The sequence below is a fragment of the Pteropus vampyrus genome, unplaced genomic scaffold (genome assembly GCF_000151845.1).
Source record: "Pteropus vampyrus isolate Shadow unplaced genomic scaffold, Pvam_2.0 Scaffold87, whole genome shotgun sequence".
Taxonomy (NCBI): Eukaryota; Metazoa; Chordata; class Mammalia; order Chiroptera; family Pteropodidae; genus Pteropus; species Pteropus vampyrus.
The window spans coordinates 6,127,945-6,412,843 of record NW_011888868.1 but is presented as its reverse complement, the minus strand read 5'-3'; the positions used below and the strand labels follow the sequence as shown (position 1 = coordinate 6,412,843).

Sequence of the window (284,899 nt, the reverse complement as noted above, 5' to 3'; positions counted from 1 at the left end):
TTAACTGCATAATGGCTTCCATAATGTAGATCTCACAGACCACAGTCTAGAATCTTCTCCTTGGAGCCCAAGCCTCCACATGCTTGACTCTGCAGCACTAAGCTCAGCAGAGGGAGATATGAGTAGTTAAGTAACCAGCTGGGACCTTCACCCTGCATGCCTTTCCTTATCCCTCTGAGCTGGGCCCCCTACAGGCCACCCAGAGCTTCCTACCTCTTTCTTACCTGGGCTGTTTTGGTCAGCATGAGCTGAACCTCATCCCCTTCCTCCTCATATTCCAGGCCCTCCCCTCCATGCACCTTTTTCACACACCTTTCCTTCCCACCTTCTTACCTTTCCAGCTCACCTTCCTTTACTTTGCAAGCCAGTTTTCTGCCCTCCTCTCTCCCCGCCCCCATCTACCACAACTCCTGTCCCACTTTACTGCTCCCCAATTGTCTGAGTTTTCCATCTGCCAACTCATTGCTTGCTTTTTCACTATAGAAACAGTTCCCAAGACAGACACACAATGTTTACCATGACAGGAACCCCCTGTAGTCTGTCCTGCAATGCAGGCCCCCCACTTGGGCTCTAGAACTCCTAGTGTTGGGGAGCACACCAGAGAAGGGGTGGGGCTCAGAGTCCTGTGGAGGATAGGAGCCCTGAGGGGGCCCAGCCTCCCTGAAAGTCCAGCCACACTGACCTTGCCCTCATCATCTTCAACCAAGATCTTGCCAGGCTTCATTTCTTTGATGATGCCCCCAATGGCAACACTGGTTTTGTTGGCAGAGTAGGGGTTCAGCCACACATGGTCACCCTACAGGGCAAAGAGAAGACAGTGGTCAGACCCCTGTTCCACCTTTTCCTTTCTGCTCCAGACTTACTTCTCCTGGGGGCTGTTCCTTTGAACTAAGAGCTCTCAAGGAAGCTGGGAGCTTTCTCCCTGCACCCTCCACCTCTTCCTCCTCCCACTACTCTTCCTCTCCTTCCCTTTCCCTTCCTCCTCCTTCTCTTTCTTTTCCCCCTTCCTCTCCCCTCCCCCTCCTCTCCTCCCTCTTCTTCCTTCTTCCCTTCCTCTTCTTCCTCCTCCCCCTCCTCCTCCACTACCTTTCATTCTTCTTCTTTTTCCCTTCCTCCCCACCCCTCTTGGTCACTCTTGCCAGGATAGTACTGGGAAATGGCATAGGGAGTATCCTTGGCCTAGTTTGGTTCTAAGAAACAGACAAGCCATATTTGCAGGAAGCAATCTCTCTGTGAGGTGGGAAAAGAGTCTATGCCGTATGAATAACCCTATCATACCCAAAACCATTGGCTGAGTAAAAGTGAAGATAAAAATCTCACTAGGTTTCTGCTATCCTGCAACACGGCGTTGACCCACATAACATGCCTTCTGATCCATAAAAGCTCATTCCATTCAAAGAGGAGCAATCCAAAAGGGACCATCACAGATCTACACACAAAGATACTGAAATTCAAAAGGAGAAATGGAGCAGGCAAATAATCCCAGGAAAAACAAACAAACAGAACTGCCACAGAGCAGTGGTAACTTGTGACCAAGTATTTCATCAAGATTTCTAAAAACTTACTGAAGTGCAGATCAGAGTCAAAAAAGGCTCAGAAATTAGATGGTAAGACAACTGAAAGAATAAGCCACAAAATGGCAGAACTCAAGAAAGAAATGGAGGAAAAGAAATAAACATGGGTCAGAAATAAAAGCAAAATTGGAAACAACAGGGGAATAGAATAATGCTGCTAAACTCATGGTAAACATCAAAGAAGACAATGTAAAACAATAGTAATATAAACAGAGCCACTTTAAAATGAAGCCGGAGCTGCCATCTCAGAGGGACTGCCTTGGACATCTTTCTCCTAAACCTTTGGAATGTTAAAAACAGAACAAAATAATCTTTGAACTGGACCTAAAGCAACTTTGTGTCTCAAAAAACTGTTTGCAAAGACAACAAGAAAATTATTATGACTACCAAGCTGAAAATTAAAAACATTTTTTAGAATTATCATCACTATTTAGCTTATCTGAAACAACAGAAATGTCTTCCTGTTAATGTATTTGTTCCCCTTCCCCTTCTCATAAATACTTCTTGCCTTGGTCTCCTAATGGGAACACTACTTGGGCTTCTGCCTGAAATCAGTACTTCTCAAAAAATGCTTGTTGCCTCTCGCTTTGGCCTTTTATTTTTAGGTTAACAATAGGAAGGGAAAAGGTGAGCAAAATGACATTGAAATTAAAAGAAATTAGGATTAGGGAGAAAAGGATAGATCTGGAAGACAAATAATTGGAGAAGAAAATTAGAAAAAAAATAGAAAGATTATTTAAAGATATAATTTATGGCAACTTTTCAGAAATGAAGGAAGCCTTGAATCTACAGATTAAAAACACAACAGATATCAGGAACTAATTACAAAGAAAAATCAACTCTAGGACATATACTAATAAAGGTTATTGGACTTCAAAAAAAAAGAAATAATTTTTTGGGGGGTAGGCAAACAAAGATATCAGTTCATTTATAAGGAGAACATTCAGGACAAATTCAAATCTTGTATGAGGGCCAAACAACTGCTACGAAGATCTCAAGAAAAGAGCAATCCACCCATTAGAATGACCACTGTCAAAAGAACATAAAACAACAAGTGCTGGTGAGGACATGGAGAAACTGGAAACTTCTGAGCTGTTGGTGGAAATGTAAAATGGTGCAGCCACGAAAACACACTATGGACGTTCCTTAAGTAATTAAAAATAGAATTACCATATGATACGGCAGTCCCCCTTCTGGGTATATATCCAAAGGAATTCAAAGCAGGATCTCAAATACTAATATTCATTGCAGAATTATTTGCAACAGCCAAGAAGTGAGAGTAACCCAAATATCTATTGACAGATGAACAGATAAACTAAATGTAGTATACTGTATACATGTAATGGAATATCATTCGACCTTAAAAAAGAAAGAAATCCTGTCACATGCTACAATGTGGATGTATCTCAAGGACATTATGCTAAGCAAGTCACAAAAGGACAAATACTGTTTGATTCCACTCATATGAAGCATCTAAAGTAGTTAAAATTATAGAAACAGAAAGTAGATAGGACTGAAGGAGGAGGGGGGACAATAGTGTTCAATGGTTATAAGTTCAGTTTCACAAGATGAAGTTCTCAGATCTGTTGTACAATAATGTGAATATACATAACACTACTGAACTATATGCCTAAAAATGGTTAAGATGGCAAATTTGATATTATGTGTTTTTTACCACAATGAAAAAAGAGAAAAGAAATCCAATAATTTTTTTACCCAAATTGTCATTCCGGTATAAAGGTAACAAACATTTGTGAAGATTCAGTATTATTCCCAAAGGCTTGTGGAAAAAACAAGTAGGGGACAAACTTCAATCAACAGTATAAAGTGTAAAAAATAGATCCTTGGGACAAAGAGAAGAGCATAAAAGCTTTCAAAAAGAAAAAATAAGTTTTATACGAAGCTCAAGGATTAGAATGGTGTCAGATTTCTCAACAGCAGTGCTGGAGGCCAGAAGACAAAGTGGAATAAATGTCTTCAAAATTCTCAGGGAAAATTATATCTAGAATGGAATCTTATGCCCAATTAACCTCAAATGCAAATGGATGTGTTTTCAGACATGCAAATTGTTACAAACATTTGCTTCCTATGAACCCTTTCCTCAGGAAGCAATTACAGGATGTGCTAGATAAAAGCAAAAGAGAGAAATACCTGGGGTCCAGAAAAGGGATTCAGTGTGAAGGAGAGGCAAAAAGAATAGAATGTTCAAGATGGCTGTGAAGGAAATTCCAAGATGACAAGTGTGCCTCAGAAATATAAGATACAAGTCTAGTTATCACAGGTCAGCCACTCTGGGAGGGATTTCTTCCTGAGGATGAAATTGACTAAACTCTCAATGAATCAGAACATTTTGAAAGGAGATAGACATATCTGGGAGAAAGTTGGGGTGAAAATCATGATAAATACATAGAAAACTAAGCAGATGGGGGAAAGAATAATTACAAAGTCTAGCGAAGGAAAACACAGCACTTAGAGTATAGAGCATGGTTCAACAAGAGTAGCATTTACTTAGATAAAATAAGTAAATTCTATACAGATCAGATCAAAGCTAGGATTTAGCAATTTCAGAAGGATGGCGAGACAGATAGTACATGTATGTGTGCAGGGGTTAGGGGTTATGGAGGAGGAGCTAAGGCCTTTCTTACACAGTGGGAAGTCAATAATAGATCATGCCTGAAACCAAAAACTCAAGTTGCAGTGTAGCATGTTCTTTAGAGACATAGAGGAAAAGATCAAAGAATCAACGGGAAGGATTAACTGTGACTTTTGGGGAAGAGGAAGTGGGAGACTGATTCTTTAAACTGGGTTCCTATACAATTTTATGAAGATAAAAGCAAAATTCAAAAGAGCAATACAAAGGAATTCAAAGGAACAATTGCTAGGATACAGAAGACCAGCATGAGCAACATACTCTGCTCAGTGAACTAAATTACATCAGAACCTCTGAGACTAGGAAGAATTTCTTACAACAGGATGAAATTCCGGTGTGAATAATTGCAGTATGCAGCTGAAACAGTTGGCAAATCACCAAAGCAAGAAGATAAAAAGTCAAAGACACGATGGGCATCTCACAGCAAAATTGATATTAACTAGAGATGAAGAAGAGAAAGAGACCAATTCCAATATAGACTGATGATGTATCAGCCCGACATGAGCTGGAAGAATAAATAAAAGAGTCAGAACATGAATTTTGTTCACTCCATTTGACCAAAGCTCTAATGAGAAATAATGAGAAGCCAGCCAGCAAAAAAATAGAGCATCTTCATGAACACTATTGGTAGAAAAAGATGACTGGGCAGAAGCAGCTGAATGAAGAAAAGAATGAAGGAGAAAAGTAAAAGCAGAGGCTATCAGCTACAAAGGAAGTAAAGTCTATATTGAGATTCAAGAAATAGAGACTGATTTACAGAAACCATAGAGATCTACTGAGCCTTCACTGCTCTTCGTGATAAGAAATAGCTGACAACCAGCTGCTACCCATGCTACAGAAAGAGCTCTTGCAGAAGGGAAGGTGGTAGTCCAACAGCTTGAGACAGAAATTACTACAAGGAAACCCAAAGATCCGAAGTGAACAGTCCACTTCTGGGAGACCTGATCCTCTGATGCCTTCACGCCACCATCTCCCAAGATGAACAGGCTTTTTTGGCCCACTTGCTAAAAGTGGTACTGTGCCCCAATACCATGTGCCCACCCTCCATGTCTTTTCCTTCATACAGAAGAGATGGGCCTAGCGATAGTTCTGTGCTGGCAGACAGATTGTGGAGGAACATCCTCTGGGCTAAGCCCTAGCACAGGTCCATCAGCAGATCCACAGAAGCCTGGCCCTGCCACAGGGACAGATAGCATGTTTACCTCTGGTGCCGAGGGCCCCTATTTTCCCAGGAACACTTTCCCCCAGTGCCTGGTCATTGGATCACCTTCCCATCTGTTAAGTCATGGGTTAATTGAGAATAAGGAATGAGTGATTTACCATCAAGCTTAACAAATGCTCATGGCTTCATGAACCGGGGACTGTGCCAATTTAATGGAGAGGCACTTTGAATTTCAAAATATTTCCATGCAGTCTTGCCCATTGAAGGGTCCCCAGTCCCTCCGTACATGGGTATGAAAAAATTCAGAGTCCTCATTTGGAAAGAAAAAGAGACTGAAAACCAGACAGCCCCACGTTTATTTGACAGATGGTAAAACTGAAGTCCAGAGAATGGAGAGGTCTGGATAAGGTTACACAGCAAGTGGATGCAGAGCTTTCCCATATTTCTGAAGTGTGAAAATAAAATTTCTCCAATACAAATCCTAGTTTAATTATATTAGAAAAGTTTACCAGCCTGGTGGAATTGGGAGGAGGTCCACTGCTAATTGCTTTTTTAAAAAATAAAGACTCTTTTCATGAGGTAGTTATTCATCATGTATGAATTTTCTTAATAAGAGATTAGAGCAAAATTTAAAACCTGTTATATACTGAATTGTCATCCCAAAATTGATATGCTGAAATCTTAACCCCTAATGTAATTGTATTTGGACATAGGGCCTTTAAGGAGGTAATTAAAATTAAATGAGGTCAAAAGGGTGGGGCCCTAATTCAGTAGGACTGGTGGCTTTAGAAGAGGAATTGCACAGAAGGAAGGCCATGTGAGGACATAATGAGAAGGCAGCTGTCTGTAAGCCAGGACAGAGGTCTCACCACACACCAGGCCCCCTGATCTTGGAGCTCCAGTTTCTAGAACTGTAAGAAATGATTTTCTGTTGTTAAGCTATCCAATCTGTGGTATTTTGTCACAGCGGTCTGAGCAGATAAATAGAAAGCTTCTATAGACCTGGGTTTTAACCCTACTCCGCATTCCATGAACTACATGGCCTTGGGCAAGTCACTTTAACCTCTCTGAGCTTCAGTTTCCTCATCTATTGAAAGGGGCAACTTCACAGGGCTGTCGTAAAGATGGCATGTAACATGGGTAAGGGGCCCAAATAGTGCCCAGTGCAGAGTAGACACAGATAGAGGATATACTAGTTATAAGCTCAGCATGGTTCTGCCCTCTATTTGGCAATCATTTGGGCCTTCTGCAGGAGTCACTAATGAATAAGACCATTACCCTCCTCTCAAGGAACTTATAATCTTAGAAGACAGAGCAGGACACAATTACAGTTGAGAGTGAGTGATATGCTCCAGCTCTGCCTGAAGTTAGTCATATTCCCAGTGGGAACCTTGGAGCCAATGCATTTCTGTGTGAAATAAGCCTAGCTTTGCCTTGAAACCTCCTCCTGCCCCAAAGTGATGCCAAATTCTAATGTTTGTGATTGAGTTACCAAAAGCCCTTGCAACCCAAATCTGTAGACCGTGTGTGTTCTCTCTCTAACCTGAAACAACCTCATCTGTATTCTATAATTGAGAAAAACCAACCCTGGCTGTCCATTCTGTGAGTTAGACACTTTGAGGGTTCAGTCACAGGAGCCCTGAGGCGTATGCTAGGGGATGCTGCCCCCTCACAGCAATGTGGATCCAGCAGCCAGGAGACGATGACCATTTTGTGGCTTTCCATTGGGGAGAAGAATTTTTGGAGAACTTTTTCAGCAAAGAGGACATTGCAGCAATATCTGGCTTCCCTGGATTTTGGCTAAAATTCTGGAGGGCAGGGATGGACACCTGGACTGTTTGGGGGGCTCTCCTCTGGACCCCCTCAGCCCCTGAGCTTCTAGGTCATGCACTCACCACCCAGGTTGCCTAGAGGCCTATCCCCACCTCCCCTACTCCAGGGCAGGGCAGTGTCTCGGTGTTTATCAACTCAATAGTAAATGCAAAGCTCCTATGCTCCCTTCCCACATGGAGCTGTCTCCTGACCACTGAGACATAGCAGGCACACAAAAGATGTTGGCTGAGCTGAGGGAAGACGATGCAGAACCCAAAGTGGTGATTTGCCCATCGTTTATTCCCACTCTTTCTGGGTGAGCTCCCTGTAATTGACGCAATGAGACAAAAAATGAGAAATGCCTTTGTCAAGACATTTTAAGTCTGAATATAAGTGAGGAATTACTGAGCATATGTGGCCCCTGCTGAGGCCCAGAAGCTAGCCAAACTCATTTTCTTTAGATAATGTAATCTGTCTTGTTCCTCAAACTCCAATCATCTCTGGTTTTTCCTTGTAGGGTCTCATTGCCTGTCTTCTTTCCTTGGGAGTGATTTGACTCAGCCTTTGGTAACTGCCACAAACCACTCCTAGATATAATAGATGCAGTTCTTACCAGCTTGAAGACCGACATCCTGAGACAGCAGCTCCTCGCAGCCTGTGAGCAGAGAGAAAGCAGAATGTCAGTCATCATGCCCTGACTCAGAGGCCCTAGATAGTGAGGTGTGTTCATCAGCATGTCCTAGAGTCCCTGACCAGGATCCTGGCTCAAGAAATGACTCTTGAATAAATTAATAACCCTGTCTCATCCAAGTATACAAAGATGCTTTTAATGTAGGGAGGAGGCAAAAGAACATTTTAAATGTTAAATTAAGCTACATTCAGAGACTGCAAGATGCTGATCAGCCCCCTACAGCCAGACCAGGAGGAAACCTGTAGAACAAAGGAAGATTTCTGCTGAAATCATTAACAAATCATTTACACATACCATGAAGGCAAAACAGAAAAACAGTCTTTAAATCCCACCCTACACAAAATATAATCATTCATTTCCTATGGCTAAAACCATATGAACCTATGGATCAAAGGCTGGGAATTGCCAGCAGGCCTTTTCAGTTACCTATTCTTACCTTTCCACACTACATATTCTATCCTTTCTCACTGTTCTGCACATACCATCAAAGGAAAATGGGTAAACAAATGTGTAATTCATAGAAACTAAGAATGATATACAAACTGAATTTTCCGAACACTTGGGGCTTTTTTCCTGTCTTGGCTTTTTTCTTGTCTTTGCTTCTTCTGTCTATGGAAAGTTGGCCTTTCTCTCATAAATTTTATTTTTGACTCTGACCCCTGCATGCATTCGAATTCTTTCTTGCGCTCAGCCAAGAACACTCTTTTTCAGTGCAAGGCTTGAGCTCTGCCCCCACTCAGGGAAATTTGCCCTGTTCTGCATCACTTTCTCAGTTTCCTTCATTCTATCTCATCTTTATTGAATGTTTATTTTGCAGTTGGCACTGGGCTCAACATAGGGAATGGGGGTGTAGGCGGAAACTGAATGTGACAGTCTTTTTGCTACTCTGTTCTGCTGGATGAAGAATTTTCTTATTCCAATTTTTATTTAGTGCACAAGTATTTATCTGTTTAATGACAATCTAAAACTCATAGCATTTGTCGAGCACCTTCAAGGCAATAATCAGACTGTAGATTCCTTTTTAAGGTCTGATATTACATTTTTCTCCCTAACCCCAAAGGAGCATGGTATCTCTTTTCTGGGTCCTGTCCACTGTCTCTTGGGGCATATGGAAAGAAGGAACCTATGGCAGAGCCTGAGAATCTAGGAAAGCTGTTCTGGGGGTGCTGCAGCCTTTCCTCCCACTCTCAGCGATGACCCCGTGAGGGTATGTCCATAGAGGCCAGAGGTGGGCATGATGGGAGAGTGCAGCTCTGCCACCCACCAGCTGTGGGAGCTGAAGCAGATCCTGCCAGTGACTTAGCACACTCCTTCCTGAAATGAGAATGCTGGGGTTTTGCAGGGCTGCTGTGAGGTTAGACACCAGAGAGCTCTTGAAATGTTTGTTTGTGCCCTCAGGCCTTTCCCAAGAAGCACTCCTTCGTCCCTAAGGGATTATCATGAGGAAGCTGCTGCCCGGGTTCCCCAGATTCCCTCTCCTCTATCCTAGAGAAAGGGCCCAGGTGACTGTCCACTACCACCTGAACACCCACAGCCATCGTGGACCCAACCAGGTAAGACTTTGGAATCTGCTTGTCTTCATTTTCCAGGTGGGTGGGAACTGTACAAACCACCAATTAACAGCTGTCTTGGGGAAAGACCTCCCAGGTAACAACACTGCTCTGAGAAGGAATGCTGCTGTCCCAATTTACAGGGGAGACAATGGAGAGTGAGAAATGTTGAGACTCTGCAAAAGCTATTCGACTGGTAATGAAAAAAGAGGATTCTTCTGCCGACATCTGAAATCCATGTTCTTTGTCCTACTTCCTCTGCTTTGGGAAAGTTTAAGAGTCTAGATGAAAGTGCATAGAAGCCCTTATGTGAATCCTGACTCCCAAGCACCTCTTTTAAAGGGGAAGCTGGCTCAGTCTTCCCACTGCACATAACCCAGGGAGGTGGAGGCTAGGAAAGACGCAGAGGAGCATTGCTCTGCCTCTGGATCCCCATTGTTGCTCTTGTGTCTCACTTTTCCACACCAGGTAGAAACTTGTGACTTACCCACAGTTTCCGACTCTGTCATCCTCTGTCACCCATGGCATCTGAACTTTATGTAAAACATTTTATCTCTTTCCAAACACCAGGATCTGCCTCACAGGTGCCTCCTGCCAGTCTTGTTCTCTTCTGGGGGTGACCTCCCATGAGTCCTGAACTCCCACTCCTGCGATCCCAGATTTTGGTGACCTCCACTCCCCCATGACTGGTCCTCATCTTCCCATGTCCCAGAACTTCTTCACATCAGAAGCCATCTCCTCCAGCTGCCACTCTCCAGCCAGCACCATGGAGGCCCCGTGAGCAATTGTTTCTCATTTCATCATGACCCTTTGGTCGCTCCGTTTCTCCCCAATCTATCAACTTGCATCTTAGCTTCATTTCTATTCCAATCAATCTAGAAACTGCCTTAAATCTTTTTTTAGAACAAAATGGATTTATAAATACTCTTAAATAGAATTCAAAAGTAAAGTACAATAAGCTGCACACCACATGGAGCCCTCTGGTCCACCACTCTCTTGTAAACACTGTTGACTCCTGCTTTCACCTTGCAACATTCCAGCCCTGAGCGTAACATGATCAAGGATGGGCCACACTCCCACCAAGGCAGAGGCAATGGTGGTTTCATGGCCTGCATGTCCCTTGAGACTTTCAGAATAACCTTTAAGGGACCCTTCTGTGAGTCCTGATAAGGTCTTCCTGAAAACAAAACAAAACAAAACAAAACAAAAAAATGAAAAACAAAAAACTCTGTTTCAATTCAGAGTTCCCTCCCCCACCTCCCCACTCACTCTACAGAACACCTAGATAAAAGAAAACCACACTCAGCTTCCAGCTTTATCCACTCCTGGCCTTCCCCTTCCTGTGAACACTTAAGGGAATGCCCAGGAGAAGGGACCCCTCTGACAGCCTACACGCATCCTTCCAGCCCTGCCTTCTCTAGCCTTCTCCATCAGGGCCTTGATATATTAATTAATACAGTGGTTAAAATAAATCCACAGATCTTTTGACACTCCTCCCTTCAAAAGATGGAGACTTGTTTTCCCGTGTTGAGTGTGGATTTAGTGATTTGCTTCTAATAAATATAATAAGTTGGAAGTGATGAAGTATAGCTTCTAAGACTAGTGTATAAAAGGCTTCATGGCTTCCTCCCTGCTCTCTCTAAGATCACTTGGCTTGGGAAACCTTGGTGCCTTGTCATGATGACACTTAAGCAGCCTTAGCAGGGGCCCATGTGGTAAGGAACCGAGGTCTCCAGTCAACAGCTAGTGACCTTGGAAGCAGATCTTCCAGCCCTGGTCAAGGCTTCAGATGACCACAGCTCCAGCCAACATCCTGACTACAATCTTATGGGCTGAATTTTATCCCCCCAAATTCATACGTTAAAGTCCTAACCTTCCACTACCTCAGAATGGGACTGTGTTTGGAGATAAGGCCTTTAAAGAGGCAATGAAGCTAAAATGAGGTTGTTAGGGTGGGCCCTAATCCAACCTGCCTGGTGTCCTTGTAAGAAAAGGAAGAGATACCAGAGGTGTACGTGCATAGAGGAATGACCATATGAGGACAAAGCAGCAAGAGGGTTGCTGTCTGAAAGGCAAGAAAAGAGGCCTCAGAGAAAAACAACCCTGCCAACACCTTGGTCTAGGACTTCCAGCTCCAGCACTGTGAGAACATAAATTTCTGTTTAAGCTGCCTAGTCTGTGGCATTTTGTTATGGCAGGCCTAGCAAACTAATACCAACCTCATGAGAGTCCCTGGCCCAGAAGTGCCTAACTAAGCTACTCTTGGATTTATAACCCTCAGAAACTGTGAGAAATGTTTGTCATTTAAACTGCAAAATTTTGGAGTAATTTGTTTTGCAGCAATAGACAACTAATACAATTACTCATCCCTCTCTCATCTTCACCCATTCTTACTCTTCTGGCTTTTCCTCTCTTCATAGAGATAAACTCAGGTCTTGTCTGTCTTGAAGTGAATTTTCTTGGCCTCATGACACCTTCCAGCTACTCCTCTCCTCTTGCTTTGCTTCACAGCTGAGCCGTTTGATGAAGTTGCCCCATCACACTGCTTCCAGTTTCACCTTTCATACCCACAAACACTGAACTGACTCCTCCAGGGCCAATGTTGTCCAAGACCTACAGCTTCAATCTTTCTTTCTCTCTCAATTCTGAGATTCTCAGCCATGCTCCTTTTCCTACCTGCACTCCCTTGGCTTCTGCAGAACTTCACCTCCCTGTCTTCTCTTTGCCTCTTGGGGTAACTTCAATTTCCTCCTAGGGCCCTTTCCCTCACCTTGACCTCTTGGTGTCTGAGGGAGATGTTAACTGATTTTTCTCTGTCTGGTGTGCCTTCCTCTGTTTCCCTTTGGGGAAATTTTCCTTCCCTTCTCTACATCATGTTTCTGATGGGAACCGTGAATCATGGTACCCCAGAGGGCATAAGACCCAAGCAAGGGCCAATTACAGGCTATTCCTGGGATGTTCTGAATTGGAACTGGGGGTTGGTTTTCTTCTCTAGTCTTAAAATTATAAAATGTGATTCCAAAATGACCAGGGGTTTTGGTCCTAGTTTTCTGAAAATAGCTGGTTTGAGAAGATAAAATGGGCAAGAAGGGAGGGAGGGAGACAAAGATAAAAATCTTATCTCCATCTTTTTCATTTTGATTACTCGAGCTAAGCCATTTGGATTTTGTCATTTAAACCAAGGAATTCTCACTGATATGGTGGCCCTTATTCTATTCTCTTTTAGCCTACACATTCCCGTTGTACATTCCCACCTGCTCCCAAAGTCAGAGTCAAAGCACTGCTGAGTTCCAAATCAACCCTCGTCTTTATTCTGAGCTCCTGACCCACCAAGGCCCTATTCCTCTGGATATCTCCAACAGATGTGTTATAGGTACATCAAACTCAACATGACCACAGCAACTCATCCCCAAACCTGCTTTCCCCTGCATTCTTTATGAATGAAACTAGCATTGTTGAAGAAATTGTGTCATCCTATTATCCTCATATTGAAATGATCACTTGGCTCTGATGATTTTCTCTCTTATAAACTTGAAGCTCTCAACCATATGTTGTCTATAAGAAACCCACTTTAATATAAAGACACAGCTAGATTAAAAGTAGAGAGGTAGAAAAAGATATATCATCTAATACTAATCAAATGAAAGCTGGAGTAGCTCTATAAATGTTAGACAGGGTGAGGAAAATTATGAGGATTAAAGAGGGGAATTACATAACAGCCAATTCTCAAAGAAGACATAACAACATCTAACATGTATATGCCTAACAACAAAGCATCAAAATATAGGAGGCAAAAACTGATAAAACTACAAGAAGAGAAAGATTAATCTACTATTGACAGATCCAGCAGGCAAAAAAACCAATGATTGAACTCAACAGCACTACCAGTCAATTGAATTTAATGGCCATTTATAAAATACTTCATTCAATAACAGCAAAATATACATTCTTCTCAAGTTCACCCTGAACATTCACTAAGCTAGATCACATTCTGGGTCATAAACACACCTGAACACATTTAAAGAAATAGAAAACATACAACATCCACTCTCAGACTACAATGGTATTAAACTAACAAAAAAAAAAATAGCTGGAAAATTTAAAAATATTTGGAGATTAAGAAATCTCCTATATTTAGGAATTTAGAAATATATATATTCCTAAATAACACATGAGTCAAATAAATGTTTGGAAAAATTTTTAAATATTTTCAACTAAATGAAAATGAAAATAGAACCTATCAAAATTTGTGGAATGCAGTGAAAGCAGTGCTCAGAAGGAAATTCATAACACTGAATATATTTATATGAACAGAAGGAAGATCTAAAATCAATAATCTAAGCTTCTACCTTAGGAAACGAGAAAGAAGGCAATATAATTTTAAACCACGAATAATAAAATAAATAATAAAAATTAGAGCAGAAGTCAAATGAAATTAACAACAGAAATCAATAGAAAAAATCAATGAAACCAAAATCTAGTTCTTTGAAACATCAACAAAATGGATAAAACTCTAGCCAGGCTAACCAAGAAAAAAATACAGAAGACTACAAAATTCTAATATTAGAAATGAAAGTGGGACAACCCATGGATAACTGATTTGATTTCATGGCCATTGAAATAATAATACAAGAATATTATGGATAACTCTTTATCTACAAATTTGGTAACTTAAGGTGAAATGAACAATTTCCTGCAAGACACAATCTACTAAAACTCATGCAAGGAGAAATAGACAATATGAATAAGCCTATAGCTATTAGAGAAATTGGATCAATAATTAAAAGCCTTTCAAAAAAGAAAGTACCAGGTTTTTAAAAGAAAGTACTAGATGTTTTCACCAATGAATTCTATCAAATATTTAAAGAAGAAATGATATCAATTCCTCGCAATATCTTCTAGGAAACAGAAACACAGAGAACATTTCCTAATTCATTCTATGAGGCCAGCATTACCCTAATACCAACACCAGATAAAATGCATTAAAAGAAAAGAAAAACTAACAGGGGGAAGATGACAGACTAGATAAAAGCAGGGTTCATCTCCTCCCAGGACCACATTGAAATTACAACCAAATTATAAAATAATCAACATGGTGAATCACCTGAAGTCCAGCTGATCGTAACATCTACATCTGATAATATAAAGGAGCCACATCGAAGCCAGTAGGAGGGGCAAAGTCCCAAATCGGCTGGACTCTCACCCATGGGTGGTGGAGAATCACCAGGAGGGAGAGTGAGGCTGCAGAGTTTCTCCTGAAGGAGAGGGGGTCCTGGTCTCATCTGGGGGCTCCCCAGCCCAGGGAAGAGGAGATTCCAATAACTCTGACTGTAGAAACTAGAGGGATTCTGGCCATCTGCGTGAGATAGAAGGCGACTGAGCCCCTAGATGTCACTTTGAAAGACCTGTGCAAAGGTTTTCTGACCTGCAGACACTCGCCCGGGACATCGGCGTTGGGTCTGAGGCTTGCACAGGATTCATTCTGAAAAAGTCTCCATTACTTGGAGTCAGAAAGAGGGCTGGAAAGGCAGCTACCATTGTGTTTTAGTCCGGCCCCCCTACAGACACATCAGCTTTATTGTGCACACCCCTCCCACAGAGCCATTAGGAGATGCTAGTCTGAGGGGATCAGCCCTCCCCACCTAACCTGCAGACTGCGGGGTGGGGGAGGGGGGGTGGACGACAGTTGTTTATGGTTGGTTGCCAAGCCCTGAGCTGAGTGATTCAGAGTGAAGTATTCACAGTGAGTCAGCCATTGTTGTGAGCAGCATTTCTAATCCCAGCAACAGTGACTAGCGCTGTGAGCCCCATTTCAGAGATAAGGTCAGGCAGATTATTGCTGCCATGAACTCAGGCAGATATCGAGGGCCTGTGCGCCAGTCTCAGACAGCAGCTGGTCTTGCTGTGACCTGGGCCTTATGTGGGAACTCAACAACAGTTACCAAAGACCAAGGCTGTATTGATCTGACTGTCACTGTCTCTCTGAGACCCCGCCCCACCCAACCTGCAGGCTGCCCAGGGCACTGTTATTGGTTTGCTGCTAAGCTCACCTCTGAGTTATTCAGGACCAAGTGTTCACAGCTGGGTGGCCATCATTGTGAGTGGCCTTTCCAATCACAGCAAAAGCGGCCAGTCCTGTAAGCTACATTTCAATTCTCAGCGGGCAATCAGTGCTATGAGCCACATTTCAACGGAAAACATTTCGGAGTGAGAGACGTCCTCAGATCTCCTCCCTTGAAACAACAATAAGCTAAAACTCAACAAAAAACTCCCAAACTGCACACCAGCACATCTGAGCATGGGATCTGCTCATAAGAGCTACCACAGGTACTTTAAGGGATCCAAGAGGCTTAGATGCCACCTACTGGAAACCAAAAGAAAAGCGCCTTCTTTGCAACAGACTACAGTCAGATCTTTATATAATAAACCTTTTTTCTAGAAAACAGCATAATCCACTTCCATTAATGCCCAAGTGGAGAAATAGTCCATTAAACACCATGAACAACCAAGGTGACAAGGCAGCTCAGAAAGAAAGAGAAAAATCTCCAAAAAATAAGCTTACAGACATAGAAATATGTAACTTAAATCACAGAGAATTTAGAATGGTACTTCTGAAAAAACTCAATGAGATCGAAAACAAAGCATATCAAAAATTTCAGGAATTGAAAAGACAACTAGATGAGCAGAGAAAGGAGATTGAAACCCTCAAAAAGAACCAAATAGAACTTCTGGAGATGAAGAACACACTGCAAGAGTTGAAAAATGAAATAGCAAACTTGGGAAATAGAGTTGACCAAATGGAGGAAATGATAAGTGATATTGAAGACAGAAATCTAGAAATGCATCAGAAGGAAGAAGAAAGAAACTGAAGAATGAAAAATAATGAAAGAGAAATACAAGAACTAACTGATACCATAAAGAGAGAATAATAGGCATTATCGAAGGCGAGGGAAAGGAGCAGGGACTAGAAAGCATTTTCAGACAAATAGTGGACGAGAATTTCCCAAATCTAAGGAATGAGCTGGAGCTTAGAATTCAAGAAGTCAACAGAACACCCAATTATCTCAACCCAAAAAAGCTTTCACCAAGATAAATTGTATTAAAGTTATCAAAAATCAATGACAAAGATAGAATTCTCAAGACAACCAGGGAGAAGAAAATGGTAACATATAAAGATAAACCCATTAGATTATCATTGGACTTCTCAGCACAAACCTTACAAGCCAGAAAGGAATGGAATCAAATATTTAAACTATTAAGTGAAAGGAACTACCAGCCTAGAATCAGGTATCCAGCTAAGCTCTCCTTAGATATGAAGGAGAAATTAAGACCTTTCCAAACATACAAAAATTGAGGGAATTCTTCACTACAAGACCTGCACTACAGGAAATACTGAAAGAGGTCAGCTCACCTAAAACAAAATAACAACAACAAAAATATATAATTAGGAGTAAAGTGACTATCAGGCAAATAGAAGCAGAAGAGTGCAACCTTTATTAAGAGCAGGGCGTTATAGCTTAAATAATAAGAAGTAATTGTTATAACAAGATAGCAATGAATGTTCAGCATACATAGGGACAAATTGAGACAACAATGACTAAAAAGGAGAGGATTCAAAGATCCAAATTCACAAAGGGAAATGGAGATAAGGCACGCGCAGAAGAAAATGCACGAATATATATATAACTATCCTTTCCATATTCATAATGCTAACCACATACCAAAGATTCAGAGCTGAAATATATAACATAAAACAAGAAGAACCAGAGGCAAAACCCTAGAAAACCAATCCAAATAAAGAAAACAGAAACACAAGGACAAGGAAGCAAAGGAAACATCGAGCTACCAGAAAGCAAAAAGATAAAATGGCTATAAGAAGATCTCATATTTCAATAATCACCCTAAATGTAAATGGACTGAACTCATCAATAAAAAGGCACAGAGGTGCAGAATGGATCAAAAAACAAAATCCAACCATATGCTGCCTCCAGGAGACACATCTCAGCTCCAAAGAAAAATATAGACTCAAAGTGAAAGGATGGAAAATGATATTTCAAGCAAACGGCATTCAGAGAAAAGCGAGAGTAGCGGTACTAATATTGGACGAACTAGACTTCAAAATAAAAAAGGTAAAGAAAAATAGTGAGAAACACTTCATAATAATAAAGAGAATCATGCACCAAGAAGACATAACAATTATTAACATCTATACCTGAAATATATAAAGCAATTACTAACAGAACTAAAGGGAGAAACAGACCAAAACACTATCGTAGTAGGGGACCTAAATACCCCACTGTCGGATATGTCGGATATGGACAGATCATCCAACAGAAAATCAATAAGGAAATAACATCCTTAAATAACACATTAGAACGGGACGTAATTGACATTTACAGAGCCTTCCATCCCCAAACAGCTGCTTATACATTCATCTCTAGTGCACATGGAACATTCTCAAGAATTGACCACATACTGGGACACAGAGATAGCCTCAACAAATATAAGAGGGTTGAGATCATACCAACCATATTCTCTGATCATAATGCTTTGAAATTAGAAATCAACTGCAAAAAGAAAGCAGGAAGAACCACAAATACATGGGGGTTAAACAACATGCTACTGAAGAATAATTGAATCAGAGAAGAAATAAAAAGAGAGATCAAGAGATATATAGAAATGAATGATAACGATAGTACAACATACCAAAACTTTTGGGACACGGCAAAAGCTGTCATAAGAGGAAAGTTCATATCATTATAGGCCTACCTCCAAAAACAAGAACGAGCCCAAATAAACAACCTATCGCTTCATTTTTAAAAACTAGAAAAGGAAGAACAAATGAAGCCTAAAGTCATTAGGAAAGAAATTATCAAAATTAGAGCAGAAATATATAAAATTGAAAAAAAAAATAGAGAAAATAAATGCAACAAAGAGCTGGTTCTTTGAGAAGATTAATAAAATTGACAAACCCCTGCCTAGACTCACTAAAGAAAAAAGAGAAAGGACACAAATAAACCAAATCAGGGATGGAAGAGAGGAAATTATGACAGACATCGCAGAAATACAAAGGATCATGCAATAATACTATGAAAAAGTATATAACACCAAATATAATAACCTAGAAGAAATGGACCAGTACTTGGGAAAATACAATCTTCCAAGACTGAATTAAGAAGAACTGGAAAATCTAAATAGACCAATCAGCAGTATGGAAATTAAAATGATCATCAAAAACCTACCAAAAAGTAAAACTCCAGGACCAGATGTCTTCACCAGTGAATGCTACCAAACATTCAAAGAAGATTTAATACCTATTTTCCTCAAACTCTTCCAAAAATTCAAAGAGGAGGCAATACTTCCCAACTCATTTTATGAGGCCAATATTCTCCTGATACCGAAACCTGGGAAAGATAACACACAAAAAAAGAAAACTACAGACCAGTATCTCTCATGAACACAGATGCAAAAATCCTAAATAAGATACTAGCAAACCGAATATAGCAACATTTTAAAAAGATTATACACCACGATCAAGTGGGCTTCATCCTAGGGGAACAGGGATGGTTCAACATACATGAATCAATTAATGGGATACATCACATAAACAAATTAAAAAATATGAATCATATGATCATATCGATAGATGCAGAAAAACCCTTTGACGAGATACAGCATCCATTTATTATCAAAACACTTCACAAAATCAGTATAGAAGGAAAGTACCTTAACATAATAAAGGCCATCAATGACAAATCTTCAGCCAACATTATACTTAATGGTGAAAACCTTAAAATCTTCCCTCTAAGATTAGGAACAGGACAAGGCTGTCCACTATCGCCACTGTTATTCAATATAACATTGGAAGTCCTAGCGAGTGCAATCAGACAAGAGAAAGATATAAAAGGCATCCAAATAGGAAACAAAGAAGTTGAACTGTCACTGTTTGCAGATGACATGATTCTCTATATAGAAAATCCTAAAGACTCCACAAGAACACTACTAGAAACAATAAGCAAATACAGTAAAGTTTCTGGTTACAAAATCAACGTTCAAAACTTCATAGCGTTCCTATACTCTAACAACGAAGTGTCAGAAAAAGAAGTGGAAAAAATAATTCCTTTCGCAATTGCAACAAAAAGAATCAAATACCTAGGAATAAACTTAACAAAACATGTGAAGGACCTATATAATGAAAACTACAAGACTCTATTAAAAGAAATCGAAGCAGATACAAAGAAATGGAAAGATATTCCGTGTTCTTGGATTGGAAGAATCGACATAGTTAAAATAACCATATTACCTAAAGCATTGCACAGATTTAATGCATTCCCCATCAATATTCCATCGGCATTTTTTAAAGAAATAGAACAAAAAATCATCAGATGCGCATGGAAGCACATAAGACCCTGAATTTCCCAAGCCATCCTGAGAAAAAAAGAAAGAGGCTGGAGGCATCACTCTGCCCAACTTCAAATTATATTACAAAGTGACAGTAATTAAAACAGGATGGTATTGGCAGAAAAAGAGACACACGGATCAGCGGAACAGAATTGAGAGTCCAGAAGTAAACCCATGTTTATACGGGCAAATGATTTTTGAGAAAAAAGTCAAAAACATACAGTGGAGAAAGGAAAGCCTCATCAATAAATGGTGCTGGGAAAACTGGAAAGCCACCTGCAAAAGAATGAAACTAGACTGTTGTCTATCACCACATACCACAATTAACTCAAAGTGGATTAAAGACCTGAATAAAAGACCCAATAAAAAGAAACAATAAAATGCATAGAAGAAAACATAGGAACAAAACTCAAGGACCTTGGACTTAAAGAGGATTTTATGAATTTGACCTCAAAGGCAAGGGAAGTAAAAGCAAAAATAAACGAATGGGGCTACATCAAACTAAAAAGCTTCTGTTCAGCAAAAGAAACCATCAACAAGGTAAAGAGACACCCATCCAAATGGGAATATATATTTGCAAGCAATGCCTCCGATAAGGGCCTAATATCCAAAATATACAAAGAACTCATACAAATCAATAACAACAACAACAAAAAACAAACGATTCAATTAAAAAATGGGCAGAGGACCTGAACAGATACTTCTCCCCAGAGGACATACAAAGGGCCAATAAACATATGAACAGATGCTCAACATCGCTAGCTATAAGGGAAATGCAAATCAAAACCACAGTGAGATACCATCTCACACCTGTTAGAATGGCTATAATCAACAGGACAAGTTATAACAAATGCTGGAGAAGATGCAGAGAAAAAGGAACCCTCATACACTGCTGGTGGGACTGCAAATTGGTACAGCCACTATAGAAAACAGTATGGAGGTTCCTCAAAAAACTAAGAATTGATCTACCATATGATCCAGCAATCCCTCTACTGGATATTTACTGCAAAGACTTGAAAACCCATATCCAAAAAGATATATGCACACCGATGTTCATAGCAGTGGTCAGGACATGGAAGTAACCAAAGGGTCCTACAATAGATGACTGGATAAAGAAGCTGTGGTATATATATAAAATGGATGTAGTACATATATAAAATGTGGTACATATATAAAATAAAAATATTACTCAGCCATAAGAAGAGATGAAATACAGCCATTTGCGACAACCTGGATGGACCTCGAGATAATCATGCTGAGTGAAATAAGCCAGAGAGAAAAAGTTGAAAATCACATGATATCACTTATATGTGGAATATAAACCTAAAAGCAACAAAGGAACAGGACAAACAAATAGAGACTCATGGACATGGACCATTGACTACTGGTTATCAGAGGGTAGGGGGTGGGAGAGGAAGGGGAAGGTAGATGGAGTAATATAGGGGGGTAAGGGGGAAGGTGAAGTGGGTAAAAGGGATCAAATATATGGTAGCTGAAGGAAACTGGTCTTTGGGTGGTAAATACACAAGAGAATATACAGATGTTAAATTATAATGTACACCTGAAAATTACATAATTGTATTAATCAATTTTACCCCAATAAATTTAATTAAAAAAAAGAAAAGAAAAACTAGAGGCTCTCTCCCTTCCTTACCACCCCTTAGTCCCCTCTCATCCTTCACTTGGGAGAATGGAAGCCTCCCAGGCAGACTTGCTTCTGCTGGGCTCTCCAAAAATCATCTTCCATTCCAACAACCAAGTTATCTTTAAAAGATGCAAAAAAATTGGCCATGTCATGCATCTCCACAGCTAAGAGTGTGCCATATCTTTATGGTATTTAAGATCTTTCAGGGTCATAACCTTGTCAGCCTACCTTGTATCTCACTTCTTCCCTCCAAGTTGCACTGAATTTCATGTAATTCCTGAAATACCCCACATTCTCTCTCACCTTGATCTCTGTGTCTCTGTATTTGATTAATATGAATGTGGAAGGAACACGTACACATGCCCACATGTGCATACACAGGTGCAGACATCCTCACACACAGGAGATGAAATTTTCTATCTCACACTTACCCCCATTTTGATGTATCATTGAATGTCTCTCCTATACTTGTGAGAAACTTAAGAGCAGAACTATACCTTGTTCATCCCAGTAGGGGCTCAGGACATGTTTGCTGAATGAATAGATGGATGGGTGGATAGATGGATGGATAAATGGATGAGTGGATGGGTGGGTAGGTGGATAGATGGATAGATAGATGGGTGAGTGAGTGAATAGATGGATAGATGGGTGGGTGGGTGGATAGATGAATGGATGGAAGGATAAGTGGGTGGGTGAATGGGTGGGTGGATGGATGGGCAGGCAGATGGGTAGATAGATGGATGGGTGGGTGAGCAGATGGATGGATGGCCAACGGGGAAATGGCTTTTCCTTTCATCCCAGGAAGGCAGGTGAAGCATTGTCCCTGAGGCAAAGTCCTGGGGAATTTGCAAGTTCCTCTTCCTTGGGAGTGAGATGTCTTCTTTTTAGCTCAGGCCCCCTTGTCTAACCCTAAGGCAGGTCAGTATGGCTGAGCCCATGGGAGTCAGTGTGCTGCACTGTTTCCCAAAGCCCTTTTGGTTCCCAGAGTTGCTGGGAGTCTAAAGCTACACCATTAACAAGTGTTTCTGGAGCATCGTTGAACTGAAGTATGGGAGAGTGGGTAAGAAAATGCTGAAAGGCGAGTGGGGAGGTGGAGCTGGGGAGAATATCAAAGTGTTGCTCAGACTAGGAGGGACCAGAGTGGGCAGGGGTCTGTGTGCCATGTGGTGTGCAGGGCACTTTTTCCAGATCCTCTCATTTAAGCCACACACAAACCCATGGAGACATCCCACCTCATAGATAAGGAGCCCGGAGACTAAGGAGCAAAACCAACATTGAGACTCTAGTCTATGGGATGCCAGCCCAGAGGTAGCCCCTACCCTTGAGGGGTGACAAAGCATTGCCTGTGTCCCTTGTTGGGCCAGTTTTCCTTTGTACAGCCTCACCTCACCCCACTGCAATAAAGGAACATGACACCTGCTGCTTAATTACTAAGGAGGTAGACAGAGAGTCTAAAATGGCACTGGATTAGAAAGTTGACCTTATTCCCAACTTTACTTCTGCTACAGACTACTCCACTCCTTTACTGAACATAGATTTGCCAGATGTCTGTTCTTTGCCATGCCTTGGATGGGTGTAATAAAAACAAGGAGACAGAGAAATCTTGAGGAGATCCAGCCTGTGCTCCTAAGGTGCTCACAGTCCAGTGGTCTTGGGCAAAGCATTTTCCCTACTTCGTCTCACTGTCCCCCTTTGTGAAAAATGTACTGTTCTTTCTTCCCAAGAACTGTGATGTGGACTGAGTGAGAATGTAGAAGCAAGGGCCTTTGGAAGACATGAAGAGCATGAAGTTATATAAACGCAACTAGGTAACTGAGAAATGCTGTTCCCTACTGTCACTTCTCCCCAAAGCTGAGCACCCCAAGACCCACCAGTGCTAAGGATGCAGCAGAGCCTAAGACAGACACACACAGGGAGTAGGTCCCCCAAGAGGAAGGCCTTGGGTGCCCCAGCAGGCTCTCAGTGGTTCAGGCATTGGGGAAAGCCTCCTGCAGGAAGTAGTGGGACTTGAATTGTCCTTTAGGGGTGTGCTCCAGGCCCAGAGAGCCCTACACAAAGTTTGAATATTCTTCAAACTAAAATCCTGAACTGAGTTCAGGGGGTTTATGGGTTAGAGTTATAGGATGGGACCTGAGGAAGAGGACTAGTGGTAAAGAACAAACACACCCAATTTAGGATACTGGGGATGGGCTCTCACACCTACCAGGAGTCTGACGTTGGCCAATCCCGCCTAATGTCTGTCTCAAATTTCCCATGAATGCCCACCATGCTGACAGCTCAGGTAAGACAGCCTTGGGAGTCCATAGTAGTGGCCTCCCCTCAGTCATTCCTTATCCCAACAACCAATAGCCCATCAGAAGAGGCTTTGAGACCAGGCAGGCAGGGGCCTGCCTCATCCTGGGGCCCAGGCCTTCCAGAGGTAACCAACTCGATCATCCACAATTGTCCAGGGAGACACGCCCAGGCTTTAGAGTCAAGCACCAGTTCTGCTCCTTTCTGCGGGCACCTCAACTTCAACGGTCCTCAGTCTCCTTATTCATGAAATGGAAGCACTAACACCACTGTGCTGAGAGTATGCACTGAGATGGCTCATGTGGCACAGCCTGCGTCAGCCAGGTGCCCAGTCAGCAGCACCTGGGATATTTCCATGTCTCCTGATCCTATGGTGAGGTCTTTCTACTCTGAGGAGACTGCTGGGCTCAGGGCCTCCTGCTATTCCCTTCCGCCAGTGAGTCTGCCTTCCTGGAGCAGAGGGCCAGAACAGCTTCTTCTCCCTCTTCTGCGGTCCCTTAGGCTGGCCCTCAGATTGACTGACCAAGACCCTGGGCTGGGGTTTCTGTTTTCCAGACTCTTAAAGGGAATCTCCAGCTCTCTACTTCACAGGCCTGTCCTACCTGATCTCCAAGTGAGCTCTACAGCACTTCCCTATGTCTGCATCTCCCAATCTGCTACTTGTCCAGCAACCCTTCCCCCACCCCGAAGAGGTGACCCACTCCTCCCATCCTCCCAGCTGTCAGGAGGTAGGCCTGTAGACCAGGTATATCTGACAGACAGAGAAGGCCCCAGGCGCTCCTTTACCTTCTCAGGACTGGGGTCTGTCTGATTCCCTTCCTTTCCACCAAGGCACTCTGAAAGAGCAATGCCAGAACTCAGAGTGTATGGGAGAATAAGGGAGAGGCGGGAGAGGCAGAAGGGCTCCAGGAGGAAATGGCTAAGCATTCTGGGCCCACGTAATTTATTACAGGACTTTGTCCTTGGGCCCTAGGCATATCCACTCCCACAAGGCTCCTCTTGCAGCCCCAGCGAGCAGAGCCTCGCAGCACTCTGATCTTTAACCCTGGCCTCTTCAGCAGAGAGTCCCCACAGACCATTAAAGTTTACACTCACATGCCTGTTGCTGGCCATCAGTGAAATCCCTGGTGACAATCTGCTGATCATCCAGGAAGTTCAGCATCTTCCAAGGTATCATGGGGACTCTAAGGAAGCCAACAACAGGAGCTCTACTCGCAAGCACCCAAGTCCTAACTTGAGGCACACACACAGGAGACACCTGCTAGTCAGGAAGCTTTATAACAGAGTTAAAGGCTATTGGGCAACTAGATTCTCAGTAGAGTCCCTGGGAGCAGAGGGGGCTGGCTTGGGCTGGGACTTGAATGAACGGTGGATTTTCACTGTGAGGCAAATACAGGCCCTTCTTAAGGGAAGGGTATCAGGCAGCATGCCCTGGGAGAGGCCAGATGGGAGGGCATGGGCAGTGCCTGGAAGTGCGATGGTGAGTGCTTTGAAGACACTTGCTCACTGCAAGCCTTTCGTTGGGTGAAGAGAGGCATCGGTGGTCCTACAGGTGGATAATCAGGTTCCTTGTTTTTCCTGGGATGCAGAAGGGACTGAGAACTGCAGGCAGAGGTGTGAGAGCTAGTTTTCATTTTTAGATAGAGTTGAGGCCATGGCAGGGTGGCAACCCTGACCTTGGGACTCTTTTGGGAACAGGAACCAAGTGCTGGTGGGAGAGAGAGAAGAGCCGCTGAGGTGGAGGCCATGTGTCACCCTGGAGTGAGGCAGAGGCCACCATTGCCTGAGAATTTCCTATGCTTCTAGTGGGTAGGGTGAGGAGGGGCTCTGCAAAGTCCCCAGCTTCCTTCTGCTAAACACTCCTTTTGTTGAGACAGCTTGAAAGAGTTTCTGTTTCTTATAACCTACCATCTATGACGAAGGTAGGGAAGCAGTTGGGAGATGCCTTAATGAAGAGCCTATGGAAGAAGCTGTTCTCTGAGCTTTTCATCCAGCCTCTACCTGCTCCCAACCAGGAGCACTGTGCTCAGATTTTGCCCTATCTCCAACTAGCCTCCTATCCCCAAAAAACTCACCCAGTTTCTGGGCCAACACTTGCTTTTTGTGGGCTTCATATGGCACATGGCTTCTCTGGTTTAGAAAGATACAATTTCACTCCCACAGTATTGACACTGTTGCTCTTAGCAGCTTCAGAAATGGTGAGCTCCTTATCCTGGGACTCCAGGCACCAGACTGGGTTCTCTATGGCCCTCTGGCATTGCCCTTGTGAAAAAAAAAATTTGTGGGACACAATATCTGTGTAGAACAACAACAAAAAAAATTATAACAGTTCTCTATTCAGAGCCCGTCTTAAGCAAAATTTAATAGAAGTACATCTCAGATACCTATAAACTTGTATCCTGCTTCTTTTTACATTTGACATTATATCATAAGCATTTTCTTACACTGTACCAAACTTTAGTCACGAGTCTTTAAAGATAGCATGATAGTCCATCCTACAAGCGCTCCATCATTTTGTGACCATCCTCCCTGCATAGACATCAGGACGCATCCAATTCTTTGCTGTCATCTATAACAATGCAATGAAAAGTGTGTACTCACAGCATATTTGCATTATGTCATTACAGGAATATTCAAGAAGGGAACTGATTGAAACAAGGGGCATGAACATTTTGTTGCTAACCTTTCTCAAGTGGCACATCAAGTCCTCTCTCCGACAACAGGTATACACATACTTACAAGGAATTGGCCTGACTTTTGTGTGAGTTGGTGAGGCTCAGAGGGGCAGTTCTCTTAGAGCCTTAGGTTTTCCACTGCTGAGGTGCCACGAGCCCTGGAAATCAAGAAGAGGGGCTGGGAGCAGTCAGGACAGGCTTTTCCCTGTCACACCTGTAACCAAATTTCACTCTCTCACAGCTTAATGCTACTTCCACGGTTCTCTTCAAGGTGTGAATATTCTGCTAACCTGTAAAAATGTTTCTGAGCTGAGACAAAATGTCTCCATGAAACAACATAGGTTTTATTTCATCCTTGTCCAATGATGGAGCCTATTGTAGCATTGTTATAGCAACCAAAACAGAGAATAGCGAGGATTTCATTTCAGCTCTACCAACACATTATAGAGTGACCTGAATTTCCTTGATTCCTAGTGGTTCTTATCTTCCCATCTAGACTACAGCAGCCAAGCTATTCATTAATGCTATAAAATAGCACAACAATAAGCATAAATCTCTGTCACTGAGCTACTCTTTAGAGCAGTGGTCCTCAATCTTTTTGGCACCAGGGACCGGTGCTCCTATGAGAATCTAATGCCTGATGATCTGAGGTTGAGCTGAGGCAGTGATGCTAGCGCTGGGGGATGGCTGCGCTCATTTGCCTGCCTCTCACCTCCTACTGTGTGGCCTGGTTCCTAATAGGCCATGGACTGGTACAGGTCTACAGCCCGGAGGGTTTGGGACTCCTGCTTTAGAGAATTTTAGAGTTAGAACTAGCATTTAATGAGTGCCTTCAGTGTGCTGGGCTCTTTGTACATGCCATCTCATTCAACTCTCATCAAAACCCTACAAATTAGGAGTGTTATCCTCATTTCACAGTAAGGAGGTCAAAACCAAAGAGGTTAAGAAACTTGCTTAGGTCACACAGCTAAAAGTTAGGAAGTCAAAAGCAAAGAGATTAAGAAAGTTGCTTAGATCACACGGCTAAAAGTGGTGGGGCATATTTGAATGGAGATCAACCTAACTCCAAGGCCGGTGCTTATTGCACTACATTATACCACACCAACCCTCAAACTAAGCTGGCCCCCTCTTCCCCACACCCAGGGATAGATGAGACACCCTACTTTTAGAGATTTTCAGGGAAGGCGCTGCCCCAGCGTGCTCACTCCAGCTCAAGGTCTGAAGGGCCTTTCTCTTCCATTTCCATGGTCTCTGGTGCAAGGGCAGAGGGATACTTGGGAAGAAGCAGGGTTTGCTTGCTTCTCTGGAAACAGAGCGTGCACAGTACAAAAGTGCAGATCACAGGGCATGTTCTATCATGTAGCTCAGGGCTTGCTTCTCAATCTTGGCATTATTGATGTTTTGGACTAGATTATTCTTTTCTGGGGTTGGGAGGAGCTGTCCTGTGCATCATAGAATGTTTAACAGCATCCCTGGCCTCCATCTACTAAATGCACTTCCCCAGTAGTGCAATCAAAATGTCTCCTAATATTACCAAATGTCTCCCAAGGGAACATTGGTTCCCAACTTGAGAACCAATGTAGAGTTCATCAGTCCAGGTACAATCGAGGCTGGAAGAAAGAGGAGGCCGGCAAGAGCCAGAATGGATGTCCTCTTAGAATTGGTGACCCCATGACTCCTTCCTTGAATGGCAGAAAGATATGGCTCAAAAGACATGGAGGGTCCAGAGAAGGGGCTATTGGCCTAGTGCTCCCTAAAGGATCTTGGTTCTGACATGCCAAGAAAATGACCATGTCATCAGGCCAGCCCAAGTACTTCATCCTGCCTGGACCAGCAATTGTGAGATAGACATTGTTAGACTAGGTGGAGCTTGGATCCAAAGTCCTGATGGGTCAGGGAGGCCATCTCAGTCCAGGAAGAAATGACTCATTTCTTATTGTGCTTTATCTTCATAATCCCTCTGAGAAACCCACCCAGAGGTTTGTTCAAGGCAGCAGGAGGGGCAAACTAGGGGCACTAAATGTAAGACTCACTTTCTCTTCGCTGAAGAGCTATAAGCAATCCAATGAATAAATCCGAGCCTTGGGCCCTGACATTTACACCTAGGCCAACAGGGGCCTCTGTCCCATGACCAGGCTCCATGGCATCCTGGTGATTAATCTGATTGCTCTGGGGAGGTTGAGGTGATGGGAGGGGAAAGCAAAACTTGATTGTGACAAACTCAACAAACCAGGTACATGGTGCTGATGGTTCAGATTTTAATGGTAATAATGATACTTTGTTTAGCTCTTGGGAGAGGTTAAGGGTGAGAGATGCATTGCTAAGTGCTTCATGGGAAAAGAAGCATTAGGATGGATTTCCTACCCCCTACCCCTGGCTGGAATGTTCTATGTGCACCAAGAGCGGTCTCCTTTTCTCCCTGGTCCCACAGCTGGGGCATTCTTTCCAGCCTCACCTAAAGTTAGGAGTGGCTGTAGAATGAACATGTTGGAGTCCAGAATAAGTCACTCCAAGACATGCCCCTGTGGTATGCCCTTGAGCTAAGGGCAACTTTAGCCATAGGCTCAAGAGAAACTTCTGTGCCCCATCACCCTTAACTACCTAGAAGAATTTGAATTATAGGCCTTGCCCTTTAGACATTATCAGAGGTAACTTTTTTTGATTATCTGTAGAGCAGGGCAAACTTCTTTTTACTAAAGGTCTGCTCTTCTTGTCATCCTGCAATGATCTTTGAAGCCCCCAAGGGGCTTCATCATTACCTCATCTCTAGCTCAGGATGTCTTATATACCTCAATGCCCCTTTCTAGCTCTGAACTGCATGAGGTGTCTCTGACTCTCTAATATATGTAGGGTTCCCATAAACATATATGTATTAAATTTGGTTATTTTCTCTCACTAATCTGTCTCATGTCTATTTGACTATTAGATTGGCCAGGAGAACCTTGAAGAGAGAGAAAAGTTTATTCCTCCCCATCAAGGATAAGAAATAAGCACCACTTGTAGACTGGGCCCATTATAACCCCCTGTGCCATCCTCTACTGCTCTCCTCCCTTTCGCTGGTGGCATGCAGAGCATCTAGCAGTGGATTCTGAGGCCCTAGGGAACAGTGGAGACATAATATGGAAAGAGCCTGGATTTCTGAATGATTCCAGGGAATAGAGTATCACCTACACTCCCACCACTGACCCCACTGCCCATTTACAAGAGCAAGAAATGAACAAACCACTGAAATTTGTTGTGTTGTTGTAATAGTTAACCTACCAGATTAAAACATGACCCCTCTCCCATCCAAATTGCCTTTTATATTCCTAATACCAGTTCAATACACCTCTCCCAGGAAACTGGCTCTGACTGCTACAGTTCACTCTAGTCTCACCCTCCTTTTAATTCCTATGGCATTTGTTACTAAATCACATAATTTACTTCTTAGCATGTATTTTTTTCAGAGTAGGACTTCTTGATAAATTGTCAGCTTCTCAAGGCAAGAATCATATGTTAGACTTTTTTGTATCTTCACAGTGCCTGATAATAATAAGGATAATGATTATCGTATATATTGTCTCCCAGGAATCATTATTTATATACAAAACAACTCTATGAGATAAATACAACTATTATCCCCAATTTACAGATGAGGAAGTTGGAGCATGGAGAAGTTAAGTAACTTGGCCAAGGTCACACAGCTAGAAAGTGACAGAGCCAGGATCCAAACCAATAAATCTGAGTAACGAATGAGCTTCCAGTAATTATACCATCTTAACCATAATTGTTTCAGGAATAAGCGCTTGTGTGTCCAATGAAAATGTAGTTCCTTCTGGGCAAGAAGGAGCAATGCCCTTCCCATCTATTCTGGTATCTGAAGCTGGCCAGGTGCAGAGGAGCTATCACCCACACCTGCTGACTGAAGGAACTGCAGGCCAACTGTAAGCAAATTGTGCAAACAGGGCAGGGCAGGGCAGGGCAGGGCAGGATTTTTTTCTCAGTGCTGGTATGTATTTACTATCCAGAGCTCTGGAAAAAATGACAAACAGTCCATGAAAACTCACTGCTACTTTAAACTAGTTTTGAAATAAACTTATTTTTCCTAGCATAGTTCCTAAAACTAAAGATTACAACTCCTAGTCCTTTCTCTTAAATCTGCTTTGAATATAATCATATTTTCAGTTTTGCATCTCCTGTTAAACCTAGACCCAAGAATATAAACTGTCTTCAAATAGACTGTTGGAGCCAAAAGGAAGTCCAGGGTCTTGAGGTGGCCTGTGGTAGAACTCCATTGGCCCACTGGCCAGGCCACTAAGCCACTTGCTTGGCAGGTGTTTTCGAACCTCTGCTCTGTAGCAATTCATTCTGGGTTTCAGGGTGCAGGGAGAGTTCACACAGTCCCCATACCTCAGTGTGCGTGTGCACGCACACACATGACAAATGGAAAGAACATACCAGGGAATCCTCTGCTTGCTTGTTTGATTGTTTTTAATCAAAGAATTTCACAATCTCCTCTTATGGGCTGGACTTAGTGACTTGCTTCCAAAGAATAAAGTCTAGAAAAAGAAAAACAGTAATTTTATATTAGAAAAAACTAAAACCTAGGCAACACTACTCTAACCAAGAATTACAGGCTGAATTGTGTCCCTCAAAATTTGTATGCTGAAGCTCTATTCCCCAGTACCTAAGAATGTACTATATTTGGAGTTAGGGCCGTTAAAAGGAAATTAAGATTAAATGAAGTCATTAGGATGGGCCCTAATCCAACCTGACTGGTGTCTTTATAAGGTTAAGACAGATATGCACAGAGGAAGGACCATGTAAAGACAGAGAGAGAGGTGGCCATCTGCAAACCAGGAAGAAAATCCTCTGCAGAAACCAACCCTGCTGCTACATTGATCTTCGACTTCCAGCTTCCAGAACTGTGAAAAAATAAATCCCTGTCATTTAAGCTGCCCAGTCTGTGGTATTTGTTTATGGTAGCCCCAATAGACTAGCATATTAAGTGATCAAGTTAAATATCTCCTGTTATAGGTCATGTTCATTTGCTGTGTTGAGAAGGGTATTTCACCTCTGTTGTATTCTTCTCCCACACCCATAACCCTAGTCTAATCATGAGAAAAACATCAGGCAAACTGAAGAAAGGGACAAAGTATCTGACTAGGATGCCTCAACACTCTCAAGATCATGAAAACCAAGGAAAGTGTGAGAAACTGTCACAGGCCAGAGGAGAATACAGAGACATAATGAGTAAATGTAATGTAGTATCCTGGATGGGGTTCTGGGACAGAAAAAAAGACATTAGTAGAAAAACTGTTGAAATCCAAATAAAGTTTAGAGTTTTGTTAATAGTATGTTGGTTTCTTGGTTTTGACAAATGGTAATTCAAGACACTAATATTAGGGGAAACTGGATGAGAGATATATGGAAACTATACTATTTTTCAACTTTTCTATAAATTTAAAATTATTCCAAAATTAAGTGTATTAAAAGATAAAGAATCCATTTGTGCCCTCATTTTCAATTATTTGGAATCTATACCAAGGAGTAGAACTGTTGGGTCTTATGATAATCCTATGTCTAACCTTTTGAGGAAGAGCCAAAACTTTTCACAGTGGCTGTACAATTTTACTTTCCCACCAGCAACTGTATGAAGATTTTAATTTCTCCATATCTTCATCAACATTCATTTGTTCCTACTATTTTTACTATGGTCATTCTAGTTGGTATGAAGTGATATCTCACTGTGGCTTTGATTTGCATTTTTCTTGTAAGATGATGCTGAGCATCTTTTCATGCACTATTGGCCACTTGTGTATCTTCTTTACATTAATGTCTATTCAAGTCCTTTACCCATTTTTGAATTGGGTTGTTTGCTCTATTGTTATTGTGTCATAGGAGTTCTTATATTCTAAATATTAAGTCCTTATCAGATATATGATTTGCAAAAATATTCTCATTCTGTGGGCTGTCTTTTCACTCTTTTGATAGTGATCTTTTTTTTTTTAACAGTAAGGCATATATATATTTACACTGTGTGTTCACCTCCCGTAGTTAGATTTCTTTCTGTTACCACATATTTGATCCCCCTTACCCCGCCTACCTCCCTCTTCCCCACTCCTCCCTATCCTCTGGTAACCACTAGTCTATTGTCCATCTCCCTGAGTCTCTGTCTGTTTGTCCTGTACATTTGTGCTTTTAGGTTTATATCCCATATGTAAGTGATATCATGTGATTTTCAACTTTTTCTGTCTGGCTTATTTCGCTTAGCACGATTATTCAAGGTCCATCCATGTTGTTGCAAATGGCAGTATTTCATCTCTTCTTATGGCTGAGTAATAGTCCATTTTATATATGTACCACAACTTCTTTATCCAGTTATCTATTATAGGACACTTCGGTTGCTTCCATGTCCTGGCCACCGTGAATAATGCTGCTATGAACATCGGTGTGCAAATATCTTTTCAGATATGGGTTTTCAAGTCTTTGAGGTAAATACCCAGTAGAGGGATTCCTGGATCATATGGTAGATCAATTCTTAGCTTTTCGAGAAACCTCCATACTGTTTTCCATAGTGGCTGTACCAATTTGCAGTCCCACAAGCAGCGTGTGAGGGTTCCTTTTTCTCTATATCCTCTCCAGCATTTGTTATTACTTGTCCTGTTGATTACAGCTATTCTAATAGGTGTGAGATGGTATCTCATTGTGGTTTTGATTTGCATTTCCCTTATAGCTAGCGATGTTGAGAATCTTTTCATATATTTGTTGGCTATTTGCATGTCCTCTAGGGAGAAGTGTCTTTTCAGGTCTTCTGTCCATTTTTTTATTGAATCGTTTGGTTTTTTGTTGTTGCTATTGAGTCATATGAGTTCTTTGTATATTTTGGATATTCGGCCCTTTTTGGAGGCGTTGCTTGCAAATATATTTTCCCATTCGGATGATTGTCCCTTTACCTTGTTGATGGTTTCTTTTGCTGAGCAGAAGCTTTTTAGTTTGATGTAGTCCCATTCATTTATTTTAGTTTTTACTTCCCTTGCCTTTGAGGTCAAATTCATAAAATCCTCTTTAAGTCCAAAGTCTTTGAGTTTTGTTCCTATGTTTTCTTCTATGCATTTTATTGTTTCGGGTCTTATATTCAGGTCCTGAATCCATTTTAAGTTAATTTTGGTGTGTGGTGATAGACAACAGTCTAATTTCATTCCTTTGCAGGAGAAGTTTTTAGTTTTAATAAAGTCTACTTTATTTTTCTTTTGTTGCCTATGCTTTTGGTATTATATTTAAGAAACTGTCACTAAATGCAAGGTTATGTAGATTTGCTTCTATGTTCTCCTAAAGTTTTATAGTTTTAGCTCTTACATTTAGGTCATTGATCGATTTTGAGTTAATTTTTATAATATGGTGTAAGATAAAGGGTCCAGCTTTATTTTGTGTGTGTGGATATCCAGTCTTCTCGGCACCATTTGTTGAAAGAATTGTTCTTTACTCATTGAATGGTCTTGGTGCTTCTCTCAAAAATCAGTTGATCATAGATGTGAGGGTTTATTTTCTGGACTCTTGATCCTATTTGATTGGTCTATGTCTACCCTTACACCAATGCCATACTGTTTTGATTAATTTGCAGTAAAATTTGAAACCAGAGTGTGAGTCCTCCAACTTTGTTCTAATTCAACATTGTTTTGACTCTTTAGGAGTCCTTTGAAATTCCATATGAATTTCAAAATGGGTTTTTCTATTTCTGAAAATAGAAGTCATTGGAATTTTGATAGGGATTGCACTGAATCTATAGTTCATTTTGGGTAGAATTGTCATGTTAATAATATTAAGTGTTCCACTCCATAAACATGAGATATCTCTATATTTATTTATATCTGCTTTAATTGCTTTTAGCAATGTTTTGTAGTTTTCAGTGCACAAGTTTTACACTTTCTTGGTTAAACTTATTCCTAAGTATTTTATTCTTTTTTATGCTATTATAAGTGGAGTTGCTTTCTTTTCTTTTTAGATCATTCATTACTGGTATATAGAAATAAAACTAATTTTTGTGTTAATTTTGTATCTTGCAATTTTGCTATCATAACAGCATTATTCACAGTAGCCAAAAGGTGGAAACTATTCAAGCATCCATTACAGAAGAATAGATAAACAAATAGTGATATAACATACAATGAATTATTATTTATCCATAAAAAAAGAAAAAGGTATTGATGCATGGATGAACCTTGAAAAATATGCTGAGTGAAATAAACCAGTCACAAAAGGACAAATAGTTTATCATTCCACTTATATGGAATATCTAGATAGGTAAATTCATTGAGAAAGAAAGTAGATTATAAGTAACCAGGGGCTGTGGGGAAGGAAAAATGGGTAGTTATTGTTTAATGGGTACAGAGTTTCTGTGTGGGGTGATCAAAAATTTCGGAAATAAATAGTGGTAATAGTTGCATAACATTGAGAATGTAATGTCATTGAATTGTACACTTAAAAATTGCTAAAGTGGCAAGTTTTATGTTAGATATACTTTACCACAATAAAAAATAGTTTAAAAAATAAGGACTGTGAAGGTAACTTGGTCAAACTATGGTCCCAAAGCTGAATCCTTTATGACACACTAGCATTCTCTGCTTGCACACTTCCAGTGATGTGGAGCTCACCAAGTCAAACCAAAACAAAAGCAAACTAAAACAAAAATGCAGAACTCTTTTTTAAACAGTAATTATTCAGACACACACACAAAGTTATGCATTGAAGTAGGGCTTTGCTCAAGGCAGCACACACATCTATGGTTTTTAAACAAGACAAGATTGAAGTCCAAAAACATCTCTTCCCGATCGTCAGGTCTGGAGATTGGTCTTGATCATGGCAAATTGGCCCAGGTAGCTTTCACACCATTGGTAATCGAAGACTGGCACTTTCAGTTTTCAAATTATAGGCTGTAACCTATTAATGGGCTATGAATTTTATTTGATATGCCATGATAAAATTAAATAGAATCAAATAGAAGTTATCGTGTGGAGCAAGAGAATTATGTGTTACAAAAAAAGGTAAAGGCTTACTTTCACCCTCTTCCCCATCCTCCCTTTTCCCCAACAACCAACATTTTCTTTCTTATACAATTTTCAAATTTTTAAAATATATAATAAAATAAAAATATAAGCAACAAGAAATATTTTATTCTCTCCTTTTCACAAAAGATGGCATACTCTAACACTGTTCTGCATTTTTCATTTTTCACTGAATCTAGCTTAGAAATCTTTTTATATCAATACATAAGGAAGTTTCCTCATTTTTTTATGGCTATATAACAGATGTATCATAATTTTGCGATAATTCCTGTTTGGACATTTAGGTTATTTCCACAATTTTGGACATAGTGATGCGATGAATAATTTTATAGATACATCATCTGTACATGGTGAAGTATATTTGCAGAATACATTTTCTGACATGAAATTACTGGGCCAAAGGGCATATACATTTGTAATTTTTATAAATATTTCCAAATTGCTTTCTGTAGAGGGCTGTACCAATATACTCCCACCATCATCTTATGAGAGGGTCTCTTTCCTTGACCTTACCAATGTGATATTACCAGATTTTTGCAATCTGAGAAGTGAAAAATAGTATTTCAATATGATTTAATTTGTTTTCATCTTATTTTAGGTTGAATATCATTTCATGTATCTTAGAACCATTAACAGTTTCTCTTCTGTAAATTGTCATATCTTTTGCCCACTTTTCTATTGAGTTATTAGTCTTATTGGCTTCTAAGTTCTCTATGTTCATTAGAGAGATAAGCCTTTGGTCTATGATAGGAGTCGAAAAAAATTTTTAAATTTCTAATTCATTTATGTTTTGATTTTGCTAATAGTGTATTGTTTTTGCCATGCACACTTTTGAAAGTTTTTATTTTTATGTAGTCAAATTTGTCAATTTTCTATGGCTTTTCAAAAGTCCTTTTCTCTTCATACTTACTAAGGAATCCTTAGATTGGGTTTCTGTTCACTGTTTAGGGTGTTCACACAAATAAAGTTATACCATTTATAGTATTCTATGACTTTTTTCATTTAATATATTCTGGACATCCTTCCATTTGAGAGATAAATATCCACTTCAGTTGTTTTAGTGGCTGTGTGCTGTGCCATGGTACTGATGCTTAGTGATTCATCATACACTATTAATGGGCAAGTGAGTCCCAGTTTTCAGTATTACAAACAAATTTTGCATGAGTCCTAGTGAGTTGTCAGGCTAGGATATGTGAGAATGTGCACAGCCAGGAGAGCAGGCTTAAAATGTACTTGTTTAAATGGAAAAAAAAGTGGCGTAGATGATAGAGCCTCTATTCATCCCTCAGGTGACCAAAGCAAAGCTGTGATAGAAACAAGGAGCAAACAGCAAGGAAAAATAGCCTTGGATCTAGATGAACAAGCCATACAACTATAGAAAAATCTAAGAAATCACCCTGCAACTGTAGCAGCCTGACTCTGCCTGACCATGTCCTGCTCAAACGAGTTAGTTCCTGACTGCACCCCCGCTTCCCAGGACTCTCTGACATGGCAGTCCAAAAATCCGCTTAACCTATTAAGCTGGTTTCCTTATAGTTTGGCAGCCAATCAACGTTTTCCTTATGTTCTCTTTCCTATATTAATATCTATAGTATATCTTGTACTGTCTATAGTAAATATTGTATAAAACTGACCATTATGTTATGGTTGGGGCTCAACCGTTGGATAAGAATCCGCTGAGCTGGTGCCGACATCAATAAACGCTGCTTCCTGCTTATAGCCTTGGTGCCTCGTCCCTCTGTTCGAGAATCCTGCAACACAATGGAAGAAGGTAGGACGGGGCGAGGACGTGAGGCTGCCTGATCCTGAGCAGCTGAGTGGGACAGAGGCTGCAGACACCTCTTAAAGGGGCTGCGTCTGTGAGTGGACTTTTGCAGTGATGTACCTGCTTGCTCTGAGCGACAGTGCTGGTTTGGCTGTGCAGGGACTTAAGAGAGGACACTGAGTTGACCCAGTGAGGGCTGAGGCGAGACTCACTCTGTACAGAAGTGCCAGTGGTATCCCTTGTTCCTCTGTTGAGCCCTCCCCTATCCTAGTGCTCAGACGCAGCACCGCCATAGCTGAGACATCATCAAACTGGATAACAGAAGTCGCTCTGCCCAGAGGAGTCCCTGAAACTCCACCACCCGCCACTCACAGCCCCACCCAAGCCACACCCAGGTGTATCCTGGAGATTGGTCTCGGGAGTCAAATGCCCCTTGCTGAGCAGCACCTAGTCTTACACTGGTGGCCGCTGATTGCAGTTTCTGGTGAGGCCTCTTGAGGCAACTATAAACACAGTATGTGTGGATTGCTTGCTGAATCTTAATAGCTGGTCTCAGAGGGGCAGAGGCTTGGGCTAAATTTGGCCTGCAGCCGAACCCCTCTCAGGACTGTGCCACTGGACACCTACTACGCAAAGCCATGCTAATAAGACCAGGAGACTTAGAAGCATTGCTTAGTACATAGAAACAGACACAGAAAGGCAGCCAAAATGGGAAGACAAAGAAGCAGAAACCATATAAGAGAACAGAACAGAGATCAAGAAATAATGGAGTCAAGCAATCTAACAGATGCAGAGTTCAAAACACTGGTTATAAAGATGCTCAATGAACTTATGGGAAGTGTAGCTGAATTCAATGAGAACTTCAACAAAGAGTTAAAAAATATAGAAACGAAATGGAAATTATAAAAGGGAACCAGTCAGAAATGAAGAACACATTATATGAGATGAGAAGTATATTATATGGAATAAACAAAGTGAATAAAGAAGAGGATCAAACCACAGATATAGAGAATGGGAAAGCCAAGGACACTCAATCAGAATGTCAAGAAAAAAGAAGCCAAGACTATATTAATAATTTAAGAAGCCTATGGGACACTATTAAAGGTAAAAATATCCATGTCATAGGGATACCTGAAGAGGGAGAACAAGAAGTTGAATATGTATTTGAAGAAATAATGATGGAAAACTTCCCTAACCTGGTGAAGGAAATAGATGTAAAACCCCAGGAAGCTTAGAGAATCTCAAAAACCAGGAACCCAAAGAGGCCCACACCAAGACACATCATAATTAAAATGCCAAAGTTTATATACAAAGAGAGAATATTAAAAGCAGCAAAAGAAAAGCAGTTACCTACAAGGGAGTGCCCATAAGACTGGCAGCTGATTTCTTAAAAGAAACTATGCAGAACAGAAGGGCTTGGCACAAAATATTCGACGTGATGAAAACCTAGGATCTACAACCAAGAATACTTTATCCAGCAAAGCTATCACTTAGAGTCGAAGGACAGATAAAGAGCTTCCCAGACAAAAATAAGCAAAAGGAATTTATCATCACCAAGCCAGTATTACAGGAAATGTTGGAGGGACTTCTTTAAGAAAAAACATATACCAAAAACAAGAATAACAACTACATTCCTATCAACAAGTACCTCAAATGGAAAAGAGTTAAGGTTATTGCACTAAATGAAATGGGTCGGGTAGAGAAAGACAAATATCACATGATTTCATGTACATGTGGAATCTAAAGAGCAAAATAAACAACAACAAAAGTGAAAATAAATTCATAGATATAAAGAATATTTTGAGGGCTACTAGACGGGAGGGGCAAAAACAGACATGGAGATGCAGAGTGTAGCATGGGGAAGATGGTAAATAATGTAATAAATATGTAAGGGAAAGAGGGGTACTAGATTTAGTGGGGTGATCACTTTGCGAGTTATGTGGATCTCAGATCACTATTCTATACAACTGATACTGGTATATTATTGGATGCCAACTATAAGTGAAAAAAACATTGAATTGTACAATGTAAATACAAGCAACTAATTGTCTATTATATTTCAATAAAGACAAAAAAATATTTCAATGTAAAAAAAAAAAAGCAAAAAAAAAAAGTACTTGTTTCATTTATTTCTTCACTGGCAGAGCCCCCTAGTGGCTCAAGCATAAGAAAGACAGTCAGACTTAGAGACCTGGCTTTTCTTGCATAGAATGAAACTGAAGGGGCTTTGAAATCTAATTCAACTTCCTCACTTGACACATGGTGAAAATGAAACCTTAGAAGGCTGGTAGCTTGTTCTAGCTCACCAAGCACAATAAGCCTAGAGTTTGGCTCAGAACCCAGGGCTCTCAACCCCTGGTCTGCAGCTCTGCCAGTGCCAGGCTGTTTCTTTTATTGTGTAACCTCAAATTCTCCAACATGTTCAGCAAGTTACAGTGTCTCAAAAGAGTGGCCAAATAAATCTTGCTTTCACTTAAGAAAAATCAATGTCTCTGTGTTATCAGTGAAAGGAAAGAGAGTACTAGACTGCTGCAAGCTCACCTCTCCTTTCCCTCTTCTCTGGCTTCGGCATCCTTGTTGGGAAAAGCAGCCTTGCTTCTGTGTGCCTATCACCACCACCACCAGCACAGAAGAACTGCGATGGGACCGAAGAGAGCCATGGGGACTGGCGAGATGGCAGTCCTCAAAGTGCAAGGCAGCCAATACTCAGAAAGGCACATCTGTGCTGCTCCAGCATTTCTCTATTAGGGCCCTGAGGAACAGCCAACTGGTGAAAAAGGGACTCTGGGGAAAAGCTCTGGAGCTGTGTTTGCATTGACAAGCACATTGCTTTAACTAAATCTCCATGTTTATATCAAAAAGTGCGTCCTGTCTCACTAAATCGTTGGCTTCCTTTGTACAAAAACTTCTTTGCAGCCTTCTGGGGCTCAGCACATGGCTGTGTGTTGTTTTCTTTCTCTCCATTCTCTAAACGACCAGGACAGTTCGAATCTTTATGTTAAAATTCACTAATTATCCTCTTGTAATTGCAGCATGTATCCCAATCACTTGCATGGCCGTTGGTCTTGTATCTCTGGTGAGATTCCAAGATCTTTATTGGCAGGATTTGCCCTGGGTTCCCTTTCACTTAACCTCTTCCTGGACTTTTGCCCTACTCGCCTTGCCATATTTACACAGCACAATCTCACCCACTCTCTAAAGAAGAGAGCTTAGATCCTAGGGTCTCTTGTATCAAATGGAGGGAAGTAAATATTTAAATTTTGTACCTTTGGTTCCAGGTCCTGTTAATTCATTGCTCTTCTGATTCTCACAACAGCCTGAGAAGATGTCATTCCCACAGATGAAGGGGCAGACTTGGACTTCAAAGCAGTTTCCACTATAAGGAATGCCCATGAACTCTCTTACAAGAAAATGAGTATTCCCAGAAAAAAAACACCCCCTCTCTCTTCTTTCTCTTCCCATGGCTTTTTCTGGAATCTAGAACTGTATTCTAACAGCATATTCTGACTGGCTAACAAGCAGTTCAAGGATTATCAAAGATGGGATGTGTCTTGACTAAGGGCACTCACAATTTACAACATAGCTGGCATCGAAGAATCCACATCTCTTCTCAACTCCGAGGTGGGGCACCAAATGAGGCGTTACAGTAGGCTAGGCATGCCTGGAAATCCAGTTCAAGATGTATCCCTTGCCAACTAACAAAAGGCCCCATTTCGGCAAGTCTGCGCCTCCTGGAGAATCTTTACTTATACCTCCGCAAACCCTCCTCCAATCAAAAGGCAAAAACATTCTTCTCTTTGCTTAAGACAAAAATGAACAAGTAAGGAAATGGATTTTATTCAGGGTATTGCAATAGAGAGAGCACCCTAAATATGAAGATCAGAGTGTCTAGGCAGGGTGGTTTTGCCTTAGACTTTCATAGGGAGGAAGATGGGGTGTTTTATAGTTGGGACTAATTTGTAATCAGAAGTTTCAGTCAGGTGAACTGGAATATTTATCTCCATATCTAGCTAGTTTCAGGGGAACAGAGCTCTAATCTCAGCTAATAATTCACGATACAAAGAATAGGAAGTTGGGGGGAGTCTCAGTCTGCCCTTAGGAAAAAGGGAGCGGAGTCTTTGTCTGACCTTGCCGCGGGTAAACAAAGGGGTCATCTGCAGTCTTATGTGAGCCGTGAAAAATTGTGGAGAGTTTTATCTAAGTCATCGGGAGAAGGGGTGTTCTTCAGTGGGCATTCCCCAGAACACTGAGGTTTCTTAACCATTCCCCTTTCTCGGGAGCATAGGGCTCAAGTAATGTTCAACAATGTCACTCTTCTTTACCAGGGAAACTTTCTGGAAGCAAAAACCTGTACTTCCTATTATTGATCAAAGGGCTGCTTAAGATGTAAATTAAGTTGTTTAAAACAAGATAGAAAGACAAATGCCTTAAAAGGAGGTCTTTTTGGTCACGTCGGTAAAGCATCGTATAGCTTCCTAGACTTCCAACTGCAAGTACCGGAGAGCAACGCGCCACTTCCTCCCGCACGAAGGGCGGGAATCTAGAGCCTCGCTACATCTAGGGAACTATCGTTAATTGGCGGAATGATGGAAAGTGTAATTTTAGCGGGTCTTCATTTTTAGGAAAGTAATTTAGAAGTTCTTCAAACAAGGCACGGACACAGAAGCAATAAAGTAACATCATCACCACGGGGGAAAGAACACCTTACTCCAAGGAACGTACTGAACTGAGGTCAGAACTCCGGCTGCTTTCCCAGGGGTCTCCTTTCCGGCCAGGTCGTGCTTTCTTACTGATGCGTCTTCTCATTGGCCGGTTGACAGGTGACGGCGCCTGCGCGCTGCGTTCCTCTGAGGGCGGTGGGCAGGCGCCATTTTGGCCCCAGAGGTGCTTCTGGGAAGTCGAGCGCCGACGCGCACGCTTGCCTGCCTCTCGGTTACGGCGTCTTCTGTCTGGGCTTCTAGGTCGAAGTGTTCGCGTTTGCAACTGCTGTTCTACTCTCCTCACCCTCTAGACAGGCGGGAGCCTTTGAGCACCGGGCCGCGCCATCGGAGTCGCACCGCGGGGAAGGAGGTGACGGGGGCGGCGCGGCGCGCGGACACTCCCCGCCGAGAGCCCTCCTGGCATGGACTCAGAATATTACAGCGGCGACCAGTCAGGTGGGGCAAGGGCCTGGGCTCTGAGCAGGTTGGCGGGGCGGTTACTTGGCGGAGCTGGCCTCGCACCCCCTCTGGGGAGGGGAAGGGGGCCCCAGGGAAAGGCCCCTCCCGGACTGGGCCCGATCTAGACTGAATCGGAGCGCGAGAGCTCGCTGGCCGGCTGCGGGCTGCGAAGTTAGAACCTAGGGGAGGGGGATTCCAGAGGGGAAGCCGTCTTCTGAATCGGCGAAGGTTTTTGATAAAATTGGGAAGCCACTTTATTGTGTTAAGCGTTTAATACGTGCAAAGCCCTAGGGAAGGTCTCTCCTGTTACCGAATTTTTTTTCAGTTGAGAGTGTTTTTCGAGAATTCAAGGGAACTGTTCAGTGGTGGAGGTGGGAGCTAGGGTGCGGGATCTTACCTAGGCATTTTATTCCGAGTTAGGGCTAGTTTAGTCTCGTAACACTCGTTTCCTAGCCAAGAAAACGTAGGACCCTTGTTCGAATTGTATAATTATTTTAGTATAAGGTGTGTACCAGTGGCACTTATTGGTAATTTTTGTGCCTTTCCTTCCCCTTGAGATCTTTCCTCTTTCTCCTCACTGAAGTTTGGTCTCCTTTCTTACCTGTTTATTCAGTAAACACTTATTGGGCCCCATTCTGCTAACGCTGTGCTAGGCACCAGAAATACAAAGGTGAATTAAGACAGGACCTGGGGGCGGAGTGGGGGGGAGGGGGCGGCGGAGAAAACGTTAAATTTGCCTTCCCTTTGTGTCTTAGTCCAATTCAGTATCTATCAGAAGTGCTTTAAACGTTAATCTCTTTTCTGTTTTAAGTTCACTTCGATTCTTATATATATGACGGAATAGTTACGACTAAAAACACTTTTTTAAGTATGCACTGCTGTTTTGCTTAAAATACTTTCCTGGTGTTTTCACAGTAGTTTTTCAGTTCATTTGTGTTTTAAAATTATTTCTGAAATAAGCAGTTATGTATAATACATGTTTAAAGATTAAGTGCTAAAAGACATGAAAAAATAGCAGTTCTTAACTTTCTTTTAATATATATTTATCTCCCTCTTCCTAATTTATGCTCTCTTGTTGCATCATTTTTAGGCATTCCGTGATGATTCCTTTTATGCTTGGATAGGACGTTAGCCTCTTAAAGCCCTCTTCTCCCCCATGCTCTCACTGTTGCAATATAATTGTTAAATTTCAAAATTATTTTTTTTTATTATGGCTGTATATTCTTTACTCTTTAGCTGAGTAGACTAACTCTTTAGTATGATAGTGATGCCACTCTTATGCAGCTTTTTAGTTTTCCTGTAGTTGATAGCTTTATTTAAAAATTTTTTTTTATTTTTATTGAATTTCTAACCAAGTCTTCCCATATCCTCAAACAGCTCTAAATTCCTCTTAATACAATTTTACTTTATATTTTTAAAGTATTGGTTAAAGTGATGTAGAAATTCATTTTTACTGTTTCATAATATTATAGTTTATGTTTTACTTTAAGGAGATTACACTACTTCTGAACAGGAGTTCCTTGTGCTTTTCGTTCATAAACAAATACTGTACGTCAAGTACCAGGCAGTGTTCTGGGCTCCAGGGATTCAGCAGTGAACCAAAATTCTTGTTCTTTTGGCACTTTAATTCAATTGAGGAAAGAACTACATTAAACAAAATAACTTGATAAGTCACATACTACATTAGAAGGCGGTAAGTAAGTGCTGTGGAGAAAATAGACTAAGTTTTTAAGAAAGTTGAAATAGTTGCAGAGCACACTAGATGTTGTTGATTTGGTCCTTAGTGATGTTTCTTAAGCTTCACACTTTATGGTGTATTTTTGCTGCCATATATGTCACAATACATGTTATGATTGTTGGTATTTATGTATTATACTGGTTTCTTGTTTACAATATTAGCATCATTAGTCATGCTTCATCAGTGGTAACCTTTGCTCTTACATTATCCTTGATTCATTGTGTTCATTTCAGCTGTAGATGTCCTCCATCTTACACCTTAAGTGGGTTTTTGTTTTATTTTTAAGCAGATGATGGTGGCGCTACCCCAGTACAGGATGAACGGGATTCAGGGTCAGACGTTGAGGATGATGTAAATGAGCAGCACTCTGGATCAGACACTGGAAGTGTAGAACGTCATTCAGAGGTATTGGCTAAACAACATCTTTGGGGAGGCTTTTCCCTTGCATTCTATGAGACCTGTTTTATTTAGGAGTTGTAGAGACCCTGTCACAGACAGGGTATAGGCTTCAAACACTGTGAGTAAAGGATTTTCAATTTATAGAGAACTGCTTTAAAAATAAACAGATAGGGATGGTCTGGTTACTTATGAAATTAAGGGAAATAAGTTCTAGTTTGATCCCATTTTAGATATTATGCAGTTTCTGACTACTTAATTGATTCAGAAAATGGGCCAGGCCTTTGATATTTGATTGCTTCCCCATTCTCAAAAGGATATCTTACTGGGGCAGTGAGCATTTGCAAACTGAAGATATACCAATTAAAATCAAAAGTTATGAAGGTTATCAACTGTCAAAAATTATAGTTCAGAATATGGCTTTCTGAACTGTTCCAATGTACATAATTAACAAAGTACACGTAATTTAGAAAGTTGTTTTTGCTTAATAATACAGAGTAGTATTGGATCTTGTGTACAGCATTTCAACATACATAACATTTTTAAAACTGTTTAATTTGCTTCCTTGGTTATATAGTGTCGATTGTACAGTGTTAACAAAATAAGATTGGGACACTTCAATAAGTCAGTATGAGTTTTTGGTAAACACAAACTGAAACATAGGAATGATAAAGACGGCCAGATTTTCTTGTAAGAACTTGATATACCGTATATTTTGCTCAATTACACGTGCACAGGAAGTTGTCCAATTTTTAAGCAGTAGATACAGTTGTTAGAGATTATATTATTGACTCTATCCTTTGACGTTTCATAAGTATATTCATATATCAAAGCAAATATTTATTGATCTCCTGCTGTGTCAGGCTCTTTTGACTTATCAGTGACTAAATGAGGTCCTACCACCAATATCTTTACTTGGATTTATTTCACATTAGAGGGAGAAGGACATTAAAAATATACTTTTTTAAAAAAAATTGTATGGTTTCATAGAAAATGATAAATGCTGTGGATGGAGAAGGGAGAAAGTGGGAACGGAGTGAAGGATATCAGGATGAAGGGCAGATTTTGGTGTTAAGTAGGGAAATACAGTAGGCCTTATTAAGAAAGTGACATTTGTATCAAGGCATGAAGGAGGGTGAAGGAATAGCTACATGGCTGTGTAGAGGAAGAACATTCCAGGCAAAGACCCTAAGGTGGGAGTGTGCTTGCTGTCTTTAAGGAACGCCTAGGAGCTACTGTGGCTAGAGTGGAGTGAGTAAAGGACAGGTGTGATTAGAGAGCTAAATGGACTGGGAGAAAGTCTTATCTTTTAGTTATTTTGATGTCATGCGGATTTTTGTACACTCTTAAACATTCAGACTAAATTCTAATTAATCTAGTACTTGATAGGTAGAAATTACTTAATAGTGTAAACATTGCTATGGTATATTTAGTGGGTATATGGTATATCTTAAGTTTCTACTTTGGAAAACAGCATCAGGAACTTGGCTCATGGCCTCATGATTCAGTTATAAACGTAACACAAGCTTTTACCTTTTAGCACCTTCAACTCCTTGTCTGTAATGAAATGGATTTAAATAAATAAAAACACTTGTTGAAATTAGGAAATTATAAAAAAAGTATAAAGAAAAAATTAAAATCACTGTACTCTTATCACAGAAATAACTTAACTTTTTGATATTTTCCTACATTTTTAGTCTTGTATATAATGTATGTGTGCATTTTAAATTACTTGAAGTTTTTCTATGTATATTTTGTATCTATATAATTTCATCTCTTAGGATTATACCTTAAGTATTTCCCCATGTCATTAAAGATTCGCACTAAGCACGATTTTTAATGATTGCATAATATTTCATAATATGGATGCACTGTTACTTATTTAACAGTTTCCTAATTTTTGACATTTGGACTGTTTAGCTATTATAAATGGAACTGCCATGAACATTTTTATACATAAACATTTGTCCTCATTTTTTGCTTGCTTAGGAATCTTCCAAGAGAATTAACCAGAATAAAGAGGCTAAGATATTTTAAGGCTTTTCATAGATAGTCCTCTCCAGAAGGGTTATCCTAATTTGCTAAACTACTAGTAGTTTGAGAGTGCCAGTCATACCCTTTTTAAATGTTGAGTTTTGTTTTAATGCTCTTTTGCCTGTTTAAAATGGCTTCTGAGAAAAATTTTTGGATTTTTTTTTTTAGAAGCTAACGCGATGTTAAGAGTACAGGTATATTAAATGGAGCAGTGCAGATTACAAGCCGCAAACCTAAAAGATGTGTATTAGTTTCCTATTGCTTCCTTAAGAACTTGACACAGATTTACTGGCTGAAAACAACAAAGATTTGTCTTACAATTCTGAAGGTCAGAAGTCCAAATTGAATCTCACTGAGTTAAAATCAAAGTTTCTCCAGACTTGTGTTCCTTCTCTGGGGGAAAATCTGTTTGCTTGCCTTCTCCACCTCTGCAAGCCACTTGGATTTCGTGGCTGTGGTCCCTTTCTCCATCTTTGAAGCCAGCAGTATAGCATCTTTAAATCTCTTTTTCCAACCTCTGCTTCTGTCATCATATCTCGGTTTCTTCCTCTGGCCCTCCTGCCTCCCTCCTGTAAGGACCCTTGTAATTATATTGGGCCAACTCAGATAATTAAGGATAATCTCCCTACATCAAGATCCTTAATTATATCTGCACAGTCCTTTTTGCATGTTAAGTAACATTCACCCATTCCGAGGACACGGACATCTTTAGGGGACCCATAGTTTTGCCTACCATAAGTTGGTACTTATAACATGATTTTCCAAATAATGAGACTGAATAAAAAGTTTTTTCCATCTGCATTTTAGAGTTTAGGCTAGTTTTTCTTTTTAAAATTCATTTCACTCCACATGCATTTGTTTAGATCTCTAAGGAATACACACAGTGCAAACACACACGCACACAGTCATTAAGATAGTGATCAATATAAGAAATACTGATAAAATTTTGGAGACCTATAATTTTTAAACTACTTTTAACAAAGGCACTGTAGTTATTTAAAAATTACTTTTTCTTTAAATAATCGTACCTGTCTATAAATTCTGACATGACAGAGCAAGCCTTAAGAAAATGAGTGTTTATTGTAAATACAAACACGATATGGAGGCTCTAAATCATTCTGTCTAGGAAGTTCTATCTTTTCTGTCATTGATGGGCTGGCCTGATGGCTATTTCTAATAGCATCTCTATTCTTGCACAGTTGACCTCTATTTTTTTTTTTTAAGTTTTGCATAAAATCAGATATCGTGAAACTCAAAATTAATGCAAAAATATGAACAAAATATTAAAATCTTAGAGTTGAGATCAGTAAGAGTGCTGTGCTGGTCCATATTGCAGCCCGAGGCAAAAGGAAAAATCAGTAATACTTATCCTATTTTTTTAATTTTAATTTTGTTTTGGATATTTTTGCTTTGATCTTTGAAAATATTACCTGTCTCTTTTTTAATAGCTTTATTGAGATGAATTTACATACTCATACAGTTCATCCATTTAAAGTCTAATTCAGTGGTCTTTAGTATATTCACAGTAGTGCACCCATTACCATAGTCAATTGAGAATATTTATGTCAATTAAAAAGAAACCCTTTAGCTGTTAGTTCCTTATTTACCCCTCCTCTTCCTACCCATCCCTCCATATTTTGGATATTTTATATGAATGGAATTATTTAATATATGGTTTTTTGTGACTGGCTTCTTTCACTTAATATTTGCAAGGTTGGTCATGTAGCGTATATCAGTACTTCATTGTTTTTATGGTAAATAATATTACGTTATGTGAATATACCACATTTTCTTTATCCATTTGTCAGTTGATGGACATTTAAGTTGTTTCTACCTTTTGGCTATTATCAGTAATGTTCCTATAAACATTTATGTAGAAGTTTTTGTGTGGACATAGGTTTTTATTTCTTTTGGGTATGTTCCTAGGAGTGGAATCACTATGTCTATGATAACTGCTTAATTGTTTGAGGAACTGCCAGACTTTTTCCACTGTGGCCGCACCATTTTACATTCCCACTAGCAATGTATGATGGTTCTGATTTCACCATATCCTTGCTAACTCTTGTTAATACCTGACTTTGATCATAGACATTTTAGTGGGTGTGAAGTGGTATCTCATTGTGGTTTGGATTTGCATTTGCCTGTTGAGCAGTGATGTAGAGTATCTTTCTATGTACTTACTGGCCATTTGTCTATTGGAGCAATGTCCATTCAGATCGTTCATTTTTTAATTGGCTTGTCTTTTTTATTTTTGAGTTGTAAGAGTTTTTTTTAAAATAGTCTGGATATAGGTCCCTTGTTAGTTCACTGATTTGCAAATACTTTCTCCCATTATGTGAGTTGTCTTTTCACTTTGTTGGTGTTTATAGCACTAAAGTTTTTAATTTTAATGAAGTCCAATTTATCCATTTTTTTCTTTTGTCACTTGTGCTTTTAGTGGCATATCTAACAATCCTTTGCCAAATCTAAAGTCATGAAGATTTACCCCTCTTTTATTTTAGGATTTTTACAGATTTAGCTCTTACATTTAACTCTTCAGTTCATTTTTGAGTTAATTTTTATGTATGCATTGAGATAAGTGCCCAGCTTAATTCTTTTGCATGTGGCTATCCAGTTGCTTAATTGGAAGGTCTTGGCACCCTGGTCAAAATTCAGTTGACCATAGGTTGTATGGGTTTTATTTCTGGACTTTCAGTTCTGATCCATTCATATCTGTGTCTGTCCTTGTGCCAGTACCATAGTGCCTGAATACATTTTGATGTTAGGAAGTGTGAGTCCTTTTTTCCAAGATTGTGTTGTCTGTTCTGCGTCCCTTTCAGTTACATATATATTTCAGTTTGTCAGTTTCTGCAGAGAAGTTAGCTGGAATTCTGGTAGGGATTGCCCTGAATTTGTAGATTAGTTTGATGAGTGTTGTCATCTTTATAGCATAGGTCCATTGATCCATGAATATGGGTTGTCTTTTTATTTAGGTCTTTAATTTCTTTCAACAATGATTTTTAATTTTCAATGTACAAATGTTGCATTTCTTTGTTAAATTTAAAGTGTAATTTTTTTAATGCTTAGTAGAATTGCTTTATGAATTTTATATTAAGATTGTACCCATTTTTCCTATTCTAATTTACTTCATTATGGCCTCAGAACATAGTTTATATTATTTCTGTCATTTATTGAGGTTTGTTTTATGGCCTAGCACATGGTCCATCCTGGAGAATGTTCCATATGCACTTGAGAAGAATGTGTATTCCGTCTGTGAATCTAATGTGTGTCTCCTGTAGTCAGTCTATAGTTGGGTCATTTTTTTTAATCCAATTTCTGTTTCCTGATTGGCTTATTTAGCCCATTCACGTGTAATGTTATTGATAGAATTGAGTGTGTAATTTTACTTTGTGTTTTCATATACCTCATGTTTTTTTGTCGTTCAGCTGTTCTTTATTGCTTTCTTTGTCATTAAGTGAATATTTTCTAATGTAACATTTAATTTTTTTTTGAGGTCAAATTTCTTTTTATTATTACAGAGTAAGAATCTTTAGATAAATTAGGAAAATTCAACTTAGTTATTAAATCTTTGACTAGACAAATCAGGCCATAACCATTGTGCCTTTTGGGATACTCAGTCCTATTAGAGGTTCAGATCTTTTCCCAAAGGAAGGACATGGCACACATATGCAATGTTTTGTTTTGTTTTTTTTTTTTTCAGCTTTACTGAGGTGTAATTAACAAATAAGGTTGTAAGATACTTAGATATTTAAAGTGTACATTATGATAATTTGATATACATCATCATGAAAGGACTCCTCCTTTCTGGTTAATATATTTATCATTTCACATATTTATCTTTTTGTGTGCATGTGTGAGAACATTTAAGTTCTGTTTTCTTAGCAAATTTCATTTATATAATACAGCCACCATGTTATACATTAGATCCTGGAACCTTATTCATCTCATAGCTGAAAGTTTGTACCCTTTTACCAGCCTCTCCCTAGTTCCCTCACACTCCAGTCCCTGACAACCAATTTTATATTCTGTTTCTCTGAATTTGACTTCTTTTTTAGATTCCACATATAAATGATACCATGCAGTGTTTCTCTTATTCTGTCTGGCTTATTCCACTTAGCATAAAGCCCTCAAAGTCCATCCATGTTTTTGCAATAGATACAGTTTTCTTCTTTCTCGTGAATGAATAATATTCCATTGTATATGTATACCACATCTTACCCAGTGGTCACCAACCTCTTTGGCACCAGGGACCAGTGCTCCTATGAAAATGCCTGATGATCTGAGATGAAGCTGAGTTGGCAATGCTAGCACTGGGAAGTGGCTACAAATACAGATGAAGCTCTGCTCCCTCTCCTGCTGCTCACCTCCCGTACTGGTATGTGGCCTGGAGGTTGAAGACTCCTTTTATCTATTCATCTGTTGATGGACACTTATCTTGTTTTCCATATCTTGTCTATAGTGAATAGTGCTGCAGTAAACATGGGAGTACAGATATCTCTTTAATATCCTGTTTTCATTTCCTTTGGATATTTAACCACAAACGGGATTGCTGGATCATATGGTAGTTCTATTTTGAATTTTTTGAGGAACTTCTATGCTGTTTCTTGTAGTGGCTGTACCAATTTACATTCCCACTGATAGTGTGCAAGGGTTCTCATTTCTCCACATCTTCACTAACGCTTTTTATCTCTTGTCTTTTTGATGGCATTCATTCTTAACAGGTTTGAGGTGATATTTTATTGTGATTTTGGATTGCATTTCTCTGATGGTTACTGATGTTGAGGACCTTTTCATGTATCTGTTGGCCATTTGTATGTTTTTGGGAAAATATCTACTCAGTTCCTATGCCCATTTTAAAAGTAGATTTTTTTTTATTGAGTTATGAGTTTTTTATGTATTTCTGTTATGAACCCCTTATCAGATATATTATTTGCAAATATTTTCTCTCATTCATTAGATTACCTTTTCATTTTATTGATGATTTTCTTTGTTGTGCAGAAGATTTTTAGTTTGATATAGTCTCACTTGTTTATTGCTTTTATTGCCTTTGCTGTTGGTATTTAATCCCCCTCCCCCCCCCCCCCAAAAAATATTGCCAAGATCAATATCAAGGAGCTTATCCATTATGTTCTAGGAGTTTTATAGTGTCAGGTCATAAATTAAAATTTTCAGTCCATTTTGAATTGATCTTTTTATATGGTATAAGATGAGGGGAGGTCCAGTTTCATTCTTTTATATGTAGCTCTCCATTTTTCCCAGCACCATTTTTTGAAGAGCCTGTACTTTTCTCATTTTTTTATTCCTGTCTTCTTTGTCATAAATTAACCATATATGTGTGGACTTATTTCTGAGTTGTTTTGTTCCATTGATTTTTGTGTCTGTTTTTATGACAGTGTCATACTTTTTTGATTACTATAGCTTTGTAAAATCAGGAAGAGTGATGCCATTGGTTTTGTTTTTTCTCAAGATCACTTTGGCTATTCAGGGTCTTTTGTGGTTCCATGCAAATTTGGGGGTTGTTTGTTTTATTTCTGTGAAAATGCCATTGGAATTTTGATAGGGATTGCACTACATCTGTAGATTGCCAGGTAATATGGACATGTTAACAATATTCTTCCAGTTCATGATCTTGGAATATCTTTCCGTTTACTTGTGTCTTCAGTTTCTTTCCTCAACATCTTAACAGTTTTCAGTGTACAGATCTTTCACCTTCTTGGTTAAATTTATTCCTAAGAAATATTCTTTTGGGTGCAATTGTAAATGGGATTTTTTTTTTTTAATTTCTCTTTCTGATAGTTGTTAGTGTGTAGAAACACAACTAATTTTTGTGCATCGATTTTTGTATCCTGCAACTGTACTGAATTTGTTTATCCTAACAGTTGGTAGTCTAAAGTTTTCTATATGTAATATGGCATCTGAAAATGGTGACAGTTGTACTTTTTCCTTTCTGATTTGGAAGTCTTTTATTTCTTTTTCTTGCCTAATGGCTCTAACTAGGGCTTCCAGTATGTTGAATAAAAGTAACGAGAATAAGAATCCTTTTCTTGTTCTTGGAAGAAAAGCTTTTACCTTTTCACCATGTAGTATATTAGCTTTGGGCTGGTCAGATAGGGCCTTCATTTTGTTGAGTTTTTATAGTGAATGTATGTTGAATTTTCTCAAATGCTTTTTATGCATCTGTCAAGAGGACCATATGATTTTAATCTTTTATTTGATTAATGTGGTATATCACATTGATTTATGGAGGTTGAACCATCCTTGCATCCCTGAGATAAAACCCTTTAGACAATGATGTATGATCCTTTTAATGTCCTGTTGAATTAGGTCTGCTAATATTTTGCTGAAGACTTTTGCATCTATATTCATCAGGGATATTGGCTTGTAATTTTTTTTTTCTTGACATGTCCTTGTATGGTTTTGATATTAGGGTAATGCTGGCCTCATAAAATGAGTTTGGATGTATTCTTTCCTCTTCAGTTTTTTTGGAATAGTTTGACATGGATTGGTATTCTTCTTTAAATGTTTGGTAGAATTCGCCTAAGAAGCCATCTGTTTTCTTGTTGGGAAGTTTTTGATGACTGATTCAATCTCATTTCTAGTAATGAGTCTGTTCAGATTTTCTATTTCCTCATGATTCAGTCTTGGTAGGTTGTACGTTTCTAAGAATTTATTCATTTCTTTTTTTGTTGTCCTATTTGTTGGAATATGATTGTTCTTTTATGGTCCTTTGTTTCTGTGTGGTATCAGTTGTAATGGCTTCTCTTTCACTTATAATTTTATTTATTTGAGTCTTCTGTCTTTTTTTCTTGGTTTGTCTATTTAAGCTTTTCAGAAAACCGCACTTTTATTGATCTTTCCTATTGTCTTTTTAGTCTCTATTTCATTTATTACTTCTCTGATCTTCGTTATTTTCTTCCTTTTACTAACATTGGGCTTTGTTGTTTTTTTCTCTTGTTCATTGAGGTAGAAAGTTGGGTGTTTGAGATCTTTCTTTTTTCTTGATGTGGGCATTTATTGCTATAAACCTCCCTGTTAGATCTGCTTTTGCTGCATCTGTTTTCTGGCATGTCATATTTACATTTTCATGTATCAGGATATATTTCAATATTTTCATTTCTTCTTTGACTCATTGGTTGTTTAGCAGCATGTTGTTTAATCTCCACATATTTCTTTAATTTTTCCAGTTTTCTTCTTGCAGTTGATACCTAGTTTCATGCCAGTGTGGTCAGAAAAGATGCTTAGTATGATTTCAGTCTTCTTAATTAAGACTTGTTTTGTGACCTAACATATGATCTGTCCTAGAGAATGTTTCTTATATGCTTGAGAAGAATATATATTCTGCTGCTCTCGGCTGGAGTGTCCTGTAAATGTTAAGTTCATCTGGTCGAAAGTGTAGTTTTAAGTCCAATATCTCCTTTTGATTTGCTGTCTGGGTTGTCTATTAATTGTTGAAAGTGGAGTATCGAAGTCTCCTACTATTATTGTATTGCTGTCTTATTTCTTCCTTCAGGTCTTTTAATATTTGCTTTCTATATATAGGTGCCCCAGTGTTGGGTACATAAATATTTATAAATGTTAATTAGCACCTTGTTAGATTAATTCCTTTATCATTATATAATGATCTTCTTTGTCTCTCATTACAGTTTTTGTCTTAAAGTCTATTTTGTCTGATATAAATATAGCTTCTCTTTCTTTTGGTTTCCATTTGTATAGAATATCTTTTCCTATTCCTTCACTTTCAGTCTCTGTGTGTCCTTAATGCAGAAGTGAGTCTCTAGTAGACAGCATATAGATCTGATTTGTTTGTTTTTAGTATTCTGTTTTTTTATTAGTTTCAAGTATATGGGACATTAGTTAAAATATTTATATAGTTTATGAAACGATCCCCCCGATTACTCTATCTTCCCTCTGGCTTTACACATAGCCATTATATGACTGCTGACTGCCTTCCCTATGCCATGCTCCCTGTCCCTGTGACCATCAACTACTATCACTACTAATTTGTATTTTTTTTAACCCTTCACCCCTTTTTCCCAGCCCCTCAACTGCCCTCCCCTCTGGCCGTCACCATGTTCTCTGTATTTATGAGTCTTTTCAATTAGTTCTTTTTGTTCCTTGGTTTCTGAAATCATATGGTATTTATCTTTCTCTTACCTATTTCACTCAGCATAATAATCTACAAGTCCATCTATGTTATTGCAAATGGTAGGATTTCAAATTTTTTTATGGCTGCGTAATATTTCATGGTATATATGAACCATAACTTCTTTATCCAATCATCTGTTGATGGGCATTTAGGTTGCTTCATATCTTGGCTGTTGCGAATAGTGCTATAGTGACCATAGGGGTGCATAGATCTTTATGAATTATTGTTTTGGTTTTCTTTGGGTAAATACCCAGAAGTGCAAATACTGAGTCAAAAGGTAGATCCATTTTTAATTTTTGGGGGCACCTTCAGATGGTTTTCCATAGTGGCTGCACCAATTTGCAATCCCACCAACAATGTGTGAGGGTTCCCTTTTCTCCACATCCTTGCCAACACTGGTTTTTTTCACTTATTGATGATAGTCATTCTGACAGGTGTGAGGTGATAGCTCATTGTGGTTTTAATTTGCATTTCTCTGATGATTACCTTGAGCGTCTTTTCATGTCTGTTGGCCATCTGTATTTTTTCTTTGGAGAAATATCTATTCAGTTCTTCTACCCATTTTTTAATTGGAGTGTTTGTTTTTTTGTTGTTGAGTTGTATGAGTTCTTTATATGTTTTGGTTATTAACTCCTTGTCAAATGTATCATAAGCAAGAATATCTCCTCCCATTTAGTAGGCTGTCTTTTTTGTTGATAATTTACTTTGCTGTGCAAAAACTTTTTAGTTTGATGTAGTCCCATTTGTTTATTTTTTTGTTGTTTCCCTTGCCCGAGGAGATGTAGCAGAAAAGAAATTACCAGTCGCAATATCCATTTTGAGTCTGTTCTTGTATGTGGCGTAAGAAGATCGTCCATTTTTATTTTTTGCATGTATCCGTCTGATTGGATTTTTAAAATCCATTCAGCTACTCTGTGTCTTTTAGAGAATGTAATCCATTTACATTTATAATAATTATTTATAGGAATGCCTATAAATAACTTACTATTGCCATTTTGCTTATTTTCTGGCTATTTTGTAAGTCCTTTATTCCTTCTTGTTCTCTTCCTTTGTGATTTGGTTATTTTCTCTAGTGGTATGCTTAGATTCCTTTCTTTTTACTTTTTATGTGTCATCAGTTTTTGTTTTGTGGATTACTGTGAGGTTTATATGACATATCTTAAGCTGATAATGACTTCCAATGTATACTAAACCTCTACATTTCCAATGTATACTAAAGCCTCTATATTTTTATTTTACACCTCCCCACATTTTGTCCTTCATGTCACACTTTACGTCTTCCTATTGTGTATCTATTAATAATTGTAGTGGTAGTTATTTTTAATGCTTTTGTACATTTTAATTTCTTTAATATTTTTATTCTGCTTTTTGGGCTCTTTTTAGTGGTTGCTCAAAGGTTTATCACATACATCTTAACAGAATCAGCTTCAGATATATAATAGCTTAATTAGAAATGCTACTCCTCTGTAGCTTTACTCTCTTTTCCCCTTTTTATAATATTATTGTTATACATACTGCATCTATTAATGTTACAAATACAACAGTATTTTATTATTTTACTTTATTATCTGAAGTCATTTCCTTAGTTTAATACAGGTTTACTACCACACACCTCCTTTGTAGTGCTATCAGAAAATATGTTATACATACAGTACATTTCTATATATTACAAGCCCAGCTCTGCAGTATATATATATTACTTGGTGCAACTGCTATTTAAACCGGTTAAAATAAGAAAGTGGAAAATATGCATTTATACTATCTCTTATAATTACTTAATAACCTTTTCTGGTGCTCATTGTGTTTTGAATTACCAGAAGAGGTCACTTGTTTTCAGCTTGTGCAGAACTTCCTTTATTTCTTGTAGTAGACAGATTCTCTCATGTTTTGATTATTCGGGAAAGTTTTATTTCTTTTTTATTTAATATTTGTTTTTAAAAGATAGTCTCTTTGGTCTACGGCCATACCACCCTGAACACACCTGATCTCATCTGAAAGATAGTCTCTTTGGAAAATGAATTCTTGATTGACAGATTTTTTTCTTTGACTACTTTGAATATGTTATCCCACTGCTTTCAGGCCCCCATTGTTCTGTAGCAGAATTTTCTCAACAATCTTATCCAGTCATATTCTTGCTCCTTTGATGGAAAGTTTCTGATGTCTGTGTTTGATACTTGTTTGGACCCCAGATGGCTCCTCCCATCTGACTTATTCTCTGATTCTCTCCTGCAAACTAAACTAGCTGGCCTACAGTTTATCTTGAATCTCTTCACAAGGGCCTTCCACCACAACTTCCAGTATTCTTCAGAGTGCCTTAGCCTGAAATTCCCCAGGCTTGGTTGCAAATGAAGTCAGTTTCTTCTTTGGGCTTTGGAACTGGTGGTAGGCGATGGAAAGCTTCTCTCTGAGTAAAACCCCAGCTCTCAACGCTGAGTTCTTTGCGGGGTAGGGATTGGGTAGCAGCTGAAAGGTGCTTGCAGCTTACCTTTCCTAGCATGGAACCACTGTCTCACAAATTGACACAAGGGCTTATTCAAGTATTCTCAGTATTCTGCGTCCAAGGTAGAGCCTTCTTTCCTTTCCATGATTGAGGGCTGATTAAAAGATGGGATCCTTCACCTCTCGATTGCAATTGTCTGGAACTTAGCTTCAGCAATAGGTAGCTGGAAGCAGAATGAGAAATGCTGGTATCCTGTTCTTCCTGGGAAGAAAGCCTTCCACCTGGGAGCTGGAGGAAGGGGATACCCTGTGTTATTGGCTGTAGCAGTCTAGAATAGAGTCTCTGCCACTGAGCTGTGAGGCTAGAAGGTGGGAGTGGTCTTGATTCAAATACCAGAGATTCTTGTTTTTCTTACCAAATTTTTGTAGATCTTGGGTAGATGTTTCTTCATTTGCTCTTTGCTTGCATTTCCAGAGGCTTTTAAATACTTTTAAAAAATTTCAATGCAGAGCAGGTCATTGGAACTCTTCAGGCGGTCATACCAGAAGTCTTCATTTGGCTTCATTTTTATCTCTTCTACTAATTGATCAAACCTCTCCATATTCCCCAGTTAAAGTCCCAGAAGGCACCAGAATGCTTTACTTGTCTATTACCACAATTTCTCTTGGGCCCTTTGGGCTCTTTATCTCATTGAGTCTATTACCTCTGTGTGGGTCCTGTCTATGGCCATCCCTGCACATAGAGCGGTCTAGTGCTTTTTCTGAACAAGGAATTCAGAGTAAGTCAGCTGTGAGCATTTGGGGGCAGGTGTGAATATTGCAGAACATTTAGTGTCTCGGTTCCCAAGCATTAAATGAAATGCTAGTAACTTATTCTCTCCAGTCACTGAAAGCTAAAAATGGCTCCTCATTCACAGGTGCCCTCTTTGGTGAGGGGCCAGAGCCACCCTTAGGTCCAGGACAATGAAATGCACAAATGAGATGTGGTGAGCATAAAAAAGGAAACAATAAATATTCGGCTGTATGGGGATACGAAGGAAGGAATGACTAAACAGCTCAGCCTTCACAGATGGTGTATTTGAGTTGAGTCTTAAAGGGTGAATGTTTTGTAATCAAGATATTTCGTTACGAATGGTTAATAACATTTATTGAATGTTCACAGGCACTGTGCTGCTTTACATGCATTTGATCCTTCAAACAGCACTCTTAACATATAGATATTATTCCTAACTCCATCAGATTGAGGTCACTGAAGCTTTGAGAAATTATGGCCAAGCTGGGGTTTGGACCTCAGTTCTTTCTGACTCTAAAGTACATGTTCTAACTATCACATTATGTTGTACAAAGTCCATTCTACCTAGGTAGAAAGATGGAAGAGGCTTCAAGAAGAGGGTATGTCCAGTTATGAGATATGCAAAGGACAATGTGGGGGAAAGATATTCTAGGCCAAGAGAACAACATTTGTAAAGGTGTGGAGGTATCATAGTGAATTTAGTAGTTCCATGTGTCTGGAGCAGGATTTCTAAAGTGTAGTGAAGATCACTTTGATTATATGTCAAAATGCATATCCTTTGACCCCCTTCCCCAGATTTACTGGATTAATATCGGGAGGTGAGAAGCAGGAAAATATGTTTTTCGCCAAAGATTGCTTGAGGAAAATGATTCTTATGCACACTGAGGTTTAGGAACTGCTGGTGCAGCGCATGGGGTTGATGTTGGTGAGAAGTCAGAAATGAGACTGGAGAGGTAGTCAGTCGGCAATTTGCTTCACCATCGTAAACTCTTAAGCTTTGTGTACAATTTTTTTTTCCAATACTCTCATCAAGAATGCTTTTGTCTTTAACTGTCCAATTCTAAGATCAACTAGCTTTTGACAAAGTATGATATGTAGCTTCATTTTTTTAATATGTATGCTTGCTGTAAAATTGGAGTTTCTCAAAGTCAAAGCCTGTAGCACTCCAGGAGCTATACTAGATTAACAGTTTTGTTTTGTTTTGTTTTGTTGGCTGGATTTGTCAGATTCTTTCATTAAGCCAATGTATATTGGTAAACTCCAACATGAGGGTTTCAGCTATATCTTCTGTCACTAAGGTCCAGTGAAACATGTTTTTGAAAATGTTCCTATAGATATTTCCTCATGGAATCTACAGTGTGACTTACTGTTGGATTGTTTATCAATATATAATCGTAGATTAGTATGCAAGTTCAATAGTCCTCTACTGATGGATAAGGAATAAACAAGTGTTCTGAGTTGTTTAGTTCTTAAGGATTTCTACTTGACATTCATATGCTACTATGAAACTTACAAAGCTGTTTTCCTTTAGGGCAGTTCTGTTATTTACTTTGTAACTTAAAATATCAGTTAAATTGTAGCCCTGGTCCATAAGGAGTGTGATTACTACAGTACATGTTTGTGTGCTGAGATAAATGACCAGATCATTCAGTATGGATAACCAGTAGTTATTTATAGCTACAGTGTGAATGATTGTACAGTGTATAGACATTTCTAAAGCTTTTAAAGACCCTCAGAGTGCTCAATTTCTACAATAGTTACAATTAGGGGATTTTTTTTTACATTATTAAGAAAATCGCATTTAAATGCCATTTCTACTATTGAGTTGTTATATTCATATCTGACTTAAAAAACTATATTTTGGCTATTTTTAAGTTTGCAATTAAACTGATTCTTGAAACCAGTCCTAAAATTTTGAATATTGTTTTGATAACTTGTAAACTTGTGTAATTTTTAATATATTCTTTTCCCAAATCTCATGATGGCATTGCCTAAGTGCATTCTGTAACTTTAAATACTCGGAGATACTCAGGTTTTTACGAAACTCCTTAAAAATTGACAGGAATTCATAAGTTTTTAATCATTGTCATATGTAATGTCCTTATAATGGTTGTTTGTTTTGGAATGTATACACCATCTGTCAGGAAATCCAGGGTAGAGTATAGCAGGTAAGTTTTGGTATGCCTACCCCCAGTTCGTGACTTCTTTTTTGAGAGTGGCTCCCACTGCTGTGCTCCTACTCTGGCTGTATGAAACCCATTGATTCATTGAGTCATGGCATCTGATATTGCTGTAGACAACAGGTATTTGCAAATACTCATTAGGTTATCTCTCCTGAGAATTTAAATTTTAGATCCTAGACACTGAAATTTAGTATAGTTAGAGCTGACTCATGTTATCAATGGTGCGCTAGTGAAAAAATCTTTAATTTCCTTTTTCTAAGTTCTCTGAGTTGCCTTGGTATTCCTACCTCTCTGAGTCTTTAGTTATTCATCCCTCTTTGATTCTGGGAAGATGGTTCTTTTTTCTGGGGCTAGTCAGAGATGGTTTCTGTTGCAACTAAATGTATGCAACTAATATAAATTGTACACACAAACATCATGTTAGAGTTATGTCATGGGTATGTCATTGAAAGCATTCCAAAAGCCAGTTACAATTTTATTTTTGCCTCCCGCTTTAGTTGCCTCTACTGGTATCTTTATGTCTCCTCCTCTTAATAATCTAGTTAATGTCTTAACTTAGTCATCACAGACTATTTGCAAATACCTGTTGTCTACGTAACTTTTATGTTTCAGTCTCACATAGGCTTTCAAATTAATCATGCATACCTTTATAATAATGCATATTAACGCACTATATTGTTATGTTATATTTGGCTGGCTCCTCATTAGACAACTCCTGAAGGTCCAGCACTGAGATATGTTCAGCCTTGATTCCTAGCACCTTTCACGTAGTAGGCAGTAAACAAATGCTTGTTGAGTTCATTATTCCTCTCTCCATATTAATCCCACCTAACTCCTCTATTAGTCATTAAACAAATTCTTATTTGCATGTGTATGTAGCAGATACCATTCTGTGCTCTGAAGATACCTCAGTGAAGAAAACAGACCAAAATAATGCCTGCCTTCTTAGAGCTCATATTCTAGATAGTTATTTTTATCTACATTCTTTTAAAACATAAAAGAATTAAATTATGAAGTATTGCTAAATAAACTTTTAGTTTTGTACTGTATCACAAGATACTATGCTATTTTTTTTCTCCTAATATCATATTTACTAGATAAGTGCCAGGTTTAGTGGGATAGTAGTATGTATGACTGACAGGGTATCTAATGTTGTGCCAAGAGCCTAGTGATAATAAAAGAAAAATGCCTTTGGTAAATTTGAAAAGTTATGATTTTAGAAACTTTTCTTCTGAACATGTTATATTTGGATGAATACGTGTAGCAATTTTTACTGTTTCTTTGTAATGTTATGCTGTCAGGCTGGTAGTAAAATGTAGAAGAGAAAAAATCTTCAAACTTTTGCTTTTAAAGCTTATTTTATAACTTTTTATACTCTTCTTGAAGTTATAGACACAGCATACTTAGTCTTTAAATGAACCTGGGGTAAGTTAAAGTATCACTGTTGTGAAAACATTTCATGCCATTTATCTTGTCACCGGATTCTCTTATCACTTAATTATTTTATAGCACGGTTGGTAGGCATATGCATTATTAAAGACTTTATTTCCACCTTGGAAGTTGATCTGTTGTAAGTTCATATAATGTCAGTCATATATTCTAAAGAGAAATATTTGGCTTAATAAATTTTTAACACTTTCACTTTCCATTTATTTGTTTGTTTGTTTGTTTGATACAAGCTTATTTATCTTTCATATAAGTTAGAACTAGGCAGCCCAGAGCCGGTGTAGCCAGTACTTTGATTTTTTAAACCAGAATGTTATCACTATATTATTGAAAGTTCAAATGCTAGATAGGGAAAAAATTCCCCAGATCCTAAAACACTTTGTTATTAGTGTTTTTGTAGTTTTAATTTTATATGTTTTTTCTGCATTTTAAAAAACATAGCTATAAAATGCATGTAATAAGTTTGTATATGTTTTCAGTTTACTTCCAAGTAACATTCTTCATTGGTATAGTTAGATTAGTCATGTTTTCCCCAAAACTTAAAAGTAGTTCTACCTGGGTTACTAGATCTATAACCAAGACTGCTCCAAAGCTCGATTTTCTTACCATGAAAAATACTATTGTGAGGAGTAAATGAACCAATAGGAAAGAGCCTAACATGGTATCTGGCTCTCGTTAAATACTTAGTAAATGTTAGCTACACCTCTTCTTGTTTGTTTAGATTCTCTTGGGACAATGTTCCATATATGATATTTGACCTTTTGAATAAAGTTTTATAGTTCTTTTCCTTAAAATAATTTTAGCCTTGTAAAACTTTTTAAAAGACCTTGGATACCTGTTTGCTTGTATTTCTTTGAAAAATATATTTGGGAAGGTTAGGCTTTCATTCTTCTTTTTTATTTTTATTTTTTAACTCTTCAAAATATAAGTCTCCTATATATGGGATCCAAACTATATGGGATCCAAACTATGTTAGCCATTTCACAGATAGATGGCCTTCTTTAAAGTGGGATATTTCTATATAGGTAAAGGGCATATTTGCCCTTATAGAAATATCCGACTTTAAAGAAGGCCATCTATCTGTGAAATGCATGTTCCTATATTTTTTAAAAAATCGTTGAAAATTGTTAACATTTCACTACCAAAAATTTTCTTGCACTTTCCTAATTTTCTCTCCTCTTATTTTTCAGAATGAACCTAGTGATCGAGAAGATGGTCTCAACAAAAGACATCATGTGACGGACTCTGAGAATGATGACCCCTTAAATCTTAATGCTAGTGACTCTGAAAGTGAAGAGCTTCAGAGGCAAAAGGACAGTGACTCTGAATCTGAAGAACATGGAGAACCTCCTGCAAGTGATTCTGAAAATGAGGATATCAATCACCATGGGAGCGACTCTGAGAGTGAGGAGACGAGGAAATTACCTGTTAGTGACTCTGAAAATGAGGAACTTCTTAATGGGCATGCCAGTGACTCAGAAAATGAAGATGTTAGAAAGCATCCTGCCAGTGATTCAGAGGTGGAAGAGCTCCCAAAAAGTCCTGCCAGTGACTCTGAAACAGAGGATGCTCTAAAACCTCAGATCAGTGACTCTGAGAGTGAGGAACCTCCAAGGCACCAAGCCAGTGACTCTGAAAACGAGGAGCTTCCCAAACCTCGAATTAGTGATTCGGAAAGTGAGGAGCTTCCTAAACCTCAGATCAGTGACTCAGAAAGTGAGGAGCCTCAGAGGACTCAGGCTAGTGACTCTGAAAATGAGGAACTTCCCAAACCCCGTATCAGTGACTCAGAGAGTGAGGACCCACCAAGACACCAGGCCAGTGACTCTGAAAATGAAGAGCTTCCCAAACCTCGTATCAGTGACTCAGAAAGTGAGGGTCCCCCAAGGCACCAAGCCAGTGACTCTGAAAATGAGGAGCTTCCCAAACCCCGAATTAGTGATTCGGAATGTGAGGATCCCCCAAGGAACCAGGCCAGTGATTCTGAAAATGAGGAGCTTCCCAAACCTCGAGTCAGTGACTCTGAGAGTGAGGAGCCTCAGAAGGGACCTGCCAGTGATTCAGAAACCGAGGGATCCTCCAGACACAAACAGAAGCCAGAGTCAGATGATGACAGTGATGGGGAGAATAAGGGAGAAGATACAGAAATGCAGAATGACTCCTTCCATTCAGACAGCCATATGGACAAAAAAAGGTTTCACAGTTCTGACAGCGAGGAGGAAGAACCCAAAAGGCCAAAACTTGACAGTGATGAAGATGAAGAAAAAAAGGGGGAAGAGGAGAAAGTAGCAAAGCGAAAAGCTGCTGTGCTTTCTGATAGTGAAGAAGAGAAAGCGTGTAAGAAATTGTTTGGGGCTGTTTTTCCATAGTTTTACTTTCTGTGTCTTTTTCTGGAATGTTAAATCTATAGTCTCTTGTTGAACTTGATGTTCTAAAATATCACCAGGATACTGATTTCCCATATTTTCATTGGCTAATCTCAATATTAAATTTGTTTTGAGTTCTAACAACATTTCTTAAGTCCTGACTGCCTCAAAATGATAAACTAGACTACAGTTCAATGAGAAAATGAAAGATTTAGGTTTTTTTTCTTACTAGAAAGGGTATTATTTCAAAGAAATATGTTTATATGAAGACTGACTTGAATCCATAGTTAGCTGTACTCTTAAACAGCTAATGTACTAGATGCCATCCTGACTAAGTTTCCACACGTACGTCTTTGTTACTTGATTACTTTCTTATGAAACATTATTTATTTATTTTCGGGGGGGGGGGAGACATACTCCCTTATAACTTGACCATAGTTACAGGAGAAGGAAAAAAGAACACCACATATGTGCTACTTTACAAAGAGGGATGAGAAATTCCAAACTGACCAGTGACAGTCAAGAACATGGGGATTCCGCAAAAGAATATCCAGCCTTTTAACTCTACTAGTACTAAGCAGCATAGAAAAGATTCGAATTATGCACATCAGTCTAGTTCGATTTTCTCTGTTCCCCAAAAGGAAAGTTAGCTATTGATTCCTATTTTCATGTTGGTGATGTCAGTCTTCATCTTTCGGCCACTTTTTCCTAAACGATAACAAATAATTGTAAAGTGACTCTGAATGAACCTTTTAGTAATTTTTTTAAAATTCTAAACTGTGTTTTCAGAAGGCCTTTGATTTTGACACATACTTCCATTTTAAAACACCTGTCATACTTCTACAATGACCATGACAATAAGATTAATGAGGTTTTTTTTGACAGCAGCAAAGAAGAGTCGTGTTGTCTCTGATGCAGAGGACTCTGACAGTGATGTTACATCAGACAAATCAAGCAAAAGAGAGAAGACTGTAGCATCCGACAGTGAAGAAGAAGCAGCAAAAGAATTATCCAATAAGAAAAATGAAGAGAAGGATTTGTTTGGGAGTGACAGTGAATCAGGGAATGAGGAAGAGTAAGTGACAATGTAACATGAGTTTTCAGGAGTTCATTTAAGGTTGTAGAAAGGGACTTGTCTATTAAGTTTTTTAAATTTGCATTAAAATTTCATTGTGAGGTATAATATATTCTGCCTAATTGTATGACATTGGGGGATTCCGGATTTTAGTTCCTGAACTATTGCTACACACTACAGAATGGATGAAATCTCAAAATTATTACCTTACATGAAAGAGGTAAAAAAACATGTATCATTCCACTTAGGTGAAGTTCAAGAACAGGTAAAACCAATCTGTGATGATAGAGTAGTGTTTGGCTCTAGGATGCTGATGGGGGAAACTGACTAGAAAGGGCCACAAGGGAACTTTCTGAGGACATGGAATTGTTTTATATCTTGATTAGGGTAATGGTTTCTTGAATGTGTACTTTTGTCAAAACTCATAATGGACACAAGATTGGCACATTTTATCATATATAAATTATACCCTATTAGAAAAATATGGTTTCTATGCAAATGAGAAGAAAGCAAATGAAAGCTTTTTATATTTCCTTCTCTTCTAGAAATCTTATTGCAGACATATTTGGAGAATCTGGTGATGAAGAAGAAGAAGAATTTACAGTAAGTATAAGATAGAAATATTTCCTCTGTGAATATGCTTTTTTTGTTTTTATGGCAGTGGTTCTGTAATGGATTTGAATAAGTAGAAATAAGTAACTTGAGATATTCAATAAACTAAAAGGGATTCAGAAAGTGAAATAAAAGGGTCTACAAAGGAGTAAAAGGAAAATGAGTGGCAAAATTGAATTAAGGAGGAGGGAACACATTAAGAGATAACAAAAGGCACTTTATAATGCTAAAAAGAAAGATTCATGATAGTTCTGGAATTTCTGATTCTAGCAGTTACAGGCTAGGTAATTCCTTCTGTTAAGGACTACTAGAAAAGCTAGGCAAAATGTTTAAAAATCTGCTCATCATTAGAGGAACAAAGTAGCAAAGAATTACTAAGTCAAAATAGGAAAAGACAAACCTAAAGAGAGGTAGGCTCAGTATTTACAACTTTTTTTTTCTGGGATGTTTGCCTATTCAGGCTGAGAGAAAGATTGATCATATTTTGACAGGCTCAAGGCTCAAGAGGCAAAATTTGGAAGTCGGAGCCAGCTGAGTTTAGGAGACCCTAAAAATCCCATGCTCTGGATTGGGACTTCTAGGATTAAGGGTGCACTGTAAGTGAAATAGCCTTTGCTCAGATTTTAGGCCAGCTTCAAGTCTTCTAACAACCTAGAGAATCTCAGAAATTTTATTACAATGATTCTTAACACCATTGGTATGTGTTTGTAGGCACCTGACATAGGTAAACAAATCTTTTTTAGACAAAGGTAATATCATCGTAGGCCTCATTATTTATATAGTTTTTCAAATACACAGTATGGTATACCATAGACAGTGTGAAAAAGGAACAGTAGTAAAAGCAGACAATAAGACATAGGAATTCTATATATAAGAGTTTTAGGAATTGCTTAAAACGGTGTTCAGAGAGCTAAAAGATGACAGATTTTGTCAGAACAGTTTTTAAAAAGGCAGATTTAGAAAAGAACCAAGTAGAAGTCCTGGAACTGTAAAAATACAGTAACAAAAACTTAATGGATAAATTTAATGACAGATTAGACATATTTGAAAAGAAAATGAATGAACTGGAAGATAGGTTAGAAAGAACTATTTAGAATCAAGTATTGAGATATATGAGTAAAAAAAATATAAAAGAACAATTTATATGTGAGAAAGTTTAACATAGAATCCCAGGAGAGGGAAAAATATACATAGTATACATAGCAGGAGCAATATTTAAATAAATGGTACATAATGTCATAGATTCTAGAATTTCTACAGATTACAAGTAGGATAAATACAAGGAAATCTACAGCTAAATCATAGTAAAATTGCAAGAAACCAAAGAAAACAGCGACATCCTAAAAGAGGCCAGAGGGAAAAAAATTACATTCAAGAGGCAGCAGTTAGAGTAACTGCTGACTTCTCAACAGAAACTATCAAATCCAATAACTGCACACTTGTAATTCCGTTATTCTTCAGCAAAAATACTTTTCTGGAGTAAATATTCCCTCCTTATTTCATCTTAATATACCACTGAAGGAAATACTAAATGCAGAAAGAAAAATCTCAAGTGGAGGGTCATGGATACAGGAAGGGAGAAAAGCAACAAAAGTGTGTGGATAAGTCTAAATGAATGTTGACTATACAGAACAAAGACACATCTGCTGTGCTTTAAAATATATATAAAATTAAACAACATAACGATAACAAATTGGGAATATACATGGAATTGAAGGTCTTTGCAGATATATGTGACAGTACATTAGACTTTGATAAGTTAGGGTGCCTACTGTAATCTCTAAAGTGACCACTAAAAAGATTAATGGAATCTGTAACTTCCAGCCTAATAGAGGGTAGCTAATGAATCCAAAAGAAGGCAAGAAAAGAAAAGAAATATTGAACAGGAGGACAGTTAGAAAGCACATGATAAGGTAACAGATTTAAACTTTGATAATATCAGAAATTACATTAAGTTTAAATGTATTAAATGCTCCAGTTAAAGGACAAAGAGATGGTCCAACTGGATTTTAGAAACTAACTGTATATGAATTTCAAGATTCATCTGAAACAAGATAAACGTTGAAAATAAAAGGATGGCAAAAGATACTCCATCTGAACATTAACCAAAAGAAAACTGGTATAACTATATGAGTAGCAAAGAGTTGGACTTTAAGGTAAAAAACATTATCTGAGAATCACTTTATACTGATAAAAAGTTTTAAAATTATACCTAGCCATATTTCTAAAACCATGGCTTTAAGTATGTATATACAAAACAAAAATAGACAACTGCAAAGAGAAATGGACAAATCTACAAATGGAATGTAACTGAAAGAACAAGCAAACAAGAAACTACAGAAGATTCTTGTTTTAATAAAATCTGGGTACAAATTAGGTGATTAATAAAAGAAAAAACATTTATTCTGTGGTTTTTCACTTTTTAATATAGTCTTGTGATCAACAAAAGGTTTTAATTTTAATATAAATCAACTTCACTAGTCTTTTCCTTTATATTGAAAGATTTTTAATTCTCAGAAAATTTTTTTGTATCCCCAAGGTCATAAGATCTCCTGAGTTATACTCGAGAAGCTCAATTATTTATCTTTCACATTTAGTTGTATAACACACCTGGAATGGGTTTTTGTTTATGTATGAGATAGAGTCAAGATCTTCCCCCCATTTGGAATATCCAGTTGACCTAGACCATCCTTTTTTACTATTGCATAATGCCAACTTTGTCTTAAATCAAGTGTTTGTATATATTTTCCAATCCGTTTCTTCAGTATCTTTTCTTTCGGTCTGTTTATCCTTGCACCATTAATAACTTTTGATATTTAATAGTGTATGTCCTGTAAGCTTATTATTCTTCAAGATTGACTTGGCTTTTCTTAGTTCTTTGCATTTTCATATAAATTTTAAATCAAAAATTAATTAAAAATCAGTCAAGATGGAGAATTGCAAAAAATAAAAATAAAATAAAATGCGCTTTCCCAAGGGGGGGGAAGTAAATAAATTTTAAATCAAGGTTTTGCAAAAAAAAAAAATAGTACTCATATAGACAACATTTTCTGAATGCAGTGCAATGAAATTGAAAATTAGCAACAAAGGTAGCAAAACACTCTTGCCACTCAGAAATTTAAAACTTTCTCGTTAAACCGTTCTTCAGTTAAAAAAGAAATCACCTTTATTACTAATATAAGAGTGAAAGTAGATGAATTTATATAGTTTAAGAGAGTAGAAAAATGACAGGGTAAACCTAAGAAAATGGAAAGGAACAAGTCAGTTAGCAAATATTTGAGAGCCTCTGTGCCAGAGATTGGTTGGATATTGGCCTCATGGACCTCAAACTTAGTTAAGCAAAATTTTACAAGAATAGGATATGTTTCTCTGGAGAGTTAATGTTGATTTGATTATAGATTCATTTCAATGAGAAAAACAAAACTTCTCAACAACTATTATTAGGAAAGCCATTCTAAATATGAAGTAAAAGTTAAAAGCTATAAAGAAAAGACTGACCATTTCAGTTACATAAAAAACAATTATGCCTGGAAAACATTACTATAAATGAGCAAACTGTATAAATGTGAAGATGTGCAGTTTGTCATTTACAGAGGTCTAACTTCCCTAATTTTAAGAGGTTTTTCACACCAATAAGGCAAAGATTTAACAGAAAATTAGGCAGAGGATATTGAGAATTCACAGAGAAAGAATTACAAATGGCTTTTAGAACATGAAAAAAAATGCCCAACCTTATAATAAAAGAATGCAAAGAAAGCTACACAGATGCCTTTTGCTTTTTAGTCCAGGGATTGGCAAATATCAGTATTTGATAACCTGCTGTGAAGATGGGCAAACAGGTGCCTTCATGGTTTGCTAGAAGGAGAATTAGTTAATATGACCTCTGTGGAAGACAGTTGGGCACATATTTCTCAAAATTTCAAATACACGTACCTAAAGGTAAGAAAATGTATAAACAAATTACAGTTGCAATCATATGATAAAATAGTCTAAAGCCTTAAAAAGAACGAAGATAGCCTGATATGAATTGGTCTTCAGATTCTATTGTTAAACGTGGAAAGTGCATAACAATACTGTACCCAGTGTGTATAGTATGCTTCCATTTGTATAATAAAGGGGGAGGGTAGTAAAAATGTATATGTAGAAGTGCTTGTATAAATGGCTATATCTGGAAGGAGTCACAAGAAAACTAATAACACTTGGCTAAAGTGGGAACTTTTTCGCATATGCCCTTTGGTACCTATTTAATTTTTTTTCTTTGTTAATATATTGCATTTAAAGTATAAAAATTAATAGCAGTTAATACAGAAGGAAATATAATGTGGTTGTGGTAACTTTGGCTAACTTACCCTGCCTTTAGGGTTTTAACCAAGAAGATTTGGAAGAAGAAAAAAGTGAAACACAATTAAAAGAAGCAGAAGATTCAGATTCTGATGATAACATAAAGAGAGGAAAACAGTGAGTTGTTTTGTTTTGTTTTTTAAGGGAAAATTTTAAAAGAGAACTTAAAAAATTAAGGTAGAGACAATCAAACTTTGTTTTCTTATTTTGGCTCCTATTTAAGTAGAGGAAGGAATCTGTTCCATTTTTCTCTCTTATCCCCCCCTCCCCCCATGTATAATGCTGTCCAAAAATTATTTGCTCCTGTTATTTTTCTTTTATTTATTTGCTCTATGTTCAACTGTCTTAATTTGTGGAGTTATATGGTACCAGGTTCTTAATTTATATGTCACTAAGTAAGCTCTTCTGAAAAATTTGCTACATAGAAAAGCAACTTTTGGGGTCCTAGCAGGAATTAGACTAAAGTCTTAACTTTATAATATATTGATATATTATAATATATTGATAGTATTACACATAATTTTGTTGAGATGGTTAGAATCTGTGTTTGGAAAATTCTGGTATCTTGAAAGATGCCAAACATAGAATAAGTCATTAGTTATTGCTTATAATTGTAAAAATAGTGCTTTAAGAATTAGTTTCCTTTTTAATTCCTAGTGACATGCAAGGTTAAGCTATATGAGTTTGGCAATACCTTTGGAAATTATCACATAAATCGTACCTCATTTATATGATAGTGGCAGAGAGCAAGTTAACATTCTAAGTGTAATGGTTCAGGTGAAAGCTATAAAGGTCTGAGGCTCTTAGCATGTCTGTAGATTTTCAACTTTATCTCAGTCGCATTATGTTTTGAGAATTGTACTTCTTATTACTGAAAAGCAGCAGTTTATTTTTTTTCTACTTATGCTGTAGAAGACAGAAATCCTCAAATAACTGAGCACCATTATATTCCTCCTAAAAGGAAATGCAGCTAAAACTGAACCATGGAATTGCAGGCAGTGTCCCCTGAACCAGAACTTGAAATTTGAAGTGTTCCTTCTCAGGCTGATACATGCAAGTGTTAATATAGTATATGAAAAGTTTAAGGCCATTAGTGTTTAGTGTGTGCCAATTGGGATAGTACAGAAGTTGAAATAAAATCTAGGATTACATTCTCTTTTGAAAGCATGTTATACAAGTACTTATACTTTAAAAGAAGGTAGCATTTCGTTGAGTTAGAATTAAGAAAGTTGGTGATTCTTAACTGATAAAAAGAAGTGTATTTAAAAGGCAGTTTGTGTATCATTTGATTTTGTGTTACTTCTTAGTATGGACTTTCTGTCGGATTTTGAGATGATGTTGCAGCGGAAAAAGAGCATGAGCGGCAAGCGCAGACGTAACCGTGATGGTGGTACTTTTATTAGTGACGCTGACGATGTCGTGAGCGCCATGATTGTCAAGATGAATGAAGCTGCTGAGGTGAGATGGCTCACTTCTGGCTTCATCTTTTCTTTCTCCTACTTAATTGGTTGTATGGCTTTTTTTTTTTTTTTTTAGTTTAATCCTTGTTTAAACTACCTTTAAGATACTTTGTTTTTTGTAACAAAGCTTTTACTGTTCTAAATTTTAAGAGTGGAAATACTTTTAAGGAAAATGAGCCCTTTTAGCTGAATGGCTTTGCTAGTTTTATAGTAGAGAGATTTCACTCTTGAGTTTGGCTAGTTTACTACAAAGTTTAATGTTTCTTCACATGTAAAAAGTTATAAACATGTTTATTATGTTAATAACTCATGTCACTCTGATTAAGAGATTGCATTTAACTCATTGCATTTTAAAATACTGCCCAAATTTTATAAATTTGTAAAAAACAAGTTCTGATCTTTTAGAGGCACTTGCTGAAGTATTTATGGATCCAATTATATGTGTCTAGGATTTGTTTCAAAAGAATTCAAGAGGTAGAGGGAGTAGTTAGAGAAATAGCTAAAATAAGACTGGCCATGTGTGTTTAATTGTTGAAATGTACATATCAGGAGTATATTATTTTCTTCTATGTTTGTAGAATTTGAAGTTTTCCATAATTTAAAAATGCACAAGTGAATACTGAAACTCTTCTTTAATAACATTCCATTATCATACAAGCCTCATGGCTGGAAAATTATTTGATGATAAACCAAATTTTCCCAGGTACGATTTTGTACCTTAAGTAAACTCTGAAAACTTTATAATTTTGCTAATATTTTAAATTAAAATTGTTCCTCTCAATTTGTAATTGTTAAAGCAAATTGTTCTAATGGTTTTATGAGTTTGAAACACAGATACAGAATTTGGGGGCACTACAAAAAGTAGTGCTTGATTTATCTTATAGGAAAAATTGCAGTTTTTCAAAGAAATTGCTGCTTTTTTTTACAGTTTAGAATTAAAATGGTTGTAATTCATTACTAATAATGGCTTTTTTAAAAAATCTTTTTCTTCCTGGATAGGAAGACAGACAGTTGAACAATCAAAAAAAGCCAGCCCTTAAAAAATTAACATTATTACCTACTGTGGTTATGCACCTTAAGAAGTAAGTATTCTGTTTTATTGAACAAGTTTTTTCATTTTAATGAAATAATATTTAAACGATGTATATCAAAGAATGATTACCTTTTATCAATTCACAGAAAAATAATAATGAATAGAATTTCCTAAATGTTACTTCCTCACAAAATTTTCTTAAACTTTGATGCCTGATGCAAACAGAACAAATAGCAAACTGATATGAATGAAAGAAAAAGTTGGAAATCACTAATTTTGTTCTTTATAGACAGTTTTCAGTCTGGTAAGATTGCATGTATTCTCCCAGTGTGATTGAGAACAGAGCAAATCCTGGGAGAAACTTTGAAGCACATATTGTCCAAGGCTTATGTAGCCTGGTTACATCATGAATTATGTCATCAATCTTTCTGGAATAAGAACCCTTTTCCGATAGATCCTTTTTACCATTTTATTGCTCATATGCCTAAGAAACTTTGATTTCTCCTTGAACCTAGCCAATTTTTAATGGCTGGAGAAATGCATTAGTATACCAGATCACCAACAGCACAGTCTAGGACTTTCTACTAGAAAATTGCTAGCCCAACAAACAAAATTATCTGTGGCAGATTTCATATATATGATATTGTCATGTTTTCTGTTAACATAATTGATTTTAGTATATAAAATGGAATTAAAATGTCATTATTTCATTGGTATTTTTTTTCTGCTAGGTGAATGGAATTCTCCTTTGTGTCCTGCAAAGAATAGCATAATTCTGGGTTTTCTATCACCTGAAACAGTTTCAGAATCACTATTTGATAGATTAGACATCGGTTTTTGTAATTGTAATAAGTAGAGTTCATTATTCTTACTTTCTATACCATATATATTAGCATTAACCTATCTTGTATAATTTGGATTTGTTTTATTTTTAACAAATCATCTTTGTCAGGTCTGTTTTTGAAAATAGGAACTAAATCTCATATTGCTTTTGAAATCTGAATAGGTGCTCAGTAAATAATGCGTGAGTAACTCTGTAAAAGGAAATTTTGGAAACATCACTAAATATCTAAGAAAATCTAAAGGAATCTATAGTAGAACCAACATATATAGACTTGACTTTTTAAAAAATTATTTTTGCAGGCAGGACCTTAAAGAAACATTTATTGACAGTGGCGTGATGTCTGCCATCAAAGAATGGCTGTCACCTCTACCAGATAGGAGTTTGCCAGCACTAAAGATTCGAGAGGAGCTGTTGAAGATTCTCCAAGAGGTTAGAGGCAGATAATCTGTTCGCTCTTCATTATCTAATGTGTTTTGTATTATCACAAACTCTGTATTTTACCATGTTTTTATACATTCTCTCTTCCATAGCCTGCCTGAAGATGGGTTTTATTCAATATGTTTTCTAGGAACCATACCAAATAAAAGGAAGGCCTGATAAAACTTAATGTAACTATAGTATTGAAGGAAAAAGATCTTGGAGTAAATATAGTTTATACGAGAAAAGTACAGCATAGGACATTGTTCTGGGGAGGAACTTCAGAGTCGATAAACTTACATTTAAATCTTTAGCTGGGCCACTTTCACGTGGCTATGACATCTTGGGCAAGCTGCTTAACTTTGGAAGGAATTCCTGAGGAACCTCCTTATGTGCTAGCTGTTCTTATTCCTCGCAACAAACCTGCAAGGCAGGTATGTTGTCTCCATTTTACAGATGAGATTAAGATTCAGAGAAGTTAAATGGCTTGTCCAAGGTCACATAGCTAGCAGATGTCTGTGCTTGGGTTCAGATTTAGGTCTGTGATTCTGAGGCCTGTGCTGACTCTTGTATTAAACTGCTAACCTCTGAGTATGCTTAGTTGATCCTTTCTCACATTAAGTTTTACTTGGACTTACCCGAACTCTTTACTGAATTAATGTGCACACAAAGTACCTTTGTGTTCAATGTGTATAGATCCTGACGTGGAATTTTTTGTTATCTATTCTATTGTGAATGAACCAAGTCTCCGAGATTCCTCTAGAATAGATTGGTAGGACTGCCTGTTTCTGAGTGATTAATATGTGTGCATGTGTTTATGTTCTCAGCTACCTAGTGTGAGCCAGGAGACCCTAAAGCATAGTGGGATCGGACGAGCAGTGATGTATCTTTATAAACACCCCAAGGAGTCAAGGTCCAACAAAGACATGGCAGGGAAACTAATCAGTATGTACATTTTATTTTTTGTTGTGTTTATGTATTTATAAAATTTACCTATATTTACCAGTATTCATTTAAAATGAATCAATTAAGTGGAATAGAAAATTTTGTTGATACCTTCTTATAGATACCAGCCTTTTCCCTTTAGACTTAAAATGCTTCTCAGTATATTTAAGTATGCAATCCAGTATTAAGTACAGCAAGTAAAATGATGCATTTTCTAATCATGGATCAAGAGCATATAGAGAGAGAAGGATTAGAATGCAGGCCCTAGTGTTAGTCATATCTGGGTTCAAATCCTGTATTCACCACCTACCTTACTGCATATCCTTAGGCTCTAAGCCTTGGTTTTGCCTCCACTGTAACGAGGAAAGTTTTATTTACTTTGGTTATTGTAAAGATTAAACAAGAAGGTGTATGTAAAGCAATGCCTAACGCACATAGTCTTCAGGAAATGTTAGCCATTGTTGCTATTGTTGTTACTTTATAATGGTTTTCAAAACCTTTTTCATGTTCTTATTTAACGATACCAGAGGAGTCTTAACTGAAATTCACCTAATCAGTTGCCATATTGTTTATGAAATCTTTTACTTTTAAAAATTAAAAATGTGCATTTTCATTGCCCTCCTTAAATTTTCCTGAGCTCCAAGTTGGAAGAAAATTTTAATTCCAAGCAGGATCGAAAAAGTAACTGCTTTTGTATCTGAATACAGTAATAATTTTTCTATTGAATTTTTAAGATTATTAAAATCTTTTAGGGAAATTTAAATTTTTTAAAAAGACTCAGCAATTTTTTATTGAATTCACCGCACTCCAGGGTGCATTTTCAGAATAACTTAAAATTTTTAATAAACCAGGGAAGTATTATATCTTTGATCTTATTAATAATCTGTTCATTTACTGTCTGTTAAATAATAAACTTTTGATGTTATTATGCAGGGATTCTCAGCTCTCTTTTTGCCTTAGACTGAGAAAAGCAGAATATTCCCGCTGGTACTCATGACTTACTACCACAGTGATTCTGAATCCAGAGGCGGGGTTGGTGGGTCAGTTTTCAAAGATAGATACCTGCTCCCTGCCCCTATGCTTCTTGCTTCTTTATTAGTTTAACAACACCTATGTTCTGTTTATAAAGGTCTTTTGTTTTGCTAGTATATTAAATGTAGCAATAAGCTACATTATGTTTCAAAACAAAAACTTCAGTTGGTAACTCTGGACTTTTACTAACTAAACAATGCGCTTGTAGTACTTTTTTTCATGTCCATCTTAGCAGCTTTCTTAGATTTAATGAAGTATAGGCTCTATGCCTATATTATTAAAATGTAATTTTTAAAGATTTAGACCATTTTGACAATAGGTAGCTTTTTTTAGCATAAGAAATGTCAAGATTTCTATTCTGTAGAATAAATTTAGAAATTTGGCTGTCTTTATGAAATAACACAGGTAATTGATAACTATTTAAACTGAGTCAAATATTACTTTTTTAAACCTCTGTGGTGGTTACAGGTTTAAATGATCTTATTTTCTGAATTAGCTGGAGCTAGTTCTGATATTGGTATTCTGTGTTTATCTTATAAATGGTTCTGAAATAATGGTACCTTCAGAATATGACATCACACTAGGGTGTGAATGTTGCAGGGAATGGTAGGAGAAATACTGCTTTGTGGACTATAAATAGTTGATTTTTGTTACAGATGAGTGGTCTCGGCCTATATTTGGTCTTACCTCAAACTACAAAGGAATGACAAGAGAAGAAAGGGAACAGAGAGACCTAGAACAAATGCCTCAACGACGAAGAATGAGCAGGTATGAGGGAACAGGTATGAGTAATTGGAGTAAATATTATTGTGATAACTCAGTGTTTTTGTAAATAAGATTATTGGGAAACCTGTAATAGGACTCATCTTTCAGCTAGATGTGTCTGTGTAGTTCATGTGTATTAATGAAAGTCAGCAACCCCTCGCAGATTTGATGGACTGTGGCTTCTGCCCCAATTCTGGAGGTTTGATGTTTTGTTCAAGCCACTTGCAGAAAAAAACTTTCTTGGTTTCATTTCCAAATTCTTAGGAGAGAAAAATAACATTGATTTCATTTGTATCAGTAAACTGGATACAGTTGCATCCAGGATGGCAAGGTCATTAGTTACAAATAATGAAAACTGATGTGCAAGATTAGGAATCATATTTCCAGTGTAAAGGACATAATTGTGATCTAAGTTTGCTGTTTCACTCTGTTCTTATCTTAACAGGGTTATAATCAAAGGTTATAAGGTTTCAACATTCTTAATATTTCATTGATTACTTTTTTCCCAGCACTGGTGGTCAGACACCCCGAAGAGACCTGGAAAAGGTGCTGACAGGAGAGGAGAAGTAAGAGTTTTGTATTAATTTTTCTTTTTAGCCTATATAGAGAATATTCTGTTTGCTGCTTTGTTTTAAGAAAAATAGCAAGCGAAATGATGTTATGTTCACATTGGTGGGGTGTGATTTTCAGTTTAACATTATTGAATATCCACAAAGCATTATATTGGGTGCTCTGAAGGATATAAGGAAGATTGAGAAATAGTCCATCTAATAAAGATTTTGTTGCTTCTTGATATATATTAGATTTTTGGGTTAAGCTCTGGGAATACAAAATCACGTTACAAATAGTCTATACTCTCAGAAAGTCTTTGGAGAGATTATAGATAAAGAGAGCTCAAACAAAGATGTGGAATAGCGTTGCAAGGCCTATTTTAGGAATGGCAAGTAGGCTGAAGTGGTTGGGCCATAGTGTGGTCCCTGCAGTGGTGGAAGATTAGGTTAGAAACCTAGATGTGGACCAGATTTTTAAGGTTTTAAATCAAGATGAAGAATTTCTACTTCTCATTGTGATTTCATAGAAAGATTTTTGAGCGTGGGTGCGAAGTCATCAGATTTGATTTGGAGTGCTGGTGGCATGGTATAGAATGCGTTGGAGGGCAGAGTAACTGAAGGTGGTAATACAGTTAAACCAAGATAGTAATAGGGAAGCAGAAGGTTGAGAATATTTTGCAGAGATAAAATTGCCAGGAGTAGGTTATTTAGTGGGAGAGGAATTGGCTAGATTTGAAGACAACCACCAAAATTTTGACCTAAGTAGCTGAGATGATGGTATTATCATTCACTGAAATGGAAAAGAGGAAGTTGGCTTTGGGAGGGAGGTTGTGAGGAATTCATACGATAATGAGTGATGGTGAGGCTAGCTAAGGCAGACAGCAGAAGGGTAGATCAGGTAACCTTGGGAGGGCAGAGGGGATTTGAAAGAGGCGAGTATCTGAATGGGATGGGGCCCAGCTGTGGTTGGCTACATAAGCAGCATGCTCTTCTCACTCTCAGGGCTCTTAGACCTGGAGATCCTGGATTCTGTGCCCGTGCGAGGGTCCCAATGCCCTCAAACAAAGACTACGTTGTCAGGCCCAAGTGGAACGTAGAGATGGAGTCATCCAGGGTAAGCATGCAGGGAATAGCATGGCGGATCTCAAGTGCAAAGTACCGTTTTGTCTTTTACTTCATGTTTAGTGACCCTTAATTGCTCTTCAGGTTTATCTGATTTAAAGAGAGCTATTTTCTGGTCTTTTATCGAGCCAGATCGATTCATTGTTAATGAGCTTTACTTCAGACTTAAAGCAACATTATCAAGTCAAGAAGTTTTTTCCTTTATCCCTTTATTTCAACTGAATCTTGAAGCCAAATGTTCTGATAGTCATTTTTTTAGAACTATGAGAATCAGAACTCACTTGCTTATGTAGTCACCCCTCCCTTTCTCAATCGTTTTAAATAATTCTGTTATGAAATGTTTAGGGTAGACACTTCCTCTGTCATCACTGTAAATACTACTCAGTGATCTTCATTGCTTCTTAGTAATCTTTTTTTATTCTCCATTCCAACTGCTCTTTCTAGCCTGGTATTCTTAAAAAGGGCCTAAACCGATTGGAAAAGCATAAGAGGCGATTTGCCGAACAGAAACGACTCAGCAGAGTGCACCGTGCTGTCAAGTTCAGCATTGAAGGCAACAGGATGCCCCTGTAGGCCTGGCCCTACCAGTGTATCCGGGAGGTATCCCCAAGGAGGCATGCTCTGTGCATGGGCTTGAATTGTCAGTAGCTGAAGTGAAAACAAGTGTGTGTGTGCTTGTTTAACGAGACAAGGCCAGGCTCACTTCTAGTTTCTAAAATAATGACCCTAATGGGCATTTTGTGACATTCGGGGTCTCTTGAATATTTAGAAATTGACATGGAAGTCCTTTCCTTTATCAGTACCCTAGAGCTCAATAGATAATTATTTCCCTTACAAGCATTTTGGTCTTCCTGACTGGGACTCATTTTTATTAAAAAGGCTTTTGTTAGGGCCCAGAACCATAGTCTGCATTGCAGGCATATTAACTGGTCAGTAGCTTCTTAGTGGGAAGGAGGTAGCTAATTTTCCTATTGTCAGTGGCTCAGCAACTTGGATTTGAGGACTCACTGCTGAAAGCCTGACACTAAATACTTAGGAAATAAATTTGATTAAGTCATATTTAGTATGTGATTGGAAATGAAAAAGACTTTGAAACATTCATAAAGCCAGACTCCCTGACCTGCTCTGTTGAGATTAATGGTGGTACCTTTGTTGTAGTGTACTCTTGAGAGTCTGAGTGTGCTGTGTGCCTTTCGTGACCTCTCTGTGACCCCCACTTTGGCAGCTACTTCATGGATTACACTCAACCTTCCTGCCAGTTCACTCTGCTATGAAGCTACTATCAAAACAAAGCACACTCTTATTTGTTGAGAATAAAGGGTAGCAGAGCACTACTAGTTTGGTGCCACAAACTTCATCTGTACTTCTTTTTGTCTTTCTTTTATCTACGTCCCTTGATATCCCTTCTCTCCCATCTGCCCCAAAACACCTGTTTCTTTTTACCTTTTCACTGTCTGTTCCCTCTTTTTATCCTTCTCTTTCATAATATTTTCTCTTCCCCAACACACATATTTGTGAGAGTTGAGAACTATAGTGTGGCAAAGGAAATGTCATAAACATTATGTGTGACTAGTCAACTTTGGGAGCACGCCTCGTGTCCTGAGGGTGTGCATCTATCTGCTGCTATTTCTGGCTCTGGTTCTGCCTTCCCTGTGGGTGATGGGGAGGTGGGAAGAGGTGGCCCAACCTCCTGTTGGAACAGAGAGGTGAGGGAAATTCCATAATGTAGAGTTCCTTTCCTTCATCGTCAATACTGCCAAAACCATGATGTACTGGTATTTATCTAGGCCTGAGAATGGCTTATAGAGCTCTTTTGAAAAAAAAAATAAGGCATGTTTTGGGGCTTGTGGTCCCATGTTACATTTCATTCTCTTGTTCTTAAGCCACCTGGTGCTATTCCCCTGCTCAGGAAGATTTCTCACATATTCACAAAGGCCTTCACATTGCACCAACACTAATGAGTATTATTAGAAAATGTATTATTCAAGAAGAAAATTGGAGTGAGAAAATGGCTTTCAAATGAAACTTGTCATTTTTATTTTTGAAATTATGTAAATAAATATAAAATACTAGAATAACCCCATTCCCAAAGTCCTGCTCTTTCTCTGAGTCACCATTGTTAACAATTTGATGTGTTAAATGTATTTCCAGTAATGCTTCAAACTTAGTTTTTTCTTGTTATAATTGTAGAAAAATTTGAAGTAGTGAAAAGAAAAATCACCCACTATTCAAAAGCACTTTGATATATTTTTGCCTTTCTATTGCTATTTTAATATAATTAAAATTATGCTGTATATAATTTTGATCACTTCTCATTAAACTACCTTACAGATTTATCATTTATAATAGCTGCATAATGATTTATTATGTGAATATATAATTGGTTTATTCATTTCTCTATGGTTTCTTATTTTCTCTCCTAAGTAATGCAGTAACCTATACTACATTGTATGTTTATATGTTAATTTATTCCATGGAGTGCTTTTAAACATTAAAATGACAAAAGCAATGCATGTTTTTATATAAGCTTTTAAATACAGAAAGCACAAATAAAGTTAATGTCACTTGTAAACTCACCATACCTTAACATTAACATTTTGAGTTGCTTCTTTTTGGTCCTTTTTATGTGTATGTAAACATTATTACTGGTTTTGGGTTTTCTGAACTTTTAAGCACAATCTTGAATCATATTTTATACTTTGTTAGGTTTGTGTTTTACATAGCATGGTAAAAATTCATTTTAGTAAACTTTCTTCAGTGATACAATATTGTGTCAGAACACAGTTGTGCCATAATTGTTTATTTATTTATTCACTTATTTATTTATTTAGGTGAGGCAACCCTTGGTTGACCTCACAGATTGCAAGGACCTTGTCGGCTTATAATCCCATATTTTTTTATTTTTACTTTTTATACCTACAGCACCTGGTCTTCCTAGGTGGTCTCCCATCCAAATACTAACTAGGCCCGACCCTGCTTAGCTTCCAAGATCAGACGGGCTTGGGCTTGTTCAAGGTAGCATGTACCATAATTTTTTAAACTAATCCATCTCGTTAATCTTTTAGGCTGCTTTTGGGTTTTTACTGGTAAAACAGTGATAAAACTCTTCACTGATAAAACTACATTACACTTTTACTATCCAAAGGGGGTGGTATAGAGTTTTTGAATCAGGAAAAAAGTCATTGAATTTAGCATATTAGGTACTATGTTCTTGGTGTTTTCAGGCTTGGGAAAACTAGGCATCTGGCAGCTACAACAACTCTTATGAGCTATAACTAGGAGCAGATTGTACAACCTGAATGTATTTCAGTTTCTGGGGCGGGAGGGCTCAGACTGTTAGAGAAAGTTCTGGGAGGAGTGGGTAAGGAGAAATCCAGGCTGTATCCAGGTTGGAGTGTAGAGCTGCTAGGAGTTGGGGAGTTGGCGGAGATCTGAAAGGTAAGTCTTCCAGTGTGGACTGACTGTAAGTACTAATAATCAGGGCACACTGTCTGAAAGTAAGTTAGATATTTGGGGCTCTTCAGGAAATCTGGGATATTCAATATGGTAATAGTAACACAGCACTTTCTCATCTGATAATGAATTTTTATGGTAACTCAGTGCTATTAAAATGGATATAAAATAATATTTAGAATTGGCATATTCCTAGAAAATCTATGGTTATCAGCATGGCTCTTGTTCAAGAATGTTCAAACTCCTATAGAGTTTCTTGCTTATATCTGAGTGTGGAGGTGGTGTCCAGAGGTGGGATAAGACTGGATAGGCTCCAGGACTCAAAGGAACTTCACCACGCTAGCATCAACCCTGGAATGTCTCCCAGACTCTGCCTTCTTTTAGCATTCTTTGCATTGAGACTTAATTTTCTTTCCTTTTTGTGTCGAGTATACTTACTTAACCTAAATGTAATGGTTGCAAAGTAGTAATAATAGTGATATTTATTTAGAGCACTGACTGTATACCAGCCCGTGTGTTTATATTTGACAGTATTTTCTCAGTAACTTCTCCCAGCAGTCCTGAAAGGAGTGCTGACCAGGGCATGATTTGCCCAAGGTCGCAGAACCTGCTCAGGCAGAGCAGGGCTTTTTTACCCGTCTGAACTTAGAGCTCCAGCACTTCATGGGTTTGCTTTGCTAACCCTCTGACATCATCCATCACGCTTAAGGCTTTTTCTCAGATGACTTTCCTTGCCTTAGAAGATCATCATTCTTTATGCCAGCACTTTTTGAAGGTGTATTTGACAAGAGGTCAACTCCACATTTGGTCTTTAAAAGGGGAAAGCATACAGTCAAAATATAATGTGGTGCAATTAGGGGGATCATAGTTTCAATTTTTCCTCTCTCTCATCTAGGAGGTTTCCATGGACTGAGGCAAAAGTTAACAATAAGGCACAGACAATAATAAAATTACTCTTCAGTGAGTGTTTTCTAACCCTGCTGAGTGTACTTGCTCTTTTGTTCCTAAGGGCACTGAAGCATATTCTGGTTATTCCAGCTCTAGGAGCTCTTCTGACTGCTAAATTTCAGAAAAAAAGGATGAAAGACAAAACTAGATTTATGTATTTCAATAATTGCTCTTTAATTTTTACTCCACTCTTAGTTTCAGGGAACCTCCAAGAAGGGTATCAGTCGACTGGATAAACAGATGAGAAAGTTCACAGATATCAGGAAAAAAAGCAGATCTGCACACGCAGTGAAAATCAGCATCGAGGGCAATAAAATGCCATTGTGACTTTGCCTGGGCTGTGTCCCCATCTCTAAGAAATGCGCAATGGACTCTTTGGAGAAAGAAGATGACATTTTAAACTTTTTTAGTGTATCTGTAAATGGTTCAGCTTATATTAAATATTGTCATAGGACTTGCATTTCTCTCCATTGTATTTAAAACTGTCATGTACTTTGTACAGAGGAATACTAGTCACACTTCTATAAACTTTACATAATAAAATTCCAGTCTGGTTTTGGGGGGCTGTCTCTTCATTGTCTTAGAGGATACATTCTTAGTGGGAGTCAAAGTTGGTTCTTGGCAAGTGAAAAAAACTTTGGACATTATAGTGGTTTGTTATCTTTCAAAATTTAACTTTACCTGACTGGTGTAATAAGGAATTTGGTTTCTGTCCTGGGTTCCTGACAGGGAGCTTCTAAAGCCCTTTAGGTTTCCTGGGTGAGAGGAATGTCTTTGTGATGCTACCGAGTGACTCAATGGTAAGGCCCTGTGTAACTTTAGTATGGGGGCTGGTCACCGGAAAGACCTTAGAGGTCTTTTTTTAGAGGGTTAGGACTTTGAACAGGCCTGACCTAAAGGGTGCTGAAGATTAAGTTCAGTCATTCAGTCACGTGGCCAATGATTTAATCAATTATGCCGAAGCAGTGAAGCCCCAGTTAAGAACTCTGGGTACCAGAGCTCAATGGAGCTTCCTGATTGGTGAACACATTGATGTGCTGAGATGGCGACGTACCTTGATTCCACAAAATGGGGGTGCTGATACTGTGTTTCCTCCTAGATCTTTATTGTGTCTTTATTTGGCTGGTCCTCCTAATTTGAATCTTTTATAATAAAACTATAAATATAGTACTGTCCTGATTTCTGTGAGTTATTTTAGTGAATTCTTGAACCTGGGGGATTGTGGAAACACCCAGATTTGTAACCAGTCAGCCATAAGTGGGATGGACTTCACTTGCAGCTGGCAACTGAAATGGAGACAGTCTTGTGGATGACTGAGCCCTTAAACCTGTGAGGTGTGATGCTAACTCCAGGTGGTTAGTATCAATTGAATTGCAACATCCTAGCTAGAGTTAAAACAACCTACCAACAAAATCTTATTTCTTAGTATTTATCTTGTTAGGGAAATTTTCATTATTTGATTTTAATTGTAGGCATACCTTGGAGATGTTGTGGATTCTATTCCAGACCACTGCAATAAAGTGAATATTGGAATAAAGCAAGTCACATGAGTTTTTTGGTTTCTCAGTGCATATAAAAGTTATGTTACACTATACTGTAGTGTTAAATATGCAGTAGCATTATATCTTTAAAAACAATGTACATACCTTAATTCAAAATTAGATTATTTCTTTAAAAAAAAAATGCCATCATCTGAGCCTTCAGCAAGTCATAATCTTTGCTGGTGGAGGGTCTTGCCTCAGTGTTGATGGCTGCTGACTGATAATGGTAGTAGCTAAAGGTTGGGGTATCTGGCAATTTCATAAAATAAGAACAATGAAGTTTATTGTGTTGGTTAACTTCCTTTCATGGACAATTTCTCAAAAATCAGTAATAACATTACCATAACAAAATAATGAAAAAGTTTGAAATATTGCAAGAATTACCAACAGACACAAAGTGAGGAAATGGAAAAATGGCACCAATAGACTTGTACACAGGATTGCCACAAACCTCCATTTTATATTGTACTGTGAAGCACAATAAAGTGAGGTATGCCTGAAATTGAGTTTTCTCCTTGAGGTTTGCTGAAATGAAGAAAAAGATTGATAAATACTCTCCTAGAGGAAATGTGGATATAACAACATTCACTGTGCCAGTTTGTAGCAATCAGGCAGTTGGGTTAGAGGTCATTATCACATCTGTATTCTATTTTTGTTATACCTTTATTTTAATAGTCTACAGATTTAATCAACAAATCACTGATTAGTCAAGATGACTAAATTAAGATGACTGAAGAACTAATTTGTCTATAGCAATCTTACGTCAATAGAAATTGGGGTAGAATATCTGGCAATGTTAATTTTAAAAAACAATCGCCGCAAAAGCATGAAGTTAATGTACTTTACTCCTAATCTGTCAAGATCACTTTACACTTTCAACAAACTTACAAATAGGATAGTGAGTTGTTAAAAGGCCAGGTATGTAAAGACATTATCTGGTAATAACCACTAGACTGAGATGGAAAAACAACTTTTCTGCAGAGACATTTTGCTTTATGTAAATATCCTCAAAACCACTTGTAAGAGCAACAAAAACAGCCACCTACTGAAAATGTTGGTGACTCTGATCATTAAAAATTCTAAACAAAGGTAAGAAAGTACTTTTTAAAACATTTTAGTATTAATATAGCATTTGGGCATTTAATGGGGTAAGTAAGCTTCAGTTATCTGAAAATTTCACCTGTATAGGGTAAAACTGATGATATCAGGTAATAAAATGGTAACATACCTGAGGAATTCAAAATTAAGGGAGATTCTCATACTATATTTAAAATTTATATATAAATGGTTCTTGTTCCCTGATTTATTTGAAAGAGTCTTAAACCTGGCCAACCAGAATAGCCTTTGAAAAAATTTTTTGGAAATATTTCCAGTTTACAATAATGTTGCAAGAAAAGTAAAATAAACTCCCACTTACCCTTCAGCTACATTTACCAAGTGTAACATTTTGCCACATTTGTCACATAGTAAAGTTGACAGCTTGCATCTTTACCCCAAATAATTATATTCCCCCCCCCAAAAAAAAGGACTTTTAGTTTATTTCAGTATCGATGATGTTAACTTAACCACTGGGATGGAGTAATGCAGTTTTTTTTTCAGTTAAAATATATTTTTTAATTGTTAATTGTGTAAATATGTAAAATACACATCAAATCTACCATCTAAAAGGACCAGTTACAGTTAACGGCATTAATGTACATTCATTCACTTTGTTGGGCAACCATTCCTACTTTTCATCTTTAGAAATCTTCATTGGGCAAAACTGAAACTACCCATTGAACACCACCTTCCAGTACCCCTTTTCCCCTAGCGCTGGCAACCACCATTCTACTTTGTCTCTGATTTTGACTACTCGCGGTATATAAGGTGAATCATACATTATTTATCCTTTTTTGACTGGTTTATTCACTTAGCATAATGTCCTCAAGGTTTATCTATGTTGCAGCATGTCAGAATTTCCTACCATTTTTAAGGCTGAGTAGTACTCTATGTATATACCACATTTTATTTATCCACCTGTTGATGGACACGGGTTGCTTCCATCTTTTGGCTGTTGTGAATAATTTAGTCATGAACATGCATGTACAAATATCTTTTTAGACCCTGCCTTTAGTTCTTCCAAATATCCAGAAGTGAAATTGCTGGTAATTGTTTTCTTAATTTTTTGAGGAACTGTCATACTGTTTTCCCTAATGGCTGCTCTGTTTTACATTCCCACCAACAGTGCAAAAAGGTTCCAGTTTGTCCACATCCTCACCAACAGTTATTTTCTTTTTGTTTTCTTTTCTTTTTTAAAAAACTAAGTTTATTGGGGTAACATTGGTTAATACTATTATATAATTTTCAACTATAATTTCACATCAGTATACTCTATTGTGTATTTACCACCCGAAGTCCAATTTCCTTCAGCTACCATATATTTGATCCCCTTTACCCACTTCACCCTCCCCTACCCCTCTATATTTGACCCCCCTTACCTGTCTACCTCCCCCCTTCTCCCCTACCCCGTCCCTTCTCCCCTACCTCCCACCCTCTGGTAACCACTAGTCTATAGTCCATGTCCATAAGTCTCTGTCCTGTTCATTTATTGCTTTTAGGTTTATATCCCACATACAAATGATATGTGATTTTCAACTTTTTCTGTCTGGCTTATTTCGCTTAGCATGATTATTTCAAGGGCCATCCATGTTGTTGCAAATGGCAGTATATCATCTGTTTGTTTGTTTGTTTTTTTAAAGTAGCCAACCTAATGGATGTGAGATGGTATTTTGTTGTGGTTTTCATTTGTATTTCCCTAGTGATTAATGATACTGAGCATGTTTTCATATTCTTATTGGTGCTTTGGATATCTTTAAAGAGATGTCTGTTCAAGTCCTTTGCCCATTTTAAAAATGGGTGGGTTTTTTTGGTTGAGTTGTCAGAGTTCTTTATATGTTCTGAATAATAATCCTTATCGGATTTGCAAATTCTTTTTTACCCATTCTATGGATTGTCTTTTCACTCTCTTTCTGGTAACCTCTGATGCACAGTTTATTTTAATTTTGATGTAGTCCAGTTTATCTGTTTCTTTGATTTCCTATGCTTTTGGTGTCATATCCAATAAATCATTGCCAAATCCAATGTCATATAGCTTTCTCCCTATGTTTTCTAAGAGTTTTATAAATTTAACTCTTACATTTAGGTATTTAATCCATTTTACGTTAACTTGTATTTGGTGTACAGTAAGCATACAACTCTTTTTGCGTGTGGATATCCAGTTTTACCAACACCATTTGTTGAAAAGACTACTTTCTCCATTGAATGGTCATTGCACCCTTGTCAAAAATTATTCGATGCTATGTGCAAGGGTTTATTTCTGGACTCTTTGTTTCTATATGTCTGTCTTTCTGCCTATGTGATACTATTTCAACTACTGTAGCTTTGTAGTAAATTTTGAAATCAGGAAGTGTGTGTGCTCTAGCTTTGTTCCTTTTCAAGACTGTTTTGGCTATTTGGGGTCCCTTGAGATTTTATATGAATTTTAGGATGGATTCTATTTCTGCAATAAAATTGCTGGGATTTTAATAGGGACTGCATTGGTTCTGTAGATCACTTAGGTAGTATTGACACCTTAACAATATTAAGTCTTTCAATCTGAGCACAAGATTTCTTTCCATGTATTGTTTTCTTTCATTTCAGCAATATTTTATAGTTTTCAGTGTACAGTTCTTTTGATTAAGTTGATTCTTAAGTATTCTTTTTGATGCTATTATAAATGGAATTGTTTTCTTAATTTCCTTTTAGGATTGTTCATTAGAAAAATCAGTAGAAATGCAAATGATTTTTGCATATTGATTTTATATCAACTTTATTGAATTTGTTTAACCATTTTTTTTGTGTGTAGAATCTTTAGGCATTTTTACATATAAATCATGTCATCTGCAAACAGATGATTTTGCTGCTTTTGATGAATTTTTATTTCTTTTTCTTGCCTGATTGCTCTGACTAGGACTTCTTCTACTATGTTAATTACAAGTGTCAAAAGCTGGCATCCTTGTCTTGTTCTTGATCTTGGAGGAAAAATTTTTAGTCCTTCACCATTGACTATGATATTAGCTGTAGGCTTGTCATATATGGCCTTCATTATGTTGATGCAGTTGCCTTCTGTTTCCATAGTTTGAGAGTTTTTATCATGCAAGGGTATTGAATTTTGTCAGATGCTTTTTCTGCATCAGTGGAGATGCTCATGTGTTTTTTGCCCTTGAACCTGTTAATGTGATATATTACACTGATTGATTTTCATGTGTTGAACCATCCTTGCATTCCAGGAATAAACCCTCTCTTGATCATAGTCTATAATCATTTTAATGTGCTGTTTGATTTTGTTAGCTAGTAGTTTGTTGAGGATTTTTGAATCAGTATTCATCAGGAATGTTGGTCTGTAGTTTTCTTGTATTATCTTCGGCTGGTTTTGGTATCAGGGTAATGCTGGCCTCAGAGTTTGGAGTTTGGATGTGTTCCCTCCTCTTCAGTTTTTGAATAATTTGAAGAGGATTAATGATAATCTTTTCATGTTCGGTAGAATTCCCCAGTGAAGCCAACTGATCCTGGGCTTTGGAGGTTTTTTTATTACAGATTCAATCTCCTTACTAGTTATAAATCTATTTCTATTTCTTCATGTTTCTGTCTTGGTAGATTGTGTTTCTAGGAATTTGTTCATTTTATCTAGGTTATCCAATTTGTTGGCACACTGTTCAAAATACTCTCTTATAATCCTTTTTAATTCTGTAAAATTGGTAGTAATGTCCCTCCTCTCATGTCTGATTTTAGCTTTTGGAGTCTTTTTTTCTTAGTCATTCTAGCTAAAGGTCAATTTTGTTGATCTTTTAAGTCAATCAACTTTGTTTCATTGTTTTCCTCTTTTTTCTGTTTTATCTCTGCTCTAATCTTTATTTCCTTCCTTCCACTAGCTTTGGGTTTAGGTTTTTTTCTATTTTCTTAAGATGTAAAGTTAGGTTGTTGATTTGAGATCTTTTTAAATGTAAACATTTACAGTTATAAATTTCTCTAGCACTGCTTTTGCTGTATCCCTTAAATTCTGGTATGTGCGTTTTCATTTTCATTTGTCTCAAGGTATTTTCTAATTTTCCTTGTAATTTCTTTGACCCATCATTGGTTGCTTAAGAATGTACTGTTTAAATTCCACATATTTTTGGATTTTCCAGTTTTTCTTCTATTGATGTCTCGTTTCATTTTGTTGTGGTTAGAAAAAATACTTTGTATGATTTCAATTTTTAAAAATTTACTAAGACTTGTTTTTTGGCATTACATTATTCTATCCCAGAGAATGTTTCATGTGCACTTGAGGAAAATGTATATTCTGCTATTGTTGGGTGGTATCTTTTGTATAAGTCTGGTTTGTATATTTAGTCTATAGTGTTATTCAGGGCCTTTATTTCCTTGTTAGTCTTCTGTCTTGCTGTTCTATTCATTATTGAAAGTGAGGTACCGATGTTTCCTATTATTGTGAATCTACCTTTCATTTTGTCAATGTTTGCTTCATATATTTAGGAGCTTTGATATTCAGTACTTATATGTTTGTAATTGTTACATCTTCTTGGTGAATTAACCCTTTTGTCATTGTATAATATACTTCTTTGTCTCATAACAGTTTTTGACTTAAACTTTGTCTGCTATTAGTATAGCCACCCCTGCTTTCTTTTGATTACTGTTTGCATGGAATATCTTTCTCTATCACTTTTGACGTATGCATGTCCTTAATCTAAAGTGAGTCTCTTGTACACAGTGTGTAGTTAGATTCTATTTTTTTATCCATTGTGCCAGTCTGTATCTTTTGATTGGGGAGTTTAATACATTTACCTTTAAAATAATTACTGATAGGGGAGGACCACTATTGCCTTTTTGTTATTTAAGACTTTTCTTTTTAGAACAGTTTTAGGTTTACAACAAAATTGAGAGATGTACAGAAATTTTCTGTATGTCCCCTGTCCCCACACATGAATAGCCTCCCTCATTATCGTCACTCATCAGAATGGAATTTTTTTCTTTTTTTTTTTTTTTAACCAAGGTAGAACCTACATTGACCCCTACATTAGAATCACTCAAAGTCCATAGTTTACATTAGAGTTCACTTTTGGTTGTGTACATTCTATGGGTTTGGACAAATGTATAATGGCATATATCCATAATTATAGAGCATTTTCACTGCCCTTGCAGCTTTTTGTTCCTCATTTCCTCTCTTATTGCCTTCTTTTGTGTTTTTAGTTGATTTTTTTTGTATTGACATATTTGACTCCTTTCTCACTTTCTTTTGTGTATATTCTATAGATACTTTCTTTGTACTTACCCTAGTGATTACATATAACATCATAAATGTATAAAATGTTCTTCTATCACATACAAAACTACTGTTTTGTAGTTTTACCCCTCTTTTATTGATGCCACAAATTACATCTTTATTTTTGTGTACCCACTAACAGATTTATACTTTTTATGCCTTTTCTATTTTAAATCCTATAAAAGAATAAAGAATTATGAGCCCTAATTACAGTAATGCTAAATTTTTGTATTTATGTATTTACTTTCACTGGAAAGATTTACATTTTTATATGGCTTTGAGTTACTCTCTAGTATCCTTCCAACTTGAAGGACTGCCCTCAGCATTTCTTGTAAAGCATGTCTAGTAGTAATGAATTTCCTCAGCTTTTGTTTATATAAGAATGTCCTAATTATGTCCTCATATTTGAAGGACAGTTGTCAGATATAGAATTCTCAGTCAACATTTTTTTTTTTCTTGCATTACTTTGAATATGTCATTGCACTGCCTTCTGTCATGCAAAATTTTTGCTGATGTGGGGCTGGGAGGCAGAGAGGGACCCTTTTTCTAGTGAAATACTCTACAAATTTTTGGAGGGCATTAAATTAATCATTGTTTCCAAAATGACTTTCCCCACCCACTGCATACCACTCTTCTTCTCAAGCAGAAATGATCAAGCCAAGCTCCATGCTTCCTCTGTTTCTTGTGATCTTCCCCTATTGCAGTAGAAGTCTTCCAACATTGGCTTTACTATGGAACAGGTAGAGTGTAGTGTGGAGTGATGTGAATGTATGTTAGCTATATGTAAAAGAATTCCTGAGATGTTAGAAAAGTCCTGGGAAGTAGGATTGCTAGTGTAAGCATGAGATAGAAAGTTTGCAAAAATGTGTGTGTTTCTGTAAAGAGTTGTCTTAAGTTGGCTTACTTTGGTACCATTAAGCTATAAACATGCACTTAATATGTTTATTGTTTTTTAAAGTGGTGGACTATGTCACAGGATTACCTGTATGCCTGTTTTAAGCAAACTCAATACATAATGTAAAAGTTTGACCAAAACTTGGAGGTGCTAGTTTGTAAAAGGATTTATTATATTTTTAAAAATATTTTTTAAAGCAAGATATGAATTACAAAATTTGAAAGAGCAACTAGTTAAAACACCACTCACTCTAGGAGAAGAGTTTGGATATGTTCTCCTAAGGACTTAGCTCAGTTCTTACAAAACCTGTGGCCCTGGGCCTGAAGATTCTTTCTATTGTGTAACTGCAGATAAGAATGCAGTGAAAGAGATTCAAGATGTTTCAGGCCCTACAACAGCTATTCCTTGAGTCTACTTGACCAGAGAGCAATGGATAAGGCTTTAAGATACATAAATACTACTGAGTAAAATACTTACAAATACTATTGTGAATGTTTTATGATGGACATGTTTTTTTAAAAAGGCAGTGGATTGGAGATAGAGAGACCCAGAGTGTGGTCTCCAACATAAAGGATTTCTTATGGGTGAGGGATGTCAGTACTTAGGATTTGAGAATCAGGAGAGGAGAGGAGAGGAGAGGTTATGCTTCCCTGACCTTTGAGTGTAGTGGAGGAGTGCTTTCTTTGTAATTCTTTTCTTTGTTGTATGCTTTTTGAGCAAGAAGTTAACGTTTTTTGGCTAGAGATAGTATAGAAATAGAGTGAGTTCCCCAGACCAGCTCTATATGAGACTGACAGAGGTCAGCCAGTCTCACATAGACTGGTCTTCTGAGGAGCTTACATGGTAACTGACCAATGTAGCCATTCCAAGCTGGCCTCTTTCGAAACGCATGTTTCATTCATTCATTAGAAAAGTATGACCAAGTCAGGCCAAGAACTCTCAGGGGTCTGTATGATTTTCTCTGTTCAGCTTGTTGAGCTGAACTAACAGCACTTAACATTTTGACATCGATTGTACCCACTTCTATGAAATGATATTATCCCTGTTTTACAGATGAAGAGAATGGCACAAAGAGAACAAGATGTAGCAGACCCAGAATTCAAGCACGGGTCTCCTGATTCCAGAACCCGTGTGCTTTCCTGGCCACCTTATCAGTTGGATCTATTCCATATGGAGTATATGATAGCTTTTATTGTTCAGATTTTTCATTTTTTGGCTTTTATCTTCTCATCATTCCTTTTTTACTGAGGAAGTTAAAGAGAAAACCATGAGGTAGGTAAAGCCATTTAAAGGTTTTTTGAGAAATAATGTTGTTCAATATGAAATAAAGCAATCAAGTACAGTAGTATTTCAGCATAATCATATTAACCACAGAGTGGAATTTAGAATGAAATTGATCTCATATCAACCAATATTTTTCCTTTTAAAAATATTTTAAAGCAAAACCTTGTAAGTCAATCTCATAGCATAGGTGGCATTATAAAGACTATCTGTTCATTTCTCTACTGAAAAGGAGAGGAACTAGAACTGTCCTTGTGCGTAATAGGTGTTAGGTTAATTACCCTATTTAGGTTTGACAATGAGTCACCATTACTTTAGAGTTTTGTGTTGAGCCTGTAGTTGCTCTTGGACCTTAAATTTGTACCATCTGAAATGAAAACCTGTATCCATTCTTTACCCGGCTTTGCTGTTACTGCTCAAATGCAGTTACACTTTGAATAATAAATGGAAGACCTCAGGACATAATAAAGTTAATATCCTAATGAAGAGCCTCAGTGGGTCACAGCCAGGTAGGAGCTGAGATTTAGCCATACTGGTAAATAGTTTGGTCAGAAGTCACATTCATTGATTTTCATTAGGGCTGATGATCTTAGGGAAAAATCTTGAACTTTGTTCCTTAATGGGTTCGATTACTAGCAGGACGAATGGCTGGAGTGGCCCAGGCAAAGGCCCTTTTGCAGAGATTATGGAAGCTTCGAGGGAAAATTCACTGTGAAAGGGGTACCAGCTTGACAGAGCATGCCCATCTTCCCAAGAAGATAGAATGTTGGAGGAAAACTGTAGTTCCAGGTATGTCCAGCCAGCTTGGAGGTAGGTTTGCTCCTTTGGGAGAAAGGGCTATAGGTGTGAGGTGAAAGCTGTGTCAGTAGATGCTGTAACATTGGAGTCCAAAAAGTTTTGCTGTGGAACAGCCACAGTGTAATGCATCCAGAAGAAATGTTCTCACCTCATAAGAGAAGGTCTCTGGCATTGAGGATCCAGTGGTGGCCTGGATCCACCAGGCATGGTGGAATCCCAGAATTGCAGCTCCTGGCCAACCCACCTAAGGGATGGTGACAGGAGTAGATCTCCCCAGTGGGGCTTATCTGTGGAACCATCTGGTGCTGAAGCTGCAAAAGCTTGATCTGCCTAGCCATAGCAACCCATTTAGGATTATGTGCACACCTTTAGGGATCCTAGAAATACTTGGGAGGAAGGGTTTTCCTTGGGGTGGACTTCCTACATCTACATAGATGAGATCTCAAAGCCTTTGGGATTCAAAGATTAATATGAAACAACTTCATTTGTACTCATGGCTGATTAAGGCTAGAAAAATTTTCCTTCCTGTTACATTCTAAAATAGGTAAATGGACAGGCTTTTCAAGATGCTCAAGAAACTAATCAATTAGTAATTGCTTGCCTTTTCATTAAGGAATGATTGATTCCCACATGGCCCATGATCTATACTCCACAGAGCCCATAGCTCCCCTACCCCGCAGCCTCTCTGGTCTCATGTCATGCCACTCTTCTCCTCACTCGCTCCACTCCAGCACCCACTGGCCAGCTTCCTGTTTGTCATATGTACCCGCACATTCTCTCATCAGGGGCTTGTGGTTGGCTGTTCTCTTGATCTGGATTATACTTCCCTGCCCTGTCTCCTCAATATCCATGCACCTTACCCCCTGCCTCCTTCAGGTCTCCGTTCAAAAGCACCTTATCTCTGAGGCCTTTCCTGAACTTCTTATATGAGAAAGCAATACCTGCCCCTGGCTTTGTACCTCTTACTCTGTTTTATTTTCCCTTAAACCACTTCACACCATCTAACTTAGTGTATATAGTTGCTTGTTTGCTTATTGAGTGTATCCTCCTCAATAGAATGGGAGCTCCATGAGGGCAAGAACTCTACCTGTTTTATTCACTGATGTCTTCTCAGCATCCAGAATAGTGTCTGTCACATAGTACACACTCAATAGAGCTGGTTAATAAATGGCTCCTACTTCATTCATTCATTCATTCATTCATTCAACAAACACTGAGCCCTACCAGGTGCCAGATGCTGCTGAATAGCAGAGAAACAAAGATGAACAAGATAGCTTCTGCCCTTAATTAGGTCACAATATAAGGAAGGACACAGATGAGCAAACCTAACTAGAAATGCATTATCTTGGATTTCATTGGGGGCACAACAAGAGATTAGGGATAGCTCCATGGAGGGGGAAATGTTAAGTTGACTCATGGAAGGTGAGGATGACTACAACTGTTAACATTTTTTGAGTGCTTACTATGTACCATCTCTCTACTAAATATAGCAACTTAAATATAGTATTATTTAAAGCTGTAATACTTTGATGACATGAGTGCTGATATGGCTTTTTTATTAGGGATGAGAAGGACACTGAAGGCCACTACACAGAGAGCTCGTGGGGATGAAAGTGCCCAGATCGGTCCCCAGTACACAGAAGATGCTTAATAGGTGGGGCTACTTCATTGTGATTACTCTCCAATCGCCTATGTGTTTTCAATCTAATAGCTTCATTTAGCACTGGATTTGCTGATATGTGGCTTTGTATTTCCTTTACCTCAGTTCGGTAATACAAAGAGTATGTGCTCAGGCTCTGGAGTTTGACCAGACCTGGCCTCAATCCTGGCTCTACCAGCTCACTTTTTTACTTGGTATAAGGAGGTTTCCTAATTAGTCCCTGTGGGATAATGATGGCACCTACCTTATACTTTTACATTATTCTACACCCAGTCACCCTTGTGTGGTTTTTACATTATTATACTTTTTATAGAGGTGTTGTTAGTAGAAAGATCATGCACAAGAACTGCTTGGCATGTGGTAAACACTCACATATTGGTACCCATCGTGTTGACTCTCACCACCCTGAGTATACTATTCCAAAACTAGGCACTTGACATTGCTCAAAATATTTAACAAATCTTGACATTATCTTTGGAGTACTTTGAATAATAAGAAACTTTTTTCTTTCAAGAAAAAGCAAGTTTCAAGGAAGAGTGATAAGTTATTCAGAACCAAATCTGCTGATTGAAGTAACCGATGAATCAAGAAAATTGCCTTCAGGGTCCAAAACGATGTGTTTCTTGTAACCCAAGGAGGTGCATCCAGAAGCGGCCTTCCAGCAGGGTGGGTGGCAGCCATGCTGAGGGGTGATCGCCCAGCCTTTGGAAGCGCTGCTTGGTTCTACACCCAGTCACCCTTGTGTGGTTTTTACATTATTATACTTTTTAATTGGAAAGTAAAACCTGCCCATGGTTAAAAAGGAAACAGTTTAAAGGGTAAATCACTGTTTCTACTCTTATGTGAGCATACGAAACTATGTATGGTCCCTTTTAAAAAAAGCAAATGGGGCCCAGCATACATACTGTTCTGCACCTCCTCTTCCCACTCTCCACAATTCTAATCAAGCTCTTCAGAGGGGACAACTGTTACAGACAGCCATCCACAGAGAGGCATGAGACACAAGAAAGGCCAATGGTCTCTACCAGTGGAGTGAGCATGGGGCATAAAGGAGCCACATGGCACATCGCTCAGCCCATCGCCCATAATCAGACACTCCAGCTTCTGTACGAGGAGAGACCAAAGTGTTCAATGGGCTGCGCTGGGTGCAGTACTCCTAGCAATAGAGTATGCCCTTGACGAATGTTTTCCTAAGGCTTATATTTTTAACAACCCCTGGTTGGGGGCTAATAGGCTACTTGGTCGGGGCTTTAGCATAATCAAGGCTGGAGAATGCGAAGCTGAGACCTGTGGGGATGGGGAAGAGATGGGGGGAAAATCCATTGGCTCCTACTCCCCCCGCCCCGATCTTTGATCTTCGTGGATCAGACCTCCGCTTATATCCAGCAAGACACAGAGGAAGCGCAAGGCAATGCCAAAGCCAGGGAGCTCCCAGCTACTAGAGTGGCGAGCCTCCTGAAGGGGGGCAGACCCCAGAACTCTGGGATGGGCCACCCTATCCCTGTTCCTGGAGGACACGTAACAGGTTGAGGCATTTAGCCATCACGGGGTTACAAAAATGGGTTGCAAAGGCTAATATGATTGAGGAGTTAACAAAACAGCTTTCACAGCCTTTAGGCACACCACAGGTTACACAGTCAGAGCAGGGCTCTTTACCACAAAGCAGATGCTGCAATGGGCATTACAAATTAACATTGCTTGGGTTTTCACCAATTCCTTCGTCCTACGACAGTAGCTAGCATAGAAAGACACAATGGGCTTTTAAAACCAGGGCTTTTGATAGAACTTGCAGGACAAGTTCATAGAAAATCCTGATCCTATTTACCTTCCATTCAATCTTGATGAGGACTTGACTTGAACCACAGTCTCAGACTATCCTCAGCCTGTTTCTGCTCATTATCCAGCATAAGCTAAGCAAAACACCACCATTATCTAGAGAGAGGCGCTGTCAATGTCTGCCTATGTACTTTGCTTCTCTAAAGGCACAGAACAAACTAGATCTGCTTTTGACACCTAGGAGATGAAACTAATCACCCCCAGACTGAGCAATACCATTTGGATTATACCCAGAAGATCTCCTGCTGCTGGCTGCAGATGACTCCTGACTTTAACCCCTACTCTGTTGCATTGTCCCTACCTTACCTGAGAAGTTTCTGTCCTTGCCAATGTCAACTACATATCCACTGGTGGGTCACCACATAGCCCCAGATTACTTATTGGCTGCTGAAAGGAGTGAAGCCTGCACATTTAACATACCTCGCTAAATGTTTTAAAGAATACCAGGGACATGCATCAAAGGGACCATAATAACACTACAGACTAAGCAGATTGAACAAGTCAAAATCTTCTCCTTTTCTGATCTATTCTCCTGAAAGATGGGCCTATAAACAGGCTTTGAAATCCTAGTTTTTACCCTTATAGGATTCTGGGTCTTTAAAATTCCTTGTTGCTGAATCCAAACTCAGGCGTTTTGAATTAACATATCACAACTTAAATTATAAAACAACATGGGCCAAGGGGATAGATTGTTATATTATGAGCCAGAGGTAGCCTCTTTATATTGGCCCTATGTTTACTTCTTCGTAGCAGACCTTTAAGTTCCAAAGCCCGCTGGTGTGAAACCCAAATTTTACATATCCAATAGTTTAAAAATAACTCAAATAAGCAGAAGACTTTTAGCCATTTAGAGCCTGCCTGCATTGCCACAGGAAACTACACCCAACATCTGCTAGCCAGAGGTTTTTAAAAACCAAGTAGCTATAAAAGATCCCAAGCTGCTGCTGCTTGCTCTTCAGTGCTCTGTATTTCAGAGACTCCCGAACATGTTGCTGAGTGACACCATCTAGACATGTATGCTCTCTCTGATCTCCGTCTCTCTGAAAGTTTCCTTGCCCTCCTCCCTTCTGGGTGTATGGTCTACTGTGAAGGACATCCCCACAGCAACGTGTCCAAGGTGCCCAAATAAAGCTCTTTGTATGCCACTGTGATATCTTGTGGTCGTATCTTGTTCTGTGATGGCCCCCAAAATTCCTCAAACACTACAGGCTGCCTGTACATTTACCAGTTTTTTCCGTCTTCCGCAAACCAGTTTTTGGCTCTATTATTTTTCTTCATTGTTTTTCTGTTTTCTATTTTATTGGTTTCTACTTGATTATTTCTTTTATTCTGCTTAATCTGTATTTCATTTACTCTTTTTCTATCTAGTTTCTTAAGTGGAAGTTGGAGCAGCAATCGTAGATTTGAGACCTTTCTTCTTTTGTAATATAATGGTTTTTAGTGTTATAAAAACACTGCCTCAGCTGCACCTGACAAATTCTGATATATTGTGTTTTCATTTTCATTTATTCAAAATACTTTCTGACTTCCTTTTGAATTTTTTTTTTTGATTCACATGTTATTTGAAAGAGTGTTATCTAGTTTCCAATACCTGAGAACTTCCCACATACTTTTTTTGTTATTGATTTATAATTTAATTCCATTGTAGTAAGAGAACATACTTGGTATGGCATGGATAATTTTACATTTATTGAGTTGTTTTATGTTCTGGAATAGGGTCTATTTTCGTAAATGTCTGTGCACACTTGAATACAATGTGTATTTTGCTGTTGTTGGAGGAGGGTTCTACAAATGTCAATTAGGTCAAGGAGGTTGGTAGTGTTGTTCTAGTTTTCTGTACCTATTGATTTTATTCTACTTGTTCTACAAAATATTAAGAGACAAGAGTTGAAATTTTTTAGTATAATTGTGGATGTGTCTATTTCCTTCTTTAGTTCTATAACTTTTTGCTTCATCTGTTTTGAAGCTTTATTGTTAGGTACATAAATGTTTAGGATTGTTATGTCCTCTGGATAAATTAACCCTTTTATTATTACAAAGTGACCCTCTTTATTCCTGGTTATATTCTTTGCTTTGAAATAGACTTTGTTATTAATATAGCCACTTTAATTTTCTTATGATAATCTTAGCATGGTATATGTTTCCCATCCTTTTACTTTTACTCTACTTGTTTCTTTATGTTTAAAGTAGTTTTCTTGTAGGCAATATAGATTTGAGCCTTACTTTTCATCCAATCTGACAATCTCTGCTGTTTTTTTTTTTATTAGTTTTAAATATATAGTACATTGGTTAGACATTTGTATAGTTTATGAAATAACCTCCCCCCCCATTACTCTTATCATCTATCTGTTCTACATATAGCCATTACATTATTGCTGACTACATTCCCTATGCCACGCTCCCCATGACCATCTTTCAACTACTAATTTGTGCTTCTTTAACTCTTTACCCCTTTTTCCCAGCTCCCAAACCCTTCCCCTCTGGAAGTCTGTTTTTGATTAGTTTGTTCTTTTTGTTCCTTAGATTCTGCATTTAAGTGAATGATTCTGTATTCGCCCCCTAACCTACTCTTCTCTGGCAATCATCTATTAGTTCTCTGTATTTATGAGTCTGTTTTAGTTCGTTCATTTCTTTTCTTCCTTAGATTCCACATTTAAGTGAAATCATATGGTATTTTTCTTTCTCTGACTTAGTTCACTCAGTATAATACTCTCCAGGTACAACCATGTCATCGCAAATGGTAGGATTTCATTTTTTTATGGCTGAGTAAAATTCCATTGTATATATGTACCATAATTTGTTTATCTAATCGTCCATTGATGGGCACTTAGGTTGCTTCCATATCTTGGCTATTGTGAATAGCACTGCAGTGAATATAGATAAGCATGCATAAATATTTACAAATTAGTGTTTTGGTTTCTTTGGATAAATACCCAGAAGTGCAATTGCTGGGTCAAAAGATAGATCCATTTTTAATTTTTTGAGTTGCCTCCAAAGTGTTTTCCATAGTGGCTGTACCAATTTGCAATTCTACCAACAATAAGTGAGTTCTCTTTTCTCCACATCCTCACTAACACTTGTTTTTTGATTTATTGATGATAGCCGTTCTGACAATGAGGTGATAGCTCATTGTGGTTTTAATTTGCATTTCTCTGATGATTAGAGATCTTGAGCATCTTTTCATATGTCTGTTGACCATCTGTATTTCCTCTTTGGAGAAGTACCTATTCAGGTCTTCTGCCCATTTATTAATTGGATTGTTTGCTTTATTGTTGTTGAGTAGTATGAGTTCTTTATATATTTTTGATATTAACCCCTTATCAAATGTATCATTGCAAATTACAAACTGGTACAGCCACTATGGAAAACACTTCGGAGGTAATTCTACCTTTTGACCCAGCAATTGCAATTCTGGGTATCTGTCCAAAGAAAACCAAAACACTAATTCATAAATATCTATGCATGCCTATCTATGTTCCCTGCAGTGCTATTCACAATAGCCAAGTGCCCACCAATAGACGATTAGATAAACAAATTATGGTACATATATACAATGGAATTTTACTCAGCCATAAAAAAATGAAATCCTACCATTTGCGATGACATGGTTGTACCTGGAGGGTATTATACTGAGTGAATAAGTCAGAGAAAGAAAAATACCATATGATTTCACTTAAATGTGGAATCTAAGGAAGAAAAGAAATGAACGAACTAAAACAGACTCATAAATACAGAGAACTAATAGATGATTGCCAGAGAAGAGTGAGTTAAGGGGCGAAAAGGTAAAGGAATGAAGAAGTACCAATTAGTAGTTACAAAACAGTCATGGGGACATACAGTACAGCATAGGGAATATAGTCAATACTGTGGTAATAGCTATGTGTAGAGTAATTGGGTGCTAGAGTAATTGGGAGGATCACTTCATAAACTATATAAATGTCTAACAGATGTAATATATACCTAAAACTAATATGAAAATTTTTTAAAAGTCCATGAAATATAAACTACTTTTATAATTATTAAAATGTAATTTACCTTTAAAAATATAGTGGATTCATTTATATTATTTTTTTTACAAGCAATTGGAATGAGTATTGTGTTTTAATTTGATTTCCACACATCCATTGTTATTATATAGAAGTGCAATTGATTTTTGTATGCTGCTTAATTGTTTTTTATTCTCCTTTGTTTTCTGTTGGACAGATCAGGTTTGCTTGTGTTGGTTTAAAAGTTGTATTTTTGTTCTTAGGACCATTTTCAGAGACTTTAAATGTTTGTTTGTTTTATTATTTTCACTAGTTTTACTGGCAAGCAGGAGAGTAGATCTCATGCTGTCATGCCAAAAGTTATCTGGCCTACACTAGTTAACTGTCTTGACTGGAAACTTACCTGGAGAGTCTTGAATGGGGCAAAGACCTACAGCACGGTGTCATTCTCTCAATCCATCATGTCCCACTACAAGTGTAGTGACCCAATGCACTAATCATCAGATGGTTCCTGTCCTGGCTTCCTCCTACTTCCAAGCAGTCCTTCCTATTCATTTTCCAGGTCCATAGAAGGTGAATCCTGCAGGGCCCATTCAGGCATACTTCTTTTCTGATGGTTGTATATAGATAACCAACTCAGTGGGTCTTGGTGTCCCCAACGATCCGTAAGCAGCAGCTGTGGTGCTGACAGGCTGTGTGTAATCGCAAGTCATGGCCCCCTTTACTGTTGACTGACTTGTGCTGTACTTTCTGAAACTCTGTTCTTCATTCTCATTGTCTCAAGAGTCTTAGAACTAGCACCTACCCAAGCATAAAAGGCCTTTAAAGACCATTTGGTCCTGCAGTTTTTAACCCCAATCACACATTAAAATGACTGAGGGAATTTTTAAAATATCAGCTTCTGGGTCCCCTACCCTAAACCAGTTAAACCAGAATCTGAGGTTGGGACTGGACATAGATGTTTTCAAAAGCTCTCTACAGGATTTAAATGTACAACCGAGTTGAATACCACTGCTCTCATTCAATCCCTTCATTTGCTAACTCCTGGAGAAGGGAAGTGACTTGCCCAAGGCCACACAGAGAGTTAGACTAGTTCTAGGACTTTATACTAATCTCGTTTGACTCACCACTACCTTTATTATCAAGTACATCCTAACTTCTTTCTCTGTCTCATCCATTTATGCTTATAAATTCAGGTCAAGACAGAGCCTCTTTCTTATTGCTATTCATAGTTGCGTAACATTGTTCTTAAACAGCTTCCCCAACTGCACTGTGTGCTCTGTTTGGGCTGAACCTTCTGGGTCTCTGGCTTCTTCTCTCACAGGGCCAGTGGTGGCCTCCACACTCACAGGTGCTCGAAATGGCTGCCCTCCTAGATTTGAATCCTGACACCACCATGTAAACTTTCCTGAACCTGTTTCCTCCTCTGTACTATGAGTTAAAAATCTCTTCCACCAGAGTTGGGTTTACTGTAAAGCTTCAGCTTCAGGATCTCTGACTTGCACAAGCCCCTCCCAAAGCCCTGGGAGAGGCTTTCACAGTTTTGAAGTTGCATTTTTAATTCTTTTTTATAAAGAGAGCCCCCCTGCCATATGTTATCAGCTTCAGACCTCACAAAACTTGGACCTGCTCCTCCCTATCCCACAAAGTTGCTGTGGAAGTTAAATAAGATTCTGTTCGTAAAGTGTAGGACATACAGTAGATGCTCAGTAAATATTAATTCGCTCCAGACCAGCCCAAAAAAGGAATGGAAAGACAAAATAGCAGTTGATATGCTTGTTGCATTCCCCTTTTAATGTTGCATAAATTGTCATTCAAAAGCCCAGCCCCCATTCTAAGGGCCCAGACATGGTGGGAGGGATGCTATGGCACCTGGCTCTCAAGGGAGGCCTCCTCAGCTCCAACGTAGCTATGGATCCAGTCGAGGTAGTGGCCAACTTTGGTATAAATGCCATAGTTGTGGAGGCGCCCACAGCCCTCGCCCCAGCTCACCAGGCCCACCAGGAACCAGGTGCCACGGAAGGAGGCAACCATGGGTCCCCCACTGTCACCCTCGCAGGCATCCCGAGGGTCCCCAAGGATGCCTGCGCACAGCATGTTCTCAGAGACCCTGTGGTGCATGGCCTGGACACACTCATTGCGAGGGGCCACAGGAATCTTGATGAAATTGAGGACGAAGGTGCGGTTTCTCTTGGTCTCACTGCGATAGCCCCAGCCCGTCACCACTGTCTCCTGGCCAACCTTGGTGAGCTCGCGCTCAGAGAGGCCACTGTCTGGGAGGCAGATGGGAACAATGGTCTGTGAGAAGGTGGCAGGCCGGGCCAGGCGGAGCAGTGCAATGTCATTGTCATTGGTGCTCTTGCTGTAGTTGGGATGCATGAGGACCTCCTTGATGTCCAGGTCCACCTCCCACTTCTCCCTGCGCCGCAGGTCATACTCCCCTGCAGGGCAGAGGGGCTGTCAGAGTGGGCCTGGGGGAGGCTGACACAACGACTGTGCTCATACAGGCCCTGGTGGAGGGCAAGCAATGGGTCCACAGCCGGTGTGGTCAGCATGCATCCCAGGCACCATCATGGGCCACATGTCTGCACTTCAGATCCCTATTAAAGGTAATGGCCCATGAATGTCAATCCTAAAGGGGCAGAATGCTGGTCTGAATTTAGGACTCACTCAGAGATGGAGTAGTGCCAGGGAAGTGACCAGCGGTGAGCAGTTGGCAGGGAAGCCCAAGGCCCCCTGGAAACCTGAGACACAGAGCAGAGCCACAAAGAGAATATATAGAGTAGCTGCAGCTGGAGAGATGAGACTCTCCTGGCATCAGAGGCATGGCTAGCAGTGCCCAGCCTGAGCACAAGGCAGGGACATGCCATGGTGGAGGCAGAGCAGGAAGAGCAAGACCCAGAGAGGAGGATCAACAGGATCCAGGCTCTGCAGAGAAGAAAGATCTGGGTCACACACAAGAGACAAGGTCCTCTCAGGCATGGCTGATGGTTCCTGGTGGGTTGGGAGGCACCTGGAAATTCCAAGCAGGGCCCCACTAGAGGCCACTGGTCATTGGTTGGTGCTGCAGATAATTATAGGGAACGTGACTCTGGTCATTCTCAATACATCTTTTCCTTCTTTTTTGCATTAAGAATGGAGTGAGAGCCCCCTCCAGAAACTGGTATAGAGTGGGGCCTAGGCTTGGGGATCCCCAAACTGCGGAGAAGCAGCCCATTGCTATGGCAGATGCCAGGGCCCCGCTCCACAGTTCCATTCCCATCAATCTGTATGAAGAATGCCCCTGAGGCGAGGCCATGTGAGTGCCCTGTGGGTCTCTGCATCAGAGGGTTTTGGAGGTCCACAAACACAGCCCGATGCACAGGAGTGGGGGGAAAGATGTAAGGATGTGTTTAACCCCCCTCATTTGCAAACATGTATGTATGAGCACCTAGGCTCAGAGTTAAAGAGGGTACCAGAGAATCCCCTACCTGCAAAATACCAGGTATTACTGTGACTAAAATCCCACCACGGGAGTGGCAGGTTGGGAGCAAATACATCTCTACCCCCAAAACACCTCTGTGGAGCTCAAGCAGCCCCTTGCTCAAGAATCCCCAAGGACAGGGTCCCCAAACCTGGTGCACCTGTCTGGTGCACCCCTCCCTGAGGCCTCTGGTGGCCCCCTCCTGCATGGCTCTAGCCCGCACCGAGCCTGACGGTGAGCTTCTTGGAGTCTTCCATACAGTGGGCAGCTGTCAGCACCCAGGAGGTGTGAATGAGCACTGCCCCACAGGCCAGCTTCTTCTTGGAGTCCAGCAAGATCACCTGGAATAGGGATGGGTAGTGACATCACAGCACTACCTTCTGACAACTTCAAGTCAAGGTCCCTGAGTCTCAGCACAGCCCCTGGCGTGGTTCTCAAACCTGAGGCACCGGAAGCATAGGTAGGTCTTTCCTGGGTTCTCTGACCCTGTGGGCATGGACTTCTGGCCCTTTTATGGCATTTTCTATTTCTGCACAGTTTACAGAGTTGGCTTGTTCCAGGGCTTCTCCCTGCCTTTGCCCATGCTGTTCCTATCTTCTTCCTCAACATCACCCAGAGAGTTCTTCTCACCATTGGGGGCTCAGACTGTACCCTGAGTCCTGTGAAAAGCCTTTGAGGCCCCCAGGCTGCCTTGGGAGACCCTCTCAGGTTCTCTCAGCCCATCCTGCTGGCCTTCTGGCCCTGGTCCCATTCAGCTGCAGTGTGGTTAAGGGCTGACCCTCCCAGATCTGTGAGCTCCCAAAGGCCTGCCAATACACTGCTTAGTGAGTTCTATACCCCAGGGCCTGGCAGAGAGGGGGACCAAATAAGTGTTTGTTCCCATGGTGAAGTTGGAGAGGCTAGAGTCAGCCGTCCCTCCCAGCCCTCTCCCACATGAAACACCTCTGCATCGGCAGGGCCTCTGCCTAAAATCTGACCAGCAGAACATTATCTTTCCAGCTCTTTTTTTAAACTGGAACCCTCCTTCCTGTACATCCCCCACCCTATCCTTCTCTGGCTGTTCTTCCTTCCATCTTTCCCTAAAACACCCCCTACCCTTAGCACTCACCACCCCTCCACCCCTCCAAGCAAAAATCTCCCTGTTGTGAGCTACCCCTCCTCTCACCTGCCAGGGGCTCTCTCCTTGTATAGTCATCTTCCCGTTGACAAGCCGTGGATCTACTTGGTCTGCTTGGTCTGTGCAACATTTCAAGATCTTGCCCTTCTTCTCCATCGGGTTCCATAGCTTCCCACAAGGGAATTTCACTGAAGGTCGGGGAGGCAGTGAGGCACTGTTCCCCACACTGTCAGGCACTGTTCCCCACACTGCCCTCCCATCTTTGCCCACCTTCTGCCTGCAGGTCAGTTTACTGAATTGTTGGGTTAAAGGGATAAATGATGCTTAGGCAAATATATCAACCTACAAATCCCCTTGGGTTAGGCAGTCAACAAACAGTGCCACCTGATGGCAAGAGTCAGACCAAAGAGCATCACTACCTAGCTGAGTGTCCTCAGGTAGGTTGTTAAACTTCTCAGAATTCAGTATTCTCTAGGGATCTTGGGAGCAATCTCTGAGATACATAAGTAAGGCCTTATGCTCGAATGCTACCAACTCCTAACAGAGGTTATAAATTATGGAGAGGAGGAGATGGTCATTCTTGGAGAGCCCCAAAGTTGCTCTGAGCAAGGTTGTGAGGTCCTCTGTCGAGAGGAGCAAGCACCTGACAGAGAACTGAGGACTGGAAGGTCTGCCAGGGTTTGCTTGGGATGGGCTATTCATCTAGGCTGAGATTTAGATGTATGGTAAGGCAATGGGTAACCATCAGCAGGGGAATCGAATGGTGACATTGAATGGAGATGAGACAAGCAACTAAATTCCAGAAGCTGCACAGCAGATGGCCTAAAAAAAAACTTTGGTCAGTAATAGGGGACACCAGATGCTTTCCACCACAGAACCCCTAGAAGACTCGGTGCTTCCGAAGGGTGAAGTGCAGGTGAGACTGTAGGCAAGAATGTTGAGAGTTTATAAGACAAACTGCTAGCACCCTAGACCTCTGTCCTGACCCCTCATCAGTGACTTGACTCTCCTCTCTCACTGCTGCAGAAGACCCTAGGAGTATTCTCTGCAGAGGGTAAACCAGAGGCTGTGACCTGAGGACTCCAGGCACCACAACAGGAAAGAGTGATGTACAAGGCTGACCAGGAGTCATGCAGACATCTGCAGAGTGGGCAGACACCAGTTGCCCTCCGCACCCTGTTCTGAGGGGCAGGAAGCCAGTCTGGCATCGCTGGAGCATGAGCTTGGGTTCCTCTCGGAAACTGTGTAAAGTGACGACTTCAGGGCCTGGGCATTAGAAGTTCTGCTAGTGATCCTGGTCTACAGATGGTCTTACAGAAAAGCCCACAGGCCACCAGGCATAGGCATTTCTTCGCAACTCCCTATGAATTCTAATTATTTCAAAATACAAAGTTAGAACTTTTTTTTTTTCAGTAAATGGGTTAGAATATAAAGTTGTAGAAAGTTCCCAGAAAGAAGAACAGAGTCAAAGAGATTGGAAAACAGAAGAGAGTAAAATAGATCAATCGAGAGGAAAGGGATCTGAATGATAAGAGGTCCAGAAACAGAGAAAGCAGAGGGAAGATTATCAAAGAAATAACTAAAGAATTGTCCCTAGAGGTAGAAGATATGAATTTCCACATCCAAAGGGTCTCCCAAAGACACTATACAACGAATGAAAAAGGACACGCAGTGAGGAACAATCTGCTTAAATTCATTGTAAGAGCTGTAAAACTCTGACTTCTTTGTACGTATATAAATTTGACAAAAATTAAAATGTATACAAAGGAAAACAGGGAGGAAGGCAGAATCATGGTTCTTGTCTCTCCTCAGAGAAGCCAAAAGTAAAGGGGGAAACGGGATGCTGGGCTGGACAAAGTGTCTTAAGAAAATAAAGCCATCCAAGATAGATGGAGGAAGATGCTGGAGGCCTGGCCCCTTAGAGTTTGGAAGATGAGGTACCTATGGGCTCATGCTCCAGGAGTTGTCCGCAAGGTGAGCGATGGCACCTGGAGGTATGCAGGCAGGCAAGTAAAAGAGCAGGCAGGAAGCCAGCAAAGGGCACCCTCCCTTTTCGTTAGCTGACTGCGCTACAGTCGCACCCGAATTGGGGAGGTCCGTCGCCCTCACTAGGACTCAACGCTGTTCCTCGCACACTCGCACACGCCCCGGAGCCGCCCTGTGTCCCACCGTCCCGTATGGTTCGGGGACTCACCGTTGGGCTCGCACTGCAGGTGGTCGTCCCCCAGCAGGTAGCCGGGCGCGCAGCTGCAGCGGCGCCCGCCTCCCTCCTCCAGGCAGTAGTGCGCGCAGCCGCCGTTGTCCACCGAGCAGTTGGAGAAGCGCACCTCTGGGCAGACGAGGACACGAGGAAGGCGCGGAGGGGACGCGGTAGAGCCGCGCGCCAGCCCCTGCCGCTTGCCCGGGGGAGCCCCAACGCCCGCCTCCGCCCCACGCCACACCCCCTGCCCCCCGGCTGCTCTCCCAAGCTCAGCGCACTGCCGAGCCAGGTCCGCCCCTCACCATGCAGGCAGAAGCGGCCCTCCCAGCCCTGGCCGCAGTCACAGCGAAAGCCGCCGATGCCGTCGATGCATGTGCCGTGGCCGCAGCACGCACTGTCGCACGGGTGCTCCGGGGGCTGGACCTTGCACTGGTCGTCGTCTGCGACATGGGGTTTCGGAGTTGTCACCGGTGGCGCCAGCCTCCTCCTCATCCCCGCAGCCGCCCAGATACCTCAAGGAGGAGGGGCGGTGGGCACCGCAGCAAGGAGTCTAGAGAGCACTCACCAAGGTACTTGGACCAGAAGGCCAGCTGTGGAGAGAAGAGGCCTTGTCAGGGGCTGTCGGCACATGTGTGTACACGGGACCCCACGGGGCCCCTCCTGGGTCTGGCCCAGGTGGGGTCGGGCAACCTCTAAGGGGGCAGGAGAGGGAAGGTCTTCCAAAGAGGGGTCACCCCTGCTTTTCGCCAGCTGCTGGTGCAGCTGCACCCTGACTAAGGCCAGCTCCTCCTTGCCCCAGGTTGGCATCTCGGCCCCACATCTCATGAACAACACTCCTCCCCTAGCAGCTGGACGCCTGCTGCCTCAACTGTCTGCTACCACAGCAGCCTCTGCAATGCAAGGGACCCAAGTACCCCCACCTGGCTGCTCTACCTCCTTCTAGCCCTGCACTTCTCACTGGACCTCTCCTGCACTGATTTTCCCTATGCCAGTGTTCCCAAAGTTGAGCAAGTGCTAGGATCTCATCGGTGAGACACGGAGTGCTGGTTCAGAAGGTCTGGGGCAGCAGTCTGCTTTCTAACCTGCTGCTTCTGCTGCTAGTCTGAGATTTACTACTTGATGCCTACACTATCAATCCCACCCCCTGCAGCATTGGCTCTGCCCCGCTGGCCCAGAGACTTTGGGGTGAGGTGGGGGAGCCACAGGAGGAATGTGATGTGCTCGATTGCACCTGCAGAATATCTTTTTGGCGTCTGCTGAGAAGACAATTTGGGGAAAAGGGCAGCAGGGATCTAGTCAAGGAGGTGGCAGCTGAGGGCCAGAAGACCAGAGCTCCCCCTCAGTCTGGAAAACCCTGAACAGGAAGTGCATCCCTACAACATGAAGGGGACCCCCGGCGGTGGCTCAACTCCCAGGTCCTAGTAGCCCAGAGGTGAGCGCTTGGGGATGGAAGAAGTCTGAGCCTTGTATCAGAAACCTAGCTCTCTTATCAAGACATTTCCACCTTAGGGCCACCATCAAAGGGCTTGGGGGCCAAAGAGGACATAGACTGTTTCCTCAGATCCCTTGAGCAAGCAGATTTTTCCCCTTGAGAATATAAACTGAGGCACAGAATGAGTGTATGTGGACAGACACCAAGGGAGTCCAGTCATACACCCTGATCAGTAGGTTCATGGGTGGAAGCAGAGATGGTGGCCTTTTGGTTACAGAGAGAGAGAGAATTGGGGGTGGCGGGGGCAGAGGTGGCTACTAGCTGCAGGTGGAGGGTGGACTGAACTACCTACAGTGGGGTTGGGTGGGCACCTCAGCCTAAGGCTTCCCCAAACTCTCCTCTCCTGGAGTTTATCACAGAGCTCTGTTTCTTGCAGTGCCCAGACCAAGAGTATAGAGCCAGTATCAATTCATTCCACTCACCCAGTTCCAAGCTGGGAGAAAAGGGACCGGTACCCACTGCACCTCCAGATTCCCAAGAAGGCCTCAGTGGTCAGCCCTAGCCTACTCCAGCCAGCCCCAGCTGGCTACCAGCCCACCCCTCAGCCTCATCCTCTGGACCCAGCCAGGTGATCTTACTGTGTGATCCACATTTTTGAAAATCTCCTGGGCCTCCTCGAAGTCACACATCTCCTCCATGCACTCCCGCTCCAGGCTGCTGGGCCGGAGCTCCTCCAGGAAGGAGTTGGCACGTTTGTGGATCCGTAGCACCTGGTGGGCCTGTTCACTGCTGGAGAACACTGAGCCTGGTTTGGGGGGAGAGCGAGCTCACTCTGGTGAAAGGGCCTGAAGTGTGGGGGGGGGGGGCAAAGTGGGGCCAGCCCAGGGGGTAGTTATGATTCCAGGTCACAATTCTCTCCCCTCTCCTCTGCTTTCTTCCTCCACTAGAATAGGTGGCTCACCACTGGCCCATAGGAGACTTGACTGTTTGGACTTCCTTTTGAACCGCAACCTGACCTCTGTGTGACCTTGACCCAGTGTCTTTACATCTCTAAACCTTAGTTTATTCATCCAAAATGAGGATGTTTTACCGTATTAAACGAAACAGTCTAATAGTCTAATAGCTGGCACAAATGAGCACCAATGTCGCATACCATGTACTGTTGTTATCAAAGTTAAATCTGTCTCATGGTTCTCTGAATACATCTATGCAACCCTATCTTGACACTATCCTTTGCTTCTCTCTCCCCTCCCCTCCACGACCTTTCCACTCATCCAGCATTTCCCACATTCCTCCCCTTGGGTAGGCACACCTGGAAGATAGCAGACCTGTCACCCAGTGAGTATCGCCACATGTCTCCTGGGCTCTGAGAGGTGTCTATCCTGGGTACAGGGGGATAGCTGGGATGGAGGAATCAAGTCAAGGGAGTGTGGAAGAGAAGCTGGGAAGAGATGCAAGGGCCAGGAAAGGAAGATATGTCTGAGCTGAGTCTGACAGTTGAACCAAGTAGACCACAGGTGAGAGCTGGCAGGGAGGAGGAGAGGGAACCCCAGCAGAGAAGCAGCTCCAGATCAGGCTTAAATAGAAGGAATCGCCTGGTGTGGCTCTAGAACAGGTAGGGGCTGTAGAATAAACTGGGTAGCTCATTCTTTCTGCAGGCCTCCCCAGCATCCTGCCTCTTCCTGTTAGCTGCAGGAACCAGGGAAGGAGTTGGGGCAGGGTTTTAGGAGAACAGGCCATTTGGGGCTGTGTGGCTCTGGTGTGGCCTGGCCTGGGCCTGGGGCTTTCACAGTTGAGGGAGTAACAGGTAGAGCTGAAAGGTCCAGGAGACTCCGTGGCCCACTCCCCAGGGTGGAGGAGAATGTGACTCCCATGACCCAGGGTTCCCTGCCGTTATCACAGCATCTGCCCTCCAGCCAGGGAGGCTGCTGCTGTGTCCCAACAGCTAACTCAACCTGCCTCTCACCTCACCCTGAGGCTCTGAGGGGGTAGTGGAAGGTGTGAAGGCCCCCGGGGTCCTGGGGGGTGGGGGGTGGGGAGGAGGAGTGGCCTTACCAGGATTAACTGGTGTGCTGGAAATTCCCCAGATGGTCAGGAAGAGTAAGAGGCTTGCCAGCTGCCACATTCCGGAGTTGCTGACACCTGTCTGAGGAGAGTTTCTGAGCTTTCGGCAGCCCCACCAGCCCTGCTCTGCCTGCCACCCCCCAGACAGGAGCCAAATGAAAGGGCCTCCCATGTGTGCTGATTGTCAGGGCAAAAGCTAGGATTGGGGATCCCTGTCCACTAAGCAGACAGCCACCTGGCACTTCGTTCTCCTCCCTTTGGGGCTAAGGTCACACCACCTGTGCTGAGTCTGAAGGGAGAAGAGAGAAAATGAAAAGGGCATGGAGTCCCCGGTGAAGATCAAAGGGGACTTGGCAGAGAAGGGCCATGGCAAGTGTGCCCAGAAAGTTCATGTCCTCCCCATTCTGTGCTCAGTGTTGGAGCAGGGAGCAGTGCCTTTGCTGATCTACTGGGCAGGCCATGAGTAATAGCTAACATTTATTAGACATTCATGGTGTCTTTCAGGCAATTTGTACATGGTGCAGAGGGCAGGACACCAAATCAGACCACTTAGTGCAAATCCCAGCTCCAGGACAGTAACACTGGGGCAAGAGACCTAACTGCTTCATGCCTCATTTTTGTCATTTGTAAAATGGATAGAAAAATTGTACTTCTGCCTTATATGGTTATTGTGAGAATTAAATAAGTTAATCCACAAAAAGCTCTTAAAATACAGTTTGCACATAGCACATGCTCAGTAAACATTAACTATTATTATCTCAGTTAAGGCTCACAGCCACCTAAGATATAATAGGTTTGATATTGTCACCCTATTTCATGGAGGGGGAAATTGAGGCTCAGAGGTATGAAGTAGTTTATTAAAAACCCATAACTAGGAGGTGGCAGAGCTCAGACTCAAGCCCAGGCCTGTGTGGCTCCAGGCCTAGGAACCTTAACTCCTTCCCCAAACTACTGGGTACCCCACAAGACCACAGAGGTAGCCCTGCCAGCTCAAAGACAAGAGCCTTCCACTGCCTCCAAGACTGAGTGCGAAGGCCTGCCTGCCCCATCTGCACCCTCATCTGACCTCATTCCCCACCATCACTGACTCTGAAGCTGTTTCTGATATTCGTTTAAACCAGAGGCCCCAGATTTAGAGGTGAGGTAGAGAGGGAAGAATGGAGGGTCCCAGGCTCTAAGCTGCCTCCGGTGATGGCTCTGGGCCCTGGAGGTCCTCAGCCAACTCCCACTTGCCTCAAAGTCTGGAAAGAAGGCCCCTTGGAACTGCGGCACCCAGGCTGAAGGAATGCCAATCAGTGCCTTGGCCTGGCTGGTAGCAGAGCCCCAATTTCCCTTCGCCCCAAGCTCCAGCTAGTCTCTCAAACCCTGAAGGATCTAGCCCTCACCCCGGCTCAGCCCTCCTCTGGCCCACCTCACAGACCTGCCTGGAAGGGGACTTACTGGGGTGGGCCGTGGAGAAACTGCAAAGTCGCCCTCCTGCCTCCATGACAGCCTGGAACTCAAGTTAATCCATAACTGCAAATATTTGCTTGCTTGGCGCTCAGTGCTGAGGCCTCCCTCTTTACAGATAAACAAACAAGTTCCTAGCTCAGAATGTCTCGGGTTGCCCAAAGCCCACCTTGCCCCCACAATGGTGCCATCCAAGAGGAAGGGAGAGGAGGGATGGACACCATCAAAACTGCACACAGATGTGGTCTCTTTTTAGCCTCATAGTGGCTGGCCGAATGAGGGACACTGTTTGCATTTTTCAGATGGAACATTTCTACCCAGAGATATTGCAGTTTGCCCCAGATCAGCATAATTGGTAATGATTCCATATTTCACCAAATCTAGGATGCCATTATTATAATATATGCTCATTTTATGTGCCAGTATAAAAGAAAAGAAACACGGCCAGTTACATAGCGACATTTCTGCTTTCTGTGATGTAAAATGAAAAGAAATGCCTCTCAGGGTCGCTACCATATGGGTGCTGGACACTCTCTAGACCCTTAGCTCCAGTCACTCCTATATCTCCCCTGACAACTGCATATGGCTATTCCTATAACCTCTATTTTGCTTATGAGGACACTCAGAAACCTTTTGTTACTTGCCTAAATTCACTGAGCTGCTATGTGGCAAGCCTGAATTAGAACTCAAAACTTCCTGGCACCTCCTGGCCACCTTTGTGAGAAAAGTTAAGAAGATTCCAGAAAGGCTGAAGTCAGTTCGTGGCTGGGATGCTGGGAAGAAGGGCAGAAGTACAGGCTCCGATTGGGAGCTTTTACCTTGGCCCTGCAGTCTGTCAGTATTCACTAGGCATCTTCCTTTCTTGTACCTGCTGTCTGGAGATGCACCCTTACTCTGTACCCTTCTTGGAGGACTTGGCCGCTCTTCAGAGTGCCAGCTCCTGCATGGGTCATGTGACCCCAGGCTGCCGCTTCTGGTGACTGACTGCACAGGAAAGTCATTGGACCCAGATGTCAATCAGATTCCATACCCCAGGCCCCAAGAGTAAAGCCTCAGAGCCCTCATTCCACTGGGAGCATTGTACTCAGAAGGTTCTGAATCAAAGTCTGAGGAAGGTACAGACCTGCAGAGAGAGGCTGAGCAGGAGGCCACGGAGATCAGGAGAGTTTGAGGGAACGGCTCGCGCGGTGGCGGTGGCGGCGGCGGCGACGGCGGCGACGGCGGCGACGAGGACGACAACTCGGAGGCCCGGCATCCCGCACAAGTCACCTCTAATCTCCCTGGGTCTGGGGTGTGTTCTTACCTAGTGTTGGCCTTGACTCTTGTAATAGGTACTAGAACCCACCTTGAGCTACCTGTACTCACCAGAGTAGTTAGAGGTGAGCTGGTGTTATGGGCTAACAGAATGACTTCACTCTCCCGTCCATCCTCTCTGGCATGGAAGCCACACTGGTGGTGGGGGGTGGGGGGGGGGTGGGGGCGGCGTTCCCTGTTAAGAAGTTGAGACTGATGTCACAGCACAATGACACATGGATTCTTTTTATAAATCAGGTTTATTGAGATAAATTTACATATGATAAAATTCACTAGTTCTGTTTGTTTGACAAATGTATATAATGATGTAATCACCACCACAGTCATGATATCAGACATTTTTTATTACCCTCAAAACTTTCTCTGTGCCTCCCCGACCCCCGCCCGTCCCTGGCAACTACTGATCTGATTTCTGTTGCTTTTCCTAGAATGGCATATAAATGGAATCCTATAGGATATAGCCTTTGAACACTGGCTTCTTTCACTCAGCATAAAGCTTTAGAGATTCATCTATGTTGATGGGTGTATTAGCAGTTTATTTCTTTCCATTGCTGAGTAGTTTCCATTATATGGATGTACCACAATTTGCTATCCATTCACTGCTTCTTGGCTATTATTAAAGCTGCTAGAACATTCATTACAGGTCTTTGTGTGGGTATGCTTTCATTTCTCTTGGGCAAATTTATAGTGATGGGATTGCTGTTTACTTTTGTAAAAAAAAAAAAAAAGGAAGAAAAAGAAAAAAGAAAGAAAGAAACTGTTATACAAAGTGGCTGTACCATTTTGCATTCCCACCAATTGCTCTGCATCCTCTGCATCACTTGGTGTGGTCAGTTTTTTTGGTTTTGTTTTTCTTAATTTTTAGCTATTCTAATAGGTGCGTAGTAGTATCTCATTGTAGCTTTAATTTTCGTTTCCCTAATCACTCATGATGTTAAGCATCTTTTCATGTGCTTATTTGCCACTCAAATATCTTCACTGGTGATGTGTCTATTTAAATCTTGGGCTATTTTTATTAATGAGTTTTGAGAATTTTTACATATTCTGGCAACGAGTCTTTGTCACATAAGTATTTGCAAAAATTTTCTCTCAGTCTATTTTTTGTGTTTTATGACTTAACAGTGTCTTTTGAGGAGCAAATGTTTTTAATTTTAATGAAGTCCAATTATCAGGAGTTTTTTTTATTGGTTTGTGTCTCTGTGTCCTACATAAGAAATCTTTGCCTTACCTGATGTCAAAAGGTTTTCTTTTATGTTTTCTTCTAGAAGATTTATGGTTTAAGCTTTTACATTTAGATCTCCAACTCATTTTGAATTTATTAAGTTTATGTATGGTATGAGACAGGGATTAATTCATTTTTTTTCTATATAGATATCTAGTTGTTTCAGCACCATTTGTTGCAAGCACATGTAGAACATGATTCTCACAAGCCCCCAGTGAGACAGGCAAGTACTTCTAAATTCATCAAGAGTTTTTTGGTCTCCCCAAAAGACACTGATTCTCAGTTGAAAATAGTGGCCGTTGGATCAGCTTGGACATACATGAATGGATGTATCGCTCATTGATTGTTCTATGAAACTAAGTAAAGTTACGTTTCTCATTCAGAGGCTGTAACTGAAATATCCTGTGGGAGAACAAAAGGCAAATTTTGATAAATATGCTGGCTCTTTACAGTGTAGAGCTGATTCTGCCACATTCTACCAATGATCACACTCTTTACAGTATGCCAAGCACTGAGCCAAATCATGATAATAAAAAATGTTCACCTGTCTCTTAAGTACTTTGACTTAAAAAATGGAGTTTCAAAAAAAATAATAAAATATTTAAAAATTTTTTTAAAATGGAGTTTCAAATTGTCTTTTTGATTTCTGTGAAGATTTTAATGAGACTTCAGAGAAAATAAACAAAGGAATGTTGATGCCATCCTGTCCACATACAAAGGAGACTTTGCTTATCTGCCTGCATATTTAGCAGACAGTGCAATGGGAAAGTTTTGCAGATTCCGTTCAGTCTATGAACTTTTACTGAAGAAAATGAAAAGATCTTGCCTACTAAATGTCCTGCACACCTTGTACACAGCATGGCTAACAGAGGGTGGTTTGCTTTCTGTAATACTGAGGCTTTCATAGCGAAATGTTTGGTTACTTCTCAGTTTCCTCTAAACATGCACTTAATGCCTTTAGAGTTATTTGACATTCTAGAAATGAAAGGAGATGGTCTCCTTTAGACATGTGCCTAGAAATGGCTGTCACTGTTGTCAGTCATAGAAGAGATGTTAAAAAGTTTGCCTGCTGTAAAGTCATATCTTCAAAGTGTGGGACAAGGAGAATGTCTTTCTCTAATTTGGAAATATACTGAGAATGAGAATGGAGAAAAGGATTGCAGTCAAACAAAAATTTTAAAAACTATTCCTTTAAAAGTGTTTGATGGTTATAGAAGAGGCCATAAGGGGCCTAAAATAAGATGAACTGACTGCACTTGAGTTGTTCAATGTTATGTGTAGACAGTGACAAAAACTCATGTAATGAAAAATGACTCAGTTTGGAAACAAAATGGCACCAGAAAAGGACAAAGAATTTAAACAGGACTTTCTCATTTCTTTACTAAATCAGGAACTTATTTGTAATCCAAGTTCAATTTCACAAGTTCAAATAATTCTGTGCCTTAAAACCATTGAGAGAAAGAGAGAGAGGTTTAACTTACGACATCTGGTGTACTTCAAAATATTTAAGTAAGAAGAATGGACATTTTAGACATGGATATCCTGTATGATTAATTTATAGACACAAAGGAGCAGACTGACAAAGAGCTGGTCTACCAAAACCAGCCCATAGCTACAAAGTGGATGGACGTTTTTGGAGAGCTGGAAACTAATCCATACAAGTCTAAAAACCTGCTGTTGTTAGTAGGATCCTAAATATTCCATGCTCAAATGATTTTGTTAAGAGGACCTTCAGCTTGATGCCATCACATTGGACTGAAAACAAGAATCAGTGTAATGTGGGCTTAATAATAGCAAGGCTGCAATCGAAGAATTTTACTTTTGGCCACATTCAGTTAATCACTACATTAAAAAAAGGGTTTCTTAAAAGTTGTAGGCAGGGAAACTGAAAGGTAAAAATATCCTCTATATCATAGAATAGAAATGTCATTGTTACTTTTTATTAAATATTGTTTATATCTGTTTAATTAGTCTTATTGTATTTACAGTCTCCTTTTAAAAAGTCTTACATATACTGTATGTGTATTTAAAAAAAAAAGACTTTATTTTTGTAGAGCAGTTTTAGGTTCACAGCAAAATGAGAGGAAGATACTGAGATTGCACATATACCCCTTGCCCTCACACATGCATAGCTTCCTCCATCATCAGCATCCTCCAACAGAATGATACATTTGTTACAACTTATGAATCTATATTGACACATGAAAATCACCCAAAGTCCATAGTTTACATTATGTTCACTCTTGATGTTTTACATTCAATAGGTTTGGGAAAATGTATAATGACATGTATCCATCATTATAGTATCATATAGAGTATTTTTACTGTCCTAAGAATCCTCTGTGCTTCACTTACTCATGCCCCCTGCCTCTAAGCTAACCCCTGGCAACTGCTGATCTTTTACTGTCTTCATAGTTCCATCTTTTCCAGAATGTCATACAGTTGGAATCATATAGCATGTAGCCTTTTTCATGTATGTATCTTAATACAAAATTTAAGTATCCAATAGAGTTGAAATAAATTGCTGTATTGGAGGACAGAAACATTATAAAACTATTTTTATATTTTTCTCATACATATTGTTTAGAGCTATTATTAATGCCCATCTTACTAATCCTATTGTTGTTTTGTTTAAATAATAACATTTATGTAACAAAAAGTAAACAACAGACTATATAATTTAAAATAAACACCTGTTTTCATATATGTGTAATTCTAATATATGTCAATGTAAGAAATATCCAAATCTGTAGAGAATTTTAATGAGTTTATTGGAGCCAAACTGATGACAATTGCCAAGAAGCAAAATCTCAAAGGACTGAGAAAATGCTCCAGAGAATGGCAGTTTTGCAGTTTATTATATACATGAGAATCAAAGGAGGAGGTGTAAGGAAGGTTATATGAAATTCATTGGTAGTAGATTAATTTAGCAGGAGAAAGCAAAGAGGGAAAATCCCTGGGACTGGATAAAAAGTAAAACGGAGGGACACACACTTCTTTTACATTGGTGGGTGCAGGAGAGTTAATAATTAACATTTACAGCACATAGAGATGGTATGCAGAGGACAAGATAACAATGAGGGGGTCGGTGGTCTCCTGCTCTGGTGCAGTGGGTTGAGCCTTGAAGGGAATCTGGAAAAGAAGGGATTACTCTGACATTCCAAGGGTCTGTTATCTTAGATGCAAAAAGACAATAGACAGACTTACTTAAGGTAAAGATTGACCTTTGTCAAGAAAGCTACAGGCCCAGGGTATGACTACCCACCATTGCCTGCTTTCAGTTAGGAATTTTTATGTTCAGACCATACTACGTGGTTATTTTTGGTCTCTGAGTTTGTAGGGCCCCTGAGCTTGTCAGGTTTAGTAAGTGGCTCCTTTTTCATCCATGTTTCAAACTATTTTCTTTTTCATATTTCTGTGTTAAAGTAACATATATGCACCCGTATGTGTACAACTATTTTTTTATATATATTATATTATGAGTTTTATATATTATATTACGGTACGCTTGTTTCCCAGATCGGATCTCTAAAGCTGGTCTCCCGAATACACTTCCCACCTGCCCCAGGGATGCAGAGTCCCTAAGACCCAGTCTGCCCTGGCTCAGTGCTGAGGACCGCAGACACTAAACAGGCCCACAGAGAGAAACAGAGCAGGGAGCCTGGGCAGAGCTTCCCCCAGGCCCCCAACACTGAGGAAGCCCTCTGGGAAGGCTTCTCCCAGGAAGCAAGCCTTGGCCGGACCAACAGGGCAAAGGAGGAAGGGTGAAGAGCGGCAGAGGAGTTGGAGCTCGGACAAGGGGGCGCATGGAGTAAGGCTGAGCCCGGCGCCCGGGCCCTCCTGGCAGGTGACTGGCCCAAATGCAGCTGTGCAGCCCAAGTCTCCCTCCCGAGCCCCGCGTCTTCTAGGCGCGGCCTCTAGCGAGGCGACCCGGCCCGCAGCGCCGGCTTAACAGCTCTGCGGAAGTCGGCACCGCGCAGGGCTGCTCTGGTGGCCGGGTGGGGCCCGCTCCGCTCCGCCGCGAGCACGGCGGTGGCCACGGCCCTCCCTCCACGACCAGCCCTGGACTCCAGCCCGTCCGCCTCCGCCCCCTGGCAGCGCGCCCCTAGCTGAGTCAGCGGTGAGTCAGCGCTCAGACCAGGCGCCCCGCCCCGTCGTGGCTGGAGTTAGGGACCTAGGACGCGGCGTGGGAGGCGAAGAGGGAGGGAGGAGAGCAGCACTGAGAGGAAGGCTGAGGAAGAAGCGGAGGGAGGGCGACTGCAAAAGCTATGGCCTGCAGGCCAGATCTGGCAGTTTTAAAGTTTTTGTTCAGAGCTAAGGAGGGTTTTTCCATTTTTTAATTGTTGAAAAATACCAAGATGTGAGTATTTTGTAACAAATGAAAATTATATAAAATTCAAATTCCAGTATCCACGGAAAGTTTTATTGGAACGGCAACACTCATTTGTTACCTGTTTCAATGTCTGCTTCCCAGGACAACGGCAGAGACTGCATGGCCCCCAAAGCCTAAAATGTTTCCTATCTGTACCTTCACGGAAGCTTTACTGCCAGCATTCCAGAGGATGCTCAGGCCCCAGCTGTTCAGGAGACTCCACATCCTGGGAGTGGGGGACTGCAGCCTGAGGGGGCTCTTATCCTGGGGAGCCACATTCCAGCCCTGCTAAGCTCCTCAAGGTTTGTCAGCTGGAAACCGGTGTCCCTGGGACTGCTCACTTGGGGGGATGAACTTGCTGGTCTCTGTGGCGGCAGCATCCCGCTGCAGCCTGGGGACCCAGGTTTGCCCCCACACCATCTCTGGGATCCCTAAACCGTGTGGTATGGCAGGGTACCCGTGGAGCCACATGCTCCCAGCTGAGTGGTGGTGTTCCTGGTTACCCATTAACTAACTCATCCTTTGACAAAGTTCAAGGGAAGTCAGGCCTGCACATTTATTGCCTGGTGGCTCCTAGGGACAGTGATGTGCCCCATCACCTGCAGCCTGGGGCAAACTCTCTTGGCATCCGTGTCCTGGCTTCATGCTAGTTGTGCCCTAACTCAGTGTTTTTCAAACTTAAAAAACAAAATAAAAACAAACCTCAACCCTCAGTAAGAAATACACTTTACATTGCAAGAAAGCACACAATGTACTCTTGCCATCATCTATTACGTTTCTTTAAAAAAAAAAAAAATAATGATCACGAAACACTTTATTTTGTGGCCTACTAATAGGTTGCAACCTGCAGTATGAAAAATGTGTTTGATGGTATCCTGTCTTCTCTTTCAATACAAAGCACAGCAGCAGTAAAGGGCCTCCTTTACCTGTTGGCAGAGGCTTCCTTCCTGCCTCTCAGTGTCCATGATACCCCTTGACTTCCTTTCCCATAAGACAGAGTCCCCAGCTTCCATGAGCAAAAATACACGTATGTGTTTGGTTATACTTGATGTGCATTGAATCTCGGTAACTGAGATTGGTGGTAGTGGTGGTGTGGTGCGGAGCAGGGAGGTAGTTAGGACTTCCTTTTCACTATACTTTGGTGCTGTTTGAATTTTGTGGCATATATATTACATTAAAACTTTTATTTAAAAACATTTTGTCTATGGCCATGCCACCCTGAACCAGCCTGATCCCATCTGATCTTGGAAGCTAAGCAGGGTCAGGCCTCGTTAGTACTTGGATGGGAGACCACCTAGGAAGACCAGGTGCTGTAGGCGTAAATAAAATAAAAAATAAGGGATTGTAAGCTGACAAGGTCCTTGCAATCTGTGAGGTCAACCAAGGGTTGCCTCACCTAAAAAAAAAAAAAATTTCAAGCTCACAAAAAGGTGTCAGAAGCAAATATAACAGTCTTGTAGCCACCACCAAGTTCATGCACACTCTGCCTTCCTTCCATCCACCCTCCCCTCCCACTCCCCATAGACATTTCCAACCAGCCTCAGCACTTCCCCCTGGAAGTGGATGAAGCCTCTGAATTCTTAACATTCTGGGCAGCCCTGACAATTGATTATGTCAAAACATGAGTTGAAAGTTCTTTGCCCTTTGGTAGACTCCCCTTCTCACACTGTCTACCAGCACCCAGTCTTATTTTGAAAATTTAGACTTAAAAAAAAGTTGCCAGTCTAACACTCAACTCAAATTCCCCTAACGTTAACATTCATAACCACATGTGGATAAAAAAGGGATTCTATGGAAAGTAACCTCATAGGGTGATCTGATCATAAATTCCTAACTGGGCAAGTCATGGCAGGTAGTTATGTCTCAGACCTAAAACTTTAGTAAAAGGCTTATTTATGCCTTAAGCAAGCCCTGTCCATTGTTTCTGTGCATCTAGGCCAACACACTTTTGAAATACCCCCATTCAGCCTCCTCCTAATACCTGACCACCCTTTCAGACTCCTGCTTCTAAAGTGTGCAAGAGGTAAGCCGATTCCTGCCTTGCTTTCTCCTTCATGTAATCTTCCTTACTTTCCTTCTTTAATCTGCAATGCATAAAAGAAATGCAAACTGTTATTCTCAGAAGCATTTATCTCAGTCTGTTGAGATCTTGCTTCTAGCTGTACTCTCTTTTTGGCTCAAATTTTTCTGAAAATTCTCTACAGGTTTGGATATTCTTACATCAACACACAGTGTAAGGATCAAAGTCAGGGAATTAACAATGGTATAATACTATTAACTCAACTACTGATCTTATTTGAATTTTGCCAAATGTCTCATTAACGACCTGTTTCTGGTCCAGAATCCCTTTCAGTATCATATATGGCATTTAGTTGTTATGTCACCTTTAACTCCTTCAATCTGAGATGGCTCCTTAGTCTTTCCTTGTCACTGAGACACTGCCAGTTATTTTGTAGGACAAATCTCACTTTGGGTTGTTTTGATGTTTTCTCATTGTTAGATTGAGGCTATGAATTTTTGGCAAGAATCCCACAGAAGTGATGTGCCCGTCTCAAGACACCATATCAGATGTTGTTGATGTGTCTGACTAATACTGGTCATGGTCACTTTTATCATTTGGTTAAAGCAGTGTCTCTCTGAGGTTTCTCCACTGTAAAGTTACTTTTTTACTTTTAAATTAATAAACAGCCTGTGAGGAGATGCTTTATGACTATGTCAATACCATTTCTCATATAATTTTCCCCACTAATTTTAGTATCTGTCGATGATTCTTGCTTGTAACAATTATTACTGTGGTTTTTACCAAATGGTGATTTTTCTATTTCCATTGTTCTTTCTATATTTATTAACTTAGGGCTTCTATTGTAAAAGAGAACTATCTCCTTCCCCATTTATTTATTCTATTAAATTCCATTTATATCTGTATGGACTCTTAGATATTTATTTCATTCTATGAGTTAAAATCCACCATTATTTATTTTTGCTCAAATTATACCAGATCTGGCTATTGAGAGCTCCTTTCATATGTGCCCTTTCACATGCCCCTATCATTCTTTGAGCACTTCCTCTCTGGCACAAGATGTTCCAGGCTCACTGGTACTTTCCCTGCCCCAGCCCTGGAATCAACCGTCCCTCTAGGAGCTTTGGTTTGTGTTATTGGAGAATGGTTTTTAGAAAGTAAGATCTAGGCATGAGTCAGATTTAACTTGGTTAAATGAAAATGCAGAACTTGCCTGGCCTTGGGGCAGCTTGGAAAGGAGAGGGGCAAACTGCAAGGTTGAGAGGAGGGGCAAGACAGATTCTGAGACTGAGAGAGAACCCCGAGCAAACCACAATAGGGAGGGCAGCTGGACCACTTATCCTTGGCTGAGACTACCTGTGGGAAGCATGTTCTTCATGCAAATTAAAGGATGGGTTCAGAGCAGCAGCACCCGTGGTCCATTGGGTGCCACACAGAACTTGCCTCTGGTGTGTGCACCTGGGGCCTGGAGTTGGGAGAGAGAGGACTATTATTTTCTCCCTCATGTCAGTACAGTATGATTTAAAAACAAAATAATAAAAAAAAACATACTATTTATTAGTTTAAAAATACTGATAAGGTCTACTTTTCTATTTTTTCTTTAACAATGTCTATATTTATTGTTCCCTTTTCTCAAAGTGAAGAACAATAGAGATGTAGATGGATTGTTGTGGTGGGGCTCAACCACAGTCTTTGTACAGGGATCCAGCTGCACTCCAGATCCAAATGATGACATCCTTGGGGCTCAGAGGGAGAGGGGCTTTCAAACTCTCCTGATTGTCACCCACAGTATAAAATATATTTTACAACATGATCTACCATACACACATTCGATTTAAAATTTCACAACACAATTTTCACTCTTATGTGTGACACATTCTATTTTCTATTCAGTGGAGGTTTTTATCCACTAGTTTGACTTCACAACATACTAATAAATGGATCAGGACCTGCAGTTTGAAAAATATCCCTCTGGGCCAACCTCTTATTGTGTAAACAGGGAAACTGAGACCCTAAGAAGGGAAGTGAGTGCTCAAAATGTTGTGGCTTTTCAGGACACATCCATTGATGACCTTTGAAGCAGTGCTACATTTTTATAGCTATTGGGAAGAAATAGTTCTGAATAATAAACAGTAGATATTTTAAAAGTTTCAAGAGCTGGATGAAATTAGGCTAAGGGTCTCGAACCAGAGATATTCTGCCCTTATTCAGTAGTTCCAAATTCCTAATGTTAAAAGCCTACATAAAGTAAATGTTTTATCTTTTACCTGTCCATTCATCCACTTAGCAAATACTCTACATGGTACCAGGCAGAAACAGGCATGCTAGATGAAGGTGGAGGGCCTTGGCCTCATGTGCTTTCAGTCTCCTTTGGAGGCAGATATACAAGCATCTACAGAGGACCTTGCAGTAGCAGGCGTATAGGGTGGGGGTGAGGGTACTGAGGAAAGCATGAGAGCTGTTGGTCTGGCAGGGTGGGAGTGTGACCCTACGAAAGCCATCTTCCTGACCCACAGTTTCTTCTCCTGTAAAATGGGGAAGATTAAGACCTGCCTCCTTGAGTCACAGCACTGGGTAGCACCCAGCACAGCCAGGCAGAATGAGTAGATGGAGAGGAAAAGGCATTCTTCAGTGGACCTGTTGGCCTGAGAGGACCCAATGAGCTCCCCAGATGGGGCTGGATGAGGATTTGGGGCCTAGAGAGCAGCGGGTGATGAGAATGACAAAGAAGGGCTGGGGATGCAGAGGCCCCATGATGGAGGTCTTGTCGCCCTGCCACACAACAGTTTTAACTTCACCTTAAGGGGACTGGGGGCCACTGAAGAGCTCTGACAAGAGGAGTGACATGGCCAGATTTGTATCCTTTAAACTGATTCAAACGAAGAATCCTGCAGTCATAAGGAAACTGGTAGCCCAAATCAGCGTTTGGAAGACACCCTGTGAGGTGACTCAGGTATAGAAAAGGGAAGCTAGAGTCTCCACTGAACAGATGACAGCATGAGCAGGCAGGCTGTCCCCCAACTTCCGTGCAGGAATCATCAATCTTTTCTAACTGGAAGACACAGCCCTGACATCAGAGAGAATTATCCAACCCTCTGTCTTCTGCGGAACAGGCCCTGGAGAATCGCACCAGGCTGAGCTGAAGCCTCTGAACCTCTCAGGTGGGCAAGGCATTTGAGCACATGAGGTGGGGTATAAGATGAAAAGTCATACAGGACTCTGTACCACACAGGCCTGAGTTTGAATCCTGCCTCTTCTACTTATAAATTAGGTGACTTTAGGAAAGTTAACTCTGCCCTGGACTACAGTTTCATTGTCATGTGGGGAAGCATGTGTGTGAACGACTTATGCATTTAAGGTCTATTGTAAGCCCCAGTAAGGAGTCACTCTTAATGTGATCTCATATTCTCCTTTTACAGACAAGGAGGCCAGGTCAGGGAGGTTGAGTTGCCCAAGGCTACATAGCTGGCAGACCAGGGAACCCAGTGGCGGTCTGACTGGGAAGCTAGTGCTGATCCATACTATGATTACACAGCAAGGAGAGCTCAGCTTCCTGCACCCAGCCTGAAACCACTGTGCCTGTTAGCCTAGTTCCAGGGGCTGGAGTGTGCAGCAATGAGTCACCCAATTCAATCCAACAAGGAGACCCCCTCCTCCCCAACTGAAGACAGGGTGAGACCTGGTTGCCAAGCAATAAGGCATAATATATATAAATACAATACAGTCTCTTGCTGTGACAGTGAGGCCTACTTCTTGCACTGCTGTCTCTTTCCTGCTTCTCCCCTCAGCCCTCAGCTTTCCATCTAGCTTCTGGGGCAGCAGGTTTACTCCTTCTTGGCTAAGAGCTTCTAGACCAGAATGAATGCAAACTGAGGAGCATAAACTCCTAGGGCTTCACGTGGAGCTCTGCCTGGACAATGTTTGGAATGAGGCTGCAGGGCAAAGTGGGAGGTGTGGAAGGAAGTGTGGATGTGGCAGACACGATGGACTTTTACTCTGCTGTCTGGGGAAGGGTGGTAGTGCCAGGGCAGGCCTTCCAGAGACAGAATCAGGAGGAGGCCCCTATGGATGGGAGTGCATATTCACTTCCCAAGGGCAGGAGGAACTTCTGCTACTCTGGCTGCTGAGTCTCCATGGCACCACTCCTCAGACCTGCACTTTTCTTACTATACCTCACATTACCCAGTTACTCAGTTTACCTGCAGAACATCTTGAGGTAGCTCCCGTGGGGGGACCTCTTGCTTGCATGAGCCCTGACCAAGTCAAAGACTGTGTGCATTATAACAACTGTTATTTTAGTACTCTTCTCGTGGTCAGGCACTGAACTTGAAGCTGCATTTATATCATCCCATTAATCCTCAAAATAACACTGTAATGTATTATTTTTTTTATCTGCTTCATTAGATTTAATTTATATACAATAAAATTCACTAATTTTAGGTGTACAATTTGATGAGTTTTGACAAAAGTACAGTCTTACAACCACCACCACAATGTTCATGACAGAACATTCCCTTCCCCCAAGAAGTTCCCACCTGCTGCTCTGCAGACAATCCTCTGCTCTTGGCCCCTGGCAAGCACTGACCACTATAGCCTTACCTTTTTTAGAATTTCATATAAATGGAATCATATAATATGTAATCTTTTATCTGGCTTCTTTCACTTAGCATACTGCTTTTCAAATTCATTCCTGTTATCACTGGTTTGTTCTTTTCTTTGCTAACCAGTTGATGAATATTTGGGTTGTTTCTAGTTTGGGGCTGTTATAAACATGTATGTTTTTGTGTGGACATATGTTTTCATTTCTCTTGAGGAAATACCTACAAGTGGAATTGCTAGTTCATTAAATACATGTTTTCTCTATCTTATAGATGAAAAGACTGAAGTTTGAAGAAGCAGCTTGTCTGAGCTCCCATAGCTTGGCAGAAATTCAAAGCCAGATGTGACCTCTATGCCAGGTGGCCACTTATAGGAGATGGGTATAGTATGAGTTGAAAGTACTTCTTTGGTGGGTAATTACTGCAATAATGTATACATGGGATGAATTCAGCCATATCCCAGTTGTAGCTTTTATAAGTAGACTGACACTGAGCACAAGGTGCTAAGCACAGCATGTATACAGGGGCATAGGTCACTCTGAGGGTAGTTCAGCAGGTGACTTCTGGAAGCCTAAGCAGCAGGGCAGTAGGGTTTTTGTTTCATTTTGTTAAGGTGGTGTTTGCCAGGTTTCTTCACTGTTAAGTTTCCATTTTCCCTTTGTAATTAGTAATTTGAGAAGAGAGACTTTAAAAGTAAGTATTCTGCTCCCTGCATCTAGCTTTTACCCACTGGTTTGACTATCCATTGTGAATTTCCTAACTCCACCATTCTTTTTACGTTTAATTGCTACTGTTTCCATTAGGGAGAGCTCTCTCCTCTTCCTCACTTATATCAGTATGCCTCATGGATTATTTTGAGATATCCATCACTATCATTGTTTTAATATGTACTGTGTGTCATTTGGCTAGAAGCAGTCTCCTTAAGCTGACTCCTGTGTCCTTTTAACATGCTCCCATGATTTGGAGAGCACTTCAAACTCTGTAGTGTAAGATATTCTGGGCTCTTGTACTTCTGCAGCAGCCCTGGTCCCTTTTAGTGGAGAATCGCATTCAGAAATCAAGATTGGGGTAGTAGATGTACTCCTCATTACTGAGATGTGTCCTGGCTTCTAGGCCCCATCAAGCTACAGGGTGTTAAGGCAGCATGTTAGGGGAAAGGCAGGGCCATGAGACAGGACTTGGGAGGGCTCACAAAATCCGGCTGACAACTATAGAGAACCTATAATAAGTGCTAGGTTCACTGGGTGGGGAGACTCAGGCCAGGCCAACTGAACAGTGCAGTTTCTCTGCTCAGAAACATCTCTACAAATTTCACAAATTCATATACCTTCTAGGAAAGTGATATCTTTCAGCTCTTCTTGCTTTGGTGTGAATTACTTCCAGGGCAGAGGACCTGAGAGGCTATTTCTCAAGGATGGTGATGGAGGGTCAAAGAGAGTAGGGGCAGGTGTGGCAGGGGAGTGTTGGTTTTAGGGGCTCCAGAGGGTAGATTATGTTTCCCATAGCAACAGAAAACTGCACGGATTTCTCCTGGCACAGATCCTGTGCTGTGTTCAAGGCTGATGGGTTGGCTGGCTCATGAGAGCCTGATCATCGAAGGGAACTCCAGGAATTAGAGATGGTGACTCATAATGTGGGGCCACAATCTCAGAGTTAGTCTCCCTGAAAATAACTGTGCCTTCCGGTTATGTCTGGGTGCCCTCCATTGTGAAGGGCCTGCTAGCTCTGCTGGGGCGGGGGCAGTGCTGAGTTTCCTGTGGGCAGCAGATGGGGACAAGTGTTATCTGCTTCCAATGGTTTCACATGGCTTGCCCTGCTGGTGTCCACAATAATCCTGGGGCAGCATGCCTTTTTCTGTCTTCCATACAAGGATGTTGAGGCGAGCTAGGCTGAGAAGAGCACGTACCAATCTCTGCCAACTCTAGTATTCTTGGTCCAGCCTGGCTAGAGCCACCTGTTTGAAGGCATGGGGAGTCCCATTCTCTGAGACTGGCCTGAGCAGTATGGAGGGGCTGAGGGGTCAGTAGCATTGCTCCTTCACAAGAGACTGAAGCATGTCCCACTCAGCTTCAGCCAGGCTGGCCTATGATGAAAAAAAGACACCAACCCTTGAGACTTAACTTGTAAGAACCAGCTGTGGAAGGCACTACATCACACCAGGTTGAGTGATAGGATGAGCCATAAGGATGAAAATGATTTAACTCTTCACTCCTCCTTGCTGGTATCAGCCCCTTGATGGTGTACTGAGAGGGTTTTGGGTCCTGCAAACCAGTTCTAGAGGGGCCTGGGAGGGCTAGGAGTGAAGGAAGCCAGTGATGTCGAGAAAGGCAAGGGTGAACCTGGAGTGGAGAGCCCCAGGTCCTAGGAGGGGCAGCTGAAGGGGCAAGACAGGGAGTGGATCCCTGGGGCCTTAAGCAATAGAGGAGGGACCCTGAGACTTCAGGCACTACAGAGGGCCAGACAGATGGACTCCTTTCAGAGTTGCTCCACTAGGTGTCTCAGGGGCCTTTTGACAGACACCCAACCTTTCTCTGCCACTTTACTCATATGCAAATGAGAGTAATAATTCTGCTGACCTACTTCTCAGGATGTTTGTGAAAAATCGTAAAACATGGTAAATTAAAGAGAGTGGAGAAGAGCAGAAAGAGAAGGAAAAAGAGAACAGGAAGAGATTAAGAAGATAATATAAACAGGAGAAAAAGAAGAAACAGATAATCCTCCTTTTGCTGTCAAGATACAGAAGTCAGAGGTGAGGAGCAGACCATCAAGGGAATGTTTCCATCAAGGGAGTGGTGAAAACAACCATGAGGCCTCAAGCAAACAGCCAATTTCTAAAAAAACAGGTTATTATTGTTAACAATTTGATGTTTTAAAAGCATATCTTTTACAAAAAGCCTTAGAATGCACTAACTTAGATAACTCATATGATTTAAGCACATTTCAATCCCTTTCCAAAATAGGAAGTTCTTGTGGTGACCCATAATATTCCTTTTGCATTGTATAATGAAAGTGAGCAAAATTAGCTGAAGCTGGGACAAACGCTAAGGGAAGGGAAAAGGGACAGTCGTGCCCTGTATGAGTTTCACTTCTCAGATTTAAGTTAGCATTGCTATCTCACGTGGTCATTCTCATTTTCCCTCAAACACAAAGGGCAAAAAGAAATCTGTCTCTATTGCATTCCCCAGCAGCCAAGAAGCTGTCATTATATCTGTTTTATGAACATCTTTCATTAAAAAATTAGAACGAAGTTAAAATTTTAAGTATACATACCAAATATTAAAATTTGTAAGTGAAAGGGAAAATAAAGTAAAACTACTTAATGCTGTGTAAGTGAAAAAGGTAGGACACAGAATTGTGTGTATAGCATGATCACAACTACCTAAAAATTCCCTGAAAATGTATCCAAAATAAAAACACCAGCACAACAGAGATTTATGCACACAGAAAAGACTGGGTGGAAAAAGAGAAGGGGTGGGAGGTTTTTTCCTTGTGTTTCCCACATTTTCTATTATTAAGATGTTTAATATAATGTAAAATATGTAACAAACATAAATATATTAGCTACTGATAAGAGAATTAGAGATGATCAAGATCATAGAAAATTCAAGATAATTCAAGAAATCTTGTCATTGGCCTCTTTCCACACTCAGAACACTTCTCAGACAATTCTAAACAGCAGAAATCCCAGAAATGACTTTTCTTTGGTTATGGAAACACTGTGGACTTTTTATCAGAAGATTTACCTTAGTATGTTTTGGTTTTTGAAACAGCAAAATAAGTTTCCACCCAACTGCCCTGGGGATGATGATAATGATGATGATGACGATGATAATAATAGACTTGCCAAAGATCATTTATATGGCACACTGTCTGCCTAAGTGTCTTGCTCTGGTTCTCTACTTCCTGACTCTCCATGTGCTTCTCAGGGTAGACACCATTGGCCACTATGCAACCATCCATCCCTTAGATCCCTTGTTACCTAACTTGTTTATGTCCAGACATGGTCTGACAATGTGCCCAGGGACGAATCTCATGTAGGCTCTACCCATTATGGGAATGCTGACTCCTTTGCAGGTACAGGCACATGCGCCAGCTCCAGCCAATGAGATGCTTTTAGGAGTAGGTTTAGCTACTGGTGACAGACATTTACTTCTCTCCCATGTGAAGTATGGAGCCCTGTGGTCCATACTGGGAAGGGGTTTCCGCTTCCAGATCCACTATTCCTGTGTGTAGCCCATTGTCCTCACTCTCCAAAATAGCCTGTAGGTATTTCAGGATAGAGAAAGGGATGAAGACAGAGGGGTAAAAGAGTAGTCGCTTGAGGAAGGGTCTCTCAGGAAGATTCCTGAATGGATACTTCCATAGATTTCTCTTTTGCCAGGACTTAGTCACATGGCCATATTTAGTTGTAAGGGATGCTGGGAAATGAACTATATGTGGCGGGGGGGGGCGGTGCGGAGCTATGTGCTCAGCTAAAATTTGATTACTATAGAAAACATGAACTTGGGGGCACCATTAACAGACTTTGCTGCAAAAACAAAAGGGGCAGTCTGCTGGGGGGATGACATCAGATTGTTCTTTTAAAAAGAGAATCCGGAGCATATCTAACCTCAGATCTTGGTTTCTAATGTCATTCTCCAATAAAAGGGCTCTTTGGAGAAATGGCTGATTCTAGGACTGGGGCAGGAAATATTCGAGATGAGTCGAGCACATCTAGTAGTGCAAGAATATCAGGAAGTGCTCAACAAAACAAAACAAAACACCCCACTATGATGGGGTATGCCAAAGGGTTTCAGGTACCAATAGAAAAATGTACCTATGGCCAAACCTGGAACAATTTGAGCAAAAGTATAAATAATGTAGTATTCGATTATAACCCAAAGTATAAAATAAATATCTGTGATTCCATATTAATTTAAATCAATGATTGCCTAATTTATGTGGACACTTTTCATTCTAGGAAGTGGCGCATAATTCTCCACTCTTTAGGTGTGAACAAAGGGACTTTTTTGTAAAGAGAACAGTATGGGAAGCGGGGAAGAAGTGGAGAAACCTGAGAAATGATATCTCAAACAGGCAATCAGGGTCAATCTCTACAGTCCTAAATCATGTCGATGGACTGTACTGCTGAATGGTACTTAACCTCTATTATCTGCATCCCCTAAACCCATAACCCTAGTCTAATCATGTGAAAAACAGCACACAAACCACAACTGAAGCATATTCTACCACATACTTGACTGTACTCCTCAGAACTGTCAAGGTCATCCAAAACAAGGGATGTTATAGCCAGAGAAGCCTAAGGAGAAATGATGACTCAATGTAATATGGTATCATGGATGAGATTTTGAAACAGAAAATGGACGTTAGGTGAAAACTAAGGGAATCTGAATAAACGATGGACTTTAGTTAATGATAGTGTATCAGTATTGGTTCCCTGTGACAAATGTACCATACTAATATGTTAATAATAGGTGTAAGGTATATGGGAACTCTGTACTACTGTCTCAATTTTTCTGTAAATCTAGAATTATTCTAAAATTAAGTTTGAGAGTGAGTGAAACACACACACACAGAATATGAATGAGAATGAATGAATCCTTCCCCTCTTTTCTGTGTGGGATGCCATAGTGTTTGGAGCTGAGGCAGCCATCTTCTGCCTGCAGATATGATAATTCACAACCCTAATCAACTCTGGACCTATGTATGTGAGAAAATAAACATCACTGTTTAACTTGTTTGGGGCCAGGTATCTTGTTCCTTGGAGCTGAATGCATCCCAAACGACACTCCTTATTTCAGTTTCATGGCCACTACGGTGGTTTAGGCCTTCATCTCTTAACCAAGCTTTTTAGCCTGCTCCAATACCCTTCCTTCCTAATCTGGTTGCTTCTCTGGCTTTACTCCCTGTCTATATCTCTCCTAACACTGAGGCCAGCAAGTCTTGCTATTCCCAGGACAGGGAATGTTCTCTCGCACTTCCAAGCTTGTGCACACTTAATTCCTCTGCCTGGAATGCCCACTCCTCCATCCTTATTATTCCAGCAAATAATTACCTCTGATTCAAGTTTCAGCTCACCACACGTGGTAGGCAGGATTCTCCTATGTCCCTGGATATCCTTGCCCACTAGTGGACACAGCCTGTGTAAATATAATGACTTGTACTCCTGTAATTACATTGTACAACACAGTTGACTTTTAAGACCAGATTATCTGGGTCTGAAATCACGAAAACTCTTTAAAAGCAGAGTTTTCTATGCTGGTAGCAAAAGAAAACTCTTTAAAAGCAGAGTTTTCTATGCTGGTAGGCCCGGCCAGTAGCTCCGTCGGTGGATATCGCTTCTCTGTCTGGGCCGAGGTCTCATCTGTTATCATGCAGAGTGGTGATGAAAACTAAGCAGAGAACCCCTGTACAACTTAGCAATATGTGAGGGGAATCTGATGTGCAAGAAATTCTGTTGCTGGTTTGAGGATGGTGGGCTGTAGAGGTCGACAGCAAGCCCTGGGGACAATGGAGACCTCAACCCTACAACCACAAGGGATGGAATTAGGCAACAAGAATAAGGCTGGAAGCAGATCCGTCCCAGGGCCTCCACCCGAGAACTTAGCCCAGCTGACATCCTGATTTCAGCCTTGTGATACCGAATAGAGAACCCGGTCATGATGCCATGCAAACTTCTGATCTATAGAATGGCGAGCTAACAAATAAGTGTTTTTTTAAGCCACTGAGTCTGTGGTAGTTTGTTATGCAGCAACAGAAAACACAGCATGCCTCTCTGAAGTCTTCCCTTTTCCCAGATATACCTGTGACATCTTCCTCTCTGCTGCTGTGGTACTTCATACACATCCCTACAGGACAAGTCACTAGGTATTATAATAATTCATTTACCAGTCTGCTCTCTTCACAAGATTCTGAGTTCCTGGGACATAATGGGGACTACTACTTTATCACTGCAATCCCAGGCACAGAGCAGGAAGGCAAAAAATATTTGTTGAATGAAAGTTCCATCAAGAAAAAAAAAAAAAAATCCCAAGATCATTAACTTGTAATCATGCATAAGAAACTAACCAATGATGCTGGAGTCTTAACGTCTAAACAAGAGGAAAGTCACCAATGTGAAAAGGGAATGAAGAGAAAAAAAAGAGAATAGTAATATACATGTAGGGTGTTTCTAAGGAACCAGTAGTAAATGAAGTCCCCAGGTGTGGTAGGTGAGGGAAGGAGTGAGAAGAGGCATGAGGAAAAATCCATCTTTAGATTACTTAGTAAACAAGTAATTATTGAATTCCTGCTATGTGAGTCAGGCCAGGAACTGTGGATAATGGAGTTAGAAGTCTGACATAAATCCTACCCTCAAAGTGATTTTTAAAAATTTATTTAGTTTCAAGTATACAGTACATTGGTTAGACATTTATATAGTTCATAAAACAATCCCAATTGCTCCCTCCCTCCCCTGGCCCTCCACCTAGCCATCATATTAATGCTAACTGCATTCCTTGTGCCGTGCTCCACATCCTTGGCAAAGTGATTTATTTAGCTCTGTTTCTGAGATCCTTCAATCTGCCCTTCTATGTGTTGGCTGCCTAATTCTCTGTAGAGCAGCTGAACCATTATTCATCAGCTCAGATAGTCATTTAGGCTTTCATTATGACACTTGTCAATGAATATCTGTTTCTGCGTCTTTCACACTTCTGCTAATGGGTCTGTAATAAAAATTACAGGATGGACGATCCAGTCTGACCTCGGCAGCTAAGCAGGGTTGGGCTTGGTTAGTACTTGATGGGAGACCACGGAGGAAGACCAGGTGCTGTAGGTGTAAAAAATAAAAAATAAGGGATTGCAAGCTGACAAGGTCCTTGCAATCTGTGAGGTCAGCCAAGGGTTGCCTTGCCTATAATTAATAAATAAATAAATAAATAAATAAATAAATAAATAAATAAATAAATAAATAAATAAACCCAGCTATTTTGACATTACATAGCACCCTCTCCCTCAGTCCCTGCCTTATAGACGCCAGCTCCAGCTCTTTGGACCCGCTCTGCCTGAGTTGTTGTAGCTGCTTACCACCCGGCACAGTGAGTGCCACTCCCATCGCTCTCATTTCAGCTGCTGGAGGGGAAATGTTGTCTGGAATAGGCAGGAAGGGGGTGGGATCCACAATGTATTGAGAAACCAAGTAGACGCTTAAGGAGAGAAAGAAGGCTACTGCAAGCTGTAAAGGGTATTTTAGGAAAGCAGATCTGGAGGAGGAAACGGTGCTTTTTGGATCAGAGAAGCATGCGGTGAAAATATGGAATGCAGCAGGTTAGTCGCATCACAGAGGGCTTACAACGCCAGAGCAATATTGGGGTTTTAGGCCTGGCCAGCAGCTCCGTCGGTGGATATCGCTTCTCTGTCTGGGCCGAGGTCTCATCTGTTATCATGCAGAGTGGTGATGAAAACTAAGCAGAGAACCCCTGTACAACTTAGAAAGTCGCTCTCCTGCGGGGTGGTTTACGGTTAGGTGACAAGCGGACAATAACTTTTAAAAGACTTTGAGATAAAATTCTGAAACGAGATGCCCAAAGTAAGGGGCAGATGGCTTTCGCCTGCGAACGACTTGCCCTGGACTAGAGTAGGTCGCAGCCTCTCGTTGCTCCACGGCTCCCCTCCAGACCCGCAGCCTACGCGCAGACGCTCTCGGGATTTGCTCCAAAGCCCGGGCACAGACAAATCCCGGACACAGGCAAATCCCGCGGACGCTGTGAGACCAACGTGCGCAAACGTGCACGCCGCGCTCTGCAGCAGGAGAGGCTGCTGGGAGCTGGGGGCGAAGCCAACCCGGGAATCCCGGCCCCGCCCCGCGGGCTGGGGAAAGGGGAGGGAGGGCTTAGCTGGGCACTGCGCAGGCGCAAGTACGCTACTGTTGGCCTCCGCTCGAGGTTCCGGGCAGAGCGCGCGCCCGCGGCGGGTTGCTTCGTCTGGAGGGCTGAACGGGTACGAGCGAACCGGCCGTGACGTACGCCGCGCTACGCCCGACGTCACGGGTCCCTGTGTAGTGGCGGCCGGACTGCCTCAGCGGCAGTGCCTGGTGAGGGTGGTGTGGTCGCTGGGTGCGGCATTCGGGGGTCGCGCGGCTCGCGCGGTGCCGGCGGCGGCGACGAGGACGACGACTCGGAGGCCCGGCATCCTCAGCCGAAGGATCGCCACTCCCACCTCTTCTCTGGCCTCTGGCGGCGCCTGGCCCACGGCTTCCTACTTTCCTGCCCAGCTTCCCGCGGGCCTCGGGGCCGCGGCAGAGAGAAGCACCGACGGGCGGCGAGCTGCTCCAGCCTCCCGAGACGGCCCGCGCGCCCACCACCCGGCCTGGGCTCCATGTGAAGGAGGGACGGGCCTGGCATCCCGGCCTGTACCCAACTCTTTGCGCGCCCCTTCGGCCCCCGGGGGCCCTCGGCCTCCCCCAACTGGGGGGCGCGGTGACAGGCTGAGCGGGGCGGAGGGGCGGGCTAGGAGGCCGGCGGTGACCCCTCCTCAGGCCTGCGGCTCCCCACGTCCACGCGGAGAGGCCGGTAGGTGCGTGTGCGCGTGCGTGTGTGTGTGTGTGTGCGCGCGCGCGCGGTGCCGGAAGCGGGGAGGGGGCTGCAGCCGGCCTGTGCGCAGCTCCTGGAACAGGGATTTCGCTAGGTGGTCGCCCTGTTCCCGGTGACCGGATCTCGAACCCCTTTGCATTCTGTCTTGAATCCTACGTATGAGCGAAGTAGACTGCTGGGTTATGTAGCTGTCAGACACGTACTCTGCAGGGATTTTAAAAGGAAGATTGCAGCTGGTCCCTGGGAGAAGCAGGAATGTTACATGCAGTAAGCGAATAAATGCTTGTCTTTGCACTCTACATTATGGTAATCTATTAATCAGGGTTGATTCTCCTTTCTCTCTTTATAGAACCTTTAGCTGGCACTTAACCACTTAACTGTGTGCCAGGTAGTTGTCAGGCATTGTCTCACATAATCTCAGCCCAATGAGATGGGTCTGTGGTTCCCATTTTACAGATGAACAGATTGAGGTTCAGGTCAAGGGACTTGCCCAAGGTCATGCAGCTGATAATCTGAGAAGCCTTCATTCGAATATGATGTCTTTTCTTTAGTTCTGCGTCTTGCAAAAATAAATATATGAGGAAAATGAGAATAGCTACAGAGTTTCTTCCTGAGAGTACATTCTAAATATATAGGTAGGTATAGTTCAGTTGTCCCTAGCATAGGTTGTTTGATGTGTTTTGCTGTGGTCTAGCCAGATCATTTTCTTGGCTTAAAAAAAAAAGTTATTACTTTTAAAAGATGGCTCTGGCACCTTTACCCTTTTTATAGTAGGACCGAACAGAAAACATTTCCCCTCTTACCAAAAAGAAGAAATATATTTGGTAAAACTGCATATTTTTGAAAAGTTACAAGTTTACTTGTGCAGTTTATTCTTGATGTATACAGGGAACTCGCAGTTGAGTTATTTGCTTGAGATTTCCTTATTGCAAAATTTGTTGCTAGATTATGTGGCAATGGCAACACAGTAATTTGTGCATTGTCTTATGCAATATTTCTGAGTTGAGTGTCAAAATCTAATGCATAGAATATTGTAGAAAGTTATAGTTTAATGGTAATTTTTTTTCTTTCACTTGTGTGTTGCCACTAATCAGGGTTTATAAACTAACAGAAAATTATTTTAACATTGGCCTGTACTATATCTTTGATTATGGTTAGTGAAAAAGAGCCTTTACATTTCTCTTTACAGAAGACAATGTTGATAAATTTCTTTGAGTAATTGAAGCTTCATGCATATTTGCAAATGTTTAAGAAATCTATTAATGCACAATTATAGTATTCTAATTTTTTCTAGTATATTATCAGGTTTAAAAAAATTTGTAGTAGAATGTAATGTCTGTAGAGAAAATATCAAATTATAGTGTTAACAAGTGGATGGTTCACAGATTGATTTGTTGTTTGGTTAAAATATAAACACATTGAGCCTTGTTGAATTATGTTGAATATGATACCATTAAAGATTGGTTATCTAGTCATGCTCTCCATGTGTCTGTTTTGTGAGAACTAGCTATTAAAGTCTTATCTCAAATAATTGGCTTATATTATAGACTCAATGTTTTAAGCCTTTGTTTTCAGGTAGAGCTTTCATTCTTGGTTAACCTTATTTCTACCAAAGGGGTGACCTATATTTAATAGATGCTGTATTAAAATGAAGTCATGTTTGGTTCTTGATAGTTCCCACAGCTTTGGTTTCAGGTTGTATTTTTTCCTTGTGAAAATTGGAGATCGCTAGGCTCCCCTCCCCCCTTTTTATTATGAAACAATTTTAAACATACAGAAAATTGGTAATAGTGAACATCCATATGAGGACCCTCTAGATTCAACATTTGTTGATATCTTGCCATAGTTGCTTTATTTATAAATATGTGTATATGATTTTTGGTGGAACCATTTGAAACTAAGCTGTAGACATCATGGCGCTTTACACCTAAATATGTCAGTATGCATCTCCAAAAAAGGACATTTTCTTACACAGCCAAAATACCGGTATTGTTAATTTTTTAGTTTATATTTTCTTATTGATAATTAGTTAATATTTTCTTATTGCTAATTCCTTAATATAACCTAATATCCATCCATATTTAAATCTCCCCATTTGTACTGAAAGGTCTTTTTTGGCTTTTTACACCCAATTCCACCAAACCAGGATCCCGTCAAATTTTATTCACTGCATTTGGTTGTTAAATTTATTTGAACTCTTCTAGAATAGCCTTACCTCCCCTTTTTAAAAAGACAATTTTTTCAAGTCGTTTTATAAAATGAGTCACACTCTCGATTTTTCCGATTTTTTTTTCATAGTATCATTTAGAGTGTTCTCCTGTTTCCTCTATATTAGCAAACTGTAAGCTAGGTTTAAAAGGTTGATTAGTTTCAAATTAAATATTTTTGGGCAAGAATAACTACTAAGTGATGCTGGTACTTCATATTGCTTCCCATCAGGAGACATATAGCGTCAAGTCCCATTATTTGTGATGCTGAGTTTGATTACTTGATTACAGAGGTTAAGGTAAGGTATAGTTTCCCCACTGCAGTTAGGATGTAATTTGTAGTCTGATAAATTAGCACTGTAGTGCTCGCCTGTTCTCCACTAACCTTTTACCTAATAGTTGTAGCATCAATTGCTGATCTTAGGCTGACTTTTGAATTTCAGTGTTAACAATCTTTTGTTGGTCTACAGATAGAAACAAAACCACAGGAGTTGTAAAATAACCTGTGCAGCTGTATGTATTAATCAGATTCTGATTTTGTGGATTCTTAAGATTTTTAATTATGAATTCAAGGTGTCTTCTGTTATGCATAAAAAGTAACCTGGTTTAACAAAAATGGAAAAAAGTCGATGCCTATTTTTTCTTGTACTCTAACTCAAGGAGTGTGTTTCTTTTAAGTTTTTTTTTTTTTTTAAGCCAATATTTGTTGCACAGGAATAGCCAGATACATAATAAAGGAAGGGTGGATTTACTAAAAAATATTTGGAGAAAACTATATTTTCCGGTGAAATAGCACTGGATTGAGAGTCAGAAGATCTAAATTGTTGTCCTAATTCTACCACTATGTGAAGTTCAAGAATTATGATTTTTTTAACTTCACTCTCTGTTTTCATCTCATAATAAGTTATTAAATATTATGAATTTCCGAGTTGTGTTGATTATATTAGAAGTGAACTTCATTTTAATCAAGCCAGATAGAAATATATATTAAATATATGTGATATAAAGTTGAATTTATTTTCTAACTAACTGACATTTGGTAGGTGATTGTTTTAAAGAAGCGTTCATAATAGGATTTATTTATTTAGTTATTTATTTTATTATAGGCAAGGCAACCCTTGGTTGACCTCATAGATTGCAAGGACCTTGTCAGCCTACAATCTCTTATTTTTTTAATTTTTTATTTTTCACGCCTACAGCACTTGGTCTTTCTAGTTGGTCTCCCATTCAAGTACTAACCAGGCCCGACCCTGCTTAGCTTCCGAGATCAGATGAGGATTTATTTCATTCTTTCATTAATAATATGATTTAATTTATGAAACAGTTTATGTGAAGTTTTTCTACACATCTCTTTTGTAAATCAGGGTGAACTGTATATGTAGAAATAAAAAACCTTTTTCTTCATCCTCAAATGCTGTGTGTTATATGTCTATATCTGTAAAACACACAGTTTTAAGAAAACATGTCTATATAACTTTGTCTTTTGTTTTGGATATCCCTGGGGTTTGTTGGGAGCAATGGTTGACTTTGTTTCTTATGCTGGTTAATCAAATAATTGCTTTGTAACATCTCTTGTATTGTTGCCTTTATCGTTACTTAACTCTTGGATTGTTTCTTAATTTCTTTTCATACTGTACTTTGTCTTCCCAGTTAACAGGAGGATAGAAATAGAATCTTCTTTGGAGTCCTTCTTGTAATTAGCACACTGCTTTTCTTATAATAAGTACTCCATTGTTTTGTTTGAGATTTATGGTACCATAAATTTAAAAAATGCTGTGTGATTTATGAACTTTGAAAGTTTTTTTCTAAAGATATTTTTTTCTCCCTCTTGTGCAATTAGTCATTTAGTGTGGATTTTAATAATTAATCATGACAAATTAAAAGAATAGTTTAAGGTGTGATTTTTATCAGTATTCTTTTGATAATTCCCAAATTAGCACCCCTGTTCACCACTACCTCAGGCAGAATGCTCCTAGAGCACTTTATATCTGGCTCTGCCATTGTACTTACACATTGCATTGTAATCAGCTCTGTGTCCTCCACTAGTAAGTTAGCTCTTCAAGGGCAGAGGCAGTGTTTTGTTGATTTTGCTGCCTCAGCACTTAGCACAGTGCTTGGAACCAAGTGTGTGTACAGAAGGGACCTCTCTTTACAGCATTCTAAGATTCTTAGAAGGCGATGCCTATCAAATCACTGATGACTTGCAAAAGTTTTGGATTTACCAGTTTTCTTTTGTTCTCTGTTGTGGTATTTATTTTATTTTATTAGCAAACTTAAAACTTTCTACTTTCTAGACACTGATTTAAATACTGCTTTAAAGATATTCATTTAATCCTTGTTAATCTTATGAATTAGTTACTATTTTTATTCTCATATTACAGATGAGGGAACTAAAGTATACAGACAGTAATTAACTTGCCCATGTTCACACTTGTTGTGTGTGATGGAGCTGGGACTTGATGCAGGCAGTCTGCTCCAGAATCTGTGCTCTGAACAATTGCACAATAATGTCTCTGCTTTATCAGAGCAACCAAAGGATTGGATTTACTTTACCAAAGTAATTTTATCATTCATGGAGTACCTACTCTGTACCAGGGTGGGGAGCATACTTCCAGAAAGCCTTGAAGATGAAGCAACAGTTGAACTAAATTAGGAAACCATATACATGAACTGATTGTGATTATAATGTTTATTGAAAAAATTTAAGTACAGAACAGATAAGGAAGAAAATAAAGGTAGTAAGTAGTTAAGAGTATGAACTTGGGAGACCATCTGGAATGTGACTTCCAGCTCTGTTGTTTAACCTCTTTTAGTCTCACTTTCCTTATCTGTAGATTAGAGATAATAGTACCTAAGTCACAGGTTTGTTATGTGATTTAAATGTGATAGTGTGTTTAGTATGTGCCTAGCATATAATAAATGTTCAAAAACATTATCAGTTATTGTAGAAACCTATAGTCCACACAGGTGTTAACCAAAATTAATTTTAGACTGTAATAAAGAATAAAACATTTATTCGAACAAAGGGAGCTGCAGTGCAGGAGACACAGATTCAGGTAGCAACTTAAATTGTGTTCTACCAAGACAAAGGGGAGGCCCCTTTTATAATGAAAGTTCCTGCTCAGATTCCCAGTTAGGTCTGACTTATGTAAATGAGGTACCAAATTGTACAGTTCTGATTAGATGGGACAGGTCTCAGTCTGTTGGTAGAAAGGTAAAACCAGGGTTTCCCTGTAGTGGTTGATTCAAACAGGCTTATAAACAAGTGGGGGAAGCTGTGAGTTCAGTCTGAGCTTCTTCCTGGTATAGAGTATGTGAGATGCCACTGTCAGCAAATGATCACTAGGCTCTTACTATTCATAAAATGTGGGCCTCCGGTTGAAGATGGAGAGTCCAATCTCAGCAGATAAATCCCTTCTTGGGGCTCGCATCAAATGAATCTTCTCAGGGTCCACATTTCTTTCTATAGAAACCTTTCGGCAAACAGTGTTGATGATCAATCAGGTTTGTTTGTCTTAGGTGCATATTGTCCCATGTCGATGTCGGAGTGGTTTGGCTTCCTGTTCCAGGTCCACCTAGTCCTTCGGTTGTACTCCTAAGTTTCGGCTATAGCCAGCTGAGCACCTAGAGCCATCTACCTTTAAAAGGTTCATGAGGTATCTGTTAAACCTGGAAGGTTTCTGAGGTAGATTTTGCCGTGAGGTGTTAAATTATTGAGGCTTTAGCAAGACCTTCCAGCATTGTCCTGTAAATCACTGGAATAAACAATATAAAAGGAGCTGAAAAGTAGATACAGGCATTAATTCTGCAAACATTGGGTAAATCAAGAGCAATTGGCAAAAGACAATCAGACTTATGAGTCTAGTTAGCCTATATCTTCTTGATCCAGATGTATGTTCAAGCAATTCATGTATAGTAGAAAAAGAGTTCAAATCATTCTAAATTAAAAGAGACAGTAAGTTGGTGTGTCATTGCTATTCATGCAATCATCACTTGAATCTTTATTTATAGGTTTTAGCCAGCTTATGTTACCGGAGAGCGGGAATCCTCTTCCGGCGCATTGTCCAGGTTCTTGAACAAAGAATTGAGCAAGATGCTGAAATACAGTAGAAAAGAAAAGTTTTATTAGAAGGGAAAGTACACTTCCAGACGTGGATGCAGGCCTGAGCAAGAGAAGCGTGGCTCAGAAGGCCTGGGTAACAAAGCCTTTGGGGTTTTTATTCCTTTTTGCTGTGGGTGGTTACTTTTCTTAGAGGAGTGGACATCCTTAATTGACAACTAAAATTGACAGGACTCAGTGATTTATCATTTTACTTTCTGTGCATGTTTGTTCCCAGAATTCAGTCTGTTATAATGATATTAATGAACTTCTAGGCATATGCATCATATTATAATAATGGTATAATGAGGCTCGGGTGAGTTGAAGGTCTTTGGCTTCTTCATTGCGCAGGTGCGAGTGACTGGCTTAAACTGGTACCTAATTCTCTGCCTCCTGGTTTCTTTGTGTGAGTTAAAACAATGCCTTCTGGTTTGCTTAATTGTGGGCGGATTAGGGCGGACCCCTTTTAGGATAGGATGACCTCAGTGTCTTTGCAGGCAGACCCGAAATCCCCTAACTTTCCTGCCTACTTCTTTTCTAAGAGTCATGAACCCCCTTATTATTACTATGGATGTTGAGGGATGGGAGGTCTCTTCTTCTGTATCTGCTTCCTGTTGAGAATGGCCGTAGTCCTTGCCTATAGGGGGTTTCATGGAGCTCTTTCCCTTTCTTCCTTAGTCAGGATGGGGTCTTGGGTTTCCTGCTGAAGTGCCACCTCAGTCCCTAGACAAGGAAAAGAAGATAAAAACTTATTATTTTAAACCATATATCTATTAATTTCTATTATTGATTTGCCTATTAAGTGAGTAAAGGGAAGCAGGCTTGGTTAATATATTTCTTAAAGAGTGAAAAAAGACTTTTGGTCTAAAGTTCCCTCCCCTCTCAGACTCTTAGAGGCCTGCTGGCTTAATACTATTTCTGCTAACAATGGGCTGATGACCCTTATCAATAGCTAGAGGATATGAGTCACCAGTTTGGGGCAATTGTCAGGATTTGAGGGAGAGGGCCTTTTTTCCAAAGAAAGGAGGGAAGAAAACAACTAGGTTTACTAAAAAGATTAACTCTGCAAGAGATGTCCCATTTCATTTCCTGCTAAAAGATTAAGAATTTTACAAATGATGGCCTGTCTCAGTTATATATAACATCAGCAGCTTGATAATGAGGTATTAAACAAATTAGAACGATGATGAGTAGAACAATTTGCAGTCTAGACCTTAAAATGGCCCCTAGCCCAGTTGGGCGCCAGCTGAAAATATCAGAAAATTTAAGCTCTAACCAACTAGTGGTACTCGTGGCATAAGTGGGATGCCCCTTAAGAGATTCTGTGGGTTTAAGATGCTTGGTTGTTTTTAACTACCTGGAAAGAGTTATTTAAGCAGGTACAGCAAGAGGTATTAGCTACAGCACAAACTCCTCCTTGGGCTGCAAGCAAATAATCTAAGGCAACTCTGTTGTGGAGAATGACTCGAGCCAGGGGGTCTAGAGATCTTTTTTGAGCTCTGATAGCTGAACTTAACTGTTCTGGTTAGGTTTTCACATCAGTATATCTAATTGAGCAGTGCCAAGGCCAGTACATGGGTCAACAGTTTTAAGGAATTGGTGGCTCCTGTAGTCTCAAAATTCTACCTCCTGTCATCTTGGAATGAACAAAATTCAGCTACAATTTGAGAAGAGTTAAAAGGAATGTGACTGAAGAGCTAAAAAATTAAGAGTTAAACAAAACAAAAAATGAAACAAACCAGTCTCACATGCTTTAAAAATTATACAACTGGATTCAAAAATTATACAACTGGATTTACTTGCTGTATACATAAACTAGTATTGGAATTAAAAAGTACGTTCACAGAAGCGCTAGAATCACTCAAATTTACAAAGAGACAATAATTTGTTTATCATGTAACTAGCAGTGAAATTTATAATGGCTAATAGAACAAAATCCTTATGAACATAGCACTAATGTGTGGCAGGTTATACCAATTAAGGAAACAGCTCAAATTTACAAGGGTAAAGACCCCATACTTTTAGAGGTGGAAAGGGAACAATTAAATTTCTCTTTGATTTTTTACCCATTCTCATGAATCTGATATTAGTTTCATTGCAGTGTTTAGGCTAAGGTAGGTTCTCTAAAGGATCCAATGAATTGTATTTTCTAGGTTCCAGAATGTTGCTGGTTTATATGATAATCCTGTATACCAGATGCCTTGTCTCTGGTTGAAACATTTTCTGGATTAATGATTGAGAAGATCAACTGCCAGTGAAGATACTTTTCCCTAATTGTCAGATAACAGTTTGATCTTTTCTATCAAGTTAAAATTTCTTAATAAATAGTACTAGGTCTCATTTCTTTCCTGTATCCTCTATAGTACCTACTAAAGTATAGGGACCTAAGTACCATTTGGTGGGTGACACCTGGAAAAAGATTTTTTCTTTCTACCTCAAAACACCAGTCCATCAATCACGCACACACTTTAATTCCAATAATGTGATGTACAGGATCATTAACTTTTAAAATTACATTAAATGTTATCTATACCAATGTGATGTACAGGATCATTAACTTTTAAAATTACGTTAAATGTTATCTATACCAATAGGTTTTTTAAAATGTTAGACTTATTCTCTCTGATATCAATTAAACTGCATTTCAGATTTAAACACTCATGACATAGAAGACAAGGAACTCACAAAGTAATCTTTAAAATATTGAACTCTATTCAACAGTTAGCCTCAAGAGTGAAGTAAGAAAAGTTACAGCCCTAAGCTGGCTGACTGACTACTGTTGAGATATTACTCCTATCTGAAGGAAATTTTCTTATATTTGAAATTACTCCTTTTCTTTTTAGTTTAAGATTTTGGAAAAAAGTACACATTCTAAAATTTTCATAAAGGTCACATACAACAGTTTTTCTTATCCATCAATTTTATCTTACCTTGTTGCTCTAAATCACTTTGAAATTCAGGTTCTTTCCACTTGAATAACTGATCAAATATCAGTGTAAGGGTTAAAATTCCTTCTAGGAAGATAAAAGGCAAGATTCACATTTAAAATGATTTACCTTTCATCAACTAACAGTGCTTCATTTTATCAGGACATAAAAATTTGGCTTCATTGATTGGTCAGAAACAAAAGAAAATGCATGTGGGTCCAAAACAGCTCCTAGTACAAGGGAAATTCGAGGATAAGTTCTTGACAGTAAGTCAGAGGGTCTCCGTTAAGGCAGGTTAATTCGTTCTCTGATTTAGTCTTATAGGTTTTCTGGTAATGATTTCAAAAGAAGACAATCAACATTTACCAAAGGGTGTAGATCTTAGGTTAAGCAATACAAGGGAAGGGCTTTGGCCAAAGCAGATTAAAAGATTCAGCAAGTTTTGCCAGTTGAGTTTTGATGGTCTCATTGGTTCTACAAAGCCCGAGGACTGGGGCTGATAAGTGCAATGGAAGTGCAATATCAGACAAATTTTGCATACTTGGTATAGAATTCGTCTTGTAAAGTGGATCCTCTGATTGCTTTGGGGCTCGTGTGGGGATTTTTTCAAGCAGAGAAACTCCTTTCTTGAGTTTCTGTAGCCTTTGGACATAGGAATGCTTTTACCCCAGTGATACAAATCATCATTGGTACATTTTTATCCTGAAAAGGGGGTGATTGGATTAAAATCCACTTTCTCAACCTCAAGTAAGGCTAATTAGTTTCATTTTCCCCTTTTGTAAAGAGAGATTCCTGTACTTATTTATCCGTTTAATCGTGGTAACCATTAAAGACTTTACAAGCAATTACAGAAATTTAAACAGAAGCAAAATTTAACTCTTAAAAATTAAGATTTGAGTCTACAGCCTTGCTACCCTGAACCAGCCTGATCCTGTCTGATCTCGGGAACTAAGCAGGGTCTGGCCTGGTTAGTACTTGGATGGGAGACCACCCAGGAAGACCAGGTGCTGTAGGCATAAAAAAATTAAAAAAACAAGGGATTGTGAGCTGACAAGGTCCTTGCAATCTGTGAGGTCAACCAAGGGTTGCCTCGCCTAAATAAATGGACAAATAAATAAATAAATAAATATTTGGTTTATCTAAGTAATTGAAGACCTGTTGATGGAGAGCACAGGAAATAATTTTAATGAATCATAAAGTCTTCCATAATTTCTTATTAAGAGCATACCAATAGTACAGGAAAACTTTGTCCTTTTAACAGAGAGAAAGAACCAAACTAATTTTGCATCAGCTTGCTTTTGATTAAATTCATTTAATTAAATTTATGTTAATCATATTGAGCTTGACTACTCAGGATTTCTTTTTCACAAACCTACAGCTTTCCTTGTCTCTTCTTACTCATTCAGAAATAACCAATTTAATTTAGGACAAACCATTTTCTTTTAATTCCTTCAAAAATGCATTTCCATGCCTTATATCTTTTATTGAAAACATATTATTTCCTTCCCTGTTAATTAGAATTCCTCACCTTTAGAAACCTTAATTTCTAATGACAACTAAAAGGTAAGCAATTAAGTTTCATAATTTTTAGAAATGTATGCTTCCTCAAAAATGCACAAAACATTTTCATGAGCAGAGCCAAATCCAGATAATTTCACCTCATTATAATCGCTAAGTCAAAAAGTTTTGATAAATACTTGGGCAAATCTGTATGATTTCTTTATTTGTGTTATGTACACTTTTCAGTGAGGTGACAATAAACAGTACATTTTAAATGATACGGTAGGTGTGTTCACTTTTCTGGTACTAGGAGTGGTAGTATGGGAGAGTTTAACATACTTCGTCAGAGAATTGACGAAACATTTCTTGAATAGAATGAGTGTTAGGAATTTTCCACGTGATTTTAAATCATTCCAAACAGACTTCGAGCAGTACCCCCCAAATCTCAGTGGCCTAAGACAACAAAGGTTGATTTTTTTTGTTGTTCATTATTTATGTTCATTGAAGGTCAGTTGGGGGACTTCTGCTCAGTATTGTCATTCTTACTTTGGGTCCTGCTTTGGAACCTCACTTGGGAGCAGCCATTATCTGGAACATTACTGGTTGCCAGGTGTAAAGAGAAAAACACTATACTTTCTTTTATATTGCACTCAGTACCTATCACACTTTGGGTCACTAAATACGTATGTGTGTGTGGTTTTCCACACACCAAGCAATTCTGTGATACTAGCTGGGTGTGCTGTGGTTTAACTTAATTCTGAAACCATCTACCTGGAGATAGTGTCAGATCCCACAGGTAAAGGGCTCACTTCTACAGGACTTCTGTCCCTTTCAGACCCAGTTGCCAGGCCAGGTAACTTACCTATGCATCTGACCGACTGGCGATAAATTGGAGGTTCCCATCACCCCCTTCTTGGATTTGATTAATTTGCTAGAACGGCTCATAGAATTCAGGAAACTTTACTTACTAGATTACCAGTTTATTATAGAAGGATATAACTCAGGAACAGCCAGATGGGAAGAGGTGCATAGGACTCGGTATGGGGAAGGTGGGGCTGAGGGTGGGGTTGAGGGTTGAGGGAGAGCTTTCATGCTCTCCTTGAGTGTGCACTTCCAGGTGTCTGCCAGCCCAGAAGGTCTCCTTTTGGGTTAAAAACCCCCGTTAAAATGGAAGATTTATTACCTAGGCACGATTGATTGAAATAATTGGCCATTGGCAGTTGAACTTAATTTCCTGCCTTTCTCTCCTTCCCATAGGCCAGGGTTCCAACCCCTGTTGGTTCCCCTGGCAACCAGCCTCCACCTTTAGGTGCTTTTCAAAAGTCATCTCATTAACAGAAACTCAGATGTGGCTTATTGGGATTTGTTTTGAATTTCAAAAGACACCTACGTGTGTTCTTATCACTTAGGAAATTCCAAAGGTTTTAGGAGCTCTGTTCCAGAAAAGGGGATGGAGACCAAATAAATATTTTTATAAATCACAATATCATACTAGGATAGAGGGAAAATATAGAATGTGTCAAAACATGCTGTGGCTTTTAAAGCTTTTAAGTGGAAGAAACTTTCACTACTTTCACCCACGTGTATTGGTCAAAAGAAGTCTAATAGTAGCTTTTTAAATAGTAATTGTAGTAATGAGGGAGGCTGAGAAGGGTGTATTTTGAAAGGGGAGGGGGGAAGTGGAGGGAAGAGAGAAGATGGATGGAGATAAGATAAAGTAGAACGTACACTTATATTTGAGAATGTTGTAGTCTATAGCTGTATAAAAGACGTAAACATATAGAGTAGTTAGGAAGCTATTGTATGAGGTAACATCTTTTAAGAAAGAAGACTCTTTGCCGTGATCAATGGTGAGACAGCAAGTGCTGTCATTCCAGTGTAGTTAAGGTTAGGTGGTAATATATATGAAATGCCTACCACACTGACAGTCTAGAGGAGATAATTACTTTCCACTTCTGTCATTTACAGAGGGAAAGATGACCAGGTGAGGGGGATAGGGAATGTTTAAGCTGGGCCATTAAAAGATGGTTTGGACAAGTAGGAAAAAGGGAGGAAGCATTTCAGACAGCAGAAATAAAAGATGGGTATCAACAAGGCATGTAGCCCTTCATTAGCACCGCTCAATACCTGTTGACTCCTACTTTTTGCTTTTGGTAATCTGTTTGTAATTTCTAGAGACTATCTATGTTTGCTCCTGCTTGCGTCAGTTGCCTACCTCTGGACCATCAGTCATTTATGGAAAAGGGTGTGGGATGACACTGTACTAATTTGGTGACACTTAGTAAATCACGTGGGAGGTAGTGGTGGTAGGAAGGACAAGTTTCCAGAAGGCCACATGGGTGAATAACTTAAATCATTCCCTTTGTTATAGTTATTCAGTATTATAATTCTACCTTATTTTTTTCATTTCCCAAAGTAAGCATTTTTTCTTGTTTTATACAGTTAATACTTGCTTAGGTTTACCATGTTTACCAATTTCTTGCTAGCTTTTGTTTTCCTGGAAACACTTTCCTTCTTTTTGAAATATGTCTTTTAGAGGTTCCTCAGCTAAGTGTCTATTCATGATAAATAATGATTTTTGTTTGTTAGAAATCTTTAGTTCTTATTCTTGAATATTTTAGTTATGTGTGAAGATCTAGATTGGTGGTTATTTTTCTCTCAGTGTTTTGAAGATATTATTCCATTCCGTTTTCTGCCATATAATCAGACATAAAAGGCTATATGAATATTTTATAAATGATATTTTTTTTATTGTGCAGTTTGAGAATATATAATTGGCTTTTGAGTGGAAGTTATTAGTTTTTTTTCTTACTATTTTAATTTTAAAATTCACTGAATAGTTATTGAAAATCTTAGGAATGTCAAAAGGAAGCAGTATTATAAGCTTTAAGAAATTCGTAATCTAGTTTTAGTTATTCGTGTGCAAATTGGGACATATGGTTTGCCCTACATATGTGCAAAATAATTATGTATCTTGAGCGAGATAATGACATAAATTGCACATTGAAAGTATGTTATTTGGTAAATTTTGACATGTATATACCTGTGAAATCATCACCTTTATCAAGATTGTAAACATGCCTCAAAAAGCTTCTTCATTCCCTTTTGTAATCCCATCACTATCTTGTCTCTAGTAACAAATGTGTCCATTTTCTCTAGGCAACCAATGATCTGCTTTTTGTTAGTATGAATTAACTTCACCTGTATAAACATTGAATTTCCAGTTTGAGGCCCTTACACAAAACTGCTATGAACATTTGTGTACAACTATTTGTATGGACATATGCATTTATTTTTCTTGAGTAAATACCTAGGAGTGAAATGGGTGGATCATAAGAAATTGCCAACTGTTTTCTAAAGTGGTTATACCATTTGACATTCTTAGCAGCAGTATGAATATTTTAGTTTTATAACATCCTTGCCAACATTCAGATGGCCATTTTTTGAATCTCATTGTGGGTGTTTGTTTTTTGTTCTTTCCGAAGGCAAAAAGTAGGGAATTTTACTTTATTTTTTTTTGAACAGTATTAGGTTTACAGAAACATTGAACGTATTCCATCCCCTCGTTTCTTCTGTTAACGCATCACATTAATGTGATACATTTGCTACAATCGATGAGCTTATATTGATATATAATTAGTAACTATAACTCAATTAACAGTTTACATTAGGATTCACTCTTTGTGTTATGGGTCTTGACAAATGTATAATGACAGGTATCTACCAGTATTATAGTATCATACAGACTAGTTTCATTGCCCTGAAAATCTCCTGTGGACCACCTATTAATCCCTCCCTCCCATGAATCCCAGGCAGCCACTGATGATTTTACTGCCTCCATAGTTTTGCCTTTTCCAGAGTGTCATATACTTGTAATTATACAGTATGTAGCCTTTTCAGATTGGCTTCTTTTACTTAGCAATATGTATTTAAGGTTCTCCCCTGTCATTTTTTTTTGGTGTCTTGATAGCTGATTATTTTTTATCACTGAGTGACATTCCATTGTCTAGATGTCCCACAGTTCGTTTACCCATTCACCTATTGAAAAGGACATCTTAGTTGCTTCCAAGTTGTGGCAATTATGAATAAAGCTGCTATAAACATATATGTGCAGGTTTTTGTGTGAATGTAGTTTTCAACTCATGGTAACAAGTTAACATTTGGGTAAATGCCAAGGAACATGATAGCTGCTTTGGATGGTAAGAGTATGTTTAGTTTTCTAAGAAACTGCCAGAATGTTTTGTGAAGTGATTGTACCATTTGACATTCTCAACAGCAGTATGTGAGCATTTTAGTTACATCGCATCCTTTTTGACACTTAAGATGGCCAGTCTTTTGGAATCTCATTATGGTTTCGATTTGCATTTCCATAATGACTAATGATGTTGAGTATCTTTCATGTGTTCATTTACCATCTGTAAATCTTTTTTGGAGCGTGTTTGAATCTTCTGCCCTTTTCTTTCTTTCTTTATTTTTTTAATTATTATTGGGTTGTAACAGTATTTTACACATTCTAGGTACAAACCCTTTGTTGATCATATGTTATGTACCTATTTTCTCCTAGTCTGTGGCTTGCATTTTCATTTTCTTTATAATATGTTTTGAAGAACAGAAGTTACTAATTTTGTTGAAGTTGGATACTCTTTTTTCTTTTAAAGTTTGTACTGTCACTCTTCAAAAGACACTAAGAAAATGAAATCTTTGCCAAACTCAAGGTCACTAACTTTTTTTTACTAGTAATTTTATAGTTTTAATTCTTATATTTAGATCTATGATGCATTCTGAGTTAATTTTTGTATGTTACGAAGTAAGGTATCTAATTGTTTCTGCCACTATCTATAGGAAATATTTTTCTTTCCCCATAACTCTAGCACTTTGTCATTGAGCTATAATTCACATACCATATAATTCATGCATTTGAAGTATACAATTCAGTGGTTTTTAGTAATATTTACAGTTATGTAACCATCATTGCAATCAGTTTTAGAACATTTTTATTATGCCAAAAAGATACTTTGTACTCTGGCCATCACTCCGCAGTCCTTTCATCTCCTTCCCGATCCTCCCATCTTCCCACCATGGGCAACCTCTAGTTTACTTCCTGGCTCTGTAGATTTGCCTATTCTGGACATTTCATGTAAATGAAATCATATAATATGTGGTCTTTTATGACTGGTTTCTTTCACTTAGCATAATGTTTTCAAGGTTCATCCACGTTACTACATTTCTTTTTATGGCTGAATAATATTCCATTTTCTGGACATACCACATTCGTTCATTCATCAGTTGATGGACATTGGGTTATTTCCACTTTTGGCTATTATGAAAAATGCTGCTATGAACATTTGTGTACAAATTTTTGTGTGACATGATTTCATTTCTCTTGGGTAGTAGAATTGCTTCATCATATAGTAACTCTGTTTAACCTTGTGCAGAACAGCCAGACTGTTTTCCAAAGCTGACAACACCATTTTACATTACTGCCAGAAATGTGTAAAAGTTCTAATTTCTTCACATACTGTCAACACTTGTTTTTTATTATAACCATGCTAGTGTATGTGAAGTGGTATCATTGTGTTTTTAATTTACATTTCTCTGAAGACTGATGATATCGAACATTTTTTCATGTGCTTATTGGCTATATTTGTATCTTTTTTAGAGAAATACCTATTCATATCCTTGGCACATTAAAAAAAATGGGTTGTCTTTTTATTATTGAGTTGTAGGAGTTCTGATGTATAGCTGATATACAGATCTGTATCTATATCCATATATGAATGTATACATACCACATTTGCTTTATCTGTTCATTCATTGTTGGGCACTTAGGTTGCTTCCATGTCTTGGCTATTGTAAATAATGCTTCATTGAACATGGAGGTGCGTATATCTTTTTGAGTTAGTGTTTTCATTTCCTTTTGGACTAATCCCTAGAAGTGGAATTGCTGGATCATATGATACTTCTATTTTTAATTTTTTAAGGAGCCCTCTCTACTGTTCAACATAGTGGCTACACCAGTTTACATTGCCATCAGTGATGGGCAAGGGTTCTCTTTCTCTACATCCTTGCCAACACTTGTCATTTCTTGTCTTTTTTATAAGTCATTCTAACAGGGGTGAGGTGATATCTCATTGTAGTTTTTTCTATTTATTGATTCATCTATTTATAATGTCTCTGGACACATAGATTTCTTTTATATTCAGTGGGTTGTAATCTATTATTTTAATGTTCAACTTGTTCCATATTTGGCTAATGAGAGCTCTTTCACACTGGTTACTGTGTCCTTTTGACATGTCCCATGATTTCTTGTATACATTCTTTCTGGCACAGTAGGATGTTTCAGGCTCATCTTGCAAGTTGCCAGATTCATACTTGGAAATAACCCGTATTTTCAAGGAGTCCTGGTTCCTTTGAGTGGAAATTGGTATTTAGAAACCAACAATTTGCAGTTGTACTCATTGTGAGTAGGTTGTCACTGTTCCCAGGTCTCAGTAGCCAAAGCTATAAAACGTGTATAGGTACATATGTGTATGTGTACGTGTACATACAAACATATGCACATCTATATATCTTTTATCTGTACATATTAAAAAAACATGATTTCATAATACCTTCAATCCCAGTCCAACACCACAGGGGTTATTCTTGCTCTACCCCTTTTCTATATTTGTAAGAGCTCAAAAGGGCATTAGATGGGGCATATGTTGGGGGCGGTGGTACAACAGCAACCTAGCATGGTACTATAATTTTTCCTCTATCCACTCCTTTATCTTTGTTTTGCATAGTTGCGTTGGAGATTTTCCTGTTGCCTTTCTAATATTACTTTCTAGATTGCTTCTATTGTGGTCAGAACATTTATATGATTTCAGTTCTTTTAGATGTGTTGAGATTTGGTTTGTGGCCTAGGATATGGCCCAGGTCAGTCCTGGTGAATGTTCCTTGGGTGCTTGAAAAGAATGTGTATTCTGCTGTTGTTACTGGGTGGAATGTTTTATGTGTATGAATGAGCTTTATACAGTATAATATACATGTGTTTTTCAAGGAGCTTAAGAGCAAAAAGAAAACATTTTAATGATGTTTTAAACTTGTTCTCATATTTACCATTTTCAGTGTTCTTCACTTTGTCTTTATTTACAATTGGATTTAATTTACTGTCTCTGATGTCAATTCTCAGTCCAAAGAACTCCCTTTAGTATTTCTTATAAGGCAGTTCTTGCAGCTAATTCTCTCAGCCTTTATCTAGGAATGTCTTTATTTTACTTCTATTTTGAATTATAGTCTTGCTGACTATGTGATTCTTGCTTGACATTTTTGTTTTTGTTTTATTTTTTTCATTTAATGTCATTCCCCCTTGTTCTGCCTCTATTATTTGTGATAGTAGTTAAATATTAATTGTATTATTCCCCTCTGCAAGATGAGTCATTTTTCTCTTTCCGCTTTTAAGATTATCTTTGGCTTTCTGCAGTGTGACTATGATGTGCCTGGTGCAGATCTCAATGTTTATCGTGTTTAGGATTTATTGAACTTCTTGAATCTGTAGATTGATGTTTTCATGAAATTTGGAAAGTTTTCAGCCATTGTTTCTTCAAATATATTTTCTGCCCCCTTTTTTCTTCTCTTCTGGGCCACATTAAAATATGTTGGCCTGTTTACTGTCTCACAGGTCTCTGAGACCTTGTTCATTTTCCTTCAGTCTTTTTTTCTCTATTCTTTCTCTATTCTTAAGATTGCATAATTTTTAGTGATTTTTTTTTTTAGTTTAATTATTTCTTCTGCCATCTCAAATTTACTGTTGAGTTCATCACAGCTTACATTTGGATATTGTACTTTTCAATGCTAGAATTTCCATTTTAGTTCTTTTTTTTATATAGGCATCCCTTGTTTTATTGCACTTCACTTTATTGCACTTCACAGGTGTTTTTTTTTTTATTTTTTTTTATTTTTTTATTTTTACAAGTTGAAGGCAAGACCCTCCACCAGCAAAAAGATTACAACTAGCTTTATTGTGATACTGCAGTGATATGGAACCCAACCCGCAATATCTCCAAAGTATATCGGTAGTTTTTGTTTCTCGGTTGAGGTTTCCTATTTGTGGACTCATTTTCATCAGCTTTTTCTTTAATGCTTTTATAGATTTATAATAGCTGCTTTAAATCTTTGATAATTCCAACACCTGGTCCCAACCAGTTTTTATTGACTGCTTTCTTCTTTTTTTTAATCTTGAGTATGGGTCACACTTAACTCTTTCTTTGCATGGAATTTTTTTATTTCTTTTGAGAACTAGACAGCTAATTCTAGTTCTCAAAAAAAAAAAAATTAAAAAAAAAACAACTTCTACTTATTCTGTGGAATATATTATTCCCCATGTTTTTTGGCTGCTACTGTGCTTGCTTAGTTATTTTTGTTTGTTTCTGTTTGTATTTTTTTAGTCCAGTTTCCTAAGGGTTGCCCTGTGACCTCAGAACTTAGTGGTCAGTCAATGATTGGGAAGAGGTTATATGTACTCAGATACCTCAAGCCTCTAAGGGTTCGACTATCTTCTGGTGGATGTGTATGAATTAGCACAAATTCAAGGCAGTTTTTAAGTATGGTTCAATTTTTACTTTGTACCTGGGCCCTCATGGGTCTCCTCTTCACATGCCCATAGTTTCCTAGTGAGCCAGGGATTTGTAGTGTCCCTTTAGCACTTCTATGGCTCTCTCATTTTCAAGATTTCCCCATTAAATCTTTAGCTGGCCTGCCTCTCCCCCCAACTGAGACACCGTCCTTCTCCTAGTAGAGCTACTGGTTATCCTCATTCGTTTTTACCCTGTTATTGTCCTTTTATTAGTAGTGTCATTCAGTCTGGGTTTTCGTCTTTCACTCTAAATCAAGTCAGTCCATTTAGCAACTGGATTTCAAGGCCAGCTCTGCTTATACAGACCAAGCTGGGCTAGTGATGAGACCAACCCCAGCCAAGAATTCCACAGACTCCTACTGCCTTACCTGATGTTCTGGTAGTTTTCCATGAATAAATACTTGTCAACTTGTTGTTTATATTTTGGCAATTTCCAAATCCCTGAAATAGTTATTTATGATAATTTGTTCAGTTTTGTAGAGGAGAGGATTTGCTGACCTATTTATTCTACAATAGTAGAAGTCTATCCAGCAAGTTCTTTTTATTCTGTCTTCAAAATATACCTTGAATTCATCTTTTTTTCCATCTCCTCTGCTGCCACAATATTCCAAACACTTTAATACACCATTATTTCCTTTTGGACTTTAAGTAAACTTATAACTAGATTTTGCTTCTCCTATTACCCTCTTACAGTTCTTTTTTTTTCTTTAAATACATTTTTTTTTTTTTTTTTGCTTAGAAAAGTTTTAGATTTAAAGAAAACTTACATAGTACAGGTAGTTCTCTGTACTCTGCTTTTTCTCTGTTATGAACATCTTACATTATAATGAGATGTGTGTCACAACTAGTGAATCAGTATTGATGCTTCATTATCACCTAAACTCTATATTTTACTTGGATTTCATTGTCCTTTTTCCTTTTCTGGATTCCATCCAGGAATCTACATTACATTTAATTTTCATATCCCTTTAATTCCTCTGGATTGTGGGAGTTTTGCAAACATTCCTCGTTTCTCATGACCTTGACAGTTTTGAGGAATACTGATCAAGTATTTAATAGGCTGTCTCTTAGATTTTATTTTGGCACATATTTTTCACATGTTACTTGGCTTATAAGTTTTTAGAGGAAGACCGCAAAGGTAAAGTGCCATTTGTCACATTTCATGAGATCATTTCAGGGGTTGAGTATTAACATGACTTATCATTGTTGCTGTTGACCTTGGTCACTTGGCTGAGGTGTGGTGTTTCTTATATTTCTTCACTGTAAGGTTACTCCTCCCCCCTTTTATAAATAAAAACACTGTAAGCATTCTTTTTTGTTCACCTGTTTTATTCAACATATACTTTTAACTTTAAGCATTCTTTGCTCAACATGAGTAAATTCGTGCTTTGTTACATAACTATAGTAATGCAGGTGATAACTAGATAACAATCAGTGTTTAAATTTGTAATGTATTCATCCCTTCTACAATTGGTACATAACCATTGTGTATCAATTTTTGGCTGTTATGTTCACAATTTATTATTTGATTTATTTAAAAACATATATCTATCTCTGCTTGAAATATCAGCTGGCTTTCCATATATATGAAATGCAAACTTCTTTAGGAATTTTCTTAATTGCATCCCCTGCGTACCTTTTCAGTTGATCTCTTGCCACTCTGCCTTCGCTTTGTAAAGTAGTAACCATACCGTCCTTCCTACAGTTCCTGGAACATGCTGAGGTTTTGGGGCATTTATATGTACTGGTCTTTAACTTTGAGAGTTTCCCTTCAACTCTTCTTATGGTTTGTACTTTCTTAGTTTTTAGAGAGCTTTCCAATTTACTCATTCACTGAGTTTGTTTTCTTTATTGATACTTTGTAGTTACTTTTATATCTTCTTCGTTAAAGTGTAAGCCCTAAGAATATAGGGGCTTTATTTTGTTTGCTACTATATGGCACACAGTAGGCAGACACTTAATAATTTTTTTTTTTTAGAAGTTAGTGAATGGTAGCTCTTAAAGCTCATAAAATGGAGCTATTAACAACATAAGTAGATCATTTAAGATACCAAATGACATATTACATATAAAAGTAAGTGGGCATCCATGTCTTGCTCCTAACCTGATAAGGAAAAGCTTTCAATCTTTCACCATTGATTATGATGTTGGGTGTAGGCGTTTTTAAAGGGCTGTAATATGTTTATGAAATTTCTTTCTATTAGTTTGTTGAGTGTTTTTATTATGAAAAGGTGTTGAATTAATCCTACTTGGTTGTGGTATATAGTCCTTTTTTAAAAGATTTTTTATTTTATATTAGTTCAGTATACAGTTCAATGGTTAGACATTTATATAATTTACAAAGTGGTCCCCCCTAATTACTTCAGCATCCACCTCACACTACACACAGCCATTACAATATTATTGCCTATATTCTCTGTGGTGTTTTCTGCACTTTGTAACTACTAATTTGTACTTCTTCATCCCTTTACTTTTTCCATCCATTCCCCCCAACCCCCAACAATCGCTAGTTTGTTCTTTGTGAGTCTTGTTTTCATTTAGCTCATTTCTTTTGTTCTGCATATTTTTCTTTCTCTGTCTGACTTATTTCACTCATAATACCTTCTAGGTCCTCCCTGTCATTGTCTACATTTATTTCCTTTTAAATGTGGTGTTAGTTCTTTGGGGAGATGTAATCTAGGCTTGGTACTTTTCTTAAGGTAAGGCATTTGTGGTAGGCAGGGTTCTTAGCTGGTCCCCAATATCCCTTCTCCTCCTCATCCTCTTCATGCTGCTGCTCCTTGTGGGGCTGTGGCGATTATGGGACATTAATCCCAGGATCATGTTAGATAGTCCTTTTTTAATATGCTGCTTAGTTTGGTTTGCTAGTACTTTATTGAGGATTTTTGTATCAATATTGTTAAAAGATCATTGGTCTGTAGTTTACTTGTAATGTCTTTGTCTGGCTTTGGTATCAGGGTAGTATTGGCCTCGTCTAATCAGTTAGGATATGTTCATTACTCTACAGTTTTTTGGAAGAGTTTCTTTAAAGATGTTTGATAGAATACACCAGTGAAACGATCTGGTCCTGGGCTTTTATTGTTGGAAAGTTTTTGATTATTGATTTAATATCCCTACTCATTATAGATATGTTGAGATTTTCTATTTCCTCATTATTTAGTCTTTGCAGGTTTTATGTTTCTAGATATGTGTCCATTTCATTTAGTTCAGACAGTTTGTTCACGGACAGTTGTTTACACTACTCTCATATGATTTTTTAAAAAATTTCTAACATGTTCTCTTTCATTTCTGATTTTAGTTATTTAAATCTTTCCTTTTTTCTTTGTCTAGGTAAAGGTTTGTCAATTTTGTTCTTTTTGAAGAACCAGCTCTTGGTTTTAATGGTTTTCTTTATTTTATCACTGCTCTAATCTTTATTATTTCATATTTTCTGCTAGCTCTGAGGTTAGTTTGTTCTTCTAGTTCCTTAAGTTGTAGAGTTAGGTTGATTTGAAATCTTTTTTCTTTACTATAAGCATTTACAGCTATAAATTTATCTCATTGCTTTTGCTGTATCTCATAAGTTTTGGTATGTTGTGTTTTCATTTTTATTTCAAGAATTTTCTAAGTTCCTTTGTAATTTCTTATTTGTCTCGTTGGTTAAGAATTTGCTGTTTAATTTCCACATATTTGTGAATTTTCTAGTTTTCCGTCTGCTATTGATTTCTAGTTTCGTTACATTGCAATTAGAAAAGATACTTGGCTGATTTCAACCTTATTGAGACCTTTTTTTTATGGCCTAACATATGGGCTATCCTGGAGAATGTTGCATTTGGACTTGAGAAGAATATGTATTCTGCCGGTTTTTGGGGCGTGGAGTGTTCTTATATGTCTTTTAGGTTCAATGGGTATATAGGGTTATTCACGTCTACTTCCTTTTCAATCTGTGTGGTTGTTCTGTCCATTATTGAAAGGGGGGAGGTATTGAGTCTCTTATTGTCATTATGTAGGTATGTTTATTTCTCTCTTTAATTTTGTTAGTGTTTGCTTCATAAATTTTGGAGCTTTGATGTTTGGTATATGTGTTTATAATTGTTATATCTTCGTCAGTTTATCTTTTGGTAATATTTAATATCCTTTGTCACTTGTAGCAGTTTTTGACTTACAGTCTATTTTTGCTGATGTTAGTATAGTGACTCCAGCTCTTCTCTGGTTGCTAGATATATGAAGTACCTTTTTCTGTCCTTTTACTTTCAACCTATTCTGTCCTTAGATCTAAAATATGTCTTGTTGACAGCAGATAGTAGGATTATGCTTTTTAAATCCCTTCTGCTAATCTGTGCCTGTTGATTGGAATGTTTAGTCCATTGACATTTAAAGTAATTACTGATTGAGAAGGACTTTTGCTATTTTATTTGTTTTCTGTATGTCTTATATTTTTTGTCTCTCTTTTTCTCCATTATTGCCTTTCTTTGTGTTCAGTTCATTTTTTTGTAGTGACACAGTTTGATTTGTTTCTCATGTCCTTTTATGTATGTTCTATATTTTCTTTGTGGTTAACATTCTAAATTACAAGTTTGTTTTGAATTGAAACCAGTTTAACTTCAATCACATAAAAAAACACTGCTATACCAGTCTGTCCCCTCTGTTTGTTACCAGTGTCACAAATTACATTTTTATACATTGTGTATCCATTAATGTAGATTTATAATTATTTTTGTGCATTTTTCTTTCATATCCTATAGAGAATTAGTTACAAACCAGTATTACACTAATGCTGATTTTTATGTTTGCCCATGTATTTACCTTTACTCGAGAGCTTTATATCTTCATATATCTTAGAATTTATATCTAATGTTCTTTCATTTCAATCTGAAGAACTCCCTTCAGCATTTCTTGTAGGGCATTTCTAATGTTAGTGAACTCGCTCAACTTTTGGGAGATATAGAATTCTTGGTTGGCAGATTTTTTCTTTTAGCACTTTTAATGTGTTATCTCAGTGCCTTGTTCCTCTAAGGTTTCTGCTGATAATCTTTTTGAGGATCTCCTATGTATAATGAGTCACTTTTCTCTGGCTGCTTTAAAAATTCTCTGTCTTTCAGCAGTTTGATTATATTGTATCTTGATGTGGCTCAGTTTGCGTTTGTCCTACTTGGAATTTATGGAAGTTTTTGGTCATTATTTATTTAGATAATCTCTCTGCCCCTTTTACTTTCTCTTCTCATTCTTGGACTCCTGTAATGCTTATATTGGTTTGTTTGATGGTGTCTGTAAGGTCCTTAGACTCTGTTCATTTCATTATGTTTTCTTTCTCTTCCTCATCCTTGATAATTTCAAATGTCTTACCTTCAAATTTGCTGATTTGTCTTTTTGTTCAAATCTGTTGTTGATCCCCTTTAGTGTGTTTTTTCAGCTCCAGAATTACTATTTTGGTTCCTTTTTAAAATGTCTTTTTGTCAGTAATCTCATTTTGTTTATGTATTGATTTCCTTATTTGTTTTTTTCTTTGCCTTTGTTGTCTTTTAACTCGTTAAACATTTAGCACAGCTGTGAATGAAATGTTTTATATTGGATGGTCAGGGAAGTTTTGGAGATCTGGGTAGCCATTTAAAGACTTGGGGGAATATTGTTAGATGTAGAGAAAGCAAGTTGCAGAGGTCCTAGATGGGTATTGTGAATTGAACTAAATCAGATTGGTCATACATAATTAATGTGTTCTTTAGGTAGATAAAAGTAGCTACCAGTAGATAAAGTTAAGTGAAAATCAGCTGCTTTCTTGTAACCTATTAGTTTAATGAAAGTAAATCTTAGACCAAAGTCTGCCAAATACAGTAGACATTTATTTTGTCAACATTTATTAGCAAGCAAGTTCAAAAATAATAAGTGCCACTTGTTTTGTAAACATAACTACTCAGCTTTCTGTCCTTTTAAGTACTTCAACCATACTTTGCGTGAAAGGTTCACTTGATATATAGATGCAGCAAAGTCTAGAGGCAGGAGTTAGTTAATCTTATACGTGGCAGCAAATAATCAAAATCTTCAAAATTAGTGACTGGCTTCAGACACTGTCTTTAAGAATATAGGCCTTTATACCTTCTTTATGCAAGGTCAGAGGAGTGTTCCTCTGGTAGTTTAGACAGTCCATATATTTGAACCACACCAATATCATGAATGAAAATTCATTTCCAGTATCTTTTATGCCAGTTAATAACCTTGAAAACACACACTCACATTTTATCATTCATTATGCAAATAGCAAAGGCTCTTATGTTGAGATTAATGGGAATAAAGCTAGCAAAAACAGTAATAATTGGAATGTAGCCTTTCTGAATAAATAATAACTTCATATTCCAGTTTTATCAGTTGACATCATAATGACCATTGTAGCCTTGTTTCCATCTAGTACAAGATCCAGTCCAGGGTCAGGATCTATGTCTCTTTACTCTCCTTGAATCCGCAACATTTCCATAACCTTTCTTTGACTTTTAGCTCATTGACATTTTTGAAAATGCCATCTCCTTTTTTGTTTTAAACATAATGGTTTAAAACTGTCTGAAGTTTTAAACTGTCTGACAGTTACAGTCATTCTATAACTGTCTGAAGTTCCTTTGTAATTATATTTATGTCATGCATTCTCAGAAAACTGCTTAATTGATATTGTGTCCTTTTCAGAATATCACACCTAGAGACACAGGATGTCCATCTGTCCTTTATATGTGGTATAAATTTTGGTCATTTCATTAAAGAGTGTCTAAATTCTTCACTGTATACTTACTGCCTGCATTAAAATTTGAGTAAAAATACCATAAAGCATAGGGATGAGAAAGACCATAATGAATATATATACAACAAAGATTTTGTATCTAAAGTTTAAAAATGTGCAGAAGGCTTAAGCAATCACTTAACAAAAGAGGATATTAAAATGACTGGTAAACCAGTGAAATAGCATTCATCATTTTTAATCATCAGGGAAATGTAAATTAAAACTATAGTGAGATATATACAACCAACAGAATGACTGATAGGGTTGATGAGGATGTGGAAGAACTGGAACTCTGTTACATTGCTGGTGGGGGTATGTAAATTGACACAGCCACTTTGAAAAAATGTTTGGCCGTATCTGCTAAAGCTAGCTATGTGTATCTAGAGATCTAGCAATTTTTTCCTGGGTGCATATCCCAAAGAAATACGTGTTTATGATTACCAAAAGACATGTTGAAGGATGTTCATTAGAAACTTTATTTGTAATAGCCCATACTTGGAAACCAACTTTATGCCCATCAGTAGTAGAATGGGTAAATTAATTGAGGAATAGTCATACAGGCATACCTCAGAGTTTGGCACCTGAGCTCTTGAACATTTAGGTAATCTCTCTCATATCTTTCCCCAAAGGAAGATGGAAATAGGTATTTTAGTTCCCAAGGTTTCCCTGTATATGAATGCGTGCGTGCGCGCATGTGTGGTGAGTAGTAGTGGCTAGGTTCACGCTTCAAGGAAAAAAGCAGAGAGCTCCAGGTATCAGTAAAGCAAGTCAGGACAGTGTATGTGCTCTCTGGTGAGTGGAATGCTGACAGAATAAGTAGATACTGGCAATAAATTTAAAAGTATGATTTACATGTGTAGCAGTTGGACTAGTTTACACATAGACAATGGACAAAAAGCATTATTTGTGGATAAGACCTTTCAGATACAGATGTGATTCACCTTTGTTTAGTTTTTTTCCTATTTGTTGTACACTTAACTTTATGATCGTTTTTCATGATTTGCCAATTTTAGCCTCATAATATTGGTAAAATTACCATGGCTATTTACATAAATGCAGTGTTGAACTGATTTCCATTAGATTCATGTTTCTTTGATTTAGCTGTTGTGGTTTGGGGAATTTATATCGCTTTTCCAGAAAGATATTATTGATTTGTTAAATTGGAAAATATTTTCGTTTTCACACTGCTTTATTTTGAGGTCAGTCAAGATTTTGTCTTAAACATATTAAGTTAAAAACGCTGAGAAATTCAACTTGAAACTTTAAATTTGTAGAAGGAGAATGTACTGAATAAAATCTCCTTAACCACTTAGTAACATTCTCTATGTGTGTGTGTATGTTAGGAGAATTTCTCATGCTACCCGTTTTCTCAAAAGCTGAGCTGGAGTGACATATACAGTATTTTAGAAAGTTAACTTGAGTGAGAAATAAGAAATGGGTATTCAGGTTCTAAATTTGCCCAGCTTTATGACCTTGAGTAAATTATATTATGTTTTTGGCCTTCAGAGTTCTTATTTTTAAAATAGGATGCTTAGAGTAGGTCTTTGTTTTGCAACTGTTTAAAAATTAGCTCTGTACTTGCCTTGATTAAAAAGCCCTAAAAACTGAGGTAGCATAACACAGAGAGCATTTTCATGTTTTATGTTATATTCCATGTATTAATATATTTAAATTACTTTCTTTGATTATTATTATGAAGTGTCAAATAACATTTGACATTTCATAATAATAATATGACTAAAAAGAAATTAAAACAGTTATGGTGAATTTGTTTTTTCAAACTATATTTTATGTCATCCCCCAGGTAAGAATTACTAGAATATGTAACATTTGACATTTCATAATAATAATATGACTAAAAAGAAATTAAAACAGTTATGGTGAATTTGTTTTTTCAAACTATATTTTATGTCATCCCCCAGGTAAGAATTACTAGAATATGTCAGTTGATTGCAAAGTGGCAGGATGAAAGAAGAATATACACTATGGTGTAAAAATTTGAATTAGTTGTTAATATTTGAAAGCGAGGAGGTCTCACATTAAAATTTGGAGCTTTTTGAAAAAATCAGCATATCTGATAATAACAGAGCCTGAATTCCCGTAGCAATTCCTGTTGCTCCTCTAGATGGCAATTGATCTCTAATTATTCACAGTATCTGTCACTTCTACTATCTCTTCCCTTCTTTCCTCCTTCCCTCCTCCCTCCCTCTCTTTTTTACTTCCGAGATGTAATTCATATACCATGAAATTCACCTTTTAAAGTATACAATTCAGTAGTTTAATATATTCGGAAAGTTATAGTACTGTTACCATTATCTAATTCCAGAACATTTCATCACCCCTTTTCATACCTGTTTTCAGTCATTCCTTATTTCCCATACCATAGCCATAGTAAACCACTAATCTACTCCCTCCCTGTCTGTATATTTGCCTATTCTAGATATTTCATATAAATGTAGTTGTACATTATGTGGCCTTTGTGTCTGGCTTACTTCACCTAGCATAATGTTTGCAAGATTTATCCATATTAGAGCATTCCTTTTAATGAGTGCTGTATTGTTTGGATATATATTACTTGTTGTTTATCCATTCACCAATTGATGGACATTTGAGTTTCTACTTTTTAGCTCTTACAGATAATGCTGCTTCCAATGTTGATGTACACATTTGTGTATGGTTATATGTTTTCAGTTATCTTGGGTATATACCTGGGAATGGAAGTAGTGATTCATATAGTTTCAGTTTCTCTACATCTTTGCCAACACTTGTCATTGTCATTTTGACTGTAACCATCCTAGTGGGTGTGAAGTGGTATATCCTTGTGGTTTTTGTTTTTCCCTGATAACTGATGATATTAAGCATCTTAACAAGTGCTTATTGTCCATTTTTATATCTTTAGAGAAATGCCTATTGAAATCTTTTGCCCATTTTATAATTAGGTTAGTTGTTATTGTTGGGTTGTAATATTTCTTCATGTATACTAGACCCTTATCAGATACATGATTTACAAATATTTTCTCCCATTCTGTAGGTTGCCTTTTCACTATCTATGTTTAATTCTAATGAAGCCCAGTTTATTTTTTCATTTGTTGTCTGTGCTTTTGGTGTCACATTTAAGAAATTATTGCCTAATCCAAGGTCACGAAGATTTATACCTCAGTTCTCTTCTAAGAGTTTTATAGATTGTTTTGCCATTTAGATCTGATCCATTTTAAAGTAGTTTTTACATATTGTGTGAGGCAGGGGTCCAACTTCATACTTTGGCATATGGATATCCAGTTGTCCAGCACCGTTTATTGAAGACTTCTTTCCCCGTTGTCTTGGCACCCTTGTGAAAAATCATTTGACTATAGATGTTTGGGTTAATTTCTAGACTCTCATGTTATTCCACCAGTCTCCATCCTTATGTCAGTGTCCCCATTGTTTTGATTGCTGCAGCTTTGTAATAAGTTTTGAAATCAGGAAGTGTGAGTCCTCCAACTTTCTCCGCCCACCATATCATTTTAAGTATTTAGGACCCCTCGCAGGTCATTATGAACTAAGGATCAGCTTTTCCATTTCTGCAAAAAAAAAAAAAAAAAAAAAGCCATTGGAATTTTGATAAGATTATATTGAATCTATAGATCACTTTGAGAGTATTGCCATCTTCAAAATATTGTCTATCAGGGAAAGATAAATACCATATGATTTCACTTATTTGCAGAATCTAAGGAACAAAAAGAACAAACTAATCAAAAACAGATTCACAAATATAGTGGACAATTTGGTGATGGGCAGAGGGGAGGGGGTTTGGGGAGCTGGGAGAATGGGGTGAAGGGCTAAAGAAGTATGAATTAGTAGTTGATAGATGGTCACGGGGATGGGGAGCATGGCATAGAGAATGCAGTTAGCATTAATATGATGGCTAGGTGGAGGACCAGGGGAGAGAGGGAGCAATTGGGGGGATCATTTTATGAATTATATAGATGTTTAACCAATGTACTATACACTTAAAACTAATTAAAATAAGTAAATTAAAAAAATAAATAATATAGAAAACAGCTCAATGAAATTAAAATAAATATATATAAAATATATATATAATCTATCAATCCATGAAATGGGATGTCTTCCCATTTATTTAGGTTTGTTTCAAAATAGGAGTGGCAAGAGTGGCAGTCCTTTTCTTGTTCCTGATCTTAGGGGGCATGTATCCAGTCTTTCACCTTTATGTATGATGTTAGCTTATACAGTGGGTGGCTGTCCTTTATCAACTTGAGGAGATTCCCTTCTGTTCACAGTCTTTTGAGTATTATAGACAGTTGGATTATGGCACATGCATTTTTTGTGTCTTTCGAGATGATCACGTTTTTTGTGCTTTACCAGTGTAGTTTATTACACTGATTTTTGTATGCTGAACTTACTTTGCTTTTGTGGGATATACAATTCCCTTTTTATGTTTTGGATTAGATTTGCTAATATTTTATTGAAGATTTTTGTATCTTCACAAGGGTATCAAATGTAGTTTTTCTATTCTTACAATGTCTCTTTCAGTTATCAGAGTAGTACTGGCTTCAGTATTCCCTCTTTTCAAAAAAGAATTGGTAGTGGTAGTTCTTAAATGTTTGAAACCATCTAGTTGGAGACTTATTTGTGGAAAAATTTTCATTTCTAATTTACTATCTTCATTTTTTATGGTTCCATTTAGAATTTTAAATTGTTCTTGAGTTAATTTTGGTAGTTTGTTTCTTTCTAGTAATTTGTCTATTTCATTTAGGTGATCTAATTTGTTGGCAGTTGACAGACATAGCATTGTTCATAGCATTCTCTTACATTATTTCTGTAAGATTGATAGTAATGCTCCTTCTTTCATTCCTGAGTTATTTGTGTCTTCCCTCGTTTTTTCTTAGCTAGTCTAGCTAAAAGTTTGTTGATTTTATTGATCTTTCCAAAGAATCAATTTTTTGTTTAATTAAAATTTTCTATTGTGTTTTTATTTTATGGTTTATTTATTTCCACTGTAATCGTTATTGTTTCTTTCCTTCAGTTTGCTTTAGGTTTGGGTTTAAAATGCTCTTCTTTTTCCAGTGTCTTAAGGTAGAGGTTAGGTTATTAATTTGAGATCTTTTTTGTTATTTAATATAAATATTTACAGTTATAAATTTCTCTGTAAGTTATACTTTAGATGCATCCACTAAGTTTCAGTATGTTTTGTTTTTATTTTTAATTATCTCCAAGTATTTTCTAATTTTCTTCATGACTTCTTTTTTGACCCATTGGTTATTTAGGAGTGTGTTTTTTAATTTTCATGTATTTGTGAACTCTTCAAATATCCTTCTGTTATTGTTTTCTGATTTTATTACATTGTTGTCAAGGAACATACTTCATATGACTTCAGTCCATTTATACCTAATGCGATTAGTTTTATTGCCTTAACATATATGGTCTGTCTTGGAATATTGTTTTACTTGCATTTGAGAAGAATGTGTCTTCTGCTGTTTTGAGTTTGAGGGTTCTATAGTTGTTTATTAAGTTTAGTAGTTTTAATGTTAGTCAGATCTTCTGTTTTTCATTGATTTTTCTGTGACTTGTATTCATTATTGCAAATAGAGCATTGAAATCTTCAACCATTATTTTCGAATTGTATACTTCTTTTGTCATTTTTTTCATGTATTTTGAGAGTCTCGTTATGTGCATACATGTTTATAATTACTAAATCTTGTTGATGAGTTGGCATTTTTTTATTATAAATATCCTTTTTATACTATATTCTGTTTTGTCAACTATTAGTTTGGCCACTCCAGTTATCTTTTGGCTACTGTTTGCATGGTATATCTTTCCATCCTTTTACTTTCAACCTACTTTATCTTTGAATCTAAAGTGTACCTGTTATAGGTAGCATAAAGTTGGATTATGTTTTTTAATCTAGTTTGCTAATCTCTGCCTTTTAACTTGTTTGTTAATTTCACTTATAGTTAATATAATTACACATAAGATAGGGTTACATCTTCCAATTTATATATTTTTATGTGCGATTTTTTCCCCCCTTATTCCTTCATTACTGCTTTCTTTTGTGTTAAAGTGATATTTTCTAGTGTGCTATTTTAATTCTCTTGTTTGCTGTTTTTTTTTGTTTTTGTTTTTGTTTTTTAATTTATTATTTAGTGGTTGACCTGGGGATTAAAATTAACATCTCAACTTAAAATAATGTAGTTTGGGTTAATACTAATTTAATTACAGTGGTATAAACATTTTTATATAATTCCATCTCTCCCCTTTGTCCTGTTATTGTTATACAAATTATATCTTTATATATTGTATGCCCAACAACACACTTAGAATTATTGCTTTATGCAGTTTTTTTAAAACTTGTGTATTAGTTTCTGGTTGCTACTTGTGTAGAGAAGAGTTAACCTAGCAGGCCTCACTGCTTATCCTTAGAATGAATTAATTATGAGGTCCACCCTTGGCTGGCATCTGAGAACTTGGATTCCAAGAGAATTCCCACCTGTCTAACTGATAACAATGGTTAACTATGCCTAAGATGCTTACAAACAATATAGTTTATGCTGAACATCTGTTTTTCTTCTGAGGATCTGGAATTTTGGTATGTACTAGGCAGAGGATGCCTGTATGATCAGCCCCTAATCAAAACCTTGGATACCGAGTCTTTAATGGTCTTTCCTGGTTGTTGACATGTCATGTTTGTTGTCATGGCTAACCTCTGAGGAAATTAAGTGTGTCATATGATTCTATTAAAAAGGGAGCCTTAGGAGTTTGCCTTGGCTACTTTTGGACTTCGCCCCACGTACCTTCTCTCTGTTGATTTTTGCTTTGTATCCTTTTGTCATAATAAATAATAGCTGTTGGTTTGACTGAGTTACTGAGTCCTGTGAGTCCTCTAGCATGTCATTGAAATTTGGGTGGTCTTGAATACTCCCTACATACTGCTGTAACAGATTCCCACAAATTTGCTGGCTTAAAACAACATAAGTTTATTATCTTACCATTTTGGAAGTAAAGAGTCTAAAATGAGCCTCACTGGGCTAAAATCAAGGTGTCAGCATTGCTATGTTTCTTCTGGAGGTTCTAAGGGAGAATCCATTTTCTCGCCTTTTCCACTGTCTAGAAGCTTCCTGCATTCATTAACTCATGGTCACTCCTCCATTCCATCTGCAAAGCTAGCAATGTCTGATCAAACCTTTCTTATACAGCATCGTTCTGAAACTTTCCTGTTTGTACCTTTTATTTTTAAGGACCCTTCTGATCATGTGGGGTCCAAACAAATAAGCCATCTTAAATTTAACATCATATCTGCAAAATCCCTTTTGTCATGTGAAGTAATATATTTGCAGAGGTTCTAGGAATTGAGACATAGGCATCTTTGAGGTGACCATTTTTGTACCTACCACAGTCAGGAGAGATAAAGAGCTAGAAACAAAATATATCTATCCTGTCTTTTACCTTTACTTAAGTAATTATCCTTACTGGTGCTCTTTCTGCCTGTGGGTTGGATTTACTGTCTAATGTCCTTTCATTTCAGTCTGAACGACTCCTTTTATATATCATGTAGGACGGTTGTGATGAATTTTCTGTGCTTATTTAGGAATATCTTAATATTGTCTTCAGTTTTACTGGATGGTTTTGCTAGATACAGAATAATTGGTTGACAGTCTTTTTCTTGCAGCACTTTGAATATGTCATTCTCCTGCCTTCTGGTCCCCTAGGTTACCAATGATAAATCAGTCGAGCATCTCTTATACATGATAATTTCCTTCTCTCTTGCTGCTCTTAAGATTCTTTATCTTTCAACAGTTTGATTATGATGTATCTAGGTGTGGATCACTTTGATTTTATCCTGCTTGGAGTTGGTTGAGCTTCTGGGATGTGCCTATTGTTTTTCATCAAATTCGGGAAGTTTTTGGCCATTTTTGTTTAATAATATTTTTTATTTTCAACTATGGTTGGTATACAGTAGTTTCAGGTGTACAACATGGTGATTAGACATCTGTATAACACAAAGTGATCACTCCAATAAATTTAGTGCCCCCCTCCCATCTGGTAACCTTCAAAATGTTCTCTGTATCTATGAGTTTGTTTCTGTTTTTTTGTTGTTGTTGTTTATTTTGTTCTTTAGATTCCACATATACTTGAAATTATATGGCATTTGTCTTTCTCTGTCTGATTTACTCCACTCAGCACAATACCATCTAGGTCAATCATTAAATATCTTTTTTCATTCCTTTACTTTCCATCTGTGTGTGTCTTTTAATCTGAAGTGAGCCTCTTATGGCAGCCTATGTAAGGGTCTTGTTTTCTTATCCATTCAGCCACCCTATCTTTTGATTGGAGCATTTCATTCTTTTTCATTTGAAGTACTTGTTGATAGATATGTAGTTACTGCCATTCTTTATTCATATTTTTGACATATATTTTTTTCTTCTTAAAGAAGTCCCTCCAACATTTCCTGTATGTTGGCTTAGCTTTTTTTTTGGCGGTGCGGGGGAAGCTCTTTATCTATCCTTCGATTCTAAATGATAGCTTTGCTGGGTAGAGACCTTGGTTGTAGGTCCTAGGTTTTCGTCACTTTGAATATTTTGTGCCAAACCCTTCTGGTCATTATTTCTTAAACTGTTCTTTCCGCCCCCTTCTTTTTCTCCTTTCCTTCTGAGACTCCTCTTATATGTTTGTTGGTGTGCTCGATGGTTTGTTAATTGTACTTTCCAACTCCAAAATTTCTATCTGGTTCCTTTTTATAATTTTTGTTTCTTTACTGATGTTCTGTTTGGTGAGACATCATTCTTACACATTCTTTAGTTTCTTAGACATGGATGGCATCTTTAGTTCTTTGAACATACTTAAAATTGCTGATTTAATATCTTTGTTTAGTCCAACACTTGGGCTTTCTGAGAATCAGTTTCTTTTGATTTCTTTTTCCATATTGTCTTTGTATGTCTCATAATTTCTTCTTGAAAACTGGATATTTTAAATATTATAATGTTCCATTTTTGAGAATCAGATTTCCCTCTCTCCCCAGTGTTTTTGTTTATCGTTCTTATTTATTTAGTGACTTTTCAGAACTAATTTTTTAAAATCTGTATTCTTTGTTTTGTGTAGTCACTGAAGACTGCTCAGTTGTCAGCTAATGATTAGATAGAGATTTCCTTAGATGCCTGGAACTAATAAGTCTCACACTCTTTTTTGAGAGGTTCTCTCTGTGTGTATTGGCTCTGGCCTTGGACATTCTTCTAGGCATTTACAACTCTACCTTAGTCTTCACTTACTGCAGCACAGTGCCTCAAGGTTAGCCAAAGGTGAAAGCCTACGGCTTTCTTAGGCCTTTCTTGAATATTCAACAGCTCTGGATATTTTGTGACTTCTGGATTCTCAGGAATCTTTTGGAGTTTTTCAAAGGTTTCTATTGACATCTCATTCCTCAGCTTTTCTTTAAAAAAATTTTTTGTTAAACTATTGTTTTCTCTTCCTCAGACAGTTGAGATAATGCAATAATTGCCTGATTGGTTTCAGCAAAAATCCCAAGCTCTTTGCACTGGAAAAGCTTTGATCAGGTTAAAGACAACTTGTCAAGTGGGGTCTACCATCCAACCACTAGCTCAGACAAATAATGACAATTTTGGGAGAATTGGACTTTGAAGACATTCTAGCCTCATTCTGCCCTTTATGATGGGTTCTAGGTTATTCATTTTCATGGTGACTGTTGGCTGTTGATTTATATTGTTATTTTGGAGCTTGGAGTAAGGAGTAGGGAGATAGGAATAGAGAAGGTTGGAAAACCACAACACTCTCTCTTTTTATTGAGATTCTTAAATACTGCCCAGATTGCTTCAAGCCTTGGTTAATTGTGGAGTTCTGAAAAAGTTGATTCTATTTTTTCTTTTATGGAAGGGAGAACTTTTGTTGGTCTTTACTGTTTTTTGTTGACATCCTCCCTTTTGTCTTTAAACATGACCCTTTTTATTCATCTTTATATCTGCCATTGCCCTGTAGGAATTTAAGTTTGTTAGATTATCTATCTGTTAAAGTTTTTGACTCTCAAAAATTGTTTTTTTTTTTTCTAGCTTAGACAGGAGCCTGAAAAATATGGATTTAAATTTAGTATAAAATAATAATGATTTTTAGGTCATTCTCAGTAATCGAGTATCTGGGAGAAATAAAGCACCTCTTCCCAGCAAAATGTGTAAAGTATTAATATCATACATTTCTTAGTAGTGTTTTTAACTGATATTTTGTGTGTGTTTGTGTGTTGGGTGCCTCTTCTATTTCTTATTATTAATGCGTTTGTCTTTTTACCTCTTAGGGCAGTAAAGAATGCTGATGGGAGAACTATTTCCCTGATTTTCAGATTGTTGAGCTGGTTGCCATGATGGGTGAGTTCAAACTAAAGAAATTTTTAAATCTATAATTAAAGAATGAAATGACGGAGAAAATTTTTTCTCTGCATGTATGATAACCTTTTTTCATAAAGAAATTTTATGTTGTAGATTTAATGTAACTTTTTATATTTACTTAATACATTTTTAGATAAAGCCTTCTTGTATTCGTACAGTTTTGGAATGATCATTTTATGCAGGACATAGAAGGGCCATCCCAAATAAAATGTTAAGATGGATTGTGATTTTCTTACAGTCTAATGGCCAGAAGGAATACTTGATAAATGAACCTGACTTTTAAAGATTAAATAAATCCTTAGGAATTAATTGTTATAATTACCCAACAATGTAATAATATAGACAAAAGAAAATAGCAGCAAAAAATAGTATGTTGTAAAATGTTATAACAATAGAACAGCAAATCATTGGCACTCAGGGAGGATATGTTTTATAACTCTTGTGAATATCCTGTGGTAAGGAAAGGAAGACTAAAGGATGGAATTGGATCATAAGTGTTCAGTTTATGTATTGGGTTTTCTTTTTTATATCCTTTTTTCTGTTTTTTCTTTTCTCCTTGGGGTTGACAGTTCCAATTTGAGACAGTGATTGAACAGAGAAACACTAGAAAGAAATGGAGCAAACGGCCCACCCTATCCTAAATAGGGAAAAATGGACTGAGAAGTAGTTGGAAGCTAAGTTTTTAAACTTATACTGATAGTGGTATCTTAACTCTGATGTATACTTGCCCATGTTTGTCTTAGTCACACTTTCCCTACTCCTTCCTTAACAAATGTATTATCCACTCTTATATGTATATATATGACATTATAGGCCAAAGGACTTAAATCTGACCATGTTCTTTAGTGGAAGGGGTAGCACACTTTCAGTGTGTTTTACTTTGTGGCAAGTGTGTAGGCCAGAGCTCCACTTTCACTTTCTCTTTGTAACCATGAATGCAGTGCCATCATGTGGTCCAAATTCTCCACTCTTGTCAGCTTCACCTCCAGTAAATTGGATATCGTTTTATTGAACTTCTATCAACTTTTCATTTTGGTTGCTCTTACTTGCAATCTGGGCCATGTTTATTTCTACCGTACTTCTCAAATACTTCACTATAGTAAGCAACAACACAAAGAACGTCCATTGCTTAAAAACACATACAAAAGTAGTCACAGAAAACCATGAATATTTTAAAGTGTGAATCACAGATATTTGAATTTTTGCCTGAGGATGTCCTCCTGTAATTATTTTTCAAGTATAATGAATAAGCATATAAGATATCTAATTAAACATGCCTAATAAAGGATTTTATTTGAAATTATTTCCCAAACATTTTTCATTTTTGTATTCAACTAACTGTCCTTTCAGCATGTGTCAGAAACACACTGCTGCTTCTGTGTGACTGTTTGTCAGACTCTAGAATCCTTTGGGCATCCTTACTGCCTATTGGATCAACTCATCCTTATAACATTGATAACCTGTCTAATCTACCTAGTACTTATGACCGCCACAGAGATTCATAATAGAGTAAAACGGTCCTAAGAATTGTTAGAGGTAGTGCTCATTGTGTGAATATCTCAGCTTGCCACTTGGCTTGATCTTTTGTGAGTTTGTTAGTTTATAACTTGTCAGTCTCCTCAAAGTATGTTTCCTAGTGGGTATCTACCATATGATTCTTCTTCAAACCAGAGGAAGAAGGAACTCAATTAGTTTGCCCTTTATTAGTATGTCATCTCTCTAAGAAGTTACTTATATTCCAGTGGCCCTCTTTACTTTTGTGTATCTACAATAGATAGAAAATGGTACTCATTTTTTTTAAACAATGAAATTAGTATATAAGTGTGATAAGAGATTTGAGCCAAAACCTTCTGGGCATTTTTTATTTATTTTGGTATTGTGATATTAAATGTGTAAAAATGCCTCAATTCAAGTATTTAAATTTTTTCTAATTAAGAAAATAATTAAAACATAGATATGTTTAAGTGTTAGAGTTCCCCTTTCTCCAATTAAGGATCTTACCTTTCTCAGAAAGGTTTCATCAGGTAATTTTATTCCACTTTAGATGATTCTCAGCTTATTCTTTTCCTAAAGGAGATTTATTTTTATCAGTTAATGACATTGTCTGGCATGGACCCATGGACAGTACATATATTGTGATTATAATATACCCAGCTGGCTCAGTTACTGGCGAAGCTAATGTTATGATGAAATTTTTATTTTACAGAGGATACTTTGTGAAGGATTATACTTTTCCTCTTGTCAGTCCTTACCATCTATATGGATCACAGGACCCTCTTTCTTCTCCTGAGACTTTGTCCTTTCCTCTTCTGCTTGGTGGCCAAAATAGGTCTCATCTGCTTTGTGGTGCTCTGCTCTGGATGCTATGAGCATAATGCTGGCCAGGGAAGCAGAGGACATGAGGGACAGAAGCAGGCTCCTGGGGCTCAACTTTCTTCCTCTGCATCACCCTGGGCTTAGGGGGTTCTGGACAGCACCCCACCAGTGAGAGTTTGAGATACCTACAGAGCTGCAAGCCTCATCCCTTGGCCCCTAGGCCTTGCACGGTATCATCCTTGGTGCCATCTTTCCCAGCCATGCTGGCAGTCTGGGCCCACCCAATCCCTTTCAGGTTGAGGGTTGGGATCCCAAGCAACACAAACCACTCTTCCCACCACTCCTTGCCCCAAAGGGACTTGACTTTCTTTCTGGACTGTTTGTATTGAAACATAGTAGTATCAAATAAAGCCCCTACATGGCCCTGTTCCCCTGTTGGTCTGAGTGAAAATAATAATAATAATACATTAGAGAAGTCAGGTGTTTGTGTTTGAAAGATTGATGAAGCCATTGAATTGCCATATTCTTTTTAATGATTTTTTTCATACCAGATAAAGCATGGTTTAATTATTACTACTCTGGAACATAATTTATTACTCACCAAAATGGTTACATTTTAAAATATAAACTGTAAAGTCCCTCATTTCCTTTACTAATGTTGATTATTATTAGTGGAATTGATTTATTAGTGAAAATCAATTGTCCCTGAAGTTTTCCAGAGAGCATATAATTGGCATCACTAGGAGGCTCATGCTTATAGTCTTAGAAAGAAATCTTTGATAATATTTGGAAAGGATGAAAGCTTATGGTTAATGATTCCTTCACTCAGTTTATGAGTTCAGTATTTTTTTCTTAGGAATGAATTTTTCTTGTATTGTTAGCTTTTGAATAGTTGCTGTCCAAGATCATTAAATAGTCTTAAATGTTTGTAGTCCTGTTGAACATTATGGGGCAGAAGGTCAAGAAAAACAGTTCTAAAAACCAGTGGGCCATTATCCACAGATAAAGCTTTTTTGTTGTTTCTTTCTTGAAGTACTGATGAAAGAAGAACTCTAAAAGGAATTCTGTACTTTGAACATAAATGCTAAGTAATGATGGTATTTATAGAAAGTTATTTATCCCCCCTACTTTTTAAAAGATTTTAGGTATCTTGTTGATATTTTGCTTAGGAGTCATAGAAAAGAATTTGTCATAACAAGGCTGTTTTGACCCATATCCTAGGCTCTTACGTCATTAGAAGCAGAATGACTTTATCATGCCTGTAACTCTGTGTTGGACACCTAGTATGATGCTAATGCTTGAGTCTTGTGCTATTTTGTTATTTGTCTTCAGTTTTTAAATAATTAAAATTTTATTTCACCAAAATAACAAGTGTAGGCATTGAAAATGTTCTAGATGGATTTTGCATTAAATTTCATCATAAATTTTGTGTTTTATGTCTATAATAAATACATATTAAAATTATATTTCTATTTATATGTAATTTAAAACATATCTAGATGATCAACAAGCTTTGAACTCAATCATGCAAGATTTGGCTGTTCTTCATAAGGCCAGCCGACCAGCATTATCCTTACAGGAAACCAGAAAAACAAAATCTTTGTCACCAAAAAAGCAGGTATTTATTTTAGTGTTTTAATAAATACATATTGTTGTTCTATGATTTATTTTCCTTGAATATCCTGATCTTATTGAGAGTTTGTTTAAAGTACTTAGGGTTTACACTTTTGAATCAAATATTTTGTTTGTTATACATTTTTTCCGTAAGAGTCTGTTTTTTAAAAAAATAGTTGAGTTTCATTTGATACGGTAACTGCTAATATTTTATCCATTCTTAAAGTACTTAAAATAAGCACTTTTTAAATTTAAAATAATCTGTATATACACAAATGTGGATCATTTTGATTGTTATAGGTAAAATTAGTTTTGGATGTTCAACACAAAAGTGGAAATATAGTGTTTTATATTTCCCTCTAACACTATTAGCAAATGTGTCATACTCATGATGCTGTCGCTAATAGATCTTAGTGACCTTTCTTTCCTGTTGAGCCCAGATTCAGCAACATAATTCTCAACTCAGCTCTTTGGCAGATGCTATCAATTGAAGTTGATGCTGAGAATGAAACCTCTTTCTCTCTCTCTTCTATTATAAATGAATGACTAAGGAAAAATGATTTAAGAATTCTAGAAATTTTATCTGATCTCTGAATGATTTATCATTTCATTACAGAATGATGTACGAGTCAAATTTGAACACAGAGGAGAAAAAAGGTAAGGAAAAACACATTACACTTCAGTTTATTGATTTAATTAAATGTGTGTCCTACTTAAAGCTATGAGAGGTTCTTTCTATATTTTAATGAAGGTTCATGGCTTACCATTTGAGAATGTAATAGTCCTTGGTAATGTGTAATATGTATTTAGACTTAAGAGAATTTGTCAAAATTCAGGCTAAACATTAGAAATGATGAATATTTTTACATTGCAATATTAGGAAACAAATAAGATCATTTTATAATGCAGCCTTTAAATATTACCATTTCCTTTTATTTTACTCAGTGAAAATTAAATATAATTTTTCTTTTCATAATTATATCATTGTTTCACCTACTGTACAGAATTTATGTATGTGGATTTAACATTCACAATTTTGATTATTCTCAAGAGACTGCAATCATATGACACATATTAGTAACATTGAGGAAAGTGGGTTGGAATGGTGGCTGTAAATCGTTTAGCAGAGGTGTAAGCCTAACCTTCCACTGGATATCTGTATCTCAGTACAGTGCTGGAGGTGGGTGGTTGTGGTTAAAAATAGCATTGCTAACAAGGCCCAATAGAAGTTGGAGAACATGAGATTTCATTTCTGTTATTTGTGTTTCATTGAATTAATTTAATGAAATATGTCTATTTTAAGGACTTAAAAAGGCTCAGAAATCATATCACCTGAGATGTAAAAATGTTTTACCAGAGATGTTAAAAAAAAAAAGGGATATACCAGATATACAAGTGCTGTAAAATCTGCTTTTTACCTATTTTCAGTTCTTATATGGATATTCTCAGTTTTGTTTTTCATTCATGGAGTGCTGTTTATTGAGTTCTTACTGTCTTCTGGGCCATGAAGGGTTAGAGTGAGTGAAACAGCTTACAGTCTAGTAATAGGCTCCAAGCTTCAGTGCAAGCTCCCCAGGCAGCACAGGCCAATCTTTTGCAATATATGAATAAAATATGAGAATTAAAATGTTTTAATCATTCAAAACTATTTATGTTGGGGGTATGCTTACCTGTTACATATTAGCTCAGAAAATGTTGAGTTGATAGGGTACAGAAATCAAAATTTGAATACCCAAAGAATGACTTTATTCTTTTTAACAGTTTTGTTGCATTCCATTGTATGTATGTCTCATAGTTAAGTTTTATTACTTTCCTCAGTGAACATTTTACACTGCTTTTTAATGTTCACATAACAGTTTCATTGCAAATTATAAACTGCAGAACATTTTGAGAATTTCCTTTTTATAATTTTTACTAAGATAGAAGAAACTTTAGAGTTTTTGAACTTTGTGTTGAGAATTAGTACACTTGATCAAAAATGAGCCATTTTTGTGTAGTGTTCAAGTAAAGTCAAAGTTTACATTTTTATTTTTAATTTCTCACCCCAGAGATAACTGTTATAAGTATGTTATTTAATTATGCCCAAGAAAATAAAATATTTTAAAATTCTGTCTATATAGAATCCTTCAGTTCCCCAGACCAGTTAAACTGGAAGATCTGAGGTCTAAAGCTAAAACTGCCTTTGGACAATCTATGGATCTACATTATACCAACAATGAGGTAAATATGTTAAGTTTAACTTCAAGTAGTTCTTGTTTTGGAAAGTAGTATGTTCATTTCAGAGATTGTTTTAGGACTGTTGTGCTTTTATTTAGGAATTGATGAGGATTAAAGTACATTAGAGGGATAAAATAGCACAATTAAATTTGTGAATTTTAACTGACTGAAATGGAATTTTTCCATTGTTGAAAATATTAAAAGGTGCTACTGTGAGAATAATTGAATGAGAATCGATTAAAAAAGGAAATGTATGTATTACTTAAAAGTTTGCTGCTTATTTATGTTTTATTTTTACTCTGTGTACTTTACTGGTAAACTGTCTTTTCTCATGCTCTATATTTGGCTACAGAGACTGAGCTTTGGTAGCGAGACAGTTTAGTTTAAACGTATAGGATTATTTTCATGTTGGTTAAGACATGGTGAGATCATTATGTTTATGTTTGAGAGTCAGTACATGATCTTGAGGGTTCACTGTGGCATTGGGGAGCTCTGTGTCTGGGGAAGCTCCTTTTGAACTTTGGTAAAATTTGCATTGGATTAGATGACCTCTGAGGTTTTCTTCATGTCCTATGAGATCTCAATATCTTGAGATCTTAAAATTTTGAGGGACAATTTAGTTAACTGGTTAATTTGTTATTGTACCCACCCCCACCCCACCCCCCAAAAAAAATACTTGTTGAATTTGCCAGGCATAATGCTATGATTTAGGAATTGCAGCCCCTCATGGAGTTATAGACTTGTAGTAGAAGCAGACAATTAATAAATGAATTGTTTAAATTTATGAAATTCTTTGAAGGAAATACATAAAGTATTACGATAAAAGAATAAAGGCAAGGTATCGTAGTTAAATGGTACTAAGAAAGAATTAACTGAGGTGCTAATATTTCATTATGGAGACTTGAAGTATGAAAAGCCAGCCTTGCAAAGAGTTTGAGGAGAAGAACGTTCCTGGTAGAGAAAGCAGCCTGAGAGCAGTGCAGAGGTCCTGAGATGGCTAAGACATATGTGTTTCAGGAATAGGAAAGTGCCACTGGGACTGGAGTGATGGTGGAAAGCTTAGTAAAAATTAATTTTAGAAAATGTGAAATTGCTTTGCAAATGTAAAAAAGCATTATGTGAATAAAAATATTTGAAAATATTATAATTTCAAATGAATAATCATTAAAGCAGAGGAATATGCTAATGTAGCTTTATCTAAAGAAAACCACTTAAAGCTGAAAACAAAATATTTTGACAAAAAAATCCACATCCAAACAACTAACATCCTCGAACAAAGTGATGAGTACTATCCTGTCGTAATACCTTAAAATTTTATTTTTCAAATACTTTTTGGCTTTTCAGTTAGCCATGAACACCTCTTGTGCCTGACCCTATCTTGACACTTATTTCTGTTGGTTCTGGCTTGATTTCCAACTGTTAGCCCCTGAAACTCTGATGGCTTTTCAGGGGGCATGGCTAGAAGATTGGCCTAGGCTGAAGTACATTTTGGGGTGTGGGGGTAAGATGTGAGATGAGGCTCAAGGATGGAGTGGGAAGTGGTGACGGATAGACTCCACTTGGCCACAGCAGTAACTTGTTGGATAATATACTCTTTATGGGCCTTCTTCTCTTCTCTGTCTTCCCCATCCCCCTACCAGTGTTTCCTAGTGTCTTTTTCCATATAAACAGGCTTGAATTTGAATCTTTATCTCATGTTACATTTCTAGGGGCACCCAGATACATCTTTGTTTTTGTTTGGTTTAAAATTGTATCACAGAAAACTTGTAAATGTCCAGATACAGTAAGACTATAATATTATCTTGATCTACCAGCCTAGTAGGTCTGTCAAGAAAAATGATGTTAGTTTGACATTATTTGTTTACAGTGTACCTGTTCTAGTGCCTAGAATTACTGTTTCTTTGCTGAGTTTGCCCAATTTGTTTTTATAATTTTCGTAGGGTTTTCTTGAGGACTGACATTAAGTTAATTGATCTATAGTTCTCATTTTTCTAAAAATAGGAAAATTTCTCCATTTTCTGCTTCTTTTTCTCATGCTTTCTGAAGAATTTCTGGGAGTGGTTCTGCCATTATATCTGGACGGCCTCTTGGCAGGAATGTGGTAGGGGAGGCATTAGGGTGAGATTAGGTTGTGTGAAGTTTCTTGCAACTCAGAGATTCTGTGAGTATCTGTGATTCTCTGAATTAACCATGTCCTTATTCACATTATGACCCACTCAGTGCATGCCCTTAAACATTGAGAGTATGAGCTACAAATTTATAAGGGGTATTAGTTTTTTGGACCTACGGACAAGCAAAAATCTCATTTATACTGCTTATTATTACAATTCTATAAATAGTTTCTAGTATAATATAAATTTCTCTTTTCTAAAAAAAAACAAAAAAACAAAAAAACATTATTCTGTAAACTTTAAGTTTTCCAGAACCCAAACAACCATGAAATTCACACTGGGATTGGTTGGATTTATTGGTTGGGCTCCTGTTTCTCTAATAAAGTGTCAGGTGTGTATGTGTCTGTGTGTATGTTGCCATGGGGGATAGAAGTGGGGTTGTGCAAAGTAAGTGGATTTTTTATAATCTACCCATTTTAGATGATGGGTAGAGAAGGAAAACCTTTTTATGGACTATTTTCATGTTTCACTATGTAAAGTCAGGAAGATAATTCACTTCTTTCAAATTTAGGTTCTGTTTAGTAGGTTTTTAAACTAAAATTTTAATTTCCTTTTCAGAAAAGATTTATATTAACATTTAATGGATTTATCAATAAGCTAGAAGGAAATCAATTTCAGAAATGAGGCTAAAATGAATTCATCAAGTAGGAAAACATTGTATAATTTATTTAGTATAATTTAGACAAGCTGGGACTTATTGACTCGTAGTTCTCATTTTAAAATTTGTAATAGGTGACCTTAGAACATGTGAGGGATCGTATCAAAACCATAGGCAGTAGTCCAAGCTGTCACTCCAGATTTCATGTTAGCAAACTGAAGAAGAGCAAAATCATTTACATTAATACAGTGATTTAAACTAGTGTCTTTTCCTCCCAAAGCAACAGTACCTTGGAGCAGTAAATATTCCGATTATAAATATATATGTAATAAAAATAAATATTACGGTTTTCTCCTCGAAATATTAGTAAAACAATCCTCATCATTGCTTTAAAATGTTTTCTAGTGCTTAAAATATAATGAAAAAAAAATGTTAAAGATAGGAGCAAGATGTACCAATATGGTTCATAATTGATAGGCTAATGAAAAGAGTTTAAGTAGATCAGGCTTGTTCCATGATACCAGTTAAAAATCTTTTTTTATTAGAAAAAATTCTCATAGAGAAAAATAAGGTCTGATTAGCTGATAAGTTGTATAGTATAAAATTAGTTACACAGAAATTGGAAATATAATTTCAGGTATAGAGTAAACATTAGTAGATTGTATGATGGAATTCACATTAGTCCTGCTTTATACATGAGTCCTCACTTAACATTGTCCACAAGTTCTGCAACTTTATAAGCAAAACAACTTACCGTGAAACCAATTTTACCATAGGCTGATATAGAGTTAAGTTACTACCTACCACATCAGAAACTGCTGTATTTGTGTCTGGCAGGCTTTCTTAAAACATTGAATTTTTTTCATAAAGAAATCTGCAGAGAATCAGTGCACACCATGTCAGCTGTGGGTTTGGGTACAAATGAAGTTTTCACTCTATGATAGTTATTAAACAATATTTGTCAAGTGTTTGCTCTTTGCTATTCTCCGTGTTAATTGTTGATGTGTGTGTGGAGGAGGTGGAGTTGGGGGAGTGGGTCCTTGATTTCAAGGAATTTATACTGTAGAAGACCCAAAACTAACTAGGCTTTTACATTTGAATGGCTTATACACTGTGTTGATTAGAGCAGGCTAACAAGTGTGGGATATGTTCACTTGCTTTTATTCTCTCCTTCTTTCAATGAAATCGAATGTGCTTTGAAGATTATTGACAGAGTCATCCTAAGCTACTAACCTTACACTTTTTACAAAAGAAAAAAGTATTTTGATACTGTTAAATTACATGAATCATGTTTGTTCTCGGGCCTGCCAGGTGCTTTTTTGTCCTTCATAATAGTGGTCCCCAACCTTTTTGGCACCAGGGACCGGTGCTCCTGTGAAATCTAATGCCTGATGATCTGAGGTGGAGCTGAGGCAGGCAGTGATGCTAGCTCTGGGGAGCAGCTGCAAATACAAATGAAGCTTCGCTCGCTTGCTGACCGCTCACCTCCTGCTATGTGGCCTGGTTCTTACAGGCCATGGACCTGTACCGGTCCGCGGCCCAGGTGTTGGGGATTCATGCTTTATAATATCTGGTCTATGAGAGGACTAATGAAAGCAGATTTCCACATTCAGGATTCACTGTGGGATTGCTGACTCATTTAGCTTATTTGTGTTAGAGTGTAGTGGTCAAGTCACCAGGGTCAGGCATATGAGTTCCCCTCCATTGTAGCTGTCACAGATGCTCATTGTATTTGGCATGTTGATAGGCACACCTCATGAGAATGCAAATCAAGTCAGTGGTTACTATTGAAGAAAACACTAAAAGTTTCATCAATTCAGATGAAAGATAGTACCTTTTATTTTTCTATAGTTTTTGTGTGTACTTAATGTTATTTGGAGGTGAATACTATAAATTAAGTTTAGCAATATTATGGAAATATCCTAGAAAATTAATCTCTAAATGTGTTTTCTAGAAGAATTTAATGATTAATAAAGCAAAAAAAACCTGTTCACATTTATTCTATGATTTTAGTGATGGTAGGATAGGAAGTGCAAAACAGTCTAGATACATATATATGCATTCAGAATTTCATTATGCTGATCAATCAAAGAGCAAAGTATTTTGAGATTTATAATTCCATAGTAATGGAGATGCTCCCTGAAGGACTTGACCTGGCGAGATGGCTGCATGACTCTTATGTTCCTTTTCGTTTAGTTGGTAATTCCATTAACTACCCAGGATGACTTGGACAAAGCTGTGGAACTGCTGGATCGTAGTATTCATATGAAGAGCCTCAAGATATTACTTGTAATAAATGGAAGTATACAGGTATGTTGTGGGATTTTTTTTTCCGAACAAGAATTATAGGATTTATGCCTGTAAAAGTCAATATATGAAAGTAAGTTTAATATTCTGTACATATGAAACTAATAGAAACTTGGGAAGAATTATGTTAAAATAAAATTTCAAAGAGCAGACTTGATAAGACCCACAAACAATATAGATTATCTAGATTGTTTTTGGTAGGGGAGAGGATTCTGTTTACAGCCTTGAAGGGGAAGAATAGCATTAATCATCCTTTTTCCTTTGTAGGCTACTAATTTAGAACCATTGCCATCACTAGAAGATTTAGATAACACAGTATTTGGAGCAGAGAGGAAAAAACGGCTCTCTATAATAGGTAAGAAAGCTAGTGTCTGAATCATGAAATGGGTGATTTCTCAGTTTCTTCTCCATCCTTTTATGTAACACCTAAACATAACCCTGATGAATAGCACCCTGTCTCCTTACTCTAATTTATCTCATGTCCTAGTATTTGTCTTTGAAAAATTATGTCAGGTATTACAGGATTAGCAGTCTCCAACTTAAATATTTTATTTCTTTATATACCCCCAAGGTATTTTAATGTTTAACAAATTTAAATTACTCAAATTTTGACTGTACAAATAAACTGGAGGGAAAAATTAAAAGAAATATTTTAATATATTAAAATTAATGGAAGGACTAAGTTCAGAAACCTTTCTCTAAATTTTTGTTAATGCCAAGACTGCTATCAAAATAAAGATTGCTTAAAGTTTCCAGATAATGCTTTATTATTATTTTGTTAGTATCCAATTTTTATTTGCCATTAATAATGTGTTGTTACAAGTAAGCTTTTGGTGTAAAGAGAAATGCATCCTGTATGCTGTTTTTTTTTTTAAAGGAGGCTTAGAGGGGCATGAAGTGGGCAGAGGTGCTCTAACTCCCCAGTTTTGTGTATCTTTTTCAATTTGTATAAAACAGTGATAATGTGCATTTTTATATAAGAGCATTGCATTGCTCAAAAACCACTGGCATAAATGTTTTTACAAATAGGACAGTGAATGTGGTCAGTAAAGATAGCATGAAAACATACTTGAGTGATGGATTCAAAGGGGAAAAGTAGAAGAGGACACAAAACATGAAAAGGGAGGAAGCAGGAGAATGGGACAAAATAAGAGATGTAATTGGGAATCTAAGATGTAAACAGAAGAGGATTGTTAATAATGAAATAAACTAGAAGGTTTGCTTTTCAAACTAGAAGGCATGACTATTATTAATTATACATTTCTTTTTTACCTTTTCTTATCACATTGTAGTACATAGTACCTTTAACATAAAAAAATTGCCAATTCATTGTAGTTACATTGTGCAGAACAAGCTAAATACACTAGTTAAACTGACTATTTTAAATTCATTTCGAATTAAAATTGTACTGAATGCCTCACTCTTGTTCTGCTGATAAATATTCTTGTTGTTTGACTTCACTGCTGGCATAAGAAGAAACTGGAAATTATAAAATATAAAATTACTGGTCTTTTTTTGTCACCTCTTTAAACTTGGAATGGTTTTGATAGATATAACCGTTATCTTTTTTCCTTATTTACTGACAGTTATTTCCTTTGGTGATTTTCATAAAAGATAGCTAGAGGAAAAACTGCTTTGGGATGGAAGTGTATACTGGTGTGGAGGTCTTAACCAAGAGTGCTCTGGCATACCCGTTACTAACAAAGGTTAAGAAAAATGAGTTATCAACAAGAAGATGAAGAGATTTTCATAGCTATTTTAATTCCCTATCTCCTTCCAGTAATGAGTATATTGGTCGTTTTTTGTTGTTGTTGTTGTTGTTTTTATAAACAAGGGTATATGGAAGGAATCAAAATATGATCATAGTTGTGAGCATATGATCACAAGATCACAAAAATATGATAAAAAATGTACTCATAGGTGTTACAAAGCCTAAGTCAATTTCTGGCTGAAAGTTGAGCCCCCTAATCATTTTAGAGTCAAGTGTAGGAAATTACCTCTTTTATGCACATCTGTTGGTAATCCCTTTGTATCTCATTATTAACAAATGCTGGCTTATACTTAAAATGACTCCTTAACATAAGGCAAAAACCTTTTTTGCTTTAAATCTGACTGGAACTTTTAATGCTCACATAACTTCCCTCTATCTTTTTTTATATAATTTCAAAAAATTAGTAGAAAAGGGGAGAAACTATGTTAATAAGCATAGTGTTATTTCTGTAGAACCAGGTAAAAATAAGTGGATTATTGTCTAATAAGAAATGTAGTGATTAATTAGATGAACTATATTAGATTCTCTGATTTTCTAAACATGGCTTGCCACACAAAAGTCTAATTTTAAGTACCCGAGAATAAAATCTGGGCCTCCAAGTGGAAAACACACTAATATGGACTAAATGATTAAGAAGTCATCTCACTTAGGTTTCTAAAGATTAAAGAGCAGGAATGGAAAGAACATAGAGCCAAATGTAGATAGCATATGTTTATTATGAATAATTTTAGTATCACAATACCCTTGCAAAGGAAGGATTTAGTACCGTATTTATAGGTGTGGAAACAGGTTCATGGAGATTGGATAACTTTCCCAAAGACATACAGCTGATAAATAACTGCAACTGGGATTCAAACTTAGGTCTAACTCTGAAGCCTATATTCTTTACACTACATCATGATGCCTTCCATAAATTATGTTAAGAGGTAACATATCTGGGTACACGTGACCTCTGGAAGTTCAGAAGCAGTGGCATTTATCTTAAAATCTTTATTGTATTATCAACCCTATAATGCAGTCAGAAGACTATACTACCTAATAAGTTACAAATGAATATTACAGTGAAGTTAATAATTATAGAAAGTTATAAAAACATTTGAAGCTTTGTAGACTTGAATGTTCTGACAAGTTTTAATAAAAACTGAGTTTCAGTTGCTAAAATTTTTGTACTATAGTCCAGAAATTCTGTGTGTATATTTAATTAAAACAAAAATTGGTTCTTGCTGATATTTATAAAATCATATATTTTCTCTTTTGAGGTCCCACTGGTAGAGATCGAAGCTCCCCTCCCCCAGGATACATTCCAGATGAATTACACCAGGTTGCCCGGAATGGGTCATTCACCAGTATCAATAGTGAAGGAGAGTTCATTCCAGAGAGCATGGACCAAGTAAGCAAAAGTTGGATATGGTTTTTTATTTCATTAAACGGAATGTTGTCAAGGTCAGTGTGGTTTGGCAGGGGTGTGTGTGTGTGTGTTACCTCTTCTCTGCCCCTGTACCTTCCGTCTTAAGTGAACAAAATAGTAAAAAATGCAGGAAATTACCCACTAATTTACATGTTCTTGTGTTTATTCATGTATATAGAAAACTAGAAAGCTGGAAAGCCGAAAAGACTGATTTTCTTATATTGCTCATCCATAAATGAATAAATGCATGTGTTTGTAATCCCGGGATTAATATTCAGATCCTAAAATTAACATTTGAAAGATACATTAAAACTACAAATATTTAACTTCGTGAAGGCGAGGTTTGTCAGCTTTCTAAAACATTTTAAAAGGTTTTTAAAAGTTTTTTAGTATTGAAGTTTTTCCATGAAGTTGCTGCTGTTTCCTTAACATTGCATTGGCTGCTTATATTATTGCAATTTTCATTTCTAATAATGTAGCAGTCACAGCATCATGAGTCTCAATTTAGGTGGGACCTTTGTTCGGTTTTCAGTGAGTAAAATTATGTGAAATCATTTAGCTGATAGTCCATAGAGAAAGTCTATTTTTCTCTCAAGAAATTTTGAAATCATAGCCCACCTATAAGGGACAACTACATTTTAAACATTTAAAAATGAGTAACTGGGTAGTGACTGCTTTTGAATATGGGGTTTCTTTTTTAGGTCCTGAAAGTGTTCTGAGATTGTGGTAAGAGTTGCACAACTCTCAGTATACTAAAAACCATTGAATTTTACACTTTAAATGGGTGAATTTTATGTTACATGAATTCTATCAACAAAGCTGTTAAAAAAAACTAACTTCTGGTTATATCACATCAAATCATAGTGGAACTCTATATTTTTCTAGATGCTGGACCCGTTATCTTTAAGCAGCCCTGAAAATTCTGGCTCAGGAAGTTGTCCATCACTCGATAGTCCTTTGGATGGGTAATGTTGATTTTAGTTTTGTTTTTTAATATATTTGTGGGTAAATATGCATATATATATGTATGATAGTATGTTATCAACTCCTTTGTGCTACGTTCAGAGAATGTAATTGATACTTGTCTATACTTAACGGCAAATGAATTTTCTTAGTTTGGATAAACCCCTTAACCTCATGGGGCTCAATATCATTATTAAAGCAATATCTGATTATAATTGCCAAAATTTTGTATTTAAAGCTAAATGCAAACTGAGAATTTATGTAAGTTTACTTTTAAAACTGTGTGTGCAAAACTGCTATCAAATTTTTTATTAATATGTTTGGTTTTGGAGATTTCTTGAGTTATTTTACCTGTTCAGGATTATGTACATTTGGCACCCATTTATAAATAACTTACATTTTTGGTAATTGTGGCCCAGTATGTTGGTTGTGATTTAAAATTTAAGTACTTTTGTTTTGTGAAATAGCTGTTTAGGAATATAAGGCAGGTCAGATTGCAACTGTGAATATTTTGTTATAGGTGTTCCCTCTCTCCTGGTCTCAGTTGGGACAGTAGCACACAAAGTCACCCTGTTGCACAGAGTCAATGTCTTTATTAAAGTCTTTATCTGCTTATTCTCCTTTAGGATTGCTTTATGAAAGCAAATTGAAAATGAAAGCAAATTGTGAAAATATAACTAATACTGCATGGGAATATACATTTAATTTTCTGTTACCCGTGTACATGAAACCTTTGTCTTTGCCCATGTCTACCTCAAGACAGACATTTAAAACATTTAATAAATTCAAGGAAATAGAAATGTGAATGAAATCTATATACTTGATGAGTTGGAAATTGTCTGTTTTTTTTTTTTAGGCAAGGCACCCCTTGGTTGACCTCACAGATTGCAAGGATCTTGTCAGCTTACAATCTCTTATTTTTTATGCCTACAGCACCTGGTCTTCCTAGGTGGTCTCTCATCCAAGTAATAACCATGCTTGACCCTGCTTAGCTTCCAAGATCAGATGGGATCAGGCTGGTTCAGGGTGGCATGGTCGTAGACGGAAATTATCTCCTTTCTGTAGATGTCGAAACAGTCTTAGAAAGGTGATTTGCCAAGGTTGCAACAGCCAGTTAAGTGGCAGGGCTAGGATTGAAGCACAAGGATTTCCAAACATCCCTAATTTCCAAGTGTGTCATTCTTACCACTGTTCTCTGTGGGCCAATTTTAATATTGCATAAAGATTTATTAATGTCTTATTTACAAATGTCTTAATTTAATGTGACATTTTCTGCTTTTAGAGAAAGCTATCCAAAATCACGAATGCCTAGGGCACAGAGCTACCCAGATAATCATCAGGAATTTTCAGGTTAGATTTATCTACATTCTAAATGTTTAAATATTTATGCTATTGAATAATGTTTTAGATGGTAAGGAGAGGGGAATTATTTTTTAATCAAATAAAAATGTGTAAATGTGTTTCTCATCATTAGAAATATTTGACTTATTAACGTACAAATTTCTTATGTGTATTAATAGACTGTGATAACCCTATCTTTGAGAAATTTGGAAAAGGAGGAACATATCCAAGAAGGTATCATGTTTCATATCATCATCAAGAGTATAATGATGGTAAGTTGCTGGAAATTAGATCACAAAACAGTTCGTGGAAATTCTCAAAAATAATCAATAAAAATAATATTTCCTTATTTAAATAATACTATTAAAAATAAATTTGTTCCCAAATCACTTAGTTTTCTGCCTAAAAATTTTTTTAAACAAATTTAATTATAACTAAAACTCTAATATCTTAACTTTATGCCAATTTACCTCATAGTATTTATCTTTCCCTGAGAAGAAAAGGAGTCATTAATAAATTATATTAATTAGAAAGTTACTCTTTAATGAAATTCATACTTGTATTTTCTTTTTAAGGAAAAACATTGCAACCTATAAACTTTACAATTTTTGTTTTATATTTTAAATTATTATTGGAAGTGAGAATAAAATCTTTTTTTTTCTTTTTTCATCCAAAAGTAAAGGAGTTCTATTCTATGATTTTACGAATGTGTGTGCATATGTTTTAACATGAGATTATTTGAATTTGTATTCAGATGCTGTTCATTTTTTCCCTACTTTCATATTTGCTTTTACCTTTTGTCTTCCTTGTATTTTCATTCATGATTCACTTTCACAAGGATATTTTTTTGAACTCTTCAAAGAAAACCACTACTCCTAGGTTTAAAACATATAATCAAATAATCATTGATATTTTGGTTTCTTAGCCTAGTCACAGGAGAAATTTCTGTTCCTTACATTACAAGTTTTAAATACATTCAATTATAACATATTAAAAGTTTTGAGGTAATTATATTTTCGTTTTGTAGGTCGTAAAACTTTTCCAAGAGCTAGAAGGACCCAGGGGACCAGCTTCCGGTCTCCTGTGAGTTTTAGTCCTACTGATCACTCCTTAAGCACTAGTAGTGGAAGCAGTATCTTTACCCCAGAGTATGATGATAGTCGAATAAGAAGAAGGGGAAGTGACATAGACAATCCTACTTTGACTGTAATGGACATCAGCCCACCCAGCCGCTGTAAGTAATAAAAATTGGCATAGCGAAACGTATAACAGAAACTCTACAGAATTTTATAGTATTAAAAGGAATAAATGCTAAGCCAGTCCTCAGAGTGAGACCAGCTTCTCAAAAGAGGTAAAAATGATATTTCTAAAGGTGGTTGGAATATCAGGTATAAGCGTGGTATTACTGCTAATTGCATTTGATGATTCTGTCCTTTGCTTTTATTAGGAAAATTGTTACCAATTAGTCATCCATTAATTCATTTCACATGTCCTTGTTGAGTTCCTGCACTGAGATTTCAAATGCAACCTGAGATGTAATCTAATAGGGAGAATGATGTGTGGAGGAATAATATAGTATAGCATTTAATCTAGATCTTAAATGTGAGTAGGAATTTACCAATTCAGGAGGTGGCATGTGCTAGAGGCCATGGCATGTTCTTAAAGTGGAGAATAGTTCTTTTTGGGCTGAAGTGGAGGATATCTTACTTGAAAGAGTGGGAATAGGTCTAGAATGGTAACTGAGGCTTGATTGTGAAATATTTGGACTTTGTCATGTAAGCAGTGCATACAAAGATTCATGCTCAAAGATGGCAGCAGTATTTGCATACTCCAAATTCCTCTCTTGTGCTAGTGTTGTCATATTTTACTTTAATATCTATTGCTGCTATTTTCACTTTAGACAGGTATCTTTTAAAGTGATTAAAAAATAAGAGAAGGATGTCTTTTATATGTACCTTTAGTTTACTTCTGTAGATCTTTATGTAGATCCAAGAATCTGTCAGGTATCAAATTCCTTCTGCCTGATTAATTACTTTAACCTTTCTTGTACTACAACTCTACTTGCAATAAATTCCTTCAGCTTTTGTTTGAAAAAGGTCTTTATTTTTTATTTTTGAAAGATTTTTTTTCTGGGTGTAGAATTCAGGGCAGTTTTTTTTTCTTTCAGCACTTTAAATCTATTTTTCCATTGTCTACTGGCTTATATACTTTCTGAGAAGTGTGCTATAATTCTTATCTTTGTTCTTGTCTGTAGTTTGATTTTTCCCCTCTGTGGCTGCTTTCAAGATTTTCTTGTGTTAGAATGAGAGTGAGGCTCTTTCCAACTTCCTACATCATAGGCAGATGGAAATCTAATTATATATGTGGCTGCAATAAAGATTACAAATAGTGCATCTTATATCAATGGCATCAAATTGAGTAAAAGATAGTATTACATTCATAACTTCGGAAAACAGTAATTTCACTGGAAAAAAAATGAGTTATGGGATTATGAACCTTGTTTGGGTTTAGAATTCTTAGAAAATTGACAGAAAAATTTTCAAAGATGATCATTATGAACTTGGAGGATCATGAGTTTTCCTTATATCCAGGCATATGCAATCACTAATGCAGTATACTCGTTTATTCCTTAACCATTTTTGTGCCACCTGGCTATTCCTTTTTAAGAAAATGTTCTTTTTTAGCACCTCGTGCTCCAACCAACTGGAGATTGGGCAAACTGCTAGGCCAGGGAGCCTTTGGCAGAGTCTACCTCTGTTATGATGTCGATACAGGAAGAGAGCTGGCTGTTAAGCAAGTTCAGTTTGACCCTGATAGCCCTGAGACCAGTAAGGTAAGAATTACTGCACAAACAGTGCATAATCACTGCACACAAAAAAAGCTTGTTTACCAAAATAAAATACACAATAGAATTTTTATTTTTCCTTACTATAAATTTTTCGCAAAACAAATAGATGAGACATGTTTATATACTTCGTACTGTGGATTTTTCTCTTCTAATACCCAGTTATTTTCCTAATCTGATTTAGTGTTGTTTTAGCTACCTTCCAGGACTGTTATAAAAGTTATTGTTTAAAGACTTTAAAACGTTTATTCCTTAGGAAGTAAAAATTTTGTAATGATATCACCTCGATAGTCTATGAAGCTTGAATTTTTTTGCTTTTACTAACAGTGCTTTTGTATTTGGACAAAAGATTTAACAGTGAATTCTGTCTTTTAGGAAGTAAATGCACTTGAGTGTGAAATTCAGTTGTTGAAAAACTTGCTGCATGAACGAATTGTTCAATATTATGGCTGTTTGAGGGATTCCCAGGAAAAAACACTTTCTATATTTATGGAATATATGCCAGGGGTAAGTTAGTACATCCTTTGTAAATAGACTTACTCTATTTAAAGTCTTAGTTGAGGAAAGAAAAACAATAAAACTGATCATAAAATGTAACACCTAGTTAAGGACTTTTTGGAAGAGTTTTAAATTAGAGCTTAATATAATTTTATTTTCTGTTTTCATCTATCTTTGTATTTTTTAATTCATTTTTTAAAAAAATGCTAAAATATACTAAAATAGGTTATAGACCTCATAGCAGTCCATACTCAGATTTCCCTAAATGCCTTGAATATATCCGTAATAGTTGGTTTATCCAAACCAGGATCCAGTCTAGGACCACACATTACATTCACCTGTCTAGGACAATTTTTACATTTCACAAATAGACCAGGCTAGTTGTTCTGTTGACAGTTTGAGTTCATAGATTTCTCTAATTGTATCCTCATGATGTTATATAATTTGTTCTTTTATCTCCTTATTTCCTGTAAAATCCAGGTTAAATCTAAAGTCTAAATTAGACTCAAATTCAACATTTTTTATTAGAATACATCTTAGATGATGCTGTGTACTTCATGTTGTATCCCATTAGGAGATATACAATTTCTGGTTGTTACATTGTTAGTGATGCTCAGATGACTGCCAGAGTAAGGTATTTGACGTCTTGATTCCTCCATTGTAAAGTTTTGTTTTTTCCTGAAGACCAAAAAATAATATGAACTGTAGCAGTGGCATATAGGAATATCCAGTTCCTTTTCAACCATTCACATTATGTTTTTAACACAGATCGATAATCATTGCCTGAATCAGTAATTTCATTAGAAGGTGCAAACTCTGTCATTCCTTCTATGTTATGTTTAGTATCTGTAGAGTGCGTTCTAATACTAATGATTTTCAAGATGGTATATTTACTTACTTAAAAATACATGCATTCCCATAATTTAATATTCCCATAATTTAATTTAATGTTAGAAAAAAGGTTTTTGATTTATGGCTTTTTAAGGGAGTTGTTTATCAGATTTATATGTAGAATGTACAAGGTTCCAGTTTAAGCTTATGGATCGGTAAAACTGTGGATGAGCATCTAATAGTAATGGTCTTAACTATCCTGTCTCACAGTAAACTTTGTTTCTCTTCCTCTGGAATTATTAACTGTTTATAGTGACAATTCTTACTCATATTGCTACATTTTATTTTCAAAGATTCTATTGGCATTGTAAATTAGTTTTTTAGAAAATCCCCTTTTGAAAACACATTGGTGAGATGTAGTAAAGGCTATAAAAATATTGAAGCCTTTTGGACTGGTAATCTCACAGAAATTTATTCTGCAGAAGTACTCCTAAAGAAGGAAAAAGCTGCATACATTATTTTAGTATTATCTGTGATGTGAAAAAAAGGAAATTAATTGCACACAGAAGTAAATTGTGATATTGTCTAAGAGAATATATGTTAAAAATTAAAATTGTGAAGGCTTCGTTAGAGGAAGTACTTATAAGAGAAAATAATATAAAATACTTTTAAATAATTATTTTGATGTTTAATAAGTGTTTGTATTTGGACAAGGACTGAAGACACTTAGAAAATGAAAATGTGTTTTGTTGGGATTTGATTGATTTTTCTCTTATTCAGATTTCCATTACTGTTTATGCAATAAATATTTAAATTAAAATAGAAAATAATTATACATAAGTGTGAATAGAAACTCAGATTGTTGAAGATAAGATTAAAATGGTTAATTGGTTACAACTGGTTTATATCACAAATGAAGCTGGGTGTAATCTTTACACATTTAGCAATCTTAAGACTAAACCAGGACTATTCAGGAAGAAGTGTTATGTCTGTGTTTCTCATTAACTGCACTTGGTTTTGTAAGGGCAGCTATCACTTCAAAGTATAAATTGTCATTCCTTGAATTTGAAAATCAAGTTACCTAATTAATAATAGTTCATTGACAATATAGTGAAGTGTACATATGGTAATAAGCACATGGCATATGTGGGCTGGATATATATGTTCCTAGACTTTCCTGAATCTCCAAGTTTGTTAATGATGCTATATAATTTCTCTCATTAAATTTAGTACAGTGGACCCCTTAGTACCCTAGATTCAGGCTTCATCAAAATTTTCATTCTTTTCTTCAGTCTTCTCATATATAGCATTCCATTCCTTAGTTTATCTGGAACGACTTTCAGACTAGAACCATAACTTTATTTTATTTTGGACTAGCAGTTGATTTCTTTGTTAGGTTTACACACACACATGCACACACACTATTTTTAGGTGCACAATGCTTTCCAAACCATTTCAGTCGTTCACACCAAAGAAGATAACATTTTATGGTACATAGAGATGAACAGACTATACCAATGGATCTGTTAGTGCGATAGGCTACTGGCTCAGCTGCCTGAGAGCTTAGAGGATCCATAAGTCCACCGCTCATTTGCAGCCTATAAGTATTTGGGGCATATTGTTTGGAAAGCTCATTTCTAGCTCTGTTATTTTGTGTATAAGTAGAGGCACAATAAGTAGACTGAACAAACAAGCCACATTGAATAATAGGTGAGGGTGGTTGGCTGGATTCATTCATTGCCTAAGGCTTGCCACCTGTGTTTGCAAGTTTGGGCCAGCAGAATTGCATCTTGCTATCCCTTCAGTGATTGTTCATGAATAGTGGAAACAGCAAATGGTTAAACCCATGAGATCCAAGGATCTACTTTTATGTGACAAAGTACATAATTTACTAAAATTCAAGGAAAGGCAGAAACATTTGAATATATTCTCTGTTTTAAAAAAAGATTTTGTTCCTCAGGAAGCATTTATTTCCATCTTTCAGAGTGATTGATTATTCATATTTGCACACTGGAATCAATAGGGAAGCTTTTGCAAAATTCAGGCGCCTATGCCTCACCTCAGACTGATTCAGCATTCTCAGAGCTGGCACCTCATCCTGCCTTAAAAACACTTAAGAAAATTTGAAATTCCCTCTTTATGTATTTTTGTCTTTTGACCTAGAACGTTTAGTATATAAAGGAAAAAATTTTAAATCTCATGTATATTCTCATTTTCTAATCATACCCATCCTTCCTCTTGAGAAGTAAATTAATTAGCAGATGTAAATAAAACACTATTCTAAAAACAAGAAGAAAAAAATAAATAAAACTAAAGTAGGACATATGTAGAAGAGCAAGTAGGAAAAACAAAGATATATTCAGGGCAAAATAAAGGGATATAAAAGTACTGGAGAATTTTTAAAAACACAGTCACAAGAAATAGGTGATAGAATCAACATAGTTATAGAAACAGGAGTATTGGTCAAAAAACAGTTTTAAAGGCTTCCTCCAGCTGTGACTCTACTCTTACACACTTCTAGTCAGGGAATATAGTAGAGATGGCATATAATGTCCTTACTAAGAATTCCTGTGCTCTCCAACTAAAGTGTCCCACTCTTGAACTAGGGTTCTTTTAAAAATAAAAGTTTAATAGTGGTTTTTATTTTAAATCGTACCATAGTTTTCTTTTGTTTACTTTTAGGGCTCAATTAAGGACCAATTAAAAGCATATGGAGCTCTTACTGAGAATGTGACTAGGAAATACACTCGTCAGATTCTAGAGGGTGTCCATTATTTGCACAGTAATATGATTGTTCATAGAGATATCAAAGGTAAGTAATGAGATGTTTTTTAAGTACACAGTTCTTTTTTTATGAATATGAATGAAATAAGTGATATGGTTAAGGAATTTAACATTTAAATTACATCTATCTTTAAAATACCATAGAAAAACAATCTTGCTTTCTCACCAACTCAGTGTTCCAAGTAGTCCTGATGCTCAGGTCTCTACCACTGTGGAGTTCCCCTGTGGGTGTTCACAGAAGCAATGAAGTTCAAGTGAGACCATGTTTTCATACATAGAGCATAGGCATTAGAATATAGTGGTTAAGAAAAGGGGCTCTAACACCAGATTTCCTGATTCAAATTTGGGCTTTATCCATCACTAACAGTGTTACTTTGGACAAGACACATTATCTCTCTATGCCTCAGTTCATCATATTTAAGGAGAGTGAAAGGAGTACCTAACTCATAAGATTCTTGTAAGGATTAAATGAGTTAATGCTAAAACAGTTCCTTGTACCTAGAAAGCATTCAAAAGTTAGCTGTGATGATGACATACTTTACGTTGAGATCATATTCAATTAAAGCCATTGGAATGGATGTCATTACCTAGGGAGAGAATAAGAAGTCTCTCAAAGAAGAGAGCCTTAACACTGAACTTTGATGAACTTTAACTCAGTTAAGCTCACTTTTTAAAACTCGTCTGTTTTCAGGGGTCAGGTAGGGTAAAGTAAATGCGTGAAGTGAGACAAAAGCAAGTGGTGGAGGTGTGTAAATTTGGAGAGTATTTAAAACTTTGTATTGTAGAATATACCTGGAGATTTGATTCTATAAAAACTGAAGTTTGGTTTTGTAAATACTGGGTTGTGATCCCCAGAGTCATTCCAATCAATCGATAAGAATGATAAATATACAGATATATATCTATATCTATATATAGATAGATAGATAGATAGATAGATAGATAGATAGATAATTAAAAGTTTATTTTTGATTGGTCTTTCTGGGGACTCTTAAGAGCTGTCAGGTGTTAACTTCCTTCCTATGGTGAGCCACACCCTGAATATGGCCATATTCTGGTTAAAGAGAACATTCCTAACCAGTTTCTGGTGATAGTAGAATCTGCTCCAGAATACCTGAGCCAGATCACATGTACTATAATGGGGTTTGCTAGTGAGTCTGAGAGAATGAGGACATGGCTCATGATCTAAAAGAAATAGGAGCCTCTCATTTCAAGATCTACCCAGCTTAGGCAGATCTTAATGGTCAAGTACAAAAGATGATAGTTTAAAGAACCATGTAGGGAAAATATTTAAATGTGAATTACTCTGTTAGGAATGATCTCTTTTCAAACCAGTTTCTGGTTAGCACTCTTAATGAGACAAGGTAAAGGAACTGAATGGAGCTACTCCCCAAGTATACCCTCTTCTAACCTTGTCAGGAAGAGTGATGGGCCATACAGTAAAATGAGGAGGTTGGAAATGAGCTGCATTAATATTAAAGTATGACCTAGAAGAAACATATGATTAACAGTGGTTATTTCCAAATGTCAGAATGAGTGGTAATCATTTAGCATATTTTTTATTTTTTCTTTATTTCCCAAATTTTTATAATGAGCAAGTTTTAAATTGAGAAGGAAAAAGAGAGATAGTTGATTACTTTTAAGTTTAAAATCCATGAGTTCATCATGAAAACTTAGGATAAAAACTAATTGATCATTGTAGCTTGGGAACCAACTCCTTATTTCATAATAGAGTTCCTTTATTCTGTTTTTTTTTTTTTTTTTTTTTTTATGAACTATAGCATTGAGGACCTAATAGTGGATGAAAGGAAACTTATCTTTATAGAAGTATTTTGGCTAACAAATGAAGAAGGAATGATAGAAGAGTACTACTTTGTAACCCTTAATGAATTAATAGGTATAAGTTAACAGCTGCCGACATCACTAAAACAGAGACTGTCTAGCATTGCATACTTCCTTCCTATCCTTAAAATATATCGTCAGGTATGAAATGGTTTTGTTAAACAAACGAACAACCTGAGTCTGATCGAGCTTCTAGATTCAGGTACCAAATTTTAGAATTATAGAACATATATCAGACAGATAAATATGACCTCTAGGGATGGAATCAGCATAGATCATAGATCTAGATCATAAGATAGCTACAAGCAAATAACTTAGATTCTTCATAAATTGTAAAGGAAGAAGATTAGAGAGAACTTTGTTTAGGAAAGACTTAAAAGATACATTGAGTCTCAGTGTATGGACCTTATTTCGATTCTGATTTTTTTTTTTTTTAAACTAAAAAACACTGAGTATATATTAACATTATTAAGGAATTGTTGTCCATCCTCTTAGGTGTAAAAAGGTTCCTTATCTTTTAAAGAACTATCGATCATGATGTTTTGAATTTGCTTCAGATAATATGAGAAGGGAAGAGAGAGTAGCTGGCAGTATGGTTGGGGAAATATTACCCAGATGGTTGTTGGGGTTGGGTGATGGGTACGTATACTATTCTACCTGCTTTTGTGTATGTTTGAAAAATATTCTTAATTAGCTTACTTTTAAGCTATCCAAAATAAGTTAAAAAATTTGAAAACTATATTGGGAACCTGGCTACACATTTTCTCAGCCCTTTGTATGGATGGGCATTGGTTCAGCATTGGTGATTACTCCCTAGAGGTAACTTTCCCTGTCTGTGACCTGCCTGGACCGTTCCTTCCCAGTTTGTAGCCAGTAAAATCTGGCTTGTTTGTTGTCTTTTCCCTGGTTGAATGTTTTAGAGATAGTGGCATTTTTTTTGACAGAGTCCTTCTTAAGTATTGGATGTGGGAGATGTTAAATGGTGTAAGGGTAGATAGTGCTGTTTTACAGGATCACTGGTACTGTGTCTCACTTAGGCTTATGGCATGCAGAGAATGGACCTTGTGTCCTCCCCTGGAGAAAGGCTTTGGAGAGCCATCATTGACTAGGCTGGGGAGTTTGCTGGGACAACAGAAAGACAAGTACTGAAGCTTAACGGTGGGGATGGACAGTCTACATTCTCTCCACTTTATAATGTAGCTTTTCTCCACTATTCACTCTCTTTCTTAGAGGCCTTTGAAAAGGATAGGGGTTGGGAGGTAAAGGGGCAATGGATAAGAGGACAAATAGGATTTTTAGAAAATATAACATATGGTTAAGGTTACAGAAGACTTAAATATAAGAACTGAAGTAAAGTTTAAAAATTAAAATTTAAGTTAAAATAAATTGCTTATTTAAAAACAGGTATTTTATATGAGAGACCAGAAATAATTTATATGAGACAGAAACAAGACTTATGATCCCAGAAAAAACAATTGAGTTTAAAAAATGATAATGTGGAAAATAGAGAATAAAAAAAATGAACCTCGTATCTAGATCTAGGTTTCTGATATCATTCTCTATTAAAATGAACTTTTGAGTTCCTTTTAGGGCTCCTTGGAGAAGTGGCTGATTTTAAGGACCGGTGCAGGAAATATACAGGTTGAGCATCTATCTAATAGTGTCTGAAAGTAAGAAAACGCTAAAAACAAAACCCTAAATCAACATCAAACAAGAACACAATAATCTGGGATTACAAAGGGACACAGGAGCCCATAGAAAGAGTTCCTAATGGCCAAAGCTGGACCAACTTGTGCAAGAAAAAAAAAAGTCATATTGGTTTATAACCCAAGGTATAAAATAAATATCCATGTATTCATGCTGATATAAATGAATGATCTAACAAGTAAGTGAGAGAGACAAATCTACCATGCAGCATAATTCCAAATAATTTTTGTGTCTGCTCAGCATGGAGCATAATTTTTGTGTCTGCTCAGCATGGACTGCACATAGTGACCTTCTCCCAAAGAGTGCAATATGCAAAGGGGAGAAAGAGTAACTTCACAGTAGAGAATTCAACAGCCCTTAAGCCAGGCAATCAAGGTCGGTTTATAATAAATAAAATTAAAAGTTTATTATAAAAGTAAATGAAATTTTGAAACAGAAAGCTCAAACTTGCTTAGAAGAGATTTAAAATGTATAGCAACTGAGAAGTAGAATTACTATAAAGCAAACCGCAGTGTTGAGAAAAACTAAAATGACTGGTGCCCCTTTTTCAAAGGTAATTAAGCTCAAATTGCAAAAAAGATTTAGCCACAGATCTCAAGGGAACTGGTAATAAGATATGCAACCATTATCCCCACACAGTTGGTTTGAGTGTCTTGAGCTGATAGTAGATAAAAGCAGCAAGTGTATGCCAATGGATTGAGGGTTTTTGCAAGCCAGATTCACGATTGATTCCCTCTCTGTTTTACATTTCACTTGTGAACTGGTTTCTAACTTAACTATTTGAAGAACAGAATCATTAAATGCCTTACTTTTATTATTTGATGTCCTTTAAATAAAAGTTTATCTTTACTATCAACCTTTAGAATAATCAGAATTATGATCCCAAATGGCTTTACACACCAATGACACATTCAAGGACACGTAAATAATTATTGACTAAATCAGTACTTAACCTAAATGATAAAAAAACAGTGCTTTTCTTAGCTACTTTATATGGTCGATCATGGAGTGTGAGAGCTTTTCTGGAAAAAATTCCAATGCTAAACTTTATTTTCTCAGCTGGAACATTGTAAAGAAAAGGAATGGGGTGCAATGAAAGGGAACTTATATTATTATATTAAGTAGTGCCTTCCATACAGTAAGCATTTAGTAAAACTTCTTAATAAGATTTCCTTTTATTCTCATAACCTCTAATAAAACCTCTGTTATTATTTTCATTTTATAAATGGTTGCAGTTCAAAGTAGTGGACATGTACTACTCTGTTTACTAATAAAAATTTTTTTAATATTAAAATTTGTTTAAATTATTCAATTACAGTTGACATTCAATATTATAGTAGTTTCAGGTGTACAATGTAGTGGTTATACATTTATATAACTTACAAAGTGATCCCCCCGATAGGTCTAGTACCCACCTGGCACCATGCATAGTTATTACAATATTACTGATATATTCCCTATACTGTACTTTATATCCTCATGACCATTTTGTAACTACCAATTTGTACTTCTTAATCCCTTCCCCTTTTTCACTCAGCCTCCAAATTTTCCTCCCATCTGGCAACCATCAGTTTGTTCTCTGTATCTATGAGTTTGTTTCTGTTTTGTTTGTTCATTTATTTTGTTTTTTAGATTCCACTTATAAGTGATATCATATGGTATTTGTCTTTCTCTGTTTGACCTTTTTCACTTAGCATAATACTCTCTAGGTCCATCCATGTTGTTGCAGATGGTAAGATTTTGTTCTATTTTATGGCCAAGTAATATTCCATTGTATATTTGTACCACATCTCTATCCAATCACTTAGATTGCTTCCATATCTTGGTTATTGTCAATAATACTACAGTGAACACAGGGATGCAAATATCTTTTTGAATTAGTGTTTTGGATTTTTTTGGATAAATACCTACAAGTGGAATTGCTGGGTCATAAGGTAGCTCTATTTTTAATTTTTTGAGGAACCTCCATATTGTTTTCCATAGTGACTACACCAGTTTGCAATTCCACCAACAAGAGTGAACAAGGATTCCTTTTCTCCACATTCTCGCCAACATGTTTTGTTTTTTGATTTATTGATGATAGCCATTCTAACAGATATGAGGTGATACCACATTGTGGTTTTAATTTTCATTGCTCCGATAATTAGTGATGTTGAGCATCTTTTCATATGTCTATTAGCCTTCTGTATATATTCTTTGGAGAAATGTCTGTTCAGGTCCTCTGCCCACTTTTTAATCAGATTGTTTGGTTTTTTGGTGTTAAGTTGTTGAGTTTTTAATAAATTTTAGATACTAACTTTTATCGGATTTATCATTGGCAAATATGTTCTCCCATTCAGTAGTTTGTCATTGTTTTGCTGATGGTTTCCTTTGCTGTGCAAAAGTTTTTAGTATGATGCAGTCCCATTTTATTTTTGTTTGTTTCTCTGCCCAAGGAAATATATCCAAAAAAATATTACTAAGTGGAAGTTTTGATTATGAGGTTCCCTCAGGAAGTTCCATCTCAGAGAAATAAGCTTCAGCCATGAGCTTCTTGCTTTTTGAAAGAGAACCTGGGCCTGAGAGCCTACTGACGTTCTCCATCTTTCTCTGGGCTTCACATTCTTGGCTCTTTTCCTTTACACTTCCTTTTTACACTCACCTCCCATTACACCAGTCCTTTTCAGTGGGAGAACTGTCTTAGGTTCTAATGCACATACCTGACTCTAAAAATTCAGTTCGTGTAAATCCTTAATGAGCACTGACTGTGTGTGTGACTGGCAGTATGACTGGTACTATTCAGAAGATGAAAATCAGCCTAGGTTAGTCTACTAAGTTTAATTCTCTGCCATAAATTTTTTATATTCAAAACCGCCAATAAAAATAATTAAATAAGGTTATTTCTTATTTTTAGGGGCAAATATTCTGCGAGATTCAACAGGCAATGTCAAATTAGGAGATTTTGGGGCCAGCAAACGGCTTCAAACCATCTGTCTTTCGGGTACAGGAATGAAGTCTGTCACAGGCACACCATACTGGATGAGCCCTGAAGTGATTAGTGGAGAAGGCTATGGCAGAAAAGCAGATATCTGGTAGGTTTTGATGCCGGGTTTGCCTGAAAACACCTGCCTTCTTATTTCTACCCAGGATGGAAATTACTGAGCCAGATATTAATTCTCTTTTGTAGTTTTGAAATAGGACGTTAGGATTACAAGGATTAATATCATTTTAATTATGCTCTTTGACACTTAATCATTGATTAAGTAGAGTTCTTCAACCTGTCTTCCATTGTGTAGGAAGCATTTCATCCTAAGCAAACTTTAGCATTAGAAAACTATCTTCATTTGCTTTAAAAGTAATTAATTTTGATCACTAGTCTCTTATAATTCAGTTAACCTGTAATTGCTTAATAATTTTAAGTTAGAACATAAAATGACTATTTCTTACTTCCCACCAGAAAAGTTTTTAATGGATATTCATTTTAGGCACCTAAAGGCAAAGAATTTCTAAATTACATTTAATGTCAAGTTAGAGAATTACGTAAAGCAAAAATTATAAAATGAATAATGTGCTTTGCCTAACTCTTTGAGTCAGTCCTTAAACTGCAGTTTATTTTCATGCTTAAATTGTGGTTTATTTTCCTGTTTAAATTATGGTTTTATGTAATTACAACCTTTTAATGAAACTAAATTTGAAATCAAGTCATATTTAAATGTATGTGGATTTCACTCCTGTTTCTTATTTTGTAGTTAACTGGCTTTCTTTCATGATGGTATTGTTTATGTAATGCATTTTTTAAATTTCTTTTTAGGAGTGTGGGCTGTACTGTGGTAGAAATGTTAACCGAAAAGCCTCCTTGGGCGGAATTTGAAGCAATGGCTGCCATCTTTAAAATCGCCACTCAGCCAACCAATCCAAAGCTGCCACCTCATGTCTCAGACTATACTCGAGATTTCCTCAAACGGATCTTTGTAGAGGTCAAACTGAGACCTTCAGCTGATGAACTCTTAAGGCACATGTTTGTGCACTATCACTAGCAGCCAGTAACCTCTCCTGTGCCTCTACCTAGCTCCCACCTATTCATTCACCTTCTCTCTGACTGCACTTTCTTTTGTATAAAAAAGAGAGATGGGGGAGAAAAAAAAGACAAGAGGGAAAGAGTTTCTCTTGATTCTTGGTTAAATTTGCCTAATAATAATAGTAACCTAAATTTTTTATATTTAATCTTTTTTTTTCCTTACAAGAACTTGAAACTTTTTTTTAAAATTTTTATAATGTACTGATGTGGTTCAGAGAGATAAAGCACTTTAGTACATAGTCACTCTTTTTAGTACAAACAAATCATTTGGAATACCTAAAGATTGTAGTCTCCCTGTGTCACTGACAGATTGGTGGTGATGGGGAGACATGGAAAACAAGGAGAAAATTATGTATAATTTGTAGTTTTTAGTGATAGTATTTAAAATAGATCCTCATTTGTGGGGTTGAGCCCTAAACTTCAGTTTAGGGTAGGTACTCAACTTAAAGAATATAGATTCCTTCCTTTATCTGTATTCTTTAGAATCCAAACCTCTGTTTACCAAGCTTTTTGCTCAGTAGGAATCTTGATAGAAAATATGAATCTCTAAGAGGTATGTTTATTTGTTAATCCTAACCAGTATAATAAGCAAATACACTATAAAAGATCCATGTTACTGGAATCTGTAAACCTTGAGGGATAGCTTTCTGTTTTTTGTTTTGTTTTGTTTTGTTTTTGTTTTTTAAGGATACTATTTTATTTTAAAACAGATATGGAAAGACAGTGAGCAAGTCCAAATTAAAAGACAAAAGGAGGTTGCTCTAATATATGAAAGAAGAGACCACATTTGCCAGTCAATAGAAATAATGCAAAGAACTAAGTACTATTTAGTATATTTTAAACTATATTCTTTACCTGAGGGAGACAGTCCCAAAATTAAGGGAAAGGAGAAGTAATCAGAATAATGCTATATCTTCCTATTTCTGGATCCCGATTCTCATAGATAACATTTTTTTAGGAACTAAGAGTTGAACCTAGAGTATCCATAAAACTAGTGTCATGAGATAAAACCCTTGTTCTTGGGATCACAAAATACTAAAGTCCCTCAAAAAATAGCTGTCATGAAAAACAGTGGTTCTCAAGAGGGGGACTGATTTCTCTTGTCATTTGGCAATTACCAGAGACATTTTTGGCTGTCACAATTGCGAGGATGCTAGTGGTATCTAGTGAGTAGAAGCCAGGGATGCTGCTAAACAAACTACAGTATACAAGGACAGCACCTCCTACCCCCAACAAAGAATTATCCTGTCCCAAATGTCAAAAATGCCAAAGCTGAGAAACCCTGTTGTAAAACTAGCCCGTTATAAGCTGATAACTTGCAAAAAGTAAATTTCAGAGAGAAAGTGATATAATACATAATGAGGGTTTTACAAGAGCAGATACCACTACTTCAAGTCAAGTAAATGATCTCAACAGCAAATAGCAATCTGATCCTTATCAGCTGCATGTTGCACCCAAACCAGTAAATTCCATTTTAGAAAGAAAATGAATTTAAACATGGAGCTTATTGAACTCGGCCATTTGTATATATTCTTACCTCAAAAGTCAATTTATAATTGCAGGAAAAGAAAAGCATATCAAAACAAAGTATTAAGTACTTTATTAGAAGGTTAAAAACTGCCAGGTATTTCTAGTGTATTGTATCCACTAAGAGCAAGGACATTAAATGGAAGAGACAGCTAGTTGAATTCCACTGTCTCTAATGGACTTGTGCTACTAAAAAACATGAATGATATCGGTAATTTGGCCACTTGCATTTTTTTTTTAAGTATATTAAAGCAAGTGCTAAGTAATTTATTTTAAGATTTAAAAAATAGTAATATTCCTGGAGGCCCTAAGTGTGATACCTTTCATGGAATTCATAGGGGGCTCAGGTATTTTCTTTTCTGCCAAACAGTATACTCCTTAGGGACTCTTTTAAAACACTGTTTCTGATGTTAGGTAGGTCTTGGTTCACAGTGCCAAGGTCCTATCTGGCATTCCTTGTAGGAAATATGAAATTCCACCATCTGGCCTGAGAAATCAAAGCCCAGATATACTTGTCAAGGCTTCTCCCATACCCTTATAATCAAAGGAAGCAATTCACCAGGAAGAATAGGAATTAGTGGCCCCCTCCCCCTGGAAAATCAACTGTCAAATCTTGTGCTGTATACATAGTCCCCAAGGATATGGATCTATTATAATTTGTTTCTTATGAGTGAAAGCATCTCTTCTACTTGAGCAAGATTATAGTATCTGGACCAGTGGGCTTTTCATTTGTTTCTTTGTCTTGTGCAGTTATGATTTCCTTTTGGCCTATTTTTAGTCTGTCAGGGTAACCAGCAGTGCACAATATGAGACAGATGCTCGTTAGAGGGAAATCTTGGGAGACTATGAAACCCAAAGCAAAATTGTTTGCTTTTTTTTTAGTCTCTCTTCTTTTTAAATGCTATGGAAAATAAAATCATCTGAAAAGAAACTACTACTTTAACACTGCTGCAGAAGACCTTTGTTTTATAAGAAATATTATTAGCTATGGGAAAATATTGTTCCTTATGTAAAGACTTAAAAATAGACTAATAGTTTACAGAGTTACTATATAAAATGTGATGTGAATTTATTTCAGACAAGTTGTAATGGTACCAAAAACCACAATAAAAGTTAATATATATAAAAGCTACTAGAACAAAAAAGCTTGAAGTGGGGAGGTATGGAAGACCAAAAGTAAATTTAAAAAATAAAATTCTGAAAGAAAACACCTCTATCAGGGGAAGTTAGATATAACACTCCAATTTTTTCTTTCTAATAATGATATGGATCAACAAATGAAATTTGAACTTTTTAAGATGACTCTAAATGTGTTTTATTTTTTAAATGCACAACTGATTCTTCTATACTGTAATGTTTCTTTGCTGAGGCTGGAAAATGGCCAGACTGCTGACTTTGTGCCTTTAAAATGCATTCTGCTTTGATTGTGGCAGACTTTTTGGTGCTGGAGAAGATTCACTAGCAGTCTTACATGTGCTTTTCAGGAAATCTCTTTCTACTTAGGCCTTGAGAGATTCAAAATGGTATGATTTAAGTTGGGCCAAATATAAGATCTTTTACATTGCGAACAAAGTGTATTGAATAAAAGGGTTGAAAAATATAATGACTAATGGAAAATTTGATGGTTGATAATTATTTAAAATATATTTAAAATATACAGACTTTGAAATTTTCAATGTGAATATTTTCAAAATTTTTCAGTTTTCCTCATTTACAAAAGCATGTTTCTGACTTGAAAAATGTTAAAGACTGTTGCCTTAGAAAGTTTTCAAAGGCATAGTCAACCTTACATATTTATACAAGATATTGAAATTCACAGGCTGAACTATAAAAAAAATTTAAACTTATTTTAGAGTAAATTGAATTGGCTTTCACTTGAGAGTCTTTATCTTATTCTCAATAGAAACTACATTAGAAAGGTGAAATTATTTATTTAGAGTAGCTTTCTGATGCTTCACTTCTTACATATGTCAGGTCTTGTCTGTAGTATTTCTGAGATGGAGTTGTTAAAACATACGTGAAGTCATTAAGAAAATAAAATTTGAATAGTTTATAGGGATGATCAAGCTTGAGCGCAAAAGCTAAGATGTTTGCCAGATACAAACCCCTTGGCCTATGGCAGAGTTCTGTGCCAATTATTTTATTTGGGTTCTCAGGACCAGTAGCTTGATATAAAATCACCTGGTGTCAATCAAGTATAGTAATATATCAATTTTAAAAAAATAGATGAATCTTTTTCATTTGCTTATTCAATCATTGTGGCTTATTGTGTCAGGTACTAAAGGGAGGTCACAGTCTAGGAGGAAACATGGGCATACCCTAACTCTGAAAGTAAAGCAATGATGTTTTAAAATATTATTTTTATAATGTAAGGGGAACGCAGTTTGGGGGTAATCATTGGCTGTTTTAAACTAAAATGTCATTAACAACAGAGATTAAAAGTATCCCCAAATTAGAGGGACCTCCATAGATCAGGCAGCCTCTCTCTCTCAGGACTCCCTCTTACAAAATCAAGCCTCTGCTCAAACAGTTTCAGTGTTTTTTTCCTGCTGTTTCTTTTAAAGGAAAAAATATTTTCTTTAGGTCTAAATTGTTAAACTACCCAAACCACTTGATAGAAATTGAATTCTGTCGGTAGTGTTAGATCAGTACAATTTCTTGAGACCAGACTGTTTTATATTGTTTGACCTTTGTTACAAATATAATTAATGTTCATATTTATTTGAATTTTAAGGTTGGTTAAATGTTAACGAAAATCAATTTAATGATTAATTTTTGGTAGTGCCTTTTTCTCTCTATGCCTTAATTTTATTTTATATCAATAATAATTCAAGTTACCCACCGAAATGAAGGGTTTTTTCCAAAATCAGTAGCTTCAAGAGTTGATTTGGCCTTAGGCAGTGTATTGGCCCTTAAACATTTCTTAATGCCTGCTTCTTCCTCCTACCCTTTTCTACCTCTATTTTCTTTATGTTAGAAAACAGATGTTAGCATTAGTCTGATATAGACACACTGCAGTCTAGATGTGAACTCCTAGGATAAGGATGGAAAGAGGTATTCTAATTCAAAAGAGACATAATAAATTGTTTTCCAGGTTGATTACTTGATTTTCAATCATATTGACACTGTCTAGATCCTTTGTGTATCATGGTTCAGTTATGATTTTCATAACAGAGCTAGAATGGTTGATTTTGCCCTAAAGAAGTCATGTAAATGGTTTACAAATGTTAAGGCAATGAGATTTAGGGCAATGAGCAAGAAATCCAGGGATAGCAAATTCTAACCTAACATTTTGACTAAAACTCTAGTTTTTCTGTGAAGAGAGTGTGTGTGTGTGTGTGTGTGTGTGTGTGTGTGTGTATTTGGGGCAGGGCTGGAAAGAAAGGAAAGGTATGAATGTTGAGTTAGATTAGTCTCTGTTCTTGGAAGAACAACTCAAATGTGTATGACCTACTGATGACGGATGAGGGTAATCATCCTCGGGTAGGAACGCCAGCACATTTTCCACAAGTAACTAGGACAAATGATTGTTTGATAAAGTTATTTATTGTAAATTGTCAAGCTCTTGGTTGCTGAAAGTAGATTAAAATTGAATTTGTATGTGTGTATAATAGCTTATATGTAGTCCTTACATAGAAAGTAATTTTTCTTCATGAACTCTAGAATAGAAATTCTGCCAGATGTTATCAAAACAAGCTTCCTTAGCTTACTGAGTATCCAGAAGGAACTTGTGTTGTACCTCCTTTTGGTTGGCTAGGGAAGGCACGCTGCAAAGCTGCTGTTCCTTCTTCACAGCTCTCCTTAGCTTTGCTTGGACTTCTGCCACAGAATGCCACAGTTGGTGTGGGAAGTGCCAGAGTCAGCCATTTCCTCATACTCACCTTTCAGAGCTGCAGATGGTAGTGAGCTCTCAGGGGAGTGTAGAGAATCTTCTCAGTGATAGAGCAGATGTGGTTTAGTTCCAGAAAGTTGAGGAAGGGGTCATAGCTATAGTAAAGAAAAGAATAAATTTTATCCATTGCCTGCATACAGTCTTTTATGTGATTCTTCATATTTTTCATAATTCTGCATTTTAATTGACAGTAATATGGTATCCTTGTTAATAATAGCAAAGACATTAAATCAGTGAGCACTATTCCCTACACCTGATTACTTCTTGTTTGTATTCACAATCTGTATTATCAGAATCACTTTAAACCAAAGCTTTTATATTCCCTGCACACATAGCCAAAATGATTAGCATTGTACTTCTGCCCACCTGTAAGCTAATAGTGTAAAAATGATAAAACAAGTATTAGTAAAATTTGTATCTCAGTCTTTCCTTCAAGCGAAAGGACAGGTGCTCAGTATTTGTATGTACACATGTAGGATTTACTTCAACTATTGCGGAACTATATAGACATTACAGACTTGAGCTTATACATGTGCCAATCTTAACATCAGTTGATCATTGATGCGTGCGCGCGCGCGCGCGCGTGCGTGTGTGTGTGTGTGTGTGTGTGTGTGTGTATACAGACACATTGACATATGATGCCTCAGGTTTGTGGCGTACTTTCTAATGTCTTAACATTTATGAACTTGTTTTTGACCTGAGGGGCATTTCAGGAAAGCTGTGAAGAAAAGTAAATTATAGACCGACGTCTTCTTTGTGCCATAGACATTTTGGAACATAAGCAAGAGTCTGTTCTCCAGTATACATGCAGAATTTGTCCCCAAATAAGGATCTCTGAGTCTCTTAATGCCAGTTGAGAACAGCAAAATTTGTGACTATACTGAAAAGCACTTTTATGTTCATTTATTTATTTTTTTTTAGAAGTTATTTTTTAAAAACATGTAACTAGTGGTGAATTTAGCATTAGCATTACTTGGAGGGGAGAGAAAAGTAACAAAATTACATCTTAAATTCTGTTAGATCCTTAGGCTCCAAAATGGATTTGACGTATTCTCATTTTTCCAAAGATTTTTTTCCCACCTGGAATAAGAGAGGACTGGTGGAAACATTTGAGCTGAAAAGGCTTTTGGGCAAAAGAAAGTGGGCCAAACCCTTGCAATATACCCTGTACAAGTGAAAGTACAGGGTCTAAGGATAAGAATACTTCTTTAAAACAAGTGATTGTTTTTAGATACAATCTTAATTAGTAAAAGGTTTACATTTTTTCTATTGCTGTTTTAAAATTTGCTACCCTGCATTCTGAAATATTATAAAGTTAATACCAAAAATACTTTTAATGTCTGACATCTCAACATTTCACATGGTTCTTTTTATTCAAATATCATTGTAAATAAAAGTAAACTTGGATAAATTTGGGAATAAACTTTAATTGTTACAAACTATGATTATCAATTTGTAAATTTACCCTTTGGCCTAATGTACATTTTTTTAAAGTAGCCATTAAATTCTTTATATTTAAACTATTAGTTTCTCTCTGTAAACGTTTTTAATCTTAGTTGAATGATGGGCTGTTTATAATTATGTGTAAAGGTGTTTTTTTTTCCTATCAAGGTTGACTTTTTTGCACATTTTGGAAATGTTTAATTTGTACACTGATTTACTATGACCAATTATCGTTGATGGATGTATGAGCATCATGAATGCGTGCATTGAACTACTGTCTGTGTCTCTACGTTTTAACTTCTTTCGAGATGTAGCCATCAGTAACTGCACTGCTATTACACTTAAATGGACCTTCTTGCTTTTACAAAGTATACTTACCTATGGTTCTATCTTTGTTGAGGAACTCAGGAGTTGAACTCAACATCACTTTCTGATTTTATATATATTCTAAAATCCATGACTGAGTTGAAAGTATGCTTGTAACTGCGTATCAGGGGACGTGTGTTGTGTATCGGGATGTGTTATGTGGAGATGTCTTGTTATGTCTGTAGGCACATGTATATATCCCAGTAATTTCTTATTTTCATTTCATTTCTACATTTTTATGAATTTATTTTGTAAGAGTACTGTTTAGTTAGAATAATTAAATATATATGAAAAAGCTTTCTGAGAGATTTATTTACTACATGAATATATTTTCAGCTGGCTGATCAAAACTTTAAAAAAAAATTTTTAACCATTTAAAATATGTTCGTATTTCCAGAATTTGGATGCAAATTTACTTAGCTATCAGTTAACATATTCTTGCAAGGAAGAGCATTGAATTCTCTTTTGAGAATTCTCTGAAATGCTGATTAAGAGGAAAAAATAAGTTTTAAGCAGTAGCAAAAACACACTGTCCACTAAATGGCCTTTGAATTCTCAGAGCTATGAAAAAAATGTGAGAAACTAAATTATCTTGAAGAGATGTCCAGATTTTTATATCTTCAGATGATGTTGGCCAGTCTTACTGTTGTTTTTGAATGTTTATTCTACCCCAAAGATTTCAACTTTAAGTTTTTTTCTTACTGGGCAAGGTCTGACCTCATTTATAAAACAATACATTCATATATTGTGATTCTCTATAATGGACTATAAATTCGTTTAGAAATGGCCAAACATACATTGTGTGTCCTTATAATGTACTGTGTATGTTAAGTAACTGATAGAAAAATAATTGGAAATTAAATTTCCAATCTGACAATGTTATTGTACTTAAGGAAAACCTTGTTTTTAATATGCGGTACCATGTAAAATTACTTGTGTTAGAAATAAAGTCCACTGTTGAAATGAATGTCACTAAGCTTATGTTACAAGGAGTTGATATGATTAGAAAAACCTACCAGAAGCCAGATGCAGTGTGATATGTGCCACATTTCATGCATATTTTGACTTTGTGTTGTTCATTCATAATTGTGCTTGTAAAAATGTATAAAATTTCTGAGTTTTACAGTTTTTATGTACTTGTTTTTTCTTGCTGGTAAATAGCTTTTTAAAAACTAATGTGAAAGAAACCATGTTTATATTTTGTTAGTGATCAATGACTTTGTTTATATGGAAATTTGTATATTGTTGGCATACATCTTTGTTTAGATTTATCATGCATGAAGGCCTGCAATAATTAGCACAATGAAAATTGCTTTTTCTTACATGTTCATTTTTTGAAAGATTGTGGTGCAAAGGGTTACTCTAAGTAACCTTCTGGACTATGGAATGAAATTAAATGAATGGCACTTTGAGTGTTAATAAAGCTGATATTTATTTCCACTGTGATTGGCTTGTCCAAACCTGTTCCTGGACACAGTGTCTTTATAGTTGACCCTCCTTTGCCTGACTTGATCACTTTCTAGGAGACCAAGCACAGACCAACCTAGAAACATTGCAGCTAAACCTTTTCAGGAGGTAAGTCTATACTGTCCTACCCAACATGCCTGACATATCTTCTTCTGGTTTGATTACCCAAATCAGAAATTAACTGATTAAAAACAAGCAAAACAAAACCTACTGTCAAAGTGTAAGGAATGAAGTTCCTACAGTATTGGAGATCATTTAAATTAATACTTTCATATATATAGAGGCCAACTTAGCAATGCAAGTTAAAAGCCTCAGAATCTTATATATTTTCTGACCCAGCAATTCTATAACAAGGAATTAATTCTGTGGAAATGACTGCAGTTGTGCTAAGACATAGCTATAAAAGCCCAAAACTGAGGTTCTATATGTCCAACAGTAGGGGCTATTGTAACAAAGTACCATGAACATGGTGGCTTATAACAACAGGAATTTATTGTCAGCTCTGGAGACTACAAGACCGAAATCAAGGTGTCAGCACAGCCATGCTTCCTCTGAATTATTTGCTTTTTCTCTAACTTCTGGTGTCCCCAGGTGTACCTTTGCTCATGGCAAAATAACTCCAATTTCTGCCTCCTATCTTCACATGGTCTTCTACCTGTGTAGGTTTCCCGTTTTTATAAGGGCACCAGTCACATTGGATTAGGGCCCATTCTAATAACCATTTTAAATGGACTACCTCAGTAAGGACCCTATGTCCAAACAAGGTCACATTCTGAAGTCTTGGTGGCTACGACTTCAACATAGCTTTTTTGGGGGAATGCAAACCCATTACACAGTCTGTCCTATGGCCCCTAAAAATTTGTATCTTTCCCATGTTTAAAATACATTCACCCCATCCTACCATACCCTAATCTTAAACATTCTAGCATCAACTCAAAGTACAACATTTTGTCTAAATATTAACTCAAATCTCCATCTAAATCATTTAAATCATTATGGGTAAGACTTGGGGTATGATTAATGCTGAAGCAAAATTTCTTTACATCTGTCAATTTGTCAAACCAGACTAGTTATCTGCTTTCAGGTGGAACAGGTGGAGGATAAACATTTTCATTTTAAAAGGGAGACATCAGAAGGAAAACTTGGGCCTGGGTCCCAAGCAAGTCTAAAACCTAACGGCAGATTCCACATGATTTTAAGACTTGAGGAAAATCTTCGTTGGCTTCATGCTCTGTCCTGAGAAGTCCACTGAGGTCGTGGCACTGCCCCCCTCTGAACCAAGGAGGTGGCCCAAAAAGTTAGCAGACTGACACTGAGCCTGACCCTTTGGACCGTGATAGTAGCAGCAGCCCTGCTGGCCCCTTAACTGCCCTCAAGCCAGTCTTCCATTTTCTTAAAGGATTAACATGTTTGGAGCTGGATAGCTCTGTCAGTCCCTTTCCTTCCTGTAGAATTCCAGAAGTCTGACAGCCTTCCTTCATTTAGTCTCATCTTCTCCGTCCAAGCTGTCAGCGTTTCTGCTGAGATAGTTGATTGCATCCGTAAATCACAAGCCTAATCTTTTTAGCAAATAGCCGTACAGCCACACCCTCACTGTTTTCTCCAGAGCATTCTTTCTCTTTATTTGCAGTATGGCTAGACTGAGAATTTTCCAAATCTTCATATTCTGGTTCCTTTTTGTGTAACAATTTCTTTTTCAGTTTATCTATTTCCTCTCACATTTGACTATTAGTAGCAAGGAGAAATCAAGCTGAATGAACCTTCAACCTTTGTTCAGAAATCTTCCCAGCTAAATCTCCAATTTCATCACTTAGAAGTTCTTTCCACCCAATGGGACACAATTCAGCCAAGTTCTTTGCCACTTAACAACAAGGATCACCTTTCCTCCAGCTTTCAATAGTATATTTCTCATTTCCATCTGAGCACTCAGTGGAATCACCTTTAATAGCTATGTTTCTAGCAACAGTCTAAGGCAATCTAGGCCTTTTCTATCATGTACCTCAAAATTCTTCCATCTTCTACTCATTACCCAATTCCAAAGCCAGTTCCACATTTTTAGGTGTTTGTTATAGCAGCAGCCCACTTTCCTTTAATAGAATCTGTATTAGTGTTCTCCAGAGAGGCAGAGCTTTAATGTTGCAGTCTGGAGGCAGAATTTTTGTTTTTATTGGGAAACCTGTCATTCCTCTTAAGGCCTTCAACTGATTGGATGAGGCCCACTGACATTAGTGAGGGTATTCTGCTTTACTTAAAGTCTGCTGATTGTAAATGTTAATTATATCTAAAAATTATCTTAACAGTAACATGATTGGTGTTTGACCAAACAACTGGACACCATAGCCTAGCCAAGTTGACACATATTAACCATCACAGGACTAAGCAAATAAATTTTAGGAGATCCATACAATGGAACTCTTGTATTATTAAATGAAAGAGAGCAAGTTACATGAGATGTATGGTATGATCCCACTTTTTGTTAAAAAATAGTTAGGAAAAAATATTGGGAGAAGATAACTGTCACTCAAGTGGTCGATGGAGTTATGAGTGATTATTGTTTTTGTTTATCTGTACTTTTTAAACTTTTATGATAAATGTGGGTTTTTTTTTGCCTAGTACAAAATATTTTTTCCCTCAGCTTTATTGAGATATAATTGACATATAACATTAGTTCAAGGTGTACAACGTGTTGATGTGATACACACATACTGCAGTATGACTAACACCACAGCATTATCCATCATGTTACATAATTACCATTTCTTTTGTGTGTGTGTAGTGAGAACCTTAAGATCTACTCTCTTAGCAACTTTCAAGTATAATACTGTATTAACTATTTTCACACTTTATCCATTCATCCATTGACAGACACTTAGGTTGTTTTCACATCTTGGCTGTTGTGAATAATACTGCAATAAACGTGGGAGTGCAGATATATCTTCAAGACCTTGTTTTCATTTCCTTTGGATGTAAACCCAGAAGTGGAATTGCTGTTTCATGTGCTGGTTCTATTAATTTTTTGAGGACCTCAATACTGTTTTCCAAGTGGTTTAGCCAATTTACATTCCTACTAACAGTGCATGAGGGGTCCCTTTTCCCCACATCCTTGCTAACATTTGTTATCTCTTGGTTTTTTTGTTTGTTTGTTTGTTTTGTTTTTTGTTTGTTTTTTAATGATAGCCATTCTAATACATGTGAAGTAATATCTCATTGTGGATTCGATTAGTGATGTTGAACATATTTTCATGTACCTGCTGGCTATTTGCATATCCTCTTTGGAAAAAATGTCTATTCAGTTCCTCAGCTCATTTTTCAGTTGGATGTTTTTGTATTGAGTTGTATGAGTTCCTCATATATTTTAGATATTAACCCCTTACCAGAAAAATGGTTTGTAGATATTTTTTCCCATTCTATCAGTTGCCTTTTCGTTTTGTTGACCGTTTCTTTTGTTGTGCAGAAGCCTTTTTTTCCCCCTGGCTTTATTAAAATATAATAGAAAATTAGTTGCTTGATTTGCATTGTACAATTCAATGAGTTTTTAAAAATTATAGTTGGCATACAATAATATTCCTGTTTCAGTTGTACAGCATAGTGATTAGAGATCTATATAACTCACAAAGCGATCATCTCACTAAATCTAGTATCCTTCTTCCTCTTACATGTTTATTACAACATTATTAACTATTTTTCTTATGCTACACTTTATATCTCCATGTCTATTTTGAACTATCCATTTGTACTTCTTAATCCCTTTGCCCTTTTTCACCATTCCCCCCACCATCTCCCACTTAGTAGCCCTCAAAATATTCTCTGTATCTATAAGTTTGTTTCCGTTTTTGTTGTTGTTTATTTTGTTCTTTAGATTCCACATGTATGTGAAATCATGTGCTATTTGTCTTTATCTGACTTATTTCATTCAGTGCAATACCCTCCAGGTCCATCAAAGCAATATCTTTTTCCATCTCCATCCTTTTAGTCTCTGTATGTCTTTTAATCTGAAATGAGTCTCTTGTAGGCAGCATATGTAGAGGTCTTGTTTTCTTATCCATTCAGCCACCCTACTTTTTAGTTGGAACACTTAATTCTTTTCCATTTGAGGTACTCGTTGATAAGAATGTAGTTATTACCATTCTTTATTCATGTTTTTGATATATGTTTCTTCTTCTTAAAGAAAAAAACATTTCCTATAATAGTGGCTTGGTGTTGATGAATTCCTTTAGCTTATTTTTGTCTGGAAAGCTCTTTATCTGTCCTTTGACTCTAAATGATAACTTTGCTGGATAAAATATTATTGGTTATAGATCCTGGGTTTTCATCACTTTGAATATTTCCTGCCAATCCCTTCTGTCCTGCAAAGTTTCTTTTGAAATATCAGCTGCCAGTCTTATGGATGTTCCCTTGTAAGTAACTAATTGCTTTTCTCTTGCTGCTTTTAAGATTCTTTGTATTTAACCTTTGGCATTTTGATCATGATGTGTCTTGGTATAGGCCTTTTTGGGTTCTTCTTGGGACTCTCTGAGCTTCCTGGGTTGTATGTCTATTTTCTTCACCAAGTGAGGGAAGTTTTCCATCATTATTTCTTCAAATAGCTCTTCAACTGCTTGTTCCCCTTCAAGTACCCCTATGATATGGATGTTTTACCTTTAATTGTGTCCCATAGGCTCCTTAAATTATTAATATAGTCTTGGTTTCTTTTTTCTTGCCATTCTGATTGAGTGTCCTTGACTTCCCCATCCTCTATATTAGTGGCTTGATCCTCTTTATCCACTCTGTTGATTCCTTCTAATATACTCTTCATCTCAGATAATGTGTTCTCCATTTCTGACTAGTTCCCTTTTATAATTTCCATTTCCATTTTTATGTTTTGTCTTTTTTTAAATATCTTTGTTAAAGTTCTCACTGAGTTCATCTACACTTCCCCTAAGTTCATTGGGCATCCTTATAACCAGTGTTTTAAATTCTGCATCTGTTAGATTGCTTGACTCCATTATTCCTGGATCTTTGTTCTGTTCTATCATATGGTTTCTGCTTCTTGGTCTTCCCATTTTGGCTACCTTTCCATGTCTGTTTCTGTGTACTAAGCAAAGCTCCTAAGTCTTCCGGTCTTGTTAGTGTGGATTTGTGTAGTAGGTGTCCAGTGGCACAGTCCTGATAAGGGTTCAGCTGCAGGCCAAATTTAGCCCCAGCCTGTGTCCATCCAGGGCCACCTGTTAAGCTTCAGCAAGCAATCCCCAGACTGTGCTTATAGTTGCCTCAAGAGGTCTCGCCAGAAGCCGAGGTCAGCTGCCTCCAGTGTGAGTCTAGGTGCTGCTCAGCAAAGAGCACCGAACTTTTCAAGGACACAACTGGATGTGGCTTAGGTGGGGCTGTGAGTTGGGGGAGGCAGCATTTCAGGGAATCCTCTAACAGAGTGACCTCTGTAATCCAGTTTGAAGACATCTCAGCTATGGCGGTGCTGTGTCTGCACACTGGGTAGGGCTCAACAGAGCAATGGATACTACTGACACTTCTGTCTGGTAGAGAGCCTCACCTCTGACCCTCACTCCAACAACTCAGTGTCCCCCTGTAAGTCTCTGGTGTCCCCTATGGAGCCAGTGTCTTCAGAGCGAGCAAGTCCATCATCACAAAAGTGACGCCCCTTTAAGAGGCGTCTGCAGCTGCTGCAGCCTCTATCCCACTTGGCTGCCCCGTCCTACCTTATATCGTTGCAGGTTGATTAATAATTCTCTCCCTGGTTTGTTAATTATTTCACTCCCTAGTTGTGGTACTCTTGTTCGTCTAGATCCCAGGTGACTTTGCATGCTGTTGACTCTGTGTTTCTGTCATAACTTTGATGTGGTCGCAACAGGGATGAACAAAGCTTCTATCTTCTATGCTATTTTTTTTTCCTGGGGTGTTGTGCAGAAGCTTTTAATTTTCATAGTCCCACTAATTTATTTTTGCTTTTGTGCCTTGTGCTTTTATTATCATATTTTAAAAAATTGTTGCAAAGACCAATGTCAAGTAGCATTTTCTCTATATTTTTTTCTAGAAGTGATATAGTTTCAGGTCTTATATTTAAGTCTTTAATCTATTTTGATTTTTTTTGAGTTGTGTAAGGTAGAGGTCTAATTTCATTCTTCTGGATGTGGTTATCCAGTTTTTCCAACCTATTTACTAAAGAGACCATCTTTTCCCTATTGAATATTCTTGTCAAATATCAGTTCACAAAATATTTTCTTAATAATGAAAATGTTAGATTAGCCATTTTTCTTCATCAGAACCTTCAGTAAAACTAATCAGGTTTGGCAGTAACAGCCAAAAGGACTGTTACAAAAGGACTTACATTTGACCAGCATTTCTATTTCTCAGAATTTACCTTAAGAAAACCACCCAAGATGCAGTTAAAGATTTATATCCAATGATATTCATCACAGAGCTATTTATGATAAGATAAATTGAAAAGATCCCAATGCTCCGAAATCAGGGTTTGGGTAAATAAACTATGATATCGACATACAATGGAAAATTAGTTATTAAATATTCATTTTTTAAAAAATTAAGTTTATTGGGGTAACATTGGTTAATTATATAATTTTCAGATGTACATTATAATTTGACATCTGTATATTCTATTGTGTGCTTACCACCCAAAGTTCAGTTTCCTTTAACCACCATATATTTGATCCCCTTTATTCACTTCACCCTCCCCCTGCCCCCTTTATTTGACCCCCTTTACTCCGTCTACCTCCCCCCTCCTCCCCACCCTCTACCCTCTGGTAATCACTAGTCTATAGTCCATGTCCATGTCCATGAGTCTCTGTTTCTTTGTCCTGTTCATTTGTTGCTTTTAGGTTTATATCCCACATACAAGTGATATCATGTGATTTTTGACTTTTTCTGTCTGGCTTATTTCGCTTAGCATGATTATCTCGAGGTCCATCCATGTTGTCGCAAATGGCAGTATTTCATCTCTTCTTATGGCTGAGTAATATTCCATTTTATATATGTACCACAACTTCTTTAGCCAATCATCTATTGTAGGACACTCGTTTGCTTCCATCTCCTGGCCACTGCGAATAGTGCTGCTATGAACATCGGTGTGCAAATATCATTTCGGATATGGGTTTTCAAGTCTTTGGGGTAAATACCCAGTAGAGGGATTACTGGATCATATGGTAGATCAATTCTTAGTTTTTTGAGGAACCTCCATACTGTTTTCCATAGTGGCTGTACCAATTTGCAGTCCCACCAGCAATGTATGAGGGTTTCTTTTTCTTCGTATCCTCTCGCATACTTGTTATTACTTGTCCTGTTGATTATAGCTATTCTAACATGTGTGAGACGTTATCTCCTTGTGTTTTTGATTTGCATTCCCCTAATAGCTAGCGATGTTGAGCATCTTTTCATATATTTGTTGGACATTTGTATGTCCTCTAAGGAGAAGTATCTGTTCAGGTCTTCTGCTCATTTTTTGATTGGATCATGTGTTTTTTTGGTTGTCATTGATCTAATATTCCCAATAAGTCTTGCACCCACCTGACAACATATATAGTTATTACATTTTATTGATCATATTCCCTAAGCTGTACTTAACATCCCTGTGGCTATAACTACCAATTTTTACTTCCTGATCCCTTCACCTTTTCCACTCAGCCCCCCATCCCCTTTCCCATCTGGCAAGCATCAATTTGTTCTCTGTATCTATGAGTTTATTTCTGTTTTATTTGTTTGTTTTTTAGATTCCACATATAAGTGAAATCATATGATATTTGTCTTTCTCCGTTTGACTTCTTTCACTTAGCATAATACCTTAGGTTCATCCTTGTTGTTGCAAAAGGTAAGATTCCATTCTTTTTATGGCTGAATAATATTCCATTGTATATATGTACCACATCTTCTTTTGCCATTCAACTTTTGATTGGAGCATTTAATCCAATTACATTTAAAGTAATCATAGCTAGGTATGTAGTTGTTGCTATTTTAGAATTGTTTTCAGATTATTTTTGTAGTTCTTTGTTCCTTTCTCATTCTCTTGCTCTCTTGTATGTAATGTGTTTGGATTCTTTTCTGTAAAGTTGTGTTTGGATTTTTTTCTCTTTATTTTTTGTATATCTCATAGAATTTTGGCTTGTGGTTAGCATGCGCTTCATATATACCGAGCTATATTTATAACGTTCTATTTTAAGTTGATGGTTGCTTAAGTTAAGCACATTCTAAAATCACTCTCATTTTTACTTACCCCTTTCCTATTATTTTGCCATTATTTTTTACTTTTGTGTGTGTTTGTGTGTACTCTTTTACTGTTGTAATTACGCATGATTTTCTTTTTCCTTTTAACCTTTGTATTTGTTGCTCCTCTGCTTTTATTACGTTTCCCTTTTTTCAGTAAGAATTTTTTTCTTTGTGATATTTTCTTATTCATATTTTTATTTATTTTTTCTTCTTAAAGACATCCTTTAACATTGCTGTAATACCAGTTTGGTGGTGATGAACTCCTTCACATTTTTCTTGTCTACGAAGCTCTTATCCCTCCCTTGATTCTAAATGATAGGCTTGCTGAGTTCCCTTGGTTGTAGGTCCTTGCTTTTCATCACTTTGAATATTTTGTGCCAATCCTTTCTGGCCTGCAAAGTTTCTGTTGAAGGTAACCAATTGCTTTTTCTCTTGCTGCTTTTAAGATTTTCTCTTTGTCTTAAAACCTTTGACGTTTTAATTATTACCTGTATTGGTGTGGGCATCTTTGGGTTTATAAGCCAGCAATTTCTCTGCTGGAGTGCTGCAGTAGCTGCCCTCCTCTTTGTAAAGTCTATGTTCAAAACTCAGTTAGTGTAGAGTGATGTTTTTAATGGTAAATCAGGTTGTCATTTCTCTACTCAAAACTCTCCAATAATTTCCTATTTCATAACAAAATTCAAAGTTTTTGAAATGATCTACAAGGCTCTATGTCAGAGGTTCTCAAACTTGAGCAACAGAATATTCTGGAGGTCAAGACTGTTGGGCCCACCTGCAGAATTTTATCATTCAATAGGTCTGGGTGGTGCTGGATATAATGATTTTGTGCCTTTCTAATTCGTTTTAACCAGTTTCCACATGATGTTGATGCAGCTAGGGGACCCTTTTTTGAGAACCACTACTCTACACATACTGTACTGTGTCCTCTTCCCCACTTTTCTCGCTTCACTGCTCCCTCTCAGCTTCCTCTTGCTGATGTTAAGAAATGTCCAAACCCATAGATAAATTTTTATGAGTTCATTCAAGGTTCTTTGAGCCAAACTGACTACATGCCTGAAAACAGGTTCTCAACAGACTGAGATAAATGCTTCCCAGAATGATAACTTGCAGTTTCCTTGATGCGTTTTGAGATTAAGAAGAGAATGTGAGGAAGATCACATCATGGTGGGAGAAAGCAAGGCAAGGATTGGATGAGAGGATAGTTATCAAAATTATGTGCTCTGAAGGTTGGTTATTCCCCTGAGTGGTCTGAAATACAGGCATTTCAAATGTGTTAAACTAGATATACAAGAACAAAGGCCAGGGCTTGCTTAAGGCAAAGATAAGCCTTTTACTAAGGAAATTATATGCCTGGGGCATGACTACCCATCATGGAGCGAGATTAGCCAGCGAGCTACTGAACAATGGTAGCTGCTGTGCCGAGTTCTTCTCTTTGTGTTTGTTCCTTACGTGTAACTTCTTTATCAACGTACAGGAGGTGCAGATCCACTAGAAACACTCCATCTCTAACGGCAATGGAACAGTGTCCGAAAGGCCCGTGTTCTCTTCGCAGGCGTCCAAGGAAGGATTGTTGGTAAAATAGAAACAGGCTGTTGTCTGCCCGCTCACGGGGAATGCTATAGAGAAAGTTACTGTGGTTGAACGCAGGAATTTATGGTATTCATACGGCGGGAAGCAGGCGCTTTTCTCCAGTGTCTTCGTCCGTGGGGCATTCGCTAGCCATTCTTTCACCAATGTCACTCTGCGGATGATGTGAGCTGCTTGCGGTCCAGGAGAAGGTTTTCCAAACGCTCTCCAGAGAGCCAAGATGTCTGATCTTACACTCTGTCCTGGTTGGTGTGTGGGGAAGGGAATAAAAGGATCTGCGATCCCCAGTCATTTCAAACTGTTATTCGAAGGATTCTGGCCCAGGCCTCCCGTGTGGAGGAGCGATGAGAACACAGTACCTTGCTTTGATTCTGATTTGGAACCGTGACGGGAATTCGCTCTCTTGTTTCTCGCTTGCAGCCTCGCTCTACGGCCTTGGCAATGAAACAGCCGTAGGCGTGAGTAGGAATTCAAATGGGAGTTGCGTGATTGCTCTCTATCACGTTTCACTCTAGGAACTCACACGTGGTGGAGCCTGAAATTGAGTCCACGTTGTGCTTCCAGTCAGGTTACATGACTTAAGCAGTAATGCTTCAGAAAACGCCTTTGACGAGAAACGCGTCAATGGCACAGGCTTCTCTAGACGCGTGGCGTTCCAGTTGCGTGCCTTGCGAATGTTCTCGGTAGCTGACTTGAACTACCAGAAGAGTTCTCATTGGAGACTGAAGAATTCACCTCAGGGTAGAGAACTTTCTCTCCTCCAAGAACTACATACTGTCGAAAACATATTTGAAGCCTCTCAGTTTCTTGGACATCAATTCGTACCAAGCGGGATTAGGCTGAAAGCCTGGCGAATAATGTAGGTGCTGTACCTACTGCTAATCTTTGTGTTCCTTACTCGGTTTCTGGGTTTCAAGGTACAGGAAATGCCTATCCGTAGAAATAAATACTCCATTGCAAACAGCAAGGCAACACGTTTTGCACGGCTCTGTTCTGTACCGAGAAGTGCAATGAATGATCTCGGGGACTCTTGATCCAGGCTCTATGTGTGATTAGACACTGGGATGACATAGAGAATATTACTGTGCTTTTCTCCAGGAATCCAGCTTGCTCGTAGTGGACCGAGCAGGCGCTTTTGCACAGTGTTCTAGGCCCTGGTGAGCCTGAGGGCATTCTGTCAGGAATGTACTCTATGGATGATGTGAGCTGTTTTCGGTACCAGAGAAGAGACCGGAGACTCCCTTTGGAGAGCCCAGGTCTTTGATCTGGCACTCTGGACCGATTGTTTCGGCAGAGACCTAACCCGTCCCAGCTCCCGGGCGTTTCCCAAGATGTGATGGGAAACTGTTCTGGTGCGGTCGACACGAAGCGAGAGCAAGGTTGCATGTGTGGATTAGGAACCGTGTTTGGAGTTGGTCCTCTTGACTTCTGCTTGCAAACTGTATTCTCAGCCACGTCAGTCATCCAACGGAAGGGAAGTGTGTTTAGGGAGTCAGATGGAAATTCAGGGCTTTCTCCTGAAAACATCACAGAGGAGTGAAGAACACACTGGTGGAGCCATCAACGCGGGAATCTCCACTGTGCCCCATGGGCAAGTTCGATCACTTGGAGCAATAAAGCTTGAAGAAACACCATTGACTGCAAACACTAGCATTCCAAAGGCTTCTCTGGAGGCCTGGGGCTCTCCTTGCATTCCTTACGAATGTTCTAGGAAGATGACTTCAAGGAAAGGCAGAAGAGCTCTAAGAGTCCACGCGGAAAATCCCCTCAGGGCAGAGAGCCTTTCCCCTTCCTACAAGTAAGAAGAGTAAAAGTCATCTAGAGAACCTGGCCTTTTCCAGGACATTAATTCGAAATAAGTTATGTTATCACCCTGTAAGGTTACTTTCTGTCACTGGAGTTTTCAGATTTATTAAAGAGCTCCTTTTGTTTCCCTAGCCTTAACTGCTCAATCTGTTGCCCTCACATTTGTGCTGGTCTGGGACTAGGCCCACCTCTTTGGTGTTTAGGTAAGATAGTTTCACTTGCTTGAGATTTTTGGTCAAATAATACCCCTTCAGAGAGGTATTCCAGGACCACTCTATTTAAAATGGCACTGCCTGTCACTCTGGGCCTTTTTAATTCTCCTAACAGCAGTTAACACCAGTTTGTTCACTGCCCACATTCTCTGTTAGATTTTAAATCCCAGGAGCCCTAGGCCTTTAGTTTGTTCACTGTCCTACCACAGCAGCTAAAACAATGCCTGACGATTATAACAAACGCTCACTGACTAGAGAAAGAGACAGAGAAAGGTCTGGGCCAGCATCATAGGACGTGGGCGGCTGGACCATCCAGTTGGATAGCCCAGCTTGCCCACCCATCCGGCGGCCCGTGGCCCAGAGGCGGGACTTCCTGTGTGGTCGCCGGAAACCTCCCGGGGTGAATCGAAAGTGCCGCTGAAAGCGACAGCCGCAGCGAGAGGAAAGACAGGCTGCGGTCGGCGGCATGGGGAAAAGGGACCGGGCGGACCGCGGTGAGAGGTGGCGTAGGCGCATTCGGGCCGTCCGCACTTGCTGTGCCAGTCGCCCCGTCCGGGTCGCTTCTGGCGCGCGGCGGCAGCTAATCTCAGCCGCTCGGGCCTGCGGCGATCCTCGACCTTTGGACAGCCCTGCGTCCTGGGCCGGGTGGGCAGGGCCTGAGAGACGGGATGTCGCGACAGGCGGTGGGCCCTGGCTGGGAGTGTGTGGGCTGGCGAGTCCGGCTGTGGCCAGGCTCCCGGAAGCGCTGGGCGGGGCGTAGGGAAGCGTGGGCCCCGGCCCGCTTACCTCTGTGTGCATCTCTGCAGATAAGAAAAAGTCCAGGAAGCGGCACTACGAAGATGAGGAAGAAGAGGAAGATGACGCCCCTGGCAACGACTCCCAGGAGGCGGTTCCCTCCGCGGCAGGGAAGCAGGTGGACGAGTCCAGCACCAGACTGGACGAGTACGGAGCCAAGGACTACCGGCTGCAGATGCCGCTGAAGGACGACCACTCCTCCAGGCCCCTCTGGGTGGTAAGCACTCCCCCCCCAGCCGGGGCGGGGCCCAACCAGGGTTCGTGAAGCCAAAGCAGAAATGCGGGCGACTACCTATTGGAGCTGCTTGCGGAGAGCATTCACGCTCGCGGTTTGTACAGCCCTAGGTCGGGATGAGAAGGCTGCACACCTGTGCGGAAATGCTGGGGCTTCCTGCATCTCTGACCCCTCCTTTTATTCCCCTTTCTTTCCAGCCCTACCACAGTATTGGGAATACTTTTATCTACTGAATAAATGGTATTTATTATGTAACATTTTAATCCCCTATTTTTAAAAAGTAATGGAAGACACACTAAGCAGATGTTTTGCTCAACTTTAAATAATTAATGTTCTACATTCATTTGAAATCTAGCCGAAAGGACAGCCAGTCCGGTGGCTTTACCTGTGAAGGATAGTGGGAAGCAGCGGCTGACTTTGGAAACTTCTGTTCTCTCCATTTCTTGTATCTGATTAAAGTAGTAGGCCGCAAAATTGGCTGAAGGAGTGCTTACAAAAATACCTTTGGTGTTGGATACCTCACTTTTCAGGCAGCTTATCCTTAATAGATAATAATATGAGAAAGAGTCTGATAGTCTGCAACTCATTAGTTTCCTTGTTTGTTATCTGTTTGGTGTTCCTCAGGCTCCTGATGGTCACATTTTCTTAGAAGCCTTCTCTCCACTTTACAAATATGCTCAGGACTTCCTGGTGGCTATTGCAGAGCCAGTGTGCCGACCAACCCATGTGCATGAGTACAAACTGACTGCCTACTCACTGTATGCAGCTGTCAGCGTTGGGCTGCAAACCAGTGACATTACTGAGTACCTCAGGAAGCTCAGCAAGACGGGAGTCCCGGATGGACTTATTCAGTTTATCAAGGCAAGTGGGGGCCGGGGCTCTTTTGGCCTTCCTTGTTAATGTAGTAATAGTGGGGACAGATGCTACACATTATTAACTGTGGCAGTTATGAAAATGCTATTCAGATCTAGTGTGGGAAGCATAGTAACCGATTGCCTCAGCTGCTACTCCTGTGGATCCAGCATTGTGTTCTTGCTGAGGCTACATTTCCCATGAGCTGCTCTTTGCCAATGGGTACTCACACAGCAGGGGTAGTATTTCAGGCCCATTCTGACCAGGGTTGTTTGGGAATGCAGCCCAAGGTGAGTGGTGTTATGGACTAAATTGTGTCCCCTCCAACATTCGTATCTTGAAGCCCTAACCCCTAATGTGTTATATTTGGAGAAAAGAAGTAATTAAGATTAAATGAGGTCATAAGAGTTGGCTCCTGATCTGACAGGATTAGTGTACTTATAAGAAGAGACACTAGAAGGCTTGTGTGTTTGCTTTCTCTCTCTTTGCATGTACATGAGGAAGAGGTCATGTGAGCACAGTGAGAAAGTAGCCTTCTACAAGCCAAGAGGAGAGCTTTCACTAGAAACTGAATCACTGGCACCTTGATTGTGGACTTCTAGAAATAATTTTCTGTTATTAAACCACCATCTGGCAGCCCAAGTAGAGTAATACAGATGGTAAACTCTAGCTAAGGCTGAATACCTGACCAAGACAATGGTCAATAATTTCCATTAGGGAAAGTCAAAAAAAACTTCAGATGTTGACGTGAGTAGGCTTCCATGTGAAGAGCAGTTGAACATGCTTGGGTTTGTTTTGAAAGATAGGTGAATGCCTTTCAGAAGAGATGGACACTGGCTTTTGTTGCCCCCTGCTGATCTAGAGGGAGTTGGATTCAGACTCCTAAATCTGGAATGGCAGAAGATGAGTGCCACAGGCATCCAGTACAGTAATTCATTTAATCTCAGAGAAGCCGATGGAGCCCTGGAGAGTTCTCTTATTGTGATGTGGAAGGTTGCCCAAGGAGAAGGGCAAGTACCTTGCTGTGATGAGCCCACATTAGTACCTTGCTGTGCTTAGTCTGCCTGCAGGAATGTGGGTGTTGGTGCAGTGCAGAGGTAGATTCAGAAGGATAGCAGTGGAGGCAGACAGCAGACCTGGATCTGAGTGGCAGTGTTTCATGGCCACCACACAGCCTCTGCTGCATGCCATGCCATCCTAAAGGCTGTTGAGAACCTGAGAAGAATACACACTGTTCTCTACCATCAAGAAGCTTACTTGCTGGTTGGGAAATAGGGACATTGGTACGGAGGCCAGGAGGCTTGCATTTAATTTATGCAGCAAACAATTACTGAACACACACTCTGGCCAGCTTTGTGCTGGGAGCTGGAGTAATACTGGCGTGTCAGGATGAACCTGTGGATTAGGAGGGGGCCTGTGGGAATGGGAAGAAAGGGAAAGGGAAAATAAAAATTTTAAGCAGTGTTTGAATAAGAAATGTGCATCAGAATTAGCCAGGCAAGAAAAAGGTTTCGTTATCAAAAAGAAGGTGCTAGTAGAAAAAGCTCAATTTAGTCAGATCTGACCCCTTATTGTACACTGGGTTTTCCGACAGTTACATGAACACTTCACTTGGTTGGTAGGTGGTAAGACATTCCCAGTACCGAATGTGTTCTGAATGAGCTGCATATTGCTAATTTTGCTTGTTTGATTTGTTGTCACTTCTTGCAGTTGTGTACTGTCAGTTATGGAAAAGTCAAGCTGGTCCTGAAGCACAACAGGTAAGGTATTTTGTGACAGGCCCATCCAAGGCACTTTCACCCTCTGCACACCAGGTGTTAAGAAGCTAACACTTGTGGACTCTCTGCTCTGCACTAGCACCTACTTCCCCGAGTAAGGTGATAAATGGAATAAGGAAAGCGATGGGGCCAAAACTGGAAATTTGTTCATTGGCCACTACATTTCCTGTAGCAGTGGAGTTGGGGCTCAGACCCCTGCTTATTTGTCTTCAAAGTAGGACTTTGCCCACAACCCTCATATATTATATCATGGCCAGTAGTACCTCAGAGCTCAAATTTCGTAAAGGGTTATGGGAGTGTGAGAAAGAAGAGAGAGGGTTGTTTCTAGACCATCTAATTGAGCGATGGAATATTCCGAAGATGGTGTACTGATCAGTAGGTACCTCCTCCCTCTTCTCTTGTAGGTACTTTGTTGAGAGCTCCCACCCTGATGTCATCCAGCATCTTCTCCAGGATCCAGTGATTCGGGAATGCCGCCTGAGGAACCCTGAGGGAGAGGCAACCGAGCTCATCACCGAGACTTTCACAAGCAGATCTGCTGTAAGTGGGCTCCTGGGGGTGGGAGCATTTAGGGTTGCAGCACAGGTGCTCCTCGTCCAGCATTTGCAGCCTAGTGACCTTGCACTTTTCTTACCACTTTGGCACTTGCTTGGTCAAAGTGGGGTGAAATGTTGCGTGCAAATCCAGATCTTTTCTTTCTCTTACAGATTGCTAAGTCTGCTGAAGACAGTGGTGGACCTTCTACTTCCCGGGTGACAGATCCACAGGGTAAATCCGACATCCCCATGGACCTATATAACTTTTATGAGCAAATGGACAAAGATGAGGAAGAAAAAGAAGAGACACAGACAGTATCTTTTGAAGTCAAGCAGGTTAGCAAAGGAACCCCTCCCTTCCACGGTTCCTTTTCTAAACTGGTATCAAGAGCTTGTCCAACCCTGCATGGACTCTATAGTCTAGTCTCTGTGAGAGGAAGGAGTGCTCATCTGTTCCTGAATTGCTTTCTCTTTTTTGGTGTCTAACTCCATTGTCCTAATGTAGTTAGAGCTGAGCGTCCCATTCCTCCTTCTTGTGGGTCACCCTTCATGAGTTCCTGGAGAGGCATGAGAAACAGTGCCTGAGGGCATTTTTGCTGGCTGATTAGATTTAATTTTGTCTGTGTTCTTAATCTGGATTGTTTTTCTGTGCTTTAACCCAGCTGTTAGATCAAGCAAGATCTGAAATTGCAAAAGTCTAGGTAAACAGTTGTTCTTTTGACTATTAGGCCCCTTGGAATATGTGCTGTTAATGAGCATGCTTTGCAGTTAATAAGGTTGTAAAACCTTTGTGCTCACTTCCCAGGAGATGATTGAGGAACTCCAGAAACGATGCATCCACCTGGAGTACCCTCTGTTGGCAGAATACGACTTCTGGAATGATTCTGTTAACCCTAATATCAACATTGGCCTGAAACCCACAGCTGTTCTTAGGCCTTATCAAGAGAAGAGCTTGCGAAAGATGTTTGGGAATGGGCGTGCACGTTCAGGAGTCATTGTTCTTCCTTGTGGTAAGTGACACCTGAATGAAGAAGATTTCCAGGCTGCTTCCCACTCTCTCTCTCTCTGCGCCTTTCTCTAAATCATACTTGGACAGGGAGCAGCCAAGCTTAGATGACTCCCTGATTCATGACTTGACAAATATTTGAGTGTGTGCTTTGTGCAGGGCTCTGACCTCTGCATTGATCATATAATGGTGGATAGAATACCACTTCTGACCTCAACCTCATTCTGGTGAGGTGGAGACAGACGGTCAACAAATCACCTAAGCAATGTGTAGAATCTTAGGCAGTGAAGAAAACAAAAAACAGAGTAGCGTGAGGGGTGAGATGGTGATGTGGGGGAGGGTGTTATTTTGCCCACCGGAGTTAGAGGGTCTTGTTCTTTGCAGTCTGTCTTATGAGGTTTGTCTCTGTGGAAGATCTCCAGCATAGAAACATGGCTTATTCCTGGATTGCTTATTACAATATGCACATTCACAAAAGGGCAGTAACAGCCCTCTTGACACCTGTTTGATATCATTTGTCCTAAGTCATGTCAACTCCTGGCCTAGGTTCATGGCCAGCAGTTAAAACAGACTCACCCACTGGCCCTGTCCCAGACTTGAGGCAAACTCTCCGGGGGAGGGGCCTGTTCCTTTAGGTTTTTCTTTCTGTTTTTTTAAAAGCTCTATGAGTGATTTTGATGCATGTTCCTGGTAAAGGAAGAATTGCTATTTAAAGGAATAGCTTGATTTTTATCTTAATCTTCAAATGGTGGGTGGTAGTAAATGCAAAAGCTCCTGGAATTTCACCTTCTCTGTCTTCGCCATGACTGTACACACTTACTGCATTTCTGACTTCTCAGCCCAGTTCGTTGTGTAATCATAACAGCTGTCTTTTACTGAGTCTTTCCTTTGTGCAGTCTGTGTACTGGGCACATTGTACCCCAGCAGCACCACTTTCCCATGGCTTTGGGCAAGTTGTGTCTCGGCTTTAGTTTTCCCATGTTTAAATGGCAATAATAGGAGTGTCTCTGAACTCTGGTTTGTTTTGAGATTTCCACATTTAAACAAGATGCATGTAAAATGCTATAATAGGGCCCGGCACTTGTTTCTTTTACTTCTTACATTTGTGTGTAAAGTGGGCACGTCTCCTTTTTATAAAGAAGAAAACGGTAAGTGCCTTGCAATGTCAGCTCTGAGGATTTGTATAAATAGTTTTCCCAGATTCGTGAGTAATTCCGTGTGTCTGCCCTTCATTTCAACCTGGCCTTGAGTAGGATTATGTTTTGGTTTCTCATAGGTGCTGGGAAGTCCCTGGTTGGTGTGACAGCTGCATGCACTATCAGAAAACGCTGTCTGGTTCTGGGCAACTCAGCTGTGTCTGTGGAGCAGTGGAAAGCCCAGTTCAAGATGTGGTCCACCATTGATGACAGCCAGATTTGCCGCTTCACCTCTGATGCCAAGGACAAACCCATAGGCTGCTCCATTGCCATTAGCACCTACTCCATGCTGGGCCACACCACCAAAAGGTCCTGGGAGGCTGAGCGAGTCATGGAGTGGCTCAAAACTCAAGAGTGGGGCCTCATGATTCTGGACGAAGTACACACCATACCAGGTAAGTAGGATGAGAGCTGAGCTACCCACTCATTGGATGGACAAAAATTGATTTCTAATTGTTGGGTTAAGGGAGGGACTGCTGTGTAGTACATCTGTCTTGTTAGAAAGACTTGCTGGGTGAAGCTTTCAAATAAGTCTTAAGCATGGGGGTGGCGGGAGTGAGGAGGGTGGTGGATGGTTATACACTTTCACTGCTTCCTTAACCACTGGCCTAGAGTAGTCCTTTAGAAAATGATATTTTTTTCTTTTTCCATATTATTGTTGTAGTTCAGCTTACCCATAACCTATATTTTTTATGGCCCTCTGAAAATGACTAGGAACTCTTGCTATAGTGTTGTTTTATTTGAAGGCTATAGTATTGATCCTTAATATGTCACAGAAGCCCTTCTTCTCCTAGTATTGAAGGCAATCCTTTTTCAAAAACAGCCATTTGGTATAATTTATATACTGTGAAATTCACCCATTATAAGTATACAATTCAAAATTTTTAGTGAATTTATGGAGTTGTGCAGCCATCACCGTGGATCATTACAACTTCCTCACACTCATTATCACTGTGTGCATCCCTAGCCCCAGGCAGCCACCGAATTGCTTTCTATCCCTATAGCCTTGCCTTTTATGGAAACACGGAATCATATATGTTCTTCTAGCTGGCTTCTTCACTTCACATAATGGTTTATCCATGTTGTAACATGTATTGACAGTGTGTGTGTTTATTTTATTGCCGAATAGTATTCCAGGTAAACCTTTTTTGATAAAACAAATTAAGGGGGGGGCCCTGATAAGCGAAATGTCAATTAGAGATCCTCTGAATGAAATGAGATTGGAGACATTTGCAATGGAGTATTCAAAATATTGTCAAAATGGCTCTAGCATCTGTTTTTTGGGGAGTATGTAATGAGAGCTCTTCCAGCACCTTTGGGTATCTGAAGATACCTAGATCTTCATAGCAAGCCAGGTAGAAATGAGGGGTCTGTCAGGTGGAAGGAACAAGGTGTAAGTCCTGCGGCAGGAAAGCGCTTGGCATGGCCTGACAACAGCAAGGTGGCACTGCGGCTAGAGGGGAACAGAGAGGAGAGTAGTCAGAACCAAGGTTGGAGAGGAGAGAGCAGAGTAGCGTGTTGGGGCAAATCCTGTAGAACTTTGTAGGTCATGGTAAGGCTTGTACTCTGAGTGGATAGGAAGCCATTTGTGGGATTTGAGCAGAAGTGACAATCTGACTTAAACCTAGAAAGCTATCACCCCGGCTGCCATTCTGAGAATAGACCAAATGCAAATTAAAACCATGACGAGATGCCACTACACATCCATTCGAGTGGCTAAAATAAAAAACATTGACAATACACTACTGACAGAGTATAGAGCAACTGGAACTGTCATACATTGCAAGATGATGTATAAAATATGCAGTCGCTCTGGAAATTTGGCAGTTTATTAGAAAATTACCATATCACCCAGCAGTCCCATCTCTGGGTGTTCATCCTAGAGAAGTAAAAATGTAGGTTCACATAAAAACCTGTATGTGGTTGTTTATTTCAGCTCTAGTCATAATCTCCAAAACTGACATGCGTGTCAGTGGGTGACTAGAGAGACAAGTGGTGCATCTGTCCACTGGAACACTACTGAGCAGTGAAAAAGGACAGACTGTTTGCTGCATGCAACAACCTGGCCAAATCTCAGAGGCAGCATGCTGACTGAATTGGCCCATCTCAAAGATTGCATAGTCTGTGATGCCTTTGATAGGATGTTCTTGAAAAGACAAAACTATAGTGATGAGGACAGATCAGTTTGTGCCATGGGTGGGGTAGGGGAGGGTGTGACTATAAAAGAGCACGAGGGAGGTTTTTGGGGTGATGGATTGGTCTGTATCCTGATTGTGGTGGTTACACAAATCTACATGTGTTAAAATTTATAGAACCAATCCCCCCACTTCCGAAAATGGTCAGTTTTACTGTGTGGTAATTTAAAAACTAAACTAAAAGGAAAAAAATTGGAGAGAGGGGCGATATTAGGTCTGATTGGATTGGAAGTTGACATAGAAAATTATAACATCTGTGTTTGAAGCTTAGGAAGGCTTTTTGCCCAAGTATACATGTAGTATGTATTGATGCTTCTCTTTAACCTGGGTCCTAGGTTTCAGGCCCCAGAGGGTGGCAGCCAGGTTTGAGATTGGTTATCTGATGATGAGGTTATGGGGAAGTGTCCCACATAGTTCATACTTGCCATCTGTGTCTGTCCCTCTCCTGTGGTTCACTGAGTTACTTTGTCTCTGGTTGGGCAGAAGAGTGAAACCAAACAACTCTAAAGGATTTCGAGTTCAGCCTTGTAAGCTACGTGGCCCGGCCTGGCCTTGCTCACCAGGCCAGAGAGCAAATGTTAAATAAGGGAATTCTAGCAAATCAGAGTGAGTTTCTTGACTGTTCAACACATTTACCATGTTGGAATAGGTAGAATGATAAATCTTTGAGACTTAAAGATTGCTGTGTTTTACAGATCTTCCAAAAAGGAGCCCTATTAGGTCATTATATTAATGATAGATTCTTATTACAGTACTTGCATATATTAACTGTCTACTGCATGAGAGGCACTGTGCTAATTTTATTTTAACAAGTATTTATTGAGAAGCTTTTAAGTAGCAGGCACTGTGATTTGCACTGGAGACAAGTGGAAGGGACAGTCAATCGCAAATGAATGTCAGATGACAGCTGTGATGCAATGTTCAGTGAAACAGGCCACACACAGAAAATACATATTGTGATTCAATTTATATGAAGTTCAAAAAGGAGGCACATGTCCTTGCTGATGACTGAAGTCAGACTTGTGGTACCCTTGAGGGAGAGTGCTGGTGTTGACAGGAGGGGTCAGAGGAGAGACTTCTGGGTGCTAAGAACACTCAGATCTTGACCTGGGTGGTTCCATAGGTATGTACCGGTGTAAAAATTTATTGAGCCATGCACTTCATTGTATGTGGGTTCTTTCCCTGTGATAGCCATCGTGGCTGTAAGAGAATGTAAGTGACATTACTGATTTGCAGGGCAGATTTCCTTGGTGGGCTTGTTTCTGGCTGTAGTGCTAGGCAGGGTCGAACTTGTGCTTGCCTGGTGTTGATAATCCCTGGGCCATCTCCATTGCTGCCTGCCTAGAGCACATGTTAGGTTGGTGTCTCCAGTGCTGTGGCTACCATGTCCTTCTGATGTGGGGAACCTGATCTGAGGTCCTTGGCTACCCTTTTACAGGGCTGGCACAGTCCTTGGAAGTAACCTTGACACTGTTTTTTTTGTTTGTGTGAAAACTATGTTAGGCCTCAGTATGTGAAATTCTGTAACACCTGGCCATTTAATTGGGGTTAGACAGCCCTTATTTCACTGTTCTTATGTTTTTGGTTTGTGTTTTGGTGTGGTCTGACTTCTTGTTCATCAGATTGTTATTGCTGTTATCATTAACCTTATCATAATTGTATTGTAAGACAAGCACACTCAAACGTTTTCACTTTCCTTCAGAGTACAGTTGACCCTTGAACAACTTGGGGGTTAGGAGTGCTGATCCCCATGAATCAAAAATCGGTGTCAAACTTAAGTTGGTCCTCTGCATGTGTGAATTTCCAACCTTGGATCGAAAATACGGTCATCCCTTATGGACCCACACAGTTCAAACGTATGTTGTTCAAGAGTTGATTATTAGAATTTTTAAAAGGCAAGCCCGTGGAAACCCATAAATCGGGTCTTTTAAAATGAATGATCTCATTTTTTTTTTATGTATTTATTTAATTTGAGAAATCAGAAAGAATCATAATGGTCAAAGGAAAGTTAACATTCAGAGGAAGTTACTGGTTAACCAGAATGAACCTAATTGGAGGAGTGTGGAGAAAATGCCCAACCATCTTCCTGGTAATCTAAGTTTCAGGGTGAACAAATCCCTTGCATAATTCAGAGCTCAATGACACGTTGTAGCTCATGTTTCAAACTGCCATTGGTGCTCCTACTGACAGTTCAGCCGTTGTGAGGAGAATACTGGATTTGTTCATTTGGAGCTTCCTGCAAATTGTTTCTCCCTTTAGTTCTCCTTTTCATCCTTCTTTTGAAGAGGTCTAGCAGTGATGGTTATATATTCCTGAGTGGTCCTTCTTGTCTAGAGCCAGGTTTCTGTGATCCAGAAACCTTGGAGGTTAGCCCATGTAGCGTCACGAGCCAGTGTTAAGTCACAAGGTCTTGTGTGGTACTTGAGCATTTAAAAAAGTGACAGTGTGACTTGCCACTTGTTTCCCCAGCCAAGATGTTCCGACGGGTGCTCACCATCGTGCAGGCCCACTGCAAGCTGGGTTTGACCGCAACCCTCGTCCGGGAAGATGACAAAATTGTTGACTTAAATTTTCTGATTGGGCCCAAGTTGTACGAAGCCAACTGGATGGAGCTGCAGAACAACGGCTATATCGCCAAAGTCCAGTGTGCTGAGGTAGCTGTCCTCTTCCTTGCACAGGCCTCTCAGGGAGAGGCTCTTCTCATGGTTTGGAGGAAATCATCAGGTTGATTCCTCGTGGGCAGATACCCAGATCAGGACCTGAGCAAAGTGCTGCCACCTCATGTAGTACCCTCAGTCCCCTGTGAGGTGGGTGGTATTCTGCCACTTCACAGATGTGCGATATATAATCACCATGCAGGGGCACATATAGTAAATGGTAAAATGAGGATGCTAATCCAGGTTGGCTCGGCTTCAAAGTCCACGCTCCTTTTCCTTTCTGGGAGTGAGCACTTCAGAGGGTTCCTACCCACCTTCACTCCTGAGGGATTCTTGGGTGGTCCTGCATGGGCAGTCAGTCATCCAGGCCACCCCCCTGTGCCAAAGCCTGTTGGTTTCAGTGCCCCCAGAAGGCACCTGTGGCCTTGATCATTTTATTTCTAAGAACATAGTTTACTGATATTGTTCTATAATGAATATCTGTACAAATATGTGTTAAAAATACATGTTCAAAGGTAAGTCTTCTCAGAAGGAACAATAACAGAAATCCTTTCTGGCACCTTGAAAGCACTGTCCCCCTCAGTGGTTAGAGTAGGGTAGCCTTTGTTCTGAAAGGGCGGAAAGTGGTCTCTTGGATAAAGGTGAGGGTGGGGACCATGTGTAGGTAGACTTGCTCTGTTGAAAAGCTTCCTGACCCTTTAGTTGCGTCTTTGTAATTGCCATCCATCTCATGAGACAGCGTTGCCAGAACCTCAGAGGCCCTGTTCCCCTGTAGTTGTACCTCCATTTGCCCTCTGGGGTAACTGCTCTTGGAGCTTAGGGTTGTCATTCTCTTCTGATTCCCTAAACACATGTTGTTTTGCTTTGCTTTTTAAAAAAATCTTAAAGTATATGTGAATAGAAATGGATTATATATGTTGTATGACTTCTGTCTTTTGCGCAGTATTTTTATTCCTTGCATAATGCATTTTTTTGATGATAAACGTAGCTTATTTGATTCCTTTGAATCGCTCTGTAGTATTCCATTGTACAAATATACCACAATTTGCTATGTAATAGAATATTACACTGCAGTAAAAGTAAAATCTTTTATAATGTTGACAGATGTTTGGATTGCTAAGTTGCTTTTTAATAGCTTTATTGAAATTTAGTTTATGTTCCATAACATTCACCTGCTTACCATGATTTATAACTTTTGATTTTAATAAATATAAAGAGTTGTGCAGCTATCCCTGCAATCCAGTTTTAGAACATTTCCATTACCCCAAAAGTTCCTTTGTTATCATTTCAATGAAACCCTGCCTCTTTTGCCCCAGACAGCTGCTGATTTATTTTGTCTATAAATTAGGAGCCTAGTTTTTTTTGCTGTTATGATAATATTGCTGCAAATATTTTTGTACCTGTTTCCTGGGGCCCTTGTGTCAGAGTTTTTCTAAAGCAGTGTTGTTCACATGGTGGACTGTGACCCCATAGTAGATGGTGAGATCATGATGGTGGGTCATAACCAGCATAGAATAGAATCTACTAGAATGCATAATATGTATAAAGGGCATATATTTCATAAAACTATTCGTATGTGTGAATGTTTAGTTTGTGATGTAAAGTGATCTAAATTTGAAGGCCACTGCTCTGGCAGATACACTTAGGAATGGCATTTTGAGTGAAAGGCTCTGGATATTCACTTTACTAGTCATGTCATGGAAAACTGTTTTCTGAAGTGATTGTACCAATTAACACTTATCAAGGGCAAGTAAGGTTGCTCCACATCTCTTTCAATACCTAATAATACTGAATTGTTTTCTTTTAATTTTTGCTAACCTACAAGTGTGAAATGGTATTCCTTTATGGTCTTAATTTGTGTTTTCCTCTGCACTAATGACATCGAGTGTATTTTTATATGTTTATTGGCTATTTGTATTTCATATTCTGTGAAATGCAGGATTTTAAAATTTTTACTGTGAAAAAGAATTGCTTTGGTTATAAAGAAGTAGAACCCTAATGGAGTCATAACAGGATATGACCCAGAGGGAACCAGAGAACATTAACAGCAGAACTTAATGATTTGAGCTCAGCACAGAATTTGGCATATAGCAATGGCTGCCAATTCTACGGTGGTGGCAGCATGAAGAAATGGTCTGTGTTGATCACATAGAGGTGGCACTGGTCACAACAAAAACTCAGTCTGTCAGTGTAAGCTTTGTGGCCTGTTCCAGTGCAGAGCTCCTGGAGAATTGTTTTAATTTATACACAGCCTTAAGACTTTTAAAACTCATGACACTTCAGTATATTTCTCTGTGCCTGCTTTAGCTTGTCAGCAGCCCAAGCACAGGGCCTACCACACAAGAGGCCCTGAGAAGTGTTACTGTAATTCTTATTTGTATGCTAAGATTGTCTCAAATGTGACTAACAGGACTACCTTCAAGGTGGCTTCTATGTCCATTTGACATGTTCTTATCATTCTTTAAGCACTTCCTTGCCTTTTGGCCCAGAAAGATATTTCTGACTGATCTGGTACTTGCTCTGCCCTGGCTCTGGAACCAGCCATTTCTCCATGGAGCCCTTTCAGTAGAGAATGTAATTTACAAACCAAGATCTGAGTGCTAGGTTTTGTGTTTATTGCTAGGATGTCATTGCTAGGCTCACTCATGAGACAGCTAGGAAGTGTGTGTGCAGTTCTCTGTATAGGACTGTGTGTGGACTTTTGTGTGGAGGTGGGAATCTGGTTTCCCTCACTTGGAGCTGATATGAAAATAATTCCCTGGATATTGATACATTTAAAAATTTTTGTGATGTAATTAACATGCAAGAGTATTCTGGTTCAACAAACTTTAGGTATTAGGTTTTATTTTGTGTGTATGTTTACAGTTATATTGAGATATAATTCACATATTGTTGGTTTTGTTTTGATTTGTTTTAAAGTTAATTCTGCTAAATGAATTGTCTCATAGTTTCCAGTTGGGTGATGTTTAAACTTGCAAACTGATCCATGATTCTTGTTGTATCACAGGTTTGGTGCCCAATGTCTCCGGAGTTTTACAGAGAATATGTGGCAATCAAAACCAAGAAACGAATCTTGCTGTACACCATGAACCCCAACAAATTCAGAGCTTGCCAGTTTCTAATCAAGTTTCATGAAAGGAGGAATGACAAGATTATTGTCTTTGCTGATAATGTGTTTGCCCTTAAGGAATATGCCATTCGATTGAACAAGTAAGAATTGAAAAGTTGGAGTTGCCTCTAAAGCCAGTTTTGCTTTCCCATGTGACAGTGCAGAAGGTGCCTGTTATTTTCTCAAAGCTCTTAGGAACATCCTGAGATCTAAAGGTTTGGTTCTATGGCCCCCATCCCAGGAACCAGGGAAGACAGAGGAGCAGGTAGTCAGAGTCAGAGGTTAAAGCATATAGAAAGGGAGCCTGGTCACCTTGAGCCCAGGGAGCAGGGGCTAGAGTCGTGTTGCTTTGGAGCTGGGCTCTAAAGGTGGGCACGAGTTGGCATTGGGAATTTTAGGACAAGTGAGTACTCTAGGTGGGGATGAAGACAGACTGTGTGGACCAGGGACCAGGAAGGCAAGGCACCCCTGATGTGGCCTGACATTGAGAAAGAGCTTAGGAAACACCCTCCAGAGTCCTCACCAGCCCACAAACCTACCCAAGTGCCTGTGTCACATTAGTGTCAATTCCAGAGGGACAGTAAGGCAATGCATGTATTTACTATGTGATATTTAACAGCCATCTTCCTTATCCTCCCTCCCACTACCCCACTTCACCATTTCAGTACTCCATCCAGATTCTTCCTGAGCCTTCCTCAGGTGTCCTGCCCCCACAGTTATATTTGAACACCAGACGCTTGTCCTTTGGTTGTAGCCTCTTGAGCATCTGCCTGGTTAGGGACACTCATTTGCACAGCACTGTTGAATCTGAGCCTCTCTGGCACAGCGAAGGGCAACAGGTTGTGGCTCGCTCCTGGACACTGGAAAGATAGTTATGACTTTTACTTTTTTCATGTGTGAGTATACCTCTGGCTTTTTGTTTTTTCTTGTTTTCTTGCTTTAAAATGATCCTGTAGATCCTGGGTATTGCTCCATGCAGCAGATTGGGACTGATGCGGGACGGGTAGTCTCTAAGCTTTTGGTTCATCCTCGCCTTAATAAAAAAGGAATAGGTGTCACTAAAGTATGTTGCAGGAGAGACTGTTGTGTTCTTTCATATGTGAGGTAGTGGGCAGGACATCAACTTTGGAGTCTGACATGCTGAATCTGACTCCTAGCAACTCCTATTAGCTGTGTGACCTCAGGAGTGTTGTTTACCTCTCTCAACTTTTTCTTGCTCTTTTGTCAAGTGTACAGCTCAGAGGATTCTTGTGCCTGACATTTTAGTAGATGTTCAACAAATGGTAGGTGCTCTTTTGAAGGACGGTTACCCTTCCATTTCATTTCCTATATAGGGGAACCTTCATAAACTGAGGGTTCACCATCATTGAGTAGTTTCTCCTAATGATGGGGGAGGAGAAAAAGAACCACCTAAAAACCTGGGTATTAAGAGACAGGCTAGTCTGAAGAATGGAGTTTCCCAACCCAGCGTGACACACATAGAAAATAAGATTTGTGTGGTGCCCTAAACACTCTAATATAACAGGCTTGCAGTGGTTGGGGTGACCAGAGGCCATTAGCCTGGGGTGTCCAGCTGTTCCACACCCTGCCCAGCTTCCCCACAGGCAGGGGGTTTGCTATCTCAGGTATACCTGTTACCAGTTTGTAGCACAGTGCTGGAAAGTGCTGTGTGGAAGTTCAAAAATTGTGCTTTATGAGGCATCCATGGGCACTGCCCTGGGATGGTAAATGCGCCTGGGTGGTAGAACATCCACACTTGGGTTCAGGTTCCTTAGACTCCTGCCCCTCAGTTCTTCATATGTAAATTGGAAAATGAAACCTACCTTTTACGATGTGAAGACTCTTGCTAGGGGCAAATGGATTCTTTTTAACATAGTACACAGCTCAGTTTTTGGTGTGGGTGTATACCTGGTAGCTTTCCTTATTGTTGTCATCATCATCATTACTGTTATTACTGACTCCTAGGAAGGTACAGAAACCAGATCATTCTCTGAACAACAGAGAAATGGCATTGCCAGGTGCCAAGAAGTGATGACCAGTGAGGCCATTAGATAGGGTTGTGCCCTTTGGCAGAGAACTGGGGAGTTTTGAACTTAGCGTTATAGGAGGTCAGTGGGGAAAAGTCTGGAAGGAGCTCATTTTCCTACTCCTTCCTTGGAGAATGCCTGTGTCATTAGGAAACAGTTGCATTCAAACTTTTGTTTGCAAATAGCAATATTTCCTTTGCCACTCCCACTGGGCTGCATGAAATCCAGGGGATTCTCTTAGTATTGACACTAAGCTTAGATCTAGAGACATTGAAAGAGGAAAGAGCACAGTCCAGAAACAAAGGAAAAAGTAGAAGAGGCAATCCCAAAGAGAATAGTGACTGAACCTCAGCTCAGTGGGGAAGGGATTGGGGGTGTGTGTGTGTGTATTTTGGGAAGGGAGTGGGGTGGGTGTATTGCCACTCATTTGTATGACTTTCTTCCTGATATTCTTGTGTGACAGGGAGCTTCCTGGGAGAGAGAACTTTGTAGGAGCTCCTTTTCCCTCTGATGCGCTTTCAGGATAATTGAGTGATTCTGTGGAATTCTAATACAACTTTGTTCTTCTCTAGACCCTATATCTATGGTCCTACATCCCAGGGAGAAAGGATGCAGATTCTCCAGAATTTCAAGCACAACCCCAAAATCAACACCATCTTCATATCTAAGGTTTGTGTGGCATGTAGAGTGGTGGTTAGGTCCCAGCAACCCCAGGGCCTGGGGGACACTGGATGGTTTCTGGGGAGTGAATTAGTGTTTGTTGAAAGAGCGTCGCGTGTCAGTTTTCATTTCCACATGTCCTGTTTCTGTGTAGTGGAAAAAGCAGATTTAGGTTTTTATGTATTATGCACAATTTATATAGTCTTTTTGCTGCAGTAAAGTTTTTCCCTCCTCTTTTTGGGATGCAAGAATTTTAAGTTGTATTTTCTTTATAAAAGGAAAAAAAAAGTTTATTACCTACTCTGGCAAAAGCAGGCATTTAGATGAGGTTCTCTTTGTGGAGTTGGAGATTCCCCCAGGTCATGGCAGCCTTTGCCCTGGCTCCTAGTATGCATGCCTTGGTGGCGGGTGGTGAATGTAAGCACAGTACAAACTCACGCAGGCCCAGCTTGGCCATGGTCTTAATTTGCAGTTGGAAGCTCTGGCCCAACTGTTTAAAATAGTCATTCAGATTAGAACAGACTCAAAGCCCAAAAGAAATGAGATTTACCTATAAAATGATCATGGCTGGCTCTGTTAGTACCAGACTTCGATGTCTGTGAGGGAACCTAGATGGCTGGAGCCCCCAAGCCGAGGTAGCTACCATGAGTCAGAATCTAGCCCAGTGCAGGCAACATCTCCCACCAGGTCACATGTCCGACATGTGCTGCTGGTCTCAATGGCCTCTAGTTAAGAGTGTGGATGGTTTTGTGCAGACCTATTTCTGTGGCAAAAAAATAAGAATCACTCACAGAGTCTCTCTTGATAGGGCCCTCTTGTCTTTGACCCCCTAGCAGCTGGCACTGGGACTGTGGCTGAGACACATGGGTAGCTGTGGGTCCCAATGGCTTCTTTAGGACAGCTCTCAGAATTCCCACTAGATCCTAGAGGCCTGCTTGCATCTAAAAGACCCTGGTACAGAGAGAAGGGGATAGTAATGATTGTTTTTCTAAATTATCTACAGAGCTTATTTAAATTTGAGACTAGTAGATTCCTCCCCTCCCCCACCCCTTTTTGTCTTATATATAAAAACCTTCCTAGACACACAGCTGCTTCATTTCTGTAGGTGGGTGACACATCATTTGATCTGCCAGAAGCAAATGTTCTCATTCAGATCTCATCTCATGGGGGTTCTCGGCGGCAGGAAGCCCAGAGACTAGGGCGAGTGCTCCGAGCCAAAAAAGGTAAAAATGTTCTTCCCCTTACTGCTCCTAGAGGTCTTTCCTTTTGAACCACCTTAGATAGGAAGAAGGTAGAGTTAAGCTGCCTGTGCGTTTATGATGGTGAGCTTGTGCTCCTAGGCTCAGTACACTTTGAAGGAGCAAAGCAATTACCGAGGTCTCCTTGGCCCTTATTATTTCTCACGCTTTGGGAGTGAATATGTGAGTGTTTTCCATGGTAGGTGCCTGCAGCTCACATGGATATCCTCTAAGCTGAGCACTTGTGTTGGTAGATAGAGGAGCCAGGACAGCAGTGCTTAATGATATAGACATAGAAGAGGGAAGGCAGAGCTGGGCCACCAGTGGAAGTGAAAGAGCTGGAAACTGTCTCTTGAACCTCAAGTTAGGAGTAAGGAGAAGGTCTGGTAGGAGCAGCTTGGGCTGCCACAGGGTGGATGCCTCCCTCATAACCTGTGAAGAGTGATGCCCTGAGTGGCAGCTTGCATCAGGGGCATTGCCAACTCAGTGAATGAGGAAGCAAAAGGTGTGGATTCTCTGCTTGTTAACTACAGCAAAAGGGCTCAGATCCCAGCTGTGAGCATGGCAGGGACTGACATTGCTGCTAAGAGATGGCATCCTCCTGAGACCAGGCTGATCCTAAGACAAGGACACAGGCCCTATCCTCAAAGAATTCAGTTATCTTAGGAGGCATTTGGACTGCTAGGATGTTTGAAAATGACATGTTGGAATCATATTCTGTTCAGATTTGTTTAAGAAGCAGCTAATTGTGTTTAAAATGGAGACAGGGCAAGTTAGAAATAGCAAGCCTGGAATTGGGCATCAAACCTACTGTGTGACCTCAGACAGGTAATTTGCCTTTCTGAGCCTTGGTTTCCCATCTGAAGTAGGAGTGACAGTCCTAACTTGTAGGACTATTATGAGGAATAAGACTTACATAACAGTATAGTAGACTGCTGGATAAATTGTAGCTTTTAAAAACTGACATGCCTATAATCTGACTAGCATATATGAAAGTAATTCATTACTTATTCCTTATTCTTCACTATAAAAAAATACTAATTTGAAAACCCCTTTGAATTTGATTAGAATTTTGTTCTTTTAAAATACTGACTCATTTTACAAGGCCATTATTGCCCTGATATCAAAGCCAGAAAAGGATACTACAGAAAAGAAATTTATAAGCCAATATTCCTGATGAATATAGATGTAAAAGTTCTCAGTAAAATACTAGTAATGGGATGCTGTCAAACTAGTAGTGGTGAAAGGTTGATAGCTTTTTCTCTAGGATCAGGAGCAAGACAAAGATGCCCACTCTCATCACTTTTATCCAGCATAGAACTGGAAATCCTAATGAAAGCCATCAGACAAGAAAGGCAATAAAATTGGAAAGGAAGAAGTAAAATTGTCTATTTTGAGATGGCATGATTTTATATACAGACAATCCTAGACTCCACCAAAAAACTGTTAGATCTAATCAATACATTCAGTAAAGTTGCATATAAAAGTTAATATACAAAAACCAGCAGTGTTTCTATACACTAACAATAAATGATCTGAAAGAGAAATAAAATGATCCCATTTATAATAGCATCAGAAACAAAATACTTAGGAATAAATTTAACCAAGGAGGTGAAAAAAATCTCTACGCTGAAAACTACAAGACACTTATGAAGAAATCAAATACAAGTAAAAGGAAAGCTATCCAATGTACATGGATTGGAAGAATTATTATTGGTAAAATGTCCATAGTACCCAAAGCCATCTATAGATTCAGTGTAATCCCTATAAGACTCCAATGACATTTTTTACAGAAGTAGAACATAATAATCCTAAAATTTATGTGGAATCACAGAAGACCCCAAATAGCCAAAGCATTCCTGAGAAGAACAAAGTGGGAGGCATCACAGTTTACGCTTTCCAGCTATGTTGTAAAGCTGTAGTAATCAAAACTGTGTGGTACTGGCATAAACACAGACAAATAGACCAATGTTACTGAATCAAGAGACCAGAAGGAAACCCAAGCATTTATGGTCAACTAATGTTTGACAGGGGAGCCAAGAATACTCAATGGAGAAAAGATAGACTCTTCAATAAATGGTGCTGAGAAAATTAGATATTTGCGTGTAAAAAATTGAAACTAGATTCTGATATTACACCATTCACAAAATTAACTTGAAATGGATTAAAGTCTTAAATGAAGGGCCACAAAACATAAAACTATAGGGAAATGGAAAAAAGCTCCTTGACGTGGGTCTTGGCAATGGTTTTTTGGATATGTCACCTAAAACAACAAGCAAAAAAAAAAAAAGTTGGGATTACATCAAACTGAAAAGCTTCTGCACAGCAAAAGAAATGGAAGGGTAACCTATGGAATGGGGAAAGATGGAAAGGTAACCTATGGAATGGGGAAAATACTTGCAAATCATATATCTAATAAGGGGTTAACATCCAAACTGTATAAAGACTTCATACAGCTCAGTAGCAAAAAAAAAAAGAAAACAAAATCCAATTAAAAAATGGGCAAAGGACTTGAATGGACATTTTTCCAAAGATATACAAATGGTCAACAGGTACATGAAAAGATGCTCAACATCACTGATCATCAGGGAAGTGCAAATCAAAGCCACAGTGAGATATTACCACACACCTGTTATCAAAAAATCAAGAGGTAACAAATGGCGGCAGGGGTGTGAACAAATGGCGGCAGGGGTGTGAACAAAAGGCAACTCTTGTGTGCACTGTTGGTGGGATTGTAAATTGGCACAGCCACTATGGAAAAGAGTATGAAGATTCCTTAAAAAGATAGAACTACCTTGTCATCCAGCAATTCCACTTCTGGGTGTGTGTCTGACAGAAATGATGTCACTATGTTAGAGATATTTTTACTCTCATGTTAATTGAAGCATTATTTACAATAACCAAGACATGGTAACAATCTGCTTGCCCATCAACAGGTGAAAGTATAAAGAGAATGCGGTATATATACACAATAGAATACCGTTCAGTCATAACAAAGGAAATCCTGCCATTTGTGACAACATGGGTGAACCTTGAGGGCATTATGCTAAGTGAAGTAAGTCAGAGAAAGACATATACTATATGATCTTACTTATATGTGAAATCTAAAAAAAAATCAAAAGCCAAACTCATAGAAAAAGAGTTCAAATTTATGGTTACCAGAGGCAGGGGTTAGCAGTGGGAGCATTGGATAAAGGTGTTCAAAAGGTTAAACTACCACCTATAAGGTAAATAACTACTGGGGATGTAATATACAACATGATGACTATAGTTGTAAAAAAATATATATATATAAACGAAGCCACTTTACAGTGGAGTCAGAGCTGCCATCTCAGAGGAACTGCCTTGTACAGTTTATACCTCAAACCTTTGTAAAGGTAAAATAGGGCTAGGTAGATAACCTTTGGACTGGGCCTAAGTAACGTCGTGCCCTCAAAGAACTGTTTGCAAAGATACCAAAAAAGCAAATATTATGACTACCGGACTGAAAATTAAAAACATTCTTTAAAATTAGAATGACTATGTTACCTTATCTGCACCAATAGAAATGCCTTCCTTCTACTGATGTAATCGTTCCCCTTTCCCTTCTCATAAATACTCCTCACCTTTGTCTCCTAATCGAAACACTATTTGGGCTTCTGCCTGAATCAGTGCTTCCCGAGTAGCTATTCTTTTTGATTTTACATAAATTCTTGTTGCCTCTCTCACTTTGGCCTTTTATTTTTAGGTTAACATAATTAACACTGCTGTATGATATATTTGAAAGTTGCTAAATTCCTAAAAGTTATCATCACAAGGAAAAAAACATTTTTCTCTTTTCTTTTTGTACTGGTGTAAAATGATGGATGTTAACGGAACTTATTGTGGTAATCATTTCGCAATATATGTAAGTCAGTTGTGCTGTGTATCTTAAACTTACATAGTCTATATGGCAATTTTATCTCAAAACTGAAAGAAAAAAAGACAAATATCTTTGATATAAGATATTTTTTGGCTTTTTGCATCTCTGAGCAAGACTAGGAAACAAATTCAGAAGCAGTACACAGGTACTTACTTAACCTACTGACATTTGAACTGTGAAGCAAAAATATTCAGATTTTCCTGAAGGATTGGCTTTTATATAGGCTATAATATATTTTGTCCTAGTTTCTGTGATAATTCTTACAGGTTATCAATGAACTGTTTTTTTAAGCAGTTTTGTTGAGATATAATTCGCCTACCATACAGTTGATCCATTTAAAGTGTGCAATTCAATGGTTTTCAGTATATTCACAAAGTTATGTAACCATCACCACAATATATATCTAGAATATTCTCATCACCCCCAAAAGAAGTTCTTACCCATTAGCAGTAATTCCTCATTTCCCCTTACCTCCCAACCTCCAACCCCAGGCAGCCACTAAACTCCTTTTGTTTCTATTATTGTGCCTATTCTGGACATTTCGTATCTATGGAATCATATAATTTGAACTCTGTGACTGTCTTCTTTGACTTATGTTTGCAAAAAGGTTATCCATATTGAAGTATGTATTAGAACCTCATTCTTTATTGCTGAATAATATTCCATTGTATGGACACACCACATTTTATTTATCCATTCATCTAATAAATTTGATAGAGCTGGTAAATGGATATTTCGACTGTTTCTACTTTTTGGGTCTTAGAATAATGCTGCTATGAAATTTATGTGCAAATTTTGTATGGACATATGTTTTCAATTCTCTTGGATATATATCTAGGAGTGGAATTGTTGGGTCATGTAGTAACTCTGTGTTTAACATTTTAATACACTTCCAGATGATTTCCAAAGTGGTTGCATCATTTTACATTCTCACCAGCAATGTATGAGAGTTTCAACTTCTCCACATCCTTGACAACAATTGTAATTATCTGTCTTTTTAAAATTCTAGCTATCCTGTTCTGTGCCAGGTAGTATCTTGTTATGGTTTTGATTTACATTTCCCTAATGACTAACGATGTTGGACATCTTTCATGTGCTTATTGGCCATTTGCATATCTTTTGAGGAATGTCTATTCAGATTCTTACTTTTTTTTGTAATTAGGCTTTTTATTGAGTTGTGATGGCTCTTTATATAACCTAGATACAAATCCCTTATCAGATATATGCTCTGTAAATATTTTCTCCTATTCTGTGGGTTGTCTTTTCAATTTCTTGATGGTGTCCTTTGAAGCACAAAAGTTTTTAAATTCGATGAAGTTCCCATGCAAAGTCGGAGCAGTTATCCCCTAACAGCAAAGTTCTTCCACTGCATTACTTGCTTTTGAGCCCTGGACCTGACATTTTCATAGCTAATGTCTTTTCTCCTGCCCTCTCCCCAGGGATGATTGCAGAGGAGTACAATGCCTTCTTCTACTCGTTGGTGTCCCAGGACACACAGGAAATGGCTTACTCAACCAAGCGGCAGAGGTTCTTGGTAGATCAGGGTTATAGCTTCAAGGTATGTATCCACTGGTCTCAAGTCAGAGTAGGACCACAGCCTTTTTTGTACCCAAGCCACCAGGAGAAGTGGGGTCACTGTTAGCACCATGATGGGGCAGAGCTCAGGGAGGTACACGACATTAGGGGACTGGAGGCCCTGCCGCAGATTCCCTTTGTCTTTGCATGAATATTAGGGAGCTTTGAGGGAAAATATTGTACAGGGTCTCCTGCCTCCAACTTCCCACAGTGAATAGTCAAAGAGTGGGGCCTCTGAAGCAAGAGGCTTTCTTGTTAACTTTTTACAGTCGCCTTGTGCAAAGGATGTTAGATGTTGATGGGAAAATGTACAAGCCTAGCAGGACTCCATGTGCCTAGGAACGGTGGCCCTCACTATGTTAGTCTGAGCCCCTGAATTGGATTACTTTCTCAGGGGTTGCCCGCTCTGGGTGGCTGGGACAGCTCTTCTCATAGTTAGCTGCCGAGCCTGGGCCTCGGTGGGCCTCACAGACATCAGCCATCCACTGTACTACAAGTCAGGTATTTGAATAACTTGGGAAATTCTAAATAAAGCTTTGGCTATCTTTTACTGGCTGAGACCTTTGCTTTTTTTCTTACTGACACAAATAGTAAGTTTATATCAGGATTTAGTGTCTCAAAGAGTTTTTATTTGTGGGGGGTGGGTGGACGATACTGGAAGCAAGGGACTAAAAGGACCTCACTAGAACTTGTGTATATAGGTTCCCAGGTTCTTGATTTGAGAAAGACTATGGGCTGCCTTATCAGATACTTTAGATTGTGTCTTTACAAGTTGGCGAGTGTTCCGTCATTAGCCTTAAACAAGAGAATGGGATTGTCTGACACCTCTTTTAGCCAGAGGCAGTGAAACTTTTCAGACTTCCCATGCTGGCCTAGAGAACAGGACTCTTGGGACAGTTTTGAAGGATTCTCACTGTGGCCTTTTTATAGCCTTTTTATCTGTTTGTAAAAGACGTGCTGATGATAGCATTCATGCCTCTTGATGCCTCCAAGTCTTAGGGTAGGGGAAGCACCAAGTCAGGAAGTGCTCTGGGTTCTTTGAAAGGTTCACTCGACTTAAAGGCATCTGAGCACAAAGTTGTCTTTGTTGATTGGAGCTGCCTTTGTCTCCCTTGCCTTTAGTACTGCCACTGAGAGCAGCCAAGTTAGAGTTCCTAGAATCATGACTGTGGAGGGGTGGCCAGGCCAAGGCAGAGTGTCCCATATCTGTACTCCACATCTGTGGCTGCCAAAAGAGCTCAGCCAGGTTTTTTCTTCTAGGAATTTTAATTAAAATTAGAAGAATTAGAGGGAAAAAAGGCCCCTTTATGTAGTCATTCCAAGCTTTCTGCAGGGATAGGTAGGCCTTATAGTAAGTTATCTCCAAAGAAATGAAAATCAAATCTTCACCAGGCTGTCATCTTGCTGTTTTAGAAAAACATCTTGTAAATCCATTCTTGACATTTTGTTATTTGTAAGTGCTCCCTCCTGCTGGAAGCCCTGGGTCCAAGCCAGGAGGTTGAAGGCCTTTCTTGGGGGCGGGCAACAGGTTGTGCCTTTCAGTCTCTGGTCCTTTTACCTACAAGATGGGAAAACTACCAGAGCAGATGTTTCAAAATTGCCAAGGTCTCTGTTGATCTTCTGTAAGTGATCATTTACCAGCTGTGTGTTGGGCAGATTTCTCTGGAATTTTCTTAACCTTTCCTGCCTTGCAGTCATTGATTATATTCCTATTGAAGGCAGCTCCTGTAGCTAGTCTCCGGACTGCCCAAAGGAGCTCTCCACTGTTAGCTACCTGCTCCACTGGGCCTAAGGGAGGGAAGTGACCAGAGCAAGTGAACCAGGGGAAGGTGGGGTAGGGCCAAGGGAGAGAAAACAAGGGGACATATCTCCTGCTGGTTTCGGCTTTGCAGGTCATCACAAAGCTTGCTGGCATGGAGGAGGAAGAGTTGGCATTTTCAATGAAAGAAGAACAGCAGCAGCTCTTACAGAAAGTTCTGGCAGCCACTGACTTGGATGCTGAGGAAGAGGTGGTGGCAGGAGAATTTGGCTCCAAATCCAGCCAGGTGAGTGAGTGAGTGGGTGGGGCTCTAGGCGTCAGTTCTCCTGAAGGACTGAATTCTTAGACACACACATGTGCAGTCTTGTATGTGTGTGCGTCTGTGTGATTTTCTGAAAAGCTTGGAAAACACAGGAATCTGTAGAGAAGAGAATAATAAGAACAACACGTTAACCTGTTGGTATGTATCCTTTCTTCTCTACATACTGTTTTACATGGCTGAGCCCACAGTGGCTGTAATTGGTCTCCTGTTCCATTCACATAGCCGTCTGGTGTAAGTATTTGTTAGTATTTTGATGCTGGAGACCAGGATGGCAAACATGACCCCAGGCTCTCACTAGGTGGCTACAGGGAGTGTAATAGGCCTTGGGCAAGTCATTTCTTATCTGGTCTCCTCCTCAGTCATCGAGCTGAGCCTTCCAGCATGTAACATGCTGACGATGAACTCAACTCATATTGTAGTTTCAGTACTTATTTTGAAAAATTTAGAGTTCTCTGAAAATACTCAACTTTTCATTTATTCTGCAAATACTTTTTGAATGCCTACTGTGTGACAGGCAGAGATAATATGGTATAATTAATGAAAGTATCAGTATGGGGAATTGTTATTAGGCCCTCCAAGGAGAGAAGTATAGTTTAGTTAGGTGTTTTTGAAACTAAATTGGTATTAGAGCTGAAAGGTGAGCAATGACTGGAATAAGGAAGAAGAGAAACAATGGCACCTGAGGAGGTGCTGCCCTTCCTGCAGCCTGAGACCTTTCTCCCTCAGACCTGGGGTTTAGGGGTTAGATCTGTCTCTGGCATGCTACATGGAAGCCCCAGGGAAACTTCCTGCTTCAGACCATGTCCTAAGGTGAGGTCTGGTCAGTCTCACCTTACAGTGGTCACCTGCAGTCAGGCTGTCGAAGGCATTGCTTTAGTGCCTATGTGCATACTTTGTTGTAATCTGGTGTGAGTGGTGTGCCAGGCTCTGGTCAAACCCTGGACTTGAGTGGTTTCTGTTCACACCATGTATGTCAAGGCAGATGTTATCCCCATTTCACATATGACTTCACTGAGGTGCTGGCATTCAGTATTTGCCCAAGTCACCCAATGAGTTGTAGAGCCAAGATTTAAGCCCAGGCTTTCTGGCTTTTTCTTTTATTCCAAGCCTTATGGTAGAGTCTCAGGAAATTTTGAGGGACTTCCTCCTTCATTGTTAAAAAAGTCTCTTCAGAAATTGTCATTAAGAGAGGCAGGGTAGCCAGGGAATCTGAAGCCAGAGTGCCTGAGTTCAAGCCCCATCTCTTTGAGAGCTGTGTGATCTTTACAAGTTACTTAACCTCTCTGTGCTTCAGTTTCCTTTTCTGTAAGATGGAGATTATAATGGTTGTGAGGATTAAATAAGGTAATACATGTAAGTACTGCTTAGAACCCTGCCTGAGACATAGTAAGTGGTTAATAAATGTTATTTTAAAAATAATAAAAATTGTTAACTCTGAATTTTATAAAACTTATTACAGATATTATAAAAGGACTGTCTTTCCCCTTGGAAACTAACAGTAGGCTGGGTCCTCCACAGGTATCCCGGCGCTTTGGCACGATGAGCTCCATGTCAGGGGCTGATGATACTGTGTATATGGAGTACCACTCGGCACGGAGCAAGGCTTCCACCAAACATGTGCACCCACTTTTCAAGCGCTTCCGGAAATGATGCCCGTGGCGTCTTGTAGGTGAAGGCTGGGTGCTCAGACCAACACTGGAAAAGGGATTTCAGCATAATCTCCACATCCATGTTCTTTCTTCTAGCATTGGCCAAACTGATATAAATTCAATATCTTTTGACTGTGTTGAAGAAAATGCATCAAAGACTTAGTTCTGTTTTCATTGGTCATCCAGGGTTTCAGAATACTAGGAGTACTATATTTTTTGGTCTTTCCAAACTTGTTGGGGAGTGGTCATTCCTGTATATAAAACTTTTTAATATTTGAGGTGTATTTATCTTAATGTTCTCTTGAATAAACAAACGGACCATTTAATTGCTCTTCATTTTAGCTATCCTTATGCCTTGTCATAGGCATGGGTCATGTCTGGACAACAACCCTCCATCAAGGCCCCATTTTGTAGCAGGGGTGAGACAGAGCCCATCCCCAGGGAACTACTAGGGTGACGAGAAGAGACTTGCCGCTTTGTGTTGAAGTGTTGACAGGGGACAGGCCCTGGGAGCTTGGGGGTGTGTGGTCCAGATAGAGGGAAGAGGTTGAGCAGTTAACAGTGCTGCCTGTTCATGTTTACATCAGGTGAATTCCACTGTGGGCATCAGGTCCTCTAGATCACCTGAAGGTTATCACCTCAGGAAGCCACAGTGCACATGGCTCCTGGTAGTTGATCTTCTCCGAGAAAATGACTTATTATTTTTTTCCTAGAATACATTTCTGATATTTCTGGGAGGCTGGATTCCTTCTCTAATAGCAGCTTAGTACTCTTGGGTCTTTACTGGCTAGTTTCTTTATTCTGAAAAATGTCTTTGGGCTTTTTGTCTTTCATTCCTGGTATGAGAGAAAGGTTAAGGAAAAGACAAGACATGAATGCTCTCTAAAAGAAAGGCACACACAGGCATAGGTCATGAAGAAAAACTTGTTATTTTGAGGTGGAGGCTCATTCTTACAAGCAACAGCATTCATACCTGCGGAGTATGGAAAGCCTGCTAAACAAGGCCTCTAAATTTGGGGTCCCTGCCCACTCCTTGCAGCTCTGCATCAACATTACATTTCCTGGTGGTCAGTGCCCTTACACTTTCTTTATGAAGCAGCCACAGGCCAGCCCAGGGGAAGAGACAGTATCCATTCTGTCAGGAGTGCTTTGAAACAAGAGCCACTATCCCTGAATTCCATTTCTCTGAGCTGGCCTTTTGGGGACAAACACATGCTCATAGTCAAAATGGCCCTGAGCCACCACACCTGAGGCCTGTGCTCAGGAACGCAGGTGCTGAATGAAGCCCACAGACCTGCCCTTCACACTCCGTCACACCCCAGTAGGCAGGTGCCTACTGTTTTCTTGTTCCTTAACCTGTCTACTGACAATGTTGAATTTTTACTGAGCCTTATGATCCTAGAAAACGGACTGTTTAAGAAATCCCCCATCATTTGTGTTCTGAAAAGCAGCTTACTGCAAAGAACCACCCTTCACATATGACTTAGATGAGACTCATGGCTGGACGCTGTTCACCTGTGACAAGGGCAGAGACTTTCCAAATTACTATTCTTTACTTCAGAGGATTAGTCGAATGGCTTATCCCCACTGATCAGTTGGAACAAAATACTTGTTACTCAAACCTTGTTTAAGAATCTCTCCTTCCCTTGTGCCATTGGACTTTGGCCCACCCTTAGGCGACAGCCCCTCCTGAGAACAGGCTAGACTCAGGGTAAAGTATTGTCTCATCTATTGTCCGACCATGCCACTCCCATTTATCCTACTTCCTGACACCCTCGTTCTACTTGTTTCTTCCTCCCTATAGAAGAAAAACTTTTTTGCCTAACCCTGGAGACCCAGATCTTATGCGTTCTCCGCATTGCAATAGCCCTCCCTCTTTGCAATAATTCTTTCAAATAAAGTCTCTCCTTACCAAGTCTGGATTTTTAAAAATTTATTTGACACCATGTAACAAATTCCTATTCTCTAAAAGTAAGTTGAGAGATCATCTTCAGGAAGCCCAACTCCTGCTCCTACCCCTAATATTATCCTCTACTGTGCTATGTCCTTTATGGTTTTTTGGTGTTTACATGTGTATCTTATTAGTCTGAGTTGTGTCTCTACCCCAATATCTGGCATATAGTAGGCACCCAGTGACTGTTGACTTGGACTCTTTTCAAAGGTTATGGACTTAAAAAGAACACTAGCCCTGCCTGTTTATGCCTTGAGGAAAGTTGTGAGTGAACTGCTCACTGGTAACAATCTACCTTGTTATCCTATCCTCTTGCTTTTTCCCTGAATCAGCTCTTACACCCTATGGCAGATAGAATTTGCAAGGACAATGTACCAAATAGGACTGCTGCACAAAGAACTACAGAGATTTGCTCAGAGTCCCTCAAGTCTTCCACTGAGCATGGTTAGCACAGGCATATAAGGAAGCTACCAGAGGCTGGGAATGAACCATATGAAAGGATTACCAGGAGTTTACCCAGGGTCTGGACTATTCCCTTTTCCCACCAGCCAGAGTAAAAAACCTCATAATCCACAGGGTAGTTTTCAGTGATGTTTTGCCTCAATTATGTGAAAAGTTAGACCTAAATTCGTGCTGTATTGGTCCTGTTAAAGTTTAAAAGCAAGACCTGAAAAGATCAAACTATTTCCCAGTAACTTACTACATCCCAGAACAAAAGCTAATTATTGCAATGCAAAAATAGCCAGCAACCAATAAAGTAAAACTCATAATGTCTGACATCCAATCAGAAATTACCAGGCAAGTGAAGGGCCTGGAAAATATGACTCATAATGAAAAGGAAAATCAAATGGACCCAGGAATGACCTAGTTGATAGAATTAGTACAATGGACGCTAAAACTTGTAACTATATTCCATATGTTCACAAAGCTACAGGAAAGATTTCACATTAAGTTGATGTGGAAGATATAAAAATGACCCATATCGAACTTCTAGAGATGAAAACTACAATGTCTAAAATGGAAAGTATACTTGTGTGTGTTCTGGGCAGCTTCTGAAATGGCTCCAATTATCCCACCTTCTGGTAATCAGGCCTTGCCTGTGTATCTCCCCTCAAGTGTGAGCTAGAAGTAGAGACTTGCTTCTATTGGATAAAATCCATCAAAAGTAATGGGATATCCAAGGTTACAAAAGACTGACTTCTGTCTAGTTTCAACACTCTCTGACACTTCTCATTTGCTTACTCTGACAAAGCAAACTGCCCAGTAGAGAGGCCCACGCAGTAGGGAACTGAGGGAGGGCCTCAGTCCAATAGCCCGTGGTGTACTGAATCCTGCCAGCACCCACATGAGTGAGCTTGGTAACGGATCCTCCCTCCAGTGAGACTTGAGATGACAACAGCCCTAACCTAAACTTTAATTGCAGCTTGTGAGAGACCCTGGCCCAGAGGACCTGAATTCTTGATGCCCAGAAACTGTGAGATAATAATGTTATTTTAAGCTACTCAATTTTATATTGTTTAAAAAATTTTTTTATTTACATTTCTTATTTTTAAAAACATCAGGCAACTACTATGTTCCAAGTGTTTGCTTGCTTATTTTGAACTTTTATTAAATTCATTTGGGTGACATTGGTTATTAAAATTATATAGGTTTCAAGTGTACAGTTGTATAATACATCATCTGTATATTGCATTGTGAGTTCACCACCCAAAGTCTTTTTCTGTCACCATGTATTTTTTAGTATATTTTTAAAATTATTTTTACTTTTTATTTTTTATTATGGTGACATTGATTAACAAAATCCAGTAAGTTTTAAGTGTACAATTCAACAGTAAGGTATATATATTGCATTGTGTGTTCACCACTCATAGTTAGATTTCTTTCTGTCATCACATATTTGACCCTTTTTACCCCATCTATGTACCCCTTTCCCCACCTACCCTCTGGTAACCACTAGTCTACTGTCCACGTCCGTGAATCTCTGTTTGTCCTGTTTGTTTGTCGCTTTTAGGTTTATATCCCATATACAAGTGATATCATGCGGTTTTCGACTTTTTTTGTCTGGCTTATTTCGCTTAGCATGATTTTCTAAAGGTCCACCAATGTTGTCGCAAATGGCAGTATTTCATCTCTTCTTATGGCTGAGTAATATTCCATTGTATATATGTATCACTGCTTCTTTATCCAATCATCTATTGTAGGACACTTCGGTTGCTTCAATGTCCTGGCCACCATGAATAATGCTGCTATGAACATTGGTGTGCAAATATCTTTTCGGATATATGTTTTCAAGTCTTAGGGGTAAATACCCAGCAGAGGGATTGCTGGATCATATGGTAGATCAATTCTTAGTTTTTTGAGGAATCTCCATACTGTTTTCCATAGTGGCTGTACCAATTTGCAGTCCCACAAGCAGTGTATGAGGGTTCCTTTTTTTCCTGCATCCTCTCGAATACTTGTTATTACTTGTCCTGTCGATTATAGCCATTCTAGTAAGTATGAGATGGTATCTCATTGTGTGTTTTTTAAAATTCCTTTATTGTATTTTATTTTTATTTTTTCCCTCTCTTTAATCCTACCCACTACTTCCAACCTTGACCTATGGGTGTTCCATTTCCCCTTAACTGGATCTCTGAAGGCGGGCTTCTCTTCCCATAAGCTTGCTGCGTGTACCCGGGGCCTGGTGCCCCTGGGGCCAGGCGTCCCTGGGGCTGTCATCCCTGGCACACTAGGGGGGCGGGGCAGCGCACCCGGAGCCTGGCCCGTGGCTCCACCTGGGGCGTGAACCCAGGACTTTCTGTGTGTATAGCAGATGTGCTAACCACTACACTATAGAGCCACCCCTCTCATTGTGGTTTTGATTTGCATTTCCCTAATAGCTAGCAATGTTAAGCATCCTTTCATACATTTGTTGGCCATTGGTATGTCTTCTTGGGAGAAGTGTCTGTTCAGGTCCTGTCCATTTTTTTTTTTTTTTTTTTGCTGAGTTGTATGAGTTCTTTGTATATTTAGGATATTAGCCTTTTACCAGAGACGTTGCTTGAAAATATATTGTCCCATTCGAATGGTTGTCTCTTTACCTTGCTGAAGGTTTCATTTGCTGTGCAGAAGCTTTTTAGTTTGATGTAGTCCCATTCATTTATTTTAGCTTTTACTTCCCTTGCCTTTGAGGTCAAATTCATAAAATCCTCTTTAAGTCCAAGGTGCTTGAGTTTAGTTCCTTTGTTTTTTTTTTCTTTTTTTTTCTTTTTCTATGCAATTTCTTGTTTCAGGTCTTATATTCAGGTCTGTACTCCATTCTGAGTTAATTTTGGTGTGTGGTGATAGGCAACAGTCTAGTTTCATTCTTTTGCATGTGGCTTTCCAGTTTTTCCAGCACCATTTATTGAAGAGACTTTCCTTTCTCCATTTTATGTTTTTGACTCTTTTGTTGAAATTTATTTGCCCACATAAATATAGGTTTACTTCTGGACTCTCTGTTTCACTGGCCCATGTGTCTGTTTTTCTGCCAATATCATGTCATGTTTTAATTATTGTCATTTTGTAGTATAATTTAAAATCATAAGGTATGGGTTGCACGCATAGTCTGATTGACTTTGCAGAGTCATGGAAGGCAGCTTTGGCTTGGATTTCGGGGGCTCCAGTGGTGTCAGGCTGGACTCAGGGATCATCATGGAGCAGGTGAAGGTACAGATCGCTATAGCCAACGCTCTGGAGCTTCTGCAGAGAATGATGGACAAGTGCTTCCAGAAGTGCATTGGGAAGCCGGTGGGCTCTCTGGATAATTCAAAGCAGAAGTGCATCGCCATGTACATGGATCAGTGCATGGATGCCTGGAACACCGTGTCCTGCACTTACAACTCTTGGCTGCAGTGGGAATGAGCCAACATGTGACCTGGATGTGCTGCTGGGCCTGGCCCCACCCATAGGCCACCCCCAGCCCTGTGCCATTTCCATAAATGCATTTTGTGAAGTCGGGGTGGCATGAATGTACTGCCAGTCCTTAGTTTATGAGGATGAGATTGATGCTGGGGCACTTGGGACTCTGCCACTATCTCCCCACTGTCAGCAAGTGTAATTGGGGGTTTGGGGGGCCCTGAAACTTCCCAAAGTGCTGGCAGCACAGTGGCATCTCCCCTGGTGTGAACTGGTCAACCTTATGCCCAGGGCATAGAATTCTCATATGGGCCTGGGGGCCTGTGGTCAGATTGCACCTGAGCTGTGACCTGGGGTGGGCCCACAAATAAATTGCTGAGGGGGGTGGAGAGAAAAAAAAAGTTGAGAAGAGTGATGCCTCCAGCCTCGTTCTTTTTTCTCAGGATGGCTTTGGCAATTTAGGGTCTTTTGTGCTTCCATACAAATCTGATGAATTTTTGTTCTATTTCTTTAAAAAATGCCAATGGAATTTTGATGGAGATTGCATTAAACCTGTATAATGCTTTAGGTAATAAGATCATTTTAAGTATGTTGATTCTTCCAATCCAAGAAAGCGCAATATCTTTCCATTCCTTTGTATCCTCTTTAATTTCTTTTAATAGGGTCTTATAGTTTTCATTATATAGGTCCTTGACATGTTTCATTAGATTTATTCCTAGGTATTTTATTATTTTTGTTGCAATTGCAAAAGGAATTATTTTTTTCTACTTCTTTTTCTGACATTTCATTATTAGAGTATAGGAACACTATGGATTTTTGAATGTTGATTTTGTATCCAGTTACTTTACTGTATTTGCTTATTGTTTCTAGTAGTGTTCTTATGGAGTCTTTAGGGTTTTCTATATAGAGAATCATGTCATCTGCAAATAGTGACAGTTTGACTTCTTCATTTCCTATTTGGAGGCCTTTTATATCTTTCTCTTGCCTGATTGCACTTGCTAGGACCTCCAATGTTATATTGAATAACAGTGGTGATAGTGGACAGCCTTGCCTTGTTCCTGATCTTACAGGAAAGGTTTTTACTTTTTCACCATTCAGTGTAATGTTGGCTGAGGGTTTGTCATAGATGGCCTTTATTATATTAAGGTACTTTCTATATCAATTTTGTTAAGTGTTTTTTTATCATAAATGGATGCTGTATCTTGTTGAATGCTTTTTTCTGCATCTATTGATATGATCCTATGATTCTTATTTTTTAATTTGTTTATGTGGTATATCACATTGATTGATTTGCATATGCTGAACCATCCCTGTTCCCCTGGGATGAAGCCCACTTGATCATGGTGTATAATCTTTTTAATATGTTGCTGTATTCGGTTCTCTAGTAACTTATTTAGGATTTTTGCATCTGTGTTCATGAGAGATATTGGTCTGTAGCTTTCTTTTTTGTGTATTATCTTTACTGGGTTTTGTTATAAGAGTAATATTGGCCTCATAAAATGGATTAGGAAGTATTATCTCCTCTTTAATTTTTTGAAAGAGTTTGAGGAGAATAGGTATTAAATCTTTGTTTGGTAGAATTCATTGGTGAAGTCATCTGGCCCTGGACTTTTACTTTTTGGTAGATTTTTGATGATTGTTTCAATTTCCATACAATTGATCGGTCTATTTAGATTTTCCAGTTCTTCTTGATTCAACCTAGGACCAGAGGGAAAATCCACAAAACCTAACCAAAACAAACAAACAAAAAAAACCAAAAAAAAAAACAAAAAAAAACCAGACACACAAGGATAAGGAAGCAATGGAAACACCGAGCTACCAGAAAGCAATAGATAAAATGGCTATAGGAAAACCTCATATTTCAATAATCGCTCTAAATAGACTGAACTCACCAATAAAAAGGCACAGAATTGCCTGAGAATAAAAGATAGTATGAATTTTTCTAAAGCTAAGGCTGGGCTTCTATTTGCAGCAATGTGGTAGACTGAGAGGTGGAGACCCTCCCATTACAAATCACAGAAATGCTAGATAGAACATAACAAGTGTCCTTTTAAATGCATGATGAGTCCACAGAAAAGTAAAAGACTTAAGGCCAAACATTTTAGAGAGTGTGTTAGTTTTCTGTGAGTTCCATAGGAATGACACAAATGACCACAAACTTAGTGGCTTAACACAACATAAATTTATTATCTTATATTTTTGAGGTTCAGAACTGGGCTGCAATCGCCAGGAAGGAATCCATTTCTGTAGCTTTTTGAGCTTCTAGAAGCCACCTGCTATAGCTTCTGTAGCTTTTTGAGCTCCTAGAAGCCACCATTCTTTGGCTTTCCTGCACAGCCGGCAACATTGCCTCTCTGACACTTCTGTAGTCACATCTCCTCTGAATCTCAGCTTCAGCCTCCCTCTTCCACTTATAAGAACCCTTGTGATTCCATCAAGCCCACCCATATACTTGAGGTTAATTACCAAATTTTAAGTCCAGCTGATTATCAGCTTTAATTCCAATTGCCATGTAATCTAGTATGTTCACAGATTCTGGAGATTAAAATGCAGACATCTTTGAGGTAGGGAATTATTGTAACTACCACAGAGAGAAAACTGAAAACAATAAGTAGGTGGGGCTAACACTTTGGCTGCCCTGCATGGGAGAGGTTAGCAATTCCGAAAAGGGCTTGTGTTTCATTGACCATGGAGGCAAAGGCAGTAGCCTGAGCATAGAAGAGGAGAGTTAGAATTGAGGCCCCACAAAGCCAAGGGCCTTAAAGGGCTACACTTTAAGACAATAAACAAAAATCTGTCCAGAAAAAAATAAACTACAAGAGCCTGTCTCAGATGTCTCAAAATGTTCCCATACTATATTTGCAAATGGTATATCTGATAAGTGATTGATATCCAAAATATACAACAAACATACAATTCAATAACAAAAAAGTAAATAACCCGATCAAAAAAATGGGCAGAGTAGTGACGTCAGAAGAATAGAAGAATGAGAGATGTTCCTAGATCTCTTCCCTTGAAACAACAATGAGCTGAACATCTAAAATTCAACAAAAATCACCCAACCTGCACACAAGTGTTAGCCCCACCTACTTATCTAAGAGAAGGATCTGCAAATAAAAGCTACCACAAGTCAGAACTATGGGAGTAGTGTGTTAGACTGGGAGAATAAAAGAAGCTGCCTTTCAAGCCAGAGCTCCCTGCAGGAAGAAAGGGAGAGGAGAAGGAGCAGTGGGTTCCCTGACAGCCCTGCCTGAGAGAGCTGTGAGCTCTACGCAGCCAGCAGTGCCTAGGGATCAGGGCAGAAAGCAGAAAAGTGGGGACAGTAGAGAAGTGGGGACAGTATAGAAGCAACAGTTGATTATTACCAGCCATGGCTGCAAAAGATGAGGCCGAGCCTCAGCCCCCACATCCAAACCCAGAGGGCACCTCCCTCAATATCCTCCAAGACCAAACACTGTAGAGCCAGCCCCAGGGGAATCTGAGCAAGTGCTACCGAAACTGTCACTAACACTGACAGGGACTGAGATTGAGGGTAGCGAGTGTGATTGAATATCTGTAAGAAAAAAAAAAGGCATTATTAAGACTATATAAAGCAAGGATCCAAGAGGCTTAGACACCACCTACTGGAAACCAAAAGAAAAATGCCTTCTTTGCAAAAGACTAAAGAGAGATCTTTATATAATAAATCTTCTTTCTAAAAAAAAAAAAGCGGAATACATTTCTATTAATGCCTAGGCAGAGATATAGTCCATTGAACACCATGAACAACCAAGGTGACAAGGCAGGTCAGAAAGAAAAAGAAAAATCTCCAGAAAATAAGCTTAAAGACATAGAAGTATGCGAATTGAAGGACAGAGATTCGGGCTGGAACTTCCAAAAAACTCAGTGAGATCCAAAATAATTCATACCAACAATTCCAAGAATTGAAAAAAATGAGTAGATGAGCAGAATGAGTTTTTTAGCAAAGAGGTTGAAACCCTCAAAAAGAACCAAATACAACTTCTGGAGATGAAGAGAAGAGCACACTAAAAGAGATGAAGACTGAAATAGCAAGCTTGAGAAATAGAGTCAACCAAATGGAGGAAAGGATCAGTGACATCAAAGACAGAAATCTAGAAATACATCAGAAGGAAGAAGAGACTGAAGAATGAAAAATAATGAAAGAGAAATATAAGAACTAGCTGATACCATCAGGAAAGGAAACATAAGAATAATGGGCATTCTTGAAAGGGGAGGAAAAGGAGCGGTGATTAGAAAGCATTTTCTGACAAATAGTTGATGAGAATTTCCCAAATCTAAGGAATAAACTGGAATTTAAGAAATCAACAGAACACCCAATTATCTCAACCCAAAAAGGCTTTCTCCAAGACACATTGTATTAAAACTATTAAAAATCAATGACAAAGAAAGAATTCTCAGGGCAGCCAGGGAAAAGAAGACGGTAACCTATAAAGGAAAACTCATTAGATTATCATCAGACTTCCAACACAAACCTTACAAGCAAGAAAGGAGTGGAATCAAATATTCAAACTATTAAATGAAAGGATCAGCCAAGAATAAGTCCCAGTCAATGTTTAAGAAGACTTTCGATGTTCTATAAATTGTCAACTTACTTTTGTTTTGAGTTTTTACACCTCTCTTTAAACTCTCGGTTGCTTTATAGTTTTTATTACTTTTGTAACAAATTATTGCCAACATAGTACCTTAAACAACACAAATTTATTATCTTATAATTCTGTAGTTCAAGAGTTCAACATTAGTCTCATCAGGCTAATATAAAGATATCAGCTAGGCTGCATGCATTCCTTTTTGGAGGTTCTACATTTCCTTGATCATTTTAGTTATTGGAAGAATTCAGTTCTTTGCAGTTATAGAACCGAGGCCTTCGATTTTTTGCTGGTTGTAACATGAGAGCAATTTCAGTTTCTAGAAGTCACCACGTTATTTGGCTCACTTCACATTTAAAGACACACACAGACTAAAAAGAAGGGGATGGAAATAGATATTGCCTTGATGGACCTAGAAGGTATTGCGCAGAATGAAATAAGTCAGATAAAGAAAGACAAATATCACATGATCTCACATACATGTGGAATCTAAAGAACAAAATAAACAACATGAAAAGTGGAAATAAACTCATAGATACAGAGAATATTTTGAGGGCTACTAGATGGGAGGGACATGGGGGGATGGTGAAAAGTGGCAAAGGGATTAAGAGGTACAAATGGATAGTTGTAGAATAGACATGGAGATGTAGAGTGTAGAATGGGGAAGATGGTTAATAATGTAATAAACATGTAGCAGGTGATTTAGTGGGTAATCGCTTTGTGAATTATATGGATCTCTGATCACAATGCTGTAAAACTGAAACTGGTATATTATCGTATGCCAACTATAATTGAAAAAAAAGCTCATTGAATTGTATAATGTAAATACAAGCAACAAATTATTTATTATATTTCAATAAAGCCGGAAAAAAAACTGAAAACCTCAAGTAGGCAGCAACCCAAGTGTCCATTGACTGATGCATTGATAAATAAAATGTTGTCTATCGGCAAAAAACAAACAAACAAACAAACAAAATGATCAGAGGACCTGAATAGACATTTCTCCAAAGAGGACACATTGATGGCCAATAGCCATATGAAAAGAAGCTTGATATCACTAATCATCAGGGAAATGCAAATTAAAACCACATGAGATATCATCTCACACCTTTCAGAATGACTGTCATCAATAAATCAACAAACAACAAGTGTGGTTGAGCATGTGAAGAAAGGAACCCTCATGCACTGTTAGTAAGATCATAAATTCATGTAGCCACTATGGAAAACAGTATGGAGCTTCCTCATAAAATTAAAAATAGTTACCTACGACCCAGCAATTCCACTTCTGGGTATCCATCCCAAGAAACCCATAACACTAATTTGAAAAGATATATGCACCCCTTGTTCATTGCAGCATAATTTATAACGGCCAAGATACAGAAGCAACCTAAGCACTCATCAATAGACGACTGCATAAAGAAGGTATAGTACGTACAAACAATGCAATATTATTTGGCCATAAAAAATGAAATCTTACCATTTGTGACAACATGGATAGTTCTAAAGGATATTATACCAAGTGGACTGAGTCAGACAGAGAAAGAAAAAAAACATGATCTCACTTATGTGTGGAATCTAAAAACAAAAGAAATGAACAATCACAATAGAAATAAACTCATAGATCAGAGAACAAATTGATGGTTGCCAGTTTAGAGGGGCATTGGAGAAAGGAGTGAAAAAGGGGAAGGGTGTAAGAGGTACAAATTGCCAGTTGTAAAAACAGTCATGAGGATGTAAAGTACAGCATAGTGTATATAGCCAACATTATTATTGTAATAACTATGTATTGTGTCAGATGGGTACTAATCTTATCGAGGGATCACGTCATCTGTTATTATATAAATGTCTAATCACTGTGTTGTACATCTCAAACGAATATAATATTGTATGTCAACCACAATAAAAAAAAAGAATATGGGCTTTTCCCCAATTACAGATGATATTCAATATTATTTTATATTAGTTTCAGTTGTACAATACAGTGGTTAGACATTTATATAATTTACAAAGTGATCCCCCAATTAGTCTAGTACCCATCTGGCACTATACATAGTTATTACAATATTATTGACTATATTTCCTATGCTGTGCTTTACAGCCTACGACTATTTTGTAACTGCCAATTTATACTTCTTAATCCCTTCAGCTTTTCACCCATCCACCAAATCCCCTCCCACCTGGCAACCATCAGTTTGTTCTCTGTATCTAGAAGTTTGTTTCTGTTCTGTTTGTTCATATATTTTGTTCTTTTGATTCTGCACATAAGTGAGATCATATGGTATTTGTCTTTCTCTGTCTAACTTATTTCACTTAGCACAATACCCTCTAAGTCCATCTACGTTGTAGCAAATGGTAAGAATTCATTATTTTTTTTCTTAAATTTATTGAGACATTTTTTGTGGCCCAACATGTGGTCTATCCTGCAAAATATTCCATGTGCACTTGAAAAGAATGTATATTCTGCTGCTTTGGGGTGTAATCCTCTAAAAATATCAATTAAATCCATCTGGTCTAGCGTGTCATTTAAGGTAGCTGTTTCCTCGTTGATTTTCTGTTTGGAAGATCTGTCCATTGGTGTCAATGGGGTGTTAAAGTCTCTTACTATGACTGTATTACTGTTGATCTCTCCATTTATTTTGGTAAATGTTTGCTTTATATGTTCAAGTTCTCCTATGTTGGGTGCATGTTTATCAGCATTATATCCTCTTGTTGGATCAATCCTTTTATCATTATGTAATGTTCTTCTTTGTTTCCTATTATAGACTTTGTTTCAAAGCCTATTTTTCCATTTCTAGTCGCATAAAACATTTTTCCATCCTTTTACTTTCAGTCTGTGTATGTCTTTCGATCTGAAGTGGGTCTCTTGTAGACAGCATATACATGGGTCTTATTTTCTTATCCATTCAGCTACCCTGTCTTTTTATTGGAGCATTTAATCCATTTACATTTAAAGTGATTATTGATAGGTACATAGTTATTGCCACTTGATTATTCAATTTTTGGTTCTATTTTTTCCTCCCTTCTTAAAGAAGTCCCTTTAACATTTCCTGTGATACTGGTTTGGCAGTAATGTACTCCTTCAGCTTTTTCTTGTCTGGAAAGCTCTTTATTTCTCTTTCAATTCTAAATGATAGCCTTCCTGGGTACGGTAGTCATGGTTGTAGGTCCTTAATTTTCATTGCTTTGAATATTTTGTGCCAAGCCTTTCTGGCCTTCAAAGCTGCTGTTGAGATATCACCTGACAGTCTAATGGGGGCTCCCTTGTAAGTAAACAGCTGCCTTTCTCTTGCTCTTTTTATGATTCTCTTTTCATCTTTAACTTTTGCCATTTTAATCATGATGTGTCTTGGTGTGGTCCTCTTTGAGTTCATGTGTTTGGGACTCTCTGTGCTTCCTGGACTTGTATGAATATGGGCTTCATGACGTAGAGAATGATGTGATGTTAGAGCTAAAAGACTCAGAGGGTGCTTGGTTTTACGTCTGCCTGTCTGGGCCTCCTGAGTTTCAAGTATATGGTTTGAAACTTTCCTGACCCATGGCTGTCCATCTCTGGAACAACACTTGAGACAACATCCCTCCTTATCTAGGCCAGGTCTGTATCCTAGAATGGATCTCCTCCCTTTGCACATGGCAGCATCTTAATAAACACTTTAAGATGACTTGTTTTGTGTCTTTATCAAGTCTTTACTTCTCCAAGGTAAATATCCTGGTTTTTTCAGCCGTAACTCCTATGTCATGCCTTTTATACTCCTTGCCATCATGGCTCCTTGCCTTTTCTTTTTCGATGTTTTCCATCTGATGTCTCTATGTCCTTCTTAATGGTCCTCAGAGCTGGCCTGGGACACAAGGGAAGACTGCGGCATGGCCAACTCCAAGGTTAGGTTGGCCGGTGCTCTTATGTCATGGGTATTATACATCTAGCGATCTAGCCAGGATGTGGTTAACCTTCTCAGCACCACATCACCATTAGCTCTCTCGGAGCCTGAGAAAGATTTAATCCTGCTTTTTCTCCTACATGAATTCCTCCACCCCTGCATTTTGTCTCTGCCAAATTTTATCTTTGTGGGTATAAGTTTGTTGTACCGCTGATTGAATAATTTTTATATCTTGGTTTTGTTAACTCAAAGGTTGAATGGCTCTTTTGTCACTATGTGGGTCACAATTTTGGCAAACATAGTTCCTCCGTCTGCACAAGTCATTGGCAGAAACTTATGGAACCGATAGCTTCAGAACAACCATGCATTGATTTCCCATACTTCCTACTCAGGGTTCCATGACTGTGGGCATTTGCTGCCTACTCCAGGTCTCCCACGAGACCTCACCTGTGCCAATAGCTGTCCTTTGGGGTTGTTGCTCTCCTGAAGCCCTGTTTAGGTCTACTGCTCACTGGCTGTTCTCCATGGCCTGTGCTGTTATTGCTCAGTGAACCCCATCTCTGTCTCAGATGCTCCCTATGGGCAGCCTGAGCTTTGAGGCCCAACTGCCAATCCTGCTGAATTCTTGTTGTCTCTCTGCATGGAGCTATGCTGAGTTTGGTACAGAAATGTGGAGAAGGCCCCTCTCCCCACTTGGAGCCCGTCTGATGCCCTCACCCTGAGAATTTGCACGCAGGGCATGGATATTGTGCTTTCCACCATCCTTTTTCCGTGAATGCCTGGGGGTTTCTCTGGATGCGTTTAGTTGAGGACAACCACAGCTGAGGAATGGCTGCCTTTACCAGGTTTGTTATGTTCCAGGATCTTCCATCTCCTCCTTCTATCTTAATCTTCACCCCTGCCTTCAGGATGCTTTTATAATCTCAACTTTTGGATAAGAAAACAGAGACTCAGAGATATTACATAACTTGCTCAAAAACCATATGATGGTAAGTCACAGGTCTAGGTTTGGATTCAAGCCATCCATGCAGTCAGCAGGTATTTATTGAGCACCTATTGTGAGCTGTTTGCCTCCAAAGCCCATGATCTTTCTATGCTGTACGCTGTCTCTCAAACTACTGACCAGGCAATGCTGGAGTGGGTTAGAGAGAGTAGTGTGTGAGGAGGTTTGGTGTGGCGGGGGTGTCAGGCCCGCAGGGGAGGTGCTTGCTGCCCCTGTCCCACCACTAGATGGGGCTGCTGGCCTGCTGTCTCAGGCCAGTGCTGGCCTTCTCTAGGTTCACATTATTCCTGTAAGCAGGATACCTCCAGAAATGTGAGGAGAGCACTTTAAAGCAGCCAGGAAGCCACCAAGAAGAGTTACTGCATCATAGACAGCTGGAGCCTGAGGGAACTTTGAGACCCCAGTCTCAAGGACATGCATTTTGATTTCTTAGAAGCTGTAATTGTAAAAGGCTCCAGAAGGCAGGCAGGCCCAAGGAGATAATCCTGGAACTATAGGATTTATTCTTAGATTTTTTTTTTCCTGTAAATTTAATTTTGAAGTTTTAAGCTCACAGAAATGCTGAAAGACTAGTATTACTGAATTCTACCTAGACTCCTGCTGGTTAATAACTGCTTGACTCTTTCTCACTGTGTGTGTGTGTGATGTGAAAATCAGTTGCAGACATCATGATGTTTCTTTTCAGAGCACTTTAGCATGCATCTCCTAAAAACATTCTCTGATGTCACCATGGTGCTGTTCTTGGGGATATTACTCTTTAATAAAAGAGTGGAAGAGAAAATTCACTTGGCTTTAAGAATCTGAAAAACTGCCAGTGAGATTTGGCTGCCAAGAATGAAAACATTAGGAAGCCAGTTTTAAAAGACTCAACCCTCTTTTACTTTGAGAAAAGTTTTAGGTTTGGCTGTGGACTAGGTTGGGCATGCCTAAGGACAGACCTGTGTCTGACCCACTCTCAAAAGGTGAATTTATAAAAGACACAGCCCCTGGATATTAGTTGGATGCGAGCTCTGTTCAGGGTAAGCGGCACAGGCACCAGGCCAGAGAGCCCAGAGGCCTCTGGACTCTCAGGAAAATCTGAATGAAGAGAAGGCCCATTGCATGTTCCAACATCAGAAAGAAGCTCAGCTGCCACAGGATTCCAGAAAAGGTGCCTGGGGGGTAATGCTCAGAGCAAACAGTGGTTGGGGCAGAGCACTGAGAAAACTTCCTTTTCCATATTAGAGAACTGGGGTGGGACAACATGGGAGTGCTAACCATTGCTCCTGCTTAAAGGAAGTGGAAAGCCAGAGCTCTGGAGAGGGAGTGTGAAGCCAGATTTCCTTGTGGAGAAGATGAGGAAGCGGGCAGGGCATAAGACTGGGCTGAGGGCCCACTGTTCCAGACCACAGGCTCAAGCTGGGCTGCACACAAGGGGCAGTGAGGAGCTGCTGCTTGTGGAGAAGGACACTTCCATTTAGCACATGTGGTCCCCAGCTTGAGTGGAAGATTCTAGGAGCCACTACCCTGAGCATTGCCTGGCCAAGAGGGATGCCTGTTGCAGCAGCCAGGGCCTTGATGGAGAACAGATGGGCCCTTGGAAAGTCAGCAACCATCTCTATGTTACTGCTGCATGTTCAGTGATCTCTGAAAGAAGTCCCTGAGGCTTTGTCTGCTCTCTTTACCCTGTCCTGGTCAGTCCTTCTCCATCGGACACCATGAGGCCAAGCCTGGTTTTTAAACCTCTTAATATTTGAATGCAGACTGGGCTGAATCTGGCCTGCTAGGGGAGGAAGATACACACACTTAAACTTTTCTAGAAAAAGAAAAGAATACAGACATACATTAGGGTGTTAAAAAATTTCCAGGAATTAATCTAACTAACTGGCATTTATCTTTGGCAGAGATCTCACACCTAGGAGGTGGGAAGGGCCTTGGTGGTGGTGGTCCAGCCAGCATGCCTGGCTCCATGGGGTTGCTGGGCTCTCCATGCTCTGGGGTGCTTGGGGCATGTGCTCTATTTCACAGCCTTTCAGATGCCCTGACAGACCTTTGATTTTCTGCTTTCCAGGGTGTGGGGAGCAGGGACCACCTCTGCATTCTCCTGGGAGATGCTATGTTAGGATGCAGGCTGGTGTCTCTTGGTGAGTTTTTTTGTTTTTTGTTTTTCTTTTTAGCAAAGTCACCTGTGCTCTGAGGGCAAGATTATTCTGGGGTCTTTTATCTAAGAAACAGCCCAAAGACCAAAGATGCAGAGCAGATGGTCCTCCCTTCCTTGGTGAGCCCAGCCCTCATTTCTTTGGAAACACTGTCGTTCTCTTTTGTCCTCCATGTGTGGTGGCCAGACCAATTGTAAATTCAGTAACAGATTTCCTGCATCTATGTCTTGGTGTGCCCGGCTGGGATGGAATTTTAGGAGCAGACATATGATTCACCACTTGCACTTGGGAACAGCCCACCTACCCTCTTTAGATGCGCAAGAGGAAGTTAAGGGGTAATCTTGGTGCCAAAGTGAGACGTAAGGGTGCCTGGCCGCTGTCATAGAGGAATGCTTTTTTAATGTTTTGGTCTCAGGGATTCATTAAATTCTTAAAAATCATAAGAGACCCTAAATAGCTTTAACAGATGTGGATTATGTCTATAGGTATTTAGCATATTCGGAATTAAAACAGAAAATTTAGAAGCATTATTATTTAGAAGCTTTTATTATTTGGCCCTCAGTAACTTCAGCTGCTTCGAAGTGTGTCCTCTGCCATCCTGTCACCTGTTGTTGCCTCAGAAGATGTAGGCTTTAAAAAGATCTACCTCCTTATGTTTGTGTACATGCAGCAAAAGGCTCACTTCTCCAGTGCAGCTAGTCTCAGTGATAAAAAGCTGTAAGTTTACCTAAGTATGTCTTACTAAGGTATAAATGATTGCTAGCTCCATACCTTCAGAAAAACCTGACCAGAAGAGGGGGCATGTTAATACCAAAAATTCTCTCCCTCTTTGGCTTTTCTAGCAATATGGCAACAATATTAGCATGTTACCTACCTCTGTAGGGGTTAACGTAGAGTCCTTAGATTCCAATATCATTGGCTCTGCTCTTCAGAGCTGCTTCTACTTTCATTTCTAAGTGCTTAAAAGAATTCCCCCATGTGAGATGGGGAAAAAACTGCATAAATGATAGAAGCTTTGTTCAACTCTCTTGCAACCAAATCAAAGTTGTGGCAGAAACATGGAGCAAACAGCAAGGAAAGTCTCCTGAGATCTGGATGAGCAGAAGCACTACAACTAGGAAGAGAAATAATTAACCTGCAACAGTAGAAGGTAGGAGGGGGCAAAGATGCAAGACTGCCCGGTCCCGAGCGGCTGAATGGGATAGAGGCTGCCCCAGCAGCAGCTGCAGACACCTCTTAAAAGGGTTGAGTCTGTGAGAGGATTTTCACAGTGATGGACTTGCTCGCTCTGAGCACCAATGCCTGTCAGTTGCATGAGGGTGCTAGGGACTTACAGGGGACAGTGAATTGTGGGAGCGAAGGTCAGAGCGAGGCTCTCTCCCAGGCAGAAATGTCGGCGGTATCCATTGTTCCTCTGTTGAGCCCTCCCCTATTCCAGTGTGCAGACGCATTGCTGCCATAGCTGACATGTCATTGTACTGGATAACAGAGGTCGCTCCGCCCAGAGGATTCCCTGAAACTCCACCTCCCTCAACTCATGGCTCCACCCAAGCCACATCCAGGTGTATCCTCAGCAAGTCAGGTGCTCCTTGCTGAGCAGCGCTAAGACTCACACTGGTGGCAGCTGGCCTCAGTTTCTGGTGTGGCCTCTTGAGGCAACTATAAGCACAGCATCTGTGCATTGCTTGCTGAAGCTTAACAGGTAACTCCAGAGGGGCACAGGCTGGGGCTAAACTTGGCCAGCAGCTGAACTCCTCTTATGACTGTACCACTGGACACCTACTACACAAAGCCGCACTGATAAGACCAGGAGACTTAGGATCTTTGCTTAGTACATAGAAACAAACACGGAAAGGCAGCCAAAATGGGAAGACAAAGAAGCAGAAACCGTATAAGAGAACAGAACAGAGATCCAGGAATAATGAAGTCAAGCAATCTAACAGATGCAGAGTTCAAAATACTTGTTATAAAGATGCTCAATGAACTTAGGAGAAGTATAGATAAATTCAGTGAGAACTTTAAAAAAGAGATAAAAACATAAAAATGGTAATTATAAAAGGGAACCAGTCATAAATGAAGAACACATAATCTGAGATGAAGAGTATATTAGAGGAAATCAACAGAGTGGATAAAGAAGAGGACCAAACCACCGATATAGAGGATGTGGAAGCCAAGGACATACAATCAAAATGGCAAGAAAAAAGAAGCCAAGACTATAATATTAATTTAAGGAGCCTATGCGACAAAATTAAATGTAAAAACATCCATGTCATGTGGGTACTTGAAGGAGAACAAGATATTGAAGAGCTATTTGAAGAAATAATGATGGAAAACTTCCCTCACTTGGTGAAGGAAATAGACATACAATCCAGGAAGCTCAAAGAGTCTCAAGAAAGATGAACCAAAAGAAGCCCACACCAAGGCATATCATGATTGAAATGCCAAAGGTTAAATACAAAGAGAGAATCTTAAAAACAACAAGAGAAAAGCAGATAGTTACCTATAAGGGAGCTCCCATAAGACAGACAATTTCTCAAAAGAAACTATGTAGGACAGAAGGGCTTCGCACAAAATATTCAACGTGATGAAAACCCAGGATATACAACCAAGAATACTTTATCCAGCAAAGCTATCACTTAAATTCGAAGGTCAGGTAAAGAGCTTTCCAGACAAAAATAAGCTAAAGGAATTTATCGACACCAAGCCAGTATTATAGGAAGTGTTGGAGGGACTTCTTTAAGAAGAAAAAACATGTATCAAAAACAGGAATAAAAAATGGTAATAACATTCATATCAACAATTTCCTCAACTGGAAAAGAATTAAGTGCTCCAACCCAAAGATAGGGTGGCTGAATGGATAAGAAAACAAGATCTCTACATATACTGCCTACAAGAGGTTGCTTTAGATGAAAAGATACACACAGAAAAAGGAAGGGGATGGAGAAAGATTTTGCCTTGATGGACCTAGAAGGTGTTGCTTGAATTAAATGGGTTAAATAGAGAAATACAAATATTGCATGATTTCACATACATGTGGAATCTTAAGAACAAAATAAACAACAACAGCAGCAACAAAAGCAGAAATAAACCCATAGATCAGAGACTATTTAAAGGGCTACTGGATGGGAGGGTGGTTGGGGGCTGGGACAGGGAATAAAAGGCAAAGAGATTAAGAAGTACAAATGGATAGTTGAAGAATAGACATAGAGATGTAGAGTGTAGCATAGGGAAGATGGTTAGTAATGTTGTAATAAATATGTAAAGGGGAAGAGGTACTAGATTTAGCGGGGTGATTGCTTTGAGAGTTATTTAGATATCTGATCACTATGCTGTACAACTGAAACTGGTATATTATTGTACGCCAACTATAATTGAAAAAAGCTCATTGAATTGTACAATGTAAATATGAGCAACTAATTATCTATTATATTTCAATAAAGCTTGAAAGAAAAAAGAAGCTTTTCAGGACCCTAAGTGCTGGCAGGACCATTACCTGTTTGTGCTTATTCTTTCTGACTCTCCTTCATAGCTCAGGTCTCAAAGTTCTGTCTCAAGGAGTTCTTGCAAACATAGCCACATCTGTCCACATTTGACAGTCATTGTGCTGCTAGTGGGATGGGACTCTGAGGGGCTCAGTGGGAGGCCTGGAATAAGGCTGCTTTTCTGGATGCAGAAGGAAGAATCTCTCTCAGGGATGGTTATGAAATTCCCCAAATAGGAAAAGAGCTGCTGATGGGAAAAGTTAGCACATTTATGTGGCTTGCCCACCATGCCCACTAAGGTCTAGTACAGGGGAAGGTCAGCACAGCCAGGACTGAGAACGAAGGGCCAGGAGCCCTGGAGGCCTTGCTCAGAACCAGAAGCTCCCCAGGGGCTTCTCCTTGGGGTAAAGTTCAGAAGGTCTTGGTCCCTGGAGAGAGAGGTGAGAAGCAGAGGCCAGGAGAACCCAGCTGTCACCAAGATCCCAAGTAAAGGAAACTTGTCGCTGCAGAGTTAGCATATATTTTTCTAACAGGCTGGATAGATAAGTAAATATGAGCTGAAAGGAGAGGGACAATGAAGGGTTAACAAGGCCCCGAGACAAGCTCAGCAGAAGAAAACATACAACCAGGGGTCTGGCAGGCTTGTGAAGCCTCCCTCAGTCCCTCAAGGTCAGAGGCTAGACGGGCAGGCAAAAATCTTAGTAGTGCCAGCACCTTCCTCATCCCCTTTCCTCCCCTGCCCCACACTTCCCCAAATCAAGTAACTGCAAATGACCATTATAGGACCTTACTCTGAGGACTCTCAACTGGTATGGGAAAAATGAGTTAACTGGGCATGCGCTTACTCTCAAAACTCCCACAGTGCTGGTGTATGACTTCCCATCTATGGCACCCACTGCGCATACCCCAGCTTGGAGCAGGAGGGTCTGAGGGAGGAGTGAAAAATTCACACTATTCAAGATGGGAGGGACAGAAGGAGAACAAAGAAACTCTATGGCCTATGTAACCCCCAGCCATCAACTTCTTGGGGCCCTCAATCCTCTACTGAGGTGTCCGCTTGAACTTTCTTCCAAGTGTACTTTACTCTGCCTACTTTACTCAATAAAATCACTTTTGTTTGCAAGTTTTCATCTGCTCTTTCTTCACAGAGTGTCCGGACCCCCACATAAATCTTCCGTGGAGGATCCGTGAACCGAACTCCTGACTCCTACAACACAGACACCTGATCGCCCATAACATTTCCAAATAGCAGGCTTTTCTATTTCATTCTCATCTTTATTTTAAGATATTGATTTAGAAATTACCCCAATTCTGAAGAGTTTTTGTCAATTTTTTTTGGCTTTGTTGAAATATAATAGACAATTGGTTGGCTCCATATTTATAATCACCCTACTTCAATGTTGTGCTAGGCACAGTTGACAGAAATGACTTCTACTTGGTTCTACAGCCAAGGAAGTTACAGTCTGGTGTAGGAGACAACACATAATTAGAATGTTATAATGAACTATACTGCTTAGGAGTATGCTGGTGGGTGTGAAGTCCCAGAATAAACTCAGTGTATCTTTCCAGAGAGTGTATTTCATTCCATGTTAAATAATTTAAAATCAAATAATGCCATATTAAAACAACTTGGATACATTATAGAGTAGAATGCAAAATATGAAGTGGATGTTGGCGAAATGAGTAGAGTAAGGATTTCTGAAATTTCTCCCTATAAAATCAATGAGAAATTGGCAAATATTGTCAGCATCAACCTTTTTAGAACTCTGGGAATTAACCAAAGCCTTGCAGAAATCTGGGGAGTGCTTATTCAAGAAAAACACCTGGAGCTCCTCAGCTTTAATTCCCAGCTGCAATGTGAGTCAAGTTCACACTGCTAAGCTCCTGAGCTAAGCAGGGCAGCACGGCTGAGGGGCCAGCTCATCTTTCTCCCAGGATGTGCAGCCGCAGGGATACTGAACCCTTCGCAAATCATGGAATGCTGCTAAGAATAGTGAGAGTACAGTATGTGTGCCTCTAAAGATCTTCCCAAGGAGTCATGAGTATTTACAGCCCTTCCTGGAATAAAGAGATCCTCAGCCTGCAGTAGTGCTTTGAGAGTGCCTTTTGGTCTCTCCTCTCAAAATCCAGCCTTAAATTCCCCTCCCCCAGTAAGCATATTTTGATTTCACCAAATCTCTTTGAATTTCTGGAATGACTAAACCTGAATTTGGCTAATGAATAGATCGGTGCTGTTTGAGAAGTAAGTCTGTTGGGCCGTGATAGAGGACTCAGGCCCCAGTTTTCCTTTTCAGCCTTTTAATCTTCTTTTTAGATGAACTGATATATAACATGAATATTAGTTATAACTCTTTGGTTGCTAGTGACAGAAACCCAATCCAAACTTGGGTAGTAGCTGGGCTGATGAAACTAGAGACTCAGCACTGCCAGATGGCTCTCCTTTGTGGGTTCTGCTTCTCTTTGAATATGGCCTTCATTCTCTTCCATGGCACACAAGCTTTCTCTACACGGTAAAGAGCATGACCCTAGAAACTTCCCGGATTACCTCCTCATGTATTTGCCACCTAAGAGGAATGGGCCTTCCTCCAGGCTCCTGGTTCAGAAAATCTCTGGAAAGGGCTCTGATTGGCACAACCTGAGTCAGGTGCTCACCTCTGAATTAATTGTTGAGGTCAAGAGGTGGGTCAGACCACATGGCTAAGGGGAGGGGCACATCTTCCATAAAAGGAGATGCCTTTTTCAGAGGAATGGAAGCAGTAGTGGGCAGATGATGTTCATTACGTGATGCTTACTGGATTCTTTGATGCTGAAGATGCTAAGGTTGATATACTCCTTGTATTGCAGACTGAGGATGACATTTGCTATTTTTTGTCTGTCCAACACTCATTCTCCTTTTCCATAATGACCACTCCCATTTCCACTGGGGAACCACCCTTCCTTTCAGCCCATGTGTTGGGATAGAACCCCACCCTAGCCAGGAGTGCGACACATGGCCCAGACTGGTCAGTTAGCATAGTCTACTCCCTGTGGTCACCCTCCTATTTCCTGTGAGTGTCTTGAAGGCAGGGGCTGTGCATCACTCAGTTCTGGGCCTCCCCAGAGCACTGGTTCCCAGACCTGGATGACATGATGAACACCTAGGAGCCCCTCCCTGAATGTTCCACATCTGCAAATTTGGGGCTGGCCCTGGGCATCTGCATTTTTAGTAAGCTCCCTAATGAATATGGATGACTAGGTTTGAGAGTCATCGCCCCCACTGCGTTTATATGCAGTAGGTGCTTTAGAATTGCTGGCATAATGGAAAGGCTTGAGCTGGTTTTCCGATGTGATTATGCTAGCTGTCTTTGAACTGCACATACAAATAGAGCTTCCAGGGCTCTGTGGAGTGTTTTCAGGTGGTCCCGCCATTTTCAGGTGGTGATCCAGGTCTTTCCTGTTGGTTAAATGACATTCGCTAATGGGAAAAAGGCTTCCTAATTCTAGGAGGTGGCAGATCCGCAGAGGTCTGGGACACTTGAGAAGACAGCCCAATTAGTTCCAATCAGGCTTCTTCAGAATGACTCAGTTAGAATGTCAGGGCCTTCTAAAATTAATCGGCAGCCACATCTAAAATCAGCAGCTTGCGTAAAGTCAGCTCCCTCCTTACCCCAGCGAGGGTTTAACCTGGGGAGCAGAGCATGGACAGTCTCTATCTTTCAGCCCCTCAGACATTTGTCTGAATTTAGACTTGCTAACAGTTTCCTTCTGCTTTCCCTTTTCCTTTTCTTTTTCTTTTAAAACTCTCTTCCTTCTCACAGCACACAAAAGCTATTTTTATGGCCAGGGGTTTCATTTCTCAAAAGGAGGATGACAGGCAGTGGATATTTTAGTACTGTGCCCTTAATTCTTATTAATGGAATTTAGGTACACATTTAATTCAAAATATTCAAAGCTTTGTAATTTAAGATTTTTTTTTCTGATTAAAAGTGTTAAATACAATCCTTGTAAAAAATTCAGATAACACTGAAAGTTCTAAAGAAGAAATCCCTCATTCCAAGAGAAACACTTGTTGGCTTGTTGGTGCATTTCCTCCTAATGCTTTTTAACAAATCCGTAAATCTCACAGATTAAAAAAAATGGATAATTTGTGTTTATGGAAATAAATGGTAAGTCCAAGAAAGTCCTTGGATTCTTTGTGCAATACAGTTTCCTGGAGGGAAGGAGTTAGATCTTTGGAGTCTCTGCATCAATGTTACTTTCAAATCGTCTTTCACTTTCACAGTCTGTTGGTTCCATTATAAATGAAAATCTTCTAGAAGGCAATTTGGACTTATGCACAAAAAAACCAAACCTGCCTACCTTTTGATGCAGCAAATGCAATTATAGGAATTTATCTTAGAGCAGATTTTTCCAAACTTTCTTGGTTCTTGGTGCTTTCAGTGTCTCAGAAATTTTTCACAGCTCTACCTATGCCAAAAGAAGTACTTAATAGTTCCATTTATTAAGTAGTTAGGTCCAAACTTTATTATTTTTGTCCTAACAACTTAGTGGCGATTTGAAAAAGTAACACATAATTTGAAAAACAAATTAATTTCATGCTTAAATGACATCAGACAGCAACATTGCCAACTAGAAAGCAATGGAACAATGTCTTCAAAATTCTGAGGGAAAATGATTTGTAACCTGAATATTGTGCCTTGTCTGGTTCATCCCTGTATCTCCAACACCTAATCAGGGTTCTGCTCAGAGTAGATGCTCAAAGAGTCTGTGCTGCATAAACGAATGGATGAATGAATGAATTTTTTGGGCCTACCAGTTTCCAACTTTTCCTGAAAGTCTTTGGAGGAAAGGCGTCATCTATCACTGAAGCCTGAGCCTGAGAAAGGTGCTCTGCATCTGAGGCCAGGCAGGGGGCGAACGGTGGAGAGCATATGCACACCCCTCTTCCCCCACCACTTGCCATCAACCATAGGGGAGGGGCTCGAGGGAACAGGCACAGAAAGCAAATGCCTCTTTTGGAAGAGTATGATTTGATAGCCTCTTTTGGAAGAGTATGATTTGATAGTTGAGGAGACCAAAGATCTGATTTCAGATTCTCCCTTGCTGGCTCATTTAATTCATCTACCAAACAGGAATAATAATGATATCTATTCTCATCGTGAGAATTAAATGAGTTTAATGACATCTTGGCATATGATTAACACTTCATAAATATTAGTGGTTAATCTCTTAGGACCATTTTCTTGTCTCTGAAGTAGAATTAGCATCTAGGTCACAGTGAGAATCTGAGAGGACGCCTGTGGGTAGTATCTGGGCTCACTACAGGTCCGGAGCTGGGCCTCTCTTCCCAACTCCTGCATCAGCCGCTGTGGGCTGACTTGCTGTGTTCTCCTTCTGCTCCTCTTCTTCATGGCCCTGTTTCCTCCTTTAATTTCTCTCCAGGCCTTTCTGCTTTTTCCAGCAAAGAGGAACAGGAAATAAAAGCAATAAAAGTAGAAAAAGAAAAGGATGAAAAGATCCTGTAAATTAGAAATTTCTCTGGAAGTGCTGATACATAATCATGAACATTAAAAAAATTAGCCTTCATTTCTAACAATAGGATAATAACATGTGATACATCCCTACAGTGAAGTATCATACAAGGATTAAGAAGGATGTTGCAGTATTTAATAATATGGGAATATTTGCACAGCATAGTCTTTAGAGAAACAGTATATATACTGTGATTTCATTTCTGTAAGATAAAACAGATGTTGTAAAGACCTTACAAATATTGTTAGGAAAAAATCATGTATGCATAGAAAAATGTCTAGAAGAATAAATACAAAAATGTTAATCTTGGACCTTTGCGAAGTGGGATTATAGACCATTTTTACTTCATTCTTTATTATTCCCTTGTATTTTCTAATTTTCCTGCAACACTCATTTATTTAAAAAAGACAGAAGAAAAGCGGGGTAGTGGTCTGAAAATAAGGAAATTCGGTGTTCCAATGTCACCTGTGCCTCTGACAATCCTTTTCCTTCTAGGTTATGACATCTTTATCTGTAACATGAGTAACTAACTGCTTAGTAGACAGGGAGGGCCGTGAAGGTAAGGATCATGTCTATTTTGTTCTAGAAGTGTCTGTAACATAGGCTGTGCTAAGTAAATAGCGAATTAATGTGTAAATGAATGAATGATATGAGGTTTTGGAATTAGGGGCTGTGATGGGTGAAAGAGTTTCAGAGGCGTGACATGCAGCATGGTCCTCGACTGTGGTCCAGAGGCAGAAGATGTGGAGGTTCTGGGACTTTGTGTGAACACCATGACATAATCACAAGACTGTCTCTGTTACATGCAGTTTGTTAGCACAGGAAGTTGGGTCAGAGCTCTGGGCTTACTGTGGAACAGACTTGGGTTCTGGTCCCAATGCTGCTCTTTGCTAGATGTGAAATCTTGAGCAAATTGTATATTTTTTCCCCTAAGTTTGTTTTCTCATCTGAAAAATGAGTGTAATAATTAGTACTTAGCTCACAAGACTGCCCTGAGCATTTGAACAATCTGTTTAATATTAGTTCAAAATGGTAGACTGAATTTCAGCCATTTTTTTCCTATCTCGAACCTTAGAAACATCAGAAAAAAAATATTCTAATAAATGTTCTAGCAAATAAGAGAGGGTAACCTTAGTGGATTTGAAGTTGTGAGGAATTCCTGAAAGAAGAAAGATTGTGGAATTGGAAGAAAGAAACAATTGCCTAAACATGTGCAGGAGACACCTGCTGTGAAAGGTGGGAGTGTCTTTGAAGGTGCTTCAAACTTAAAGACAGTGAATGGGGGTGGGAATAATTGACTGGGTAATGGGTTGATTGTTCCAGTAGGAATGATCAAGACAACCAACTATCTACTCTTCCAATCCCATCTTCCCCGCTTAGCCAAACAGCAGCAGCAGACATACCTGTCTTCATTATGCAAATGTGGGCACTCGCTAGAGAGGCAAGATGACATCTAAGAAGAATGGACACTGGATATTGGCACTCCTTTTCCTTTGGCTTATTTCTTTTTTTTATGTTTAAAAAGTTCTTTAAATATTTTTATTTTTTAATTATAGTTGTCATACAATATTGTATTAGTTTCAGGTGTACAACATAGTGATTAGATGTTTATATAACTTACAAAGTGATCACCCCTATAAATCCATTACCCATCTGACACCACACATAGTTATTAAAATATTATTGACTATATTCCTTATGCTATACTTTTTACATCCCCATGACTATTTTGTAAATACCAACTTGTACTTCTTGATCCCTTCCCCTTTTTCATCCACCCCTAAGCCCCCTCCCATCTGGCAATCTTCAAAATGTTCTCTGTTTCTATGAGTTTGTTGCTGTTTTCTTTGCTTAATTTGTTCCTTAGATTCCACAGGTCAGTGAGATCATATGGCATTTGACTTTCTCTGTCTGATGTACTCCCCTCAGCACAACACCCTCTAGGTCCATTCGTGTTGGCAAGATTTCATTCTTTTTTATGGCCAGGTAACATTCCACTGTACATATGTACCACCTATTCTTTATCCATTCTTCCATTGACGGACATCCAGGATGTCTCCATATCTTGGCTATTGTAAATAATGCTGTAATGAACAAATGGATGCATATGTCCCTTCAAAACAGTATTTTGGGTTTCTTTGGATAAATACTCAGAAATGGGATTACTATGTCCTTCTTTGTCTCTTGTTATAGCTTTGTTTTAAAGTCTATTTTGTCTGGTATAAGCACTGCCACCTAAGCATTTCTTTTCGTTTCCATTTGTGTGAAAGATCTTTTTCTATCCCCTCACCTCCAGTCTGTGTGTACGTGTTTCAATCCTGAGTCTCTTGTGGGTAGCGTATATAAGGGTCTTGTTTTCTTATCCATTCAGTCACCCTATTTTTGATTGGAGCATTCAATCTATTCACATTCAAAACTATTGTTGATAGATATGTATTACTGCTATTTTATTGTTCATATTTTTTATCTTTTTTTCATTTTTCTTCTTTTTCTTAAAAAAGTCCCGCTAACATCTCTTGTAATACTGGTTTGGTGTTGATGAACTACTTTAGCTTTGTCTTGTCTGGGAAGCTCTTTACCCATTCTTTGATTCTAAATGATAGCTTTGCTGGGTAGAGTAATTTTGGTTGTAGGTCTTTGCTTTTCATCATTGAATATTTCATCCCAGTCCTTTCTGGTCTACAAAGTTTCTGTTGGGAAATCAGCTGACAGTCTTACAGGAGCTCTCTTGTAGGTAAGTAATTGCTTTTCTTTTTTTGCTTTTAACATTTGTTTTCTGTAAACTTTGGCATCTTAATTATGGTGTGTCTTGGTGTAGGCCTTTTTGGATTAATCTTGTTTGGGACTCTCTGTGTTTTGTGAACTTGTATGTCTATTTCTTTCACCAGGTTAGAATGTTTTTCATCATTATTTCTTGAAATAAGTTTTCAATTCCTTGCTCTTTCTCTTTTCTTTCTGGTATCCCTCTGATGCAAAATTGGTATACTTGATGATGTCCCAGAGGTCCCTTAAACTATCCTCATTTTTTTGGATTCTTTTTTCTTGTTCCTGTTCTGTTTGGATGTTTTCTGCTACCTTATCTTCAAATCTTTGATTCGATCCTCTGCTTCATCTAATCTGTTGATTCCCTCTATGTATTATTTATTTCTGGTTCTTTTTTATGTTTTCTATCTCTTTGTTAAAGTTCTCACTGAGTTAATCTACTCTTCCCCTAATTTCATTAAGCATCCTAATAGCCAGTGTTTTGAACTTTGCATCTGGTACATTGTTTGTCTCCATTTTGTTCAGTCCCTGCCCACCCCCGCTCCCCGCCCAGAGCTTTGTTTTGTTCTTTTATTTGGAACATGTTTCTGTCTCCCCATTTTGGCTGCCTACTCATGTTTGTTTCTATATATTAGGTAAGGCTGATAGGTCTCTGGGTCTTAAGAGAGTGGCCTTATGTAATAGCTATCCTGTGAAGCCCAGTGGCACAGTCTTCCCTGGTCACTTGAGCCAGGTTCTCAAGGTGTGTCCCTTAGATAGGTTGTGTGTGCCCTCCTGTTGTAGTTGAGCTTTGTTGCTGTTTGCACTTTGATGGAAGGGATTGACCCTCGGGCTGATTGGTTGTGAGGATTTGCACCCTATGGAGCAGGATTCACTTTAGCAGGGCTCTAGAGCCTGCCTGGTCTGCCCTTCAGGTGTGTTCTTCTCAGATTCAGTCCTGGGTTGTACTCCGGCACTGGCTGAAGCCAGCCACTGGGTGTGCCGGCCCACAGGCCTCCAGGGAAGTGCCCTGCTGCAGGGCATGTTCAGCTGCAGCTTGTGAACTTCCCAGGGCCACCTGGTAAGAGTCATCAAGCTATCTGCAGATGGCTGCCACCCACAATGAGATTAGAGGTGCCTTGCGAGGCCAAGCCAGGAACCGAGGCCAGCTGCCTCTAATGCTGAGCTTGGGGCTGCTCATCAAGAGGTACAAGACACACTGAGGCCAGATGCTGCTTTTTTGGGTTTTGTGAACCTTTGAAAGATTTTAGGAAAGTCCACAGCATGAGCTAAGATAGGCCATTTGTATGGAAAAAACTACTGGAGGCAGTTTGGGTAGGCCTATAAGTTGAGGGGGGTGAGGTCTCATGGAATCACCTGGGTAGGGTGACTTATGTTAGCCAGGTTGATGGAAACTCAGATACTACATTTGCACTCCAGGAGTAGGAAGAGCTCAACAAAGAAACAATGGATTCTGCCTGCACTTCTTTCTGGGAGAAAGCCCCTCTTTAGCCCTTGCCCTGAAGCAAGACAATTCAGTTTCTCCCCGTATGTCCACGGCACTGCTCAAGCAGCTCCCTCAGCACTGGAGCTCTGAGTGAGTTGAGTGAATCTATGTGCAGGACCTTTAAGAGAAAATACTGTGACTCCTGTAGCCTCTGTCTCACTCAGCCACAATTGCTTCTGGTTTTTAGAACCAGAGGTTGTGAAGGCTTCTCTTCCTGTCACTGGAATCCTCAGTTGGGGAGCCCAATGTGGAACTGGGACCCCTTACTCCTCTTGGGAGACCTCTGTAGCCAAGTTATTCCTCTGGATTCTCAACTGCCACGCGTGGTTGTGGGACCAGCCCAATTTTGCATCTCCACCTTTCCTACTAGTCTCGAGGTGGTCCTTATGTATGTCTCCAGTTGTAGGACTTCTGTTCAGCTAGACCTCAGGCGACTCCCTATAATGATTTTTCTGTAGTTTTGTTATAATTTTGATGTGGCCACAAGAGGAGGCAAGCACAGTGTTTACTTTCTACATCTTGACCGAAGTCCTCCATTGGCTTGTTTCTTATCTACTATCATCCCTCTCACACAATGACTGGAGACATCATCCATAGACTGAGTAACAAGGAATCTCAAATCCAAGGCAAACAGACAACCAAGAGTCATTAAGCACTGAGGAAAACCACTATCACGAAAGAGACACAGAGTATATAGTAAACAGAACTAACACCAAAATAAACAGAACTAGCAAAGCAGACAGATTAGACATTTATAATAAGCATAAACATTCTCAGAGAATTATTAGAGGAAAGAGTCTGAGATCTTAGAAATAAAAAATAAGATTCTCAAAAGCATCCTCAATAATTGGGCTATGGCCAAGTTGGACACAGATGAATACAGCATATAAATGAGCTGGAAAACCAAATTGAGGACTTCTTTTAGAATGGAGAGAGAGAGAGAGAGAGAGAGAGAGAGAACATAAAATAAATGTTAGAACATATAAAGAATAGATTTAGAAATTTTAATATGCACCAAATAGAAGTTACAGAAAGAGGAAATAAAGAAGATGAAAGTGAGGAATACTGAAATAAATAGGGAAGAAAATTTCTCAAGGTGACTAAGGATGAAAATCCTTACCACATGACAAGTAGAAAAGAAAATAAGACAATGAATAAACATGTCATGGTGAAATTTAGAACATAAAGGACAGAGAAAAGGAAAACAGATTATTCATAAAGAAAGCAGATTATTATCACATTCAATTATAACACTGCATGCTGGGATATCTGCAGAGATCCAAGGGAGAATTATTTGAAACAGCCAAGCTATCATTCAAATGTGAGGGTAGAGGAAGACCAGGTGCTGTAGGCATGAAAAAATAAAATAAAATAAAAGATTGTAAGCTGACAAGGTTCTTGCATTCTGTGAGGTCAACCAAGGGTTGCCTCACCTAAAAAAATAAATAAATAAAATAAATGTGAGGGCAAAATATATAAGGACAATTTCAGGTATACAAGGATAATAAAATAAATCACCTTCAGTTTCACCTGTAATAGGTAATAAAAATAAATGAAAACAAATGCAAGAGAAAAAACTACAGGATTTAAGAAGCTGTGGTGAATAAAGAAATCAGTAGAATCTGTTGATGTCTAAGTAAGTGTTAAAAAAAACCCCTGCCATCTGGAGCTGAAATCCCAAATGGTATTAACATTGAAGGTGGGGAGGGAGGGAGAGGAAGAAAGTGTAAGTAGACCAAGGTCTACACTTTGTTCAGTGGCTGACCGTGAGAGGTACTGTACTTGTATAGGCTGTGGAAGGAAAATAATAGTCAGATGTTGGAGTTAAAACTTAAAAGTAAGCACCTGAACATCAGAAAGTAAGTCAAGAAGACCTAATCAGTTGACAAAAAGGGGAAAAGGAGGGGAAATAGAAAGCATGATAAATATAAAACACAAAATAAGATGGCAGTAACAAGTCTTAACACCTCAGTAATCACAATAAATGTGAGTAGGTTAAATTGTTTTATGAAAAAACAGCAAATCAGGAGGAGAAAGAAATCTTTAAAATCTACATGCTGTAGTAAAATCTACATAGCTACAACAAAATGACAGAAAAGTTGAAAATGAAGGGGTGGAAAGAGATATATTGAATATATGCTAATGAAAAAGGAAGAAAGTCTAATGATATTAATATTGGAAAAAATGGAATTCAGTGCAAACAAACACTTAAAGAGATAAAGGAAAAATTTCATAATGATATAACAATTACGAACTTTTATTCACCTAACAACCTAACATTAAAATATAAAGAGGAAAGCACACATTAAAATAAATGGAGACATAACCAAATGAGGTTTTTTAATAAACATAATATTTGTTAATAAGTCAAAAGTTAACAAAACTATAGGATATTTCCTGTTGATGCTGAAGAGGTATTTGATAAAGTTCAATGTCTTTTATTAATAAAATCACTTATTGAACTAGGAGTAGATAGACTCTTACTTAACATGATAAAATATATACATACTGCAACCAAAAAAGGGAAGCACTAGAAATATTTCTGTTAAGCACAGGAAGAAGAGAGGCTGTCCCTTATCACTAATATTATTTAACATTGCTCTGAATATATCAGCCAACATAATTGAACTAAAGAGTGAAACAAGAGCTCTCAAAATGTGAAATAAGTAATATCATTATTTGTATGTTTTATTGGTTCAGTACTACGAAAACTCAAGATAATTTATTGAAAAACTATAACAAA

General features: G+C 38.8%; 6 protein-coding genes and 5 pseudogenes across 25 annotated transcripts in view; 6 read left to right on the top strand and 5 right to left on the bottom strand.

Annotated features, from left to right (window-relative positions):
• Positions 1–7,829, bottom strand: part of MYO7B (myosin VIIB) — an 83,318-nt gene extending 75,489 nt beyond the window's left edge. Inside the window, exons 1-2 of the mRNA XM_011363680.2 lie at positions 7,812–7,829; positions 683–796 (exon numbers count right to left, since the gene is read on the bottom strand). Coding sequence (XP_011361982.1) covers positions 683–796; positions 7,812–7,829 — 132 coding nt within the window. The remainder of the gene's footprint in view (positions 1–682; positions 797–7,811) is intronic.
• A 34,292-nt stretch (positions 7,830–42,121) lies between these two features.
• On the top strand, positions 42,122–107,375 carry IWS1 (IWS1, SUPT6H interacting protein). 18 transcript variants are annotated; one of them, XR_002781204.1, is made up of 20 exons: positions 42,384–42,417; positions 44,445–44,563; positions 62,786–63,932; positions 64,847–65,036; positions 65,582–65,639; positions 70,009–70,106; positions 71,297–71,447; positions 72,449–72,531; positions 73,626–73,755; positions 74,571–74,688; positions 76,377–76,488; positions 76,995–77,051; positions 78,039–78,150; positions 92,386–92,604; positions 93,253–95,065; positions 95,586–95,737; positions 102,218–102,291; positions 104,618–104,816; positions 106,500–107,171; positions 107,286–107,375. XR_002781204.1 is itself a non-coding variant. In XM_011363653.2 (15 exons), exons 1-14 carry the CDS (start codon positions 42,384–42,386, stop codon positions 92,578–92,580), a joined length of 2,604 nt encoding a protein of 867 aa, XP_011361955.1. In that variant the 3' UTR covers positions 92,581–92,604; positions 93,253–95,234. The 18 variants fall into 18 exon arrangements, 4 of the variants coding, with proteins under 4 accessions (XP_011361960.1, XP_011361959.1, XP_011361958.1 ...); XR_002781202.1 differs by lacking the exon at positions 107,286–107,375 and having other exon boundaries at positions 93,253–93,402; positions 94,974–95,065; positions 106,500–107,251; XR_002781210.1 differs by having other exon boundaries at positions 42,122–42,417; positions 44,448–44,563; positions 106,500–107,375.
• LOC111742179 lies at positions 81,072–81,191 on the bottom strand (annotated as a pseudogene).
• PROC (protein C, inactivator of coagulation factors Va and VIIIa) lies at positions 102,284–113,792 on the bottom strand. Its single transcript, XM_011363660.2, has 8 exons — positions 111,161–113,792; positions 109,744–109,910; positions 108,239–108,263; positions 107,976–108,113; positions 107,668–107,802; positions 105,522–105,661; positions 104,580–104,697; positions 102,284–103,334 (listed from the first exon to the last, which is right to left on the bottom strand). Exons 1-8 carry the CDS (start codon positions 111,339–111,341, stop codon positions 102,757–102,759), a joined length of 1,482 nt encoding a protein of 493 aa, XP_011361962.1. The 5' UTR covers positions 111,342–113,792; the 3' UTR covers positions 102,284–102,756.
• Positions 113,793–120,726: 6,934 nt separating this feature from the next.
• On the top strand, positions 120,727–120,845 carry LOC111742163 (annotated as a pseudogene).
• Positions 120,846–132,570: 11,725 nt separating this feature from the next.
• LOC111742159 lies at positions 132,571–164,598 on the bottom strand. Its single transcript, XM_023532686.1, has 5 exons — positions 164,514–164,598; positions 144,950–145,033; positions 136,125–136,272; positions 134,748–135,193; positions 132,571–133,951 (listed from the first exon to the last, which is right to left on the bottom strand). The coding sequence occupies exons 1-5, from the start codon at positions 164,596–164,598 to the stop codon at positions 133,914–133,916; spliced, it is 801 nt and encodes a 266-aa protein (XP_023388454.1). The 3' UTR covers positions 132,571–133,913.
• Positions 134,247–212,137, top strand: MAP3K2 (mitogen-activated protein kinase kinase kinase 2). Of its 2 annotated transcripts, none has more exons than XM_011363652.2 (17): positions 134,247–134,448; positions 172,103–172,172; positions 176,009–176,127; positions 176,740–176,780; positions 178,244–178,343; positions 183,306–183,419; positions 183,684–183,771; positions 186,447–186,577; positions 187,481–187,560; positions 188,841–188,908; positions 189,079–189,171; positions 189,927–190,133; positions 191,584–191,732; positions 192,120–192,251; positions 195,756–195,885; positions 202,300–202,477; positions 203,197–212,137. In XM_011363652.2, the coding sequence occupies exons 2-17, from the start codon at positions 172,166–172,168 to the stop codon at positions 203,420–203,422; spliced, it is 1,863 nt and encodes a 620-aa protein (XP_011361954.1). In that variant the 5' UTR covers positions 134,247–134,448; positions 172,103–172,165; the 3' UTR covers positions 203,423–212,137. The 2 variants fall into 2 exon arrangements, with proteins under 2 accessions (XP_011361954.1, XP_011361953.1); XM_011363651.2 differs by lacking the exon at positions 134,247–134,448 and adding an exon at positions 135,158–135,692.
• Positions 145,844–145,962, top strand: LOC111742165 (annotated as a pseudogene).
• LOC111742185 lies at positions 188,483–188,601 on the bottom strand (annotated as a pseudogene).
• A 12,191-nt stretch (positions 212,138–224,328) lies between the features above and the next one.
• ERCC3 (ERCC excision repair 3, TFIIH core complex helicase subunit) lies at positions 224,329–251,790 on the top strand. Of its 2 annotated transcripts, XM_011363649.2 has the most exons (15): positions 224,329–224,468; positions 224,781–224,986; positions 225,629–225,865; positions 227,567–227,616; positions 228,039–228,174; positions 228,342–228,506; positions 228,976–229,180; positions 230,453–230,767; positions 235,037–235,221; positions 238,232–238,434; positions 240,933–241,029; positions 242,126–242,243; positions 247,599–247,717; positions 249,627–249,779; positions 251,334–251,790. In XM_011363649.2, exons 1-15 carry the CDS (start codon positions 224,441–224,443, stop codon positions 251,463–251,465), a joined length of 2,349 nt encoding a protein of 782 aa, XP_011361951.1. In that variant the 5' UTR covers positions 224,329–224,440; the 3' UTR covers positions 251,466–251,790. The 2 variants fall into 2 exon arrangements, 1 of the variants encoding a protein (XP_011361951.1); XR_002781200.1 differs by lacking the exon at positions 251,334–251,790 and having other exon boundaries at positions 242,126–242,240; positions 247,597–247,717; positions 249,627–249,736.
• Positions 251,791–256,950: 5,160 nt separating this feature from the next.
• On the top strand, positions 256,951–257,318 carry LOC105294442 (annotated as a pseudogene).
• Positions 257,319–284,899: the final 27,581 nt, after the last annotated feature.

Coding starts and splice junctions, on each gene's coding strand:
- ERCC3 (XM_011363649.2), top strand. CDS start 224,441: ATGGGGAAAAGGGACCGGGCGGACCGCG. Junction 225,866..227,566: donor GACTTATTCAGTTTATCAAG/GCAAGTGGGGGC, acceptor CACTTCTTGCAG/TTGTGTACTGTCAGTTATGG. Junction 238,435..240,932: donor TATGCCATTCGATTGAACAA/GTAAGAATTGAA, acceptor GTTCTTCTCTAG/ACCCTATATCTATGGTCCTA.
- IWS1 (XM_011363653.2), top strand. CDS start 42,384: ATGGACTCAGAATATTACAGCGGCGACCAGTCAG. Junction 73,756..74,570: donor TGTTGAAGATTCTCCAAGAG/GTTAGAGGCAGA, acceptor TTATGTTCTCAG/CTACCTAGTGTGAGCCAGGA. Junction 78,151..92,385: donor TAGAGATGGAGTCATCCAGG/GTAAGCATGCAG, acceptor CCTGTTTTACAG/ATGAAGAGAATGGCACAAAG.
- MAP3K2 (XM_011363652.2), top strand. Junction 187,561..188,840: donor CTCGATAGTCCTTTGGATGG/GTAATGTTGATT, acceptor TTCTGCTTTTAG/AGAAAGCTATCCAAAATCAC. Junction 189,172..189,926: donor TCATCAAGAGTATAATGATG/GTAAGTTGCTGG, acceptor TTCGTTTTGTAG/GTCGTAAAACTTTTCCAAGA.
- PROC (XM_011363660.2), bottom strand. CDS start 111,341: ATGGGAGGCCCTTTCATTTGGCTCCTGTCTGGGGGGTGGCAGGCAGAG. Junction 108,264..109,743: donor TCAAAAATGTGGATCACACA/GTAAGATCACCT, acceptor TTCTCTCCACAG/CTGGCCTTCTGGTCCAAGTA. Junction 107,803..107,975: donor GGGCCGCTTCTGCCTGCATG/GTGAGGGGCGGA, acceptor TCGTCTGCCCAG/AGGTGCGCTTCTCCAACTGC.
- LOC111742159 (XM_023532686.1), bottom strand. CDS start 164,598: ATGGTTACAGTCAAAATGACAATGACAAGTGTTGGCAAAGATGTAGAG. Junction 145,034..164,513: donor ATCACTACTTCCATTCCCAG/GTATATACCCAA, acceptor TTATCTTCCTAG/AAGGAATTTTAACCCTTACA. Junction 136,273..144,949: donor AAGTGATTTAGAGCAACAAG/GTAAGATAAAAT, acceptor TATTTTTGCAAG/ACGCAGAACTAAAGAAAAGA.